This window comes from Sturnus vulgaris, chromosome 1 (genome assembly GCF_052056855.1).
Source record: "Sturnus vulgaris isolate bStuVul1 chromosome 1, bStuVul1.hap1, whole genome shotgun sequence".
NCBI lineage: Eukaryota > Metazoa > Chordata > Aves > Passeriformes > Sturnidae > Sturnus > Sturnus vulgaris.
Genome location: NC_142243.1, coordinates 64,965,315 through 65,233,742, shown reverse-complemented (window position 1 = coordinate 65,233,742; position 268,428 = coordinate 64,965,315). Strand labels below are relative to the sequence as shown.

At 39.6% G+C, this 268,428-nt stretch overlaps 6 protein-coding genes across 25 annotated transcripts; 3 read left to right on the top strand and 3 right to left on the bottom strand.

Annotated features, from left to right (window-relative positions):
- The first annotated feature begins 24,896 nt into the window (after nucleotides 1–24,896).
- Nucleotides 24,897–33,456, top strand: NRSN1 (neurensin 1). 2 transcript variants are annotated; one of them, XM_088168646.1, is made up of 3 exons: nucleotides 24,897–25,264; nucleotides 30,621–30,818; nucleotides 31,835–33,456. In XM_088168646.1, exons 2-3 carry the CDS (start codon nucleotides 30,630–30,632, stop codon nucleotides 32,231–32,233), a joined length of 588 nt encoding a protein of 195 aa, XP_088024772.1. In that variant the 5' UTR covers nucleotides 24,897–25,264; nucleotides 30,621–30,629; the 3' UTR covers nucleotides 32,234–33,456. The 2 variants fall into 2 exon arrangements, with proteins under 2 accessions (XP_088024772.1, XP_014733367.1); XM_014877881.2 differs by lacking the exon at nucleotides 24,897–25,264 and adding an exon at nucleotides 25,933–25,955.
- Nucleotides 33,457–43,854: 10,398 nt separating this feature from the next.
- Nucleotides 43,855–103,798, bottom strand: DCDC2 (doublecortin domain containing 2). Of its 12 annotated transcripts, none has more exons than XM_088168622.1 (11): nucleotides 103,509–103,798; nucleotides 92,962–93,013; nucleotides 85,283–85,300; nucleotides 80,917–80,993; nucleotides 80,666–80,821; nucleotides 76,011–76,154; nucleotides 75,128–75,182; nucleotides 73,472–73,667; nucleotides 59,859–59,959; nucleotides 47,738–48,082; nucleotides 43,855–46,484 (listed from the first exon to the last, which is right to left on the bottom strand). In XM_088168622.1, exons 1-11 carry the CDS (start codon nucleotides 103,511–103,513, stop codon nucleotides 46,377–46,379), a joined length of 1,257 nt encoding a protein of 418 aa, XP_088024748.1. In that variant the 5' UTR covers nucleotides 103,514–103,798; the 3' UTR covers nucleotides 43,855–46,376. The 12 variants fall into 12 exon arrangements, with proteins under 12 accessions (XP_088024748.1, XP_088024756.1, XP_088024716.1 ...); XM_088168630.1 differs by having other exon boundaries at nucleotides 85,283–85,297; XM_088168590.1 differs by lacking the exon at nucleotides 103,509–103,798 and adding an exon at nucleotides 97,255–97,548.
- Nucleotides 103,799–103,918: 120 nt separating this feature from the next.
- On the top strand, nucleotides 103,919–116,149 carry MRS2 (magnesium transporter MRS2). The gene is made up of 11 exons (XM_088168587.1): nucleotides 103,919–104,132; nucleotides 104,334–104,407; nucleotides 105,899–105,935; nucleotides 106,487–106,599; nucleotides 107,034–107,207; nucleotides 107,828–107,958; nucleotides 108,643–108,759; nucleotides 111,179–111,331; nucleotides 112,414–112,531; nucleotides 113,282–113,395; nucleotides 114,355–116,149. Exons 1-11 carry the CDS (start codon nucleotides 103,934–103,936, stop codon nucleotides 114,463–114,465), a joined length of 1,341 nt encoding a protein of 446 aa, XP_088024713.1. The 5' UTR covers nucleotides 103,919–103,933; the 3' UTR covers nucleotides 114,466–116,149.
- Nucleotides 116,150–116,752: 603 nt separating this feature from the next.
- Nucleotides 116,753–139,072, bottom strand: GPLD1 (glycosylphosphatidylinositol specific phospholipase D1). Of its 5 annotated transcripts, none has more exons than XM_014877818.2 (25): nucleotides 138,858–139,068; nucleotides 135,934–135,989; nucleotides 135,374–135,452; nucleotides 132,738–132,835; nucleotides 131,812–131,922; nucleotides 131,506–131,554; nucleotides 130,967–131,021; nucleotides 130,228–130,335; nucleotides 129,527–129,554; nucleotides 129,302–129,441; nucleotides 128,353–128,418; nucleotides 127,992–128,115; nucleotides 127,340–127,479; nucleotides 126,128–126,314; nucleotides 125,066–125,176; nucleotides 124,015–124,089; nucleotides 123,401–123,557; nucleotides 121,194–121,335; nucleotides 120,583–120,682; nucleotides 120,398–120,491; nucleotides 119,625–119,801; nucleotides 119,154–119,314; nucleotides 118,866–118,892; nucleotides 118,722–118,772; nucleotides 116,753–117,552 (listed from the first exon to the last, which is right to left on the bottom strand). In XM_014877818.2, exons 1-25 carry the CDS (start codon nucleotides 138,952–138,954, stop codon nucleotides 117,475–117,477), a joined length of 2,511 nt encoding a protein of 836 aa, XP_014733304.2. In that variant the 5' UTR covers nucleotides 138,955–139,068; the 3' UTR covers nucleotides 116,753–117,474. The 5 variants fall into 5 exon arrangements, 4 of the variants coding, with proteins under 4 accessions (XP_014733304.2, XP_014733315.2, XP_088024706.1 ...); XM_014877829.2 differs by having other exon boundaries at nucleotides 127,992–128,112; nucleotides 138,858–138,971; XR_015805000.1 differs by lacking the exon at nucleotides 120,398–120,491 and having other exon boundaries at nucleotides 138,858–139,072.
- A 1,232-nt stretch (nucleotides 139,073–140,304) lies between these two features.
- ALDH5A1 (aldehyde dehydrogenase 5 family member A1) lies at nucleotides 140,305–150,528 on the top strand. Its single transcript, XM_014877868.2, has 10 exons — nucleotides 140,305–140,645; nucleotides 140,782–140,865; nucleotides 141,805–141,975; nucleotides 142,111–142,227; nucleotides 142,665–142,808; nucleotides 143,671–143,814; nucleotides 145,120–145,278; nucleotides 146,594–146,763; nucleotides 147,505–147,563; nucleotides 147,717–150,528. Exons 1-10 carry the CDS (start codon nucleotides 140,346–140,348, stop codon nucleotides 147,920–147,922), a joined length of 1,554 nt encoding a protein of 517 aa, XP_014733354.2. The 5' UTR covers nucleotides 140,305–140,345; the 3' UTR covers nucleotides 147,923–150,528.
- A 1,559-nt stretch (nucleotides 150,529–152,087) lies between these two features.
- KIAA0319 (KIAA0319 ortholog) lies at nucleotides 152,088–198,005 on the bottom strand. 4 transcript variants are annotated; one of them, XM_014877806.2, is made up of 21 exons: nucleotides 197,919–197,987; nucleotides 195,521–195,687; nucleotides 186,645–187,414; nucleotides 179,337–179,520; nucleotides 177,119–177,217; nucleotides 176,355–176,452; nucleotides 175,883–175,970; nucleotides 175,272–175,364; nucleotides 174,528–174,660; nucleotides 172,748–172,976; nucleotides 170,286–170,409; nucleotides 168,788–168,920; nucleotides 167,714–167,862; nucleotides 165,583–165,734; nucleotides 164,410–164,548; nucleotides 163,073–163,232; nucleotides 161,627–161,769; nucleotides 160,571–160,693; nucleotides 159,562–159,652; nucleotides 157,948–158,036; nucleotides 152,088–157,109 (listed from the first exon to the last, which is right to left on the bottom strand). In XM_014877806.2, exons 2-21 carry the CDS (start codon nucleotides 195,567–195,569, stop codon nucleotides 156,931–156,933), a joined length of 3,225 nt encoding a protein of 1,074 aa, XP_014733292.2. In that variant the 5' UTR covers nucleotides 195,570–195,687; nucleotides 197,919–197,987; the 3' UTR covers nucleotides 152,088–156,930. The 4 variants fall into 4 exon arrangements, with proteins under 4 accessions (XP_014733292.2, XP_014733283.2, XP_088024687.1 ...); XM_014877797.2 differs by having other exon boundaries at nucleotides 157,948–158,039; nucleotides 197,919–197,981; XM_088168552.1 differs by lacking the exons at nucleotides 152,088–157,109; nucleotides 157,948–158,036; nucleotides 159,562–159,652 and having other exon boundaries at nucleotides 163,153–163,232; nucleotides 197,919–198,005.
- Between the last annotated feature and the right edge of the window lie 70,423 nt (nucleotides 198,006–268,428).

Below are 268,428 nucleotides of genomic sequence, written 5' to 3'. Positions count from 1 at the left end.
CAGGAAAAACAAGAGGCAATAAAGCAAGAAAATGTGAAGTAAAAAATCAGCGAACCAAAGAAAAACACTTCACATGAGAAGTCTGTTGTTCTCCTGAAAACAACCTTGAGAATAACTACCCCATCTGACAGCTCTGAGACTTGCTACAGCAGCAAATCATACTTCTCAAGGCAAAATTGTTCACTTTCCCTAATTTCCCTTAGACTGAAATGTAGAAGAAAATGCATTTGTTGCCCCAATGTGCAGACAGAATGATACTTGTTGAACAGAAGAGAGCCCTAAATCATATTATTTCTTGAAAAAACGTAGACAAGTAAACACAAATGTTATTTTGATTTCCTTTGACCCATTAGGATGCCAGTATAAAGTTTCCAACTAGAAATCTTTTCTCCTCTTTCTTTTTCTCAAAATAAATTAGAGAAAAAGGTGTGACTTCATCAAGAAAACATTGCACTTGTCCATACTAACTAGCTCCAACTATTGGAAACTTTAATAAGAGGGGCAGCATCTCAAAAATACCTCTGATCAAGAGAGAAAATAAATAAACAAAAATATGCTACACTGAAGGGTGCAAAAGTTGAGATTTCATATTAAAACCTTAAACTTTCAAATTAAAGCAATATTTATTAAAATAGACATGGGATTCCTTTTGTAGTGAAGATCTGCTGAAAAACTGAGGAAATAATTTTATCATATCCAGAAAGACTTTGAAAAACTACAACTTTGAGTCCCACAACTCTACTTTTCAGACCATTGAAAATAATTTAATTACAATTATATTTATATTATAATAACTGAATTATAATTCTGAAATGCCCCAGTCTTTCATCAGGCCTTTGGCTGTAGGTCAACTGCCACTCATGAAAAGGCAGGAGACAGAGTCAAGTGCCCAAGTGCTCACAGCAAACAAGGCCCACCTGGTTCACACAATGAGGTTTATAAGGTGCTCAGAAGGAAAACAGGAGTCAGGACACCCCTTAGGCTTCTTCATTGTGACCAAAAGGAAGGTGGTCAAAGAGTGAAAATGCGTGAGGGTGAAGGATGGCCATGTGCCACCTCTCCTCCACAGAGCATAATTTTCAAACTCCTCCTGACAAAGAGTCTCTGGATCTCATCCCAGCTTTTCCTCATGTACACCACCCATGCTGGCAGGTGATTCCAGCATTCTTCACTGGATAGTTCATGTTTTTCACAGCAACTCAACTCACAGGTGCTCAAGAAGGAAGAATTAACAGTAACTCTCATTCCTGACACCTCAAAAATGAATCAGGAAACAAGGATGAGATCAGTGGAAAAGCTGAAGGCACAAGAGATGCTGGCTATGAAAGACAGGGGTAGTTTGGAACTAAAACCTGCTGATGCGAATTTTTACTCTTGTAAATGAGGACATCAGAAATCCTATTCAATGGCCTTAATCCTATCCTCTCAATAACACTCAATCCCAGGAGGATCACTGGTGCCCAAGGGAATTGCCAAAGTCCTATGCCATAAGGACTAGATGTCTTATATCCCAAATACTAGCAGAACTATGTGATTTAAATTATATTGGGAAATCAAAAATGCACAACAGGATCATCATCAAATCAATGTGCAAGAATACAGATGTGTGTGTGTGTGTGTTGTTGGGTTTTGTTTGGTTGGTGTGGTTTGCAGGGGGAGGGCTGCAGGGAGAATGAGCATTGGGGTTTTTTTAATCTTATTTCTCAAATGGCTGAGATATGGACAGCACAAATCAGCTCCTCACATCAATGAAGCTGCCTGGGTGTTGTAATGCTTCCAAGATGACATGCTCCATGCTTCACTTAAACGTGATTATATATGGCAGCATATTCCTAAAGGAGAGAATTAGGGACACACACTCACTCTGTATTGTCTGCAGAAAACAAAATGTTGTGGGTTTGTTTTTTTTATTCTAGCACTGTGAGCTTAAGAGTCACAGCTCCTGGGTGATTAGGACAAGAGCATAGTCTTGCTCTTGGGCTGGAAGCATTATTTCCTCACACTTTCCTTAGCTGCAACATACACACATTGAATATTTCTGTACTATATGATGCCAATACAGATTCACAGCTCCTCCACAGTTATAAGACCTTCCTGACCTCTAACACAATTATAACTGTCACTCCTTTTCTGCCTCCTGCTTTTTTTTCCATGATTCTCTTTCATTCAATATGAATTTTCTTCCATCAGTGCCCATGGTAACATCCATAGAATTAGCTCTGGGCTAGACAGTGGCCATGAGCAGCTCCCTAACCATGGAAACCTGCTAACATTTATTACAAATATAAGATGTTCCACAGAAGTAAAAAGCACAACAGCACTTCTTTAACTCTTTTGCAGATCCTTGGCACATTGTGGCAGCCAGAGCAATTTGTAAACATGGCAAACTGCCTATCTTGCCTTTTTACAACGATAAGCATATGGATGCACCTTAATGGCATGCTCAAATATTCTAGGACTATAAATTAAACAAAATATTTACCTTTACATTAGCCATCAAGTAATACGTTGGTCACATTGCTGTCAAAGATGCTATTGTGATAAATAGGTACAACAGTCTGCTTCATGATGAAGAATGCACACAAACTGTTTTACACTGGAAAATTTTGAAGATACATGTTAGATATTTAAAACTTGCAAAAGTTACGAATATGAATTTTGGGTATAGAGGAATTGACTGTATTTTTTTAAGTAATTTTAGGTATGAAATTGGGATGAAGGATGACAATCATATTCCATAGAAATAATGTTGATAGCTCAAAATCCTGCAGTGATTTCTTTTAAAACAATCACCAGTTGTCTCCCAGAGTGTCTGTTTACTGAGAACATCAAATAATTAAGTTACAGTGGTGAATCAGAATGAGCAGCAGAACTAGACTTACTTGGGAAGCAATGAAACTATAATTAGACTAGAAAACATTGAGTGCAATAAAACACAGATATGCATGCTGTTAGGAGGTTCCACACAGGGGCAGAGAAACATTCGGCATGCAGCAAAGAAGTAGCCTGCCTTCATCTGCATGAGAATCAAGTCCAGATCTACATGCACTTTAGAGAAATGCTTAAGAAAGTCCATGCCTGGCTGCTACATGATGCTCAACTACAGTTTCTCCTCTCCTTCAATCAGTTTAAGATAGCTTTTGCCCCAGAATACAGAGGTTCACATCCCTAACTTAACCTCAACCAACAAACAGCCTTTGCCTTTACATTACTTATTTTCATCTGAATGCTTTCTACAATTACCTAAAATGCTTGGTCACCTGTAAAAATACTTCTCCTTTCTAAATCCCTTCAAATTTACAGGCTATAAGCCTGTAGATGCATCAAACCTTGTACAAAAGCTTTTACCACAGAGACTTGCTAATGGCTGTGTTTTACCATTACTGCATTCAAGACTGCTCACCAGAACAAGATGATTACCATAGTTGACAGTATCACTGATAATTAGGAGGCTTTATTTTCAGCTCCCCAAAACGTGCAACATAAATGTGTTTTGTATAATCCAAGGTATGAATTTAAACTGGTATACCATAGCACTGTAAAATTTGTGTACATACCTACGACAACGCTTTCCCATCAATCTTTCACATAGGGTTGGGTGGAACTACCTAATCTACCTACATCTATCTAATTACTCATATCATAGAATGGTTTTGGTTGGAAAGGACCAAAGGACCTTAACATTCATCTTGTTCCAAGCTCCCTGCCATGGGCAGGGATACCTTTCACTATACCATGTTGCTCAATGCCCCATCCTGTAGGTGTAGGAGATTACAGGTGACCTTGCCATTTGTAAGTCACAGTTGTACTAATTACCAGAGAAGAAGAATAGCCTTGCCCTTAATGGGTTGCAACTGTGACTAATTAAGATAAGCGTGATAAAAGGGGTGGGTTGGCTGATCAGGAAGGATCTTGGAGGAAGAATCTAGAGAGACACAAAGAAGACTGATACAAGGAAGAGAGCCGCTAACAAGTCAGTCTGGGTCTGATGGAGTTGAAGCCTGCAGTGATAGCTGAGCTGGGTGAAAGCCTGCATTCAGAGTCTGCAAACCAATACTTGCAGTCAAACTGCAGCAGGAAATAGGGAGCAGTCAGAGCCTACAGTTGGACCCTACAGTAAGAGTCAGGATGGCAAAGCTGTGAAGAAGAATAAACTAGTACCCTTTTCATGTTGTTGAATGAGAATCTCTGTCTTGATCATTTCTACCCCTAATGAGAGGTCTGCTGCAACACCATCCAGCCTGGCTTTGAACAATTGTAGGGATGGGAATCCATAACCTGTAAGGGCAATCTGGTTCACAGCAAAGAATTTCTTCCCGAAATCTAATCTAAATCCACCTTCTTTCAGTTTGAAGCTGTTCCCCCCTTCCATATCCTATCACTTCACATCCTTGTAAGAAGTTCCTCTCCAGCTCTCTTGTGGGTCTCTTTTAGGTACTGAAAGGCTGCAGTAAGTTCTCCTCATATCTGAATAATCCTAAATCCCTCAGCCTGGTCTTCACAAGAAAAATACTTCAGCCCTCTGATAATTTTTATGGCCCTCCTCTGGACATGCTCTGCAGGACCATAAGCTTGTATTGGGAACCTGAGAGCTGAGTGCAGTACTCCAGGCAGAATCCATAAGAGTGGAGTACTGAGGGTTCCAGCTGGTTTTCTGGGCTGTGAGTGCATATTGCTGCCTCATGTTGAGCTTCTTATTCCCCAACACACACAAGTCCTTTTCCTCAGGACTGCTCTCAAACCATTCTTTGCCCAGCCTGTCTTTGTGCATGGGATTGCTCCAACCCAAGTGGACAATATTATACTTGGTCTTGTTAGAACTTCACGGGCCCACCTTTCAGGCATGTCAAGGTCCCTCTGGACAGCATCCCCTTCCTCCAGCGTGTCAAATGCACCACACAGCTTGGTGTCATCAACAGACTTGCTGCCAGGTGTATTCATTCCTACTGTCCATACTCCCCATGAAGATGTTACATAGCACTAGTCTCCACACAAACCCTTGAGGAATGCCACTTGGCACCAGCCTGGAGCCATTTACCACAACCCTTTAAGTGCAGCCATCCAGACAATTCCTTCTACACTGTGGAGTACATCCATCTCTGTTGGTTTTGCACAGCCTGGTTTTTGGTAGCAGTGGGGGTTCACAGAGGTGGCTCCTGTGAGAACCTTCTGGAAGCTTCCACCATGTCCTGCAGAGCCAATCCCTGACAGCTCTGAAGATGGACATGTCACTGGCCAAAGCTGGGCCAATTAGAGATGCTGGTAACACCTCTGTGATGACATATTTAAGAAGAAAATCAAAACAAAGGGGGATGCAGTTTTAATTCCAGCTAGAGAAGGAGGGAAACACCATGGAGACACCAAGGTCAGTGCAGGAGGGGCAGGAGGTGCTCCAGGTGCCAGAGCTGAGATTCCTCTGCAGGCTGTGGTGAGACCATGGTGAAGCAGCTGTGCCCCTGCAGCCCATGGGATCCACGGGGGATGCAGAGATCCACCCACAGCCCATGGGATCCACGGGGGATGCAGAGATCCACCCACAGCCCATGGGATCCACAGGGGATGCAGAGATCCACCCACAGCCCATGGGGGAGATGCTCACACTGGAGCAAGTGGATGCCTGGAGGGGGCTGTGATCCAGTGGGAGGCCCGGTGGAGAGAGGGGTCCCTGCTTCCAGGCTGGAGCAGCCTCTCCTTGGAGGACTGCATTCCTTGGAAGAGAGACCTATGCTATAGCAGTTTTGGGAGGACTGAGACTGGAACCACATTGGAGAGGTTTGCAGAGAACTGTCCCCCATGGGAGGGATCCCAGACAGGGGAAGGACTCTTCTCCCTGAGCAGTGGAAAAAAACCTCAGATGACAAACTGACCAGAACCCCCAGCTGGCCCTGTCTCCCAAGGCTGTTTGTGGGAAAGGGGGAGGGGTTGGGGAATGAAAAGATGTATTTAATGGATCATTTTACTTCTCATTATCCTCTGATTTTGCTAGTAACAAATTCACTTTGTAATTCTAAGTTGAGCCTGTTTTGCCCTTGGAGTATTTTCTCCCAGTCCTTATCTCATGAACACTTCATTAATTTCTTTTTTTCTCTCCTCTGCCCAGTTGTAGCAGGGGAAGGTGAGCAGCTGTCATGGATGCCTGGCATTTGGCCAGTGTCAAACCATGACACCATCAAATCCATGCTCCTCCAGTTTGCAGACAAGAATGCCATGAGGTTCAGTGTCCAATGCTTTGTACAAGCCCAGGTAGGTGATGTTAGTTTTTCTTACACACTAATGCTGTCACCTCATCAATGAAGGCCACCAAACTTATCAGTCATAACATGTCCTTAGTGAAACTGTGTTGGCTGTCACCAATTGCAGTGGCACACTCCCCCCTGCTCCTTTTCAGGCTACAGTGTGATCTGGGAAATGCTTATTAGGCCTTGGCCTTGAAAACAGCACCTGAGCTTAGCTCTTTCCAAGCTGATCAGAATGATCAGCTGATCCTGGTCTGCTCCTAGGAATTGCTAACAAGCTGCTGTTTTCCCTATGATCAGCCTCAGAAAATATTCTTCTTGCCTGAATGGCATAATAATCCTGTTCTCATACTTTCAAAGAGAGTGCTGACCCAAACTGTGGCCAGATTGAAACACTGTGGCGACCAAAGCCTACTCTTTTGTGACCCTATAAACAGCGGTCCAAAATGAGACTCTTTGACCTCTCCTGGCCAGCAGCAAGCTGCAACCAGCAACCTCCCTCTGAGAGGGATCCCTCTTAGAGCCACCAAACCCTCAGGTTTGCTATACCTGAAGGATTGTCAAAAGACAACATATTCTGGGCCAATACCTCACTCCTTGAGGCCTGATCCTTCCTTGATCTGATGTTGGGAGATGTAAAAGCATCCAAAATGACATTTCACTGACCTCTGAGAGGAATTTTTCACAGGTACCTTGCTTGCACTGACTGTTTGCCTGTATGCATGCCCCTGCACATATACTATAGCAAATCTGAGAGAAATACAGCTTTCTTTGATGTTTAAATGTAGAAGCAGCAGTCTGCTGCAGCTATCCCGACCTTGATGAGAGCTCTGCGTAGAAACAGCAGCCTGTCACATTTATCTCGACTTTGATAAAGTCTCTGTTCTCTTGGGAAAAGTGCATGCCAAAGGATTGACTCCAGCCATAGACACCATGTGAGAATGTTTTCCTTTACCACCAGAACGCTGGGAGGTGCCATGTTTGAATGAATGACTGATAAGGGCAGAAACATCTGCTCCAGGTGCTTGGTGGTGTGGATGTTTTGTCTTTCTCCACTTTCCCAAAACTGTCCCATAGTGGAAACATAAAAATACTGAAGTATATGTAATAAAGATGGATTCTGCTAGAAGAAGCAGTGATCTCCGTTTTTTTCCAAGCTGCTGCATTAAGTACCTCAGATATCTATGCATCCAGGCCTCTAAGTAAGGTTAAGTTATAGTTATAAGCCTACTTAAATGCTGCTAAGTGTTGTTCTTTTGCTAAGTTGTTAGACCTAAGTCATAAGCTAAACTAAGTGTCCTTCTGACAAGCTGCTAAGCATAACTTTAACTATAAATTAGGTTAAATGCTGTTAAGTGTTATTCCTTTCTTAGATTGTTACAGTTTAAGTTAAAAATTAAGTTACACGTTAAGTTGGATATAACTACTATTTATAATGTTAAATTATTAGGCTTAAGGTATAATTTAGGTTAAAGTACTGTTAAATTTGACTATTGTTAAAGTTTTGGGCTGTATTCCTTTTTATCCTTGCCCTGACTGTTCTTTTGTCATTGGTATTGGTCACACACACATCCCTAGGTAGTTTTCAGTTCGTTTCTACTTTGCCTGGATTTTGGGTTTTTTCATTGTTGCTTTCTTTCCCTTGTTGCGCCTTAGCTGTCCTGCAATAGTAGAGTGAATCTTGTCCACAAACTTGTTGTGGCATGTCACTTAATATTAAATCTGACTTTTGCTCATACCCTTGCCAATGATTTTTTAAGCAATCTCAAACACTCATCTGTGACACCAATCACCTCCTTGTTTTTCAGGTGTCTTAGCAGAGTTTCCAGGGTGAGACTGACTGGCCTGTAGCTCCCTAGATCTTCCTTTTTTTCCCTTTTTAAAACCAGAGCTTACGTTTCTCACTTTCCAGTCAGTGAGAACTTGACCAGGCTGCCATGACTTCTCATATATGATTGATAATGCCTTAGCTGCTTCACCTGACCCCAGGACCCACGTGAGACACATCTCATCAGGTGCCATGGGCTTATGCACCTTCAGGTTCCTTAGTTGCTCTCCAACCTGATATGCCTGGTCTCCTGGCATTTTTATCTGACTTCCTCTTCACTGTGATGCATCACTTCCAAGCTTGGGTGAGGTGATTCTTGAATACTAACAAACTTTCTTGGTCCTCTCTTCCCTCCAGGGCTTTATTCTATGGTACTCTACCAACAGATCCCTCAGGAAGCCAAAGTCTGGTCTCCTGAATTCCAGGGTAGTGAGTTTGCTGTGTGCCCTCTTTGCTGCCCTAAGGATCTCAAACTCCACTATTTCATGGTCACTACAGACAAGGCTCTCCTTGAGTTTCACATTTGCAACCAGACCCTTCATGTGAGAAGCATCAAGTCTTTGCTCAGTGGAAATTAGGAGATTTTCTGTCACAAAAGAAGAGGTGCCACCATTTATCCAATCCACAGCATCTTGTCATACTTCAAAAAATAAAATCTTGCTATCTCACTTTGGGTTTTGCAGGATATGTAACTTCTGACTAGGATGTAAAAAGCTCCAATACAGCACCACAGAAAGGTGGTCTGTTCCCTTCCAAGCAGACTTTATCCTGAAAGTGAAATGACAGAGTGCTGCAGCAGGAGAGCAGTGGTTTCACTTGTATTATTGTTAGTCCTGTAACAGTCGTTCTTTATAGTCTTGTAAAGTCATAGGACTATTACCAGCATGTGCTTGGTCAGCAATTCAATATTCTCAGCCATTTTCCTTCAAGTCATTCTTGACTCTGAGCCTCTGACTCACTAAGGAGAACTAAATATAAACTTCTACTTCATTCACTGCTGCTACAGCTGTGAGAGAAAAGCAAGTAGAGGCAGAGCACAGGGATCCTAACCACACCACTGCTCAATTTACAAGCTTCACATAAACTACTGGTTTCCTCCAAATGCTCAGTGAGATGGACACCACCATCTTCAAAACAGTTGCACAATCTTAGTATCAAGGGAACTGCAAAAAGTGGTATGACTGTAATATCTGGCACTTCACTAATTACTGTCTAGGTAATGAAGCTGAACCTTTTTACACAGCTTAACGTTACTGCAGCATTTTGCTTGAAGTGCATAAAGACTCAAAGAACATGAAATTTCCTTAGTATTTTTTTGGGGTGGTTATATCCAACTACAATTTAAAATATCAACTTCATGCTTTTCCAAGAATCTATCCTCTTATGATTTTACAGAACAAAATCTAGTCAGATGAGGGAGATTTTCACTAAGTAACTGAACCAGAATATCACAACAAAAATTAGTTTTGTACTCTACAAATTCCAAGAACAGAAAGCAGCAATAAAGGGAAACAGAGTGTCACTAGAGGGCTTAAAGGAGAAGGCCTTATGAATACATTTTTGAAAGCTAGCAATGAAACTGAAAACTATCCTAATGAATTAAATAGCTCAAAAAGATATAGAAGCAGCACAGTTCTCTCTGGTTTCTAAAACCCACATCCTTAGAATACCCAGGAGTAATTTTCCATAAGTACTGCATCTTATTCCTTCTCAAAAGTAGTTGGGCATTCCGTATAATTCCTAAAATCATTTATATATATTTAATGTGTATATCTATATAAAAGCAAACAAACTCCGCAGCACTTTTAACCATCTGGACTTGGATTTTAAGCCCTACTTTATGTAAACCAAGTAAATTGCAAGTTCTTGATATATTGTGCAGCCTGCAACCTACTCTTTCATCAGGTTTAGGTTGCATGCATTTGTTTTAAATTTAGAAAGTGGTCCACTTAACCTTGAACTTACAGAGTAGCTATCATGTAGATAATTGATTTTGGTTACTTTCTTAATTGTTTTTCCTGCGAATACAGCAGGAATATGTGTCCCTTTGACTTTCAAAACAATAAACTGCAAGTTAACACCTTTCCTGTCCCTGCCCTTTCCCGTTAACACCTTTTGCATTAAAAGCCTCTTTGATAGAAAGTGTCAGGGATTGAGGCTGGCTCCAGTACACAAGACTGATTAATCACCAAGAACAGAGAGGCTACCAGCCAAATGACTTTGATGGAGGATGTGCACACTCCTCACCGTGCAGCTGAGCTGTGCTGCAAACTACTGGGATGGAGACAGCATGGTTCATGCTACAGCAAGTAAGAGTATTGCTATATGAGAAATCTTAAACCCAGCCTCAAGCAGTTCAAGACTAAGCCGTGGATACCTTCACTGTAACATCTACCACTTCATTTTTTGGCATCTTTTATCCCAAAGGCATCCTAGTTGTAAATACCTGCATACCCAACAGCCTTACACTTCCTTTGCCAAGAAAAACTGCATTCTCATTTCACTTTTAAAGCTTGCCTCAAAATTCTCTTCATGCTGATCAAGGTCATGCACTGCTAGATTCCAGTGCTTAAGGTTTCAAAAGGCCATAGTTCTGTATCCACTTGCATTTACAAAAATTCACATCTAACTTCTATTGTCTGAGAAGGGAAAAGCCATAAAGCATATAGAGCAGGAAAGGAAACATGGCTTTTGACAGGACTGGTACCACACACCCGCATATCCATACAGCCTTCTGTCAATGGATTTGTTCAAGGCCTGCTTCCATATTTCACTTACATTGTTTCAATAGTCTCACAGAAAAGGATCACAGAGTGGTACAACTCCCCTGTTCCACAGGGGCTCAGTGCACAAGAGGTCATGGAGTGCTGGCAGAACATCATCCATCTTTCTCCAGGTCCAGTGAGCACTACAAGCATCACAGTAAAGCTGTGTGCAACCTAATTTCTTCCACTAGAGGTTTCTGAGCTCAAAATCAAAAGCCTATAGATTCGCAGGTCTCATTCTGGTATTACAAAGCCATTCAACCTGTGTTGGAATTAATCTTCTGATGCAGAGCAGCTGGGAGGGTTGGAAAGTTTTACACAGAAGAAACTTTAATGCAGGTACTGAAATGTAGCGGGTCTGTGGTATTAAGAGTGTGATGTTCATATTAGCCCTTATTGAGAATAAGGGGACGAAAAAAAAGGAAACAAAAGCCACAAGCTTTAAATACTAAAATACTTGAATATCAACTCCAGAAAATCTTTGCTGTGAGCAGAGAAACCCTCTTACTGCAGGACACGTTTCTAAAAGCTGGTTAACCCAAGAGCAGGATAATAATCTTATAGCAAACCAGTATTTTCAAAACTAGTGCAGTCTCGGCAGGAACTGGAGAGTCCTTGACCATTCTGTTAAAATCCACTGTGAGAAGCAATAAGAAAATATTTTCAGAAGGCACCTTTGAGGTATAAGAATCAACAAATCTTAACTTTTAAACAGTCCATTGTTCATACATCAATTTACTCTAGTACATGGGACTGAGAACTTCAAATCAGACATTTAGGCACCTGTGCCACAAGGACAGTGTCTGAGGAGATAGAGGTGGATCTCAAGGGGCTAGAATAGCCCGTTGAGATATTCAGCATTTTATGAATTCCATTTTCAGAAAACAAAGGAACAATTTATGCTCAAATTCAGGGCTCTTCAGTGATTGTTCTAAAGCTTTGGAAGGCCTCATACTCAGATTTCTCAGGGGTATTTTAAGCATTTAAGTCCCATTATCATGCATGAGCTTTCACAGATCAGCAGCTCAGCATGTAATTCAGGGGATTTTCAAGTATGCCTTCCTCCCAGTAGTTCCTCTGTGAGTTAGTCATGAAAAAAAATATGTAGGACAGGACTAATTATAGAATAAAGCCTGGCAGAGGTGGTCTATCTGAAAGATTTTCCTTGGAATAATAATTTTAAGAACAACTATATTTAACTGTATAGCTGAATTCAGTTAAAAAAGAGTCCCTATTACTGAAGACAAACTCTTGCTGTGCATTTATGTCCAGCTGCCTGCTAAGGCTGCAGGGTACAGATTTTCCCCATTTTTGCAGCAGTCTTAAAATCTTATGTCCTAACTTCAGTCACTGCTTTAAACAGAGCACAATTCCTCCACAATTCCCTTGAAGGGCATATTTAGGCTTTACTACTTCTGAATTTCCAACACACTAACTCTGGATATTTCCAGACTAATCATGAGAATTCAGCAGTGCCTCAGTATTGCCAAGAGGAATATTATCTTTTATATGACTATACTGTGCAGACATTTTGGAATGGCATCTTCCCTATGAAAGGGCATCATACAGATTAGTTATGACTTTGTGTTAGTTCTTTTCCAGGTCCTCTATTTCCATTTCCTCTTCAGTTTTATTCAATCATTTTAAAAATCAGGCATCAAACGTACGCTTTACCTGTTCTCTGAGATGACACCATCTTCTTATAATCTTTATAAGGTAGCTGCTAATGGTACCAGACCTGCTTTGACTCACTCTTTGCCCACTCCAGTATGAAAATATTCCAAAGGTGTAACTGCAATCATACAGGTGCACTCAAGCCAGACAATGCTGGTTATAAATCTCATTTTCCCCGCTCCATGTTCTTATCAAGGCTCACTGGCACTGGCTTCAGAGCTTGGAAACTAGGTCCTAAGTGACCATGGCTACATACTCTTCCTGATCTACAAACACCACAATACTTAGCTCCCAGATTTTCCCACAAGTATCCTGAAACATTGGAAACGGGAACTTCCATGTTAGCTCAGGTGAGCTCTGTAATCGTGACTGAACAATACAAAACATAAGATGGGTACTAAGCCACAGGGTGAATATTCTTCTTAAATATTCTTCTCAAAAATCTAGGGGAGGGAAAGTTAACACAACACAGTATAGATATTTTTCAAAAGAAAACTACATTTCTTGCATATTATTTAAGATTAGTAAATGGGTATGCCTTTAAATGTATCAGCCCATGTCAAAAATTCAAGTGCAGAATCTAAGAGCAGACAAAGAGAGAAAGCAATGAGAAATGCCCTGTTGTTACCTCACCACCTGAGGAAGGCGTTAATGCCTAACAAAAGACATCTCTGTGGTAAACTACTGAGCTCTTAAAATGCAATTACAACTTCACAGTAGCCTAGACTAGATAATTTACAACTTCAATACTTTTAGGACTCAGGCAGAATCTTGGATGTAATTAGACAATTTATTTGTCAATTAGCAATGAATTTAACAAGCACAAGAGACAGAAGAAAATACAAAAGTGTGGGTTTCTAAAAAGTGATGTAACACAGTAAGTTGTGTTCAGGTCTACTAAGTCAGACTGAGATCCATTTGGAAGTATCTTAAGGAGGGACAGGCCACCCCCTCTGCACAAATGGTTAAGAAATCAAATATGTAAAGGTCTCAAGAGACAAACTATCCTCCTGCTCCATATAGCCAACACTTCAAACAAAACAGTGCTGGAGCCCTTCAAGACTCCTTCCAATACACTCTGACCATGAGGGTTATCTTCTCAGCCACAGCTGATGGATCAGTTCCTCTAGGCTCAGAGAAAGTCAAGTTCCTTCTGATTCAGGCAGAAGATGTGGACATGAACATGGAAACAGCAGAAGGGGGATGTCACTGAACAAACAGCTCTGAGACATGAACCTGGAACTTCATTGCCATCCCCCCATAGCTATTTCTATAATAGTGATCCAGCAAGGGCACAAACATGAACATCTTCTCATGACACTGCTGGTTGTCACACTGACCCCATTTTGACTCAGGTCACCCTGACAATATAAGGACATAGCCACATAGCATGCTTCTCACATGCAGCATGGATAGTGGGGAAAAATGGGGATAGATATGCATGTGGCCCTACAGACAAAAGCCAGGTCAAGTTGCCCTCAAGACCACACAGTAAAGGACCTGGACCATTTTATTTACTCATAAACAGGTACCTGAGAATGATCTGGGTTGGAAGGGATATTATACCACCTTACAAAAGTACGAGGAACTGCAGAGACAATTGTTCCTGTTACTTAGTGATGCCAAGTTCTATAAAAATTATAACAGTTTCCTCGGTCTAAAAAAAGCCTAACGTCCTTTTATTTTAGATATGGATGAGTCAGCAGACAGGAAAGACAATTCCCAAATATAGTGCCTTGCTCTAGAGGACACAGCAAGAAGAAAATTTGATCAAGGCTTCCTCCTTCACAGAGATGACATTGCTTATGATGAGCCACATCAGTCAAACAGCATTGCCCATCACCAGCCCTTCCTTATAAGGTCCCTGGAGTGCTCCAACAGTGAGGAAAACAGTATTTTGCTTGGTATGAGATGAGATGATTTCCACAAACTTTCTGATGTGGTTAAAACTACTTAGGGTACCCAGCTGGAACAAGAGCAAAGTGACCAAATAAGTAGCTGTCCCTATTGTCACATTCTACCTGTTTTTCACACTGCTCAACATTGACACCATCTTCTGAAAATTTTGTTTAACTACAGGTCTTTTCTTTTAGTTCTGTGAGATGTAACAGCCCCACAGTAGTCCAAGACAATCCCTGGCTGGACGCATTTTTCTGAAACAACACTCTAAGTCCAGTCACCTTGAATCATAAGCCTCTCTGATGAAGGGTATTGCTATGCAATTCAAATTTCAGAGAATTTCTGGCTTTATGACCACAGGTCCTAGAAGATGAGATTCATCAAAGTTCTACTAACTTCAGGCAGAGATATACCAATTTGCTCCAAAAAGGGATATGATGCAAGTGAGTACTTTTGGACTCTTCCCTGATGAAACAGCCATGAAAAAAAGTTATGTTTTTAAGAGTTAGCTACAAAGATTCTAGTATTAGGACAGCATTGTATTGGTAACTTGTGTATTCTTACACATTTCTCCTTAAAAACACTAAGCTGAAAATATCTTCACTAACATTTGAGAGCAATTTTTGTGTAATGAGTTATAGAATGTCAGCACCTTCCTTTTTTTGCAAGGCATCTACATACCCAGGAAAAGGAATGCTCTTATGAATGTAAAAATGTGACTACCAGACCCTAAAACATGTCTTGCAGAACTGTTTTTTGAACATAAATATCAGATAAATTGCGCTAGTCATGGTGTTAAGTGAACCAAGTACATTCCAAACACTTTGAAGACTGCTGTGTCTCACTAGAATGCAGCAACAGGTTTGAATGGAAGTGTGGATTACCAAAATTTACTGTAACATTCAGTGTCAGTACTAAGCAGACTAGAATCAGACTTTAGGAATAGAATTTATTAAGCCTGTATAACACTGAACATAAATCATGCCATTTATAATAATTGTCGTCTCAGATGACCTTGATAAACCTACTAGCCATTTTACACTCCTTAAGTCACTGCCTGGACTAAGAACATAAACATCTTAAGTTAGTTCCATGGATTTCAAGATTGTTTGAAACTTCAGCTTTAGACATTGTTATTCTGAAGATATGAGAAACATTCATACATTTCTATAAAGCTGTACTGTAGGCACATATTGAGAAAGTAAGAAAATTACAGCCTGAAAAACATTCCAGGCTGGAGCTTTTCAGCTCTGTTCCCAGCCGATAAGCTGGTCCAGCTCAAGGCTAGGGAGAATTTCTCCCAGGGTGATAATTTGGTCAAAATAAAAAGGAATTAATAACAAGATAGATAGAACACCTGTTGTGGTGTGTGACCAGGCCTGGGAATGGAGTGTCTTCTCTCTGAACCAATCACCTCTTCTCTACTCTTGGAATTGCAAGTCATGCTATAAAACCAAGTGTGTTTCTGAATAAACTTGTCTCTTTCTTCCTGTCATGAAAGATGACCATGTAGCTGTGCATCTTATTTCTGCCGCACTTAAAGGGTTAAAACCCCTTTCCATGGCTACACTGTACAGTTATTATCATGTAGTGATAAATAACCACAGTATACAATCAGGTAATTTAACAAATGATAGATCAATTCAGGCCTCCAAATCCATAGGTATCAAACCACTTAGTCCTATTTCTATTCATTTCTAGTTTCATCTCACTCAAAATATACCAGACACTGAGTATATTTGTATGCCAAATGATTTTACTACAAAAAGACTGAATGTATTTTTGAAGATGTGTTAAAGTACCCAAAATGTTAAAGAAATAAGACTTCTTAGCTGCATCTTTTCCCAGTTTGTAACCCCAAGTCACTGAGTACACTATTTATGGCTATTTGGTGAGTGAAACGTCTACTGTGATGTATGAACACATAGTTAGGAATACATCTTCCTTCTTGAGAAGTACCTTAATTCCCTCAAGTGCCACTCACAGTTCAGGATATCCTCAGATGCAAGAACAGTGGGTATGAGAACCCCTTCCCTCAAAGATGTGCCCTTAATAAATGAAGCAATCAAAACAGTCAGGCATCAATATCGATCATCTCTTTTTCCCCCTACAGCTTTAGAGCACAGCAACCAGTATCTTTTGCAAAACCTTTAAGGCTTATTAAATAAATACAATCCAACAAGTAACATGTTCTAGGGACAGAATACACCAGAAGTATGTAAATATCTGGTCCAATTAAATAAAAACTCATAGCAAACTGTAATTTGGCTTAGCATTAGTGGAATTCAGTAAAGGTGTTTCCTAATTTACCTCATAGTTACCAAGATCAGAATCACAGAGAAACATGTAAAAATTATAACAGAAGAATGTCCCACCTTACTAAAGCAGATACAAGTTAAAAAGAGCAAGTCTTTTACTGGCTTTTCTATATCAACTTTTCCCCTCATCAATAAGAGCACAGTATGAATATAATTAACAAACAAGGGGAATAAGAGTCAAAACAAGCAGGCTCTCAAGAGAGGAAGTCATAGCAACAGCAGATGGAGGCAGCAGTAAACATTAAAGATGCTGGCAAGGCCCAGTTCTCTCCCCTGCCATTTTGAAGAGTTATTTATTCAGAGCTGAGCATATAAAGATAATGGTCAACTTACAATGAAAGAAAAGTCTCTCGTGGGGAACCATTGTCAAGTGCACAAACCCAGTGCAGCAGTACTTAATAGTTAGCTCACACAACCAGCAGATGAGCTTCCATCCTTCCAGCACTCTCAGGGACCAAGCTTGCTTTTGTAAGTAACTTTACTTTTATTTGGCAACATGCAATTTAAGCCAAGGCCTGAAAAAATAATACACACCAAAGAACAAAAAGAGCTGCTACCAACAATCTCACACTCACCAGTTTGTAAGACTACAGCCCTCCTGTTGACCTTGCCACAAAAGAAGTTGAGTTTCTCATCCCTTTATAGGCCAGGCAACACATGTGAGTGATCATCATTATAGAGCAGTCCTGAAGCTGGGTTTAAATAGGGTAATAGATTAAATTCCTGATTAAATACCTATTAACTAGAAGTCAAAGGGCATAAAAGTATTCATCATGCATTCAGGAGCCCCTTGAGCCATGGCAGCAGTATGTTTTAATTGGGTTTTCTGTTGAGACAATTCTTCTTTGATATCTATGAAGAAAGAAACTAGTCTTATTTTGAAATGCTAATTCATTATGTAGCATAAGATTATTTAAACAAACAAAAAAACACAAACAAAAACCCCATAAAACTCTAAAATTAATCAAAAATACCTTCACAACCACCAAAACCATGTTGTGGTTAAAGGAAGGATCTGAAGAAACTATTGCACATTTCTGCCAAGGGAAGTCTGGAATGCCTCCTCACTCCACTTAATCTCTGTGTAGGAATTCTAAATGCATTATAGTAAGCTCCTTCAGTACAACAGGTACTAGAGGCATTTGAAAGTGTCCTTAGCCTAAGGCTTGAGTGAATCTGAGACTGAGGAGTGTTGCAATACAATTCTTCTTCATAACTGAATTGGAATTGCATTTAGATGCCATTACTACAACACTCAGGAAGGAAGTCCAAATTCTTGGCAAAACACTTTTATCATCCCCACCTATATACAATTAAGGCTCAAAGCAAGGTTTTATTCCACACAGCTACCTAAGCTAAGGAAACACTTTAGGTTGAGTCAGTGGTGAAATGTGAACTCTACTGTCATTGTGGGGAATTTTGCCATTGACTCCAATGGAACTACACCATTGCCCAAGAGGTAATAAGAGGTGTTACTATCTCTTAAGATAACACTGAAAAGCATAAAAATGTATTCTTGTCTTCTGCATATTCAGAATATACAATAATAATACAATTTCAGACAGCTTCTGCATGAAGCCTGTTATTTCCTTTGGACTCGGGCATCTTCCAAAAAGACTGCCAATCTTGATTATGAAATTGGACAGAGAAGAATCTAGCAAACTCCTAGGCAAATTGCTAAAACAATTAGTTAGCCTTACAGTTACAACCATGTTCCTCATTTCCAGCCGCCGTTAGCACCGCATTAATGTTTATCACAATACATTATTTTCTTTAAAAGTATTAACTACCAGAAATTGCCTCTGCTACAACAGCCACAGTGTTGATTACAGCAATGAAAATACTATAAATCAGCTAAAAAGTCTCTCCTATAAAAGCCATAGTCTATTCAATGTAATTAAACAGGTTATGACCAAGATGCACCCTAACAACAGCAAAACCATTTAATCACTGGAATAAGTAACCAAGAAAGTCATTAACCCCACTACAGCTGGAGAAAAAAAGGGCTTTAGGGTTTCATTAAAGAACACAAACATTTATTTTGGACTGACACAAAATGAGAGGTTTTGTTTCATTTGAGATGAATAAATTTCTTTGTATTACCTTTTCTCTCTCTGTCTTGGTCCATTTATTAAACAAAACCAAGTCAAACTAAATGAAAGAATCAAAGGATTAATTTTCAAACTAGAAATATTTTGACATTTCAATTTTTATTTGAAATATTTGATTTTGAGAAGTGCTTTAATAAAATGCTTTTTTCAAAATCTTTCTGCTCTACTTCCATGCTTTGTTTCTACACTAAACTAAACAAAAAGATTATTTCCTTTCTCCAACCTTCCAGAAACACTTTTTTTCAGTGAATTTACAATCTCACAAAATAAATTTATGTCCTCATTTATAGAATAGGTAAAAATTGTTCCAGAAGTTGGGGAACAGAATTATTACCCTTGGTTAGGAGAGATGTTGAATAGCCAAGTATAATGATATCTCTCAGCCTTGAAATTGTTAACCTAGGCAAAAAGAATTAGAGAATTTTCTTTGAATGCTGGTATATATAATGAATGGAAGATCCTACTTTTCCCACTTCTAGCTGTAGAGCATTCAAATTGCACTCAAAACCCCCAATAAAAAGGCATAGTTGGTGACTCAGTGAAAGTTCCAGCCTATGTCAGTACCCACCAAACCACGTCGATGTCATCATGATCATCTTATCATCAACTAAAAAAATCACTGAGGCATAATTCACTATACAGTATGAATTGGTAAAAAAAAAAACTCAAACAAAAATGAACAATCCCCAAATAAATAAACCAAATCAAAACTACATTAACTTCCTCAGATTACAAAAAATGGGATTCAAATGTATTATTTAGATAACTACATCTCATTGATTTGAAAGGGCTTAGCTCTCTTAAATGAGATACCACTGCCTGAATAATTAGATCCCAATGCAGTTTTGAAGATTTGTCCCTTAATCGTCAATATTTTCAGCACAAAACACCCAGAACAATCACCTGTCCCGAGCTGTTAAACAAGGGAATAGAATGAAAAAGTAACTTAATTCTCAGTTAAAAATTAATTCTTCAGAGAACGTAGTATCATATAATGCCAAGCAAGGAAACAGAAGAAAAGAGTCAGTGAAACATATTTTGTTAGGGTGTTGTGGGTTATTTCCTCATGAAAGTCTGCACACAACTGTTATGAGATCAAAGATCCTGGAGAGAAAAGGAGCTCTACTGAATTAACTCCACCAACTGCAGAGCACCACGCCCACAGTGAAACATGTTCATAGAAATTAAAAGGGTTTTAAAACGCTGTGGGGACAAGCAGAAGATTTGTATCCACCAATCTGTACTTGGTACATATTCACAGTTGCAGCAATGTTTTAAATGTCCCCACAGAACTTTGACTGGTTTTTAGTTCAGAAGTAATAGTGTTTTCTTGAATGGTCTCTTGAGGGTACCTGCCTGCAATCCCACCAGTCCCACGTCCTCTAAAAGTGCATTAGGATCAAAGGTGGAATGAAATTTTTGTTGGACTGGCTACAAAGAAGTTAAATTTTTCCTTGTGTCTCTATTCAAACACCCTGGATAGATTTGAGATGCTTATTCTCACATAACATCTATAAATCATAGCAATAATCAGTATATGCTCTCCTCCAGAAATATACAGTTGGTTGCAGAAGCTGAGATGGCACTTATCCTTCTCACTGCTCTCTGGGAAGTAATTGTTTCGAGAGACTTTTATTACTTAAATCTAGCAGTGTTTTCTGAAGAAGAAATATGGACTAAGAGACAGTCAGTGACAGCCTGGCAATTGATGCTTGATATAATGGCTAATTACATTACAAAACCACTTTGGCTGCACTGTTTCAGAGAAGCAAAAACAGAGAACTTGAACCAGAAGATGCCTTTGCACAGAGGTCTTCACAGCATCCTCCAGGCAACGTGGTTCCTGCCTGATAGCAGCCACTCTCAGACACTGCCAGTATACATGCACCAGCACAGTGTTGTCCTTCCCATATTTGCTCTTATAATCAAAATATGTCATTCAGAACTGTGTTTATGCTTGATTACACTGTATTTGTGTACTACCTTCACTCTGCCCTGTTGTTAAGATTTGTATTACACCTAATGGTATAGAAGAGACCAACCACAGAGTTGTTGCGTTATAATGGCTGCTTTATAAAAGCCAATCAGATTATCAAAAGATGATAGGAAGAAATCTAATTACTTCTGGAATAGAAATCAGACTTACTAAGACTCCAGATAATTTTGAGAGGAGTTATTAATATCATCCTCATGACCCTCAACATTCACAGCAGAGGTCAAGTTTTCAGTTGCTCCCATTTCCATGTGGGCACCAAAACACAGAAGAACTTGGTACACTGCATATGAAACAACTTTGGCAACCTGACCTCTGGGAACAGAACAGGCATGTGAGACATACCAAAAGACTCTTTGGTTCAAACATTTTTCCTCAGAAGAATAAAGAAGAGAGAGAAATTCATCTGATGTGTCCTAACCCATTCAAACACAGTAACTCACACATGCAGCAGCCACAGCTCAGCCTGCCAAGAAACTCAGCCCCTGGCTGGCTGTCCCACTGGGAGCAGAGCACTCTGGAAAGTCTTCCCTTGGCAAGGGTGCTCTGCCTTTGAACATTACACCACACCTCCTCACAAAGAAACTAAATTTCTTGGGATGACTCTGAACAGTTTCCCCTTACCTGCCCTTGGCTTTGAATTCCTCTTCTCTTAAGAAACCAAATTTGAAAAATTAACCCAAGCTCCCAGGCACTGTATTTTAAAACAATGCGGCCGTCTAGCGGTAGTAGTAGCTGTTGCTGCAAAGAAAATACTCACTGCTGCACACATTTGCTGTCCAACACTTGACACTTCCAGAAAATGGTGGGTTTGATATTTTGCTGTTTCATTTGGGTCTAAATTAAGGCTTTTTACCTCTAAACCACGTAGATACACTGCACTTGCAAAGCTTATTTGGAAGCAACTAGGCCTAGGAGCAAAAAAGTTTCTTACTGAACCTGGAAACATAAACATGATGAATGGAGGCAGTCTCTGAGTGAAGATGGGTCACTGAAATACTTCTAATTCCTACTGCCTATTCCTCTTCATTCTGCCTCCCCTCACAGGCAAATGTTCACTGACTCATGTGAGGTTCCTGTCACATCTTCAATCACGTGTATGTGCATTTTGGATTACACAGCTCCTAAATATTTCTGGGGATTGTGATATTCAAATTCACCAACACCAACAGGAATGAAAAAGAGAACAAGCAATTCCTAGCCCATATATTTTCAGCATACAATTAAAAAAAAAACAAAGAAAACAAACCAACAACAACAACAACAAAAAGCCTAGATTTATGATTTTGATTGTCAAGAAAGCATATTCTGTATTTCTGGCTCAGGGGACAAGAACAAATCTATATCCAAAGATGGCGATGGCAGAATATGACATATTATGACAATTAATCATTTTTTCTAGCTAGAACACTTTGAACAAAGCACTGAGAAATACAGAAAGGTCTGACAAACAAGTAGCCAAACACGATTTCTGGACAATACAAATTACCTCATATAAAACAAGAATGCAGCAGCTGGCAGCATGTCTTGAGTCTGAAAAAGACACCTCTTTGATTCATAAACCATGCTCTGCATTAGAAGCTTTGAAAAATATGATACTCTTTATAATACATTCTCCCAGCTCTAGAACAGCACCACAGACCTCTGCCTTTTGCCCCATTCCTCCCCAGTATTGCTGGCCACTCAATATAACCCCCTAATGGCAGGACAGTTCCTTGAGGAGACTCCAAGCCAGAAGAAGGGCAGACATCTATTGGTCATTAGCTCTGCTCCTTGTGGATCTGTGTCAACTGCAGGTTTTCCAGAAGTGGAAGCTTTATGGACCTTACTCCCCAGATGAAGGTGAGTTAGTCATTAGAAAGGTAAGGACAGGCAACTGTGTCAATAATGTCATTACAGCAGAACTATTCAAGCCACAACTTGTGAAAAAGAACAGCCTCTGGAATCTTGCCATCACCATTAAGCAAATAGGAACAGACATCTACAACTCGGTGAACTTGAGTCTCATAGCAATTGCTGCATTTTGCTACAGGAGAAATGCCTTTTACAGGATCAGTAATTTCTCCTACTCAGCACAGGCTCCCAAAAGCTACCTAAGCTGTGTTCATCAAATCTCAGCTGATAAAACTCTCGGTGGGAGAGAAGCCTGTAAATTCTATGGCAACAAACACCACCACCTACAGAAGTTATTGACAGGATTTTTTCCTCGGTATGCTTGCTACTGTCCATTATAAACCTTTAGAACAGCAGATGGAAGATAAAGAAAGCACTAGACTTGGGTTTCCTCTCCACAAGGGGAAAAAAACCCAAATCATATATACAGCTTGAGGTAAAATATTGCACTTCCTCTCCACGCCACTACCAGCTGAAGCCCTCAGGATAAACAGTCTAAATTTTTTGAAAGCTGGTAACTGAGGAAAGACCTATATTAGGAAATTCCTTCATATACCAGCAGCTCAAACCCTGAGTCCCGCCAAGTCCCACATATAGGTCCTGCTGTTTTAAAACATCTTTGCAGTGATGGTACCTATTTCAAGGTTAAACAGAGCATTTACACCATTCTGTTCAATGTTTCTCATAACCAAACTCAGCTACACTTCAAGAATAGCTCTGATTTCAGGCTGAGTTTAATGTTCTCCTAATGTGCTAAAAGTGCACTAAAATCAACCTATGATATCACCAATGGTTAACCTTTGGTAACCCCTTCAGGGTTGTTAATTTGGAGTTCATAGATCAACATTACTGCAAATGTTCCCATTGCTAAAACATTAATTTGTCTTGGTTCGCTGAGCATGTAACTTCTGTGTCAGGAAACACAACTGGGTCAACACTGGTATTTCATGTTCTTTTTATTTATTGCTTTTGTCAATAGGTAAGTAAGCAAAAGAAGCTTTGTAAACAGAGGGAGGACTGATCATGTAGACTAATTGCTTTTTCTATAGAAGATATCTTCCTGATCTGAGATAAAGCAGCATTCAGTCCTAACTTCGATACTACATGTAAATCTGGTGTTAGTTTAACAGGACAATTAATCACAGAATCTCTTTTAAGACTGATTACCCATCTGGCTTCTCATTTATCACCTCACTGTATTTTCCTGTTTTTTTCACAAGTAGCTGTCAGTTTATTACGTGCTAGTTGCTGTGGGCTGGGGTATGCTTATTATACTCACTGAACAGCACACTGCTGTGAAGTAGTTCTGCTCAGGTCATGGGAACGCTTTTGGCATTACTCATTGCCTCAAACAAGAGAGGCGTAACAGTTTTGGAAGGACAAGATGAAACGCACTGAAACCAGCATTTCTTCCTCCAAATATCATCCCTTACTTGCTCTTTTTTTAATAGTTGTTTTTATGATTCCTAGGTTGCAACTACCCAAACTCATTGTCGTCATCAAATGCAGGGGTTTTTCCAAAGAAGCTTGGGCTATTAATGAAACCATTACTCTTACTTTCTTCTTTATATACTATAGTGATCAAGGCACTTCGGAAATCCTTTGCTTTTCCTTCGGCTAATACTACCCCATTTTGCTTTAATGCACTGCCACTTTTTCTGCTTGCAGCAACATTCTATTCTGTGCATATTTCAGTGCACCATACGGATATGAGTCTTTAAAACTCCTGCCCTTTGCATCCTCATTATTTTTTCACAGGAATTACATATTGCATCTCTGTGGGATACACTTGAGCATCTCCAGCTCTCGGCGCCTTGTCATGCTAACTCTTTCCTCAGTAGCTTCCTTGGCCCCCAAACTTGCTTTCTTGCCGTCTTTTCCCACTGAGCAACCAACCTGTTGCTATCAGGGCAGCCCCCAGACGCCAGCGCCGGGCCCTCATCCTCACTGTATCTCCCTGGGGAGTTCCCCTCGGTCTCCCGCTGAGCGATCCATTTCCCCAGCCCCCAGCGCTCAGTGCCTTGCCCTTCGCGGGACACTTTCTGTCACGTCTATCCACTCGGCTGGACAGATAGCCCAGCACAGCCCAGCCCAGCACCGGGTCCCTGCGGTTTTCGAGGCTGACTAGAAAGGGGAGGCGCTGTGGGGGGCGCGATCAGAGGCTTCAGCGCCCACTCTCAGGGAGGCACCGCCGTGACCTTGCCGTGCCCCTGCGGGCCTGCCCGGCCCGGCCCGGCCGCCCTTGGGGACGCCGAGCGCCGCAGCCTTGGAGCGCCGGGCTCCCCCCGGGCGGCCGCCCTGGGGCGGGGGCGGCGTGGCGAGCGCGGGGGCGGCGTGGCGAGCTCGGCCCGGCGCCGCTCCGCGCCCGGCGGCGGCGGCTCAGTGCGCAGGCACGGCGCGGGAGCGAGCGGCGCTCCGGGCCGTACATAATACGTGGTGTCTGGGGCCGGCGCGGCGCAGAGCGGAGATGGGGCCGGGCCGGGGCAGCCGCAGCTAGCGCCGCCAGCGCGGGGTCTCGCCGGCCGAGGGCAGCGCCGGGAGGGACAGGTAACCGCGGGGCCGCCGCTCCGGCCCCTCATAAAACTTGGGCTCGGCGCTTCGGCGGGGGCTCCCGTGGCCGGCGGCGGGTTTACGGCGGGGGGACGGCGCGGAGCATCCCGCGGAAGACACCGGCCGGCCCGGGCTTCGCTCCTGGCTAGAACGGGGGACGCGGCTCTCCCCACGGGCCGGTGCCGCGCTGCCCCGCCGCCCCGAGGGTCGGGGAGGGGGTGGCCGGACCGGGATTGCTCCCGCCCCCGGGGCACCGCCGGGCCGGGCGCGTCGCGGGGACCGAGATCTCGTCCGCGTCCGGGCGCTGCGGAGTTCTTCCGCTCCGGCCGGGAAACGGGAGATGGAGAGCATCCCGCTCCGGCCCCTGGCGGCGGCCAAGCGGGCGGGGCTGCCCCCCCAGGAGCACCGGAGAAGGTGCTGCCCGCACCCCTGTGCAGGGCAGGGGAGCAGAAGTGGCTCCCGGAGGCAGCCGGGCATCCCGGCCATCCGCAGGGGAGCGGTGACAGGTGCCCCTCGCAGCCCCGGGGCAGGGCAGGGCGCCGGGACGGGCGGAGCGCGGCTCGGCCCCGCCGCCGGCCCGGGAAGCGCCGGGAGCTCAGGAGGCATCGGAAAGGCCACCTCGGACACTGCTATCAAAGGCAGGCTGTGTATGCCAGTGTTCCCCCTTTACAAGGAACGGTCTGTGTAGGTAAGCACTGGAAACATCACGCTTGGAACGGAAGGGTCAAAAGTATGTAAATCCGAAGAAGGGGGAGGGCGACTTCACCTGTGCCAACCATCAGCATTCGTGGCTTACGTTCGGTGGCAGTGTGGTGTCAGAGCAATGACACATCTTTATTTCCTTTTGTGGTGCTTTTTAAATGACAATTACTCACTTTTTTTTTTTTTTTAATGTCTTCAACCCTGGCACAATAAAGCAAAGTATTTGGAAAATTTTGGGGGTGATTTTTCATGGAGCTTGCTCATCTTTTAATCTGTCTGTTCACCAGTCCAATCACATCTCCCCAGATCAGCAGAGGATAGTAAAGCTCGAAGTAAACAGGACAGCTTTTGCCATGGAAACAAAAGTTGCTAGGGGATGGATTGCTACTACGCAGTGGTGTTCTCTGAAGCTGTGATCCTACATCCCACATTTTCCTGAGCACCTGGGGTTTAGGCACTGAAAAACTTAATGATTAAGCCACTTCTTTCAGCCTGGATGTTTTCAGATTGTGGATAACACAGATTTGGGTAACAGCGACTCTCTTTTTAGCGAAAGTTTCCCAACATTTCAGTGTTTAGTTTCTCAGCCCTGAAGGCAAGACATGCAAATACACATCAACACTCAAGAGATCATACTACTGCAGTATTTATTCATCCAATGTAAATTGATGCTGTGACACACAGTGAAGAACTGTTTTCTCTCTGACTGTTCAGTTCTGTGCCCTATCTGTAAGTAGCAAGAACATTACATTGCAGCTGAGAAAAGAAACCATCTTAGCCCAGATTACCAGACTGCCTCATATAGAGCTGGGGAGCCACCTTCTCTCTTTAGGGGCAAGATATTTTTCAAAATGTAGGAGATTATTTGTAAATGAAAGAGTCTGACCATGAAGAAAATGCTCAGTGAAATTAATATTATGCAGTGATTAAAAAGAATTTATGATTTCAGCAGTCCTTTTTATTTCCCCCTTCTATTTTAAAAGGGCATATTACTTGATGGTATTACAACTCTTTTGAGCATAAGATCATTCTTTTGTTTTCTATTTCACCTCCCAGCTCTTATTTATCATTTTGCTAATATACATGACCAAAACCACCTATTAGCCTTTTAGATTGCTAAATAAAAACAATCTAAGTGTCATGTAAGCTGTGTGGTCCTTACAGGAAGTTCTTCATCAAGCTGTTAGAAACGCTGCATCCTCCTTTTTCTCTCTTGACTAAACCTACAGACAGTGCAATGAATGCAAGATCATGTTTATACAGGCGTCTGTCATGTCATATAGGGTTTCTTAAATTTATCACAATAACTAAAGTTGCTGGTTCAGACTCAGCAATGTGCTTCATCTCCTTTCTGAGTGCTCCTGGTGGCAGCTGGAGTAATATAAGCGAGCTTTGGCAAGCCACATTATCGGGTCATGGTAATTCTGGTTCTTCCCTGGACAACCTTTTGGAGTCGCTTATATCTGGGGAAAATACCTACCATTCTTTGCATTATATTAGGCTAAATTTGCTTACCTGAAGGATTTAAGTTAGCCAGAAGTTAAGCATAATTTTTAAGAAGGTAGGGTTTATGGGAAAATAAAGATCTAAGTAAAGACCCAAGAGAATGAGTCTCTGCAGAACTTTAGTTGACCTCTTTATTCTATTTCTGATGTGTGAGATGGAATCTTTGCTTAATGAAGAGATGGATTGAAGGGTGTGGATTTAAAGTGTTCTTGTCATTGAGATACAGGTGGTGTGACCCTGCATGAGAGAGCTGGGGCAGCTATGGTAAACTACACCATTTTTCCCTCTTCTCCTTTCCCCCTAAGATATGTGTACGAGGTGAGCAGAACTCTGTTTTTTTGAGAGCTCCTCAGTGCTTGTGCTGTTAAAGATGGCAGCTAGCTGTTGAAGAAATAGTGGCAGTGAGTAAAGAGGACTTCTTGTCCTCTCTTTTTGGGTAGGGAATAAATACTTTTCTTGAAGGAAACAAAAAGAGCCTCCAAAAGTAGAATAACCTGCAGCTTTTCCCCACAATAGTCCAGATTATATACTTATGTACATATCAATTTTTTTTTTTGTACTTCAGAAAATGATAGTGTTCAAGACTTCATAGCATGATAAAAAAGCACAATGAACTGTCCTAGTTTTGACTGGGATAGAGTTCATTTTTTTCTCAGTAGCCATTACAGTGCTGTGCTTGTGATTTGATATGAGAACAGTGTTGATAACACACTGTTTTGGTTGTTGCTTTATGCTTGCCCTAAACCAAGGACATTCTCAGTGTCTCATGCTCTGCCAGTATATAGCTGCACAAAGAAGAACAGCCAGGACAGCTGATGTGAGTTAGCCAAAGGGGTATTCCACACCACAGAACATCATGCCCAGTAGAGAAACTGCAGGAGTTACCAGGAAGGGGATGGTAGCAGTTTGGGGACAAGGTTTTTCATTGGTTGGAGTGGTGAGCAAATGTATTGTGCATCACTTCTTTTTCTTGGGTTTTATCTCTTCTTTTTTATTTAGTATTAGTAGTATTATATTTTACTTTGTTTCAATCATTAAACTGTTCTTATCTCAGCCTACAAGCTTTACTTTTGATTCTCCTTCCTGTTTTACCAGGGGGAGGGGTAGAGGGTAGATATGAGCGAGTGGCTGCAAGGTGCTTAGCTGCCAGCTGGGCTTAAACCATGACACAAACAAATGCTTTTCAGTCATATTAACTGTAGTTGGAAACATCAGTTGGAAACAAGCTGTGTATAGCTTGGCCTGGGTGGCCCCAGGGCCAGGCTCTCCCAGTTCACCTGGTGAGCGGCTGGTGCTGCCCAGGAGTTTCCTGCTGTCTCAAGGTCTCTCTCCACCGTGCCTGTTTTTCCACCATTCCTTGGAAGGCCAGCACCTTGAGCACACTCTGACAGACACTGGTGCTGTAGTATCAGCAGAGAGCAAGCCCATCCACAGACTTGGAGGGCACTTTACTTTCCTGAAACTTTACAGTGGCTCAGGTGGAAAAGGGAAACTTGCAGGAAGTACAGAGTCAATTAGGGGTTCAAAAACGGGGCTCCTGACAGTAGCTGTGCTTGGTGCTACCCCTGTTGCTCTGCAAAGCTCAGTCACCAGCAATGTTCCCTCTGGCCCTTGGCAGGTCTCCCAGCAACACATGGGCTGCCTTCTCCACTGGGTCATGACTTCTGTGAGAGCCTTGAAAACTCATCACTGTGTTGCATGAGAGATACTTGCCACTGTAAGATGTTGAGATCATGAAATCTCAAACTAAATGCATATTAGATATACAAAATAAATAAAACCCCAAGATAATGGGTTTGTGTAAAGAGGAAAAAGCAAATCCCTCTCTATTTCTGAGCCAAGAAAACAAACAGATTCCCAGAGGCTGGAAGCTCACTGTTTATGCCAGCACTGATTTCTAGCAGAGCCAGCCAAAAGATTCAGTCTGTTGCTGTTCCCTGTCAATATTTTCTAGATTCTCCTTAATTTGAATGCTTGCATACTTAGGTGTTTCATACTCAGCAAGATCATTTATTCCCAAAGGGCAGAGTTCTGTAGGGCTGCAAAACTGGGAGGTCCCAGGTGCCAGGAGTACATCAAACCTCCCAGCATCTAAGTGAAATTGCTGCGGAAATCTGACGTACTGCTTGAAGCTGGTATAAATTGAGCCATGACTTTCAGGTGCAAGTTTTGATTAACAGTTCCCTTTGGACTAAGGGTTTTTGAACTTCTTTAAAGAGAAGCCAATGAGCCTAAGTGATGTTGAGCTACTGCTCAAGTTGTTTTTAGGGGCTAGTATTATTTCAATGAATTCAGTAGCATCACACTCACGCAAGCAATTTCAGGCCTTGGACTTGCATAGTTAAGTATGGATTTTGTGCATTAGAAGAACTTACATGAAATGGAAGGAGTCAGAAACTTTGTTGGTAGTTTTCATAACAGGCAAAATTATGGTTTTATTAAAGTCAGCAGGAGCTTGGGCATCAACTTCTTCAGGAGAGCGGTACTTGGCTGTATGCATAGTATTTTTTGTTTCAGTCTTGCTGAGCAAATTGATGCTGTTATGGCATTCCATTTTTAATTTTTTGACCATCCCTATTTAAATACAAGTTATATACTCTTTTAATCTGTCTAGGGTTTGTTTTGCCTCTGTTTCCCATGGCTGTGAATGGTATATCAATGCTTAGTCCTGCACTTCAAAAGCTCAGAAAAAAACCTTTTAAAAACCCCCTCTTATGCAGCAGTTTGGAAAGTTCATAAGGTGGCAGATTCCAGAGGCTGACAGAGACCGGCTGGAATAGAGGCAACATGAGCCCTTGAGGGATGCTGGATTTTGTTACCTGGCATATCCTGCTTTTTTCAGTCTCCATGGAAACACAGTAGCACATTAGTGTGAAAGATGGGGAGTGAGTACTGGAGTGGATGTTCCCTGCAGCACCTTTGGGCTGTGCTGTGCCAAGTCACTGAGTTCCTTGGGTTCGCTTGAGCTGAGTCACTGCATGCAGCTGTACTCAGCTCATTTCTCAGTTTGGAAAAAAATGGAAGCAAAGGTCTCTCCTGGGCCATGTTTGTTTTTTTTTTACATCACATCTGGAGAGTTTGCAGCCATCTTTGCTCTCCCATCACACCAATAGTGATTTGCTTTGTGTGAAACCTCTCGTTGCAGGTAGGAAGGATGAGCTCCTATGCTGACATCTGCGGGTCCAAGCACGCGCAGGGCAGCACCGAGGGAGGGTACCAACGCTATGGAGTTCGGTCCTACTTGCATCAGTTTTATGAGGACTGCACAGCTTCAATCTGGGAGTATGAGGATGATTTTCAGATCCAGAGATCGCCGAGCAGGTGGAGCTCTGTATTCTGGAAGGTACTGCCTGCTGCTTTTTGTTGGAGAGAGAGTGTCACGTTTCAAGACTTTCCGTGTGTAACTACTGGTATTAAGTGTTCATCCAGAAATGCCTTTTATTGCTCAGTTTTGCCCGAGGTGGTCAAATAACCATGTCTGAAAGCGGGGTACTATTACCAAGATATGTTAACTCTCTGGGGTCATTGGATCATCCAGTTTCTCTGTTACAATGTCACTGAAACACCAAAGTCTTGTTTGGGACCCCCATGTACATCTTGAAAGTGTAGTTTACTTCCCCTCTGCACTATAGAAGTCCTGCCAGACTGTTGGGAACAGTAGGTTAAGAGCAGAGTGTGATGAAGGGATTGAGAAAACCAAAATATCTCCATTAAGGTCAGGGAATTTGACAATTCCCTGAAGAGCAGCGGTTGGGTGGGGCCTGTGAGGCCATCCAGTCTCTACCCCCTGATAATCCCTACCCCCAGGAACGTTCTGGGTGAACCAAATTTTGTACTTACACTTGAAATGTGCTATAAACACTCTGTGATCTGTTCATATGGCAATAGCAACTTACTTCTAATCCCTGCAAAGGAATGATATCTCATGAAGTAAAAGCAAGTGGTGGATAAGACAGACTACCAGCAAGGACTGAACTGTTGATCCTAACCACCAGCTAAAGCTAAAGAAATAATCAGTTACACAGCACTGGTGTTAAACTCTGATCCTCTCTCTGATGGGGCCTTTCAACATGAAATGCTGTTTAGAGATAGTAATGCATATTCCATTATTTCCAGAATGCCAGTACTCAATTATATGAGTTGTAAAAAGAATATTTTTCCATATATTCTAGTTCTACTAGGGCCTAATATATCCAAAAAGAAAAATACCCACCTTCTCCTGGGAGAGAGAACTGTATCTGCAAGACACAGTGAAAGATAAATGCCTCCTAGGAGCACTTCCCAGTTGAAAATTGGAAAGAGAAATGGAAAAACTAGAAATTAATTGGGGGTTTGTTTGTTTCTTTGTTTGTCTTTCAGGTCGGACTCATCTCTGGGACGGCTTTTATGCTGATAGGTGTAGCTGTTCTTGTAGTGGGTTTTCTTGTGCCACCGAAAATCGAAGCCCTTGGGAAGGATGATTTTGTTGTTGTGGATACCCGTGCTGTTCAGTTCAATGGGTCCCTTGATATATGCAAGCTGGCAGGAGCAATCTTGTTCTGTATTGGAGGGTCCACTGTGGCAGCGTGTCTGCTGATGTCTGCTTTTGCTAAAAGTTACTCCAAAGAAGAGAAGTACCTCCAGCAAAGATTTAAAGAGAGAATAGCTGATATAAAAGCCCATGCAAACCCAGTCACAAAAGCGCCAGCACCAGGAGAATCAAAGATACCTGTCACTTTGTCCAGAGTTCAAAATGTCCAGCCTTTATCTGAAACCTGACCCTTCCCTTGGGTTTTGTTTCTCTTGTAGAATCACTTTAACTGGAAAATATCAGCCCTTGTTGGCATCTGTGCTAGTCAAGTAAAACATCGAGTGCTCTACTATATAAACATGCAGCTAATGCAGGAGCTGCTTTGGTAAAAATTTAGGATTGGGAAAAAGGAAATTATGTGATTAGACCTGTGACTAATATATTCATTTGAACCTTTTAATCTGTGTGGGTACAATAAGTTCTTGCAACAATTATTAGGTGTTTAGCTTATCAAATTGCATCCCTGGGAAACCTAAGGTGCACTTACGACAGCTGTACCAGGAACACTCTACATCCCACTATATAAAGTTTAGATGAATTTGCTATTTTTTCAATTTCATTAATTTCATTAATTTGTTTAATTTTTTTCTTTTTTTTTTTTTTTTTTCCTTTAAGATACTGTTCAGTGTTACATTTTCCACCTGGTTCTGCTGTCTGGGAAGCCAAGATTCTGCCCTTGTAATTTGCACTTGTCCTCCTGTCACATGCTACAGTCTATATCAAAGTAATACTGCACAGGTAAAATACATATGTCAGGGAGAGCCCTTAATTTGATCCTGGTACGTGTCACTTCCCAGCAATGTAACTTCATGGGAAAGGCAAGTTATACTTGATCCTGAGTTACAACTAACCTGTGCTAAAGTGCCACTTTTGTCTTAGTCATTGCCATGTTAGCAAAAAAGTACAAACAAAATAAAGATAAGGAATTCCTGTGGGAGGAGGAACATCATACTCGTGTGTCTTTGCTTTGATATTGTTTCTTTCATTAGATTGTGTTATGTTGAGGCTAATACAAAATGTTTTTGTTTTGTCTGGGTGAGAATGAATAAATGTGGTTTGACATGCCCAGGCCCTGTATTCTGTCAGTACATCAATGCCATGTTAGATGATCTCAACGTACGTATCTAAAGACATTTTGAAATGCTGTTTATATTTTTATAGAGAATAGAAAAAGTTATGCTTAACCAGATACATCTGTGTAAATGCTTTACCTAAAGACTTGTCCTTTCATGGAAGATCCCTAATTATTTTCTCACCCAGGGCAATTATTTTACTGTCTTAATCTATGGATTTAAATTAAACTGTAAAAAGAAAGATGTGACATTTGTACTCTGACAATATGTGCCACCTTATAGTTCTGTCTATTTTTTGAATGGATTGAATAAAATTCTAGGCGTGAGCCAGCCGTGGATTTTGTAAAAGGTTTCTTTCTAGTCAAAAAAATTTAAGAGCATTGTTTAAAGGAGAAATCAGCAGTTGAAACTCACTGGTCTCTTAATGCAGTCTGTTTTCATCTTACAGCAGCAAGGAAGCCCCTTTGGTGCTGAATCAAACAGATTCTGCTGCAATAATGGCAGGTATGTGGTAAGAGCTGTGCTCTTTCCCTTGCTCATAAAACATTTTGTGGTCTGTGACACTCAGTTCTGTCTTACAACATCAATAAGCCAGATCAATATGTGCTTGGAAATTTCAGCTGAATCTGCAATAATTGTCATGGTTGACAATACCATGGGAAGTAAAATTTTCTTCTCCAAAGAAAGTTCCCATCTTGGCAACACAACTGCAGAGTCCAAACATTAGCACTGAAAAGATGGAAAGTCGAGAGCTTGTCACATGCACACGGTCACAGAGAATGGAAGAAAGAAGGTGTAAAGGCATCTGGTAATTCACTGGTGCCCATATATGAGAAATGCAGAGGCACATTGCACCCAATACTTCAAAATAAGACTGTAATCTTGGGAGAAATAGATGAAGCAGTGCTAAGGAGGAAAAGATCAGAAGACTGTCAAGGTGAGCTGTGTATTTGTAAAGAAAACCACCAAGAACAGGGGGTGAGGGGTACTGATTATTCACAAGGCACATGGCAAAGCTGTCACTGTTGCTGTTTGTTAGTTATTCCAGCTAGAGAGGGTCCTCAGCATTTCCTGTCCAGGTAGCAAGGAGTGTTGTTTACTGCCACTGACTTTCACTGCTGTCAGGTTATCAGTGTGTGGGCAGCAGAGTCAAGCTGTTCTGGCCTTTTCAAATGAGACTTTTTAATTGTGCATGGAGGAAATGTGACATTTTAAGTTTTACAGTGAAGTTCACAGGAGATGAGAGCGAGGGCTCCTGTAGCTGAGTCCCTTCTCTTCTCTTCACCTGCATTTTGTTAACACTGTACTGGAAATTTGACTGAAAATCCAGCTGGAAAAGAAAGCAGAGGTTGGGGTAATTTACCCAAACTAGATGTATGGGTAAAAAAACTTTAAAAGTCCACCACACATGCAAGTGTCACTAAATTTTCATCCAGAGGACAACTGACCCAACAGGTAATTGACAGAGTGGATCCAAACATCAGGTGCTCAGTCACATTGCACAGAACTGAACATGCTTTGCCAGTACCAAAGCAGATGAGTCATGGCATGGCATTACCCAGGTGCTAGGGGAAAAGAAATGCCCTTGAGGATTTTACTGAAGCTTACTGGGATAGGAAATGCACTTGGGATTTAGCAGCAGCAGCAGCAAAGCTGATAATGCTGTCATGGCTAACGTTGCCACACACGTTTCATCTCATTAAACCCTTGTTTCGGTTGCTTGGAGCTTTTCTGGAACCGAGACCTCCAGAGGCTGCAATCCTTCACAGCAGAGAATCAGTGCCACACACAGCTTTTGTAGAAACATTGAGCAGAAAATTGCTCTGTTACTATTAAGAAGCCACATACTGGAAAGATTAGGACTCCTCAGGACCGTTCATAAGATCCATTTTCTTGTAATGTTTTAACAGCTTCACCCTTTGGTGCAGGAACCGAAGCATTAGCAAAAGGCAGTGGAAATGTACTGTGTGCTGTTCTTATGGAAAATGCCTGTGATATGGCCTCCAGATAGGATAAGAGGCAGTCACGCTTCCTGGAATATTTCTAGTGAGGTTGAGGGCAATCTGTCCCTGCACATATCAATTTCCCTACCATGTAACTTTCTCACTTTTCCCATCCCCACTAAATTGCTGCATACGCTCGACTATGGGACTGCCTGGGACTTCCCCTCCAAGCACTGACTGCCATCAGCTTTCTAAAGGACACATTAATGGAGACCCCAGTGCAAATGAAATGGTTTAAGCAGCAAGCTGTTCTTTTTTTCAACCCTTTGATCTCCCAGCTCCAGAGGCTCCTTTCAGTTTCTTCATGCTCACCTTATTTCTTGCCCCTCTTCTAGCCTCATTTGGCTTGAAATTACAGTGCAATTCCTCCCAGCCCAACACCATTTTCTCTGCAATTGTAGTGAAAGAAATCACAATCTTCATCTGAGTGGTAATTACTGGCTTCATCTTGGTTAATAGATGTTCTCCTGAAGGTTAGCTCTGCTTCCCCAGCACACGTGCAGAAAAGGCTTCTGTTAGCATCTGTTCTGTCCTCCACTCTCCAGGCTGTCTCGATCCCTTTATTTTCCATTTTTTCTCAGTGCATGGTGAATCACAGGCAAAAGGCAGAGACGGAAACATTCTTCCTCTTGAGCTGCATGTAAACAGATTTAATTCCCGGTTTCAGCTACAGCCTCAGCCTGCCATTTTCAAGTATGAGAGTTTAATCATGCACAAGTAAAAGCAAACAGATCTCCATGAAAGCAGAAGCAGCAGAATGGGGAGGCTGCAGAGAGGTTTGGCAGGGGTGAGCAGCAGCACAACCTGCACACCAGGGAGGCCACTCAGCCCCTGAGGACATGAAATGCAAAGGAGACAGCAAAAGACTGCAAGTACCTTAGCTGGATGTACTTTCCCAGCAGCTTTCTAAAAAGGGCTAAGAATAGAACGCTTTTGGTAAAATAAAGGAATTAGCACTTATTCAGCAGTGACTGGTCATCCTGCCATTACACAGCAGGCTGCCCTCTCAGCTCACTGCCTGTCAGGGTAGAGAGACAATAAAATACAAGCTGCATGAGCAGGCTATGGAGGCACAGCCTCACCCCTTCAGTGAACTACCCCTTACACAGCTGAAGGAAGCAACATCTCTGCAGGGCATTACCCCACACCAGTCATTTGGGGTTAAGGCCCATGCACCTCTTAGAGAAACAACGCTTGAGTTTTGCCACTTCATGGGATAATTTGTCCTAGAGGAAAGTCATTGTAAAAGGGAAGACCCATCCAGTTTCCTCCTATTTCCAATATTTAGAGATCATGTGTGATTCTTCTGGAGCCTTCTGGTCTCTGGGCAAAAAATCCATCCACCCCCTCATTTTTCTTCAGTTCTTATCTGGACGTGTGGCAGATCACACAGTGTGCATTTCCTGCATCAATTCACTTGATGCACATTAAGCAGGCCAAAGCTCAGTTTTGGTGTCAGACAATTTACAGAGGTATTGGGATGAAAATAATCTCTGCATATTGACAGTAGGTGAGGCAAGTAATTCTAACAGCCCTTCAGAGAAAAGAGCCAGCATCAAATAACCTTTTTTATTATTTTATTCCTAATTATTTACAGCTGATTTTTGAAGGTACTCTTTTTTTCCCATAATTTTCCATTCATGGACTTTTGCAAATATAGATGGGAGATCAGTTTTAAACAATGCTTACAAGCTAGTCAATTTAACAATGCTGCTCCAGCAATTTCAGCCTCAAAACTTACGGCACTCATTGCTTCATGTCATTTCCTAGCTAAAGGCACCCTTCAGCCTGAGGCTAAAAGGATGTCTTGCTGTTGGTGTTGTGGTCATCTGTCAATGAAGAAGAGGGAGTCAGTGAATATTGAAAGCATAGAAAAACTTGCTGCAGGTCTAAAACCTGTGACCAGAACAACATAAGTACATGGCTAAAGTCTTCATGCAAGTGGACATTTAAAAAAACCCCAACTTTTGACATCAGTATTCTGGCCCCCACAGACGGCTAGACAAGCATGAGGACCTTATTGTTGGGCAAGTACAGTATCTCTAATGAGAGGACAGATTTTTCCCTTTAGGATACCATGATAAAAAAAATTTCTTCAGATAGCTGTTGCACAGAATGGGTTCAGCTCTTGAACGACCCCTTGCAAAGATACTTCTTCTGAAACTGGAGCAAGTTTGTGCCCAGAAGAAAAAATCCTCACTTCAAAGACTGCTGAACAGAGCCACTATCTCCAAGGAGCACAAATCAGAGGGTGTCCCAGTGTCCCTTCCTTACAGGCTGACTGGGTTTCTGGCTCCCTGCTTTGTAGGTCACAAATGAGGGGGTTCATCTGCACCTCCCCTTGCATATCAGAGGCGACTGAGAAAACCCTGAGCAAGGCACACATCAGTGCAAATCAGAGCAGAGGCATTCACTGAGACAGGACAGCCACAGAAGCCAGTGACAGCTTTTAGCTCTGGCCTGTAGCTGAGCTTTTAGGGCAGAGGCAGCTCCAGCACTCTTCCAAAAATCACCATAGCTGCCCTATAAACTCCCTGTGCCCTGAGACACAGATTTCAGATTTCCCCAGAGGGAGATATCACCATCTTATGCCAAGGGAGGAGTAGTAAGAGCTTGGTCCCTTGCAGTGAACACCAGTGAAAGAGAGATGATTTCAGCACATGCACCCAGCTCATCTTTAGCTTAAAATCACAACAGAATGGATGGCAAAGAGCTTGTTCTGACTTCCAGGTGGTCATGTAACTGGAAAGTGATACATTGAGTTTGTTGGTTTAAACGTGTCTTGTGTTTGACCATAGGTCTACATGAGATGCAGACAGATCTTTGCCCTGACGTGGAGCATTGTGTGAGTCCTCTGCCCCTTCCGCAGCGTGACTGCCCTCTGAGGGTGCCTGAGCATCGCTCTCTGAACTAAACTGCTCCCTCTGGGGGCACGGTATGTGTTTAGCCAAAGGTATGACGGCAAAACATGCTCCAGATAACACAGATTCACCTGCCTGAACCACTGGCATAAACCTTGAAGGTCTCAGCTCAAAAGCAACCTCAGACCTGATAGCCAGACTGTTTTGTCTCTGCAGATGCATTCATGGCATCCGTGCTGAGAAGGCTCTGGCCCCTATTTGTCTGGTGTGCTGCCAGGTCTCCTCACAGGCTGTCTGCCAGCACGCCAGCAAGCAGGCATGCACAAGGCAAGTCCCAAACTTCTCTCCAGGAGCCATGCAGACCAGACCATCGAGCACTTATCTTTAAAACACCCTGCTGTGGATCACTCAGATGTTGGTTTAGAAAAACTCGAAGTGCACACCAAAGTATCTCCAGATCTGCTCTATAAGGAGGCTTCTGCCCATGTTTCCTGTGCATGTCAGGGCTATATTGATGCACACTCACACCAAAGTGCAGAGAACAGAGGGTGTCAAGGACTGCAGTCTGCATCCCATGTGTAAGGGAACTCATCTACCACTGGCTCACTGCTTCTATGCGGGGCTGAGCAGTTAAAGAAGCAAAGCTGCTGGGAGCACCACACTGAGCCCAATACCCACGGACACATGCTGCTGGTACATGCATCACTTACTTTGGCACAGGAGCCTCATAAGGCAGTGTTGTGTGTTGTTTTTTCGTTTGCTGGAAGCTTCCAGAGGAGTAGGCATTTGTCGGAGAGCAGGGACAAGCAGCACACCATGATCTGTTTCCCACATGCCCCAGCCCGGCCACTGCCTGCCCAGCCCCAGCAGCCACGCTCAGGGCTCTTTGCAGCACCAGGGCTCTCCCTGCTATGGAACAGCAGCAGAACCTCTGAGTGTAGAGAGGTGCTAGTGAGTGAAAAAAGGCTTAACACCAATATTAAGGCCTTTGAGATGAAGTTACCATTCCCCCTGCCACAAACAAACAAACAAACAACCCACACCTTTTATGCAAAAAAACCTCTGCTTCAGTCTCCCCACCGAAAATCATTCTTGGGAAGGTTATTCCAGGGATCCCATGAGCAAGCACGATTCTACTACGACAGATGTCTGCCTCCCTTTGCACACACACAGGACCATCTGCAAGCATCAGACAGAGGTACCCAAGAGGTTTAGCTATCTTACCTTCCTGTCCTGGGATAGCCTACAGTCATGGGGTCAGGGTACTTTGAACTGTGAAAGCTTTGCTCATCTTGAACTAGGCCTTGTGATGCATGAAAAGGAGAAATAGTCTTTACCCATGCCTCTTCCTTTGCAGAAGGAGAGACTACTTTTAAATAGTGGATGAAAATCCTAGCTCTTGTCTCACCAAGGTAATTTCTGTTCATTGCTAACTCTGTGGGGGTCAGTGGGAACAATAAGAGAATGACAGGATGGTATAAAGTTTAGGTTACTCTAAGGATGCCAGCCTTGAATCAACAATTAGTAAGGGAGAATCTGGTACAGCCATTATTTTTAGCAGTAACTTTTCTTACAACCAAACTGGAAGAAGCAAATGCAGCAGAAAAACAGAAGGATGAGGAGATTGTATACAGTGATGAAACCACAACATATGGCAGCAGAGGAAGCAAGGGCAACGTCTTTATGAGGACACCAAGCTGAGTACCCAAAGTGCAGTGGCAGCACTTTGTGACTGACTACTTATCTCTGACACCACCACTTAATCACTGAGAAAGAGGAGTTTAAATCGCTCAGATCTCTAGTTGAATCAGAGGTCCTTCCCAACTAATACAAGGAGAAAAGTCTATATATATATCACTGAAATCTGAATACATTTTCTTCTCTCAAGAGTGGGAGAATTCACTCACCTAGGTGAACACAAACCCAAAGTACCATCCACCCCCTAAGTAGTTGCTAATAAAGTAACAATTTCCTCTTATCTCAAGCATTGATTTTGTCAAGTTCCTTGACAGGTCTACATGTTCTACATCCATGTTCTAGAACATTCAACTGGTTCATCCACAAAATTGCTTCAGCTGAAGGCTGGACTGCTTATTTCTCCCCTTCCCCACCCCTCTCGGGGCTGGCTGTTCCCATCTTCTCAAGCAGGAGTCCCAAAGACTCACACCACTTCACCTCTTCCCAAGCACAGTTCCCAGCCACTGGGATACTCACAGTGTGGGAAAGTCTTGCTCAGCTAGGGAGGAAAGGGGAATTGGGAGTTAATTTCTTAATGACAAATATCTATAAGAATAATCTCATTTTAAAGAAAAAAGATCACTTGCTTAAAAATAAATGGTATTATATTGGAGGGGAAGGGACCTTTAGCATTTGACAGGATTTGTGTTACCAGGTGTAGCATTTAAATTGGAATATGCATTTCTAGAAATGCTTTTTCATTCTACTGTGTTAATCAGCTTTGAAGAAGAAGAAAACATAAATGGTTTAATATTTAAAAACTTAAAATCTGAACAGAATTTTTTTTTAGTTTCTGACAGAGATAGGATGAGAAAGAAGAAAGCAAGAATAGCCCTAAACAGAATTGAAAGCAATGTAGTGAGTTTCAATAAAAGGTTTTATAAGGATTTAAGGGAAAGTGCATTTCTTAAGTGTCTCAACACTACTCCACTATGGGGAAGAAGTCATGTTATTCCAAATGGAGAGTACAAACTGCTTTTTGCTGCCAAGCAGAGGGGCCTTGATGACCTGGAGAAAGGGGCTGGCAGGAACTGCCTGCAGCTTGGCAAGTGCCAAGTACTGCAACTAGGTGTTACAAACCAGTTTAAACACAGAGGAACAAAGAAAACTAAGTCTCTGTGAATAAAATGAATCAAACCCAGAAAGGTTCAAAAGGTACCCCAAAACTTGATTAAAGCCAGATGAGGTTAGATGTTGGTGCCAAAAAGTTGATATATTTTATTTAATAGTAAAAGAGGCAAAGAGAAAGAGAGAAGAAAGAAAATAATAGAAAAGGGAAAAGGGGTGTGGGTGAGACAGGGAGAGAGGGACAGGGGTTAGGTGGAAGGATATCAACCTCCCGAGGGTCCCAGTGACATCTCGTTGCTCCCCTCCATCTGGTCTTCTTGGTGGTGAGGGTCCCCCACCTCCTGCTAAAGTATAGAATTCAATGGATTAATGTACATTTGGGCAAGGTGGGAATGCCCATGTGCCTCCTGCGCAGGGAGCCAGTTTGACACTGTCCCTTGCAATACCGTGGATTTGTTGCATCATGTTGCAGTGCTCTAGTGCAGGGTCTGGAGACTCCTTTGGGGGGTCCTTTGATGGGTCACAACACCCCCTCTGCTGTCCTTTATGTGGATGTGGCTTTTCCTGGGGTGAAGGGGCCCCAGAGCTGAGCTTCTCTGCACAGCAGAGGATGGGTGTTCACTGCCTCTGGCTGGAGGCTTTTTTATCACCCAAAACCTCTCCTCCCCCACTCCTTTGGTGCAAAGCCTGATCCCTCTGTGAATGTATTCTTCTTCCCCCAGCCCAGACCTGAGTCACTTTACTTATCTCCATCAACAAGCAGTGTAAGGCCTCAGTGGTCTCCTCTGCTGCTTTTAAACAGTTTTGCTATAATAGGCAAAAGTCCTTCATGAAGATGTTTAAGCCATAAATTATAACATTTCAGTCTCCAACACCAGGGAGGGACAAGCCCTTGCAGCAGTAGATGCTGGGGCATAGCCAGCTCTGAAGCAGCTGTGCAAACACCTGGGACATGGAGGACCCCAGGATGAGCCCCGAATTGAAGGTGTCAAAGTGCCCTTAGGGCAAAGGTGGCTGACAGAACCCTGGGCTGCAGTGGGCAAAGCTCTGGCAGCAGGTCAGGGAGGTGACCTTTCCCCTCACCTGTGTCCAACTCTAGGCTCCCCGTGCAAGACAGACACTGGCCATACTGGAGAGAAGTCCAGTGCCAGTGCTTTCCTCAGCTCCATGCCAGTGCCCATTGGAAGGGAGCCAACAGCCACCAGATAGAGAAGGAGGCACAGAGCAGTGCTGGCAGGAGGCACGCACTCCATGATTTCCATACACAGAGCCTGGCCAGGGAACAGGCAGCCTGCCAGCAGGGAGGGATGGAGGCACCTCCATGTCCTGGATCCCTTGCTCCGGGCTGGTGCAGGGCCTGGCAGAGATGCAAAGGGCTGCCTTTCACCCTCCTCAGGCTGTGCCCCCAGAATGTGCAGCCAGTGGGGTGAGCTGGTGTGGGAGGCGTGAGGGAGGGAGGAAAGGCTCTGCAGCGTCTCTGAAGGAGTGGAGAGGGTTGGGACACACCAGGACCACCACCATATCCATGCTGGCACTGCTGGGAGAAAAACCTGCCTTGCATGGCAGAGAGCTCGGGAGGGCAGAGGGTCCCAGCTCTGCCAAACTCAGGCTGTAGATGCCGGGGAGAGGCTCATCCCTGGCTTTATAAGCACAGCCTGGTTCTTGCAGGACAGCCCCAAGCAAGGTCCTCTGACAGCCCCACCTGGCAATGCTGGGGACTTTGCTGCTCACCAGGTTAATACTAAAGGCCTTCCAATGTCCTGGTATCACGTGTTGCACTCTAGACTTGTACTTTCCTTTTTGAATTTTCCAAATCCTGTCCACTTTCTAGTGGCCCCCATAGCTTCCAGGCCAATATTTCCTTTTTACTTCAGTGTTTCAAGAATTCTGAGCAAAGCACTGAAGTGTACACACAACGTAAGAAAATAAGTCACCCTTTTTATTAGGTTGATATATATATATATAAGATTATATAATCATGTATAATTATAGCAAACTTCAACTACAACCATTAATATTTTCCCATTGCTAACATTCTAAGAAGATTGAACTATTAATATGCACATGATTTATGTGCAGTGTGTGTGAGCACACAGCAAATGCCTTCAGTTTCAGCACTCACACATGTCTATAAGTTGATGGATACAAATGTGCACAGACACAAGGATCTACAGGGAGCAGATGGCTCCACTGTCTGTTGCTGTGTCCACAGCACTACTTTTGATTAAAAATTAGATTGAAGGCTGTCAGCCACCCAAAACAAAACATCCTTGAGTGCATCCCATTCAATCATTCTGATTGCAATTACTAAATAAACACACCCTTCCTGGAGATACTTCATTTTGTGTTTACATTTTTTTTCTAATGGTTGTTTTAATGTACATTTGGGATAATCAATCAAAATAGCCCAGCAATCATCCTCTCCCTATATTTTGAAACAATCAGAATACACACACTGTTCTATTCTGCACACAGGTTTGTTTCACTGTACTTTATATGACACTGAGTGGGGATTATATTTTTCATGTTTTCACCCATTTGTTTCCACAAACCAACTTTATTTTGGCTCTGACATGTCAAGGCACCAAAGCATTAGTCAAAATTCAATGAAAACTGCAGTCCTATGGGATTTAAAATTATGCTTTAATGCTTTGCTGAAATTAGGAATCTCTGGAGGGAGGCATGTAGAAGTTTGGTAATTTTCCCAGGAATTTCCAGTGAACAGATAAAACTCACATCATTTCCTGAGTATTGCCTGAACAGTATACACATACCAATAAGCCAGGCCTAACCTGAATGGTGACATTAAAAAACTCCCTGAGCAAGTTTAACTGTGCCATTAGTCTCACATTTATAACTATGTATCAGCTAAATTGTCAACATATTTTCTTTCACAGTGGCAATACAAAAACTACCAAATGAGTTTTTTTGTTGGTTTGTTGTCTTTTTTTTCTAAGTTTTAGTTATGGGAGAATCCTATCAGTTGCAAAATCATCAAATTTATAAAGTCAGTAACCCAGATAGATTTAACATCAAACAGGCCTTGATATGAGAGAAAACACAGGAGTATCTGTACTAGTTCTCTTTAATAGCAAATTATTTTAAAAAATAAAAGCAAAACAAGAAAACAATTATTAAAAAAACCCTCAGATATAAGCTTAATAAAATAACATTATATAAACTTTACAAAATAATGCATTTCTCAGTTAAAACAGTTAAGCCATCACACACAGCAGATCAAGACAGAAAAACTATTAGCAAGACCACCTGTATCATTCTTGTTTAATTTCTAGAATTTTTAAGCATAAACTAGTGTCCCTAAATAAATGAACCTGATACAAAATTAATGTTGTCAGTGTTGCAAGGTCAATGATAAAATGGTTATTTCTCTATTTCCAAACAGTCTGATTTGCTTTTCTGAAGAAATATAACCTGTCTTTCTTACAAGAGGACAGAGGAGGAAACATTCTCAAAGTGGAGTAACACTCACAGGAATTTCTTGTTCCTATGAAGAAAAATGATAACGTTATATTTCCCTAGAATTTCGTTTAATTCTTTAAATTATTCTTACTGATGTCTGTAAGTCTTTTAAGTATGGAAAATACCAAACTTTTGGAGAAAGGAAAGAACTGACAGAAATTGCTGGGACTCAGAAGCTATAAATAGAAACCGGCAATGAAGGCACCCTGTGTCATTTTACCTTACCATCACCCACAGTTATTTTATCCATTCTGGTTCAGGCTTTTTTTGGTTTTGTTTTGGGATTTTTGTTTGTTTTGTTTTTCCGGCGAGAGTTGGGTCAGTTTTTACTTCTACTTAACTATGTCTTTTGAAATCCCAGAGAAACCAAATATTTGAGCATAGGCTTAATTGCTACCACAAAAAAAGGAAGCATGCATACTTTGCTTAAGAGCTTGACTAAATTAGGAGCTTCTTTTGAACTGATCACAAATGCAGTATTCCCTTCGATCTTTGACAGGCAGCTCAACAGAAGCTACAGGTTTAATAGACAGAAGGTCTCAAGAAGGTTTCACAGACAATTCAGAGATGACACAGGGCAAACTGTTCTAACGCTGTTCGTAAGTTTTTTTTAACACGTCTTTTATACTTACATTGCCAAAGCACAGAAATATGCTGAAGGATCTCCACCTATTTCTATTACATTGGAAAAATACAGTTAATAACTAGCAGAAGAGAAGGTGTTTGTTTGAGTTTCAGTTATGACAAGTGGTTCTTCCTTAAACAGTGCTTCAAGTTCAATTTGTTCATAAATGTAATTCTTGTCTTAATGGCATAAAATCAACAAAAAATGACATTAAGTTTCTTGTAGTAATAATTTACTAGCATTAACGATAAGGAAACCCACTATTTCTTTTGTATAATTAATAAAATTACGCTCAGGGCTGTATTTCTACGAACTACAAATTATTCCCATTACTAACAGAGAAATGATAAGAGCAATGGAATCACTGTCATTAAGAGAACTAATACCGTGGATCAATGCCTTATTTACTAATGCATATTAAGCCACAGCCTATCAGGAGACAGCTTGCTCAAAAGGATGATGACACACTTCCAACCATTAAGGCTATGCAAAGGGTTCATAAATGCAACAATCGTTCCTGACTTTTACAGAAAGCTGGTGGGCTCATTCTGATGTCTCACATATTAAAATCGCTCCATCAACAGCAATGGTTTCATGGAAGTTTCAGTATGAATCCAGGCATGTTCTTTTTTTTTTAGTTCATTAATAAATTAAGTTTCTCTTAGACTGAATTACAAATCCATTCAAATTCAACTTTTTAAACTAATCTACTACATATTCTTCCTTTATTTTTTTGTTCATGATGACAATAATTCACTATTTAGTAAATTAGTGCAGGATAAACAACAAAATTTTCTGTTTTAAATAGAAACAAGCTGCAGTATTGTAGGCTGTCCATATGTATTCATAGTACTAAATAAGTTCTATTTATGTATGCAAAACCTAGAAATTCTAATTAATATACTGAAAATAGACTATTTAGTAACATTGAACTGGCCCCTCACAATAGTAAACTGGTTTCTGTGGGCATAAATCCATTGGGTGAGGAACATAATCTAGTTATATCTTAATGTTATATCTGAAAATTATACCTATCATATGGAATTTTAGATGAAAAACTACACATGTCCTAGTTAAAAGGTAAAAAATAGTTTATTTTCCTGAACAAATCTGCAAAGAAGTTTTGACATTAAATCTGAGTGGGTCTCTTTTCCTTTCCCTGGAACAGTGCAATTTTTGTGGTTATTCTATTGCTGCTATCTCATATCTTAGAATTGTTCATTTCTAATACTACTATAAAGTACTCTTGTATTTTCCCCCTCAAATTCTGGCAGAAAATCTCAACTTGTAAAAATAATTCTATGTTCTTCTAGTAGATATAAATGCTTGTTTTTCATCAGTCCACAGTGCATCATCATCTCACGACTTATTATGTGGGTACTCAACCTGCCCTTCTAATGTAAGTTACCAAACACAAAAAAATAACATGCTTTACATTTAAAGTGTTATCCTTTTTCATTTTCTGCTCATTACTTTTTTCCTGTTTATGCAACTGCCGCATAGTCATTGCTCTGGTCATTCTTTTCACTTTCCTGTGGGCTGGTGACTGTCACCCTTGGATTTGTGGATGTCTTTTCAAGACCGGGATCAACCTGAAGAAAAAGGACAGGCACTGTTAACGTCATCAGGTACCAAAGATTTCACTTCATTTCAACACAGCATTAAGGACTTCATATTAAGTTTTCCACAAGGTATTTTTAATGTGAAAAAAATGTTTTCCAAGAGTGATCACATTAAAATTTTCATTTAATTTATACTTGTATATCTTCCAAAGGAGAAAGCACTCACATTAGAGGTTCCCCCTCTACAGTTCTTTCATCAAGCACCCAGTTACCCACATATGCATTTAAAGTGAATGCTCACCCACTTTTCCATAAATAGCTTCAGCTTATCGAAAACAAACAAAAAAATCAAATATATGAAGCACAGAATAAATTCAGACCCCAAGATAATGTCATGTTACTCAGCTCTCTCAAGTGAAAAATATTCTTGTGTGTCATACAGGAACAGAAAAAAGCCCAGTTTCAAAGTGCAAGAAACCATTCCCAGTGTCACAGGAAGCAGAGGAAGAGGCTGTTTTCAGCAGCCTGTAGGCAGGGAATGTGCAGCAATTTGCTCTGCTTCTGACACTCATGAATCCCACTCTTCCTAGACCTGGATTCTCCCCAGCAAACCAAACACTTAGTTTCCACACTCTGTGAGCTGGTCAGCTCATCTGACAATCAGAGGAGTTCTAATTTAGGTGGGTTACATCCCTCCATGTAAGCCAAGCATGTTACCATGTATCCTAAATTAATAGGATATTTGATTTTAAACTCACTAAAGCCCCTTGCTTTGAAGGATCTTGTTCATATCCACTGTATTTTTCAATTTCTAAGAAAAAAAGATGAAACTTCCACAAAGCAATGGCAAAAGCTCTTTATGAAATGCAACTTTTGTGAAAGTCAATTAATCAAAATAATGAGGCACTGGTGTCATGAACACACTCTTCTGCTCTGTCCTAAAAGACAACGTAGTGTAGAAATATATGAGTCTACTCTTCTGGAAACGGCAAGATTTTTTTTCATTACTTTTTTCCAAAATTCAGCATACTAAGGAAAGTGGAAGATGCAGATTCATCAAACAGTGAGAAACATCTGCTTTCTCAGTAGGAGGGCATATAATGTAATTACTGATGTAACTGATCTATACAGATGGAAAACAACTTTTCCACAAACTGAAGTTCTCATAAATGGTCTCAGGACTTTATCAGAAATTAACTACTTAGAGACCAAATGAGAAGCCTAAGGCTGAGATGAATGAGGAACAATAACATAAGGAAAACAGTTTGAACAAATAAACACACCTGGTTCTGACTGTCAGAATCCTCTTTTATTTCTTCTTCAGGCTGAAGATCACCTTGGTACTTCAAATGTTCCATTCCCTCACCATTTCCTTCATTGTTTTCGCCATTTAAATGGGTAAGTTCCTTTTCCTCTGCTTGGTCAACATGCTGTGTTTCTCCTGCTTCATCTTCATAATTTTCATTTAATTTCTTTTTGTTTTCTTCCACTTCAATTCTTTCTTTAACAGTTTCCCCACTTTCCTCTCCATTCACTTCTGGATATTCTTCCTCTCCTTTATATGCCTCCTCTCCCCTGTCATTTTCTTCTTCTACATTTTCTTCTTCATCTACAGTTTCTGCTGGTCTCTGGTGAAAGGAAAAGCAGCAGCATTATGAGGCATTTTAAATCAGAACACTCCATGCAATTCTGAAATGTGACAGACATCAAATTCACAATTACATCATTCCTGAGAAATAAGTATGCTAATTTGAGGTTTGTCTACATGGACAGAAAATTATGCTCCTGTACTTGCCCCGTAACGCCCTTTTATTCTTCATTTACAAAATGTGTTGGTGAGATTTAAATTTATTACACGAGGTTTAATCCATTTGACCACACTCAAAACAACTGGAATGAACTAGATTTAACTGACACAGCAACAGCTTACTGTGTTCCATCTATTCCAGGTTCTCTGACTTTCTAGCATTTAGTACATACTTGTTTGTAAAGTCCTGTCACAAGAAAATATCATGTATTGCTAGCCCACAAACTGTTCCCCAAGAAGCATTTTACCTATGGACCAGACCATGCCATGACCATCAATTTTATCTTCTTTGAATACACAGAAAAGTAGTTAGAGACATGAGGTAGACCTACCACTGGTCACTTCCAAGACATCATTCCTTTTCCCAAAGATCCCTGTGTAGGGTGGCTTGGTCAGGTTTTGCTGGACATTTGGCAGCAATCTTTTCCTATACAGAACTGGGCCAGCAGCCAGAAGGACCAAGATCTTGCTTCACCTTGTAGAAGAAACTCACTGTGGATAAAGCTGCTGGCAGCATCACCTCATGACAGTCTCCCAGATATACAAATTGCCTGGTCTTTGTCATTTGCCTTCCAGTTTCAGCTTTAGAGTCGCCTGACTACTCAGTCAACCAATGCTTCCACCTGCTAAGATTACTTATGTCCTTGTGTTGAGGTATGAATGGAAATAAAGTGAAAAAATCCCACAGGGGCGACAAGGTGTCTGCATCCCACCCAGCCTCATCAGACTCTAAATCTAAAGCAAACAAGATGAGAGCGATAGATTATCTCTTAATCAAAACTGTTTGGAATTTTACATCCTCAGTAGCTCCTTTATGCAAGCAGCTATCTGCTACAGAGATGTCTTCTAAAAATTTCTTATCCTCACTGATCCTAACATTTCAAAAGAATTCTCTCATCATCTTCAACGTATTAATAAAAGCCAGTTCAGTAAGAATTTATTGAAGCCTCTTGATGAAATATCTTGATTTTCCTTTGATATCTAAGTAGCAACATAAGACAACTTTATTATGCCAGTGCACAATGCCACATTTGCACAGCTGCAAAAAGGAGAAGTTATTGTGTTGCAATAATCCACAGAATACGGAATTACCAGAAATACTACTTGGTTACATGACCAGGTAAATACTGGCTCCATAGTGATTTTTGAAGTACAGACATTTCTATGTGTTTTTTATTCAAGTCTTTCTGACTCACTTTCATCTAGTAACATCAAACTAGCCTTATTACCACTAAAATAAAACTTTAACAAGCCAAGTCTTTACAGAAACCTTCAAAGAAGGAACTGTCCAAAGCAAATTTGATCCAACCTTCACAACCTGCAGCACATAAAGATAGCAAAGCATCTGTAGATCCATAAATTCTCAGAAGTTACCTTCTACTCTTAGACATGTTATCTACTATTTTGCTTTCAGTCTGCTAAGGAAATTAACAGCTCTGGATTCTGACCAGAAACAGGCGAGGGTTGGACAAATGCATGCACCAGACACCACTAGATAAAAATGTGTTTGGTTTTACTTAATGACATCTGCTTGCTTTGACATTACACACACTAAAGAAAGAGAGGATAAAAAAAGTCAACACAGACTTTTGCAGTTAATTGTTGTAGTCATCCAAGGCATTACAATTTCCAGCTTTTTGGTAGTGAGTACAAGCAGAAGTGAATATATGCTCTTGCCTGCATGGCTTTAGTATAGTGGCTCATTCTGGACTGCAGAAGAAAATTTGTAGGCTTTATGCCACGGTGTAAACATATGTATCCCACTGCTTTAACTGGTTTCACTGCTGTGGAAGCAGTCTTTGGCATGGAAGCAGTGTGGACATTTGAGAGACAGTGACTTCCTAAACTGCTATGCTAGCTAGACTCATTAGACCTTATCTGCCTAAAATAGGTGAGGATGCAAATTTTTGAAGAGTGAAATCTGAGCAACACAGAATATAAACACAGCATTATTGAACTCACTGAAAAGCTCACAGGGCATAGAACTGGCATGGAATAACATTCAAATTCCACCTAATTTAACTTGACCAATCAAGCTAAATTGCAAGAAAAATAATAGTGGAAAACAAGATGAGTAGAACAACTCCCAGAACAAATCCCATCAGTGCAAGTATAATGTTTTTATAGTAACTGAAAATTTCGAATAGCTGAGCATACTACTATTACATTACTATTTCATTACTATTACAGACAAAAATAAAAAGCCACATTTTCAGCTAATAATTGGAAAGCAAAATGCTTTCTTCTTTTAATCTCTTTTCAAGCTACATTACATAACAATGGGCATTTCAAACAAGTTAAAAATCAACATTGATCCAGAGGAAAAGACCTTTCACAAGGTAGTCTAAAATGTGGTACAGTTCCCCCTGCATGCAGAGTCAAAGGTAGCCTTTAAAATGTGGATATGACCACTGACTGTGCATTTCAGACTGCACAGCAGACATAAGGCACGACTGTAGGGAGGAAACTGAAGGCCAAAATCACCCACCAAATAGTACACTGCTCTTTATATTAAAGAAGTGTGATACTTCCTAGTGAGATCTTTTTGACCTATTCACATATGCATAAATTAGCATTCTCTATTTTAAGTACACTTGCTTCACTGAGAAAGAAGTAAACTTAGTAAATTTTGGATTTTTCATATTTAGGAAAAGAGAATGTTTATCTGCATGTATACATATAGCAAAGAAAACAGAAAAAGGGAGAAAACCAGATAATAGTCCAAAGCCTGTAAATGCTGTAAATGCTTAACTTTACCATCTTGAACAGTTTCAGTGATAGCAGTGAACCTGAAATAATGAACTAAAGCCTACATTAAAGTACTTGGTGGGTCAGGGTGTAATTTAAAGTCCCCTGGAGTCACTGGGGACCTTTTCATTGAATTTGATGCAGTCCAACCATACCTCCAACTATGACTGTAAAAATTGTCTAATATATATGCACCAACATTGCCACAAACTGTGCTCTCTCAGTCAGAATAAATCAGGATGGGCACCCTGGAAGCAAAACAGGTATGATGATTGAGACCTACCTATCCCTGCAGAAATTATCAGACTCAAGTCAGCAACGACTTTGTATACTGACAGGGAAGCAGTGATATTTCCCATCTTAGTTTTTAGCTTTTCATCACTCGCTTTTTAAATAACCAAAATATTCTCAGTCAGAACTTCCTGTATGGAATGAATTGCATGGATAGTCAAGACAGATGTGGGAGTGCTCTTCTTGCTGCTCAGAAGTCCAGAGCTCAGCCTTTGGCCATTGTGTTGGATGTTGCCCCTCACATTTGCAATTCCTACAGAAGCTCAGGGCATCTCAAATCCAGAGAAACTCTGGATGTATCTCCAGGCCTGAGTGCCTGAAGTCTATCACCTCTAGGTAACACAGTTGCCATAAGGATATCAAAGATCATAACAGACAACAAAAGACACATCAAAAACTCATATTGGAAGCAACCAGCCACTGAACAGGGATACTATAATGAACTACAGAATAAATATTCCTGCATTAGTTTAGTTCTGCATACGCACCTCAAAAATCAACTGCACAACTTGGACTGGAGAAGCATTCCTATTCCTTAAGGTAATTTTCACAATCGAGTTCTAGGGCAGGGAGCTTTTCCAGTCACTGTGCTAGTTTATCCCCATTCCTCCTATAGCGAGAACTAACCATAATAAGATTTATAATTTTGCCTTTTCAATGGTTGAAAGGAAATAGGAAGTAACCTTCCTTTTTGCATTGCTGGTTGCTCTTTTAAGTGAAGGTGATGCTTTTGCAGTTTCATGCTTGAAAACACATTACTTAAAATAACTAGTTTTCAAATGATACCTTTGTGTTCTTTATTTGTCATGGACTATCAATAAAAAGACTCACTGACAAAAGACTTCTATATGTACATTGAAAAGCATATTCAACCAAAGGCACGCAGAAAAACTGAAGCAATTCTCAGCTTCTTACTGGAAACATGGACCTAGCTCACCTTCTGGAAACCTCCTGACTTAATTAACAGGTTGATGAGGAACACAGCCAATTTCATTTTGAATTCAAGAAGTATGATTGCTTGACAGTATTTTTCATCTCAGCAAAAACAGAGTGTTTAAAAAAGAAAGATGTATTCTAATTACACTCATCATGCTATCATTCATTAAGACCTACATTACCAAATGCCACCATCACTCAAAAGCAGTAAGTCAGGAAATCTTCAGACATTGAAGCACTTGGCTTTTTTCCCTCTAGGGATGCTAATGTAAACCTCTCAGAAGGTTTGTACATGACTGATACTGAAAAGTGCAGTATCACAAATCATTTGAGGCAGAAATTATTTTGTACCATTAATATAAAACATAATTTTGCTTTATTGAAGTTGTTTGGAAATGTTTACTTAGCTAATGGTCACAGCAGACAAATAATGAGGTAGACAACAAAAATCTTAATGGTCATGAAAAGCAGCATGAATGCATCTCACAAATGCAGCAACAGGAACACTTGACTTCAATTGCACCAAAGGTCTCCAGAACTCCAGAGCTCCCCTGCTCCTACTCAGGAATGTTTTGTAGCAGCACTGCACAGATTCCAACAGTGAAACATTTTGTTCCTGAACCAGAAAGTGTTGCTAAGTGACAGCAGCCCTCTTCTCTTCCACATCATTTACAAAATCCAGGCTCTTAAAAACAAGCAATGAATAGTTAAGGTTCAACTGTCTTACACTTCCCACATAGTTCCCACATTTGCACAAAATGCACTGTTGCTCCTGAAGGCAAAATGTCTTTATCCCCACAACATTTAAACTCCAAAATTTTTATGAGATGGGTGCCATTATTTTCTTTTTTTTACAACATGTACAGCACCTGAATCCACTGAGTCTAATTTTTCATAACATCACAGCGCCCAGAGCTCCAACTAGAATGAATAGAAACTAAAGAACTTGAAGTGTAGAAAAAACAGCTTTTCAAACTCCTTTCATTGGTTTCATTGTCTAGTAACTGGGAGCATACTTCATCACACTTCATTCCTTAGTGACAATGCAGCCACGATAGAGAAGCAAACATCTTTGAGCACTGTCCCCAGGATAAGAAGGACACAGACCTCTCCTCAGAGGTCTCAGAGAGTTGAGGGTGCTCAGTCTGGAGAAGAGAAGGCTGCAGAGAGACCTCACAGCACCTTCCAGGGCCTGAAGGGGGCCTTTGTGAATTCTGGAGAGGATCTTTTTACATATAGTGACAGGACCAAGGGGAATGACTTCAAATGGACAGACGGCAGGGTTGTATTGGCTATCAGGAAGAAATTCTTTACTGTGAGGGTAGTGACAAACTGGAACAGGTTGCCCTGGGAAGCTGTGGATGCCCCATCTTTGGAAGTGTTCCAGACTAGGATAATGAGGCTCTGAGCAACCTGGTCTAGTGAAAGGTGTCCCTTTACCTGTGGTAGAGGGGTTGAAATGAGAAGATTTTTAAGTTCCTTTTCAACTCAACTCATTCAATAATTTTATGATCTTATCAGATCTTTACCTTTCTAAGTCAAAAATACTTTTTTCCATCTACTTCAGTAATACTTTTGTTTATTTTTTCCCCACAACATTTTGCACGTGTTCAATAAAATTCGCCTAAACTTCACTTCCTACATAATACAGTATGATCTGCTGAGGGTACCTGTAGATAATGAGAAAATTGTTAAGCATTTTTTAAAAAGTCCTACTGAGACTGCAAACATACAAAAATAATTTTGTAAGTTCTTCTATAATTAATTTAAAATTCCCTGTAAGTTAAGCAATTAGAGAAACTGCCTGATCTAGGATTGCTGAAATTTTTGAAATTGAAAACTTTTTTCAAAGTGGCATCAAAACTAGATTTACAAAACATTTGCATTTCCAGGCTTCACTCAGAAGAACTGAAGGCCTTTCAACTGTTGGCCACACAGGTCTCTAAAGACAAGATCAGGCATTGCTACTACAACTTCAGAAATCAGAGTCACCCAATACAGAAACAGAGGAAAGATCTCCCTCCTCATTCTGAACTGCAAGGAACCAATGGGAGTAAGTTTCCCTATCTCACACAGACTAACAATAACAACATTAAGTGTAAATCAGTGGAGCTGAAAGAAGAACATGCAGTGGAAAATATCTGCTGGCTTGTCAGCACTCAGAATTCATAAGGCTTAAATTACAGCTGCATCATTTGTAGCAAAATTTGAGCATAAGAAGTTCTGCATGCGTTCTTTCTAAATGCCATTTTGAAATCTTTACTGATGTAGTGCAAAATGTTTCCTCATGAAAAATTGTAGCTTTTTTAATCAAAGAATGTCTCTTCAAGCAGTCAGCCTGTTGTAATGTTGAATCAACATAAACTTTAACATTTTGCCTTCGGCAATGGGGAAGATAAACATTTTATTCTGCTCACTGAGGTGAATCTTGGGTCTCTAAAGCAAAATGTATACTCCATAATGAAAACTGCAAATTAAAGGTGCAATTTTTCTGCTACTGATGGCATACTCCAGCTCACCTAGGGGAGATACATAATCTCATATCACATCACAGCCCAGGAAATGGGAAATAATGAGTGGAGGACTGCATTAATCAATGGACATGTCTGCAAAAGTAGAAAGCAAATGGATAATGAAAGAACCAAGAATATGAAATCTACAGAAAAACTCCACATCAGTGCCCGTTACATAAATTTATCATCAACTAATTTTACAAACACAGGAAAGAAGCAGATGGGGATGATGAATCTGGAGGGAGGGAAATAACCCAAAGAACAAACCAAAACCAAAATGGAGACTATTTCTACATCATATCTTAATAGCCAGTATCATATACCCCATGGCGAAACAGGCTGGCACAACAACATGCCTGAATTCCTTACAGGGTCATGCACTGGAAAACTTCAGATCTCGTAACTCTCATGCTTACTCCACCTCCCAAGGGCTCAGCATGGAAGAAGAACAACCATGGTTATGGAAATGGATAAACCAGTGCAAACTTGCAGTGTTATTTCAGTATTATTACTAGAAACTGCTGCTTTTGTATTTTAGAACTTATATAGAATGAAAGAAAAAAGAGTCATTTTTTCTGAAAGCTTTAAAAGTTAGAATTTTTTCTCTCGGAGTTACTTTGAATATATTTGCATTATTACCAGCAAATTCAAACTAACACACTTAATTACCATTTTCAATAAGAAACTACTATTATTTTGATGCCTCACTGTCAATAACCACCTTGTTCCCTTGCTATTTGCACAACTGATTTCATAGTCTGTCATCAGTCCCCATGAATGTTGACACAGCGATGCAAACAACCAACTTGGAGTAAGCCTGCATATCAAAAGAAAAAATTAATCATATTGTATTTGGGAGCTCAAGCCTCGGTAAAGAATATAGAACAGAAAGGTCTGGTTTGGTTTAAGGCAAAATACTCATTTTTAATTTCCTTGATGTTCAATTACAACCGTCAGCTAGTCTGGAGTAAAGCAAACCCTGTTCTTTTAATGTGTTTTCAGCTGGCAGACAGCATTTTACAGAATAGGACATAAGCGAGAGTCTAGCCAGTATAACTCTAGGTTTAGTTAATGGCTAATCTGGCATTTGTTCAACTGTGCACTTCAAACAGCAAGACAGAGAAGGTGCATAAAAAGAAAAAACATGACTCTCTATCTTCACCACCTCATTTATGTGGCTGATGGAAATGATAGCCTATCAGAAGTGTCAGCAATCTAGTGAAAGCTGGCATGTAAATATTTATGCATTCTGCACGATAGTCAAGCCCTAGCTGGCTGTCCTTTCCCATATTTCTAGCAATAACAGAAACTGCAGTGCAGATAAGAAAAAGCTAAAATTAGCATTTCTGTGATTAAAACATCACAGAATTTAAGACAATTTAAAATGATCATTAATACAAACCTGAACATGCTAAATGCTAAATGCTTCTACAGTTAGAGTAACCTAAGTTAACTGGGAATAAAAAGTACTCCATGCTACTCAGAAGGACATGGCTTCTTGCCAGATTACCAAGGAAACTATACATTAAGTTTTAACATTATATATAAACCATGGCCTGTGTTGCAATAAATTTTGGTACTTTGTTTGGCTTTTATGGAAATACAAAAATCAGATTATTCATAGTGTGCATGACTGATTTTTTAAATATTTTTTCCCTATCAGATACACTTGCTTCCAGTTCCTCGTCCAGATAGAAAAATGTGTTGGTAGCAAATGAAAAGTATTTCCATCTGAACATGATGGATGGACCTTGGTACATGAGCTTAGAGGTATCCAGGAAGTTCCTAGCATTGCAAGCTTGCCAGCACATCTGACGCTTGCTGGCAACTGTGTGAACAGTTCCTCTGCCAAACAGAGAAGTGGTAGTAGAGAGTTTTTTTCCCCTCCCTAGGGATGGTCACCATCCACTGGCAGAGGCAAACTGGTGAGACACACAGAGCTACTGCCTGTGCTGTAGGATCTCTGTGGAGAAATAAGGCAGCTGTCTCCAGGGCTGGATTTCATATGAATTGCAGTCAGCCTAAAAACTAAGGCCTGACAACCCAATTTACACAGCCAAATGTTCTACGCTACCCAGAGGAATTCTTTACACACCTTCAGAGGCCAATAAACAGGCTAATAATTTCTGAATTTTATTATTACACTGTCAAGACCAGAGCAGGATGTGCTTCAGAATGTTATAAGAAACAAAGATTAAGACAACAGCTGGCACATTCTTCCCCAATGTCAGTGCTATCAAATATAACACAACACATCCTAATTATCACGACACCTCACCAGGACAACCACAATTAACAGGGCTGATGAGCCCAAAGGTGTTCATCATATGAGACTCTGAGGCTGGGGCAGGTATGTGCTGTGAGAAGACACAGCTGTAGCATTCCTTCTATCAGGGACCAAGACAGTCATGTTCTTGTTGCTTCTATCACCTGATATATGTGTCATCAAGAACAATATCTATAAAATAGCTGAGCAACATTCCTTCCCATTATGGTGAATAAATAATGAGAATGACCCTTCTTAGCAACAGGAGCCTAAGATAAAATCTGTATTTTTTTTAGATGGTATGGTGTCAGTCTTTGAAGTGGCTAATAAGTTCATAAAACATCTATTTCCCCTCAGGCATTGTTTTTAAAAGCAGATCACAAGCTAAAGGTATATATGTCTAGAATTCTTTTACACGATACAAGTAAATTTTAAAAATCAGTCAACTAAACAGTAATCACTATTTAGTAAGCAATTAAATAGTGTCATAAGCTCTAGCCCCTAAACCTTTTAGCTTGTTGTTGTGCTGAACTTTCTCCTGTTTCTAAATATCTCTGTTCTGCCGAGAAGGACTCAAAGCTGGACAAATATTCTAGATGCAACTTCAGGGATGCCAAATCAAGAAAGATAAACAGCAACCTTGATGTGCTGGCTGTGCTTTTACTAGCCCAGCCTGCACAGTCCACCTTATCCCCACAGGGAATGCCACCGACTCAACTTGCCAGCCACAGGAGATGCGTGGCCCTTTCTGCAGCTCCTTTCTAGCCTGCCTGGGTCAAGACTGCACTGAGACAGCTCCCGCATTACAACTGTCCAACTTTGTACCTCTTTTTCTTATGGAACTTCATGAGGCTCAAGTCATCCAATTCCTTCAAGCTGTTGAGATTGCTCTGAAAGACAGCCCTGCATTCACACAGTAACAACAGCTGGGCCGGAACAAGGCTGTGTCCCACACCATCATCTTTGTTACCCATGAACGTATTATAATGTCTCAGATGCAGTATCAAACCCTGAGCACCACCATCTGTAAATAACTGCCAGTTAAATCTCAACCACCTTTTAAATCTCACCAAACCAGCCAGTTTTTCACCCACCTTTTAGCCCACAAATCCAGTCCCTACTCTCATTAAGAATATCTTCCTCCCCATATTTACCACACTTCTTTCAATTTATCCTAAAAATATGGAAGTCTATGCTGAAAGCAAGATAAAGGACTGTAACTGCTCTCCCTCCATAGAGCCACTTATTTCATCATCAAGGCAATGAAATGGGTAAAGTATGATCTGTCCTTAGGAAATCCACGGTGGTTTTTCCCAACCACATGCACCAGTTCCCATTTCTCGACGAGCTTTGGATCGCTCAATTCCATTTCTGCATATCCAGGCAATGTCTCTATACTGCTCTTTAGGAATCTATCTCTTCTGCCTCTTTTAGTGTGGGGTCAAAAGTCCTCTGCTCAAACTGCCCCCTTGCTTGTTGTCTTGCACAGTGGGCATAGTTCTTGTGGTTTGAGGAAGATTCTTTCGAAATGAAGCAGATCTCCTGAATTCCTCCACTCTTCGGTGCAGCCTCACACAAGATCCTCCAGCAGTTTCCCAACCAAGCCAAAGGAAACTCTCCCAACTTCTTGGACTTTTATTTTGTTATTTTCCACCCCACTTTCTTCAGGGACTTAAACTCTGACCATCTCATGGCCAGTGCAACTAAGGCTGCCACTGTCACATCCCAAAGAAGTTTCTATTTATTCTTGAGAAGCAAATCCAGCAGAATGATTGACCTAACTGTCTCACACTACCTACATCAAAAACCTGTCTCCAACACACTCCAGAAATCTTCTAGATTGTTTATGCTCCACCGGGTGGCCCAGGGTAATTGAAGTGTATTTACAGACTATTATCTTTAACTCCCTCCCTTTTGTTTACAGACTTACATTAACAACCACTCCTCAGCTCTGCTGACCACCAGTAAGTCATAAAAATGCCCAAGACTCCTGATGTTACTGAGATGATTTTTAGCCTGAGAAACCTTTTGGATGAACTGTGTTTCCTTACATCAAAGCATGATCAGAAATATTATTTTGGGGCCAATGTGACTGGCCCCAAGCCCTCATCAATAGACACCAAAAGCACAATGCAACAGGAAACAAAGCTGAACAAGTTGGCAAATTCCTACAAACACGTAAGATGAAAACGAGGACTGTCTTTTGAGCAATTCATTAGCTGAAATAAACCACATAGGTTTTTTGCAAATAGTTTAAGCAGTTCTACTCTTCCCTTCCTTGGAATAAGCTTCAATTTACTTATTCCTTGTATTATTTCAGTCCACAGGAGTACAAATCAAAGTACAAAAAGGGAGATATAATCTTATGTTTAGTTATCAAGACCTATTTATTGCACATAAATCTTAGGATTAAAAAATTGGCCAATGAAGCACCATGTTGCTCCAACAGAACAAACTGTAGTCAGCTTTAACAAAAATCAGATAAATCTGCTCCTGTTGTGGTCCAGGACTGGAGGAATACTGCTCTACCAGTACAAAGAGACTGCAGTTCAGGTGAACCTTTTTGGTAGGATGTAACAGTAGGGAGTCCTGATTCTTTAAGGCTCTATAAGAGCTCTCAGAGCAGTTCTGAAGCTGATGAAAAGGTAACTGACATTTGACATATTAACACAGAAAGGGAGATTTGCTAAAGATGCCATAAAAGAAGCAGCATTGTTGAGCTTACAGTCATCCCCACAGAATTATGCTGTACACTTGAAAGAAACTGAGGAAAGAGAAACAACACACAATCTGTGATCCTAAAAAAAAAAAAAAAAGCCATTTATTTAAAGCTTGATCACTACCTGGTCCAGTGGAACTTCCACAAGAGTATCTTCATCTTCTTGCACTTCAACTGCCCCCCACATTTCAGACCCTTCTTCTCTGGCTCTGTAAATATCCTCACCTATAATGGGAAAGATAGAGTGGGAGGAAGTGAAGTCCAATGGTGACACAGTGTGGCTCAACAACTGAACTGCACATTCAATTTTGCTTTGAGAACAGCGTTCTGAGCTGACCCATCATTCCTCATACAGTTCTTTTAAGGAAGTCTTCAGTCTCCCATTATTGTCAATTTGTTTTTCTTCCCTTTTAACAACAAATACTTACATACTACACCATTTCGGGAAATGGGGAGAAAAGGAAAAGGGAACCGAACAAAGTCCAGGTTCTGAAGTTCCTGCACTTTGGGCAAAGGTCCAGAGTGAATCTGAACTAGATACATTATGACAACAACATAATACTTCTGTTTCTACAGTCAATTACAGCATCTCTTAGTAATGAGCATTCTAATATACATCTATCAAAAATTTCAGTCTCTGAATCAAAACCAAACATGCTGAATCAGGTCAGGGTTAAAAAATTAAGAGAAACAGCTGGTTTAGTTCTACTCCTCAACTCTAGGGACATGCAAGTAGAATTATGGCTGAAACTCCACATCTGCATTAAAAAGAACATACTCCTGGACAGCAAGGATTAATGGTTACGTTGGTATTTAATTTTGCAAAGATGTTACACAATTTAGCTTAAGTAATTTCTTTCCTCTAAGTATAAGTAGTAACTAGGGCTCTTTGAAGTTTCCAACACAGACCTTACAGTATCAGCTAATTAGGAAAGTGAAGATAGGTCCATAAAGAAAACAATTTCCAAGTGACACATGATCCTCTCTACTTTCCCCTGAACTGAAAACAGCCCAGAAACTAAAGGCACAAGTTACTCCAAATCCTCTCTCTGCATTGATCTAGTAAAGATGAAGATGTGTCCATATCCAACATAATATGTAACTACAGTAAGAAAGAGGAAAAAGTATTCCCACTGTTTCTGACTGCCTCCTAGTTCTTCATGAAAGGATCTGAACTTGGTAATATCAATTGACCATGCAAATTGATCTACGTTGCTGGATGCTGCTAAATAAATATCTTTAGTGTAGCACAGGATCACTTTGTGGAAAAATAATGAATAAAAATCTCAAGATCTAGAGAAATCCAGAGTCCATCTGTGTAAAAAGTCAGCACTGACAACTCCAGCAGATTTCCAGTTCTTTCCCATCACTAAGAGAGCCAAGGGAACAAATTCTGAGGCACCATACCACTGAAAATGGCTGACTGCAGGGGGGTGCCAGATGGCCTTAGAAGTTGCTTGACAGCCACTGCCCAGAGGACCAGAAATGAAGGCCGTTCTCAGCCTGAAATTAAGAGGCAGAAATAGGGGTTTCTATGGCACATTACAATGCAATTCCAAAGTGGTACTGCTGGGTGCATCTTAGGAGAGAGATTTCCTGATGGACCAAGCAGCTTGATTACCACCCAGGCATCAGTCCTGCTGGAACCTCCCCATCCTACCAGAAGATCCATACTACTCAACCTCTGAAAAGAGCCCTGTTGGAAATACCAGAGGGTTCTTAGCATCACTGGTTGCATTCTTATCCTAAATAACTCACACAAGATCTCATTTTCATACTTCACATGAAAATAATAATCTTCTTTTAAAATTTCCATTTTCTTGGGGTTTATTAAATACAATGCATGTGCATGGATGTTCCATTGAAATCAGCTAAGGACATTCAATATTTGATGGCAGCAGGATAAATCTTGGACAATCAACCTGTATATATTTCATCACAAATCCCCTTTGACACAAGACTTGCTTGGGTTTTTTGACAAAATCAGGAATAAAAACATGGAGTGGCTGAGAATAACAACAAATGAGTCTGAACAGATGCTACTTTTACTATTTCAAATAATGCCCTTCACATTTCCCATTTTTCTGAGTTCTCTAAGAGACAGAATGTTCTGTTTCTCTTTTATCATTGTTGCCTCTCATCACAGATATTTGAGTTATAGATTTCCACCATAGTCTGAGAGGAAAATGTAATGTGTTCCCTAAAAGCTACCATGAAGACTCTCCTATTTCAAGGCCTTCCCTTAACTAGGAAGAAAATAACCTTGCCCTAGATTCCTTGGTTCACTGAACTATAAAAAGTCAACTCAGTGTCTGAAAGAACTGCATTTAATATCATCATCCTTCCATTTAAACTCTGTAATAACACCTTTGCCTTGAAGGTCCCCAAGTCTTTCAACCAAAATGGGGACTGTCTGGCCTCCAGAGGTAAAAAGGATTTTGGTGCAGAGGAAATTTTCATCAGGTTTTTACTCCAGGGCAAAAGGAAGAGTACAAGGGAGATGAACATGTGTTAGCCCTGGAGGCCAAATCTACTCAGCTGAGGATTCTCAATTTTAAAGCACCTCTTCTTAGAAGAGCAGATCAGGCTCAGGGCTACACTGAACAACTCAAGGAGACAGACACACAGTATTTTGAAAAAACTTCATCATGGGACCAGAAGGGAACAGGAAAGAGTAAAGAAAAATGTAAATTTCAGTAAGGAATCATATTTCTCATTTAAAAGAGAGTGCCCAAAAAGATAAAAAGTAACAGCAGGATTTCAAAAGGCAAAATCTGAAATCTCCATGGAATTTCTTCCAAGCACTTTCTAGCAGGTGTTTGCTCAGAAAGGTGGTCATAAATGAAACGATATTAGTTGAAAAGAACTCTGCACAACACTGCAGCCTCTCTCGGGGATACCACTGTTCACTGTCTTGCAGAGAAAGCATTCTCAAGAGAAACAGTATTCCTGTTCTTTCACAGACTGAAAATATTATTTAAGGAAAACAGAACCTTTACAACAAAAGGGAAATTAATTATTTACCTCTGTACAAACATAAGAGAATGGAAGACACATGCCCAAAATATGTGTACAGTCAGGGAAGGAATTAAAACACTTAGGTCTGAAATGTGCCAAAACAGATGAAGAAAAAAATGACACCAACTTAAATATGGGGAAGTTGTAACCCTTGAAAAAAAAAGATTCTGAAGGAAAAGGCAAGGAATGCAATTAGTCTTACATTAGGAACACACACTGTTGTCTTTTGTTACAAAAAAAAGTGAAAAGAAATACAAGAATTGCAAAATAATTTACATAAAATTAATTTGAATAAATGGAGCATTATGAAAATAGTTTAAAATGTTAATATTATTAGCATTGCTACCCTACAGCCAGAAGTATTTACACTTTCTACATGTGAAGTTACAAATATCTGGAGGATGGAAGCTGAGTGAAAGGCCAACACTTTCTTATTTGTGTGATTCTGTGTCAAGATCTTGTCAACAGAAGTTTGCAGGCCACATTAATCACAATTATCAGTGCCCTGAGTTACTTCCAAGGAAATCTTTTCAGTTGGGTAACTTTGCCTCAGGTTTTATAGATAATGCTTTCTGGTTTAGGGAAAAAAGTATGAAAAAATCTTATTGATGCAATATTTCACATCTCTGTGCTTGAGTCATTAGTTTCTTCACACGTCTCTAAGGGAGAACAAACAAGAAAGCATTTTAGAACATGCCATAAATTACATGAAGAAATATTTTTGCAAGTCTTCATTCTGTATTGTTATGGGTTTCTGTTGCAGTCTCTGTTGAGGCAGAAATATGTGGTCAAAAAGAAAAATCCCATCACTTCCATTAAATTGAACATTTATGACTACTCCAAACAATTCATACAATATTGTAGATTAAACATGCTCCTCTTTTGAGTCAGCTCTTACTTTCTTGTGCCTCAAACTGCCTGAGAACTGACCACAGACAGAGCCATAGCAATACTAGGGCAGAAGAGCTCTGAAAAGGGGTAATAAAGAAAGGTATGTCTACCTACAGCTTTGTTGATAAGTATAAACAGAGGATTTCAAGTTCTCAGTTCTCCATGCCACAGCAAGTGCAGCTTCTGTCAAGAGGCCAAGCAAAATATTTTTGAAAGTTTTTTTGATCTTCTGTGAGAATATTGTTCCATGGTGTCCAGATAAAAAGAAGATACTGGAGTTTTTCAAGTTTTCCCAGTCACTGCATGACAATTGACTACCTTGAGAAATAACCAGAGAGAGTTAGGGAACCTTAATATCTCCTGTTATTTCTGATTATTTTAAAGCAGGGTCATATTCAGCAATTTAGGTAAAAATGGAGAAGAAGAACCTGCAAAAGGGCAAAGAACAAATCATTCAAAAGGAGCAGCCAGGCAGAAAGAGAGAATATGTAGAGGTTGGAGGATATAGACACTGAGGGAGATGATGAAGGAACAGTGATGTTAGACAAAATATGTGGTATGAGGAACTGTATAAGAATAAACAGAAATATGAGGAAATACTGGTAAAAAAAAGAGAAGCAATGGGGTCCAATGCACTGTCTGGAAGGCAGAAAACAGCTTTTAGGGACTGGAAGAGTAGAAGCTTAAAAGAATGAGAGGGGTTAAAAAACCAAGTCAGCAGGTACCCAGGCAAATTTAAGCTTCCTAAAGGAATCTTTCTTCAGGAAAGCCTACAAAGAGGAATGCTGAAACAGCATACCTACCAGCAACTGAATGTCTATGTTCCAATGTTACCACACACACAGAAGAGCAGCAAAAAAAACAGCAATGAAAAAATGCTCCTTGTTTTCAGGCAAGTATTTTTACTGACTTTTTTTGTTCATATTTATTTCTCCAACAAGCAATACTTATTAAGACTCTGGAGAGTGGAAAGAGTTCTTACAGGGTTTTTTGTTTTCAGGCTGAAGTGATGAATGAAAACTGGAACTGTAACTGCTTTCCTATGAAGTTTCTTCAAGAGTTGTGTTTCTTCCTGCCTTTTCTCCAGCTCCATAACCCCACAGAGAGAAAGAGTGATGAAATCTCAGGAGGATCCAGATGGTTTAAAGCTCTGAATTCCCTGAAGCCTTGTCAGGGCTACCAGGTGAGAGAACATTTGGAGCTTGGTAACAGCCCTGCCAAGGAAAGGTAACTACTGCCTTAGCTCAACCTGCCCCAAGTATATCCAAATGATACAGGTGTTGAATCTGGCCTACCTTATGGCCAACCTCTACAGCTAGGAGCAATGAAACCACATAAATAAGTAAGAATGAGAGAAATTTTCAGCTGAAAAAGGCAGTGAAATTACATAGGATGTTCCCAGAACACTTAGTTTTTGGTCACCAGGTCCAGAGGCTATGGGTGAGAGAAAGGCACTATGGCAAGGTTTGGATGAGAATCCTGGAAAGGATAATGACTGGTAAACAGGGGGTGAGGTTTCTGATTTTGTGCTTGGCCATGGTCTATCTCTTAAAGTAAGCAGCTCAGTACTGAGCTGCTTTCACCAAAGATAAAAGGTGGTACTGTATTCCTGCAGAGCTTTTCAGCTCTGGGACTTGGTTGCAAACGGACAGATAAAACCAGTGCAATGTAAGACAATTTTAAGACTTCTTAATGACTCACACCATGACTCTTGAAAGTCAAAGATCTTAATTTTGAGAGCTATCTACTCTATCCTGGCCCTTACTCATGCCAGCTCTTGCTGGCTTTGCAGCCCCGGGGAATTCATTAGTGTGAAGGCGATTCTGGTGCCCATTCAGGAGAATTTTCTAGAGATCTTCTAGATCCTTTTACTTCCTAATCTCCTGATAGGTACAGAACAGATAAGTTCAAATCAGATGAGAGCAAATTTATAAATGTCCAAAAGATTTTGACTAGCAAGATTTCACTGATCACGTTCTAGTAGTTGTCTCAACACAGAAGTGTTCAGTGTATTGCGAGTTGTTCAGCTGAGTATGTAGAGAAAGAAACCACAAATTGGTTCATGTTTAACCAAGCAAGTCCTGGCTAAAATGCAAAGATCATTTTCTGTTTGATGCCAGTCAGTATTTCAGCTGGAATTCTTCTTCTACACTTTGATAAACAAGGTTATATGACTTTATTAAATACTAATGAAATTATACAGGAAACTAACTCATAAGAAATCTGTACTTTTAAAATAATTAAGCACAGGAATAAATTAATTTTATATAAGCTTCTTTCCTAAACATCATTAACTGTAAAACATTTATTGCAGCAAAAATTACAAAATTATAGTGATACTAATGCATTTCAAATTTTAAATTGATTGAAGTTTAGTAGTATAAATTTTACAAGTCATTGTAATAATAGTCTGCCCTAAATATTTTGGAAATCTGAGGCATTTATTAACTGCAAGCCCTAGACGTAAGGAAGGAAGTTAATGTGACTATAAAAAAAAATTTAATGTGACTTACAACAGAGGCTGCCTCATAAAAACAGTAAGAAAAATAAAAACAATGTAAAAAAGAAAAAAGTTGCTCATAAAATGGAATAGTTTGCTATGAGGAAAAAGGAGGACATCTGTTTATGCCTGCATCCAACATAATTTTATTTTTTTGTTGTGTGTGTTTTGGAGTTTATTTAATTTAAAAGTATCACTGTTGTACAAGGCCTGTTTCTAACAAACATGATAGCTTTGCACATGTATTCATGCCTGTGATTCCTGTCATCAAAAAGCAATGGAATTGAAAAGAACCTGCTAGCAATATACATATGAAACTGTGGAGAATATTTAAAAATACATATTTTTCTTCCCTTAGTACTATTGCAGCCTCAAGCTTTTAAGCAATTTCTTCCTTTCTTTTGAAAATTTTGTCTTTTTAAATTCATAATACGATTTGATGCTATCAGAGAATGCTGGCATCTGATTACCTCAATAGAAACTGCAAAAGGTGCTTCTAGAGGTTGCCTTTGTATGCAGCACTCTCCCTTACAGACAGGAAATATGGTAATGCTGGAGCAAAGGAAAAGCTGCAATAGCTCATTCATCTTTATACATCAACAGCTACAAAAATAAAGGAATGAGTGTCATAATACAATAATACATAACACATAATTTTCTCCCCTCTCCCTGCTTTGGTCCTTCATCTCATTTACTCTCCATGTTTCTAAACATTCAATTTATTAATTGATTTAAATCACAGATCATTAAAGCCATTTGCATTTTGAAATCAAGAAAGCAGTTCGCATTCAGCCACATCTTTTTTAATTCCATGCCTGTTCCATAACTCGGCCTTCTCTTGAGTACAGTAGTGTGCTAAGGGCTAAACTATCACAAAACAAATGCAAAAGCACTGAAATGTCTGCCCTAGTCCCATCATTCCAAACTTTTCGCCCTCCTGGTAGTAATTAAGCAGCATGCTTTCCTGCTGATAAGCACATATTTTCCCATATAACATTTTGCAAAGTATTCACTTCGCTAAAAGCAAACCCAAAGAAACTCACTGTGTGTTTGAATAAAGTGGCTGCAAGATTTATCATCATCTTAGATCCCCACTGGCATTAGAACACTCTGGCTACCATGATTCAGCACTGTAACAAATACACACCTACAGCAAACAGGGTTCTTGTTTCTTGTTACAGATTTGTCTCCTACTATGCAAGGAATAAGCCAACAGGTCTGGTAAAATCTCTGCAAATGACAAACCTTTTCTTCAGCAGCCTTTTTATCTGCTTTGACATTACAGAAGTGATATGGTCTATATTTTAATGGCAGATAGGTTTTTGATCTTAAAAGTTGTCAGCAGGAAAACAGACAACAGTTTTAGCTCACAATGCAGAGTGGATATTCAGCAACCCAGGTTTGTACTCTTTGGCAAGTTCAAAATTTTACTGAAACCAATTCAGAGCAGGACAGCAATACTTAGAGTTCTGTGCAGCTTTCCTTATAAATAAGGATTGGCTTTTTTCTTCCTTTTTTTTTTTTTAGCCAGTGACAAAACCAGGAAATTGAAATGACTACTAACTTCTAAGACCTCATAATACTGAAATATAGATCTGAAAAACTGTGGAGTGGCTCAGCCATCTCCACTCTATGATTTCTACAAATCACAACAAAAACTCAATCTTCACAGTCTATTTATTAACTCTAGAGCTTTTATAGTTTATATAGGGAGTTACTTTGCAAGCCATGTGACCACAATTAAACTACTGTATTTGAATGGAATAGGCTTTAAATGAGGGTTCTGCCCTCCAACAATTTTCTGCTATACTTCTGAATTTTCTACTTTCCTGATCAACTTCCTACACATACTCTTTTAAGGATGTGGCACAAACCAAAAAATTAATAGACTGCAGGGTTTTTTTAGTGGTTTGCTGTCTTTTTTTCTTTTTAAACCTCAAACCAAGCTGCTGATAATTAAATGTACCTTTGGTGTTACTTTCATAAACTCAAATTCTGCTGCACCAGATGCACTGGTCTAAGCTCTAAACCTCACATTTCCAGTTGCAATTACTGTTGCATACAATATATTCAATGTTATTAAGGCTTCTATAAGTGCAGTGGAAGCCCAATAATAACATTAATAGCTTGCCTTATAGGTTACAAACACCAAGGCATCAGCTCACAATCTAATGGATTTGCCCTGAGAAGTGGTGAATTTAAATCTTGCACATAGAGCTTTCAACTCTGAGAAATTGTTTAATCACTTTGATTTAAGAGGATCATGACGGATCAGTTGTAATATAAATGGCAGGCTGGTGAAATTCTCAGTGTATTAAAAAATAAATTCAAAGTAAATACACAGCTAGCCCAACTAAACTCAGTTGGAAGATTAGGTTAAGCCTTAAATACACTGTGTGCATAATTCTTCAGATGTTAAGACCCAGGAAACAATCACTTTCAAATAGTTTAGCACTCAAGAGAAGATTCCATTCAATGCTCAACTGGCAGGGAAAAGGACAGCAAAGAATACAGGATACATTTGCTACAATGAATATTTTCTTTTTATCTATTTCTATGCACCCTAAAATATGCATGTGTAAACTCACTGTGCCATTTATTGGTTTCAGATTGAAGTTAATTAATCACTTATCAGTGACAGCCAAATGCTTTCAGCTAAAATGCCAAAAGTCTTTTTTACTGTCCATCAGGAAAAAAAAAATTATAATTAAAATTAAATAAAATTCTTAAGATAGTGATAAATGCTTCCCTTACTCAATCCAAAGCCTTTGAATTTGAAGGACTATTTTGGAATAAAACTGCAAAGCCAATTTTTGAACTGCCTTTTGAATGAGCCTTCAGAATAGACAGTGGAGCTGTACTGAGCAAAATCATACTTGGGAGTCACCATTATCACTGTGTTCCTAGAGCTGGCTTCTAGTTTTCCATTAAATCTCCATTTCAGAATAAGACTCCTCACTCTAAAATGAACCTGAAAATGTCATCATTCAAGGCAGCAATTACATACCTACTTCATATACCCAATACTTCAGCACCCGGTCTAAACTAGATTTCTAATTTCACTGTCAGCTGAGAGAATAAACCAACCTGATTACCAGCTTTTAAGGTATTTTCATCAGCAGCCCCACTATCACACAACCACTGCACCATCTCACCCAGAGACAAGGTGACAAACCAGGACACAGCAAGGGAGATTCTCTGCTGACAGGGAGACTTTTCAGAGCAGTAAAAGCACACACATTATTCCACCCTTTCAAGCAGGACTGGATGTTAATGCAGGTCTTCAGTGTATGAAGTGCTGAAAACAACAGATGCCCCCAGAAAAGGGAATGCACCCTTTGCCTGTCCTTTGGATCCCAACATACTGTCCCAGCAGCAGAAGTTCCTTCCAAACCCAAAGGGAAGCATGACAGGTCCTCAGCAGACAGGTACACAAAGCATATAGGCACAGGATAAGTACAAGTATGCACACAGCATGTCTCGCTGCCAGAGGAAGCCATGCCCACTTATTCGTATTCTGGAACCCAGAGGCCCAGTATCCTTAAAAATCAATTTCAATTGAGGTTTTTTTGTTAAAAATGAAGCAGCTCTTTGGTTTTTAACAAGATTTGTCCGGTTTGCCTGTTGGCTTTCCTTCTCGCTGGCTTTCTTTCCTTTTAACTAAATTAAAGATTCTTGTTCCACAGCTGTAGCACAGCATTCACATTAACTTGTAATTAATGCTTAAAATGCAAAAAAACACCAATATTCTTTGCTCTGTTAAGTTCTCAACACACTTCCATCATTTTAACATTAAGCATACTACAGCTGTGCAGATTATGCTTAAAGGCTGCATGGCAATAAAGAGAACAAATTATGAAATGAACTAAGCATCTGAAATAGTAAATCAAGGAAAGAAAAGTTGTCTTTATGTTATCAAAATTACCAGATAAAACAACAGTTAAAGGAATCCAATGGAAAGCAAAAAACCTTGGGGAAAAAAAATTAGAGTTGATATTAAAACTGACCAATCCCCCAGCTGTTAGAAAAATCCAAAAATTAATAGTATCACCTGAGGATTGAAATGGTGCTACTTGGAAAACCCTGATGAAAATGCTGATGAGGGAGAATGGGACTCCAATGAAACAAGGGGAGTCAGAGACTGAGCATTTGTTGAGAGTGAGTCTCTCAGGAGCAGGAAGAATATTGCTGGATGGAAATGAAGCTGACGGTACTGGGGGCCAGGAGTCCTATTAAACCTAGGACCCGAGCCTATCAATCAACCCCATTCAATAATCAGCAGGGTTGCATATTGGGCAGGAGGAATAGAGGTTATGGAAAGAGCAGTACCAGCTTCCATACCCATCTGGCCATCTTATGAAATATTCACCACTGTTACAAGGCAACGTACGGACACTTAAATGGATATATCCCAATCTCCCCAGAAGTTGATCCTGATACATTAAGACCTCTATTGAAAGAAGCTCTGGTAACATTAAAAATGTTTTCAGTAGGGTGGAGATGTAATACATAATGAAGAGTTACAAGATTCCCAAGACGACCTATCCTCTTGGGCAAGACTCTTTCATAACACAGTAAACCATGCAAGGGAAATGGGCTGGGAAACTCACTCCAGAGAACAAACTTGGCCCTTTGAGAGGGGCCCAAAAACTGAAGTGCAGAGACTTCCTGAGCTCCAGGTGAGGGCTTATAAACAAACCCTGCCTGAGATAAAAGAAGGATTAAAACATCCCTGAAGAAAAATGAGCTGTGGAGGATGGCGGTAGCTTTAGGTACTCCTCATGCAGCTCTCAGGCAACAAGAGAACACTTAGTGGAAACAGTGCAAGGGGGAAACATGAAAAATAAAAAGCTTTCACAGAAGAAACATACCCTCAACTCTTTGAGGAGAGGAAGAGACATGGAAGAGAAAACCTCACTAAGTGCTGGGAGAACTTTAAGCTTTATCACGTGGTGCATTATGATCTATCAACGGGGCTGACAAAGGACAAGCTCCATATTTACTTACCAGCAGGACCTAGAAAACATCCTTTGAAATATGTGATTGATAAGAGAAGCTCAAATTTCGCTAAAACATCCCAATGGATGCTGAGAAATTAGACATAAGCTTTAAAAGAAATAGGGCCCATGCACCAGAATTTAATGGACAAAGTAATTCATGTTATACTGCCAAAGTCTGTTTATATTTACATGGGGAAAGACAATGGACCTCACACACCCTTGCAATCATGGAGCATGAAGAAAATACTTTAGGATACAATATCTTTAAAGGAGAAATTTGGCAATTGCCTGATGGGAATATTTGGTCATTTGGGCCCACAAAAACTCCAAGTAATTTTTCTGAAGAGAATGAGAGCATTTATTCAACATCTAATGGTTTTAAGCATGTACTGACAGGAATGAAAGTGGTATTTGGACTGTTGGCTGTCACTAAGGCAGGTATGCGAATGCCAAAGCTACTGTTTCAGGGCTCTCTAACTGCTTTTCCAGTCTTTCTGCTTCAGATTACACACAAAGTGTCAATGGATCACTCTTGACCAGCATAACGGCACAGCACTGGGACAGAAAGGAGGGTATCAAAGGAATTTTTTATATTATTATGAAATCATTAACCTTATTATCTCCAAGCAAACAGGATGGTGCAATGTGCTGATGACTTGTTGAAAAGCTACTTTACACCTCATGCATCTGGATGGGATGAAAGGTTACCCTCCGTGTTATATGAGATAGATAAATGACAAGGACCATGGTATAATGTGGACTTGTGCAGTGCTGGCTTTCTGTCAAGGGCAGTCTTTGACAATGAGAGTTGTCTGGGCAAGAGGATACTCACACAGCAGCACACCTCACAGCTCCTACAGCCTGCCTGGCCTGTGCTTCAGATCACTCCATCTTGAGGTGTGACCCAAACAGAATGCACAAAAGAAAAGAGCTTTGCAGGAGGTGACCATTTGGAGTCATTGTGGTACCTTTTCTTTTAACTACTTTCCTACAGGCTACCAAAGTTCTGACTACAGCAGAGCTCCCACACTCCACTGAGTGGAGTCAGAAGTGAGTGAAAAGACTTTAATTTCTCAAGAGTTAGAATAATAGAATACTTAAGGTTGGAAGAGACCTTTAAGATCATCAAGTTGAACCACCAACCCAGCATCACCACCATGTTCACCATTAAACCTTGTCCTTGAGTGCCATATCCATACCTTTTGGAATATTTTCAGGGATGGTGACTCTACCATCTCCCTGGACAGCAGGTTTAATGTTTTATAACCCTCCATAAAGAAATTTTTCCTAATATCCAATCTATGCTTCCCCTGGTGCAATTTGAGGCCATTTCCTCTTGTCCTGTTACTTCTACCTGAGAGAAGAGATTGGACTGCACTTGTCTACAACTGCCCATTCCCACTTTTACTAACAGGTCTTTATATGTGGAGGTAAAATAGAGGATCACAGAAAGAACTAAGAGCTTCTCTGAAAATGCAATTGAGCTCAAATTAGACAATCTGATGCCTCGAACAGCTTCTCTGAATTACACAAGACTTACAAAGCATGGAAAAGCTGAAGTGAGAAGCAAGTAGTCACTTCAATAAACTTAGTGACTTTCTAACCATTTCTGTCAGCAGGTGGAGCAGTAACAGCATTACATACAGAGACAAATATGTCTATCTATCATGTCTATATATGTCTATCTATCAAATATGCCTATACACATATATAGATAATCTCTTTTTTAAAAAGGGGGGAACGGGAATATCACACTATAGGATAAGAAAAAAGTTTTCTCAAACAGGATGTTTATGCTTAAATTTGCAAAGTGCTGCCACTGGTGTCACAGCAAAGAGAGGGGCAAATTCTGAAAGGACCTCCAGCAGCTCTGCTGTAGGATTAGTCTCAGCAGCTACCAGCTAACTGGAGTTTCTGCCTGTGCTCTTCCTCCAGGGTCTAGTCGTTTTGCTACACAGAGCCAGGCAGGTCATCAGGGATCCTCAGGGACAGCGAATGGTCCTTTGAGAACACCAGCTCCTCTTCTTCACCTTATTGCAGGGCAGACCAGTGGGAAAATGGTCAAAAAACATTTTTTATTTTCCTTTACCAAAAGCATAACGATAGAACCATATGAGCTTAACTTCCAAGATATATTAAAAATCATACACTGCCTCCTGTGCTTCACAAATGAAGCCAAGAATGTAGTGGCTATGCACAGGTGCATTTCCTAAGCAGAAAGAACTTCGGCAATCCAACAACTATTCAAGTGTGTTATTCTACTATTTCACTGGTTTAACTGAAGACCAAAAGCCTCTATGCTACAATAGTGTTCATCTCAGTACTGACCATTATCTTGAAGGACTCCTGTGGAAGCTTTTACCATCTGTTTTACTTTTGTAGAGCGGTTAGAAAAGTGTTGCCTGGACACAGAATTCTCTGGGTTCTGGCTTTTTTTGTCTTTTCTTTTGGGAAGCTGAGGTGAGGAACTATTTTCTCCCTGGTCACTGGATCCAATGGTAGATTTAGATTGCCGATCATTTCCCTGGAAAGAAGAGAATGTAATTATCAGTGATGCAAAATTAAGAAGCTTGTTTTTAAAATTTCACTAAGGACTACTATTGGGTGCTAAAGAAGCATAATAATTTACAATTATCACATTCAAGTGGTATCTTAAACTATCCAGAGAAGTATAATTATCTTATCAACTTACTGTATCATCCGACCAATTAAATTCTCAACAGCTTCCAGGAAAAAAAAATGCCATATTTATTATAAGAAAATAATGTTTCATTTAATGAAAAGAATGGCTAGACGAATCCATGCATGCATGCATATTATATGCGGCTATCTCTCATCCATACGTGTGGACAGTCACAAAATATAACACATATGGCTTGTTAATAAATCACTGTGTAAATGAGACCTGGGCATTATTTTAAGTGTCAAGAGAAGCTGGAGGAGAATGACAGTCTCCATGGGGCTGTAACACATTCAATAGAATGGAACAGAAATTTGTATATTTTATTGCTTACTTCTTTTTAGTGGCTCCAGAGACTTGTTTTGTTTTATAAACAAAATATGTGAATGGACATGATCAACTACCACAATTATAATGCCAGACTGTGAGTCTGATTCCCTGTTGTCTTGTGCAGTTTACTGTACTTATGGAGAACTGGTGAAAACATATTCTGTTTTGGCACTGAAATTAAATCCACAGAGGACTCTTGTAGCAAGGTGGAGTTAGGCTCTTGTCCCATTCAACAAGCAACAGGACAAGAGGAAAGGGCCTCAAGCTATGCTTGGGCAGCTCAGGTTGGACATGAGGAAGAATTCCTTCATTGAAACAGTGATTAAGCATTGGAACAGGTTGCCCAGGGAAGTGGTGGAGTCACAATTCCTGGAAGTGTTTAAGAAACAACTGGACATGGCACTTTGTGCTAGGGTTTACTTGACATGGTGGTGATAGGTCAGAGATTGAACTCGGTGACCCTGGGGGTCTTTTCCAACCTTAATGGTTCCATGACTCATTTTGTACACAAATAAATAGCTATATAGAATACAAAGCAGTGAAGGATCAAGCTCTGTATGTAGTGGTTACCTAGAATAAAACATACCAGATTGCAAACCAGTTTAGGGTCATTTTCATACTCAGCCCACAATTTTCTGCAAAATGTTTTGTAAAAGGTTCAGTGTTTTTCCTTTAGGTATATAATTTGAATAAACACATAAATATATATGATCATGTTTATAGGAAAGACCTCAAGCCAGCAGCTGATCTTTGCTATGGAAGCTTTTATCAAAAACAAAGCATCACTTATCACAACAATATTTTCTCAGATTTCTTCTGTCTAATTGACTGCAAATAGCTACAGAGTCATCAGTCTTTAATAAGCATGCCACCAGGTGGCTGTGGATTTTTTTCTTTTCAGATTTAATTAAAACCCAAAGGACAGGGACTTTCCATCTGCCAGAATTTAGCTGAATTGGAAATTCAATACTTACACTGCCTTTAGACTTTCGAGATCCCACAATCGGAGGTAGTACAGAGGTTTTGGAACTGCACAAATAAGCCAGATATTAGAATTGTGTACACTGGCACTGGCACAGACACTATCTATCTATAATCAAGGCAGATAACACCAAGATGGCTATGCAAGAGAGGTAATTGGTTTTCTTTCACTGTGTGTTTTCACTAAGCATCACTCATTCCATTTACTAGACTATGTTTAAATATAACCATTAACTTATTCAAAAACGTTCATTACCCCACAATGCATACTTTATATACCAAAACCTTGCAAAGCAGCATCCAGTGAATTACTATGTGAATGCTCCTTACAATTTCAATCTTTCCATTTATTTCAATGAAATGGTAACAAATTTTCATGTTTTCCAAAGGTACAAAAAGTACAAGTTTCTCCTTACAGATACCCAGTTTAGGTCTCTGTTATGTGATTGTTCTAGCCTACAAAAAATAGACCCAAACATAAAACAATCATAAGGGAGTACATATTTCACAAAACATTACTAATCAAGAATATACCTAAATTATTGTAGGTGCACCTAATCTCATTCAGCAGCACACATTTGTATCCCAAGGAAAAAAAATAGGATTACTTTGACTTGGATTAATTTTTCTCTGACGCTAATTTTGTGATGCATGGTCAAGGGGATGCTTATGAGATGAACTGGTATTCTGAATTTCCCTTTTTGCTTTAGTTATTTTTATCTCCACTTTCTCAGAAGCTGCAGATGAAGTTTTGCATCCATACTAACCCATGCATCATTCTTGGAATAATAATTTCATACTTTACTGGTGGCACTTTGTAAACAAATTGACACACACAAACACAGAAAAAGTGTACCACACAACTTTAGAACTTACCCCTGTGGCCTTCTCATTGTAGATTTGGACAGCAGATCACCATACGGCAATTTTTTAAACTTTTCTCTACCCACTGCAACGTAAATTTGCCCATTCTCCAAGTCTGACCCATTCTGAACAAGTTTTCCATCTACAGTGTAGAGTCTGAAAAATATGAAAGTGCTTATTATAATAAACCTTAACATTCAGTGAGATGCATTAAGAGCACTGAAAGCTATGTTAATCTAAACTCACTAAATATAATTTGAATTTCCAAATGTGAAACCCAATAAAGTACAGTGGACACCATACAATGATCAGTAACTACATAAAAAAAAAACAACCAACCAAAAAATCTAAAACCCAGACAACAAACCACCAAGGAAAACCAGCAAAATAACTACTTAAATCACAGTTTATATAAAACTAACAAAGTATGAAAGTGCTGTAATAGATGAAATATTCTCAATTTCTAGAAAGAAAGAAAGAAATGGCTTTATACTTCTAAAGTCTTCAATATCTTTTCCCTGTTACCTTGGAAGGAATTTATTCCATGAGTTCCTGACCCCCTTTCCTACCACGTTCCATGGTCCATCTGTGCTCAGGGAACTATGCAGTAACTTGGGAAGAACAGGGCATTCATGGCTGAAAAAGCCCTGTCCACTCAACACAGACCATGCCAATAATATTGCATTTATACTGTCATACTGTCAGAAGGTTGGAACCTGGTGGGAGTAAGAGGGAATACAATACTACATGACAACAAGAATCCACATATCTTGGGCACCTACCAATAATGATTATGTCTATTACACCAGATGAATTTTTACCATAATGACTTCTTTTTGAGAAGAAAGAAATGCATCATGGACTGCTGGGGGGAATATACTTCCTTGCCAAGTTTGTGATTTTATTTTAGCATGGTCCTAAACAGTGAATAAGGAGGGAACATTCAATAATAAATTAGCTCTTTCCTACAAAGCATAGTTCGAAATGCAATATTTATATTGAATTTAAAAGTCAATAATAACAACTTTCATTTAAGCCTTAAATGCAGAAATGTTGGATGGCTATCTAACTGCCTTTCTAGAAGCCTTCTACAGGAGCTATACTATGAACGAATTTATAGTCATAAATTTCAACACAATGCAAGGAAATATAAAAATATATACACAACCATACAAGGAACAATTGGGGAAGAATACCAAGAGGCTACCTTGAGTACACCCTTGACTTATAATGTCCAAAAATTTTCAGTTTAATAGACAAGGAGCTTTTGAAATCGATTTGTATGGCGGCATAACCTTGAACAAACAGGAAAAAAATCACGCACATTCCTACTGAACTAGGAATCACAGAATATCTGAGGTTGAACAAGATCTCTGGTGACCACCTAGTCCAATCATGTCTTGCAGAGCAAGAGCAACTAGAGTAGGTTGTTCAGGACTGTCTCTAGGTACGTTTTGAACACCTGCAAGGAGGGAGATTTCACTGCCTCTCTGGGCAGCATGTTCCAGGGTATGATGATCATTACTGTAAATTTCTTTTTTCTTCTGTTCAAGTGAATTTTCCTGTATTTCATTTTGTGTCCAATGCCTCTTGTCCTATCACTGTGCACCATGGAGAAGAGCCTGGCTCTGTCTTCTTCACTCATTCCCACCAGGTTCATACACACATTTAAAAGATCCCCTGAGCCTTCTCTTCCTCAGGCTGCAGAGTCCCAGCCCTCCTCACACAACAAATATCTTCAAACCTTTCCTCTCTGTGGCCCCTTACTGCACACGTCTTTCTTGTATTATCCTTGTGAAAGTACCCTAATTTTCTGCGTGTCTTCTGCCACATGGGAACACCTTTCTGAGTACAAAGACTGAAAATTTTGAAAGGTGAAATTGCAGCTATTTTAAATCTAGATCACATTGCTGCTTCTTTGAGAAGAGGTATGCTAACCTCGTTTGTACTACTCATATTTATTTCATAGTGCAAACATTCCACAGGCATGCCAGCAATTCAAAGAGCAATTTATGTTTCACTACCACAGAGTCAACATCAGTTACACACAATGAAAATAAAACAAGCTATCAGAAAATCAGCAGGAAGCCTATTTCTGAATTAATCTCACTGTGTTCTGCTAGATTGCACTTCGCTTTGGAAACTCGGGGGAAAAACCAGCAAATCAGTGTACCACAGCTTAAGAATTGTTTATATATTTGTATGGGGCTGCAGATACAGAGGGGTACACACAAAATAACTGTGGGTTTTTTTGTTCCTGATCTTTCATTTTGCTTGTGCTTTAATGTTATATTTAAAGCGCAGAAGTTGTTTGTTTAATATAACTCAAAAAGATGTCACAGATTACCTGTCGATCTTTAATTGTATTTTTCACCCTGAAAATAATAATCACAATAGCGGGATCAAATAATCATTCTCTGAAGATGAAAGTGAAATCAAAAATCCATTTTTAAAAAATGGATCTTCAAACAAATAACTAACTAAATTGACTTAACAAGCACACACAAGTTATGTGACACTAAGTTTTGAAGCTAATTTTTACAATTTCTGAATTTTTAAGCCAAAATTTTCACCCACCCACTTTGCCACAACCATTCACAGACCAGCTGGATTCTCTCTGGCTTGTATTATATAACAAAAATGTCCCTGGGGTCACTTCTGAGGATGATCTAGGTTTGCACTGTGAGATGTCAGTGGACTTCCATTTTCCATCCTGAATCCAAGCTAAAAGGTGGCAGCCAAAAGAAAGGAAGCATACAAGCTGACAAAGGGAGACAGGAAAGACACGATTTCTGGGACAATATCCCCAAATTCCCAGCTGCTGATGCACCCAGTACCTGCACATCGGGTTACTGCACCCCATCCCCATCAACAATCTGGCAAGCAGAAAACCTGCTTTCCCATCATCTCCCCTCTCATATTTCTTGCTTGCATACCTATTCTGATCAGGGTGATCAATAATTTCTTTTTTAAAAGCCCCATGTGAAACTGTAAGACTTGGTAGCTTTTTAAGTCTTTTAACAACATGGAAAATAAAAAGCTGCTATGTACATAATGCATACATAATGCCATGTACATAATTCTCGTAAGTTCACTTATCCTTCTTTTATAAGAAATTAAATCTTCCCAGTATCAGGTCTTGCCAGATCTCCCCTAATGCTAACATAGTTGCAATAAACCCCAGCAAGTAGAGAAATACAATCACTTTACTAACAGATTCAATATGCATTTCTAATATTTTACAAAAAAGAAAATGAAAACTGAGTTAATATAGAAAACCATCAAGGGGAAAACATTAAATAATTAAAAATGTCATGTACATTATTTTATTTTCGAAGGATTAAAGATGAGCACTGAATGAACGTCTCAAAAGGAATCTTAGTTATATATTGAATGCTTTCATGTACAACATTCAGTTTCACCAGAGTGACATCAAGTAATGAGAATAAAATGCGAAAGATTTTTAAATTGCCAACCACCCTGAGAGCAGAAAGAACTGGTATGTTGTAAATGTCTTTTTTTGCTTTGTTCACTTCTGAATTATACTAGCTGAGAAACACATCCAGAAAGCTTAAACAAATGCAGGTTTACTTTATTGCAAGTGAAAGTCCTAAGTAGCCAGCCAGCTAATAGGAGCAAAGAAGTGGCTGAGAGGAAAAACTGGACGAGAGCTAATATTCAACAGCATTACCTTAATCTTCTCTCACCCTTATCAAACGGGAAAGCAAGCAGAAGAACTAAAAGACTACCTTATCTTCACTGTTTTGAGAAAAATTTTGCAGGCTTAGCCTCAGACATTGCATAGGCCGTGAAGAATGATTTTCCACAAAAGGTCCTTTCCCACCTGATGAAGAGATTTCTGTAATGTGCTCTGCATGGGGCAACACTGGAATGTCAGTAATTTGCTTGCACACCTTGACAGCCCACCTACACTGCCGTGTTTCTCACAAACATCACATCTATCATTTTGCTCTAAAACTTGTGACAACTACCAAATGCCATTTCAGGTAACTTATTTTACACTTGTAAAAGCCTTAAGGGACTGAAACCTACCTATCCAAGAGGTCACCTCCTATTCCTCGGATACCTCAACAACTCAGCTGAGATACTGGAACTGGCAAACCCCAACTATAACTTTGGCCTTGGCTTTTATTAAGAGGCTGAGGGCTGAATATAAACCACATCCTAGTCTTGGCCCAGGTACAAACCCCCAAGAATCTATAATATTCTCCTTGAAATTGCTTGCCCCAATGAATTCTAAGAACTATCAAAATTAAAAAGTAACACACATCACATGTATCTCACATTCCAAACATCTTCACCAACTTTACTATGCTCATTTATTTTATTATGACACATAACTTAATTATCAGTATTAAGTGTATTGCATTATTATTGTATTATTACAGGCCTACTAATTAAATAATTAATTAGTAACGATTAATTTAAAAATAACAGTCTTTCTTTTTTTAAATAGCAGTTGAAATGAAACCTGAAGATTACTTGGAGTCAATGTATTTCCACTTTTTGGCTTTTTGACATATTTTAATTTTTTTACAGTGAAACTTCCCATAAAATAAGAATGATCCATTATATCTACCTATGGAGTTTTAGAAACATATCTAGGTATATCAAATCTATCTTGCAAATATTTGGCTTCCTTATACCTGTGAACAGCTCCACTTCTGAGGGTAACTTTTCCTGTAACCATTTCAAGAATATGATCCCAGTGATTCAGTGTTTTCCTGGGAATGAGGAGGCGCGCTGCAGGGCTAATAAGGTCGCCATTAGCAATCAGGCTGAAATAAAGCAAAGTGAAATAACTTGGAGGAACATTTTAAACAAAGCTCACCTGAAGTGAACACACTACCACCACCACCTCTGAAATGACAATCCACAAAGTGAAAATTCTACTTACAAAATAGTGTAGGGCTCCTGGAGAGGCTTTCGAAACCGTGCTGACACAGTGATCTTACTGTGAGTAACTGGCTTGACCTGCAAGAACAAAAGAAGAAATAGAAATTACACAGTCTCCACAATTAGAAAATTTCCCCTGACCACCATCAGCAAGTGGGACAGCATGTCTTTAAAGCATGCATTTTATTCCAGTCCAGCTTCACCTTCTACATAGCACACATAATTACTGCTGCAGGTTTATGTGTGTGATGAATAACAACCACAGCACAGCATACCACAGTGCACCATAGCACAACACATGGTTTGCACTGAGAAGACAGAATTGTATGGACATCTTTGGTTGTTCTACAGACCCAAAGAAATACTCCCAAATGCTGTTCTTGCTGTCCTAGTCTTTATTGCTTATAACCATGGTGCAGGAAATTGAACTATCTTCTCTTTTTAACAATAAATGCCATTGCTAGATCTCTCTGCTATTATAATAACTACTTTTGGTCTTGTACAGACCTTTAATCCAAATCCATCAGTAATTTATAAAGGTTCCTGAATACTTTTCTCATTTTAGAGCAATGACTCAGAAGTGAGGAGAACTGCAGATTTTTACCTTTCAGAATAATGCATAGGTTACTTAATTCCCATCATTATCCCCTGTACTCTTTTGAACAGACACTGCATTGAGATCAACATTAATGTTGCTATTCTGAACAGAAAGTTAAAAAAAAAAAAAAAGAAAACAATAACCCCAAATTCCAAAATCATTAGGAAGATTTTTTTTTTAATTCTTCCACATTAGCAAATCAAAATAAGGTGTTAAACCCAAACAAACAATCAAAAGTTACAGTACATGCATTAACAGCTTGGGTACATTTCTAAAAAGAAAATACCATAAAAACTTAAAGGATTAAATAGTCAGCATGCAGAGAGACATGCTTTCAAATAGATGTACAAAGTTTATTTTAACTGGCAATTTTCTAGTCACTGTGTAAAGTAGTCAAATGACATGTTATGTTGCAGTTTAATCACACTCCGTGCTAACTTAACCAGTAGTTCTCATTTAATTTGTGGGAAATGGTCTGAACTCCAGTGCTCTTAGTCTTTGCTTGAATTTTCACACAAACTCATTTAGTAATGACTAGAATGCTTTCCAGATCTTTCTCTTGCATACACTGAAAAGAAAGGTGCACAACCTAGTAGATATTCAAAATGGGCTAAAAGTTATTATTAAAATAATCAAACCTGACTTCCCCCCTGAGTCAATGAATATCACACAGCAAATTCTGCACCAAGCACAAATTCTGGAGGTGAGATAGCAACCTTAGGAGAAAAGGAACCAACAAAACAAAAGCAATGCTGACACTCCTCAGTGTACAGTCATTTCAAGTAAAATACAGCAACAGGTAAATCTGTTGAACAAAATCTGTTTTCAATGTCTGCTGAAAAAGAAGCATATTATAAATTCAACTCACTTCAACTTTTTGTGTTTTCCAAAGGCCCTTGATAGCTGTGTAGCCCTCTCAAACATCTGTTTTTTGAGAGACTCAGAGGACATAAAAGCCCACAGTGGTCATGGATGGAGAAAGGCAGAATCAGCTGTGCACTAATGCCTAAGGTAACTGCAAGTTACAGTCCTGCTGTTAATTCTAGTGTGATCTGAATCAGGTGAAAAATTCACACCTACTATGACAAGCTTGGAAAGAGAGTAAGATGTTGTTATACAGCTAATTAGGGAAAGCAAAGACATTTTTTGAGAACTGACAAATAACTTAGGAGCACAGCCATTTTCGCAGAAACATTTGAAGCGTATTCTACAGACTATAACTGGTAATTTATGTCACCAAAATTTGAAATGAAAGTTTACTGGAAAAAAAAGAAAATACACCTTCAACTGCAACATCTGAAAACATTTCTATTGCTCCTGTCAGCCATTTAAGGGTTATTTTCTCAGTGCAAGCAAGTTAATTAAGAGCTTCAGGAAAAAAAGGATAATTTTCTAAAGGTTATGCTACTGGAGGCTAGGACAATACTGATTTACTTCCATAGCATCAGGTCCTAATGTTTAGGCTCCAAACACAGGTTGCACACAAAATGGGACTTACTGAACCATGGAGGACCTTAGACCTTTCCTTCTAGCTGGTAGGTTGCCAGGATAATCCTCTATAAAATATCCAATACATAAATAGTAAAAAAAGTTGATTCCACATCCATTCCTGATGCTCATTTATGCTGCTCAGGTTCTTCCACAGTCTCTCCAAACAAAATCTTTGTTTGCATCAAATTCTTCAACGCAGTCTGCAACGCTCAGGTTCCAATGCTCCACACTACACTAGGATAGCTAGAAAGCATTCACTAGGCATAAAGGAGCCTTAAGGATAGTACCAGGTGTGCCCTATTGCTTAGCTGTTCCTGCAGGCTGATAAAACCATTAATTTTGGTTTAGGCTCCTCAGAAGGTCATCAAGTGATTACACGTAGCCCACTCACCAGACCCTGGAGAAAACAATAGCCTGACAGATGATATGAGCTTATTTATTATTTGAAGGATTGTATTTCTGCCAATAATAGATACTGAAGCATCAGCTTGGAAGTTTGCCTTTTGAATTGCTCACTGAGGATCATTAATATTTCTGGCAGCCTTCTGCACCTTACAAGTTTAGGCTTGTTATTAAACAAGCAAACTTCAGAGGACCAGCTTGGGCCGAGACTAAATATTTGTCTGTTCTACCTAAGCATGGCCTAAACTGGAGCAAAATATAAACTTGCATTGTTTATCTAAGCCTGTTTAAATAAATTTACTTTCTATATTAAAAAAAAATTAAGAGAATATGTTAGTGCAATAATACATTTGATAAAGTGAAACAACAAAAATCAGTGCAAGGAAGCATGCTCTGAAGGCATGTTTTATAAAGATAACACTACACTGTGATTAAAAAAGCAAAAAAAAAGTAAGAAAACACCCACCACTTCCCTACTATACATCTTTCTTCTCATTAGTCTGACTGTTCTGTTCTTAGAGTTTAGAATAACTTCCATCTGATCAATGTTAAGCTATTTGTGGTCATGAAAAGCAAGATAGCTAACTTAAAAATACAGAAGTATACATTAATAAAGATCAAGTGCTCAGCCACAGTAAACCAATTTAGTTCCTTTGAAGTATGTGGAGTTCCACTAAACCATCCCAGCAGAAGACCTGGTCCAGGATTTAATTAAAGAATACATAGTTCTGCTCCGAGTATGTTTGTAGGAGGCACCACAGTGATGCAGTGCCTGACCCCTCTGGCACTGCAGTTACCTATTAACAACAAAGTGGTCTTGGGTGAAAGTTTGTGCTTACATTAAGAGACCAGCATCACTACCCCCCTAACCCCTTTATTTTCTTTTCAATTTGCCAGCCACATTCTCTGATGATGCAAATCAGCACTTTCCCATTTACGTCAGCAACTGCAAGCAGATTTACATTAATCGGTTGTCTGACCCCATTATGATTTTATCTTTAAATTCTGTACATTGTTTGTTTGAAAAGACCCATTCAAGGGCAGCTTCCACTTCCTACTGACAAATGCTGCCAACAATTCATAATTTGTGATGAGATACTTACCTGAGGTATTGCATGACAACACACATCAGCTACACAAAGTGTCCAGGGGAGGAAGGAGAAACTTAGAGAAAACTTTATGTAAGCTGAAAGCAATCAATCCAATGAGAATTTGCAAGGCAACAAGAGCTACACACAGTTGGAGATACACCATGGGATCACAGACACCCAAAAACACCATAATTTTTATTTTTCTACTATTTAAAAGAAAGTTATTTCACACAGAGCCTCTTACAGCAGTGTGGATTTTACTTACTTCAGAGAGGACTTAGCATCTGTAAATGACTTTGCAAAACATCTTGCAAAGGCTGGGAAAAACAAAACAGCTAAACTCAGCACAGGTTAGGTTCTGGGAATGGGAATCACTCTGCGGTGTTTGAGGACTCTGTAAACACTTGAATCTCAGAACATATTTTACAGAGTATCTTGGAGTCCAGAATTCATCTTCAGTCATAATACATGGGGGTTGAATTTGTGATTAGCTCTGAGTGTCTCCTTTGTAAATAAAAACACACAGCACGTCAGCATCCAACTGAAGCAAGGTAATAGAATCCATGCCCTCACAGCCGTTTGTTTTAAACAACATCCCATGGATTTTTCACTTATAATACATGCTAAACATAGCTATAATTTAAATATTTATAAAATTTACAACTAAATTAAAAATTTACAAAATTAATTACAAAATTAAATTAAATATTGACAAAATTTTAAAACCACAAACATAACACTTAATCAATATACAACACACTTCTCAATTTACTTTAGGTACTTACATCTTCAAGTGTTGACTGTTGGGGAAAAAAACAAAAAACAAAGCTAAATGACCAGCTGTCAAACCATTACCTCAGGCATACTGTCATATTTTTTTAATAAAACAATTTTGAATTAATCTGTGCATACTCAGATGAATATAATGTGAATGTATGCATAAACATATACACACTTTAATATAATTTTCATAATAAAATTCTGTTAAATTTATATTCAGCTGACTAAATGAAAACAAAATAGAATTCTAAGTTTTCTAAGGCTATTCCAGCACAGGGAACAATTGTTTCATAGAAATATGACTTTTTTTCCTTTTTTTTATAGGAATTACTACACACCTTGACAAAAGATGCAGTCAAACTCATTAAATAACTTAAAGGCATGCCACTCCTTTTTAGAACACTATGGATGGGCTTGCTTATGCAGTCTTTCAAACTCCAAGAAGTGTTACATTGGGAAGAGAATGTCACACACATGGCATTAAATGGAAATCATCATTGAGAATGGCTATTCATCTAAGGACAATGAGCAAGGCACACATTGGTTTGAAGTACACAGATAAAAAGATAATGGTTTTCACTTCTTTCTTCAGACACATGCTAACCAGTAAAAGGTAATAAACACAATCTCTAACATGGAGATGTATCCAAATTAAGTTTATTTGTTTTAGTTGGTGTGAACCTCTTTGCTGATCCCCATCAACAGAGTTTTTGCTTCTATGAATGCTGCACTATACTTCCCAACACTTATAAAAATATGGTCTGGAAAGTGGGACAGACTCTGAAAACTACCCAACCTCTTCTTGGGTTCTTGAGATTTGCAAGAGGCACACAACACTTCACAGAATCAATCCTTGTACATAATAGAAGTATACAGTTCATGAAGTAGTATTTTAAGTGGCCTCTGAACACACCAGCCACATATTCAGTTTCTAAAAGGAGATTTTTATGTACTTGAGAATAGGTTCAAATAGAATGTGCCATTCTTAGCTTTTCCTTTCAGTGTTCATTAAATAATTAGATATATGCTAAATACAGAGGTCTGGCATCACTTTCACAGTGCTGCCATGAATACATACACCAGTTACTCACAGCTAAGAAATGGTATTACTGTTTTATTTCCTCTCCCTACCAGAAGTGTTCCCCCATCAAAGGCAGCAATTAAACAGCTGCATGATTTACAGGATAATATGTATTTACAAAGCCACACTGGACAGCAACAAAGCAAGAATCAAAAAATGTAATGTGTCTGGACCAGATGCTCTGTGGTGCTTTAATATGTATGGGTTTAGGAGCTGGCCATTCTTATTGCTACTAGTGTAGTCCTGGAGGCTATGAACATCTCACTCATTACTCACCTCACTTTATAACTAACCTTTTGAAGCTTTAAATATTTCAACACAATGTCACATTCCAAATTTATCAGCTCATGCAATGAACCATGGCCTTGCCAATTCGTTACAATGGCCTGTTTGTTAATCAATGTGCCCAGGAAAATTAAGAACAAATATTTACATTTCCCTGAGGTAGAACTAGGGTCAAAAGAACCAAAACTCCATTGATACACACCATCACCACCCTGTGATGTAAAAGAGAGGAATGTTCAAGGTTCAGTGATCAAAACCAAACTAGAACAAGAAGTTTTCTAAAGCTATTACAGCACAGGAAACATGCTATCTATTTCATAGAAACATGACATTTTTTCTAATGGACATTTTTTACACATTGACTAAAGGTTCAGAGTCAAACCCACTGAGAGATTTGCCTAGTACAAAATCATTTTGGTTACCCTGTGCAGTAACTAACCTGCATAATCCACATTTCCCTGGCTATTTTGCACTACTAGATGGTACTCTGGATAGTACAAAACAGCCTTGAGTCAGAGATTACGAGCTTGTCTACTGGTGTGGATTTAAAGCAACACTCAGACTGCTATTAACTGAGCAATAGGCCACAAGACCACAGCTGCACACAAACTTCTCAGCCTGCATAAAACATGGATGAGCTGGAAATGAGCTATTCCACAGCAGACAGTCAGGCAGTGACTAAGGGAGCCTTCTAGACTGCTGGGCTCCTAAAAAATTCCCAGAGAGTTTAAAGCCAACCCGTACATCTGCAATGTAAATCACCCTCCTTTTCAGCCATCTTAAGTGAAATGGTACATTAGTGAGTAAATCTCACCTTAGCTAATTACACCTTGGAAAGAAAATACTTTCAGTCTAGATCTGCCATAATTTTTGGACATTGGACTAGTGGCTGAATCTTCAGCTGTGATAAGTCAGACAATGACAGCGCCTTAGCTGCCCAGAAACTTAGCCTGTGCAGTGGTCCAAAATAGATGACATCTGTGTTCCCTCCGGATCCAAAAAATAGATCCCATTATTTCTCTGAGTTGCATGATGCTGTACCCACACTGCTTACAACACACAATGATGGCATCAATAACACAGAGTTTTTTTCAGGTAAAATAGATCCTGATATTAATTTCTGACTCTGACATGATAATGACAATTCTGATTCTGACTGGTCATGCCTCTCATATTTTGTGTATTTTCCTCAAATTACTTAGACTAATTAAACCAAAAGCTCATCAGAAGGACCTGAGGCTAGGAACAGTCAAAAGATTAAGAACAAAAAACAACTCCCCCAAAAAATTTTTTTTCTTCACCATCTTCAATCAAAGGCAGAAGTTGTTAATGTTTCAATTAAGTCAATTTAATATACAGCAGCAAATTATTAGTGAGACTAACATATGCCTGGCACCTCTTCACTCACTCCTAGCCTTCCCACAGGCCAGAAAGACCAGTTACCCTACTGAGCAAGGCAGGTGTTAATCAAAGAAGAGAACAACTTTCAAGTTTCAGATCAAACTCAATACAGACCATGGAATTCTCCAGCAGCAAAAACCAAAGTCTTTCTGCTGCTCAAAAATTCACTGAATTCATTTGTAAGCAAGCTGCTAATCAAAATACTTGAAACTGCACAGTTCAGGCAATATAGAAGTATATAAAGAGAAATGTTATGCATCCGTAGTTCAAATAAGGAAAAAAAGGGCACAGCTTATCTTCTAACTGGATATCTGGGCAGTTCTTCTCTGATTCCTCCTGGTATTAGTCTGTGAACACTCAGGAATGAGTGTTTGTTTTGTATGTCTTGTTGTGCTAATTATGTTACCAGGATACTAACTACCAAACAATGGAATATCACATTTAACTATTAAGGATGCTGCTCCAGAGATTGGAGATATAGATCACTTTTTTTATATACTTCGCATTTTAATAGTCTTATTCCTTAAAATACACTTACAGCAGAATTACTAATCAATTTAGCATGAGAAAATGAGAAAATTCTTTCCCAGTCTGTGACACCAGCAGTAGAAGAAATTAAATGCATCAGATATGGAGTAGCAAGAGGGTTTAGTTTTGTGTTCTGGCAAAGGATTATGAAGTGGACTTTTATACACAACTTGTTACCAGCCATACAGTACTTTGTGTTTAGCAATAATATTTGAGTTTTTTTAACCCCTAGGAAAGAAGCTGGAAAGAATATCTTACATAGTTACATTGTTTTGACATCAAAAGGCTGTAATTTGCACAGCCTGGGATAATTTCTAGTACCTATTCAGTTCCTTTTGCAAAACTGTCTTCCGTACAGAGAAAATACCCATGAAATATTTCCAACTGACAAATGTTAAAGTGAATCAAGAGCCCAATAATTGAAAAATGACAAGATTTTCTTCATGCTTAAACATGTATGTTGTCAAACATGATAAACAGTAGTTTTGAAATAAAAAATAATTATAACAACTGATTTTTCATGAGCAGGTACTTGAAAAATAATTACTCATGTCAAGTTAGATACAAGGTATATCCAGCATGAATATACCAAAATAATTTGTGAAACCAAGACAACATCATAAACTTCCAAAATGTAATTTTTACAGATAAGTCCAATCACACTACTGCTGAGAGATGAGCGGTGACTTTGTCAAGCAACAAAGGATGAAGAAAAACAATTGCCATGATACTAGAATAATTTAATTTTGAAATATGGAGGAACAGAGGGAAACACAGCATTTGCAAGTCTTCAAAATACTTCTTTAGCATCATCTAGATGCTTTTGGGGAAATTTTTAGTACTAAGTTCATATCTACCAAGTCTCAAACATTGTATTTTCTACCTCACACTCCCCTGTCATGGTGCTCGCCTCTTCTGTCAACATTGGACAACAGGGAACCTTTCCTGTCCCAGGACCTCACCAACAATACAGTGGCCAACTGGCTGGCACTGAGATTTGCCAATTAACTATGTCTGGTCCACAAGACCCCCAGAAGCTGCTAAGTGATGGGCTGTACCTGAAGACCACACTAGAACACACTCTTCACTCTGCAGTCACACTTCATCACAGGCACAAACATGTTCTGGGAAAGCTCCCTAGCAAGAAAAAATCGCTTTACTCCATGTCCTAGCCCATGTCTGTGTCTTCCAGAATGTGACCAATGGGAGAACTAATAGCCACTGAATCAGAAAAAGAAGTTTTAAATTTTAAAAATATTCAGATGTTTACTCAAATCCTTGTGATTAATAAGTGTTTTCACTAGGGAGAGATGTTCTGGAGGTGTATGCAGATATAAATATGCAGGTCATACATGTAGGAAAGCTTTGAGGAATCTTTACTAATCCTCTGAAGAATTATTTGTAAAAATATTGATTATTCCATTCAGCAAATACTCCTACAAATTGACCACACCTAAACCAAATGATAAAACAAGAAGTTGCAATTGAAAAGGAGTTCTAGAATAATGAAAAAAGTTTATGTAAAACAGTGAAAGTGATTTACTACTGGGAAAATGTGACATAGTTGTGTCAGAGCTGCCCACACAATCACCTTGTCCCAGAAGTTCAGGAGAAAAAGTGAAGTGCAGAAAAAAACCTCAATGTTCTTGCTACCTAAAAAGATCAGCCAAGGGCAAATGTATCAAGAGTAGAGTAGCCTACTGCAGGCCTGCTATGGCCTTCTGATAACAGAGGCTGTTTCATACAGACTGTATAACTTTACTTTTTTCTCTCAGTTGCAAGAGACTAGTTCTTCAATATCTAAATATTTCTGCTTTTCTTGGGCACCTGTAATTCTTGGCTGTTACAGTATCACACGGCAAAGTTCATTTACAACAGCATGTTCAAAGAGTAGCTAGTCATAAGAAGTCAAAGTAGAAAGGAGGTTTCAGCTGAATGTATTTTTATGAAGAGAGTTTAAAACAAATAGCTGCCTACAGGATTTGCAAATACAAAAGCTCAGCTGATTCTTCAGCTGATTCTTCAGCTTGACTGGCCCCAATGGCAAATAAAATTCATCTTTTTGAGTGCAGAGGGAGAGACCATCTAGATCAGACAGTGCCTAGAGAAATATGAATGTCCATACTTTGCACATTATAATTGGAAAATAACATTCAGTACCTTTTAAAAACAATTAAACTTATAGTAAACAACTGGTAACTCTGTTGGTCTGCATTTTCTCAAGAGATTAATTGTTAGAGTCCTCAAGCACATCATTTAAAGCATATTTGGACTTGCACATCAGCTTTGGTACAAAAGGGATCTCTCTTGCAAAACAAGAAGCTCAGTTGCCAAAAGAAGTGATGGATGGAAACATACCTGAGAAAGAGTTTGTAACAAAGCTTTAGCTTGGATCAGGATTAAATCTTTTTACTATTTTGTCTACCAGTAACTGTTTTAACAGCTGTTAAAATTTTGAGATGTACAGCATGATGGCCCTGATAGAGGATTTACACCGTATCCTGAACATCAACTTTTTCTTGCCTAATTCCAATTTGACACACATTTTTTACTTATTTGCAAATTTAAAGTAATTGAGATGTTGACTTGGAAGAACAAGATTAAAGTGCTCTCAAAAGCAGATGTCAAACATTTGGCAGTTTAACACAAAAGAAAACATACAGCTGCATACAAATACACAGTGTACAACTACTGCATAAAATTTTCTTCATTTTGACTCTCTGAACACTAACCAGAAGCAGAAATAGATATTTGTAATTTTTAGTGGGGAAAATGCCAAATTACACATGCTTGATACAATCAGAATTGATACCCTTGTCCTTCAGCATGAAAGGAATACTGCTGCCTCTCTTGGTCCTACAACAAATCTAGGGTTTTGATTTGTAAGTGAGCATCTGAAAAAAAAAAAAAGTAAAACCAGGACTTGCTGCCTCTTATTATTTTAACAAAAACTAATTTAGGTATTAAAACATCTGTTGCTAGTCCCCTGAAAGTTCATGCCCAGGATTAAATTATTAGGGCATGAAGACAATTGTGTTATTCATAAACCCAGATAAAAATCTGTAGACTATCAGTATGTTTAATCTCATTTTTATGGCTCCTCTCCCCAGATAAATTAATCATGTTAAAGTTAAATTCCACACAGGGATTTAAGCTCTCCAAAGGGAGAGTGGAGATTGCAAACATAAGTCAAATATGAAGAAGAAAGCTGAGATAATGGAGAGTTTGTACTGGGTTACTTCGAAGCCCCAAGATGTGGCTGAAAGTGTTAAGATAATATACAATAAGCATTGATTCCAGACAAAATAATAAAAGACTCTTTTATCAAACATTCAACTGTAAGTAAAAAAACCTCACAACTTTTCCAACTGCTTCTCCAACTGCACAGACTTTCTGTTATATCAAAAATCTGAGGGTTTGCAGTAAAATAGTCAGCCTTAAAAACAGCCTTTCCAAAGCAAGGCTATAGTTGTACTGATAGCTATGCAACTAAGAGTAAATTTACAGGGTAGTTAGAGCAGCATATCAAAGCTTCAATTTGAATTTGATCTTCCTGTTCAGTGACCTCATTCAAAAAAATACAGGTGACAAGTTATGCTCAATTACAAAATTGTTCTATTTCATAGCCTCTGAATAAGAAGTATCTGAGTATCAAGTAAAGGTCATTAGGGCGATTTTGAGGATCTTCTTGTACAAGGTGTCCTACTGTCTGAAGACACCTGCTTTACAAATCATTGAATTGCAGAAAACAAGTGAGCTGATGCTTCTTGTGAGGCAGAAGCTGTAATTCTAATGTTTTTTGGGAGTCACTGCTACCTCCATACACAATAAAACAGTAAAAATAATGCAGAGCCACGCATCTCACACAAATACACATATGATGCTTTTTGAAGCTTGTAGTTATCTCCTCCAACTACAGTGTAAGCGCTGTTGAAGAGAAATGACTAAGCTTCGCAAATTATGGACTAGAACTAGTTAGAAGTTTAGACTGGCATTTTTCAAACAAAAATGTCCCTTCTTCAGAGGAAATACCAAGTTTTGAAGAAAATTTGGTGGTCCCAAAACTCCAAAATTCTCATTCCTACCATTTTTGTCTGCAAGTACAAATCTCCCTTAGGTTTACGACCAGATTCAATGAAGACAACAGGAGATCTTTTTTCTCACTGAGTTTTTAACTGGATGTGGCGATTTAGAAAGCTGAACAGAAGACAGTCAGTATATCATGCTCAGAGCAACCACACTAATGATCACTGAAGAAATAGGTGCAGAATGGTAGATAACTGTATTATTATAAAATAAAATAAGCGTGTATTTAAAAATCAAGCATAAATGCAGGCATGTCACTACATAAACAGCAGGCTTACTTCTTCATTATTTCAGCCATCCTACCTCATTATTGACTTCAGCAGGTTTTTTCTTTGTTTCTCCAATGTCCAAATAGCTGTGGAAAGAAAACAGGTTTGATTATTTACAGGTGCATCTAAATTACACAGTACAAATATTCTACACTTTTTTTCATACATGAAGGTTTTAAAACCTGTTATGCTTCAAAATAACACAAAAGGTAAGTAATTATTAATATTAATTAAATCTTACTATAAATCTTCAGGCTAGCCCTCTGGGCTAATATAAAAGACAGGGGAGAACCAACCACCTACCTTCAAGTCACTGCAGACCATCAATAATCCCCTTGTCAGAAAGAAGCTCATCTACAGCTGTGAGGTGGATCAATAACTGTCAGCACTATATCACCTTACCAGAGTTTTCAAAGTCATCATCTTGCCTCTTAGTTTCTCACAGTAATTCTCTGACAGATGTAAAGTTTTCCTGCACACCCAAGTTTAACTCAGGGCATCAGCTAAAGTTTGAAAGGATTTATACCACTTGGGTTTCAATAGAACATGGACACATCTGAACACTCGTTTGTGGTGGCTGGGTCAACCAATTGTAGCTTCATAATTATTTTAGGGATAAAATACAAGCCTCAACTAGACAAGCAAACAAAATACATCTATTTGGACAATATTATGTTATCCTTGTGATGTTGCCTGATCTCACTTCCAGTGGGAAGGTGCTTACCAGACGTTTCAGACTAGAAGAACTCATCTGAGAAGTCAGGTATACCTAAAGCCAAGCATCAGCACAGGCTCACCAAAAGACCTCAGATCTCTTAACACATCTGCAGCCCTTCAATAGTATCACACTCTGTAGTTAATGACTGGGATCAGATTCATTTGCCAGCATAAACTTTCCTACTTGGCCAAAGTAAAGAATTCATGGGACTTGAATGAAGGTGCAAAAGCAGAACAGAGGTGGAAAAAAAGAGAGAAAGGAAAAAGCGTCATTCTTTCTTTGAAGGAATGGCAATCATTTATCAAGGTACCACAGAATCGTCACAGGGATTTCAAGGCTTCATTGTGAGGGGACAGTAAGACACAGCAAAGCTGCCAGGCCTGCTTGAAAGTGCATGCCAATGCTTTGAAAATGGTGAGTGTAGCAACATTGGATAATATATTTAAAAGCCTCGTGTTTAAAAACAAATCACAACTGTACCAAGCTCTCAGTATGAAAAGGAACGAGTTCTCTTTAGATCAAAATCAAGAACTCTGACAGCCTTCAAGATTAAAAAGCAAAGTGCCTCAGGCAAAATGGTTCCAATAGCCTGTAACAACACCTGCTAACTTTAGTTCTTGTTTTCCAAGCACTGTGGCTCTTGTTTTGCTGTGAATTACTTCACCAATAACTAAGAAAAGTGGCAAAGAAAAGTGAATACACAGTCAAAGGCTTAAATTTACTGCGCAGAAGTCTGGGCATTCAGTCATCAAGTTTCAAGGATCTGCAAATCTGAAAAGTTCTAAATAGGAGTAAAGGCTTTCTTTTTTTTTTTTGGATGATGGCACTCAAAAAAAGTCAGACCAAAAATTTTATAAAACTATTCTTATTTACTAAGAAAACAGCAATGCATCCAACCCACGGCTAGCCAAGCCAGCAATGAAACTACAGCATTGTTTAGAAAGACACAGCTGGAGAGAGGACAATCTACCAGTGATGAATGAGCACAGATACAAGTAAATGGGCAAAGGAAGGAGGAGCAGCAGGTTGAAAAAAAGCTAAACATCTAAACTAGCCCCAGCATAGACAGTCTTCTTTCAGGAAGCTGAGAGCTAGGGAAGAACTCCAGAGAGGGGCAGCCTATATGTACATTCTCACTCATCACTGCAACAACTACAATATACACCCTACCACATACAGACATATACAAAGAAGAGTGTGTTAACTTAGCACACCTCTAAATGACAAAAAAAGCTGGAAAACTTGTTGTATGTTACAAAAATTACTGACATTGACTAAAAATTCTCCCATTAAAGAAAATTTCTACGTGTTTTTTCTAAAATCAGAATTTCTAAATGCTGATAGTTTTATTTTATTTAAAAAATTACTCAGCAGTTTACTTAGAATATATGCCCTCAAAAATATCAGTCTAAAAATGTTAAGTGTCAGGGTTTGGCTCATGTGCTAAAGGTAAGCACAGTTTAGTCTTGAATTCACAGTGAACAGGAAAGAAAAAGATTCACTTCTCAGTGTAAAGCATCTGAGAAGAAACAAATGCAATGCTTGAAGCCGAACAATGACACTTTCAACTTCTGCTACTCCTTGGATACTTTCTTCTTTACACTCTTACAGCTCCCACACATCACTGCCACAAACCTCCATTTCAAAATTCAGCCCTGCATAATCTATTACAGCAATTAATATGTCCAGTAAGAATCACTGGGGAGGGAGGGGTGATAAATAAAATTAAATAAAAAATTAAAAATTAAAAAGAAAATCAAACTTCTTGCTGCCATCAGACCAGGTTCAGATCCTTTAAGGCAGATGTTTTGGTCTGTCACACTGTAACTGTTTACCTGTGACACATTACACAAACATACACACTCTTCTTTAATTCCTTCACTTCCTTCCAATTAACCCTTCCTCTCCTCTATTTTTTTCTGCCTAAGATGTCTCCCTAATTACCATTCTGTCTACTACCCAGTTAAGAATGACTTCAACATTAAGCCCCTCAGCTTGTCTTTAATGCTCATGAAAGCACTGCCAACATTTCCAGCACTATATAAACAAATACTAGTAAGTGAACAACTCCAATTCTGAATGTAGAAATGGAAGGGATCTCAAGTCATCCCATTTATTCTCTCTACAGCACAGGGTTAGGACATATTATCAAGGGATATATAAGACAGCCTGGTTTTACCCAGTCCCTTAGGTTAGCTTTTCTTAAACTATTCTCTTTATCGGCCTTAAATAACTAGGTAACTTGTTGCATGTTGCAACCATAAAAGTCTGGAAAAGTCTTACCATAAAACTCTGACCATAAAGCGTGAACTGACAAAAAGAAATGCTTTTTCCCATGCAATATAAATCCAGAGTGCCCAATTCTCTAAACAGTACATGCTTTCTTACTTTCTTGTAGCCTATCAAACACAAAACATATTTAGGGAGGTGCTACATGATGTGCTGATAACTAACAACTTTAAGCCATCCATAGAATCACAGAATTTAACATAAAAAATAAATGGTAGATCTCTTTTAGAGCTGAGCTCCACTTTTGACATGGAAAAGAGTAAGTACTGTTGCAAAAGGGTTTATATTTAGCTTGTCATATATCTTTCTCTCTGGCTTTCCTACTGAAATGCAAGAAACTTCAATAAATCTTTAGAAGCAGCTAGTGACAGAAACGGTAGAGGTCCTGTTCATTACACTAAGAGTTTTGTCCTGAAACATAATGAGCCACTAATGAGCTCTCCTGGAAAATATAGTGTCCTCAACTCTACAGAACCAAGATAAGGAAGACGCTGTAAAAGTGGTAGTTGATGATACAAATTCTCAAACATCTCCAGAAATAGACTGTTAATTTTGAGATTTATTTCCATAAATTCAACTGTAGGAAAAAATGCCCACAGAGCAAAAGATAAAATTGAGACCATGAAATTCATTGACAGAATTAAGAATAGTTACTGATCACATGCAGAGCCACTCTGGAAACACACTTAAAATCCCAGATGTCCTTCACACTATTCTCCCAGTGACTCACAGGAAAACGGACAAACTGGCAGCTTAATTCTTGGTGTCCAGGCAGGAAAAAGAATGTAAATGGCCATCTTTGAAATAACAGGAGGGACATTAAAAGGCTATCTATGTACTGAAAATTAACAGATGTGATGGAGATGCAGATAGTCGGGTAGAATACTTTAGAATTTTTTAAAATAAACAAGAAAGGAAGCATTGGGAATTGAATTCCCAGGCTCATCAACTTCGTGGCAGGATGTCAACACTCCACCTTTTACTGCTTTCACCCTATTACCCCGAGCACAAATATTGATACCCTTCAGCTAAGCACAGACATCACAACAATATGCCATTCCTGCATGTCCTTCGAGTTAAAGGGCTATTTCTTCTTTTCTACTGTCATGTCAACGAGTTGTCATCATGTGACTCATGGTATGAATACCCTTTCTTGGGCTCACCTTTAAAGCTCTTTTCCTTTTGCCCTGGGTCACAGCTTCTGAGTTCTCTTTCCTCAATGACTAATAAAAGGGACAGGGTGAGGGGTCGTCTGAAGTACTGCCACCGTGCCAAAACCCAAACTAATTTTTGTATAAATCTAACATTTCAGCCACTCACTTGAGTTTCTTGAAGGCCTCCCTGCCACCAGCCACATACTGCTCCCCACTCTGGAGCTCCTCCAGCTGCCGGACACGATGCCCACCCCGCGGGGTATAGATGTTCCGCACGGCTCCAAAGGGCGCCTGCACGCCGCCCGTCACCTCTTTCAGGAACACATCGAAGTTGGACACTTTCTTCTCGTGGATGACGATGCGGCGCCCCGGGAAGAAAGGATCCCCGTTGCGATACACCAGCACGCTCTTCACGGCCGGCTGCGAGAGCCAGGACGCCTTGGTGCCAGGACTAGTCATGCTGGAGCCGGCTCCGTGTGCCGTGCGCCGCCAGAGCCGCCCGCACCTGTGCGCCCGGGAGAGGTTCCTGCCAGGGATCCCCCCTGGCCCTGACACCGCCCACGCCAGGCACACGGGCACACCTCCCGGGGAGCGATCCCGGCTCGCCGGTGCCTGGGCACAGCCCTGCGTAGCCTGTACACAGCGGCTCCTCCCCGGCAACCAGCGCTGCCACGGGCGCCGGGGGAGCTCGGTGCGGGGAGCGCCAGCCCAGGCGGAAAAGCGCGGCGTGACCCTCGAATCGGTACAGCAGGGACACGGACGGCCGGGCACCCGGGGCCTCGGGGGCCTTTAGCCTCCGGCTGTGCCATGACGGGAAGCCCTACCGCCCTGCTTTCCTCGGGAAACTCTACCCCGCGTGTGCTCGGCGTCCCCGCCGGGCAGCCGGGCGGGAGAGAGCCAGGAGCCTGCCCGGCCCAGAGACGCCGCGGGAAGGAGCGCGGAGGCCGGCGTGCCCAGAGGCGGGCAGAGGGGGCAGAGGGAACGGGATCCCAAGGAGGGAGAGAGGGAAATCCCCGCTCTGCCTCCTCCTGTTCCCACAAAGGAAGGGCCGCCGGCGGCAGCGGGGAATGCCGAGGCGGCGCAGCGCTCGCACCGCACTCTGGCACACCCTGCGGACAAGGAGCCGTAAAACGTGAGAGAAAGTAAAACACGAGTGCCTTCAATCCAAATGTAATTCAACAACCTCTTTTCCCCGCCGATAGTCACAAGTCTAAAAGTGCACTAGACCTTCATACCTTTTATGTGTAGTGTACAATAAAGATCGTGTTTTCAAATGTGTTTTAACACGCAGGATGGAAGGAATTTTCTTTCCTTTTATCTTACCTCCTTTGATGGGAAAATTACCCCCCTGCTGTGAGTTACAACAGAGCAGTTAACCATTACAAAAAGAGCAATTTCAGGGTGAGGGCAGTCAAACATGCTACTGTTATTGGTTAACAGCTAAAGTTCCCCACTTGCTGCTGGTCTCCTGCCTAATAACGGGGGGAACCAAGCATTTACCATCCTCGAATAATCGAATTAAACGTTGAACTACTGTAACCTGAAAGGAAATTTTTGTTACTAAAGATATGCTTTTGAGTAAAAACCAAAAATGTTGATGACCCTCACACTGCTCTGCGTTCAAGTGGTGATATGTCAACTATCTGCTGTTTTTTACCAGATTCTACCACGTTTAGTGAACTTGGGTGTAATTTGTAGTCACACATCTTTGACATAGGAGTAAGACACTGAATATTCTATTGGTGCACCCATTTTGACACTTTTGATATTTCAAAATACTGTTGGTCTTTACTTATGGCCACACTAGTTACAATCACTTTATGGATTGCAATAAAATGTCCCTTAAATGGTACCAGAGCACTGCTAGCCTTAGAGCAGCCTAAAATTGCTGGACAAAAATCTTTGTTTTCATCTCAGCTAAGTACAACTGCTGACTCAAAGCTAAAAAAGTTTAGACACTTCAGTCCATAATAGCAGTGCCTTGAGCCATAACAATTTGCTTCTCTTAGCTTTTCCAAGGTCTGACCTTTTATTCCCACTATTCTTTCACTTTGTAAGCAATCTCCTATCACATTCTCCAACAGCAAGAAGACAAGCTGCTGAGCCCATTGACATGATTAAGATGAATGCAGACACATAATCTCTTTATGATGGAGCAACATGAGACCTCTCATCTTACATTAGGTTGGTGCATGACATGACGTCTGTCAGGTCGTGTGTCAGGATCCCCTGAGGTCACACAAGGAGTATAACATATCATAATGTTGGGACATGTGATGAGAGCAGAGCCATGGCTTGTAGTGTAGCATCAAACAGGGTCACTTTTTCTGCACCAGAATGCCTTGAGGTCTCTGCCATTTCAGAACCAGGAAAGATTTTGCAGCTTGTTGCAGAGCCTTGCCAGCTATGCTCAGTGACAGCAAAACATGAAGTCATGAAGACAGAAATGTCCTAGTGCTGAAGAAAAGACCAACAAAATGGGCAGAAGGGAAAAGAATAACGTTTCTAAACACAGAATGAAATTCAGCTTATTCTATTGCACACAGTGCTGAGAATCACACTTAATAACTCTGTGCAGCTTATCAGAAAATCAGACTAAGCAATAGCAGCTACTTTATTCCCAGCTGTAAGTCTGGAGTAGCCAGACTGTTTGCACTGGCAGTTTAAAGCACATAAATACCAAGTGGTTCAGCTCACATGCACACATTAGAAGAAATAAAATACCGATGCAGCTGTAAATTTTAAAGCCCATGTTATAGCAAATTCATCTACTTGATCAATTGCCAGATCGAAAACTCCTTAGAATACCATGATCAAGTATTTTTGCTTTAAAAAATACCTTAGACAATCACAGTTTAAGCTACAGCTTTTGATCATGCAGGTCCTGTCCAACAGTATTCTTGAGACAGCCAAAATGCTGAAGGATTTCATAGGGAAAAGGCTTTAGCAAACCCTTAGAGGCACAAAAGAAAATGGTTCTCCAGGGAAAAACAAATTCCAGTGGCTTACCTTAAGTAAGGAAAAGGTTGAAAGATACCTTCAATGTTTTGGTATAGAGTAATGAAAGTGAAGTCATCCTTCATAAGCAAAGATTTCTCAGTGTGTTACTGTAGCTACCTTTGATCAAGGGCCCTGAGATTATCAATTGGGTATTCCTGATTCATTAATGTAAGAGCAATTACTGTAAACATGAGTGGGTTTTCTTGGTAAGTTTTCTATGAAGTCTTTTCTATCTCTCTCTTCTTGTGTAGCTTCACTCATCATCCACTGAACACGTACTGTCTGGTAGCAACTGTAGAGTTTTTGTTAATCTGTTAATCTGTTGTTTGTCTGGTCTGGTTTTTATTTTTTTCTCAATGTGAATAAAATTGCACATTTCTTTTATGAGAAGAAACAGATCATAGGTACAGGCACAAATTTGCATATAAAAAAAAAAAGATTGACCAAATTGACAAATTATACACTGAGAATTGTCTGTAGACCAAGATGCCTTTTTACCATAATTTTACCAAAAAGTTCTCTGAGCTTTTCTTCAGCAGAGATTTATAAGGACTCCTCTGAGGATACCTATGGTTTCCTTCTCTTTCTGTGTGTTTTTCCTTGGTATTTCTGCTCCTTTGCACAAAGCCCGGTTGCAATCAGAGCAATCCCCCACGAGTGTGCTCACATTCAGCTGGCAGTGGAACTAGTTGCTTGTGTCATTCAACCTCACAAATAGCTTCTGGTTTGGATGGCAGCTTCATGACTAAGCAAGCCTGTGCTGGAACTATCTTTTCCTTTTGGCCGAATGAAGAACAGGCATCATGCCTGTCCTTGTCAGTAAGCCTCTTCAACAAACAGCAGTTGAGCTCCCAAAGGTTGGCACTGCAGGACAGGCACCTGACATGTGCCTACAGCAGAATCAACAAGCAGCTCATTGGTATTTAGAGCTACAATAAATAGACGCCATTTCTAGATCTCCAGTTATCTTTCTTTTGCCAGCAGCAGTGTAAAATCAGACATTGTGTGTGTGCTTTATGACTTGTCCCTGGCTGCCAGTGCACACCAATGTGCTGCCTTCACCTCTGAAGGCAGAGGTGACACTTGGTTATTGTCTGCCCTTCCAGACAGTTGCAGTGGTGGCTGATAATGCAGCTGCAATGAGATACGGTGCCAATGCTTACAATACTTTGGCCTGTTGGATCCTACGTAGCAGACTTTGTATCAGTACAGATTCAGTGCGAAGCTACATCATCTTATTTCCAACACTTCTGTTGTCTTAGCAGCCAAAGGAAAACAAATAGATCAACCCAGCAGCTTTTCCCTTTTTACTGGAGAGTGTGAAATGTCAGCTGTGTAAGACTTAACTGCACATTCATTAAATTATAATTTCTGGCAGATATCCTTTAGTGTGGGATATGGGGTTAAAATTGTTAAACTTGTTAAGGCTTATGTTTACCAGAAAGCCCAGTAGGAAGGCACAGCTGCAGGCTGGACGGTTGGAAGCCGGGGGGGGGTGAGAGGCAACCAAATGAGGAGGAATGCGTGGACAGCAGGTGAACGGGAAGCTGACTGGATGGTGGGACGCGTGGACAGCAGGCTGCAGCTGAGCAGCCAATGGGTGCCCTTCTGTTAAGTTTTGGTTATGTCCAGTGGAAGTTAAAAGTATAAAAGGGGAGAGATTTTTCTAATAATGAGATCTCCTTCAGATGCATAAAGGGGGTCCGTGTCTCTTTAGATGCTTCCCTAGTCTCTGCATTCCAACATCCAGAGGCAACATAAGTTGCCATTAATTGCCAGCAACGGTGTGCACTGGTTTCCTGCCTTCCTGAGGTACTTTCTGTGCTGTCTGGTATTTCCAAAGATTAAGTATCTTTGACATCCAAGAGGTTAAATTAGTGCCACACATACTGCCACCTGCTGAGATTAACCAAAACTAGAGCTAAAATACTCCATTTAGAGTAGATTTCAGCTTTTTATCAAGTACAAATAGGGACAACATTTGCAGACAGGCATGGCTACCCTGAAATAGAAAACCTGTGATGGCTTCAGTCTACATATATATGCTCTCCATAACTGAAGAACCTTTTCATTGAATTACTTCCATAGGAGGTAATTCACCTTTATGCAAGGTGCGCATAAACCATCCTTCTGATTCTGTGCATGTCAATTCACTTAGAACAAAGGCTCATCTATGTATGTTAATGTATGTATGTACACACAAACATACAAATGCACAGGTCATCTGGTACAGGAAAGAACAGGACAGTGTTGATGTAAATATTCTGATAAAATAATTGATTTAATCATATAAAAGGGTTAGTTATGATTACAAGTAAAAAATGGTAAAGTATAAGGTGTAGCAATGTTAGGAGTGGTGTGTTTAAAATATGCAACCATAGAAACTTCACCAGGAAGTTACTGGATTTCTTATGTTTTGTTCAAGAAACTATGGAGACAGTCAGGGACACCAGTTATGCTGTTCAGAAACCCCCAACCCTTCCCATCTTAATTTGAATGTCAAGGATTCCAATCAGTAGAGTTCAGTAGAGATGATCAATGATTGTCTTAGGGTAGGAATATTAATGAAGTTATATAACTAGCAAAACCAATTATTGTAAAGGTTAAATTTAAGGGCAGACGTATTATGCATAGTACATAAAACAACTTATGTAATGATAGCTTGGCAGAAAAAGTATTTAAAGTGGATGGATTTTGTTTACTAAGTGGAACATATTTGGAGGAGTAATCCTGTGTGTTCCCAGCATCAAAATAAACAAGTGTCTGCTTATTCACATCAAACTGGTCTTGGATAAGTTCCTTTGGTCCTGTTTGGTGACACCTTTGTTTTCAAAACTCAGACCGGTGTTCAGATTTGTGCCTTCCTTTTGGAGCAGCCACGCTCCACGGATTAATCGCTTCCTTTTTTACTTCCCCACTCAGGATTAATGAGTACTCCAAGTACATTCTGATAACATGTCCTGCTGCAGGGTTTGGACGCAGGCTTTGCCTCCAGGCCGATTTCCACACTTCAGCAGGGCCAGCCAAAGGAAGGATACCCCTGCTACTTGCATTGCCCTTTAGAGCAAGAAAGCTGCAGATTCAAAAGAATACATAACAGTGAAAGCTGGTATGCTACTAATGCAATTCTTACATCTCGACCACCCAGGTTGACTCTATATTAGATACAGGAGTAGGGCAAGGAAATTTAATTCCAAGGCATTTACTGGAGACAAAATTTTACTTCTCTTGGGAAAAAAAAAAAAATCAACAAAAAGCGTATTTTAGAAGATCATCAGGAAGTGGCCGAATGCGGCAGGGAAAATCCCAGCCACAGTAAGTTGTGCTTGCATTATCAGCACTGCTGGAGCTGGGATTTTAGGAACACTAATGTCTTTGGGAGCAGTTATCCATTTAATTGGACTTTCAATTCGGACCTACCTCATTAGAGGAGCTCAGGTGAGCTTTATGGGCTTCTTGGGTTGGTTTCTTTTCCCCATTCTCACAAAACATCATGTACAAAATCCTGTTAATTTCAGTGAGGTTGAACACAGCCTGGGTGAGAAGGTGGTGTGAAAGATCATGGCTCTGAAGGATCATGGCTCTGTGTATATACAAAACAACGGCAATGAACTTCAAGGCGTCTCGGAGTCACCTCAGAGCGTTTAGAAATACAGACGCGTGTTGGCAGCACCCGCGGCCCGGACCTGCCCCCATCGCGGCGCCGCTGCGGCCTCGCTCCTCCCAGGCTGCGCCGGGGCTGCCGTCACCCCGCCGGGCTCCTCCTCGCCCGTCACCGCTCGGCTCCTCCCTCGCCGCGACTGCGCGCCGGGAGCGGTGCCGGGCCGAGGGGCCGAGCGGGGTCGATGCTGCGCGGGGCCGCGCTGCTCCCCCGCGCCCTGGGCGGCGGCGGCGGTGGCTGCTGCGCGGCCCGAGGCTGGGCGGGCGCGGCGGGCGGCGGCTCCCACCCGCGGGCCGCCCCGGGGCTGCTTCCGGGCCGCGCCTGGCGCCGGCCCGCGGCTGTGGCGGCGGTGCCGCCGGGCGCCCGAGGGCTGCGCTGGGCCGGTGAGCGGCGCGGCCGCGCTGCGTCTGTGGGACGCCCGGGCGGGGGAGCGGCCGGGCCGGGCCGGGCCGGGAGGTGTCGGGTTCGCCGGGGCCTTGTCGTGAGCGGCGCTCCTGTGTGTGCCGGAGCCTGAGAGCGGGGCGCCGCGCAGCTCAAGGCCAAGGGCCAAGAGCTGGAAGTAGAGCTGTGTTCTCTTCCCGCAGGTAGATTTTACCAACATGCCCCCACTGAGACTTCCCAAGCCACCCTAGCCAGCGTGTCTCCTGTTTTTGCCGTGGTAAGTAACTGCAGGCATTTGTGCCAGAGAGGGCAGCTGGTGCAAGATGATGGTGCTTTTTTCCTGTTGTTTGTTTAGTTGATTGGTTTTTAATCTTAAGGCATCATAAAAACAGATGCATTTGTGTCTTGGAGAACATCCCTAGTTCTAAACTGTTGCTTTGAGCTGCTCTGAGTTAGAGTACATAATGTTGGTGAAGGTACTTTTCAAAGGCCTGGCATCTGCTGGAAGTTCTCTGGCTCTAATTGTGAAGGCAAGTCAACTCTTGGAAGTGCTGCAGTCAGAAGTTTCTTCTTAAGTTTATCAAGGCTTGCTAATACCTTTTAGAAATATTAGTCCTGTGTCTTGATAGCTGCATTTCTAAGCAAATACAGGATTTGGTGAAAAACGAGCTTTCTCTAAGTTGTCTTTTTAAAGGAGACCGAAAGCTGTTTGCAAGCTGCTTGGTTTGCACATTATATTTTTCTTTTGAATATATGTATTATGAAAAAACACATTATTAGTGCCAGTGAAGGCAGGTGTGGTCTCATTGTTGATAATGAAAAGCAGTCATTCTGCAACAAGGTGCCATGTAACCTCCACTGCAGCTCTACTGGAACGCATGATTAGGTCGGCTTAATTCACTGACAGTCAGTTTAAAAGTCACTAATATTAAATTAATTACATTGTTTATGAGCAAAACAATAAACTTCATGATTAATCCAGACATGACAGTCTCTCCAAGGAAATATTTTTACTAGGATATACAAGCGTTAAATGAATGATATGAATGACAGACGCTAAAATAAGAAGTATTTAGGTGCAGGCTACAAGGTAAATAGCGTGTCTTTGCAATACTTGATGTGGGCACAAAGCCTAACAGTACAATCTGTGGTATTCTTTAAGTTTTATTTGTAAATTTTTCAGAGTGTTCCAGAGCAAATAGCTGAATTTTTAATCCCAGATGTAAGATGCCCTGCTGGTCTCCTTCTCTGTGAGATCCAGTGATAGGATGATGGGAGTAGCTCAAAGCTGTGCCAGAGGAGGCTAAGAGTGGATGAATTAGGAAGCAGTTCTTTATCAAGAGGGAACTGGCTTCCTGGAGAGGTGGTCGATATCCCAAGGCAGTCAGCATTTGAGGGATTTGGACACCATCCTTAATACCAGGCTTTAACTTCTGGTCAGCCCTGGACTGGACAAGCAGCAGGACTCTGATCATTGTAGGTCTCTTCCAACAGAAATAGTCTGTTGTAAGTCTGATCCTCTGTAAATCACCTTAACAAGGTTTGTGTAGGAACACAGCCACGTAGATGACACTGGTCACAAACACAGTGAAATGTGGCCGTTTCATGCAATTATTTTGCTTAATTGTGAATAGAGAGCATAAAAGTTGCTTTGTCTTCATAATGTGTTTTCCATTTGGCTTCTAGGGAAGTGCAAATAATTTTAGAAATCGATTTCTTGTTTTATAGTGATTCTGTGAAAAAAATCTTTTTTTTCCCATTCCTCTAGATGAAGTTTGACAAAAAGGGAAATACTACCTATTTTGGTAAGTTTTCATTGTAGTTTTATTTAGGGTTTGTTTGAGTTTTTTCCTTGTCCAATAGAGAAAAGCCCAATTGGAAATCTGCTTGGTTAAAAAAACTTCTTCTGTTTTGCTGCCTTCCATTGTGCCTTCATAGCATTTTTATTGTTACAGTTCTTCTACATTTTTAAGTAACATTTTGAAAATAATGTGTTACCATCTCTCACAGGAAGATAATTTTTGTTTTGCCTTTTTTCTTTTTGACCAGCATGCTACTTTTCCTGCCTTGTCTGTCCATGTAGGATTACATGTATTTTCTCAAAGGAGTCACTTGTTTCTGATGTGAAATTAATTGTCGTGGCCAACTTTTTCACTTATATCTGGAATTTTTCCATTCAAGATACAGACTTTTAAATTTTGTAGAAAATAACTTAGATTGAGGAGTCAGTGGGAGGAAAACCTTTAAGAATAGCTGGGTTGTTTTGCTGTGGGACTTGGTAACACACTAGGATGTAATTTCGGAACATACATGCTTGTCCTCTAAATGTCTTCATCTAAAAACATTTTCATGATAGAAAAAAAGAAAACAGAATTGTACCAGGAGTTGGGTCTTCAAGCTCGAGATCTAAGATTTCAACATGTGATGAGCATTGCAACCAGGAACAACAGGATCATCATGAGAATGGAGGTAATGATTTCCCTATAAATGAATGTAAACCCTGTCTCATCTTTGCACTTGGATTTTCTTGCACAGCAAGAAAACAGCAGCTTTCTATGACACACAGTGCAGCAGTAAATGTTTCTTTGGAGCTCTGCCTAGCAGTCAGAGTGTGAGTTCACCAACTGTACACATTAGTGACCATCTTCCTGGTTGAGCACAGAAGAAACATTACTAACATTGTCATAGAAGTAAAGGTTTGTGAGGAGCCTCTTCTCAATCCCTGGCGCAGTGCTGTGTCTGAGCCTCTTTGCAATTAGCATGAGATTTTGTTATTTTCCTACCTGAAATGACATTTGAAGATTGGTTTTATCAAAGCCCAAGTCATCAAATGTGCTACAGAATTATGAGAAATCTTCAGTGAGTTTTTTTTTCAGACTCCTTACATGTACTGTCTTTTTCAGTTCTTGAAGGCTGTCATAACACCAGAGTTTCTTCTGATACTAGATTATCGTAATTTAAGTCTGGAACACTGGCTCCTCAATGAACTAGCATCTCAGCTGGCTGGGGAAGGTCAACTAGTCACATATTCCCTGCCCTTTGAATTCCGAGCCATAGAAGCAATCCTGCAGTACTGGGTGAGCTATTTTTTTTTTTTTTAATGTTTGGGAAGTTCTTACTACTCAGAAAAGTCAGTATGAATTTAGTCTTTTACATACATTCTTCACTTCTTTTATTTTGACCTTAATCTCTTTAGTTCTCATGGTTTTGTGTGTATGTGTGTTTTCATTCCCTTTCCAATAAAGTGCTATTTGGATATGATGGCTTTACCACCGTTTGGATAATTAAAAAACAAGTCAGAATTCCTTTCTAGAGACATGTTCAAGCTGAAATGAAAATCACACAAAAGTGCTGAGGTTTTGGCCTCTTGATCAGGAGTCAGATAAGATTTCTCGCTATCATTAGAAATCTGTGCTTGCTAAATCTAATATAACATTTATAGACAAGGGTTTTAGCTTTATCAGCCTTAATGATGTGGTTGTCACTGAATTTCAGTTAACTTTTTGTTAAATACTGTATTGTGCACTGGCTTTGTGTTTATAGACTATCCGTATAGGAAGTATTTCCCAGGCATTGCAAAGCAGGTTGTATTAACTACCTATTACTGTGAATTCTGTGTTGAGAGACAGGAGTCAGTTGCCAAAATCATTCTAAATGAATTATTTTAATTCTTATGAAGGATCATCTTGTTATCTAGATCAGCAAACTGCAGGGAAGACTTAACACTTTGCAGCCTCAGATCCTTGAGACACTGGAAGCCCTAGTGGATCCCAAGCTTTTATCTGTGGATAGGAGTAAACTACACATTCTTCTGCAAAATGGAAAGAGGTAACTAAGAATAAGCTGTGAAGACACTACAAAGATGACCATAGAAAACAGGATGCATTAAAGTGTTAGAAAAACGGTATCTGATATTAATTTCTTAGATTACTCTAACGTTGGGTTCTGCATCTTATTTGGAAATGGAAAAATCAGTATACGAATTACCTAGTGATATGGGGGAAAAGGGAAAGAAATTCTGAATTGTCAGAAATACTGTCATGCTTCTTAAATAACATCTGACAAAACAAAATAACACCTAAAAGAATCAGACAGTGTGAAAATGTTTCCCTTAATGTAAACCTTTGTAAATCTGCGTGAATCTCTGCTTTGAGGTTACTAGTACAGTGCTACCTTCCTGTATTGGCCTCTCATATGACACTGCAAACATGTGGCTGCTACGTGCTCCAAGAGTGCTTGTTTTGTTTTTTCTGGGTTACAGATGCATCCAGAAACACATCTGGATGCCTTCCTAGTGTGTGTCTGTACCTCATCGGTCCCCAGACAGCTCACTGCCACAGCTAAGTGTGTGGCTTGTAGGGCATGTTTTGAAGGAGCTCTTAAAACCCTGCAGGAAGTCTCCCCTGGCCACTCTATCTGGTGAGGGTGCTGGCTGGCAAACTCATGTAGAGATTACCTTTGGGCACTGGTGCCACTGGGAATTACTTGACCTTTTGCCTGTTCTTCCTTCAGCTTGTCAGAACTTGAAACAGATCTTAAAGTTTTCAAAGAAACAATTCTGGAGATCTTAGATGAAGAAGAAGTAATAGAAGAACTTTGTCTCTCTAAATGGACTGATCCACAAGTATTGTATGTATATTTTGAAACCACATATATTTTTTAACAGTGTATTTTGCTTGAGGAGAACTTGAACACTAAACTGAGTGTTTACTGCTAAAAACCAGAGAGATAAATTCTTTCCAATTTTTTTTTTTTAACCCTAATGCTTGCTACTTCAGAAACCATTGTAGTTGCCATTTTGGAGAGGAACTCCATTGTTACAGTTACAAATAGTTCTTGATATAACAGGAGAACTCATCTAGTATGCGATGGGATGGCAGCTGGATGGCAGAAAAAGCAAATGTTATTTTTCAATTTTCCTACTGCATTCCTGGTGAAGGACAGCACACAGGAACAGCAGCACTGGTCACTTCAATAAAAACTAAAAAACTGAAAGACAGTATATACAGTTTCCAAATATATTTTGGGCTGAATTGTATTTGAATCTTGGGCATAGAGATCTGTTAATATATAAGCAGATAACGGAAGTTACCTTCCAGGGTACTTTGTGAAGTTGCTGGATGATATTTTTGCCTAACTGCATTTCATGTACATATTAATATTGGTCACACGGTAGTCTGGGTTTGAAATCTTGCCATGCAGAGCTTAATCTAAATGTGCAGCAGAAACTCCGTGTTCCAGAAGTGGGACATAGTTTGCATTTCTAAGGCATCTTCTGGAGCAGTATCAGATGTAGCTCTAAATTCCAGCTGCTCCTGAGTCAGCAGCTGGTCTTTTTCCTGGTTTTGCTCACAGCCTTCCTTTGGACTTAATGCAGTCTGCTTTGTTGCCTCACGGTAGGCAGTGTGTAGGGGATCCAGGAAAGATCCCAATGGCACCTTATGCTCGTGTTAAGAGAAACACACAGGCATCTCTTCTTCCGGACACAAGGGCAGGAGAGGTAGTAGGAGGTTGTATGAAGAGCTGTGCTGCAGGATGCAGTGAGGCAGTCTGTGCACAAGGTACACACAAGGGAAGCACAAGCCATGACAACACGCTTGCAGGCACATTGGTCGTGTGTGAACAGCTCTTTTTTGGTCCAGGATTCATACACTGATAGGTGGTGTTTGATGAACTCGGGAAGCCTGAAAGGATGTGAAGGAGCCCAATTAGGCAGATAAGTGCCATCAGAAATCTTTTGCAGCAGAATGGTGAGCTTAGCTCAGAGAGACAAGGCAGACCTCTTAACTCTGTGTGAAGGAATGCCAGAATGTGGAAGAGTCATGAGACAGATGGAGGCTAGTTAATGAAACCACATCCAGTGGCAGTTATTTTCATGTTTTTATGGCTGTTTTTATGTTTAATATCCCCAGAGGAGGTGATGTAAATGTAAAGACACTCGTCAGGTATGACCTTGAGCTGAATCTGTAATACTGCAGATAGTGCTCTAAGATTTCCAAGTCTACAACTCTTCTCATCTCCATGCAGTGAAAACCTCAAGGTCTGGAGGGCTTTGAAATCAGGTTGGCTAACTTAAGTTTGTGCCCCAGAAGAGAGAAACTAGGTACTCTGTTAAAGGTCCTCAAGGAGTATACATGAGTGATTTATAAGACATACTACTTACTTTCATGGAAAACCATTGCAGAGATGTTCTTTTAGCAGTCAGTAATGCCAAGAGGAGATTCGTTCAAAACTTCAGTCTCTAGAGAAATGAGATCATACCACGAAACAAAAAATTATGAACAATCCTTCCTGGCTTTGCTGCTTAGTTTCCAAGCTCTTGTGGACCTCAGATGCCTCAGTTTCATCTGTATAATGCCAGAAATGTGTTTCAGAGGAAGGCTAATGCACCAGCAGTAGCACTCTGAAGTAAGGGTAAAGTCTCTCAGACTTCACTTAAGGAGAAGCATCTTTCATTAAGATGGTCACTCTTTGGCTGCTTCGGGATTGAAAAATGCTTTGCAGAAATTGCTGTGTATAGTTCAAATGCTCTACTACTAACAACCCATTTTAATATACCCTAAACCATCTCCATCACTGTGTAATTGTTTGTGTATTGACTTTTGGTTGTTTTATTGTTGGGAGGTTTTGACTGCGCTGTTACCAGCTCTCACCACTTGAGGGCACCAAAAGTTAATCTATCAAAATAGTTAGCATTTTATAATAACTTAATAATCATATATAATACAACTTTTTTATAACTTTTAAACTTTGTAATATCTGAAAAACTTAAGATTTGTGGTAGTGTTCATACTTTGAGCACATCAAATGTTAACTTTGCTATTTAAAATAATTGACTGCCTATGCTGAGGTGCTGATAAATATATAAGTATTTCTTTTATATTATGCTGTGGGAACTGATGGAAGTTCCTCACCAAAAGGTTTCATTTTGTGGTGTAATGTCTAACAGCACTCTTGTTCCCCACAACTCTTCTGTACCTTAACACATCAGTAATACACTTCTATGCAATATGTAGCTAACCAGGAAAATATAAATTGTTGCTCACAGTGAGGAGAGTACATCTGGGATTGACCATGCAGAGGAAATGGAGCTGCTGTTGGAGAATTATTACAGACAAGCAGAAGATCTTTTAAATGAAGCTCGTGAACTCAGAGTACTGATTGATGACTCAGAAAGTATCATCTTTATCAACCTGGACAGGTTAGCTACCATCTGTTAGATTACCAAAAACTGAGTGGAATTTAGACATTCCTGGCCTAGACTTTCTCAAATCTTGCTACAAGGAAAGTTGGAGAATTCTGTTTAAGTGGGGGTTGAATGGACTTGTAGTCATAGCTGCATTGCGCTTTTCTAATCATGAACTGGATAAAGCAAAGCAAGAAGATAGCCTAATTAGCATGTGTAATTAGTATGTACCTCTAGCTAGGCATCAGTCTTCCCTAGCAGAGAAAACCAGCTTCTCTTAGACCCTTCAAGGGAGCTATTCAAGACAGGAAATATCTGCAGATTGAGAGGCATATTAAAATTCTGTTCAGAAAAGATTACTAGCCAGAGTCTGGCTAGGCTACTCAGGTTTCCAGTACAAGTTAAATTATTACTTTGTAGAGTGATACAAAAATTAGTAACTTGTGAGCAAGTTTTCTGTTTCTCTCTGTATGCTACATTTTTCACTTTTAGTCAGATTTCTTCCTGAAAAAGAGTTGTAGCTTGCATTTGCAAGAACATGCCACTCTGAGGTTGGTGTTTAATATTCTTTCTCCTCTACACGGTGGAGTTATCTATAGAAGCACTTAGTGGATGCCCTATCAGGAAACCACAATAATCTCTTTGTGAAAGACTTCAATATGGATTCACCCAAAAGGACTGAAGTTTGTAGTCTGCAGCATTTAGCAGACTACATTTTTTTGTAAAATATATTAATTTGCAAGATAACAATAAATTTTTGTCCATTGTGAATAGACATAGAAATTCCAGCTGGATGGTGGTAAGAGGTCACAAATTTCAGCTGAAATTTACTGTTAATCTGTATATACACCTCTGAGAAGTGAGCAATGCTAAGGTTAAGCAGAACCTGCTGTCTTTAGAGGTGTCCAGATGTAACAACATCAAAACAATAGTCTCTTTGTACTGTTGCTTCATGATCTTTGCAACTGGGTTACCTAATTTCAGCATGACTTCCTCTCTTTCACTGTTTGTTTTTAGTGCATGCTATATGGAATTCAAGAATTTAGGCAGAAAATAAAATTTTGGGTTCCCCTTACAGACGTTTCTCCCTTCTTTAGCCACCGTAATGTGATGATGAGGCTGAACTTGCAGCTGACCATGGGGACTTTCTCTGTCTCTCTCTTTGGACTCATAGGAGTTGCATTTGGTATGAACTTGGAGTCATCTCTTGAAGAGGTATGGAACAAGTCCTGCATTTATCTTAAAATATGGGTCCTGCTCTGACAACTTATTTCATATTTGGTACAGCTTCATTCTTTCCATAGACAAAGCTCCAGTGATTCATGTGTTCATACAGTCATCTCTTTTTTAAGCAAATTACTGCATGGCAAACTGCACAGTATTGCAGCCTTTTTTCTGTGTCATTATCCATGGAAAAGAAATGGAAAGACAATTTTTTGGTTGTGTAAGTAGCTGATTATAAAGTAGTATTAAAGTTTCTTTAATGATCATCTATTCCGACAAGAGCAGCTTTGACTTACAGATACAAGGGTATCTGTGAAGCAGCCAGGGCATTTCCAGCACATCAGAGGAAGTACTCTACTGTCAGTAATTGTTTATACCTAAACTGGGAGGAAGGAGTACAGGCTGGGGGGTAACAACTTTAAAACTGCACATGCTACTTTTAAAACAAACAAACAAAGCAAAGACTTCTTCCCTTTCAAATTACTTAAATATAAGGGTTGAGTTTTCCAACTTCCAATGAAGGAAGGAAAACTGCATGGAACAGTAACAGAATACAGTACAGTGATCCTAAATAAAGTGCTTTGCTATGAAACAAAGGGAGGGCTTGGCTATTGATGGTGAAGAGTTTACTGCTTCCTCCTGTAAAGGAAGAAAACACTGGTGAGGAGTGAGAGATTATCTTTGGGTAATCCCTTTTCTGGAGAGATAATTGGATGACTAATGGGAGTGTTCTGTCGGTAGGACCCCAGGATATTTTGGTTGGTGACAGGGATTATGTTTCTGGGAAGTGGTCTCATCTGGCGGCGCTTACTTTCCTTCCTTGGGCGGCACCTGGATCCTCCACTACCTCCTCACGTATGTATGGCCGGCTGGGGCTCCTGCCTCACATTCTGCAAGTACAGTCCATCCCTAAGGCAGAAAATAAGATGACATAGAGGGGTAGGCCACAAAGGACGGCAGAATTCAGCTCAGGGTCTGTTCCATGACAGAAAGTGCTCCCTAGCTGGATTGAAGGAGCTGGGGAGCCCCTGCCCTGGGCAGAAGTGAAGCTGCAGGCTGTTCTATGAGAAATGCTGTATTTGCTTTCACCTAGAAGTCCAAGGAAAGCTGAGGCTAATGGTAGAAGCAGTCCTCATCTTCCCACCCACATACTAACTCTGGATCTGTAGTCCCTGTCTTGTAAAAGAGTAAGCAGAGCTAAAAGGATGATGAGGACAAGCACTAGTGTAACATCTCTCTGGAGAATGATGCCGTGGTTGTGATGTCCTGATTCTCAGTCTGAAGTTTCTAATAGTTGCTCACATACACACCAGTTATCTTTGTCATTGATAGTACTGATCTGTAGGAAGACTTCCAAAGAGACCGTGTTCAGATTAGCATGTATGGGTCATTTTCCCTATTGACTACCCTTTCTAGGACTTGTGGAACAGAATTGTCTAGCTTATCTCTGCACTGTAATTTAGCAGACATATCAGTAGAGTCAAACGTTAAGTTGCTACAAGTGACAAAGGGAGACTCAGATAAATTCCCCTTCCCTCTCCTCTTTTGCTATTAAGAGGCAGATGGAAGTAGTTGTGGATTGTTGGCTATGGCTACAGTTAACTAGAATATCCTGAAGTGTAGCTCAAAACCAAGTCCAGCACATGCTGACTTACTCAGAGAAAGATCTGGAAGGTATTAGGGAGGGAGAAGCCAAAGACACTGTTCTGAAAATAAGGGGAGCAAAATTAGGGTTCAGTCCTCTGTGGAGCCTTATTCTGCCACATGTAGAGAAGCTTCTTATGTAATCACAGGTTACTTTGTTTCTTGCCTAGGTTCCTCCAGTTTTGAAAAAATCCCAACCAGCAGCTGGAAGAGTGGAGATAAAGACTAGCCTTAAAGGAGAAACATTTGGGCTGAGCAGAAGCACAATAACAAACCAGTAGGAACAGCAGAAATGAAGAGACTTTTGTTGTTAGAGGGTGGACTTTGGACACTTTCCTTGTATTTGTTCTTCCTTACTGAAAACTGCAAGAATTTCTAAACTTACTAATTTAATATATATTTTGTGCCAAAAACCTACAATGAAATTTTTAATGCTCATGCACATAAGGAGAGACACAAGGGAAAATACCAAAATGCTTTATTCCAGTAGTTTCACTTCCAGCCTGTGCGTGTTCCTTTAGTTTTCTGTATCACATACATGTACTTACTTTTTGGGCATTCTCATTTTTAGTATTTCTGTCAAATGCTGCTTTGCTTAATGACCTTTCTTACAGAGAACATAATTTTTGGCTTAAAGGACAGCAGTCAGCACTGATCAATAATTCTTGTTCTGAACTGCAGATTTAGAAATCTGACTTCAAAGAAAAATCAATCCACCCCAAGAGTGGCTTCTTTAATGGATTTTTAAGGCCCTATTTAATTGCAGAGAACACATTTTCCAAAGTAAAAAGCTTACCTGCATCTCTCGTGAAGCATGACTTCTAGATTGGCAGCAGTGAGAAAAAAGGAGCAATAAAAGGCTTTGAATTGTAGCTGCTAATCTTGTATATTCCTTATCAATTAATTTAGGCCCAAAACAGCAGTTCTAGGAACGGGGCAAGCAGGCCTATGGATAATGCCCACTTGCACTTTCTGTCTGACACTATTTCAACACACATTGATACAGCTGCAGTTTAACAACTCCTTGTGTTTCCATAATTGAAATTCTGGTAAAAATCAGCAGATGGATTGTTGGTTTTTCTTAAGGTGGGCTCTGCTTTCTCTCTTCCGTCCAAGACAAAGCATGGACTAGCCTGCACCACAGTAAGTAGCCAGGTTAGTTAAAGGTGTGGAAGCCTGATGTCCTGTGATGGGCTGAAGGAAGGAGTAAAAGCCTTATGCCAACTATTTCTGTTTGTTCTTAAGACTTTTCTTTAAGGATGTAGTTCTCCACTGCTTTCTCTCAGGTTGTAGAGGGAGCATGAAATGTGTCTAAATCACGTCACACACTGTCCATTTCTTCTTTGGGATTTTTTAATCTATCTGTAACACAGCAGCTCCTTAGGTGCCACCACATAAATCATTATACTGGCAGGGGTTGAAAAGACAGTAGCCATAACTGTGAACATTCTTCTCAGGACTAATGAGTCAAAGATGGAAAAAAAAAAGGTTGATAAATTAAAGTTGTCCAAGCCTGTGATTCTGGTTTGGTGAAAGGCAGTTGTACATAGTTATTTTCCACCAGTTCTTCTGTGCATGACTTCAAGTACAGATACTAATGGCATGGAAGGTGAGAAAGATAATGGGACTTGTAATGCTTTTGAGTTTTTTGGTTGATTTTTTTTGCAGCCTTCAATCTTAGCAGGTAAAGTGGTAAAAAAATCTCCAAACTGAGCAATCCAATGGAAAAAAACAATGGCTCACATACCTCGGCTGATAAACCCCAGGAATCTCAGTGTGTGAAGGGGGATGGATGCTGATGTTTTTAAATGAACTGTAGTTACTTTAGGCCAGAACTGATACGTGTTGGTGCATCAGTTTGAGAAGCTTTCTTGTAAGCTTTTTTGCAGGGAGGCTTCTGTGAACTCCTTTTGACTCTTTACCTGTACATAACTGACTCAAGTGCAATAAAAACATGTAGACACATCTTCTACAAGACTGCTTTTTATCACTGTAGACATATGCAAATGGTTAAAGTTTTTCTTGCAATTCAAGTAATCAAAAAGCAGTCAAGTGCAATGAAATTACGTGGAGGTCATACATTGTAAAAAAACCAAACCAGTGGAAAGTGTATGTTCAGAATGGAATTACTACAGAACATAATGGTTTTGTCAATTTTGATTTGAAGAAAAAACCTTTATTCTGCCCTTAAAAGCACACTGCGTGTTTTGCCTCATACTGCAATTAACAAATTTGTAATTTAGGTACTGCAATCTCAGTTAATTCTTCCATGAAGTTCAGATTTAGCTTATTTTTTAAAGTGTTTGCTATTTGGGCAAATCCTCAAAATAGATACCAGAATGCACTGTACATCAAGCTAATGTTCACCTTGCTTTTTTTGATTTAACACAACATCCTTGAGAGAGAATTGCTAGGAAGTAAGTTGAGGTGTTTAATTTTGGAGTATGACCTTTAGAATTCAATTTTATTTAAAATAAAAATAATGCCTTGCCTTTGTGAAGGAGGTAAGAGAGAGAAAACACCCGTATGTGTCTACAGACTAGCATTGGTAATAATAATATCAACACATTCTGCTGCTCAAGTTGTTTAATAGATAATTGATGCACACTGTTAAACCTGCAGCATACAAAATTAGTGTTAATTAAAGACAATACTGTTAACAATAAAAGCCATTAACAGCTCTATGTTACCATGGTCGTGGAAATTTACACAAAAGCAGAAAGGATGTCAGAGTAATCAGCCAAACTGCAAAAGCATTTCCTAAAACTTCATCAGTCTTGCTTGTTCTTTTTTTCCCTGGGAGATCCAAGCTGCATTACACCCTCAATGCAGACCTCAAGATTTGAGAGAGAGAGAGACAGTCCTGTTGATCAGCACTTCCTTTTCTGTTAGTCTAAAAGCTGCCCCTGCTTCATGCTTATTATTTTGACAGTTACTTTCCATAACTTAGAAAAGTTATGTAAGGAATTGTAAATACTGTGCTGCAGTTTCCCAGTTTTGTCAAGATACTCAGATCTGGCCAGTAAAGAGGACCACTGAATATTCGTTGTACAGACAAATACTACTACCAAAAATGTAGCTGCCTGTTCATTTCGACCTCTAGAAGGTTTTCAAAGCAGCTTGCTTGTTTTGGAGAAGTGATGTTGCCACCCACCACAGATATCAGCAAAAAGCTTGCTGACACGGTATGTTGGTTTGTGTGGGTTCAGGAAAGTAGCACAAATACTACAGGGATTCTTTACTAGAAGACCAGGTGTGCCCTGGACTTTAAGAACTTTTTTTATGAACTTTTAGAGCGAGTAGACAAAAAGCCTTCCACCAAGTCGAGCTTTCGCAGAACTTCTCTCTGCTGCTACTACAAGTTCTTTCTGCAGGGATAAAGAGCAAAGGTTAGCAAAATGAAACTGCAGGTTCATGGCTGCCTTAATCAAAATCCACAAGGGAATCTTATTTCTTTAGTGTCATACAGAAATGTGATGGGAAATGAGAGAGCAGCCCACCTCATCAGAGTAGCAGTTAAGAAAATAGTTTGACAAACAGACTGTTTCATTTAGGGAACTGGAGCAAGCTGGAGCCAAATGAAATGAGTCTCTTACCCATATAAACTGCATCTCGGGGCTAAGATCAATAGGGATGAAGCAGGAGTGTGGACTAGATGGTGCTATAGCAACAGAACACGACTGTTTGGAGAGTGGCCTCACTTGCACTTAGCAGTGCCTATGTTTCAGGTGTTGGATTATTCACCTTAATCTAGCTGAGAAGAATTTCTAGGTGTTTCTCCATGGCATGTTTTAACACAAGTGAAACACCATTTCTTGAAGAGCTCCTCAGCCTCGAGGCTGAGGCTTCCTCTGTACTCACACAGAGAGCCCCAGTCCTCATGGAGGTGATGCTAGAGTGAGCAGAACACTGGAACTCAGCACTAACACTGAACTAAGTAACCTTCCAGCTCTAGAATAGGCTCCTCAGTGCATCATAAAATGCAGCAATTGGTGTTTGGTAAAAAAATGGGCATCTAAGGGAAGCAAAGAGAAACAGGTGCACAAATACATCCTAAATCAGTCAGGTAGGATCTGGCCCTCTGTGTTTAGAAACACATGGCATATGATCATTGTTCACTGCAAGTGATAGCCAGGACAGCAAGCCTGTAAAGACTAAATGAGAGGAATGGTTTTGGGTGCCTGGTTTGCTCCACAGCTGAACATCCACTTTTCATCCAGGTTGGCGTGAACAGTAAAGCCAGGAGGTACCTATGCTGCATTTCCCATGGAACCTTTTGGCCTACTGCTAAGCAGTTCAGAATTCAGGCTGCTTTAAAGTGATTCAAATTTTTTAATTTAGGTGCCAAAGTTTTGGCAACTCCATAGCTCATCAATCTATAAAACACATTTAATTATCAGTTCAGAGAGTGACTTAATTAACTGTGTAAAGAACTTAAGACTTGAAAATGTGTAAGATACATGTGAAGTGTTAGCTAATATATGCAAGTGAGGTAGAAGGATGTTATGAAACAATCAACCACAGTAATTTCTCTCACCTTTCTTTCAGATTTCACAGTGGTAATGGAACTCCCAAATCTTGACAGTTCCTGTAAAACAACATTGCTGTTTATAAATGCTGCTAGGTTTTTTTAAGTAGGATTTCTTGGTTTCTCTGAGTAGTTTGTTTACCTGTTACTTACCTCAGGAGAAATCAGGACATATTGTGCCTAAAGAAGAAAAAAAAAAGAGGAAATAAAAAGTCAGTGGAAAGGAGTAGAAGACCAGTATGATAACCCTGGCTCCTAAACAGGAAAGTAATTTAAGAACAAACAGGAGGAGCCAAATGCAGAAATTCAGAAACCGAGAAAACCTTTTGTTTTCTGGAACCAAGGCAGAACACACTTGGTATTTGTACTGGATGTAATTAATTAGTTGTCATTCTAAACTTATGGCCAGGATTCACTTTCATGTGACTTTCACATTCTTACCCAGTCCTCAGGACAGGGAGATGTCCATGATGTGCAGTGGTCTGTCACATTCCCCAAGGATGTCTGTCTGCCATTGTAAATATAAACACGGCCAGCAGCCCCACCAGACAGGATCGAGCTGACACCATTAGTTCGCAGTGGGGATGCCACAATCATTTCATCTGCACATATTACAAAGAGGACATAACACAGCAGAAGTGAATTAATGGTAGAGCAAAACACAGGAGAGCTGGCATTTACATGTCTCTAGATGCCACAATTCCTATTAATGATAGCAACTAAAATGTTTCAATTTCTGATTGAGTTGCTTGGGATTTTAGAGAGGCCTCCCTGTAAGGCACAATGGAATACTTGTACAACACAACTGAGAAAGAAGACTCTGTTAAGCACTTGCATGAATATGCAGGTGACCAATCTTCCTGTTGCCAAAGCTAAACACTTCCCTTCTGGTCTAGATTCACCAAACTTTACCTAGCCCATCGCTATCCAGATCACTTAAGTATATGTCTCCTCCAAAACGAGAAAACCTCCTGTCCCCACTGAATGTGCTGAGCAGAGAAGGCTTGGTGCTGTTTGACAGGTCATATACCAGAGCCAATCCAGCTTGATGCAGCACTGAGGACATAAATAAAATCCTAGACAGGCTGTCTGGAAAAAAAAAACAAAACAAAACAAAAACAAACCAGATATTGAGCATCAGACATAGGAACTCGGGTTTAATACTTACAATTATTAGTAACACTGGCATTACATAAAATGGACAAAATGTATCAAATAGCATCAACAATTATAAGAGATTAACGCTAATTAGCATAGGGAAGAGAAACCCCATATTTTAGTCATAATACCAGGGGACAAATGCACTCAAGTTAGACTTCTGCAGTTTGACATCCTCAGTTCCTTACTGTCTGCTGCCAGAGTGAGGACAAAATACTGTGTTGTTTCAATTGCAAGAAATATGCAGTCTGCTTGAAAATCACTGTTACATAAATAATGCAAAGTAGTAATGCTGTTAAGCCCATTTTAAGGAAAGAAAAAGACCCAGTGAAGTTGAGGCACAGTAGAGAGGACTCTATATATAAGGCATATACAGGTGATTACAATGATTTCTAATTGTTTTGGGTTTTTTTTTTAATTACATGGCTATTTACAGGTCCCTTTTCCCTTAAACACCGTATCTTTCCTCAAGTCAAGCAGAAACAAACATCCTAAAGCAGAAATGGTCTCCAATTTTCAAGACATACCTGCAGTAGGTGCACCCACCACCAAAACTTTCCTTGTGTTCCCGGCCACAGACAGCACACCACTGGCCAGAGACAAACCCATTCTGCCCATCTCCTGTTAGATTTTTAAAACACCTATGTAATTTCTACACAATATCACTTTACTTCAAATATTCATAGGTCCCATATTAAAGAAGTAGCCCTACCTTGTCTCCAGTTATCTCAAACCAGCGCTCTGTACTTGGTGGGTTATACCCGTACACCTTCCCAACACTCTGTCTGACATCCAGCAAGAGGGGATTGCAGCTTGAATTACAATGCAATATATTATTGTACATGTTCTCCCTTTTTACTTTGCAATATTAGTGCCTGACAAATTCTAGAAATCTACTTTAGTAATTCCCATACTTGTTTTAACTAATTACACAATACTTAGAGCACAGACTTGTTTATCTACTTTTTTATCATCCAATACATCTTTGCTTTTAAAAACGCTATCTCAAAGTAAGAGCTATCCATATGGTTATTTTAGACACACTTAGCCATCAGCATTTTTGTGACCCTTCTCCCTCCCCAAGGAAACCCAAGAAATTCTTGGGTGTCTTTAAATAACAAAGACCTGCCCTAGAGAGGGTCTAAAAACCCTTGTCTTAATAAGGAAGGGTGAAGACATAAAAATATTAATCTAATAAAAATATTCTAAGCAGAACAAAAAGGAAACTTCATAAAAAGCTGGAAGTCTAATCTTTTGCAAATCTTAAACCTTGCAGAAGTAGAACAGAGTGGAGAAGACACCAAGCAGTCACATGCAACACACCTAGAACAAGTCTTCCATGTAGGGCTACCAATAAGCAGTAATGTCACGTTTTCCAGCTGGCAGCTGGCAAGTGAAAATCCAAACCAAGCATAGTTTTCTTCCCCCTCCACCATCCAGTTGGCATCCTGTACTGACAGAAGTCCTGAGAGATCAGAAAAAAATATGAGTTAAAGCTTGGTGTGCCCTGGCATTGAAAAACCCATTTGCAATCCTCCACTGATTCATCCTATGACAACAAGTTTCTCTGTGAAAAATACACTGTCCATGACATGGCATCAGTAGTTTTCACTATGCTTGCTCACCCTGCAGCCCTTCTGGCTGGTGAAAGCTTTAATTTGACACAGCCTGTTTCTCAATCCTTCCAATAGCCTACATGAAGTACATGAAAGCTACCACTCAAGCCTGCCCTAAACTACTTACTGTTTATCAGAACTTGTAATTCTTCAAGGGTGCTAGGTGGGAGAGCTTCAGATCATTCTGGCTATTATTTAAATAACTCATTCTGTGCTTTGGTTTTACAAAAATGTCAATTAGCAGTGTTTCAAACCCACGTTCTTGTGGTTTCTAATTTTACATGAATTAGAATAAGCTGCAACAATTAAGCATTATTGTAAATCTCAATTACATGATTCTGACAAAGCTGCCCAAGCTTTATTATTTAGTTCCATATATGACATTTTTTCTCTCATTCACTAGAAACCTCATCACCTGTACTCATTAACTGTATTCACTTGTAGCATTCCTCTTTAGCCACATGAAGGAACGTACAGAATGATAAAGATTCATTTGTTGAGGTTCATTTGCAATTTTCTAAGAAAGAGCACTGTGCCTACCCTGGACTCACAATCCATAGTTGAACCCATTGCTTTAGCAAGGTTTCCAACAGAGTTTCCTGCAATTGTTCTTGCATCCAAGCTGAGATACTGCAGTCTGGATGAACAGAAAACCAGATACGAGAGACCTGGTTGAGATGATCCTTCTGACAAGAGATTCAGAGAACCATATGCTGTTCTCTGAATGCCTGCAACAAGTGGAGTGTCTTCAGGGATCAAGTTTTTGACTCATCCTGTTGAACACTTCATTATAAATTATTTAGACAGGGCAACAAGATGCCCTTTTGTGAAGCTGGCAGATAATAGGAGATTGCAGGGGGTGCTCCTATTCAGAGGCACTCAGGCAGCCTGGAGTAACAGGTTTGTTACATTTGGTCACAGTTTGGAGGCAGACACATGGCTGAACATGCTGAGATCATGCAACAACAGCTAACGTTTATTCATGGATGCTCTCTTTTATAGAAAGTTCAAAATTCCTGTGCTTAAACACCCAATTAGTCTCAACATTGCCCAACTCACTAGCCAACTAAGTGTCTACATTCAACATTTAATAAGATTAGCTAAAGTCCCTAGCTTAAATTTAAATCTAGCCTGTATTACCTCACTCAACTTGTTTACTTCTACTCTTTAACAAACTAAGCTGAACAAATTAGAGTTCTGTTACAGCCAAATTTATCTATACAGCTTCAGATCAGCTGTAGCTGTCACACAGGCTGACAGGAACCTCCCAAAATTCAGTGAGGATGAATGCAAAGCCTGACCCTGGGAAAGGAGATGCCCTTGCACTGATACAGCTGGGGACAGACTGGCTGAGGAGCTGCCGTGTGGAAAAGGCCCTGGAGATCCTGGTAGGCACAGCTGAGCGTGAGGCTCTGACAGCAGACAGCCAACAGTGCCTCAGACCATGAAAGCAGGAGCATGGCAAAGACATTGAGAGAAGTGGTTGTTCCCTAGATCACACCTATAATATGTTGTTCCATAATATGAAAGATGTTGACAAACTGGAGCAAGTTTAGTAGGGGTGTTCCATGATTTCTGCGTCTAAAAGGTCACTGTGCATGGTGGGAGGACAAAAGACAATGAACATAAACGGAAACTAGAAAGGTTCACACTGGCTGTAGCAAGAGATTTTTTCTTTATGAGGACTGCCAAGAAGTAGAACAGTTGCCCAGAGTGGCTGTGCAATTTTTATCACTGGAGATTTTAAGATGCAACTGGACAAAGCCCTGACCAATTTGGTCTGGCTTCACAGCTTATTGAATAGGAGGGACACTTTCTGAGATCACTTCAGACCTGAATTATGCCATGATTAATTAGGAACAAATAACCAGTCACATAAACTATGGGAGGGTTCATTTACTCAACAAATATTACCTTGGTCACTCCTGTTGAAATGAGAGTAAAATGCAACAACAAATCCTCTCTGCTTCCCACCACCTGGTGCATATGGAGAGCCCACAACCAGATCAGCATTTCCATTTCCATCAACATCTGCTGCCAGGAGGGACCAACCAAAATTACAGTAGGAATACTGCAATAGACAGTTAGTTTAAGCCTGAAATAGAACTGAAACCATCAATTCTGTAGCAAAATAGAGCAATTTAATTCTAAAGAGCTAACTTTGCTTCTGACCAAATCACCCTCCCACTCCCTGGCTTCCATTTTGTTTTCTTTGGTCTTTTGTTTGGTTTAGATCGGGGTTTTTTGGTGACTTTTTTTAGTTTTGAGGGCTATGCAACTTTCTGTTCACTCTGCTGCCTTCCTGCACTGGGGTATAAATGTCTTTCCCAAATAAAATCAATCTAAGCAAGCACCTGCTTGCTGCATCCCCATCAGTCTAAATTTCATTGTAATGATATGTTGAATTTTAACATTCTTCTTTTAAGCCCATAAGCTCTTTTCCCCTTTATCTCACCTTCTGCTTGTGTAGCCCTGAGTTAGCCTGGCTAACAGGATATTATAAACAGGACATTACATTATCAATGTACCTGACAAGTTATGGTAATGTTTGGCTGAGGTGCCAAGCCTCTTCCCTCTGTTCCAAAGTAGACATACACAGCACCCTAAACAGCAGAAAAAGAAAATAAAACATGAGAGCACCTGCATGTCAGTATCAAGTATTCAATCCAAGGCCAATCACAAGGAGTGGAACAGTTCTGCAAGGGCTATTCATACAACTTCATTTTCCCTCTCAGAGCCTTCTTTCCCACCCCAAACCTAAGAATATCCATGGATAATGGGTACTGCTGTAACCAAGCAACAAAGTAGAGAAGTACATTTTCATCACACTGCATGTAAGGAACAAGAGCAGTACAGTGTATATTTATACTCATAACACACTTGTGCAGATGGCTAAAATTTTGATAATTATTTTTTAATGCAATGGCAAACAGTCCCAGGCACAACAGATGCACACAATTTTCCAGGGGGTGAGTCTAAATAAAAGCAACTTAAATTAGACAGCTAAATTAGTATCTAAAATTCTGAAGACTTTTAAGCTTAATGGATATTGTTTAAATCAAAACATTTTACCTCTCAGTTTATATGGCCTAAAAATACTCAGTGACCATTATACAGGCTTATCTGGCAAGCTGCAAGTTATTAAAGCCTCAGTAACTTGATTATTTTAGCAAGTGTGTCTGTGTTCATATCAAAAATTAGATATCATTTATTGGCCTTGTGACAGCATATGAAAAAAGTCATTGACCCATGAGGTCCATTCCAGACTCTCTGTTCCTAAACAAAAAGGGTACATTTGCATTTCTTGAATGGCCCCTTACATTTCCAGCAGTCAGTGGTGCAAAGTTTCAATCTGGTTTGGATTTATAATGTGCAAAAAGGCCACTGAAAGAGAAATACAGGTAGCTATCATTGCTCTAGTCAAAGTACCCACAAAGGTTATAAACTGTTTAGATTACAATGTCACATTGAACAACAGAAATTCTCTTTTCCATTTCAGTGTTTAAAAAAAATATGTATCAATAAAAACATTCCTTTTGGAGAGTTAAAAAAACACAAAAACCCATGTTTGTTGCTTACTTTGTAAGTAAGAAACTGAGATCCCACAGAAGGTGCTCCAATTGCCAGATCTGGCACTCCATCCTCATTGAAATCCAGGACTGCCAAGGCAGAACCAAATCTTCCTGAAGGCTAAAAGAAAAGGGGTTGCTCTCATGTTTTCAAGTCAAAACCATGAAAACTAAATGTACATTTGCACAGGGATGAACTGGATGACAAAAGTCTATCCAAACAATTATTTTTCTTCTAAGTAATAATATGACAACACACTAATTCAAAATCAACTGTGTTAAAATTAAGGACAACTGAATATAATATGGTGTTGCTTTGCTATTTCCTCTTTTGAGTCCAGTGCACCATTGAATTTAAGTTTATGGCCTTTCCTGTTGACAGCATTATGAATGAGAACCACTAAAACACTCTGTAAGAAGACAGCAGCTGCTACTGCACAGTTTGTAACCACAGAAACAAATTGAAAGGAAATGTATCTCATTTTTCCCTGTTATCTCCTTTGTTAATAAAGGTATTTTCTACAGAGGATCATATTTAACACTCAAAAGTGTCATTTGCTCCTACTTCTTGGTTACAAACCAGCCACCATCATATCAAATCAGAGTTTTCCATATTTTTTTTCAGTGCTCTTACTATAGAAAAAGTTATTTGGGGAGAAGTTATCAATTAATGAAGAAGTGTAGCCTCAAAGGAATTAAAACATATCAAGTTAATAATTTTAGATTAAAAAGGACAGGAAACACAGTATTTTCTTAAATGCAGGGACCAGAATGAGCTATACTGTTACATACAGAGACACAACCTGGTTATTTTTTAAAGGCACTTTATAGTCTAATACTCACTTAGCTTGTACAGTAATGGAGATGAACCTACAAATCACCATCATTTCAATTGTTCCTGGGACTTTAATAATGATTATTTTTCTTGAAAACCATACAACACCATATGACATCAAGAGGAGTGTTTCAGGAATAATACTCATACACATTAACGATACCACTGCTCATTCAAAATTCATCAATTTTCAGGCAAAGAAAACTTAAGTGACAAATATCTGCCTTGACTCCTTACCTGCTGACCCTGTAGTACTTGGTCAGCTTTTCCATCCAGATCCATGTCCTCTGGTGGCAAACCTGACTGGTTGCCATAGACCACATACACCCTTCCTATCTGAACATGGCCCAAGGTGCTGTACCCTGGTGCTCCAGCCACCAGATCTTCATACCCATCCTGGTTGAGGTCAGCTGAAATCAGTGCCCTGTACAGCAAGGGAATCAACAAAATCAGCATTAGTTCCCAGACTACCACAACATTAATGGAAAAAAAAACCATAATTCAGATAAACGAGGAGCTGTGTTTCCCCATATTGTTTTGTAAAGATCTATACACCATTTTTTATATCATATATTTATTTGTGTTTTCTTGAATTGAATAAACCAGAAGAATCATCTTTCATCAATGCATGTGAGATCTGCATGAACTGCTTTTTACTGACATTGGGCACCTGAGAGCAATCAGAGCAAGGAGCATGAAAAAGGGCTGCTTGCATATGACTAATACAAGAAAAACAAAAAAAAACAAGAAATGAAAATATCTTTTAAACTGAACATCTGATTTAATTTATGGACTTAACAGGAGATAAACAAAAGGATCACAGGTCTCAGTAACGTGTTGGAGTTTAGAGAGGGAACATGGAAAGAACTAACTACTGTTAATTTAGCCAGTGTGAAGTAAACTCAAGAATTACATCCAAATTTTGAGATAGAATAAGGGAAGTTAGATAAGCAGCAATGCAAATTCGTTTTATTAATCTTTCCTGTTGCAGGTTAAGGTAGAACCTCATTGGCAAGGAGAGAGAATATGCCTCTCTCTGTCCTGAATCTATCTTTGAACTTCCTACTAGTCATGAGTACTTCCAAGAAATCTTGCTAGACATCATCAGTCATCAACCCATGACAGACAGGTTGATGTTTTTTTGCACAAACATCATCCAACAATCAATAAAGGGTAGCTACAATCCTTTATCGTTCAGAACTAGAGCCACTGTTAGTTCTAATGTTTGCTCCTTCCATTCTGAGCTTGATCAACATCTGAAAGAAAAATCTGATGCATTAACTTGCTGTTCTGGACATACAATATAAGCCATTCCCTCAGCTTTGTACCACTAACTGATTAGCTCTGCCACCTTTAAAGAGTATTATCCAAAGGATCAGTAATAATATTTTCGTAGGTACTCAAAATTTTTAGAAATTAAGAGGAAGGTGGGATGAAAAAATTACCAACCATCCAAGCCTAGCATAGGGTGAAGTTAGAAAATATGAAGCTGCTGGCTTGGAGATGTGCTTAGAAGATTTCTGATGTGTAGCTCCTAATGCTCTCCAGACATTGGTTTTAAAAGCATGGTTTATCAAGCGGAGAGATTTCTGAAATAAAAATAATAAAGGGATGCAACAGTGGTTAAAACACAGGTTGGAACTCTAGAACATTTTGGGACACATCAAAAATCAAGTCACCAACAGTAGAAATCACCACATGGTTTTAAGAGAAGTCTGTCTCAGATCATAAGCACCATTTTAGAAAGACAAAAATCTGTATGCTCTAAAGGGAGCACTACTAATTCACTGCTATGCTCTACTGGGAGTTCTTAAACCAAAAAAGCCATCATATGTCTGAAAAATGTAAACACTAAATATATATTTTGCCATATTTAGCACTGCAGGATGTGCAGATGCTTTCACTATACAATGAGCAAAGTTTAAAAATTGAGTATTTATGATGTACATATATTGATTAACAATGGTACTGGAATGTCCATGAAGTCATCTACTGTTAATATTCAGAGACCCTGCTCCATCACGCAGCATTTCAGATAGAAACAAAAACTATTTTATACAGAGATTAATTTTACCTGACACATCTGTTACTTCTCACTTACTGTTGCCCAAGGCTGTATGTTGAATTGAACTCCTCTCTCTGTATAGTTTATATTCTTCTCAAGTGTTTCTGTAAGCAAAGAAGTTGTATTCTTGGGATGTTCATGTTTTGATTGTTTGCTTCTGCTAAAATAAAGAAGGCAGTGATAAGAATTAATAGAACTGAAATAATCACTCGAGGTAAAAGCCACTCCGAGGTTCTGCACAGTTCCTTTATACAAAATTTAGTTATTCATGCTAAGAGAATCTCAAATTCATACACAAAAAAATTACCCAAAATATCTTTAATTTTCAGTCACTCACTGTCCACATTAGCAGAAGACTCTCATCACTGAAGCTTTAAACCATCAGATTTATACTTACATGTGGCTGTCCTTGTGCTCCTTTGTGCAGTTTATGAACAGAGGGTTCTCGGGCAGGTAGCAGTCACTAAAGAAAAATACACAGAATGCACTTCAAAGATTTTACCACAATGGAAGTGAAACTGAAAATTTTTATCCTTACTTATGATTCCTTATGCTTATGATTCCTCTGTTGGAAGTCATCAGTTTTCTCAAGAAAATCAAAATTAGAGCATCATCATAACCCTTAGAAGCCCCTATGATGTTTATTTGATTACTTGATTAGGTTCTGTATGAATATCACATTTCTTTATAGAGCTCTTGAAGGAAACGTATTGTAACATGCACATAGATGAACCTAAAGCACTTTTAATGAAAGTGCCATTCTGGCACAAAGAACATAACAGTTTGTGCCATTCTGTATTTCAAACATAATTTCTCAAGATAGTAACTGTCATATTTTTCATATAAATGAATGGATTAACTGCCACGGTTGGTCTTCTAAAGTTATTTACAGAAAGGTTGTATTTGTTTCTAACCCTATTTGCATTCAGAGTCTGAAGGTAATATCTGACCTCTCATCAAAAGGGACATCTTTGTTGACTGATGGCAGCAGCCAAAAGGTGCAGGCTCAGATTGCCAGTCCAGGCAGAACCTCAGGCCATGGATATGCAACATTTAAGCAAACTTTTGAGTATGTCTTAAAGAATGCCCCAAATTTTCCCTGCTAAGTATCACCTAGGCATGCCAGAGGCATGCCAGGGGAAAGGAGAATGAACACATAAAAAATACAAACTGAAGGCCTGCATAATCCTGTGCACCCAGGTAAAAGGCTGACATGGAAATCCCACTATCCAAGTGAGGATCTAAGCTCAGCACCTCTTCTAGGAAAGATCCTGCCTTAAGAAGAATAGTTAAGTGGGTATCAGCACTTGACTACTGCATGCCATAGTTCAGGATACACAATGTACCTGGTTCCATTCTCTAGCATATGGCTCGTCAGCTCAAAAATGTTGTTGGTCCAGAATGCCATGTCATCCACTCCTCCAAGGAAATATTCATGGAACTTCTCCACCAGAAATGGAGATTTACTAGCAAATGATGGAAAAAGCTAAGAGACAGGCAACATACTCAGTAAGATGTTATATTGTCTCCATGCTACATGTTCATTTTTATAAAGAAAACAGAAGACCAACCTTGCCAACAAGAAGCCTTTCTCCATGCCTGAAAACAAAAATCAGAAATAAAACTTGCTTCATTTAATACTTAATTATTTAAATAGTTCTTCTTAAGAGTTCTATATGGTAAATATTATGCAAGTCACTACATTTCCATGTTCGTTGTTAATGTATTTTTAAAGCTGCAATGTAAAAAGTAACAATATAAACTTTATTGCCCTTAAATTTGAAGGATTCACAGTTTTTCTAAATTTTGTGTGACTATTGGTAATTAACTGAAATACAGGATACAGTTAAGCTGCTTAGGATATTCAAAAGCAGACACTGTAGATATCCAAAGTCTCTTTTGAATTATTTTTGGACTTGACGGGATCTACATAAAGTGTAGATAAGGCATGTATCTAGAGACTCCTTCCATGCATGATAATTATACTGCTAACTGACCACAGTGCAACAGTATTTGAAGACACAGCCACTCTCAAATAGGCATAAATCTGTTAAATGTATAAATGCATTAAATAGCTAAGATTCACCATCTGTGGTGTAATAATTAATTTAGCAGTCATTAAGTAGTCCAAATTTGAATCATATTCATTAAAAAAATTCAGATGTTCTGTGATGTTGCTGACATCAATGTGTAAGGTGCTTCAAATATGATTATCATATTTCTCCTACATATGTTTCACTTAAAAAGCTCAAGCAGAGATATTTCAACTTACAGTTCAAAAAATAGCAGATAAGTACATTCAGCAATTGTGCTTTCAGTTATGATCTCTTTTCCATAAAATTCTTTGTAGATAGCTGCTAGGTCTTTGACAGGCACATACCTAGAAACAAAAAGAATATATTACATTAGATGTTCCACATCACCCGATAAAAGATTGCAGTTCTTGCAATAACAACAGCCTATAAAATATTCCAAATTTCAAAAGAATACAGAAGGTCATGAAGATTTACAAATACCAGGATTGCACATGCAACTGGGGGCGGGGGAAGTGGATATCTAAATTTTCTGCTCATTTTCATGCTTTTAAAACTGTCTGAATTCAACATCCTCAGCTTCCAAAACTTCAAATCTCACTGAGATTGCCACTTAACTGAGTTATTTTACTAGCTGCTAGGAGATTCCAGCAAAAGGTTTTCACTAGTTATTTTATATATAACTACTTATAACTCAAGACATAAATAATTTACTTTTTTTTGCTGTGTTTCTATACATAAAACTCTCTTCTGTCCTACTAGTTTTTCATGTCCGGGAACAGTAAATACGCATATAAGGGACACCAAACTCATAACATTTAAAATAGTTGCAAGGGTTTCTTTTGAAAGAAAAATAAAGGGCAGCATTTTGTTAAAACAGATTAATACAGAATTATGTGATATTATACGCAATTTTATTATATATGATTATAGAAAAATAAATATAAAATATTAAAGAAGGAAACCTCATTATCTTACCAACTCGATGCCAGGTAACTGAAGTCCAGCTCAAACTGACTCACTACATCTCCTCCTGAGGATGAAAGAATGAAAAAGCCCCACATATCCCAACGAACAAAATCTGTTAACTTATCTGTCATGGGTAACACTGTGCATGAAGCTATTATGGGTCTTCTGTATGCATTTATGTATCAGATCTTCCAGCTATATATTTAGAGTACACAAATGGTTCACCTGAAGTATGATGCACGTTTTATTCCTCCCAAGAATTATGTACAATTTAAAATCACAGTAGTGACTCTAACCAAATCTTAGCATCCTTTGGTCTGCATTTTGGCTTTAATCCAAGTGTCCATATGCCTTATCACATCTCCTGAAACCTGAGGACAGATACAGCAGGGCTTTGCAAGCCATGGGGGAGGGCAAGAAAACAGTGTCTATATGCCATTCTTAACTGCTGCATTGCCCAGGACAATAGCCAGAATCAACCACCATGGTTTTGAAGAGGACTAGTCATTCCAATACAAGGATCTATGATTGGCAAACAGAAATATTACCAAAATCTCCAACACTGTGAGCTTCTGAGTATGAACCATGAAAATCAATCTGGAGAAAGAGAAAAACAAGAGAACTGCCTGTTTCTTTTAATATGAGCAGAAACAAACTCTCCAAGCAACACTAATGTTTACAGGTTCCAAATCTGACCAACTTTACTTGTATGAAGTTTGTGACATTGTGTCCCTCCAAAAATCATCCTGAAACAGGGCTCCAGCTTTTCTCTTTCCTCCCCACCACAGTCCAAAGCGAAGCTATCCATCCCAACAAATCCAGTTGCATCAATAAATAAAATAATACAGGCTTACTTCTCCCATGGCCTTTAGAAATCCTTGGTCGATGCCCAGGCTATGCCAGCTAATATCTGCCACCATATGTGAAGCAATTCCAAACAGGAAAGCCACCAGCTTCTCTGTAGCCTACACAACAACAATCCATTTGTCTGTCATTTTACTCCTTTTAGAAAATGTTAGCATTTTCTGTATGTGCATTATGCAAGGATACAGGTGAGAAGCTCTTACAAGTCCAAGAGTTTACCAGAACAAAGTGCTGACTGCTCACTGTTTGGTGCTGTGGTCAACTTTTGTAACTTGAGAAGCTTAAAGCAGTTTATCCAGTCCAAGACCATAGAATTACATGGTTACATGGTTGATATGAGGGTAATTTGCATACTTCAAGTTAAATGTGCACTAAACTTTTTTTCTAGACCAAGGATAAACACTTCCACTTCCAAGGACCAAACTCCCTCTGCCACCATGGTTGTGTAGGCAGACAGAGGAGAGAAATATATTCCTCTGCACACCCACTTTTGACAAATTGATTTTTCCTTTTCTCCTACATAGCTCACAGACTATTAACAAGAGCAAATCTGGACTAAGTTCAAGATTTCACAAGCGAGAAGTCTAAAAGGTATCTGGTTTTCAAATGGCAAACCTTCAACCAGATCTCACAGAAATGCAAGACCACCAATCATATTTAAAAGTTTAGACCTATGAAATGTATCATAAGCACCAGACCACAGTGGAGACAACTGAAAGGCTTTATATGGACACTAAATGTTTTGTACGGTAAAGATTAAAACAGGATTTCAATTGGTCCTATATAAGTAGAGAATTTAATATAAAAATGTTGGGTTTTTTCTGCACCTCACAAAGGATGAAATTACAACAAGTGAAGGTGAAGAAAACAGCCGAAAATCTAAGTAAATCAAGGAAAAGTTAATCAATTTTCCTACCTCTTCCCAAGGCTGAGGATAATTCTTTCTGATGTAGTCAATACTTGTTTTGAGAAATGGTGACCAGTGAGTGTCTTCAGACACATCATGGAACATTCCTATTGCAATAAAATTATATCAATATTTGATTTATACTTTGGGGAAAAATGAAATAGAAAAAAGAAAAAGAAAGGGTTTTCTCCATTTAAAATTCCATAGACTTTTGTTCAATGTTATGTCAGACAGATGACACATTTTGCACTCCAGGTAATGAACAGAGCCTTATTTTTATCTGATTTATACTATCCAAACAGATATTAGATTTACCTTCTATGATTTAGGTTTGAAGCATCTGAAAATTTTGTGCCTGCTCCTTTTCTCTGTGGCTGAGAATAGGTACAGTACAATGAAAAGCTGCCTCCCAAGCAGAGAGGTATAATGAGAGCTGACAGAGAACCTGTTGACTAAATTAATGCATCCACTTGAATGGCAGAAAAACTGTAGGAATAGCAGCCAACTCAAAATGTCATGTTTTCTGGCAGGTGTCAGTTTCCACAGGGCAGAGGAGGGCTATGTCATCATTATGACCACAATCATTTTCAATAGAAAGGCAAACTAGCCAAGATACAGTCAATGTAGAAGGAGAAAAAGGGAGGAAAGCAGGAAAAATCAGATTTCATTTGAAGACTCAATTACTACTGTCGCCTGAATTTAGGCAGAAAAGATTGTGCAGGATCTAACAGTGGCCTTGCCTAAAAATTTCTGTGTACCTACATGAAGCTAAGTGCAAAGGGATGCTGACATAAAGAGATCAAGTAGCACACAATGTTGAATTCTCTAGGGGGAAAGAAGATTGTTCAGACCATCAGTACTCTTGGAGGAAGAGTGCATGTTTATTGACACAGCAGTGTGAAACTGCACAATGTAAGGGTAGATTAAACACTGAGAGAGCATACCTTGGGAGTAATTCAGTTACCTTTTGGCCCCTTAACATTTTACAGTGCAGCTAAACTAGATAAAAGAAGGATGGTACTTGGTCAGCCAAAATCAGAGTAGCCTTCTACAAATAAGCTTGTCTCCTGTTCAAAGAGGCAGTCTGGGTGGCTTTTTCTTGATCTTGTCACACTCAGTTAAAACAGCTCAGGTCTGAAGAAGGATCTATTGTTTCCATATTGGCTAAGGAGACTGCTGACAAGTGGTCCAGCTCTAACAAGGAAGGATGGACTCCAACGTTAGTGAAGGAATGAAGATTGGATACTGCAGCTACAGAAGCTCTGACCTGGTATAAGACAGGTCAAAATGGTTAGAAGGGAAAGACGAGGTAGATAGATATAACCAAGAAGAAGTAAAACTGAAAAAAATCCCAAGAGAACATCAGTCATGAAAACAAGGAAAGCAAGACTGAAGTTTGGGGCAAGAAGTTGGCAGAGCTGGGCAGGAAACTAAGACCAGTGACCTGATGAGTGACAGAAGACAAAACCAGTATTAAATGCCAGAACAGAGAGGTGATCTGGATGTGAACTGAACACATTAGGATATGAACCAAGCAGCCTGTAGCTGGCATAACCAACAGGCAGCATCAACAACCTCTGTCTGAGAAAAAATAGAACTTTGGCTTCAACAGTGTGATTTGGCTCTAAACCAAACAAAGATCTAGGATACACCTCAAATTTAACGGAATTTGCATGGTCCACTAAAATAAGCTACTTCCAGTACTTTAAATTTGACTAATATATCAACAATATTGAAGCCAGTAAGGCCGGGTATCCTCACACAAAGTACTTATCACTGCCCTGTCTCTGGTATCTGCCTAAACACCCTAATAGCTTGAGGACAGGCTCTTTAACCCATTTCCTAGCTGCTCCAGATTTACCCTTTCAGTAGCAAATATGCTACAGCAAGGCCTAGCAGGGTGTTTTATAGCTCTAATGTTGCTGGAGAAGATGATTATGATCAAGAGCTGACCTTTCAGAGCTGAAAAATCAGGAAACCACTTGCAAGTCAAGACATTTTTTACAGCTATTGCAAGAGAGTGCTAATTTTTTAGTGCAGTCTTTGGATCTGCAAGCAGCAAAATTAAGACCAACATTAATTTCTAATAAGAAGAATAAAAGGCAAAGACTGCACTCTGGAAAAGAAAGGCTTTAAAAGGGGATGTTATTAACACTTGCTCACCCATCCCCCAGCAAGTCCTACACTATTTTCTTTTTAGACATTTCAGGGATTCTTAGATTCTCCTATCCTCTTTTTGACTGATCTAATAGAAACTAATTATGTAAAATATGGAAATAGCTATAGCTAAGATTTATTCAAAAAAGATAATTTTGTCCTCTCTATAGTCAGTAATCTGACCTAATTTAGTCACACAGCATCCTTCTATCAAATTGCCCTACCCATTAAATAGTTAAATTTACACTGGAGTTACTTTTTAAAACACTTTCAAATATGTTATTAATATGTTATTTCATTATAAAATCTCTAAAGTCTCCAAAAAGGTTCTAACAAAAATGGTGGATAGTTTTTGCAGGAAAGCAAGAAAGCATTTTTGGCCACACTTCATTTCTTACAATGTAACCATTTTCAACCCACTAAATTCTGCAGGATTTTCACATAAAATTGCAGTTGTTATAACATTGGACTTATAAAGCTTCTCTTACCACGTTTGCAGATTGGAGGATAAAAGGCATCAGGATAAATGCTCCCAGCTTGAAAAGCATCTTGGTGATTTAGTAATAACTGGGGAAAAGATGGGGGAGGAAAATGAATCAGAATGTTATTGCACAGCACAAAACCACATTTTACTGCCAGCATCAAAGATACATTCTAAATGCCAGCAAAATACAATTATTATCTTGGTAAAATACACCATGTGGTGCACAAAACCTTGCAGTCATTTTGCTGTCCTTAGGTTTATTAAATTTGCTTTCCCAAAGTCCTCTACTGATTCTTATAATAAAACTGCTCACATAGAATATAACTAAAGCAGATAGGAAAACATGCAAGAAACAACACAGAGTATATCTATATATACACACATTGGCATAATTGCTCTATTTCTGTAATAATATGCAGAAAGATTCAAATTATTTTGAATAAAAAAAGATAAAAATACAGTCTGGGAACAATATTGACACATGTTATTGAGAATAATAACGAGAGGCAAGACAGAAATAAAAACGTTCATAGAAAGGTGGACAAAATTAGACATGCCTCCTACCTGTCTATAATTAACACTCCCTTCATGCTTAATGAAAAATTCCAGAGCTCTATGTGCTGAAAAACAATATATTGAAGTGTTGATTTATAGGTATTGTGTCCAGGCCTACATTTTGTTAGAAGAACTAGCAGAACCAGAAGACAACACATTTTCATACCTAAGCCAAGTGCCATGTGCATGAAACACCATTTCTCACAATACTGTGTACCTGTGAAAGGGCATGTTTTCTCACCGAGGGAGTTAATAAGGAAGTGCTCTTTCTGTGGCACATCTTCAGTCTCTGTCTAATCCCTAGCTCCCAAGCTGACCAACCAAGCCGAAATAATTTGAAATTAAAAGAAACGAACTCCCCCTGTCCAGAAATGAGCTACAGCAATGAACTGACTGGACTACACCCAGCATATGTAAAGCGTGGACCATAAAGTTCTAGTTCTGTATTCAAGCTTCATTATTGCCCTTAACAGTGAGAAAGATGTTGGGAATCAATGTGGGTGTTTAACAGTTTGATTAATTTTTAACATGAATGAAAAGTAACAAAAATGTAAAGTCAGCAAGGTAAATAACATTATTTATTCACAGAATCAGCAGATATTCTTACTGCCAAAATTTTTATTTAGCTGGCATAACAAGTGAATGAAATGAACTGACATCCTTTTCTTTAATGAGGTCTCCTAATTAATATTAGATCCCAGGAATAATCTATCAACACTATTCTAAAAATACCCAACATTTCCTCCAAAGCTATTTACAAAGATTGAAGTTAATTTGTTTCTTAACAAATTAATCACATCACAACCCCCCCCCCAAAAAAAAAAACCAAAAAACAACCCAAAAAACAAACAACAAAACAAACAAAAAACTCCTCCCACCAAATCCAAACCAATCCATTACTATTCTGGAATAAGATCTAGACAAAACTGTGGGGGTTTAAATGATCTTTCACTTTGAATTTTACCCAGTAATCTAAATCATCCTCATACAAAAAACATGCCTTAGAGACCAGCCTTGCACCAGAAAAGAAACAACAAAATAATAAGTAGTAATCTAAAATTTTAAGGCTCAGACATTTCTACACACATCTCAGATTCCAGTGTGGGAGAGCTGCATTTTGGCAGTTTGCTTCTTCTGCCTCACACCTCCCCCGCACTTCTCTCACTACTCAAGTGTGCCCAGGTTCTACAACTCCACCTCTACAAGGAATTTTATGCCAGATCCCCACAGTCTCACAGAGCCTCACAAGTCTGACAGGAACCCCTAGGGCAAAGAGCTTCCCCGCTCGGACCTGCCTCCAGGCACGGCCATGCCAGTGGGACACAGCACAGCTCTGCCAAGCACACTGAACACAATCAACATTCTGAACAGGCACAGCTTTTCTCCATTTTAAAAGTACTTTCAAAACGCTGCCCAGAATGTCTTTGGTGCTGGCTTTGAGTGAGAGGAATTCCTTTCTACGGTTTGTTGTTCGGTTTTTTGAGGTTTTTTTGTTTGCTTGTTTTTGTCTTCCTGGAGCACTCAGTGTTTGAATTTTGGAAGTATTTTCATCTTATCATCATAGACTTTTATGTGACAACAATAAGGGCACTCATTTTAACAGCATCAGAGCTGATCATAGTTTAATGTAATTTTCCGACAAATGGACAAAACTTGTTGTAAACTAGGACCCAATAGTTCAGTGTACACACAGATCCTCAGACAACCAAGATCTTTATATTATGTAAACACAAGTCTTCTGCAGCATGCTTCCTTGATTAGAAAAAGAAAAAAAAAAAAAAAAAAAGACTGCTTCGGAACGGATCTGTAAGCTTGTTTCTCTTGGCAGATTTTTTTTTTTTCAAACACAATCTATTCTGGCAAATCTGTTATTTCAAGTCCTCAGAAGCTCATACTCGGTAATTAGAGCCCTGAGCTTGCAGAGTTGTGTGCACTTGCCTAACCTCAGGCAGCATGACTTCTCCTACAGATTATAATGGGTTTCTTGACACATTGTTAGGAAAAGCAAATTGTTCCAGGATGCTGACCATGGGTACAACACTCAGTAAGTGGAACAGTAAGTGAACACACTCCAATCTCAAACGCCATGAATAATCCCAGTCTTTAAATTGTTCAAAGTTACATGTATTCAGTACTTAAAGTCTGAGATAATTATCTGAATAAAGGGAACATCCTACATTTTACCCTCTGTTTTAACAATGGATTTAGAATCAAAAACAGAAGAAAAAACAATTACAACTGTCAATTATTATGAATAGCTGTTTCAGAATAACCTCACACTGCTCATGTTTGTGCTTGCAATAACTGTGGAAGAAACCAGATTTTAAAAATAGCACAGGCAAACAAGAAGTTCAAAACAGAAATATTTCTCCATTTTGATGTTCACTCAGTTCTCTCCTTCATTCTCTACAAGTCTAAGTTGTTCTGGCTACAGAGAGCAACCTACCAGAAAAAGACACAGAACAAAATTTTTATTATGTTAGTTACAGATAGAAACACATTACAGAATTTTATCTACTTGTGCAGGTATAGCATAATTAATACAGAGTTACCACAAAGGACTTGTGTTATTCTTTAGATTAAATATAAGAATCCCATGAATTGCCTAAAACATTCCTTGTCTTTCTCCAAAGCAAACTCTGTCTGCGTACAACTCACAGACAAAAACATTCCAGTTACATAATGCCCGTGTCTTAGGAGACGGAGAAATACGCAACCCAAGTCAATTCAAGCATTTTACTTACAAAAACAGTAAAATTTCAAACTCCAAGTCAAACTACTCATTTATCCTATCTGTTATTCACATTTTTAAAATTATGTAGACTGCTCCTTACTTTAATGTTATTTCCTCCCTCTGCTTTCCAGCTGATTCTGAATTTACTTCTCTTCACAAGAAATTCAAAGCACAAGGAAACATTTTGAACATGTCTTACCTATTTCAACATGTGTTGAAATTCCACACGGGATACATCTTTGACAGAAACTGTAGAGTATAACCAGCAAGACAAACCAAATCTTCGGACCAACCATGATGCCAGCTGGCTCCAACTGTGGTTTTCAGAAGCCTGGAGCAGTAGCACTGTGACCTTTGAAATGTAGGTTACGGAGCATGCCTTTTCTTTTACACATATTGCTGACACAGCAAGCAAATGACTGCCAAATTTAAAAGGCTATTCTATACCAGTGCTTTCTTTTACTGCAAATAAAGTAATTTATATATAGAAAGAAAAAAACTGTGGGTGTTCTCCCCACCTCTGTAATATCTCTGGGATTTGAGCAGTGTAATCAGTGCATCACTCCATAGCAGCAGTGAGATTTCTGTTAAATCCAACAACACGGCCAAGAATATCCTCTCAGAGTTTGTCCAGCTCATGGTGTGCTTGCCTTACAGCAACTACATCCCATTTCACAAAAGAAATTAAAGCCAATTGCCAAACAGTATTAATAGAAAAACACTAGCTCCTGAGTTTCAGGTAATACAAATTCATAACCTTCAGTGAGCTGATAGGATATTGCACACTTAAGTCCGGGTCTTACGATCAGTATTGAAAGCCCAGCTGATATGTGGGAGACTCATGGAAGTACACCTGCCAAGTACACTGCTATGAATTTCTGGCTGCAGAGGCTGGGCACTCCGTGTTTCCCTGCCACCGTTCACGCATGTGGCACAGCCACACCAGTCCCCAGCGAATGGTGGCACTGGCAGCGGCTTCGCATGGCACTCGTGCCAGAGACTGGCCAGCTGTCATGGGGCCCAGTGGCCCCCAGTGCTCCTGCAGTAGAACACAAGTTAGAGGAAATGGAGAGCCCAGAGACCTTATCGCAGTCTGCAACTTCCTCACGAAGGGAAGAGGAGGGCAAACACTGATCTCTTCTCTGTGGTGCTCAGCGACAAGACCCGAGGCAATGGCATGAAGGTGCGTCAGTAGTGGTTTGGGTTGGGTATTAGGGAAAGGTTCTTCCCCTAGAGCGTGGCTGGGCACTGGAACAGGCTCCCCAAGGAAGCGGTCAGACCACCAAGCCTAATGGATCTCAAGAAGCATTTGGACAACGCCCTTAGCACATGGTGTGACTCCTGGTGTGCGCTGCGCAGGGCCACGAGTCGGACTTCGGTGATGTCTGTGGGTTCCTTCCAATACCAGAGGATATTCTGTGACTTTAAGCCTCCCCCCTCCCTACGAAGCCGGGGTCCCGCCACAGCGCGGGAAATGAGCCTCCGGGAAGCAGAAGCCTCCCTCCCCAGCCACGGTCACACCCCCCCTGCTCGGGCAGACCTGGAGCTCCTGGCCGAGTGCCCCCGCCCCCGTTCCCGGGCTCTCCCGGGCCGCTTCTGGCCCGGCCCCTCGGCAGCTCCTCCCGCGGGGCGGAGCGGGCGGGCCGTGCGCTGTGCCGGGCGCCGCCGCCTGTCCCGGAGCGCGGCCATGGCCACCACCCTGCTGCCGCGGGGCGCCGCCGCCGCCCGCCGCCGCCTCCTGCTGCGCCCCGCGCCGCTCGCCCCGGGGCCAGCGCGGGCCGCCAGCCAGGCCCTGTCCGCCGCTCTGGTGCGCCGAGGCGGCCTGGTGGGCGGCCGATGGGTGGAGACGGCCGCCGCTTTCCCCGTGCAGGACCCGGCCAGCGGCGAGGAGCTGGGCCGGGTGTCCGACTGCGGGGCGGCCGAGGCGCGGGCGGCCGTGCGGGCCGCGCACGAAGCCGGCGCCGCCTGGGGCCGCCTCCCCGCCAAGGTGAGCGGCCGCGGGAGCTGACGGCGAGGGGGCCCCGGGGCGGTCCGGTCCGGTCCCGTCGGGTCTCCCGGGGCCTCGCTTCCCCGTCCCTGCCTGCGGCGGCCGCGGCAGCCTTGTCTCTCCCTCCTCCTCCCAGGAGAGGAGCGCTCGCCTCCGCAGATGGTACGAGCTGATGATGGAGAACAAGGAGGAGCTGGCGCGGATCATCACGGCCGAGAACGTGAGTGGGGCGGCGGCGGGGGGCACGGGCACTGCCCCGGGCTGGCACTCCCGCTGGAGAGCCCAACGCAGGCAGGCGAACAATGATGACACCAAGTAAAATTGACAGCCGTCAGGCCTGTCCCTGAGCGCTTCACCACTTAGCCATCGTGTCCTTTTTAATAACTCTGGGCATCTTGTGTACTCACATTGCTCTGCTAGGTCAGTGGGTGAGGTTTCAAACATCCCTCCTCCGGATATACATAAAGCGCGTTGGTTTGATGACAGTAGTACCTAATCAGAGGAAACTAGAGCCATGTTGTACTTCATGGCATGCAAAAGTGTACATCCACCTAAACCATGGTCCACGTGGCAGAAATGTTTGTGGCTGGGAAAAATCATTCAAGTTGCCAAGTTGGCTCCACACAGTCTGTTTCACTGAGTAGTCTGGGAGCTCACAAACTGGGGTCCTTTTGGATAAAACCTTGCTGGAAGATAGTTCAGCAGCTCCTCTGTGGTGTCACAGCTGCTAATTAATGGTCATTCAGTCCAAGGGATCAGACCTGGGGGTAGTCCAAAGCAATACTCCCAAAACAAATGATCTTGGCGTAAACTTGTAACTGTTTTCCCATCATTCGTGTCTTTCTTCAGAGTGGTAATAGCAGCTAACTCAGAGTTTGTAAATAAATGCACACTAGATTTGCTATTTTTTTCCCTTCTCCTGGGCAGGTATGAATCCGGGCACAGCATACAAATTATTGATTGTACAATCATGGTATACTGAATCCACACAACTATTGCTGCTGCAGTCATATAATCCTTGCTGGAGATTGCAGTGTATGGCAGAGGGAGAGGATCATCAACTACTCTGAAAACAAGAGAAACTCCAAAATTACTTGAATTTGTTTATACTGCCTCCATTTGCTACTTACAATGTATTTTCAATCTGATTTAATCAAAGGGAAAGCCTCTGAAAGAAGCACAGGGTGAAATCGTGTATTCAGCCTCGTTTCTGGAGTGGTTTGCGGAGGAGGCTCGACGGATTTACGGTGATGTTATTCCAGCATCTGCAAAGGACAGAAGAGTCCTGGTGCTGAAGCAGCCAGTAGGAGTGGCAGCCATTATAACCCCTGTAAGCATAGCTGAACTCTTCTGCATCACATGAAGGTTTTCAGCTCAGCCCCCAGTTCAAAATACCACTTACTTCTGCAAAAACAGGAGGCAAAATTTTCCCAACTTTGATTGTACTATTTTTCTCTCTTCCTAGTGGAATTTTCCCAGCGCTATGATTACCCGAAAGGTTGGTGCAGCTCTGGCAGCTGGCTGTACAGTGGTGGTGAAACCTGCAGAGGACACACCTTTATCAGCATTAGCTCTTGGGGAGGTGAGCTTTCAGTGCTAAGCCTTACCTCAACAGTGGACTGATACTGTAGACAGGGAGTCAGATGGGCTTGGAAGGTAGCTCGGGCCATCTTCATATGTGAAGAAAGGACAAACTGACTTGATGCAGGTCTTTTAGTTTAGTGAGAATCTTTGTAAATTGCCTCCAATATGGTCTACAGCCTCGAAATGGATCGGGCCATTTTGATACTCAAAATATCCTTATATCTTTAATTTGGTTCTTTTGAACACACACATAGCTTAAAACGAACCAAAGCTCCTCTCTCAAGCACCTATGGCACCTGTGCCTAGTTGTTCTGAGCCCTTTTGGCTTCTATTGACTTACAGATTGTTTTCTTCAAAACAATGAACAATCATTAAGTGACTGTTCCTCTTACAAAATGCACTAATAATGCAAATTCTGTTTTTCTTTTGTTGCAGCTTGCAAACCAGGCTGGAATCCCAGCAGGAGTGTATAATGTTGTCCCTTGTTCCAGACAACAGACAGCAGCTGTAGGGGAAGTTCTATGCACTGATCCATTGGTATCCAAAATATCTTTTACTGGCTCTACAGCAACAGGAAAGGTACATACATGGACAGAATATCCTTGAAGATTAGTACTGTGGTTATATTAGAAAGGTAGGGGGAAAATGTGTGCCTTTATACAGAGCCTTCTTTTCTGGCTACTGTACACTGATTGTCCAAATAATTGTGTACCTCTTGAGATACTGCTTACGTGTTTTTGCATCAGTACTTCACAGAAGGATGGCTGTCTGCAATTCTTGATAACTGCCCTTTATTAAACTATAATGTGAACAGTCCTGTACAAGATATTCTTGGTTTATATCATAAAGTGACAACATACTAATAAGAACACTGCAACTGAGTTTCAAAGGTGCCATTCAAGAATGGCTTTAGTAGTTGAGAGAAAGTATTAGAGGAGTGAGGCCCTGGAATATCTGCTCTCAACTTTAGTCAATAAGTAATCTTGTCACCATCCCTAAATGCATCACTACAAAGTGTGGCTACAAAATGACAGACTTCTCTAGGATGGCTATATGCAGAATGAAGACAAGGTCTGGTATCAAGATAAATCATAATACCAAATTCTGTCAGAGTAGTTAACAAATTTTGTAAGAGTAGTCAAGATTTTATTGTCAAAAAATAATAGCACAAACAAAAAAAGTTGACAATATTAGTATATAAAAGCTTGACCTGACCTGAAGTTGACCAAAATCTTTCTCTGCATTAGTCCTTGGCCAGAATTTAATCTTGAAGGATTTTAATGGATGAAATTCATTTTTGTCGTAGGAGATGGTCTAGCATTGTAGAGAAGATGCAGATTATTTCCTTGCCAGAGTTAATTTTTCGCTGCCTTGCATCCATGATTCCACTGTTCACATCTGTCAGAGGTACAGATGTGTGTGTCTCTTCTGTTGCCTACAGATCTTGCTGAAACATGCAGCTGGCACTGTGAAGAGAGTTTCCATGGAGCTTGGAGGACATGCTCCTTTTATTGTGTTTGACAGCGCCAACGTGGATCGGGCTGTTGGAGGAGCCCTTGCTTCTAAGTATAGAAACTCAGGACAGGTGAGAATTTTTGTCCATGTTTCTAGACAATGAAGAGCTATACATAAAGTTTAAGGTGTAAATAAGTTATTTTATGTAAAAGGAAAGCATAGAACACTTAATTGTGATGAGAAGTTGCTACACTCACACGTAGCTCTGGGCACTAAAGCCAGTTACTAGCAAATATAAATAGCAACACTGGAATCCCATATATTTTCACAACATATGTGACAGTCAGTAACATCACTATTAGAGAAGATGATGTTCTCTAGGACCCCTTGCAAGAGCTTGAGAAGTGATAAGGCATTTTTTTCATATGTTTTTCTGACATTAAATTTATTGGAGAACTAGAGCCGTGAATGACACCATCTTGCTTTAGTCTGTTAAGACACAGATAGTTTTTTCTACAATGAGTAGCTTTAAAAATGTGGTAGACGATTCAAGTGTGCATTGCTTCAGATGTGTTTCATTTGTCAAAAAAATTGTAAGAGCATGACTTTCCAGAACAGTCAGCTGAAGAGGGCTGTGTGGAGACTGTTCCAGCCTTACATGTACATGTGAACATGAAGCTGATGAACTCCAGCTTTTGAGAAGCACCAAATTTTCAGTGGGTCTGGGAGGTCATTTGGTAGGGAAAACTTTACCTGAGTAACATAAGAAGACATGACTAATCTTGGGAAGAAAGAAAGGAAACAAAAGTGGACATTAAGGGATCCTACCCAGACTGGACTATCATAAAAGGCACCTCTGCTTCTGTAGAGAAAAATAAGAGGCTGTTATTACTTTTCACATACTGTAGCAATCAAAATAGGATGCAGTCAGAGCAAAGGGGTATAAAAAAATAAATAGACAAATAAATAGACCATTGAAAGCACTTAGAAACAACTTTCCAGAAGAAAGCAGACTGAAACTCAGATAATAGAGTTAGAAAAAAAGACCTTAGACCACTAAGTGTGATTTGAGTTTTTGCTGGTCAGTCTAGCATTCTTACAGTCTTATTAGAAGGTGTTTCTTGCAGCTTCTGAACCCTGATTGATCCATGTGTCTGAGTTCACAAAATTCACAAAACATTTCCCCAGTGTAAGCAACTTAGCAGTGTGACATATTTCACACACCCACTGACAGCTTGTTGAAGTTGTATTTCTAAAGTGAAATGGGTGGTGAAAGAAATGTCATAGCTGGGTAACAGCTTAGGATGAGTGAGGAGAGGTAAGGGGATATCAGTGTAGTAACCTGATTCTGTGCCATGAAGGCCAGAATTGATCAATAGATGGATTAAATACAATATAAACTAGTGGGGTTTTGTCTTATCTTGTTTGTTTTCAGACTTGTGTTTGCACAAACCGTTTCCTGGTGCAAAAGGGAATTCATGATGAATTTGTGGAAAAGTTGGCTAAAGCTATAGAGAAAGAACTACATGTTGGAAATGGATTTGATGCAAAAACTACCCAAGGACCACTTATAAATGAAAAAGCAGTGGAGAAGGTATAAGTAAATACATTATTTTTAACATCCTAATTTTCTTTTTATGATCCATAAAATAACTTTACATTTTTGTTTCACCTTTTTTCCCTTGTTTTATTGAAACATATTTGCATTGTGGCTGGAAGTGTGTTCTGTCTCCCAAGTCCATGTGTACATATACACAAACAGATGTGGACAGTTCATGTATCATCCCCCTGCCATTAAGGGAACGAGGCCTCCTTTATGAGAAACTGATTCCTCCTGATTACTCCCTAGCTGTTCTCAAGTCCATTCACTGAAATTGGATACCCTGTGAGAGCTGTACAGTGATCCTGCAGTTCTGAAGCACTGTGATTGACAATTTCTTTTGAAGAACAGTGAAGTTTTTTTTGCAAAAGCTTGGTAGAATAATTTATTTGGGTTAAAAAATACCAGAATTCTGGATGTTGTAATCACTTGAAACTTCATGTGCATGGTTTGGGTCTTTTGTTTTACCTGACCTGCAACTCCAGGAATATTTCTTTCTAAAAAATCCTAATAAGTCACATCTTCTATAATATTTCGCTCTTCCTAAGGTTAAAGATTATTGAGTCAAGTGGCCCATACTTTGTAAGATATTACAGCTCTGTTGCATGCAGGCTTGGTTTGAATCCATTATACATGGATGCTGCCAGATTCTCTTTATAAAAGAATGGGGAAATATTCAGTTATTTGAGAGACAAAGGACACAGTCTTCGAATTTCTTTCCTTCATGCCTTCCCTTCTTGCATCACAAAAGTGTCGTATGTGTATCAGGTACAACTATATAAACAAATAAACTTTTATAGTTTGTATATAGTCACTTCCTGTAATTTCGAAGGACAGGTGGGAATTGCTACTTTAGTTTTCTTATTACATTGTTGTCTTTAGGTGAATTGTAAATACAGGGGATAGGTAGAATCATAGATGTTGGGAAATGTTCTTGCCAGTTCCATCTTGAGAGTTGTTTCTCTCCCCATGACAGTCATATACTTCATTTCCATAGTACTTGAGCACTGATATAAGATTCAATTTTTAGTCCTGCAAAGGATTTTTCTCACATTAGGTGTAGGCTTATAATTTCTACAGAAAAATGGGCTGGGGACCATGTTCATAATTTAGCCCTCTGAAATTGTCAGACTGAGAGAAACAAGAATTGAAGAGAAATCAGATAATATTGCAAATGATCCTCTGCAAGTGTAAACCTGTCCTCAAAATTTTCTCTTAAATATTGGGAAAGTATTATTTCTTCAGTGATAAATGTATTATTGCTCATTCTTAAATGCTGACTTTAAGATTTTTCTTATGCATACCTCAGGTAGAGAAACACATTAAGGATGCAGTTTCTCAAGGAGCATCAATTGTGACTGGAGGGAAACGACACAGCTTGGGGAAGAATTTCTTTGAGCCCACATTACTTACTAATGTTACAACAAAAATGCTTTGCACCCAAGAGGAGACATTTGGCCCTTTGGCACCAGTTATCAGGTAAGATTATTAATTCTACATATTAGAATTAACAATTGAAAAATAAAAGATTATTTTAAATAAACAAGATTTGAAAGACAAATATTTTTGTATGATCACACAAGTCTTGTAAAAAGACTGGGGTACACATGTGAAAACATACTTGGGAAATGTGGCTCCCTTGTTTATTTTTCTTGACCTGATCTTAGCACCTTGGCAATTTTTGAAAATTAAAGAATCTCAATGGTTAAGCAAGGCTAGATAGCAGCAAAACCTTCATCGGCTTCATGATCTGTGGTATGAAATAGGAGACAAGATTTTGAGTTTGTCATGTGATTTGCTAGTCCTAAGCTTTTCTGACAGAGGATGAGTTGGAGCTGTCTGTTCTCCTTGAAGCCTTCCCTGCCTTTGTGCAGAGCAATTGGATGTGATGGAAGAACATACAGTTATCTCTCAGAGGTGAGAGTGCTGTGTAGTTGGGGAAATGGGTAGGCTAACCCTTGTAAAGTAAATGTCTCGGTAACATCCAGCTACCTAGGGGGGATAAAGGCAATCTTAACTACTTAACTGCAGTTTAAATTAAGAGAAGAGGTAGACACATCAGTGTGTCAAAATGAAAGTTAAAATAGCTTTTTAATGTACACTTCTGGGAAAAATAAATTGACATTTTAATTCCTGATAAGACTACTTCTTGTCGGTAAGTCAGCAAGACAGCAGGTGAACTGCGGGCCTCATTTTAATATTTTCTCTTTCTATTGACAGATTTGACACTGAAGCAGAAGCTGTTGCTATAGCAAATGCAGCTAATGTGGGTTTAGCAGGTATGCTTCTCTGTCAGATAAGTGTATTTCTATGGTTTTGTGAGCTTTAGTTTATGGGGTGATGATTTTGAATGTCATTAAGTCTCTTTTTCACAGTCTACTGCGATTGTTCTTACTGATTTTCACTCCTGTATCTCTGTGTCTGCACGACAGGATACTTCTACTCCCAAGATCCAGCTCAGATCTGGAGAGTTGCAGAGCAGCTGGAAGTTGGAATGGTTGGTGTTAATGAAGGCATAATCTCATCAGTGGAATGTCCTTTTGGTGGGGTAAAGGAGTCTGGCTTAGGGCGAGAAGGTTCAAAATATGGCATCGATGAATACTTAGAAATAAAATATGTCTGCTTAGGAGGATTATAAAAGCCTTCAAACAGCACAGTCCCCACAATTTGGGAAAGGGTGCTGTTGTTTTAATAAGCTTCTTGAGCCAGAAATATGATGAATGCAACTTCTACCTTCTTTAGAACTAATCAACCCTGTCCTGTGTGTGTATAGATATCTACAGTATTCTGTGCTGCCAAATGTTTTTATGTGGTCTTTGTTTATACATCCAGTTTTTCAGCAATATGATCACAATGTCCATTATTTTTAGTAATGAGTAGGGATATATGTTTATTGTTCTTGGATTATCCCTGTGTAACTGGGAGAACTTTGAGACTTGTGCATAATGAAAGCAGATAGTAACCTATCTAAACTAGACCACCATTTTTTACTACATTTAGTATTTCAGTGTGGGTAAGGGAGGCTTTGAGATGGCAGTCTTCCTGTAGAATTTTGTGTAAATACTCAGACTTTCTAATGTGGTTATGTGACCTCCTTTAGAAGCAAGTGTATGGGGGGGTTGTTTCTTTTTTTTTTAATTGTGGGAGAATCTGCTGCTTACAAAAGGTGAGGAATTGTTTTTGAGCTAAATCTAGGCATCCACATAGCCTAACAGACAGGTTTTTCAGCACTGTTAAACAAACTGACTGCAGAGCTGCTGCCTGTTCAGCTTTAGGTTTTTGAGCAAAAAGGTGTACTTTTTGCCTAACAGCTTGCATGTCTAGGATGAAGTAGAGCCCTTGTTTGATGCCCGTTAGCCCCAGCAGTCCTGGGAATAGGACAGTTCAGGACAAAGAATTGCTGGCTTAGTGAGAAGCAGGAGGAAGATAAGATATTCACAGGAACAGCTTGCAGAATTGTAAGGGGAGACTATAAGGGCTGTGTGAAGAAAACACAAGTGACATGATGATACAGATAAACTCTCTCCCTTCCATGAAAAGACCATGACTCTCCTTGGGTAGAAGTACAGTATTTACCCTGATGTAAATATTGCTCAATGTCTAAAGGAACATAACTCACCCCTTCAAAGAATAGGAGCAGATATCCATCGCTGTGGGCTTTGTGCCTTGAATTGGATTTGTGGTTACACAGGTGAAGGTCCCTTAGGGAGGAAGGTTTAAAAACCTTTGAACATGGCTCATTTGTGACCTAATAAAGATTTCAATAGTGGTGGTTAGAGGTGAGGCTTTGACACATCACCTCACTCCTCTGTCATCTTCAAAAGATGATGTAAGGCTTCCTCAGTATGAAATAAACAATGTTGTTTAAATATTTTAATGGCAGTCAAAAAAAGCACTTTAAAAAATGTGCAGTGTAAATTTGGTGAATAAATCAGCACAGCAGAGGTTAAATGGAATAAACTTTGTTTCTTGTGTTCATTAAAAATAAATAAAAGAAGGCAACAGAGCCCTTCTTCTTGTAAAGTAATGAATGTACCCTATGAAATGAAATATTTTAAAATACTTTATCGCATCAGGCAAAGAGGTACCAGGTAACACAAGACTTGGTGAGGGAGGGAATGCAAGCTGGAACCGAGTTTCACAGGGTTTTTTTTAAAGCGCACATGAAGTAGCTTTGACTGCTACTCCTTATTTTTAAATATTTTGTTATGGTTGTATTTGTGCAGCACTTGAGACCAGGTGGGTCTGGAGCACATTATCTGTCATTACTGTGTGTATCATGCCAACTGAAGGGCAGTTAAAGGGGATTTTCTGCCCTTCCAGTAATTCCCAATGCACCAAATCCCCGTATTTGTGGTAGTGAGGACTTAGTACTGTTATCTGTGCTTGTTGTCAAGAACATAAAAAGGATGGTCTTGTTATACTCTAGTTGCAAGAAACTTTCCTATAGCCAACTTCTAAGATGACACTACTGAGCACACACAGGCTGCCTGAATTTGGGGAATACAGTGTTGTGGGAGAAAGCTGTTTGCCAGCCTTGGCTACCGCTGTGTTTAGTATTAATTGGAAAAAACAACTGGGTAAAAGAAGGTCATGCCTTGGTTCCCGGCCTCCACAACACAATGATGCAGGCATAGTTAAAGGCATTGTACAGAGGTAGAATATCTGCCACTGAAATTCAGTTATGTCTGCCTGTGAACTGCAGTATAAGATCAAAATTAAAATCATCTTATTTACACCTGTATGACAATGTAGTATTTAATGTGAGTGTACTTCTTGGGACAGTGCAGTTGGAGGAGAAATAATTTAACCTTTGCTCTCTTCACTGCAAAGTTACTGATCTGATGCACTGGTACATTTAAAATCTTTGTCTTTTCTGATAGTAGCACTTCTAATGAGTATTAACTTTTTGTTTTGGCAAATAATACCTTTTACAATGCCTGATAACAAGCACAAACAATAATTAAAGATAACGTTTGTAAGAAACTTAAAAATACCTTTGTCTAGATTGGATTGTGGTTGGATTCCAGCATAAGATACTCATGTCAGTAAAGTCTACATCAGTTTAGCACAGAATAATCAAAGTAGTCTTCATAGCAAAAGCTGGGATCCTTCAACAAAAGACATACTTGAATTCTCACACATCAATTGTGTTGATTGCACTTGTGATAGTTTAGCAATTTCTGGATATAAAAACTGTGATTTAAAAATGTTTTCAGTTAATAAATAACTTCTGTGAAAGCACCGGATTTTGTGGTTTATTACCTTATTCAGTGCTGAATTGACAAATTGACAGCAGCCACATTAAGTTCAGTCTCTCATATTTGTTCTGACAGCTTTATCACTGGAAAAGACACCACTTCTTTGCATCCACATGTTCACACGGTGTAAGATTTTGATACCCCCAATTACAGTCCCTTGAATCTAAATCAAATAGATGAGACTACTTGGGCATAATAATATGACATCAGTCATTTTGTACGCCAATCTTTTATGCTGAATCAAACATTTTGTCACAAAATAGATCACAGTGTCTTCCCTGCTTTTGTAATGTGATTACTTGCATAATTCTTTATTTCATTAAGCTTTAAAACTGAGTTTTGGGAACTCTTTTATTTCTATTTATTTAATATAGTCTTGAAGCCTGAGAAACCATCTTTTAATTTCCAACTTGACACAGTCATGGCCAATTTCTGTTTTGTTTTCTTAAATTACTCTTTAATCAGCTGTTTCACACACATACATACACACCCACCCCCACTGCCTTTCTTCTCTGTGTAACAAGCTCTCAAGAAACTGTGTTTACTTGTTCAACCTGATATTAACAACTTAGCTATCTTAAAGATTTAAGTATGGTGTTCAGAAGCTCTAAGTTACATTTTAGCACTTGTTTAAAGGGCTTCCAGGTCAAAACTTCCTGCTTAGGTCCTTCTGAGAACCATGAGAAGTTGGTGGCTTAGTCACTTCATCAGTGAATGCCAAAGCTGCTTAGCACAACTGGCTGAAGTTGTTTTGGAATCATGCCGATTATTTTCTGTTGCACCATCTACTGACAGGGATGGGGGAAGGTTACTGCTATTATCAAAATGTGCAGTGCAATAACAAAGGGGCAGATTCCATCATTAAACAAAGGACACGTATCTCATCAGCTCATCCAGCTGCCAGTATTCCCTTGCAGTCCAGTGGCAATGCTTTGAGGTACCACATCGACTGTGGCACCATGTATCCAAACAGACTTTAAAAGTAGCTTTCATGGTGTATGATTTTTTCCTTACAGAAAGACACTTATCTCATAGAACCTTTTATTATCACTATTCAGCACAAACTTAATACACAACGATGGAAGGATTTTTCTTTTCCAGTTCAGAAACAAGCAGCATAACCTACCCCTCTCTAACAGCATATTTTGGGTTATATTGCACACCTCTAACTGATTACTGCTAAGCAGCTGACTCAAGTATGGAATCTGTTATAGAATAAGCCACAACACCTGTGAAACCACCACACTTGGCATGACAGCTGGTGATTACTTACACACAGCTAATTGAACCAACTAAGCACAAGCACCACATGAAAACTTACTGTCCACTGCAGTAATTTCTTTTTTCCTTCTCTCTAATCTACTGAATTATGTCACCTCTCTAGTAAAAGATGCTTCTGTCAGTATGGAGGGAAGGAATCAGCTACTGCATTGCTTTAATGTTTGAGTGTAGACAAGCTATGGAAGGCAACATATGTCTCTTAACCTGGCCTGACTGTTGGATCCAATACAGAATACCATGCTTAAAAGAGTACCTGACAAGTTTCTAAAAGGAAAGACAAAACTTTATTAATGTTACATAAATGTAGCAATTTCAGCTCAGAAATAGTTCCAAATACAATACAATAGCATTTGCAATAAATAACATTTTCTAGAAACAGATTCCTAATATAAATTCTGTAATAGCTCACCCATCCACCCACAGGGAAAAGTGCTTTCATACAGAGATAAAACACAGATGTGCAGCTCACCTGCACCTGATTCATAGCCTGTGCAAATATCATTTGCCTTTGTTGCCTCTTTCTTAAAATTTTATTTCTAAACTTTGTATTTCCCTCCTTCGCCTTGGGGGGTTGAGGATACAAAAGGTACATGAAATGGGTTTTTCTTTGCTGCAGAAGTATGTGATTAGTATTCGTTAGGGATCCCTCACAATCAATAACTGACATTAAGAAACTACTTCACCTGTATCCCGTTTTCCTCTCTCAAACCTCACCTAAATGTCAGAAGATTACATTTACTGTTATTTTATTACTACTGTCCTGAAGCTCCACCTGACTACTGCCTGTAACTGGGATACTGGGGGGCAAAATTAGTTTCACTTGTGGTTAAAAGCAGGAATAGAACACTTGCCTAGGAACTCAATTATTTCAATAATATCAGACTATCTGTGGAAAGTTTGCACCAGCACAGAGAACACATGCATGCACTCTCTCACTGTTAAGTTCCTTGCAAGTGTGTTCACTTCTGTTTGCCCATAGGAGACCAAAGAAAGGAAAACTAACATCATACAAGCAAACAGCTGACAGCACAAAACAAATGCTTGAACAGTACTTTTATCTCATGCATCTGACAGAGGGAGAGTAAGACAGAGTTGATAATCTATTCTTAGACACAAAACAAGAATAAACTTTCTTCCCCTATGCAAATAAACAATTGTCTGTAATTAGGCATTTTACATTTTGTTTTCTCTACTTAATACGACAGGTTGAACCATAGCACAGAGAATTTGGATGTGGATCTCAACAGATTTGCCAAGGTAAATTTTGTTTCATACTGCAGTATGATTTTGGTTAGGAAAATAAAATCCATAAGACAATTACGTATGTGCAGCCATGGCAGTTCCATGCTGTGTATGTACTGCATTGAATACTGCAATTGGGTACTGAATCTGCTTAATGCTTAGGAAGATTTCTTCCTATATACACTCCTTCCTTAAAATGCGAACAAAGGCAGTCCTTTTACGTAGCTGGACAATCCCTGCTTGTGTGTGTAAAACCATGAGGCAAATGAAAATCCAGTGCTTACACTTCAAGGCAATGAGGCAATGATACTGCAAGTATCACCACACTGTCTGCCTTCAACAAGAGGCACTATCTTAGCAGTGCCAAACTGAATTATTCTTTATTTTCAGTAGACTCTGAGCCACACAGGACAAGCTCTATCTTGTCTCTCCTCTACTATTCAGTGCAGATGAATCTTTTGGAAAGAGCCCCATCCCTATTTTACAAATCAGCTGCCAGTACTATTTCTGTATGTGAAGGAGAACAGTGTGTAGATGTGAACGTGAGGACTAAGAACCTGCTTGGAGCCTATAATAACCCAAACCAAAGGGTTAGAATCCAAATTCTGCCACTGTGTTTGCACCGTTACAGTCAGTTTTCTGACCCTTTCATTCATGGTATGAACTGACATTCTGAATCATACTGAATCAAGATACAAGGCTTGATATAGGCTCTCCTAAATTCCTGACACAAACATGCTTGGCCAAGTGACACAAACATGATGGCACAAATTCACAGAGCCAGAATTATTGCTTTCAGCTTCTGTGCAAGTGCCATATATTAAAAGCAAGCCTGCTCTTCTGTTAAGAAGAAAAACTTCTCTTTCCAAGCAGATGGAATAATCAAACTGGTAGAATCAGAAGCAGGTGAAAAATTTTAACTATATTCAACTTCGAAAACATAGTTAAAATAGTTAGCAACAAAGATGTCCAAGTATCATCTAGGGACTGAATTTACCAAGCAACTTCCACTTGCTAGGGCCTTATACAATGAGAAATTGGTCTAATATTTCTAACTTGTTAGAGTGAGAAACACTTGGCTAAATCATGCATACATTCTCATGGCCCATGAACTTACCAGAGATCCAAAGATCTGGGCTCACCAGTGTGCATCCGTGGACAGGGGAACAGTCCTGGAAATTCTGCAGCACTAAGGAATGCAGGTTTATCATTCCTGGAGTTGTTTTACTAGAGAAACAATTTTTCATTTTGATGGGGTTTGTTTGTTTTTAAAAAAGATATTTCAATACCTTCAAAGAAGAACATCCTAGGTTTCAGCACTGGCTTTAAAAACATAAAACCAAAAGACATGTCACTAATTTCACAAATGCTGCTGACTGCACTGACATATCCTAGAAGGTAAGCTTATAGATAAAGGCACACTGGAGACAGTACTTAGCAGAAGCATCAATGGCAGCATGGCACATACAAACTTGAAATTATTTAAGCAACTTATTTGCTTGTTTAAAAATGTATGTTTTCAAGAGAGTAATTCCTGCTAGAACATTCTGTGTAGTTGTTCATAATGCATTAAGCCCAACATTTGGATTTCAAAGGAAAGAAATAAATTACTATTTTGAATGGGCTTTAACTTTTTTCAGGAATACTTTAAAGTGAACACTACTTTTATTATGTTAACACATAATAAAGAAGTTCCTAGAACAGGAACTGAAAGATATCAGAAGCTGACCTTGCTTTTGTTGACCAAGTTATTTAAAAATATATATATATATACATGCACACTCTCAAGAAGAGGGAGAGTGTGATAAAGTAGGTATCTTTCAAGAAATAGCCTAAACCCCCCATACACAGAGTTGAAACTTGGTTTCTCAAGAAAGCAAATCACACCATACATACTGCACTTTGCTGGTGTGTATGGCAAAAAACATAGACAATACCTGCATTAGCCCTTTTTACCTCTTCACAGCCTCTCCCACCACAGTGAATCCTGCAGCCACACAAAGATCTCCAGAAAAATGCTGGGCTGGACATAGGGTAAATACTCCTCAGTGCTGAATTAGCAGCCTTAGGGACTGTTGCTGACTGCACTTGAGAATCAAAAGTATGAAATAAGTCATGAGCATGACAGGTTGCTGCAACTTTTGACCACTGATTTCTTCCAGCGTAGACAGTTCTGATTGTTGCCCAAGTCCATTAACAAAAGAAGCACAGAAGCCACAGTGTTCAACCCAGATACTCTGTTGTGTCAGAGTTCTAAGAAAGGATAGAAAAAGCCCCAAAATTCTCTACATTATTCCTCATGATGGAAATGGGCTATGACCCCTCCCCAACCCTTCTAAACTGCTCCCCTTGACCTCTATACTGCTCCATCCTCTGATAACAAGTTCTCTACCACTGGATTAAACAAACAAACAAACAAACAAACAAAAAAACAACAACAAAATATATTGAAAAAAAACCAACTCTTAAAAAATGCTCCCAGAGGAATGCTTTCTCCATCAAAACACATAATTTCTCCATCTCAGACCTAGATTTCAGTACATCAGTAGAGGCCCCCAGGAAAACCTGATGTCATGGCCAAACAGTACCACTGATACAGATGCCCTCACAAGTGAGGCCTCTGTATAGAAATCAGGTGTTCAGTTAGGGATTTCAAAGGCAGTATTGGGGCCATGATTTCAAAGCTTAACAAGTAGACTGTGAAGAAATTACCAGGTTGTGAACAAGAACGTCAGAACTGTGATACACCTTCCCTTGCCAAAGACCTAAAAGGATCTCTTCAGGCCAACACATCCAGCCACTCATGGCCAGAGAGAAAAAAGTCAATCAATCTCATGTTCAAGCTAAAACATTGCTCAGTACTGACTACCACGACAAGTAGAAATGAAGTACAATGAACCTCCGGCTCCACACAGGGTATTTGCCATAAACATTTTCCTGCACAAGTGCCCAGCACATTCTTCAATTGAGCACTTGATGCTGACAGATGCAAACTCACCTCAGCTGAGGATTCAGTCTTAAAAGATCCAGAGCTCCTCAAAGTGATCTAAAAAGGTTGTTTGGGGTGCTCAAAATGCTTCTCAAGTCCTTCCTGCTACAGTTTCCTGGATGGACATGGCAGAGCCAAAGCAACTTGATCATTACAGAAGCAACCTAAGGCTGGCTGTCCCTGCAGACATCACACCTCCTACGTGAATACAGGGAGTGTTACATCCTACAGGACACAGATATACCATGTACATTACAGATGATCCAGTGTAACTGCTCTAGTTGTTAACTTTCTCTAAACACAAGAATGTTTTCTCGCAATGAACACTATCCTAGAAAAGGAAGTCACAAAGTACAGCTGGATAAAGACAATGCACTAAAAATGCTCTTTGTGTTTCCACCCTAAACTAAAAATTAAGATGGAGCCTGTGGCCAAATATTGCTCTCTACAGTTGTAAGGAACTTCATCTATAATGGCTTTTGCTGTTGTAAATCACACTCCTTGTCAAAGAGAGCATTAGGAGCACATATGAATCTGTACGCCATTGTTAGTTACCATAGTTTGTAGCAGAACAACTCAGGCTAGTTTTGTAGCAGTGATATAGAAAAAAAGGCCTTCTGAAGTTCAAGCATTCAGCACAGAACATGAAAGAAGTAAGATGTGCTTTTTCTTGTTCCTGTAACAGTGAGGAGTTAGCTGACCATCTAATCCTTTCTTTCTCCTTCTGCCTTTCCCTACCTGTGCTAAAAATTTACCCTTTAATCTGCAATTAGTTGATATTTTAGGAAGATTTCGGTTCTGGAAAAACAGACGTGGGTCAACATGTTTCAGATGTGTCACACCAGTGTGTTCTGTGCTTTTACCCTCATTCAGTTATCTGTCTTTGGAGCTGTAGTTGAAGGAAACTCCATTTCTGACAGATCCATTTATAAGTGTTCTAGAATTCTCTCTTTCAATCTTTTCTCTGCTGAAGATAGTGTCCTGATCACTGTCAAACTCTGACTCAGAGACCATCAGACTGGAGTTGTGTTCTGTACTTCTGTGTTTTATACCTGACAATAAAAAAACAAAACAAACTCATTAGAAAGGACTGGGTTTTTAGTAACCTATAACGATCTTGTCCTCTGTTGTGATATGAATGGTAAGTGAAAACTTTCTCTGCAGTGCAATGTAACAGCATACACCAATACAAAAAACAGCTTAAGAATTATCATATACCATTTGAGATACTCTTACGACTTCATTGCAGGCCCAGCAGTTTATGACTCTGAAATGTGAATATATGTATTTAAACAACTAGATTATCTTAGTATGCACCCAATGTATTTTTAGTATCTTGAATCTGGAAATCAGTCTGTCCACTCAACGACCTTATTATCATGAGTGGCAATGAAAGGTCATGTTTTCTACAGAAGCATTATCTCTGTCTTTCTAGGACAGCAATTTCTCAGAATGATTTTGTTTCCTTGGATTCAAACATTTCCCCTGCTAAAAACTGAAAGGCAGGTAAATTAAAAGATACGTACACAGCAGCTGAAATCTACTGATGTCTAACAGGGCACTGATGGGTCAGGAGGGAACTGCTGCACAGCAACAAAAACAGCTTCAAATTAAAGCATGTGCAGAGGAGGAGGGCTTACATGGAGGAAATCTGTGGGGCAATTCAATGTTCTAATTTAAGATAAACTCAGAAGCTTAGAGCAGAGGCTGAGCCCAAGGCTTTATTAAAAAATTAACTGATTCTCCCCCAACCACTTCACTGTCTGTTTATCTCTGCCATTCTCAAATTTGTAGGCCTGCTTCTGGGCTCCTCCTGCCTACAGGGATCAATTCAGACACATTTGCTGCACACTTGGTGGGTGAGTTCCCTGGCTGCCATATAGCACGTACCATATTTGGGCCATAGCTCCATTCTCTCCTGTTCGTCTATGTTATCTAGGATGGTATATTTTGTTTTCTTTCTTATCTTTGTCCTCTTCCTGCTAAAAAAAATAGTAACCAAAATGACATTTAATTCTCATGTACACACATAAATGTCCCCTCCCTTCCTTTTCGTATACATACCCCAATATAAAGAATGTCATTGTACTTTTTCACCTCCACTTAAAAATATTTCCAGTTTATACCTGAATAAGGCAGTTGTACAATATGGACAAGACAGAACAGATAATTTTCGCTGATATAGAAAGACGAAGAAAGCAAGGCAGATTGATTTGCTCTCCTAAGCCACAGTTTGTTCAATTTCAACATAGTAACTACAATTGCTAATTCATGTGCCCCCACAGTTCACAGTGGAGAAACCATCTTACTGCTCAGCCAGCATTAGAGTAACAGCCTTGGCCTTCCCTCCACGATCTCCTGTAGAATTCATCTGGCAACTCAAAGGCTTTAAAACCTCCAAATCTCCAGCAAAATCTTGAGTCTACACTGTCTTTTTCATGTAGTTTGCACAAGGCAAAGGGAATCTCTTGACTGTAATGTGCTGTAAACCACGCTGTAATTCCCTCCTCTTTTTCTCACATGGATCTGTATCAACCAGCCATCACTCTGAGGCACAAGCCATATGAGGACAAAGGAAAGAAGCAGCTGAAGTCATAAAAAAATCCCTCAAATAATCATCCAATACACACAAGCCTGTGCAGCTCCACCCCACTTTGTGGGAGCATAATGGCACACACTTTACTATTTAAAGTTTTCTACTAACAGCACTGTTCCTTCAACCATAAAAATAAAATTGGTATCGACTCCTACACATTCTTTACATCCTGCAAAGACACTAGAAAAAGTTGAAAATCCAGAAAGATTTTGATGGCATTTTATTTTTGCTAACACCCGAACAAGCTATCTATTTGCTGAGCTGTTAGAGCTGCAGCAAAAACACTTGCTCTAGTGACAGAATTTGCAGAGGCTTGTCACTTGAAAGAGAATTTCTTATCAGCTCACTAGAAAAGACTGGAGGGGAGGCAGGAAGGGAAATGACATTCAATAGTATGAATGCTCCTGTTTAAGGAAAGAGAAAGCAAGAAGTCGGCACGACTGAGATCACTAGAGTACTCCTTGCCTGTAAGCCACATGCAGCACAGCCACCCACCCTTCCCTGTAAAGGGAGAAACCAGACTGGGAGCAGATCCTTCCCCATGTCCTAGAACATTTCTACATCAGTGACCATCAGGGTGTGTCTTTTTTTCTTTGTACGGAGTACCTACAGGACTCAGTAGGAGACAGAAGATCTGCAGCATATTCTCGGCATTTTAACATTAACTATCACTTAACATGAAGGATGAACATTAGCTTTTTGGTTTTCGTAATGCAGAAGAGCACAGACACACAAATGAATATTCCCTTTTTTTTCAAAAGAAGTGTGTGTCTACAGAAACAGCTACAGGAAGCTCCTCACATGTACAAAATGAGCTCAGTGGTTTAATGCTATGGACTGGACTGAAACGTGACAGTTTTGTGCAATTTTTGCATACACACCATCAAAATTAAACACAAATCACGTACCTTTTACAGCAGCAGATGCAGAACCAGGCAAGCCCTACCATGACCACAATCAGAATAAAAACAGATACGGTCACATAGAGTATACTCCACTCTGAAAAAAGAAATACAACAGTGCTTTGTAAGGTCATATGAATAGAAAAACTTCTAATACAATGCTATTAAAATAACCAATCCTGAGGAATGGGGAGTGGCAAGAGGTACGTAGGAAAACTCAGCCCCAACACATTCTTAGATTAATTCCTAAAAATCTTTAAGCTTTAAGGTTAGAAATGTACATTAGAAAATTTTCTTCGTCTCAAATACCTTTTACCATCCCAAGATATCTGAAGTCTATGTGGGAATTGACAGTTCTGCAAAGGTTCATGGTTACCACCCCAGTTATCCTTCTCTAACTGAAATAAACAGAGGTACTCTGGGTCTGGCACTTTAGTGCTTGAAAAGAGGAACTGATTAGAGATAGATCCTTCTACCTGCACATTTATATTTGTAAATCCAGGAAAACAGGAAAGGATACAGAGAGGTAATTTGAACTCCAACATGTGTATACTCACAGTTGTCAGTGTTATCAGCTTTTAAAGGTCAGTATTGGTCAGTCTGGAACACTGATGTTTTCTTTGCTTAGATCAGCTCATACTTCTGGCACAGAAGCATCAACCACCCACTCAGAGAAATTGAAATTGCTGCCTTTTTTCCAGCTTTGCAATGCCCATATTATTCAACAACTCCTTCAACTGGTCCCAAATTGTTGCACAATCTTCCTCCCATGACCAAATTTTCACATTTTTTCATCAAATAGTGATTCTCTTTAAAATTTAGGCTACTACTGTCAAGACATCATTTCAAGAAATTATTCAAATATCTGTCTATAGAAAGGTATTGTTGGGCGGGAAAACAGACTTTTAGTCTTCCCTCAGCATCTACCTCTTTATTCCCCATTCTGAGAACAAATAATCAACAGACTCACATGACAAGTTACTCTTGAAAGACATCCCTCAACACTCAAACTCACCGCAATTACTCTCTCCATCATTTAGGTAACGATGAATCAGGTTTTCCATCCACAGCTGGTAGCAAATGCAGCGCTTTGTTATGGGGTCACAGTGACCATGTCCAGAGCATTTCAACAGACAGGCTAAGAACAGAACCAAACACAGGGTCAGTTGTGTAAATGGACAACTTCTCATACATCCTCTTAATGTTAGACTAGACTGGTGGCAAAGCATCTGGTTCAAAATACTGGGGGTATGTTTTGAGACTCCCTTTCTTTTGGGGTTATGTGTCAAATAGATCTACAGTCTAGCAGACTGCTGGCTGTGAGGAGAAAGAATGTAATCAGAGTACATTCATAACAGAAGAATAACCTTTTCAATCAGTAAATAAAGACAGAATTTACTCAAAATCAGTGACTATTTTATCACCAGAGCTTGCTTATTTTGTTTGTACTTGAATTGTTGTGTCCTGATTTTAAATTATGGAGAAGTCATGTCTGTAATATCTAAGGATCTTAAAGAGTTGATATTACTAGTGAAGTTCAAGCATCTTTTTGGGCAAGAGAGTTCATTATAGGAAACCCCAGTGGCCTGTATAAATTGCAAAGATTAGAAGACTAGGTGGTAACACAGCTTTCATCCATTTTGCCTGATACAAACAGACAAGAACAAGTTAGATTACAAGCCTATTTACTACACTCTAAAAACCCAGAAGGAAGCAGAGACATGACACATATCTACTGTATGGCTATATTAAGTTTTGCTCATCTTCTAAGAAAAGACAGTACGTAAGGTATCTTTATCCTCATTCCACAGGCCTTCCTGATGCAGACCAGATTAAGACGTGGTTTTGCCTGCTGATATAGATGATGTATTTTAAGAGTGACTGGCACCAGACTACCTACCACAAATGAAGCATTTTAAGCGTTGTCCTCAACATTATTTTTTGTAAAGCTATACCCACCAAGCACAGACAACAGATGGCAGACAGAAGGACTTCATGCACCGTTTCCAGGTGCTGTGTTAGCCAAATGCCTGCAAAGTTCTGAGATGAGCAAGCACAATCCAAAACATACCAGCTGTGTCAACTCTCAGGACTTTAAAAAGCAAGAAGTCAGCCTTCTGTTTCAAAAGCTGCACGTGCAGAGTCCGTGAGACATCTGATGCCTTGATCACTGTGGAAGGATGCCCGTTCTGCACGTAGAACACAACTGCGGTGCTGCAGAAAGAACAGCTAATGTCAAGACTGCTGTCACAGATCATTTTGTCAGGCATTCAGCAATAAAGTCTAATAAATAATAAATATAGTAAAGTCAATGAAGCAATAATAGCATTTAGTCTTTTTTGTTTCTGGAAAGCCAATGTCACCACTGCTAAAGATTAGGGAGCTCTGTGGAGCAGTCAACTGATCTTCATTCTGAGCTGGGAGCACCAGCAGTTCTCGGGATTCTCAATTTCACAGAAGACAGAGGAGGATAACAGCAAATATAATTTCCTTCTTGGTCTTCCTGACTTTTGCTTTAAGAAGTATGTATACATTTGCTTTCTCCACTCTCACACAGAGCCTGTCACAAAACACTGTGAAGAAATGTCACTAACTTAAGGAAACTGAATTTAATAGGAGAAAAAGCTCAGAAGCAAGGGATCCAGAGAACTTCGTGTGGAAGTCCTCCTGCCCTGCCATCTACAACTTTTAAGTTGGGTGCTGTTGATCTCACCCTGTTATCAGACACTTCAGGGAACATTTTAACTTGAAAAATTGTGATTAAAAATATCACAGCTATAACTAGTAGACTTTCCACACTGCGTTTTTACATTTTAAGAGGTTCCCTGAGAGCTAAATAAATACCAAAATGGATTTTAAATTACCAAGTAGTTGACAAGAAGTAATTTAAAACTAACTCAAATAAACAGGTTCTACCAATCATGCTGAGAAGTTTCTCTGGGTACACATAGCCATCTCTAGCACTCTACACCAAGCAGAGGGAGTATTTCTTCTTCACAATAAAATACCACATCTAAGAGAATTCACTGTACAAAAAATGGATTTTCATCACTAGTTACCTGGGAAAATGTTTGTAAAATATTAAGAATATAAAAAACACGGAGAAGAAGTAGGAAAAAAAGGGGAAATAAAATAGGTTTGATTAAACAGAGCTGGAACCTTATTTTGAAATACACTGAATGCTTCACTGTGAGAAAGTCTGTTTATCTCACTCCATCCAGCATTTGGAACAAAGGCACTGAAATATATCTGCATGCATTTTCTTTAAAGGAAAAAGAAAAAGTCTGTACACAAAAAGTGGGATTTTTAAAAAACAAAACACTTCAGTTCTGAGCCTCCACAGAGTTTACTTCATCAGTTTTCTAGCACAGAAGAAATTCACCCTTTAAAGTATATTCTGTTGAGAAGTACAGCATTTTTTGTCATGTTAGGAAAGATTATTTTGCAACTAATTATGAGCTGTGAGAGAGGCAAAGAAAATCACAAGTCTTTCTGGCACAGGAGGACATCTTTCTACCTTATATCTGAGTAGGCTTGTATCTTCTGAACTTTGATATCTGAATCCAAAACATTCAGCAGTACAGCCAACTGTCTCACCAGTGTGTCCTTCTGCTGCTCACTTAGCTGTCCCACTCCAACCTGCAGGATCAGCTCCACCAGACCACTCCTTTTGGGATCTGACAGAAGAAGAACATGCTATTCCTTCAGAGCCAGGCAAGTATTTCAGTACCAGCATGCAGTACTTGAAAGTATTTATTAATACTACAGTTTTATGCATAAGACCCATATCATTGATAAGCCAATTCTTTTGTTTTCTTAGAGAAGCACTCAGCTTATTATGTTATGTTCTCTGTGAAACAAACCCAGTGGGTCCTAATATAGTAAGCCATCTTATCAATAAAGTACTTCAGGGTGCACTTTCAGCATTTACACATTTCTGTGTAGAAGGGCAACTTCCACTCTCCCAAATGCTGCCATCTTAAAGTCAGAGGTAAGCTCTAGATGAGCCCAATTACCAAGTTCCCTGCTAGTTATCTACTACTGACTACCACCCAGGAAAAGGGAGCCAAACATGGACTCGTATTGTAGCATGCAAGACTGTGAGTAAGTCTAAATGAGGATGGTAAATTTGAGAAATATCAGGTATGTTTATCCTGCCTACCCTTACAAGCTGAGATCTCTTTTATATGATGCTTGAACTTCTAGAGTGCCTCACAAACAAAACAAACTTCACAAATACCCCATGAGAATCATAATCCAATTTCTATGATTATATTCAACACTAAACTGAGGAACAGAAATAAAATCATTACCCAGGAGCCAGATAAACAAGATATCTCTGACAGACCCAAGTCTCCTAAGACTTCAACTTCCATTATTTAGCTATTCTGCCTGCATTTACAACCCCCTGAAATTCTTTGATGATTTTTTTATCTTTCCGGATGAAAGAAGTAAAACAAAGCCACACTTTCATGCATCAAACAGCAGCATTTGTACTCAAATTCAATGGTCAGCTCCCATCTCTTTCTACTGGCCAAACTTATTAACAACCAGAAGAAGAAACAAAAAACCTACAATGAATGAGAAATAACAAAAGTCTAATGAAAATATTAACTAGTAAGTAGAATTTTATTTATTTATGGTCCCAACTATGGTGACTGCAGTAGTTTAGAATCCTGATGTCACCTTTTAACACACTTGGGCCTAGTCATAGAATAGTAAGAAAGTAGAGAGAGAACCTGTTTGCTCTGTGTTTTAACTTGAGAGATTCTCATCAATATCTGAATAAGTAAGTGAAAAGGAGAACAAAGATGTGGTATTCACAACATGTCGATGACCTTTTAATTGTCATACCAGGCCGCACTTCAACAGTTGCCGAATCAACATCTGAGTCTCCCTTAGCATCCGTCACTTTCAAGTGGAAAATATAGGTTCCTTCCACAAGATTAGTTAGCTGCAGTACTGCCTCGTGGTCTGAGCCATGGATCACATCCTGCAAAAACCAGGTCCAGAACAGTTACACCCTCAGAGAAAGATGCAGGTTTCATTATCAAGTCAGCTATCTAGTATGGTGCTGTGTATTCTTGATTTGACTTTTGGGACAAATGTGACCTACCCACAGTTTATAGCAGAGTAATTTGGAAGCAACAGTTAATGAGGATGTCTGCACACTGTGGATATTTTCATTAAAAATACCCCAAGAGAGAACAGCTGACAATCTGAAGAACGCATCTTCCTGAAAATCCAAGACAGTTATACTATTATTATTTCTCAATTGTATTCCAGTATCCTTAGTTCCACTTTCTTAACTCCTACTTTCTTTTCCTTGCTTCATGCATTTTCAACTATCAGCTCTGCCAGCTATATTTAAGCTAAACCTCTTCATGCGAATTGCTTCTAGAAGTCTTTTTATGACTTTGCTTTTTCTCCTCTCCCTGTACTTGCTGATTTACCACTATCTTCCTAAGACCAAATTGCTTTCTACAACACTTTTTGCAAATAGGGAAAAAATTATCTCAGTTTTATTAGCTGACAAATAACTGAAGTTTATCCTCAGGTATTTCCGCTGTTTGCTTCACTCAGAGAGCAGAATCCCCTGCCCTTAATGCCCCAGGCTAATCACCATCATCTGCCAAGGAAGGAGCCTACACATGTAATGTCAAACACCATTTTTACCTTAAACTTAAGTTTTACCTCATATGCTACCAGGCAGGATTCCTTAATCTTTTTTGGTACTTGCTCTCTCAGACTCTTCCTCCTTTGGAGTATCTGGATTTCAGATATTTTTTTCCTCTCAAACACATTAGCTTCATACTATCACCAATTATTCTGCATTGCTGCAGTCTTTAGTTGCTATATTCTTCAATTGTACTGAAAGTATCACCAGCCTCTTGACCACAGCATTACAGAGAGCAGGGGAGATAAACCAGAAACAGGGAGCACACTTGACAGCATCTTGTGGGTGGTACCTGCTCTCCCTGCTGTAGTTACATGCATAACAAAAGCCAAATTTTGAAAGAAACTTACCCCAGCTGCTGGGCTTTGACCATCCCGAATCCACAAATATGACACAATCCCCTGGTCATCAGCAGACCCTGAGCCATCCAAGGTAACAGAGTTGTTTGGAAGCACTAGAACATGCTTCCCACCAGCATGTGCCCGGGGTGGACTGTTGTTTTCTAGCCATAAAAATAGTGAAGAAGGATTTGCTTTCAAAACATGTGACATGCCATTGCCAATACACCCACGCTGTAATTCTTTACCTGATGATTACAGACAGTAACAACAGAACCTCATGTCAAAGCTACAGGGAAAGGATGAGTGGGCATACAAAATCTGGCTCTGAGCATATTGCATTTGAGAAGAAAGATCTATGTCAAAAAGCATTGTGGGATATTCTATTTGCAGTCTTGGAATAACTTAAGCATCAAATCTTCTCAGTCGAACAAAAAGATTTTCTGCCTACCTAGAAACACAACCCAGTGTGAGATCACCATGCTGGGACCTTTTCATCTGGAAAATCACTTATTACCCAACAGAAGCTTGTGCAAGATATTGTGTCTTCAAAATGCCTGTATTTAGGCAAAATGCAATCAGGAAACTTAAGAGTAAGTCTAATTCCCAAATGTTTTTTGCTCACCACTAGCAGTAAAACTAAGGCATGCATTGGCCATATGGTGAAAAAAAGCCAAAGATATATGACCATGTTCTCCTTCCAGAAACCAGACATTACTGACTTTTTTCAGAACACAACTACTAAGAGAAGGCTCAAGGAAGCTGTGGGGTGGAGTGAACTACCTCACTGGACACAAATAGTTGGACATAAATAATTCAGTCCCGGGCAGATCTCAAGGGTGTTGGCTGTAACAGCATAGGGTTGTGTCTCTTCCAAATAAAACCAGTAGACTAAACTTGTTATTGGAAAACTGAGTATTTTTAATATCAAACCTGCAACAGTAGACAGAACTTACTGTGGCTACACTTCACAGCATAAACAAGACCATGGACACACTTGGGCAGAGCTGCTGCCATGTATTCCTAACTGAACACTAACTGAAACCCTGAAACAGCTCAAGCAATGATGCACATGAGTAAAACAAAGTCCAGCTTCTTCTCCAAGATGCACATGGGCAGGAGCAATCCCAAGTATAAGTTGGGCAGAGACTGGAGTGGGAGTAGTTAGCATAATGCCACTAAGCCTTGAGGAGAAGGATTTGGGGTGTTGACTGACAGGAAGCTCAGCATGAGTCAGCAATGTGCATTTGTAGTCCAGAAAGTCAACTGTATCCTGGGCTTGCTGATGTCAACACATCCCTGGAAGTGTCCCAGGCCAGACTGGATGGGGCTTTGAGCTACCTGGTCTAGTGGAAGCTATCTCAGCTCCAGCAGCTTTGGAACAAGATGGTTTTCAAGGTCCCTTCAAACCCAAACCATTATATGATACTATGATTATCCTAAAGCCTCTTCCACAGCATGCATTTTGGGAAAAAAAACCAAACCAAACCAAAAACTAAAATACCCCACACTACAGCAACTGTTTCTCTGTATAATTAAAAAAAAAAACAAAAAAAAACCAAACCAAGCCAAACAAAAAAAAAAAATCAAACAAACAAACAAAAACCCCACCAAAAAAACCAACCAACCCCCCCCCCAAAAAAACAAAACAAAAAAACCCCAAACAAACAACCCCACAATAACAACACACCACCAAAATAACAAAACAAAACAAACAAATAATGTGTTTTAATATTAAATTTTTAAGTGGAACTTGGTTCACCGAGATATCACTTCTGGGATGTTACTTTAAAATCCACAGTAAAACTGCTTTTCTGCTCAAAGCTTAATTTCAGAGATAAAATAAAAACATTTATTCTTAATGATGTAGACATACAATTGTCAAAAATATTATTATGGAGCATATTTATTGCAACTAATTTTGCATATATTGAACATTAAAACAGTTTGCATCAAATGAAATTAATTCTGCCAGTCACTCACAATGCTACTTTACTACAAAAGAGCAGTTTTCTTAAACACACTTGAAATATAACAACAAATATGTTACACCTTTCTGTTCTGATTTCCTTCACCTTCCTTCAGTGACTGAATGAACTACCCAGTTTCCCACCATGCCCTAAGAAGCAGCAGCCAGGCTTACCTTCCTTCACAGTAATGGAGAGCACAGATGCACTGCTCAAGCCCTGCTGGTCTTTCACAGTCAGCCTGAAGTGATAGGTACCGACCTGGAGACCAGTCACAGTTGCTATTGCCTTGTCATCGTTTTCCATCTGTACAGAGCTTGGACCACTGAAACAAAACATCTCACTAAAATAAGCACACCCAGGAAGCCCAACGATGAGCTCAGCAGCATTGCTCAGGCCTTTTGATTTTATGTGTTGTAGTTCTACAACTGCTATAAGCACTGATGGCTAAAGAACTATTTGAGACATAAGTTTAGTTTAGAGAATTCATTAACACCTTTTTTCAAGACTTTCAAAGCACCCAAGCACACATCCCCACCTATCAGAAGAGTAGAAAATACCCCCCAGAAGTTCAACCTCATCACGGTTCTACCTCCTGAGAGCATGAAAACAGAACTATAACTAATAGCTATTTCTTGCAAATTATATTGCTCTAAGACCCACTCATAACCTGCACAGGCTGCCAGCAAACCTCTTCCTGTATCAGGTACGACAGCTGCATGAGCTAAAATACCTTGCCCTTTTATTAAGGATCAGTTAGGTTTGCTCATAAACACACAGTTATTAGCTTTTGTAAAACATTTTCAATCACCATTCAAGAGTGATTTAGTCCCTTGTTACTGGAAGTTCAGGGCAAAGTGACTGACACTTTACTGTTCAAGAAACAAGTGACTGAGAAACCCTAGTTCTAAGCACAGAAGGAAAAGCTTTGTATATTACTGGATGCAAACCAAGCCTGATACTTACTTTTTAACAGGAGACACAGAAGTTCCTGTTATTTTCTCTTAATTTTATAAAAGTAGGCCTCAAAATGAAACATTGCAAAACATAGGCAGAGACTGCCTGAGCTTTTCAAGTTCAACTTAAAATTGCTATTTCTTATGCTATTACCACCTAAGTGGGATTGTCCTGAAAGCAATTCTCAAATATAATTCATGATTCATCTTTCAATATGATTGGATAAGAGGCTCTAGACCCAATCACTTTCATTTTTCTCTATTTTTCTGAGGATTAGTAAAATCTTTGGATACCTGATATTTTCCCAGTGATAGAAGACAATGCCTTGGTCATCTTGGCTTTTGCTTCCATCCAGTGTAGTACTTTCTACCGGGAAGGTCAATTCTTTGTCAGGGCCAGCCACTGCTACTGGAGGGCTGTTATTTTCTGCAAAATTAGTATTTAGTGTATGACATTTTCTAGGTAGTCACTGGCAAGGCTTGCCAATCAGATTTTACACAGGGTATTTTAATAAAATTTTGACAGATTGGCTCAAAAGGTACAAACCTCAAGTATGACATGCACAAGCCAGCAGGTGAGAGAGGTCAGCTCTGCAGCAAACCAAATCCCACAGCAAGTGGGATCTCAAATCCCACAGCAGGTACTTCCTTTTTCATAGTCCAATCTGAAGGCACAGTCACACTCTCAAAAATCTTGCTGCATGCTCAATGCATTATATGAATTGTCATAAAACATGAGCGGTGGGGTATTTTCCTGGTCCTACCAGTCCATCTCTTTCAAAAACTCCCAGATAAATATGATTCTCTGCTCGCAGAGAAGATACTGACCCATTCTGTCTGCTGCTCAAGGCCACTAAGTTAATGCCAAATCAGAGCCTTTGGGAATTTAGTGCAGAAACATAACCTGTTACTCTGTTTTCAGCCTCTGCTTTTGTGAAATGGTAAAACTGGCAACACTGCCATTTTCCTGGGTATTTATTTACCCTTGGGCCTGACTTCAGCAATAGCATCTTTCTAACTCCACACTATAATAGGTCTAAAAGGCACCACCACATACCACACTTCCAATTCATGTTCTTGATTTCTACAGTGCATGACTGCTGTAAAGTTGCCCCAGAAGGGATCATCTACAAAAGATATATATTAAGCAGCAACAGGAAGATAAAAAATTTCCCCATGGTGAAATATGAGATCTGTACATGGGCAGACAAGGCCACTGTGGATGTAAAAGGCAAACAAAGTGTGGGAAAAAAAAGGCATTAAAAAAATCACACGAGGCCCAGATCATTTGGCTTATTCATTGTTTGGCTCCCAAACCTAAATAAACATGAAAGATGCAGCTTTTGAAAATTCCTTGGTTGACACTTTTTCCTAGGAAACACAATGTAATTCGTTTGAGTGAATTCAAATCACACAAGGACTCTTGCAGGAGAATTGCAAAACAATAAGAAAACTGAGTGAAGCACACAGAGCAGCTTTCAAAACAGACTCTGTAGGACATGACACCCAAGAGCTACAATTTGGGTTTTAGAAGTACATTCAAGCAGAGCTCTGTTGCCTTACATAACCAGGCTGGTGTGAACCCTCAGGATCAGCACCTGGATTTTGTTTGATTCTACACTTAACTGCTGCTTTGACAGAAAATGGACAAGTCCTTGATCCAGGGGTACCAGGCACCGGGGCTGCCATATCAGTGGTGCAATGCGGGGAGAGGAGGCGGAGGAGAAGGGCGCCAAGGCACCAGGCTGGGCCAGCCCTGAGGACCGGCCCAGGCGTGCCCGCAGTGACTTACCAGGCTGCACGATGAGTGTGACCTCGGCCGTGGAGCGCTGCCGCGCAGAGTCTGTCACAGTCAGCTGGAACGTGTAATCTCCTTCCTGCATTGCGGACAGCTGCAGGTACGGCGTCCGCACTCCCTTCGCAGCACCGGTAAGGACAGAGCACCAGACAAAACAGAAACAGTCGTGGGTAATGAAAGGTCTTACAGAGCAAATGTAACGAAAAAGAAATGCTTAAAGTCACTGTAAATACAGTGTTTGAGCAAGGAGTTCGTGCACCTTGCAGATAAAGAGGAGGCTTAAAATTTGGCACACAGACAGAGGTGATGTGTTCACTATTGCAATTGTTCTTCCTACCAACCCAGAGAAATACCTAGAGGCAATAAATCCTAATTTCTCCTGTTGGTATAACCACTGCATTATTTCTTCACAACAATAATTGTGAAACACATGTAACACTACCATTTTCAATTAGGAAATTAAACACTGATGAAAATCCCTACAGCTTATTCCATTTCCTTAGTGATATTTTCAAAACCAAACATCATGACATCCTTTCAAACTTACAAAAACTGTTAAATGCAAAACCAAGCTTGACTTGAACCCAGACAAACAGGGCTATGAAAAAAAAAGAAAACATATTAAACAAAACAATTCTGTCCTGAATTTACTCTTCCAGTAGCATTTGCTGATACCTACAGAAGCTCATAAAATGACTGGGCCCAGCTATAGGTCCTTTTCCTAACAAAATGAACATTTTTGGCATCTCTTATATGAGGAATACCAAATCATAATGCAAACAGGTTGGGCTCTCTCTCTCTTTTTCCTTTTTTTTTTTTTTTTTTTTGGATAAAGATGGCAATAAGAACAAAGAGGCTGGATAAACAATTAACTAACCAGCAGAGGTACTTGTTACATTACACTCTAACAGCAGATATCATATAATACACCACAGACCAGCATCCTCTGGAGTGGTCCAGAGAAGGGCCATGAAGATGGGTCAGAGGGCTGGAGCACCTCTCCAAAAAAAGGCTGAGAAAGTTGGGGTTGTTCAGCCTGGAGAAGAGAAGGCTCTGGGGAGACCTCATTGCAGTCTTCCAGTACCTAAAGGGGCTTATATGGATAGACAGTGACAAGACAAGATGGAATAGTTTCAAAGTGAAAGACGGCAAGGTTACATTAGATATTAGAAGAAATTATTTACTCAGAAGGTGGTGAAGCACCAGCACAGGTTGCTCAGAGAAGCTGTGGATACCCCATCACTGGAACTGTTTAAGGCCAAATTGGATGGGGCCCTGAACAATCTGGTCTAGTGAGTGACATCCCTGCCTATGGCAAAATGTTGGAACAAGATGATCTTCAATATCCCTTCCAAGTCAAACCATTCTGTGATTCTATGATCCTCAGCTTCAGGCACATTAAAAAGATTACTAGTTTGTTGAAAAGAAACTGTAACATGTACTTGCATTTCCACATTAAATACCCAGTGAATCCACTGATTATCTCGAGCAGTCATTCCTTCCCTTCAAAAAGGTTGCTTTAAGATAGAACAGCACTCAAAAACTGAAAGTTCAGTTTATTGGGTGCTTTTTGAAAGTTTTTGTCTTGATGAATGACCAGAAAGCCATTATGCTATAAGACCTTACATAATTTTTAATTTCCTCTACAGTGTAGTCTTGCATTAATAACATTGCTTCTTTCCTAAACAGATCTACAGTGATCTCTTTTCAGTTCTGAAGGTCTAAAGCATTTGCTAACATGGCAGAAATCAAGTCTCATAAAAAATGGCTCCTGAGTTTCAGCTGGATTCATTACATTAATTATCTCAACTGCCTACAGAGCTGTAAGAATCTCCAACTTACAAGTCCAGTGAAAATACTTATTAACTTCTCAGATTAAAAAAAAAGAACAAAAAAAACCACAAAACAAGAACAACAAAAACAATCATGAAAATTAAGAGAATAAATTCTGTAAGCTCTCACTGGAAACCCATGTTTCAGTGAACATAAAAGTATACCATAGAGCATGGCTGCATTAACACTGCCAAAAGGTCTTGTCATTTTCACTCAGAAAACTAAGTTTCTATTTAGTTCTACTCTCTCCAGGAGGGAGTGTTTCAAGAAAACTCTGACTATCCCCACATTCTCCTATAGACAGTTTTCAGTTTGCCCAGAGCCTCAGAAGATGGGAGCCTGTGAAACAGCCTCTAGGGTTCAAGGACAGACAATGTGAACTTGAAGTCTTTCCAAAACACCAGGGAACAAGCAAGTTTGTTTGGTCACAAAGAAATAAAAGAAATATGAAAAGGAATTAAAAGTAGTATCTAAAATAAGAGCTGAATATATGTGAGAGAAAAAAAAAGAATAACATCACTCTAGGTATTTCAGTACTTCTGAACAGTTAGTTATGTGTTTGCTCATGTTAAAGGCAAAGATAAAAGAGCTTTTCAATCCTATGCAAGGAGAAATACACATACCTGCATTGCTACAACCTTGCCTTTGCTTTTGGGACTGAGGGACCACTCATAGCTGACAATTTCATGGTCATCACTGCTCTGGTTTCCATTCAGTGTGATGAAGTTCTGGGGCAAAGTGACTGCCTGATTCGGTCCTGCATTAGCAATAGGTGGGTAATCTACTGGCTTGTTGACAGTCAGAGATGCAATGGTGGAGTTGGCTGCTCCATCTGAATCAATCACTGTGAGTCTACAAGAGGAAAAACAGTATCTGTTAAGATGAACTTCTGCCAACTTCTAAATTGAAATATTAATTGTTTTCTGGCACTTTTTCAAACACCACCTAAACAAAAGGCACTGATTATATGATATAAACTTCTGCTTCAGACACACATATCCCTCAACTAAGGCAGGAAAGAAATTCAGAAGACTTTACTAACACAACTATAATGAAGCAGTACAGTGAAACACCTAAAGCTACTCTGGATGTTCAGAAGCTCTGCTTATAGAACAGCACCAGATACTCATTTCTTATTTGTGGCACATCATTACTAATTTTAATGGAGCTCAATATCAATGTCAAGTTACAAAATTAAAAATGTACAGGGTTTTAAAAAACCCCAGACATTACTGCCTCTCAGAAGCATAAAATCATCTTAAAATGAGACTACTGCAGGCACTTCAAAGGGATGAAAGCTACCTTCTGCAGTGTGGTGATCAACTAATCTCTAATCCACCCCTGCATACAGCTGACCACATGGAAGGGAACCTGAGCAGGAACAAAACTAGTGCTCATTACCTCAGACATTAGGGAACATGTACATTTTGCAATGAGTGCACATCCATGTGTACCAAGGGCACTGGATATTTTTGATCAGCTAATTTCTTGTAATCTTCAGCACACTGCTCTACTGTTCAGGAAGGTCAGCCTTCCCCAAATGTATAGAGATGTAACAACTGACTTCTTAACTCCCTAGGGTTCAGAACACACTTAGAAGCATTGCTTGTAAGCAAGATTCTGCCATTTTTAATAGGGAAAAAATTAACACTCATTTCTGCTACTGTCTGATACGGAACAATTCCAGTAAAAACACAGAATTAAAGCAGAAGCTGTATGCTGGCTTCAACAATCTGCTGCTGCTACGCTGATACATAATATATTGACTGACAGGCAACCCAATGGCAACCAAAAACCCAAGATGGCTCAGTGGGAAGTCTGCCTCTGCACAGACTCGGCTTTAAGTTGAACAGTTCTGAAAAAGAACTGATTTTTACTAAAGCACCTTGAACCACAAACATTGCTTCCACTGTCTGGGCAACCCCCAGCTTCAGCAGTGCATAAATGGAGGAAACCAGTAGCAAGGCAAATGCTTTTAAAAAGAACAGAATGATTCTTAGTAAAAGCAGTGCATAACCATGTCTTGTGAGGATCAGTCTGCCAATATTATTCTGTCTGCCACTACCCTTCAGAGGATGACTTTCACAACCTGACTCATAGTTTCATTCAGGGCACTAGCCAGCTTCTAAGACGGAAAAAAAGAATAGTCTGTCACAATTGTTATTGCTGGAAGTGGGGACATATTTAATTTACGGTATCTTCTTTTCTGTAATTTTGTGTTATAAAGGATCACTGCAATAATTTTTTAATAAAACCACTCTGTTTCTCCACTGTGCAAAATGAAAAGTAACAGTATGCAGAAGAAAAATTAAGCTTTTTGTTTGAGGAGATATATGTGAGCACAGAAAAAAACATTTAGCTGATATCACAGTTAAGCCTCTAAGAAAATCATCATGCAGGTACCTGAAGGTGTAGTTTCCAGGAACAAGGTTAAACAAGTGCAAGACAGGTGTGTCAGCAGATGCCTTCTGCTCTCGCAGGGGACCTTTAATTTCCTCCCAGTGGTAACTCACTATCTTCACATCATCTATGCTTTCTATTCATTGAAGAAAAACACATCAGTTTCTTGTAGCAATTGCTGAAATGAATACTTGAGTCGTTCATACGCTCATCCCTAACTCGTTTTCTACAATTGTCTCTACAAGTATAGCTGAATAAGCTTCATGAACCACAGAGTCATACCAAGTTACCTTTGCTTTTATTTATCTAAACAATTCTTCACACACATGAATTAAAAAAAAAAAAAGAATATCGGTCTCAGACTCTGCACGTTCTGACTTGTCTGCACTCAGTAATTATAAATGTAATTACAACATCTCATCATGCTCTATCTGTCAGCTGTTTACTATGGCCCCAGCTGTACAGCCATAGAGGCTCTCTGGTCAGGACAGGAAGAAGCTGTAAGAGTAGCTGCTCTCTGGATGCAGCAGTCTCTGACACACTGCATCTCAAACTCCAAGTGCAAGGTTGTGTTTTAAAATTATTAAAATAATTTATAACTGGACACATATTCCCAAAACAAATCATTATTCAGGGAACTTCTGAGAAGAGTGAGAAGAAGAAATTTCACTTGTAATTGACAAACAGCAGTGTTGTAACTGCATATTAAAAATATATAATATAAGCACAGAATGGTCCAGTACATACGACTGCCATCAATGAAGGTAGAAGTTGTAGGCAAGGAAACTTCTTGTACTTTGGGTGAAGCAACAGCAACAGGTGGCTGGTTAATTCTGATTGCTGTAAGAAAGACAACAGGGAAGAAAAAAAGGGGAAGAAAAAAGAATATTAATGAAAGCCCAGACAAAACTAATGTTAAGTCTACAGATCAATAGTCCCCAGTGGTTAAATCTAAGAAACACAGCTTGGCAGCATCTGCTGTCCTTTTTGGACAAGGCAAAGAAGAGGTTACTGATGAGCAGCATGCTGACACAGCAGTGTTCCACTGCAGTGCTCCTATGTGGTGTAAATCAGATCAGAGCCATGCACTGTAAGGTGCATGACAGGAAAGGAAATGCAGGAAAGGTGACACGATGATATCTCAGGCTTTGACTGAGGAGGGGGAAAGACTAGAAACCTAAACACAGTGAGCAAGACCCCTAGTTCTACTTTCTTTAAACCCCTTATAGACACCAAGATATGAAATATATCAGTATGACTGGACTGCCAGATGTCCTTGACAAATAGCAACTGAGAGACCGTTTGAAAAGTATGCTGTACTTGTGTCAGACATTATTTATATCAGTCAACTAATTTACCTGGTTTGACCGTGACATTTACAAAACCTTCACCAAAGGCATTTTCACCAGAAACTGTCACTTTGAAGGCATAAAGTCCCACTGATAACTGAGACAAACACAGAACAAACAGGGTTACATATTGAATTGTACAAAAGAAGTTTGCTTAAATATGACAATCATATCACAAAAGAATAAATCTGGATGTCTGAATCCTCAAACTACTTTTATAAAAATATACATAAAAGGCCACTAGTCACTGCCTGGAAGTGGGGAATATGAAGCAAACACTGAGGAATTTTTACTCTGTCTTAGAAAATTATTAGAGCACTCTTAAGATACTAGCATAAATTTGGTGACACAAACAAGTGATGAGACTCAGGATGGCTTGAAGCCATTTGAACATCTTGAATCAAGGTGCCCTTCCCCACAGGTTACAATTCTGTGAAAGGCCCACACAAACATAATGAGCCTGAGCTTACAGCTCACTTACGTGAGAGAGCTTCAAAGTCTGGCTGTGCCTCTGCTCCATTTCCCCACTGTAGTCAGCAGGGTGACTGATTAAGCTCCACTCATAGGTGTAGGCTGTTTCTAAGGGCAATAACACAGTGTAACAATCAGCTTTGTGTTCAAGATAACCTCAGAAAATAAAGAAATCAAGTTCACCACTCATCAGATAAAATGCTGCAGTATGAAATCATGACTGCTACTGCTGAAGCCTGTAAAATGAAACAGTATGACCACAAGTTAAACTCCCGGTGTGTTGCAACTTGGTAAAGCAGCAAGGATGTAACAGACTTCACAAATAATCAACTTCTTCACAAAAAGCAGCTTCATGTGAAGCCAACATATTTTACATAGCTACTTATGAAACATCTTTTATTTGCTCCTTCAATTCAGAAGCTGGCAGTTTTAAGGCAAATGTTGCATTCAAAACCTACTTTCCCACCTCCCCTGAGCTTTACAGCAAGATGCTAAAAACTAGGCCACATCATCTTTTGGTAGAAATTAAAGGCTTTTTATTGAACCATCTGGCTAGTGAGTTCAGGTTCTGAAAGTAAAAGCCGCTAAAAAAATTCCTCTTAAAAATCCAACAGAGGAAATCCTCTCTGCAGTTAGAGCTACAAAAGAGACAGTATTAGAAATGTGAAAAATTGTTCTATCTCAAGTAGTGGATGTTCACAAAACTCAGAATTTGTCTGCATTTATGAGTTGGTAGTGTGTGCATCTCCTTATGTACCAAGGCATTCAACTCACCTGTAGATGGTGGTGGGACAGCAAAGGCATTCAGTTCAACCTCATTTTTGGGTAACATTATTTGTATGTTATCTCCAGCAGACACAGTAAGTTCTTTAACTGCATATAAGACAGGATGAGTACACTATGTTATAACAGATGAAACTGATATAAATTTTGCAATGGATTATGTAAAATTTGACAAGCACTCTACAGAGAATAGGCAGTGATAATTAAAAGAAAAATTCCTTAATGCATTATAAAATAACGATCTATTTAATCATGACTATGATTCCCTCACCTTTTACCAAACCTAAGTTTTTTTCTGTCTCCAGCTATGAAGTGTCATTTTCCCTATTTCTTTTTCAGAGAAAATTACTCTCATCATTCTTTTATATTGGAGGTAACAATGCTCTACATAAAGAGTTACGTATTTTTCTCAGTAACTGGAAGTGCAGTAATTAAAAAAATACAGAAGACAAAAAAAAAGCATAGTAGAACTTTAATATCACATTTTCTTTCACCACGAAGTACTACTTCTATGTTTGTGGGGCAACATGTAAGGCAGGTTCCAATGTCCACCTGCTGTTCCTTTTAAAAAATTCACTTGCACAGCAGGGCAAATGGTTATTTCTTATCTGAATTGCCCATTCAATCCACTTGCTATCCAGTCCTTGTCTGTGAAAACTTTTCTCTTTCAAAAAATGACGAAATACACATAAACAGCCCCCAGCAGAAATATACCAAAGCACAACTTAGGGAAACTTCGCTTAGTCCTGTATTTCAAATGTTTTAAATGCCTTACTTTTAATACTGGGAAATCACAGAACAAAAGCTCTCTGAAGGCAGCATTCACAAGTGTCAAAATGTCCAACTTACAAACCTAGAAGAGATGCCAAAGAAGCTACTCAGCAGCAGCAGCTGATGGGTCTAAAAATGGATGAAGTGAAGACACTGACAGCACACTTTCTATCACTGCTACTTAAATTCACCCAAGGCCTCACAATTGATCATAAAGTTGCCCTAAACACCTGTGGAGTGAAGGTTTGCACTTTGACCTTCACATGAGATGATAACAAAATGGCTAGAAGAGGGTGACGGCCAAAAGAGAGAAAGAGGGACTGTCATTGAGACTTTCTAGACAGTCTGGCTGAGAACACACGAACTTTATGCAATCCTTGTATAAAGCAGTACCTACAGCTTCCCTTCAGCCTGAAGCCTTCCCTTCAGCTTCTTCTTCCAAACCCCTTTTCAGGCCCTCCTCAACCTCCTCCTTCACAGGAGGAGGAAGAGCTGCCTAGTCAACAGTCAGTGGAAATGATGATCCATTGTCTTGGAGAGGAATCTCCTCTTGTAGCTCATCTCTTCCTGTTATCTTCTATTGCTATCCTGGCTGGCACGTTGTATTTTGGTAGAGGTGGTGAAGAATGTCACGAACTGACTTTCTCTACCAGGAAGCAAAGGGCTTAGCTCTCCACATCCCTCAGTACATTAGGAGTGCAGAAAACACACATCTGTGCTTCTCTGCTTCTTGTGGCCCTTCTAATCCTTTGTCAGTGTGCACAGGGAGATAGGAAACTCAGCAGGAGGAGACACATGAACACACGCACAGAATTTAACACAACTAGAGGTCATGGTTGTTAAAAGTCCTTTTCAAAAGCTGCAGCTCTAAGTGTGAAAAGCTTCCTCATAGATTTGAAATTAGAGCAAAACTTTGTTTTTCCAGGATTTGGAGGCCATGTTCTCCACTCTTAAGGACTGAGCTTCCTCAGGTCTCACCTATGTTGCTGCATGGTACCTCGCAAATACGGATAGGCTTCTACTGCAGAATGGTTAAGATGGAACAATGTTCTGAAGAGTCACACCAGAAGTAACAATATGGCTAGAAGAGACTATTCTGAAACCCCAGAAAGCCTCAGATATTGCTTACCAATTAAAAAAAAAAAAAAAAAGAACCTAAATCACTTAAAATAGGTCTTAATCTCTGCTTTTTACTTTGCTGTATTTCCTCGAGTTGTCATTTCCCACTAATGGTGGACTTGGTCAGAATTTTGCCTCAGAATTAAGTGACTACAAGGTCTGGGGTTTGCAGTGCTACTGTAGGTCTACAGGTTTAAAATGGGATTATGTAACAGTTGGGTAAAGAATGAGCTCTTGGAAACCTGACAGTAGAAAAGCCACTCCACTCTCTGCCCAACCTGCAGATACCCTCAGCTCGACAGCTTTGTTGAAACATTACCTGCTTTAGCTGCAGTAGCAGGTGGTGTGAACTGCTGCATGGGCTCGGGCGGTGCAGTATTAGTAGGAAACAGCATGATCCCACCTTCAGTGGCATTCTCTGGGGCCACTGTGGGAGTCTGGGTTTTCTCTGACGTGCCTGGGGAGAAACCTGGTTTATCTGAAGAAGAGGAAGGTGTAGCAGCCTGAAAAAAGGAATTATAGGAAGAGTTGTGAGACATTTGCCACATTTCCAAATTTAGAGGTATGCTGTTTTTTTAACAGCATGTAGGATGACTCTAGCGATTTATGTTACTAGGAGATTCTATTCATGTACAGAACACACATCGAACAAGGACTGTCTTTTTGTTTCCAATGAGGCTTTGTAACAAATGCTAATAATTTTCCAAGTTTTAGATGTAGAACAGTCATGAGATAACCTGGAATACAACTAAGGCTACCAGTTATCAAAATGTTTAAAAAAATCAGTATGACAGGTCTAAATACAGTCATAAACCTTTAAAAGCCGATGTCAGAAAGTCTGTGTGGTATTATTGTCTATGTGCCATACACAAACATAACGAAGTCCTTGCTTCTTACTACATCTGCTCAGTACACAAGCTGCTCATGCTTTTTTATCTCCTCAACAGTAATAAAACATCCTACATGTCTCTACTTCAGGCATCAAGCAGAATTGCCTCACTTTATTAGTAAATTAGAACTGCAGCAAAGGACATGGCAATTGTGGCATGAATAACTCAGCACTGGGTTAATCTTGCCTTTCAACAACACATTATCCTCAATGGGCCAGCAGGTTTTCCTTAATATTCTTAAGACTTATTTCTGACCTAAAGATATGGGAAAAGCGTTTTTTTCAATTATGGCTACTGTGTTTGGCATGTGAAGGTACAGCAAAATACTACTATTTGTACATCATATATTAACTGAAGAATAGGATTATGAAAGTTGGGAAAGTGTACACTTATATCACAAATAAGGGACCCCTAGAGATAGCGCAGTTCAGCCCTCATCCCCAAAGCAGGGTCAGCTACAGCAGACTGCTCAGGACCAAGCTCAGTCAGGTTATGAGTATCTCCAAGGACAGAGAATCCATCTCTCTGGAAAACCTCCAGTGTTTGGCCATCCTCACAGGAAAAAAGATAAGGTTTAGTGTTTAAATAAAATTCCATGAATTTCATTTTGTGTCCATTGTACCTTGTCCTGCCACTGAACAGCACTGAGAAGAGCCTGGCTCCATCTTCTTCACACTCATCAGAGTTATTTATACACATCTGTAAAATCCCCAAACCCTCTCCATTTAAGGCTGAACAGTCCCAGTTCTCTACTCTTTGTATTTCAGTGTTCTACTTTGCCTATGCAATTTGTCTCCCTAGGAAATAAGAGCAGCTCTGCCTTCTGGACAGGAGAAAAAGCTCCCTGTGCAGATGGGAATGTGAAAGCAATGCCACGAACTGTTCCTTCTCAGCCTGCAAGGAAATAGAGAGCACGGAAGTCATCTGCAACTCCATCTCAACCTTCAACAATGGACACAGAGAAATGATCCCTGTGCAGTGCCAGGGATTGTGGCTGTCCAGCTTGAGGATGCTGAGTACCATACCAAGAGCTGCACTTTTGGGTGAGTCCATAACACAGACAACATAAGCACCTTTGTGGTCACACCTCCAGCTCTGCTCCATATGCAGACAGTACTCTCCGAGCAGCTGGACACTTACAGCAGGATCAGGGACTGCAGCTCCTCTAAAGTAGTGCCTTCAGCAAACTCACCCTTGACAGCATGATGTACAGGGAGATCCTCAAGCCCATCCTGCTTTGTATCCTGACAAAAGGTCTTTCCTCCAGATATGTCTCCTTTACATACTCAGTCCACCCTTCATCTTTATAAAGGATTTTCTTCCCACACTTGGGCAAACCGCGTTCTTTTGCCTTCTGTATTTGAGGGAGGTCTACTTTCCTGAGCTTCCTCTGGCTTCTCTCTCCTCATCCTTTGCCAATCCAGCAGCTGAAAACCAGCTATCATGGCTTTGTAGGACAGATGGAGAACAAAGTCACCTCAAACATACCTTTCCAGGGTGCCTCTTCTGCAGTGGCACCAAACATCACTTCAGCTAGCAAATCTAGGCAAGACACTGCAGTCAAAAAAGGTGCCCTGTGGCACTGTCACATCTGAAGCGGTGTCACAGCCAAAAAGACAAACTAAAAATGTTAGCAGACAGCAGACAACTGGGGTAGGGACAATATCAGAAATTAAGTCCTCAGACAGAGACTATTACTGAGAGATTTGCTGGAACAGATGTGGAAGGCAAGATTAACCTAAATTCCAGCTTGGGAAGTGAAAATTAAAGGACAGAATTCCTTCTGGAAGTCTGAAAGGCAGCTCTGCTGGTAGGGCTTTGTGGATTGTTTGCTTTTACCCTTTTTAACAGCCACTATTGCTCAATACAAACACACCAATGGTGAGGGCCCACATGCTCCAGTTCTCTGGGTTTGACTTGAGTGCAAATATCTTGAGAATTCCAACAAAAAATAAGAACAATCACATAACATGAAGCAGAGACTTCAAAATAGAAAGAAAGGTAAACAAATATCCAAGCATCTTTCAGGGCTTTTATACATCCTCTCTGGATCAAGTCAATGTATTTTAAACTAAAAGAACTGTTCAGCTTCTGCAGGCTTCAAAGCTGAAACAAGAGATGAATGTCTATGATATTCAACTGTGTTCTAAGTCTTAAAAATGAATTCTGAAGGCAAGCCAATCAGACACTAAAAGGCTCACCATCACATAGAGACTGTCAGCCATCTTAAGGTCTCTTAGGTAGAGATTTATGCATTTTGACTGCACCATTATCTCTGCAAATACAATAAGCACAAGAATTAAGTCAGGCCTTAGCTATTGCGTAAATGTTTGGAATCTTGCAGCATCAACATAGTAGCAGCTAGACTCTGACTAAGACCTGAAAAACTTGACATGGCTTAGCAGATCAGCAGTTTAACTGGAAATTTAAAAAATAAAATCAATTATTTGCAGATATCTCACTTCAAGGATGGGTAGCACTTCAGATTTCTGTTCTGGGCAGCTGGACAGCATATACTCTGTACAGATTTCTGAATGTACTCATGTTATTGAGTTGTCAGAGAGTGACAGTCCACAAGAACCCTCTGAACTCCCTCTGATGTAAACCCAACAGTCAGGTGACTCACTTAAGTGACAAACCCCATATTCTCTCTCCCAAAATCACATACAGAAAATCCCTGAATCTGACTGCATTTATGACAAGGATGGTCCAAGGGCACACACACCAGAGGTCTTTGGTTGGTTTTTCAGTTTAAAATCTCTGTATAGGTCCTTGCTCAAAGAACACAGCACCTGAGGACACAACATCCTGCTGACTACTGTGAAGGGTGGGAAACAGGGAATCATATTTTTGCCACCTTGCTCTGTCTGGCTTGTCAAAACAGCTTTGTCTGGAAGCTGCAGAAGAGAGCGTGTCAGCACAGATTCAGGAATAGAGATATAAAATTGCTGTGGCAGAACTCAGAGGATGATAGGAAAACATTGTATAATGTGCAACAAACAGGGCAATTCATTAAACTTAGGAGCAAGCATGATTTTAAGACCTTCATCTTTTCATAGCCTATACAAAAACACCACAGTTTGAGAGGTTGTTTGGATTATATACCAATGAAAAAACTATTTGGAGACCTCTTGGCATTTTTAATCCAGTGTAAAAATTTAAGATTTCCTTCATAATAAAATCTGGTTTTCAAAAACCAACTTTTTTCAGAAAGAAACATAAATATGTGCTAAACAATCCATATGAGATTTGATGAAAATGTTTGCTTGTTGGAGAAAGAGACACATAAGAAGGAAATTCTATCACCAGAACATATCATAGACAGTTTTTATTTCATTAGGGTCACAAGTAAAGCTCCCAAACCATAAAAGCTTGAAACCAAGCTGAAAATTTGTGTTAGGCACACCTGGCAGGGCTTAGGTGGCAGATATCTGGCTGAAGGGGCCACCTAGGTGGCCTCAGTCAGTTTGGCAGTGGGTGGAATCAAGCCACCATGCACCAACACTGCAACCTCTCAAATCTAGTTAAAAAAGGGCAACAGCCTCTGTGGGCAGGGGAAACAGGAGGATGTGGGGGGATGCACAGGATACATGAGAGAAAACATCTGGAAGCAAACATTACTGTGCATAGGGCTGGCAACACCCTCGTGGAAACATGCACTCCATGACACCTCCCAAGGAAATGAGGCCCACAGAGAAGCCCACACCAGTGCAGATGAAACAAAAAGGAAGAGTAGCAGAAAAGATAAGTGACAAGTGGAAAGAAGGAGATTGCCATGCACTGACCCCAACCTCCTGTGCCACCTGTCTCCTCACCAAAGCAATTGAGCATAATCTGCAGTGAAAGGAAGGGGAATGAAGACTAAGAAGGGACAGTAGATGTGTCTAGACTGAAGCTGATTCTAGAGAAGGTTAGGGAAAAATATTTGCTAAAACCACTCATCATCTCCATTTCTCTACACATCTAAATTCAAAGGATTCCCACCTAGGAAACAAAGGTTGCTTAGGCTTTGGCAGTTTCTGAAAGCCTTCTGCTTCCCCAGATTCTTTCTTTACATTAATAGAGAGCCTTTAGAGCCATTTCTCAATACATGTCATGAACAGCTTTCAATGTTATCCCATTAACATGCTTTCTACAGCTCTGCTCACAGAGCAGTCCCAAACACCTTCTAACTACATTTGTCTTATCAGTTCTTCAGCATCCTTGTCGGCAGTGGCTAAAGACTGACCCAGCTTTAGAGTTTCAACCCTTCTGCACTGAAAGCAGCAAGCTCATTCCTCACCCTTTCTATTGGAATTTCAATGGGTGTGCTAGCATAATGTTAGCATAATATAAAGAGCACACAAGAATGACTCCTCTGTGTCACTGTGAGAAATAGGTTTCTCTCCATTTCACTTTACAATAAACTCCCATCTACAGTCAGTATACAAAGAGAAAGCAAAATCTTTAGATTCTGGCTGGAGTGGGAAAACCAAAGTAGAGACCTACAAAGCAGGCCTGGCCATATATATTCATCATGGCTGCAGGATGTGAAATCTCAACTTTCATAAAATGGTATTCACAGGATCCCTTAGAGACAGGGAACAAATTTGCTCAGATCTGATAAGTAATTTAGGTGAACTCGAAGTTTTATGACTCCTCTAAGGCACAAGATTAGCACCACACTAATGTGTCTTCCATTAGACAGCAAAATGCAATGAAAACATGCTTCAAGTCTTACTGCACACCTAAAATGCACAAATATGAAGAAGCACAGAGCTACTGCAGGTTCTTAGTGTGGCTTGATTTCCATCACATTACACAGGCAGTAACTAAAAGATTACTGCAAGTTTCCCCTAGCAGATGGAAGGAAATATGGGAGATGAATTTAGTATATGGTTGAGTGTCCTTAATTTTAATTTTGTAAGAACAGCTCAGTTACTGCCCTGTGTTAGAACCAACTGCTGCACTAGTGCATGACAGAATGTCACTCTAAATTTTATTAGCAGGGACAGTCTACTTTTTTATTATACTCTTCATATGTACATATATATATATATATATATATATATATATATATACTTTCTGTATACTAAGAAAAAAACAACCATTATCTACCCCTCTCACCTAAACCTCCATGTTAATTATGCTCATTTTGTGCATGGTAGGAACTTTTTAAAACAGCTCTCCCATTATCAACTCTACTTGCAGAAGCAGTACCTAATTTTCAGCTTGCTACAGCAGTTGTTCTGTTGTCAAGTGTTCTTCCTTACACATGAAGACAAGTTCTAATCTCTTCTCACTTGTGCTCTACAGGAGGCGGTCTCAAAAAGCAACCTGCTGTTATGGCCCCCACTTAACTCCAGGGCACTCTCCTTTGCAATTCTTCCAAACAGATCCCACAAAAGGGGAAAGACTGGCTCTACTGCAGCCCGTGGTTGTGACCCTGCTTCCTAACTTATTCCTGCCCCTCTTAGGAGCTTCTACCTCATTCCTTCATCCCTAACTAATCCCTTGTTTCCTGCAAGGGTGAAGTCCAGCAGTCTCAACCTCCTTCTCAACCTCCTGGAAGCAACTCAAAGCAATAACCTTCTTGGAGTTATCAGCAACCTTCAGAAACTTTCTGCACAGCTTTTGCCCTGCTCTCTTGCCCTCCCAGTAGGTATTGGGGTGTCTTAAATCCACTGTGAGGACCAGGACTGTTAATAGGAGGCTCCTTCCAGTTACCTGAAGTCTTTATCTGTTTCTTATGACTTGCTGCTCTCCATATTATCAGTCATCCCCTTCCAGAACTGCAGTTGTCAGAGATTTCACACGACTTTCTTATTTACTTGCATCTTTCTTCCCTACAGTAACAGCAATAAATTACCATTTTTACAGCAAGAGATACTTGCTGGTTACAAAATCTTGTGGAATTTAGAGCAAGTCAGCTAACATTGATCAATCTGCTCTTTCCTCTAGCAAGGGGAGTCAAACCCAGGCAATGCTGGACTTATAGCCTGTTTAAACTGAACCTACCCTGTTCTTAAGAAACCAAGGTCTCAGTTGATCAAGCTAGTTGGCATAAATAGAGAACAGGTGCATCTTACTAATACTGACAAAGATTGGATTTTAAGTAATTAACTTATTTTTCTAATTATCAGACTCAAGGATTATGAGAACAGAACACCTTATCCACTTTATCCTGCTGCACATCATGGTCTAAAACTGCTATCATCCCTCCTCAAGTTCCATGCCCTTCTCATGTTTTAAAAGCATTATAAAAATTAACTCAGCACTTACATCTGTAATACCATTGTGCATTAGTAGCATGAAACCCATGAAGCAGGTCTAATTTTATTGATGGAGGAGCTTACGTTCCCCACTTAAAGCTTATGGCCTTTGGATACCAGAAGGTCTATTTGTACTGCTCTGCTAACTTCGTCCAGTGAGTCACCAGAGGTCAGAAGTAAAGACCACTGTAACACTATTACACCAGGTCCAGGTTCACTCATTTGTACACTTTTAAAGAAACCACATAGTGCCCTAAAAGGAACTTTACTCTTTATCATCTGATGAAAAAAAAAGTCCTTTAGTGATTCACCTACCTCTTAAGACAATCTTATCCACTTCAGCCTCCTGTACATGGCAACATGACTGTAAGTCATATGAGAGTTATATTACAAAGCAGTAACCTAAGATTTTCAAATATTTGAAAACTAAAATAATTGCCAAGTAGCCTCACCACACTCTGTCTGCTTCCTGAAGGGCAAACATACCTCTTTTTGCAAAGCATCTTCAGGTTCTGCAAGAAGTGGAACAGCTGCTTCCCTTTCAAATGTCTTCCCAGGGAGTGGTGTAATCTCCGGAAGGGATGACCTCTCTGTGGAGTGTTCACTGATGGAAGTCGGTTCAGAGCTGTTTTTATTCGGAAGGCTTTCCACCTTCCCAGCCTCCCCTTTCTTTTCAGCAAAATCTTCCTGGTTATCTCCATCATCACCCATGGAAGTGTTGAAGCCATTTTCACCTGCCACCATCAGGCCCCAGTCAGCATAATCCATACTGTCCTTCTGTGGGTGTTTGATGCCCACCTGAAAGGGGTCCTGCTCCAACTCTTTATAATCATCAATGTATTCAGGTATTTCCTCAAGGCCGGGATCTTTTCCAAGCAGAGACAGCTTCTTCAGGCTACTCACTTCCTCTGATGGGTCATTCTGGAGTCCCACAGAGTGGACCATGCTTGGGATCACTTGCCCAAACCCTAGCAGCGAGGCTGGCCTTTGAGAAGGCCTCAGCACAAAGGTAAGGTAGGACTTTACAGTTTCAATTTTTTTAGGTTCACAATTGTCCTTGTGTTGGCAGTTCACGATGTAACAGCGCCGTTCAAACATCCAGGACAAGTCACAACCAGAGAGGTCACAACACGCCGCGATGCAGTCGGACACTGACAACGCGTGAGGAACCCGCATGATTTTAGTGGTTTCTAAGTTGGGAGATATAACTGCACCTGAGTACGTGGCTCCTTCTCTGCACTGCTCACAACTGGAACCTGCAACAACACCAACATAAGGCACAGCACTACAACCAAGCCATAATATAGTTTTCTATAAATGACCATAAATGGCTTACAAGATAGAGACATGTGGTACCCTGTTTAAAAAAGCTGATTTCCTTTCACTAACATCACCACTACCTTTTTAAAGCATGTCCCTTTGCAATGATATTTGTACTTTGGAGGACTTTTCAGTGTAGGACCTTGACATATTTTGCAGAAGTACCTTTTACTCCTGTGCTACAAATTCAAATACATAGAGATGAAAGCAAGTTGCCAGTACTTAAAAACAAGAACAGAGCAGAGAATACAAAAAAAAAATCATGGGGTACTTCCATTACCTCTACAGCATGTTCCTACTGGGATCTCTAAAAACATGTTTTAAAACAAAACTCAAATAAGATGCTGTAGCATATCATTGCTTCACTTGAGGGAGAAGGGAGCAAAACTCTAAATAGGAGAAAGATTTGTCATCTCATCTGAATGTCATGAAGAGTTCTTCATTCCAATATACTTACTGGTCTTAATATAAAACCTGGATCAATTTCTCAAACTTTTGCTGCTTTACCCATAAGCTCATGTGAAAACTCGAATTTGCTCCAGTATGGAGCTCTTCCCTTTATTTGCAGAAAAGCTGCATGCAATCTTTTAACATGACATCAGAATTATTTTCATAGCACATTACAGACTGAGTGTGAAATGGTAAAAAAAAAGCATGAATCAACAGATTATATATTCCAGTCAGTTTTTTACATCTTTTCTAGGTGTTTTTTCCCTGGTTATAACTGCTCTTCACAATTCCTCTTCCTAAAATCTGATTATGATTCAAGAAAGTTGAGTAAAACCAGAAAATTATTCTCTTTGGTTTTTTACTGGACTTGCTAACTCAATGAATGAAAACAAACATGCTCCCACAGTGGAGCTAACGCAGCAATGGAAAACAAAGCTGACTTTGGCTGCTTTGTACCTCATTATTCACAATTGTACAGGTCAGGAAAAATTAATTCAAGGAGCAGGAATAGGCTGGCAATAGGGGTTAGGTCTGAATATGACATGCAATATGTCCAGCACCACATTACAGTTCCCACCACCTCATCTGGGCTGAGCTGTAGCACACTCCTTCACAATACATGGTCTGAATACAACTATTAAAATATACATAGGGAGTCAAACTGCTTGGGAAGAATGCAAAGCTTGCAAAGTAGGTTAGTTCAATGCAAAAAAAAAAACCCCAAAACAAATCAAACAAACAAAAACATGGCACCACATAGTGAGGGATAGAGTGGACAAGATGGCATGATGGTTTTGCAGAGCTGGCTGTGTCAGTAAGGAAAAACATGAAACAAAAATAAATTAAAAAAAAATCTGATGACTTGCAAATAGGCATAGCTGAATAGGAAGCTGACAAAAAGGATAAAGAGCTCCAAGTACCATTTTTCTGACTGCAGCTACTCTTTCACACTAGGAAAGCTAGGATTTGTGAACTGTTCCACTTTACTCTTTCATTGAAAAAAATCTATCCAGGGGAATGTACTTAAAACATCCTATCCTGTTCTTACACAGCCCAGACATGAAGTATTCTTATCTGTACCCAGAAGATGCTCAAGATCTCTGCGTTTTTTTTCTGTTACACTGCATATAAACATTTCCTCTACATTCCCTTTTACCTGCAAGAACACAAGGCCCTGGCAGAGACTTGGAATTGTCATCACAAGTCTTTTCTTTAAGTTGTCTGCACAACTTAGCACAGAGTGCCAGAAAAACTCTGGGTTAAAATTAAGTACAGGAGTCAGGCATCCTAGTCAAACATTCTATCTTTTTGCAACTCATATGCATTTAGTTAATCCTATAAATCAGTAGTGAGATGAGAAACAGCCTTTAAAAAGGGAAAACAGAAACATGACTGTGCAAATGTGTAATATTAGGTCAGCAACAAATCATTACAATGAATACTTTAGGAACAGCATTATAAAGTGAGCCAAAAAGCTACTTTGATGGCTGTTTTCATCACAGCCCTTTTTTAACTTATTCCTGAAATAAGTGAGTTTAAAAAAAGAGTGTGTTTAAAAAAACCCAAAAACTGAAGGTTTCAATATTTGTTCAGAACAGAATGACCAGTGGTTCTTGTTTTAGAGACAGGCCTACACAACTGGGACACTCCACAGCTCTAACCTGAGGCCAGGCTTCAAGTCCTCAATCAGTTTCAAATTTCACTCCACCACTTTCAGTTTGACACATCAGTTATCACACTGCAGAGTCAACATCCCTCAAAATTCATGGTGCATCTTTAGCCATAGAGAGAAGACTGATTCTCTTTATTAAAAGGCAAAACCCTCTGGAACATGAGTCAATAGCCTAAAACTTCTGCAAGCTAAGTGTTTCCCTTCCTCTTAGCTGCACCGTTACATTTCCACTAGGACAACACTGACATACCCAGAGACCTAGTCAGGCAAGTTGGTTACTGTAAAAAAAACCCCTCAACCTACATCCCCCACCAAAATCCTAACAAAGTCACAGTGTGGAATAGAGTTTCATTTTCAAGATATTCCCTCCTTTAATGAGGGAACATCCACACCTGTCTTTGAGCTTCACACTTCTGCTCCTTCACATCTTGGAGCATGAGTACACTGATGTCCAGAGCCCATCAGGAATACAGCTGTTCCCCTGTTGCAGTTGGCTGGAGACCTTTCCTCAAGTGGACATGGAAACCTAAGAGTTGCTCTCCCCCACGCTCACACAGCCATGAGCACTTGAATGACTTGGTGACAAGTACTCTTCAGCCAGTCAAGTAGCAAATTGTGATGGTGTACTAACACAGAGGACATCACAGCTAATCACCCCAGCAGGAAGCCCTGCAAGGGCAGAACTATCCACTCTGTTTGCTTTCCCTAGCAGCAAGCACTGTAAGAAAAAGTAGAACGAAGGGGCAAGAGGAAATGTACAGTAATAGAGAAAAGCTCAGACCTTGCACCAAGCCACATTTGACTTTTACCCATTACCTTTTCGCTGGCAGCACAGCATTGAGAGCCCACAAAGCACATTATTTTCACAGCCTAAAAGCATCTGAACTACCTGAGCATGGAGGATACTATAGGAGTTTGCTACAGGAAGAGTAGGATTGTCCCTGTTTTCTTGCCATATGCTCCATCTTTTAGCAGCAAACAATTTCTATTCTGTTTTTAGGCTTCGTGGTTTTTTTTTTAATCTATGCAAGTAACTTTTACCTCATTTGGTGAATTTTGAGATGAAAGACATTGTATCAGTAAAAAATAAGTTCTGTTTTTTCCTACTACCATAAAAACATACTGAAACAATTTTGATAAGGTTCTGGAAGCAAAATTAAAATAAGTTTTTATTTTTAGTGGCAGTCATCTAAGAGGAGAAATTAAAATTCCAAATTTCAAGCTAGAGAGAATTTCCACAGCAGAGCTATAAACCCCTGCAAAGCATACTTCATATCATAAATGATGAAAAAGGTTTATACTCCATCAGCTTTGGTAATGCCCTACAGAAGGTACTGTCTTGGAAACCAAAAAAAGCAGTATCACTGACATCTGAACATTTCAACATCTGAAATGTCACTGCATTGGTTCCTCTAGCAGCAGCTAACATCTCTGCACACATGAAAGCAGTTTCATTCTTTTACTGCAGGCTGCCCTGAGGTTGTTTGGACCCCGAGGTCTCTCAGGTCTTTAAACACAGATACATATATGATAACAAAGTACCCTTTTGGGTGTTGGTAAAGGTGCCGACTGAGGAACAAACAGATTTAAAAATTGCTCAGTTACATAAAAGCAAATCCTCCAGACAAGATATCAACAGTAATCTAGTTACATCTGCAAATAATGATCTGCAAGGCCTTTATGGTCATTACAGCAGTCTTCACACTTCTTTTGTCCAGGATCTGTCAAGGCATCATAATTAGTTCAGTGGGTCTGATGATCCTTTGCAAGTACTGTTTTCATTCCATGAATTGTCATCATCCCTGTTTGTTGCTGATAAATCAACTAAGTGCTATTTAAAAAGAAAGAAAAAAAAAATAAGATGGGTAGATGCACGGCTGCAACTATTGCATCCCTCCACAAGGAAATGTCAGACCACTTCCAGAGGTATGGACAATGTGAACTAACCTGGCATACAGCATAACTCACCATCATCTCAGAGATAGTAATCAAGCATAACACGATCTTGTATCTCTGGAAAGACCTGTGTGAACCAGGATACTAGAACATCTAGGCATGGTAGTATAACTAACAAAGAATGCACCACGACCCCAGGGCAGTGGTTCCATTGTCATTTCAAAGGCATACCTACATCTTAAAGTGTCCCTTGACATTCCTGGCCTGGGCTTTACATGTTAGACATGTAGGAAGAAAAGGGTATTAATCTTTTTCAAAGTCCAAGACGAGTAGTAGTGAAATGTGTTGAAAATTGAGGGCTTGTAATGCATTTAGAAACACCTTCTGCTAGAGTAAGGAAAAGGACATTGGTGAAGGCTATCAGAGAATATGGGAGGTCATATAATCTACATCTGGGCTATGTGGACTTGAAAACAGGAGACCAGATAGCACAACACCTGTGACTGCAATTACCTGGTAATCACTGTTTATATTTTTATTGGAGTGGCTAATCTCAAACCAAAGCACACAACATACACACACAATATGACAAAATAGAGAGTCAGCCATGAGAACACTATTCATAATATTTGCAGAAATGCATTTTAATAGCAGTATTTGCAAGGTCTGCTTCGAATGTCAAATCAGATTATACCTGCTCAAAATGAGAGCTAGGCTTAATTGCTTCCAAGATACTGGACTCCAGTTGCAAAGTAAACTCATGTTTCTGTGCTGGAAAACAATGTTTCCTCTCTCTCATAGAGAAAAAAGAAATTGATACATTAGCAAAAAAACATTAATGGCCAGAATAATTGAAATGTATTTCAATATAGGCTGTTTTCATCAATTAATGAATTAAAAAAAGTGAAATGAGATTATAAGCACGCTAAGGGATATCTGTATGGATAAATTAGGAGCTGCATCCACGTTTTGGAAATCAATCACCCAAAATGCATGAGATGTTGAGTGACAGACGCATGGTACACACTCATACCTATTGCTACACTCTGCTAAAGCCTCCTGAAAGGCATGAACATTAGTCAGTGATGGATATCTGTATCAATTAGGTTTATGTGGCAAATCTTGGTAGCTGGGGGCGAAGGAAATGGACTGCCAGAACGTCTTTGTGAGAAGACACCAGAAAATGCCCCATGTCAGGACAGAACCTGTTACAAGACTGACTCACAATTGGCCAAGGCTGAGTCAACCAGGGACAGTGGCAAGAAGTCTGGCACAACTGCAGGAGAGGGGAGAGAGAAGTAAGAAAATGTGAGAAAAGCCATCCCGTATATAGCAAGGTCAGTGAAGAAGGGGTAGGAAGTGCTCCAGCGCCAGTGCAGGGACTCCCCTGCAGCTGTGGTGAAAATCACGGTGAAGCACATTGTCGTGCTGCAGTCCATGGAGATCCACAGTGAAGCACACACCTTCCTCTGCAGCCCATGAAGGACCCCACCCCAAAGCAGGTGGATAAGCCCTGAAGGAAGCTGCAAACCCTTGAAAAATCCAGGTTGGAGCAGGCTCCTGGCCTGAACCTCACGAAGAGGAGTTCACATGGAAATACATCTTCCAGCAGGACCTGTGACCTCACAGGGGATCCACACTGAGGCAGCCTGCTCCTGAAGGACTTTCATGTGAAAAGGACCCATAGTGGTGTAGTTCTTTAAGAATTTGAGCCCATGGGAAAGACCTCACATTGGAGCAGGGAAAGGATGTGAGGAGAAAGGAAGCATTATGAACTAATTGCAACCTTCATTCCCTGACTCTCTGAGCTGCTCAGGGGAAGAAGAAAGAAGAATTTGGAGTAAAGTTGCATATAGAAAGATGGGAGAAGTGAGGGCTTTTTATAGTAGTTCTTGCTTCTCATTATCCTGGTCTCCTTAATCGACAATAAATTAAATAAACTAAGTCAAGTCTCCTCTGCTCTTGATTGTAACTGGTACACGACCTCCCTGTCTCGATCTCAGTCCATGAAGCTTTTAATCTTATTTTTCTCTCACATGTTGCTGAGAAAGAGAAGTGATGGAGTGACTTGCTGTGCGCCTGGCAGCCAGCAAAGGTCAAACCACACATTCATTAAAAGCAGTAAAACATTATTAGTAAAAAACCATCATGCACAAAATAAAACTAAATAAACATCACCTAAACAGGACAGAGTAGCCCACCTCAATTTATTTTAATGAACCACAGCATATTCTTCAATATCTTTCCAACATTATTCATTAGTGAGGCTGTTTCTCTCTTCTCTTCGCGATGGAATGTCAAGCCTTTCTTTCCTATATTAAATCAGTTTTCTCATTATCTTAAATTAAAACAAGTATTGAGATAACTTGGGGGTTTTTTTTAAACAAAAGGTAGCCTTTAAAAGCACAAGCTCATGTGCAGAAAAAAAATTCAGAATTAACATCTAGCAAGTTCCTGAGTCTCAGCCAATTCACCTTAAAGCCTGTACTAAAAAGAACTCCTTTTGACTTAGAAGAGATGAGCATTTACTCATACTGATACTTTGTAGCAAACATATCCTGGAAAATAGCAGGAACCTCCCAGTTTAATTAAATATTAATTGTATTAAAAATTCTGCAAATTATTGAGATGGAAACAAATACTAATATTTTTACTAAAATAATATGAGCTATTAGATTATATTATCATCTAAACACTGTGTGCTGGTAGTTGAGATACAGGTAGAGGCTTGAAATACAGACAGAATTTTGTGAGCAATAGTCTTGTTCTCAGACAAGCCAAGAGAGCATAGCAAATTTGCAGCTAAAAACAGATAACTTCCTATATGCATGTGGAAGATGTTCTAGTCTGCTAACAATTAACACTACTATCAAAAGCATGAAATTGTGACATTCTCTACAGGCAAATTTTATAATACTGCACATTACTGTCTTCTGTTTAAGTTGCTGTGTTTTGTTTTTTTCCTAAAGATACTAGCATAGCCCCTACAGCAGGTACTCAGTATTTCATAGGAGAGGATTTTATTTACAAAAGGCATACTTGTTCACTATAGCAACAAAAAAAACTCAACTCCAGATTCTCTTCAAAAAGCTAGGCACTATGAGATCCTCATGGTCATCCTGATAACTACCTTGAACCATCTATGAGCTCAGACATAGTTAATGTCTATCCCCCTCAGCTTAGGCTAATATGCACCCCCTTCCACCCAACTATTTCGAATTCAGCAGTCAATTTAAGCCTTAGCACATTAAGCAGGTCTCTCTGTCATGAAACATCCCATTCTGTTTATACTAAAAGAGGTGAAAGTCAGATAACAGTGCATCATTTTCTCAATTTCTGCTAATATGGATACTACCAGTACCACCATAGACAGAATTCAAACAATATTTTTTAAAGTAAATAAACCCCACTTCTTCATGTATTTTTCATCAGTTACCATATCAAAACTACCTGCACCAGATTAAGTCTCTCTCTGACAGAGGCAGTATTAACTATCATACTTCATCTCTGTGGTTATGGAAATAAATTACCTATGCCTGTGGCTGAAGCAGAAAATTTCAGGACTTTGTGTTTTTTGAAAAGATAGATATGTTTGTAGGGAGTGTGATAAGGTGAGAGATGTGAACCAGTGCACTCACACTACTCATATATGAACCACCTTATGATAATTCAGAACAAAAATGTAGAATGCTCAGAATGCAAGCAACACATTAATCTTCAATTCCTTTCCTGCAAGTGAAAAAAAGTGAAAACTCTTTGAACTCTTCCACCACCCACTCTTGCCCCATGCATCTCCCCTAAAACAGCCTGCTGAAATTGGCTTCAAACATCCACTCACAACTGCCTTCCTCCATTGCAACTTACAAAGCTGTAACTTACCAAAGCTTTTTGCACTGAGGAGTCACAAGATCTCCTAGCTTTTGCCTTATTCATATTTTATTTCACAGCTGTATACACACTCCAGGAGCATTTAATTCACTTGTTCTGTCTGGATGACTCAGTTACAGGAGAAGAAAACTCATACCTGTTATTGTCCATAGGAACAGGCAGAGAACACCAGGTCCAAATGCCATGCTGCACCAGCAAGGCAGTGACAACTGCTTTTCCAGCCGGTCGTGTGGAAATTATTGGTCTCAATGCTGGGGTTTTTTTTTCTAATATTGTTTAGTGTCCTGCTGTGGCCATCAAGCACTGAAACAGATAGCACAGGAAAAAATAGGTCAGATGTGAGCATTAATTAGAATGTCATAGTAAAAGACAATAGACAGGTGACATGCAGGCTTTATCATCACTTCCAGACTTCTTGATGGATGACACAGTAGATCAGGCATCCTGAAGATACAGAACCAATTACCCACCTGGAAATCTCTTTCTCTAGAGATGCAGAAATACCCCAGAAATATTTGCACCCTTGGGGCTCCAGTACCTCAAACCCCACAAATACTCTGTCTGCAGTTATGGAGATCCTGGTTTAGCTGTGACTTGAAACTAGCAGGTACTTTTAAATGAGGACTCACAGACAGCATTTTCCATGCTAAACTCCATGCAGTGTTAAGCCAGTTTTTGAGGCAGTGCTCAAGCTATTCCTTCCCAGCTATCAAGGCAATGCAAGCAGACACTGCTCCAGAATTTCTAGGGAGACATTCTTTGTCAGGACACTAAATTCTCTAAATAAGACATCTTAAGCAACAAATAGATGCAAGGAATGAATAGTTCAAAACAACATTATTCATGCAAGACTCATGCAAGGAAAAAAACTAGTTTAGCCAAACTCCCTCCTCATAAAGGATCCTAAATGGATGCTTGACCAAGAAACATTTCTGTAAATGAAAACACAGGTAGTGGTTTTTTCAGTGGACAGCCCTCCTCAAGGCCGAGTATCACACACTCATTACATGACTTTCATATTTCAGCTGTCTATATCTACATATGATAGAAATGCTGCTAACTGGCTGCTCTTGGCAGGTTCCTCACCACACAATTTTATATGATGAAAGACCATCTAGGTCTTTTCCCTTGCAAAAGAAAAAGTAAGTTACTTAGACAAGCCAGGGCTGACTGAGCTAGAGCAGAAACCCTAGCAGCTCAGCAGTAGGACCTTTCCTCTCCAAGAAGGGATCCTTTACAGGTGGCATGTCTCTAAAACACACAAACAACTGGACCCTGATCTGCAACTTGAGCTTCTGAGACTGAACACAGCTTTTCCAAAGCAAGACATGTATTTATCTCAAGACAAAAGGGACCAGATGTTTGTATTAGATGTTAGCAGTTCTATCAACAGCTGAGTGAATCAACTGATGGAGTAAATATTTCCCCCAGTTAGTTCATCAAAGAGTGTGGCTGCCTCCCTGAGGAAGCCAGACCAGCATGAGCCAAGTGAACAGGTGCCTAAAGCTGATACAGAGTAAAAAAACTAAACAACTAACTAACAAATTTCAAAGACAGCAAAGGGCCTGAGCTAGCTTCAATCCACAGGTTCCACCCCAGTGACAGAGGATGCCCAGTGTTGTGACGCTGGGATTATGGAGACCAGTGATGGGAATCATATTGGTATTGAGAGAGAATTGTATATTGCCACTGCTACATTTTGCCAAGTATAATGGATATGCATTGTGATTTTAGTATACTTTGTATTGCTTCACTAAATGAGAAATTCCGTGTCACAGTAAGGATCTCCAAATAATTAAATCTGATATTAGATATTGCATGCTCTACATATAGAATATCTAAATGAGCCTGGTCAAAGAATACTGACAATTTCTCCTCAAGACTGTAGTATAAGCATTAACTTTGCTCAAAACACAAAATGATTACAGAACATGACTAGAGCAAGGACTGTCCCAAGTACAAAAAGATAAGGCTTTGGGCAAGGTCCCCATAAAACTCAGAGAGACTATTACTAACATTCCAAAAGCCTGATACTTGACTTCCGTGACCTTTGTTCTATCCAACATAAAACCAAATCCCCTTCCTAAGGCAGCTGCCTTAGTGAAGAATAAGCTGGTCCTCCCAATCTATTCCTATGCTGCACAATTAGAAAAATTATCTCTGATCACAAAAAACAAAAAAAATCAAACACACAACACTATACTGCTTCTAAGATTATGCTATTTTAATATCTGTAATTAAATGTTCTCTCAGGAAGCAATTGCTGACATTATACACATAGCTGTGCTGCTCTGTAGCATATTTAGTAAGGCTTGACCTGAAAGAGAGCAAAAGGTTTTCTGGATGCTTCCAACTACTACATCTATGATACAAAATTTTCAGCAACAGGGCCATTTTTTGCTGTCTTGCATTACCTAATTGCTCTTCTGTCCTTCTATCAACTATAAACTTAATTGGTTTTTTACCAGACAAAAAGACCAAAAGTTCTTTTTTTTTTTTTTTTTAAGCCAAGTCATTCTAAATGTTCTACTTACGCAGCCACTGAAGGAACCACTGAGCAGTGTTAGGGTACTGGACCATTGACAACTGAAGAGAAATGAGCACTTCTGCACAAGAGAGAAAGAGTCAGTCCTGAAGGTCCAGCAACATGGAGCCTCATCTTCTGATTTCACTGTAAATGTGAAGCGAGCTGAATTGTTTAATTTTACACTGAACTGAACTATGGAGATTAACACAACCCATTCACAGAATGGTTGAGATTAGAAGGGACTTCAGGAAGTCACACTGTCTACCCTGCAGCTGAAGTGGAGCTGGCTGGAGGACCTGGAGCTGGCTCCCAAGGACCATGGCCAGACAGACCCAAGGATGGAGACTCCACAAACTTCCTGGACAATCTGCCAGTACATGGTCACCCTCATCATGAGAAAGTCTATTAATCTGGATCTCAGTTATGCAGACAGGGATCTCCAGCTGAAAATAGATGATTTCTTAAGCCTTTCCTTAAGCTGAATCCAGCAGCATACACCTGCCCATGCACATTTATTCTAACACATTATCAAGGTGATTATTTTTATCTGGCGTTTTATTTCAGAACATTCAAACTAAACCAGAGAGATATACAGAGCATAGAATTTTTATAGACTTCACCCTTCAATGGTTTTTTAAATATTCCTGTGGCTTTTGAGAAAAAAAATCAGAGGAGCAGAAGGACCGTATATTCCTACTAAATATTTCCAACTTATTAGCACAAACCCCCAAATACTTCATCCTTGAGGGACAGAGAAGAGATATTATTATGGTAAGACCACAATTTCACATACAGCCTTTTCCAAGTCTAGAAGGATTTCTGTAGAAACAAGGAAAAGTTGTTAGCCACAAAAACCCCCATGATTTGCAGAACAATTTACTACTGCAGATCAAGGTTTCTGAGATATTGTGCATTTGCTGTAACCTTCACCCATTCCCAGAAACAGGCAAATGGACCATTTGCCTAAGAGAGACTTTTAGTTCTTTAGCCTGAGGAAAAATGCATCAGGCGTTGTATCAGAACATCACGAGGTCAAAATTAACCGCAACCACAGGCGGAAAAATAATTTGTTTATTTTATAGGTCTTTTCCTCTGCAAGGCCAACTTTACAGTCTCATTGTCACTAAAAAGAGACAAGTGGCAGCTTCTCTTTCCTAAGAACAGCTCCCTGAGGAGTCTACATGATTACTTTTAGCAACACTGGGACAAACACTGAGAGATGGTGCCAATGATCCAGACGTTTTCAGCATTATTTGTCCCAGGTTCAGAAACAAAAGTTCTTGAAGCAACTGCTCGTGGATGTGTTTTTTGTTTGTTTTTTTTTGTTTGCTTGTTGCTTTTTGTTTTGTTTTTCTTTGTTGTTTTCGTTTTGGTTTGTTTGTTTTTAAATTTATATTAAGAAGACATGACTTAACAAAGCTGCAAAATGCCAGACTTTGGACCACATACATAATCTTCACTGAATCCTGATGGGATACACCATGTGAGGCTACAGTGAATGCACAAAAGCAGCACTGTGTCCTCCCATGCTCCTTTGTGGCTCCACATCTATTGATGTTTAATTTCCACACAATAAAAGAGCTCGCATTCAGTGCAACACTAGCTTGTGCCTCCTGATACTAGGATCAAGCTCAGACACAAAGCACACCCGGTCACAATTCAGTGCACAGCTTCTGACCCACAGATGAGAACAAACCAGACACTGCACACCTTCTTAAACTGTTAAAACATAAACAGTGCTGCAGTGTGTGCATGCAATGCTCCTCTTATCTTCCCCCATGATACTCTTCTGTTCCGCACACGTACAAGTTTCATCACACAAACACAAGACACAGTAAAATCTAAGGTGGCCAGCCCTGAGATCCCAGCAGTTAAAAATAACTAAGGCCATGAGATTAATTTGCTAGCTGAATCTCTATCCTTCACATAGAACACAAAGCCTTTATTTTTATAACAAAATAAACAGACAGCATTGCTGGTAATTACTTTGGCATTTCTTGGCTCTTAAGAGTTCAAGTCTGACTTGCACTCTTGGCTAGAAGAAGGATGGCAGCCTTGAGCAGCAGGTATGATGAAAACAGAGATGTATTACACATATATTGCCTTACTCTGAAAACTATATTTTTCTGTTCCAGCTGGCAGCTTTTGGCAGTGCTCTAACCAACAGGATAAGGAGAAATTCTGAACTGATCCCTCTAAAGAAACATTTTGACTTCATGATCTTTTAAACATATGCAGTTGCTGATCAGGACTACAACATTTTTTCATAGAAAACACATGAAGTACAACGGATATCCAAGGAAAGGAATTACCTTCACATTCCACCTCTCCTCCACCCCAAATCTCACTCTGCATTTTTGTTCCCCTTAACTTTAATGCAGACTCAAGTAATTTTCTCCCACAGCGAGAGAAAGGGGTCAGCTAAGCAGAACTATATTGCCACTTCCTACACAAAATTAGGCCAGAGCCATTAGCAGTAAGAACGTGTACAGACTGAATTACCTGTGTCTGGGAAGACGTTCAAATCCTTCAGTTGCGAAACTGCAAACAGAGCATAAGGGAGTATGCTGGTGCTCCACAAAAGATGTAGCAGAATCCCTGCATGCCAACAAAATCAGAGACAGGGACAAATGGTGTCATGAAGGCAGTCAGAGAGCGCTGCCAGGCAGCAGAAACCTCCAGGAGAATGAGGGCCCTGAACACTGAGCCCAGCCACACTGGCATCAGTGGGAAAGGCAGGCAGGAGCTCCTTGCCTCCTTGCCCTTCTGGTCATTATCACAGCTAGGGAACATTTGAAAAATAAAATAAAATCAAAAGCAGGCTTTTTTATATTTAAAAATATAAAGCAGGCCGGCTGAGCAAATGAATGTATAACCACACCTAATGAAAGTGACACATACTTGTCAGCATTTCTATTAAATGTAATACAAGACAATCCTTCAGAAAACCCACCTCTCATGAAGAATTCAAATTAGCTATTTTATCAGTTATGGTACCTGCACTAATACCTGAGACAGTTACTTAATAGCTGAGCATTAACACTGCATAAATACTGCAGAAGGAAAGAAAATTAAATTTTGTGCCATTAGCATTCGTCCCTAGTAACAGAGAGAAAAATTCAGGACATGTGCAGACACTAGGACTTCTAACAATAACACATGCTATATAAACACGTATCATCAGAACAGCCAAAAGTTAGGCATTTAAATAAAGGAGATAATTTTCAAGACCTTCAGCAGATATAGAAGATATTGCAGAGTCATCAATGCTTATTACCTGTGCAAAGTCACCTTCCTCTCACACAATTTTCTAACAATAGGTACCTATGTTTGAAAACAAAACCATGACTTCTGCTGGGACGTTATTGCAGCTGCAGGACACAGCTATAATTGCAGATGTCTCTCTGCTTTGTTAAGAGGGTCTCCCGCAGGTCTTAGTGAAGGCAGGCATTAGACTGGTATTACACCCCAATTTCCTCAGTCAGGTCCAGGGCACAAACAGCAAGTTAATGGTGATAAAACAACAAACTGAATAGCTGAATATAATCTGCCATGTTAAGGTGGATTGGATACGTGCTCCACTAGCTCCACTGGTAACCACAGGTCTGCCAACTGCTAAGTGACACCAAACAGCCAGATAAAGAGAAAAGAGCAGTGCTGCATAGAAAGAGCAATTTTATTCTACAAGATTTCAGCAGCCTTCATTACAACTGCTATGGAGAGTGCAAACAACAGTGGAAATCCTAAAGGTGAGAGAGTTAGCAGGGGTATACGGGGTCAAGAGGTACTGACAAGGAAGGAAAGAATATATTAAACCCACCATTGAATGGTGGAACTGCTCTGCTGAGATATAAAAACACTATCATTAGTGTCAGGATTGACACGTTTCAGGATTGTTACTACTTAATTTTCAGTACAGACATTTGCACAGCCCTGAGGTCAGACAGCCCAGCAAGGAGGGAAGGATAATCAAAAACTAATCCTTAGGAAAATTAGTAGCATTTCACAGAATGAAATCATTAGACACCTGAGAGCGTTTCTCTCCCCACAACAGGCCAGACACATCAAAATGTCTCCCTTCAGAAGGCAGTCAAACTGTTGGACAACTCCTCTAAACCATTATGCTCAGTCTCCATTTGTTTTCCATTTTCACAAGGACGTAGAGGAGATAGAGACATGATAAGTGAGGCAATCTTCAAATACCTACTCCACAATGAAAATTAAGTGAGACCCATAAAGGGAGAGCTTGAAGAAGCAAGATGGTATCTTGTACCTTCCACAGCACAGAGGCAGACAAAGAAACCTTGCATCATCCTCTGGATTTTTATCTAGCTGGTCATTAGCCTGACATGAAGGGTAGTTCAAAATCTATCTATCTATCTATCTATCTATCTATCTATCTATCTATCTATCTATCTATCTTCTAGTATTTAACTATGTTTTTTCCAAGAGGAAAACAGGTCACAGAAGAAAACCATCCAATGTGTGTATCAGTTTTGAGCTTTGGATGGAAAAATCAAAGAAAGACTTAGCAAACTGCCTGCAAAAAGGACACATACAACCGCAGAGAAGGCGGTAAAAATCTTCTTCAGTTTGCAGAATCCAAATTTGCTACTGCCCAACTGCTGACTGAAGGCCTGTGTGACAAAGTTCTGTGGTCTCAGTCGACTGCCTAGCTCCTTCAAGTCCCATTCTGACAGAAGGCAATTACACACAGCAAGCTGCACTGCACAGCAGGCTCCAGCTAGGTACTGAAGCATCCCTGTGCAGCAGAGGGACAATTTGCAAGTGCAGGTTGATGCTTCTGGAGAAACTTGAGGAAATTAAAAGGAGAGGTGGAAGAAAGATTCTCACATGGATAGTTTAATCTGGATCACATAATTGCACAGAACACAAGAACGTATTTATTTTTCATTTGCTCAAGGTCAAAAATACTAAAATACTAAAACTACAAAAAGCTCTGCTATAGCATTAAGCTGCAACTAAGAGTAATTTTTTTCTACTTATATTCTACATCCTCCAATTAAAAGGAAAAAAACTAATTGATTCAAAATACCATTATTGAATTGCAGTTCTTAGGATTTTGACTAATTTTCTTACCGTGCCATTTCCTGAACTACAGTAATTATTGAAAAAGTCTCAATCTTCAGTAGAAAAAAAACCTCTCTCTACTGAAGAGAAAATCACACAATTTAAACCCACAAGATTCATAGTTTTCATAGATTGGTCAAGACTTTAAATACTGCTCTATTTTTTTTAAGAAAAACTTCATGGGACAAAGTCATGACCACATTGAAGTCAGTGCTAGGATTTAGAATATCTCTTTTATGATTCCTTGAACTGTTGCAGCTGGTAATACTGCTATTTAGTACCTAATACTTAAAAAAAAAAATATATATATATATATATTAAAGATGATTCTTCTTGTAACATGATCTCTACCTAAGCAGCAAAGCTAGTATTTACAGACTGGAGACCAAGTTTGCAAACATATTATGCAGGAACTCTGAACACTGATCTCAGAAGTGCTGAACATAGAAATGATCACACTTCAAAGGAAATTGCAGACACTTTCTATCTTTGAAATATAGAGGATAACTGTCACAAAAAACATGAGGTTGTCTCAAAAAAAACCAAGTTTATAGCCTCAACCAAAGCAACATTAGCTACAGAAAGAGTTGCAAAAACTTCTGTGTGTCCAGTGCAATCTGCTGCACTTACATTAATGACTACATTTCACTTTGACACTCTAGTTCTAATAGCACTCACAATGCAAACACCGTGGAGGAAGACAATGTAAAACTATTACATTAAAGTTTAAGTTTTACTGTAGAAGTTCTTTCAACCCACTGCCCTTACATGAGATGCTAACTTTCTGATTTATGGCCTTCAGGCGATAACTACTACCTTCATTAATGAACAAAGCACCATACAGTAGAAGAAATAAGAGTATGACACTTGAATTCAAATGGATGCACTAGGATTTTAGGTAATGTTTTTTGTATCACGCTATGGTGTGATAAAATCAGACTTAGAAGTGCATCTAATTTATAAAAGCTTTCAAAGCTGCTCACAGATTGATTGGCAGAGACTGGATCAAGCAATATAAGTATTAATGTCAACAAAGTTAATTGACCATTTCTGAGATTAGAGTATTGAACACCCAGTGACTGCCTGAGATACAGTAACATACGCTGCAGGAAAAAAAGCTTGCATAAAGGGCATGGCTACAACAGAAGATAGCCAGAAAAGATCAAATCTTCCAGATGAACTACATAAACACTCTCACCACTTGCCTTGCTATTTTATCACCTTCAAGAAAAGAGCTTTAGTCAGTTGGATGCTGCAAATCCATTTCTAGACATGGGGAAGTCTTTTGACCCACATGAGCATGTCAAGTTTTTACATCCACTGTTAGTCTGTTCTCCTGATCTTGCCTGAAAGATTTTTTTCACTTAGGTACCCTTTAAGCCATTCATAGATTTCAACCAGAGAAGAACAGATTACTAGAAGGTAATTAAGTTATCATAACTTTTGTAAAATAAGCCAGGCCAGAAAAGGCAAAACTGCAATTTGAACATCTTTAGGCTCAAACCTCATAAAATATGCCACCCAGTTTCCATAATTGAAAATGGTAGCCCATGCGTCATGAAATCAGTCCAGTCTCTGGAAAGAGGAAGCTACACGGCAAAAATGCAGAGGTACAGTGAAAGATAACAAAAAAATCCATTTTTTACCTCAAGACACAACTTTAGAGAGATGTGCATTAACTCTGCTGTTCAGAAAATCACTTGCTTGTAATGAATAGCTAAAGTACATGTGTGCAAACACACTCCCCTAAGATGCTAACTTCTGGAGCCCAATCTCAGATAACTGAGCACATTTATTTCTCTAAAATCCATCTGTATTTCACTAGAGGAACTCCTTGCAACATGCAAAACAGTTCAGAAACTGTACAGAGGACAGATTCATCAAAGAAAATGCATCAGAATAGGAAACAACCTTTGAACTGCCTCTTCATCAAGGTTAACTAGCTGAAAACTGGCATTAGACTAACAACATTCATATCTTCTCCAACTAGACTGACTCAATTCCAATCTGCTCAGTACAAGTCACATCATCCTGAAAACTACTCAGTGGTCATACCCTGGCATCATTCAGGAAGAGATTAGATGCTTAAATGGCAAAGCAACTATATCTGCTTTTAAATTAGATTATAAATTTGTACAGAAAGACACTTGTGACAGAAATTGAAAGCTAACTGCCTGACAGTAGGAAGGATTTCTCCCCATGGGTACAATATCCATTACAATGGTTTTTGCTTTCTCCACGGTCTTGAAATTGGAGACTGCTGGATATGCAGCACTTGTTCAAAGCTCTGCCTTTAATCACTGATTTTCCATTAAGGATATACATTTAGTACCTAGCATGCTAAGATATCAAAACTAGCACACATAAACCTTTCCCACACACTTTCTTAAAGGAAATATCTACAATCAAAGTCCGTACTACTGGTATGTGTGGAAGTCCACAGAAAGCCTTCTCCAACATTACAGAAGGTACAGCTGAAAAGGGTCAGAAATACTCCACCTGAAACAGATACCTTGTCTTTGCATATGGTTAGGAGAGAGAATAAACTGTTTTTAAAGCACTCCTGATGGAGATTTCACTAGCAGGTTCAGAAAATTGCCCATGGTAACTCCTCCATCTCCATGCCACTGAAATGAGTAGCCTGCTCAGAACAGGGTCCAAAACCAACGTGGTGAGAGGTCAACTCTGTGCAAAGCTGAACCAAACCACAACATCTCCAGGTCACCAAAACTTCGTCACTTCACGCAGTTCATTAAAATCGACAGAATTACAGCTCACTGATGCACAGCTAGTGAAGATGAAGCAGATTAACAGTTGTGTGTGTCCTCAGTAGAAACTGAAGTTTTCAGAAGTGTTACAGAAGCACTCCTCCAGCCTTCCACCACAATATTCCCCAAAGGAAATGGTGGGGAAAAGACTAAACTGGGCAGGCAACCCCTGCACACAGCATCCTCCACAGACCACGATGACCATGATTCCACTTATCTTAAATAATGTGAAATCTAGGCTATACTGCATTCTCCACTGGCTTGTGCTTAGAGGAAAAGCATCAGCCCAAGAAGCTTGTATGCATCACTCTCACCTCTACCTGCACCAGTCAGACCCACAACATGCTGAGCAGTTCACCTCCCATCATCTAAGCTACCAAAATGAGTATAGACAGTATCACCTATTAACTCTGTATTATGCCAGCCTTTTAGAGATTCAAATTTGGCTCAATGCAATGCCTAACTGTGAAACATCAACCACAATAGGCAAATCTTGTCAAACACAAGGATACTTACATGATACTTACACGAAACAAACATCTCAAAATTGTGTGGCTGAGGATCAGTCTCCAACTACAAGATATGGCAAAGGCAAAAACAGATATAGAACCTACCCCAAAGAGTTTAAAATATCAACTCCACTATCTTGTCATGCAGTGTGAGGAACATGAGAATGTTCCTACAGTATAAACAGATAGGGAGGAACAGAGGGCAAAGCAGTTTGCATTTCATTTTGTTCCTTTAACTATCTGACTATTCTGCAATAGGTGCATGAAGGGGATCAGGAGAAGGATGGAAATGTTTCTATATAGCAACCTTAATGCAGATATCGCCCAAAACCGCAGTGATCTAAAAATCACACATAGCACTTTCTCCTGTTTCAGCTCTGTTCTACTGCTCAGAATGCAATCTAACAAAGCATTTCACATTAGCATCATTCTCAGCAGACACATAAATACATGTCTGGGCTGTAACAAAAACACTTTGACAGAAGACTGGAGGGCAGCTTGGCAAGAGTAATATTCTTACATTCCTTGGATACATAAATATCAATATATAGACATACACAGAGAACAACATAAAGCTGTGATTTCTGATCTCGAATCAGACATAAATAAATGCACATGAACATCTAGGAAATATCCTATCAAAACTGATCCTTCATACATAAATACTTATTTTTCCACACGTACATAAATACATACATCTATCTGCCAACACACACACAAACACACGCGCTTCCCCAAAGCATCCCACCGTTGTATCTCCCCACGCTCCCGGCCTAACAGGTCGCACGGAATACACACTTTGCTACAGGCAGACGGCGGAGTCGAGGAGTGAAGGAGAACTCCCTGGAAGACAGGGTGGCTCATCGCTGCCGCTGTCCCGCAGCCTTCCAGCCCGGCGTTCCCAGCCGTGCCAGAGCTGCTTCCCGCGGAGCCCGGGCTGCCCAGCGCTCAGTTCGGGGAGCGCCTCACCCCTTGCCCCTTCCCCACCCTCGCCCAGGCCGCGGCGGCGATCCCATCCCGTGGCGATCCTACCTAGCGGAGGGCAGGAGCCGGCGCGGCCCCGCCGCCGCTCCCTCGCTCCCTTCCCCGGGCGCCGGGCTCCGGGAGCGGGCGTGGGGCCGGGGCCGAGCCGGGCCGGGCTGGGCTGGGCAAGGCGGGAGGTGCCGCCGCCGCCTCCTCCTCGGCGCTGCTGACTCAGGAGCAGGCGCCGTCCCTCCACGCCGCTCCCGAGGGGCGGCCGCCGCGTTCCGCGCAGGATCGCTGCCCACAGAGCCGCCGGGCACGCACCCCCCGCCGCGGGAGCGGGCCGCACCTGTGGGCAGCCGCGGCCGCCCTGGGCACGGCACGGCAGGGGAGGGGAAAGAGGCGGCCCTGGGCCGGGAGGTGGGGTCGGTCCGACTCCATCCCAAGAGGGAGTGGGGAGGGGGGGTTGCTGCCGGCAGAAAGGAGAGGAGACGCCGCGTCTCCATCTTGAGGAGGGGGCGAGCGGGAGGTGCAGCCCCCTCGGCACAGGTCCCGCTCCCGCCGCTGTCCTCCCCGCCCGGCGGGACCGTGGTGAAGCCGTGGCGCTTCCACGGTACTGCACCGACAGGGCTTTTACTGCTCCGTGGAGATAGAGCAGCGAGAGGTCTCCCAGGTCCGAGGACTTTCAGCAAAGGTCGGAAGGTGTTGACCACGGCGCTGTAGCGGGACGGCAGCCGAGCCCTGTGCCTCACGCCACTTTGGGTACCAGCGCCCGAAAGGCGACCACGGCATTGCTGCCGGTCTGCCAAGGGGCCTCGAAGGTGGGATCCCACACCCAATCCCTGCCTGCAGGTTTCCCTGCTTTTGCCACCTGCGCAGCTTTTCGCTGCTGTTTCCACGTGCAGTGTTTTGGGGACACTGTTAGTGCTGGTAGGGATGTCCCACGGTGACTGACTGCACGGCCACTGCAGCAGGAGGCCAGCACCTGTCGGGCATGAGCTGCCCTGGGGCATGCTCCCCAGCTCACACATCCTCATTCTACCTTCCTTCTGACCCTTGCCTTTCCAATGTTCTGATAAACGTTGAGCTGGGGAGCCAGTTTTGCTCATCTGGCAAAGTCCCACATCCTAATGACAAATATTTCTGTCGGAAGCCTCTGCGAGAGAACCCACAGCTTATTCAGAACAGCTTTTCAACAAAATTTTCAGCATTTCTCTTTGATTTTGCTCTGTTCTTGCTGCATTCCCATTTTCTGTTTGCAGTCAGAGCATGCAGAAATGGTTTGATTGCTTCTTTGATTTCTACAGTTCCACTCCAAAATAATAGACCAATTTGATTTGAAAAGAGGCATTTTTCTACTCAACACCAAAGTCCGTGTGGCACAGAGAAGCGATTTAAGTATATCCACCTCAGCAACATTTTAGAACAAGCAATTTCATTTTTAAGTGAAATAAAACAAAAAGAGCACTGAATTTCGAAACTGAAAAGGTTTCATGCTGTTTTGCACCAGCATATCAAGGTCTCGGATCCTCTGTTCCACCTGTTAGTGATGCTACTGTATTGCCAAGTTCTTCTCAGTCTTCAATGAATTGCCAGTGCTTGACTCAGAGTAAATAGTGTTTTGCAGGTACTACAAGATGATGAAAAAAATAGTGGTTTAAATCTTTAAAAATGTAATCTCTTGAGTGAACAACAGCTTTTACCTCCTCGTCTGATTCCCACCCTACCAACTGTTTTCAAAAATGGTCTGTTATGATATTTCCTGAAGCTACTTATGTCTTTCTCAGTATGGGAAGGTCGTGACTCATATGCTTGCTCTCTAAAGTAAGGAATGATACCTTGGAACTGTAATAGTGGATTGCTCTTGAATATATATGAAGGAGCCTAAAGGAGCTGTCTGTTGATGTTTTTTAATTTTTTTTTTTGCTATGTTCTTGTGCCAGTTTTGATTCCACAGTTTCTATGATTTCTGCATATTGGCTGTTTTGGCTAGCTTAGGGAGACTGAGTCTACTTATTTAAAGTAAAACAAATACCATATGAATTCCTAAAAAATGTTCTAATAACAACACAAAAGGAAGAGAAGACTTATTATTTCCATTGTTGACCAAGTCTACTTGACTTGGAAGAGGATGTGTGTGCAGAGACAGGAAGCCTGGATATCTTTCCTTTGTGGCAGCCCCATTTCTCATGCCTTGAAGCCTTCCTGCCAGCACTGGGACTCAATTTACTCACCCAGTGGGGGAAGAAAATTGTCCTCCAATTCTTCATATGGTTGTGTGATCCTAATTTTACTGACTGCCACCAGATACTGTGGCACAATTAAAAAAAAAAAAAAAAGTTTTCTCTGCAGAAAGGATTATTCACTCAATGTTAGCGCTTTTTGAAGGATCTGTGCAGGTATGCAAAAGGCTCCCTAAGCACAGCACAAGCTTAGGGACACAAGTCTCCTGTTTGTCCTGTCTGGAGGTTCTTCCCACTATCTTAATTAAAACAGGGTGAAAAAGATGAAAGCAGTAACTGTCCCTGTTTACTTTCCCTGCACAGGGGTAGCTGATCCAGTGCCCTTGACTTTCCAGATTGTCTTCTCCACTGAATGTTCAAGATGCAGCTACTCCTACACAAACCCAATGGAATCGGAGCAAAGAGCTCCCATTTGAGAAACCCAGCAGCAGCACCTGGTGCCTGTTCTGCTGCCAGTCTGCAAACTCCAGAAATGCTATGAAATGGCAAAACAGATAATGAGGACAGGTTTGCTGCAGTGGCTGAGGATAAGAAGGTATTTTCTTGCTGAGCCAGTTCTTGCCTTTCATATCATCAATAAATTAATAGGCTTAACTGTCCTGAAATAATAGTCTTAGCATGCTATAATGCTATCTGAAAATCATTGAAACTTCAAAATGTAGTCTTCTAGGTAAATGTTGATCTGGTTACCTCCAGCTGCCTTCCCACAGTAAGTGCTTTCATTTGATCAGACAAAAGTCTCATGAAGCTGTCATCACCCAGGACAATTAACTCAGCGCCGGATAGCCAGGTTCATTTTGGAGTCTGCCTCTGACCTGCATCACTGCCAAGTGGACTTTATGAGCAGCTTCCTGCTGTGTCAGGGAAGCCCTGACCTGCAGCATAACACAACATTATGGTGAAATACAGAAGGTTCCTCCCACCACAGGGGGCTGGCACAGCATATCCAGTCTCTGCACCCTACTCTCATTCCCTTTTTCAACTCGTTTGCTAAACCAGCTGCTCTGAAGTTTTCCCTGTCACATCTGTTTCAAAAGAAAGAGGTTGGAGACATATGCCACTTATGTCACATTTCTTAACCCTTACTAGATTGTGTTGCGCTTTTCTGAAAATATCCTTTTCCCACCTCCCATTTTAATAGGTAAAATAACTTCATCTGTTTCAGTTCAAGGAAGAGTCTACCAACACTGAAAAAGAGGGTAGTATTGACCTTTAATGCATCTGAGACAGATTTTTTATTTTGATTCATCAATAATTGTGAAAGTTTTTGAAAGCTGGAATGAGATGAGCTCCCCTTGGCCACATTTGTCCACTATGTCAGTTGTTCTTACATGTCATTTCTACTGCTAGCCCAGGTAAAGCTTCTGCCTTGACAAATTGTGTCTGAGTAGGTTTTTATTGGCTTCTCTGTCCCACCAGTGACAATATCAGGAAATCTAGTAAGAGTGCAAAAGGTTAAAGTGACATGGTGTAATACTTTCCTTCTTTCTGTTGTTGAAATATGCTATATTTCATTGAGGCAAGTCTATACTTATTCCCTTTACCTTAATCAAAACTGTAGTTTTGCAACATTGCTGTATGTTATTAAGTCCATTTCTTGTCAAGTATGTATGAATCCGTAAATAATTACAGAGTAATGATCTTACCATGGGTTGTTGCAGATGCAATATTACTTTCATTTCAATTGTAACAACATTCCTGCCTACTGCATCTTCCATTTAAGCCTCCCATTTTCTCAGCCTTACTGAAATGACAGGCTCTTTGTAAACAGATTTTTGTTGCTTACTGTTTCAGATTTTTTTCTATAATTAAGATCAGATAATTTTCAATAGCTAAGAGCATAAATGTTTTTTAGATGTATACTTTTAGTCATGATAAAATGATGTCCTGTTATTACTGTGGTTTTGCTTCTCCCCCATTTAAAAAAGATCCATCTAATTATTATTTACTTCAGAGTTGTTTAACATTTCCTTATTTTGTTATATCTCTTCTGGTTTAATAATTTCAAGCTATTTACATGTAGAAATGCTTAAAGCTTTGCCTGGATTCTGAGAAGAAGTTGCTTTTCTTGATACCTAAATCAAAGTATTAATAAAATAATGCTTTTGATCATACAGAATTTTATCAAGGTCCATTGTTGATACTGGTTATCAATAGGAGATAATCACTGCATTTTCTTATATTCCATGTTTGTGTAAATCCTTTGGGATGGATAGTTTCCATAATATTGTATCAGTGATTCAGGAAAAGAAATCAAATTTTAAGTTGTAGCCTAATACATATTTTGTTAGGTTTTACATTTTTGTTTTTATAACGTCAAATATTTATGGTGTTTTCTTACCAGTCTGAGTTGTCACACTCAGCAGTTATTTGCCTTTTACATCAATGTCAGAGGTAAATGGATATGAGGGCTCTGTTACTTGACTGTCAGTGATTTTGGTGGTTATTAAGTAGTTTAAAATGTATTTAATTAAAGATGCAGTGCTTGCTTGATATTCAATAGTCAGTAAAACATTTAGCATTTATGCCTTTTTTAAAATATGATTGCTTTATTGTAGCTCAAAAATACTTTTAAAAGCTTATGCAAGATTTTCTCATTCTGGAAGAATGACTAACCACTTAATTGCACCAAATATAATCTTCTTCTTGCCTGTCTTTGCAATTAGAAAAAATGAATTGTCTCTTACAAAGTGTTATAACTTTGCTTGTAACTAATAAAAATATTACATCTCCACTCACTCTTTCAAAGGTGAAGAAACACTACTGATCAAAGGAGGGAGCAGTTAGCACTAGAGGTGGCTCTGCAGCATAGGTGTGATGCTAAGTCACTCAAAATTCTGAAACTTCTTTTTTCTTTTCTTTTTTTCTCCAAATTAAATACCTGTCCTACCTACGTCAGCCATTTTTCCTTTCTTTCAAAATAGTCCAGAAGCTGCACAGAGAAACAAAAGTAGCCATAATGTAGAAGGGCACATAAACTGGTGCTTCTTTGACAAAGCATGAATTTATTTCCCTTTCTCAGGGATCCTTAGGAAGGTAAAATTCCCACCTCGTCTTCACCTTCCCCATGAATCCTTTGGCTGCAACTCCCAGGGAGGGATAGGCGATGTAAGCGATGAGAGCAAACCTCATGGTTTTTCTTTCCTCTTAGCGAGGAAGAAGAGAACATGAAGCAAATCAAAAGTTGTGAACTCTGTTTGCATTGTCACTCACAACCAGATGTAGGAGAATAGGGAACACCTGCTTTGTCCAAGTTACAGATGTAGAGGGACAGCTGGTGAAGAAGCAACGCCTTAAAAATGCCAGTAAATATGAACTGAGGTTGTGAGTCTAAACAAGACTGTCTTTTTCTGCATCACATGACCCAAATAATTAGACTTCCAAATTTCATACCACTGGTATCACTTGAATCACAGACCCAGTTCTTAGCACTGAAATGCTCCCAGTCACATAAGCTGGAAGGAGTAATTTAATTTAACGTTAGATTTATTGCTTGTAAAAAAAACAAACACATTGGTTAAAGGTGTATGAAAGGCAAATATAAAAGACCCAGTTTGAAAATGTGGGAAATAAAAAACAAGGTTAAACCACACTTTTCTCTATCATCATAATTTCCTTGAAAATCTAAACAAACAAAAAGCTTTTCAAAATGAAAAGAAAATAAAACAAAAAAACAACAACAAAAAAACCCTGACCACAAATACTCTCTATTGCTGGTATATTTGAGAGCTGTTCCATAAAAAATAGTATGTGCCTGAGGATTTTATGAGCTTTTAGTTATTTGGCAACATAAATGAATAAATCAAATACTGAATTTTCTGCCTTAACTGTCATGAGACTTTACAATGATGTTTGTAAGCCAAGTTACTCCTGAGAAACTTTCTGGGTATGTTCAGAATAGGTCCTTTAAAATTTTATTTCAGTTGTCATATCATGGTTTCCCTTCATGTAGCCAAAAATAATGAAAAGCTGTGTCTAGATGTGACTTTTCTTTACACCTGGGCAGCTCAGTGAGGCCAGGAGAAGACCAGGGGTCCTGATCGTAGAGGAAGGGCTACTTCTCACTGTCTCTCCCTCTCCTCAATTTGAATGTCCTTAGTGATTTCATGTCATGCCATGACCTCCTGCAGCAAAGGGTGCGTGGGGAAACAGGAGGTGTGACGGGGGCTCTTACCCCTCTGATCCCTGCAGCTGTCTTCCCCTTGTGTTTTGGAAGTTTGTAACTGTTGCCTGCAATAGTTGGTTCCCATAGCATTAATCAGTCCTTATAAACAAGTCAGCCGTGGAAAACAGAGGAACTAAACACACTGGCATAGTTTACACACATCAAATTAGAATAAAATGACTGGCCCTGCTGCCTTTTTGGCCCATAATGACAAAGGTACTCAACTGGAAATTGTATTGTGATACCAGCCTTCCTAAAAGAAATAGCTGACTGGAACAGGGAAATAAAAGCAGATAGAGACTTTTGAAAAAAGAAATGGTGTCATTATGGTCCATTTTTATAACTATATCACTGTACTGTTTATAGCTACAGGGAGATGTGTAGGGCTCAGAACAGAAAATCCAGGCTATTTCCAATTATCCAGGCTGAGCTTCAAACATTTTTGTATCTCACAGTGCAGTTTTATCTTGAGCAGAATCGTTCACGTAACACACATACTTACTCTCTTTTATGTTGCAGAGCTCATTGTTAAAATTACATGTCAAAGGTTTCTTACGTAAGCACAGTCAAGCCAAATTTTCATTTAGTGCAATACCCTGTCCTATATTGTGGCGAAAATCAGACAGCTAGGGAAAAAAAAATACATGGTAGCTTTTACATTTGTCCAGAATCTAGCTGGTTTTGTCTCAGTGCTTGTGGTATTTCTGTGTATTTCTAGTCCATGAGCATCCAAGTTCCCTTTGACCCTTTGTTAGCCCATAGTTTCCATACCATCTGGCGGCAAGAAGTTACAGAGCTCTAAGGCTTCAAGCACCTACAGTTTGGTATCCTCAAACAATCTCAAAGCATAGGGAGGTTGAATTGTCAAATAAGTGACTCAGAACAGGCATCAGAAAAGTCTGATATCCTGAAGAGAGGCACCATGCATCATATGACTGCTTTACACATTTTTTTTCAGTATTGCTAAAATTCTGCAGTATATATTTTCTGTTTCCATGCAGCTATTTTACAACACACAGAAGCATGTTTCATGGATTAGAGTGCAACTCTTCTAGAAAGAGTTGGCCAGTTCTTGAAAGTCACATGAAAATCCTGGACTCAAAAGCTTACTAATGTTAGAGCTAAACATCCCAATTGCATTTTTGTGTTCAGGTCAAGCCTAAAAATTTAGCTCCATACTTTGTGTCAACACTTTTGACAGTGTTACTAGAATGTTTTCTGCTTGATTAGCAGTGTTTTGAGGACCAGCTTTCACATAAAGCTTGCAGCTTCCTAGTGAATTCTGCATGTAATTTTAATGCCTTTGGTTTGTAACACTGGTAACTTAAGAAGTCATTCCTCAACTATAGTTAATATTATTTAAATTGGTCCTAAATTAAGTATGATTTTGAATTTGCAAATCTCTTCATGAAGATGTATACTCAGCTGACTACTAGCATACTTAATCAGCTAGCAAACTCAAAACTCAAACTTCGATGTAAGTTGCTAAAATATGTTTAAAATCTGTTTAAAAGAGAGGAAAGGAGGCCAGAAGAAAAATAATTACTAATTATATTCAAAACCACTCAAACAGGCTTTCGTCTTCTGTAGCTAATCAAACTCCTGCCACAGATTCTGTAATATAAGAATGGTCAACCATCTAAAATTGCAATGTAATATTTTAAACGGCAGACTCTGGGTGTCTAGAATTTATTTTTATGTTCCTAAGCAGATCATGAGACTGTCCATTAACTTTATCCAACTTTGGAAGGATAGTGTATGTTTCAGAAATGAAAGCCATTTCTATTTTTTGCCTACATTTTGTACATTTAAAAAGTTACTGTCAATAATATATAATTAACACTAGAAAGAACTACAAATCTCCTGTATGGAATTTTAAAAAATATTTATAATTTAAACATAGTGTCTTAGACAAGGAAATAAAGAGATATCCATTTAGAATAATAGATCCCCGAAAATATTAAAACAGAACAGAAGAAAAACAATTCAAGCTTTTATTTAGACACTTAATTCTCAGGATTTCTAGGACTTACAGCAGAGAGTGATCACCCATTCAAAAATTAAATTAATTTAAAAAATTAAATTTAAAAAATTAAATTAATTTCTCTTTTATAGGAAGAAAGGTGTTTTTTATTCAGAGTCACATTCTACTTCAGAAATGTGATCTGTCATTTCAGAAAGCAACAATATTCAGAAAGGTTTCTAAATTATACTTTACACTGTCTTTTAAAGAATAGATATTGCAACTGAGATGATATAATGTGCTATAGCATCCTGTAACAATTTTTGAGTTTTTACAAGATTAGAAGTTATTAATTTTCAGCAAGTTGTTTGTTATATATGAAAAGTATAGGTATTCTTATTTCTTTCCAATTGAAAGAACTTTAAAGCTTAGATAATAGTGACTTGTGCTCTAATGAAAATACAGGAGTTTATTTTTTTAATATATGTGGACTACTAAATTACAAAGAGCATCTATTTTTTACATGCTATCTGATGGACATCATTAAAGGCTCAGTTTCTCAACACAGGTTAACTGTGTCTACTGCGTATTTCCATGTAGTTTAGACACAGACATGTCAATGCCCACATAAAGCTCTTTTTGCAATTTTGTGAGCAGAAAAACATAAACTTAGTTCAGTGCACTTCCTTATTCTACCTCTTTTTACATTTACAGGCTGTTCGGTCTCATTTTGTCAGTTTCCATATTGCAGCAGATATTTGCAAATACTGTGGATTCCTTTTAACAAGTACCTATTGTACAGTGCAGGAGATTTTTCCCTTTGGTAAGATAGTATTGACCTTAACTGTAGACAGTATTCTGCTCTGTTGGTCTGGGTTGGAGTTTTTTAATACAGTTAGGATCAGGATAGTCCTATTTTTTGCCAGAAGGTACTCAAGTGCTGTATTTCAGGCAATGTAGCCATGCCATATCCATTTTATGTTTGGTGAACATCCTTTCCTTTTATAACAAATTTATTAACTTGGTTAACTCAAAGAACTCCACTGCCTATGCCCTCAGGATTAAAATGCAGTGTGAAACAAGATATATTGCATATATGTGCAGCATGCAGGACTATACCCCTGCAATCTTGACTTGTAGCTGCTGTATTTTATGACAACTTGTATCCGTGGCAACCATTGGTATGGAAGAAAAGTGCCAGGATCACCTGAGTAACCATGGAAACCAAAACAATGTTTATGGGTAATTTACTAACCTACCTATCTACACAAAATAGGAAATAATTGATGTTTAATACCTGGAGACACTGCCCTAAAATTAATCATTTGGAATGAGTTATGTCTTATCATTATAATCATTGTAATTTTTATCATTATATGTCTTATCATTGTAATCATTATCATTGAGGGTTGGAACTAATTCTTTAAGGTCTCTCCAATCCAAGCTGTTTTATGATTCTATGTTTCCAACACATGAAGCAAAAAGCTACATACAAAACATATGATAAAGAAAATGATATCACCTTTCTGTAGCCTTTTCCTTTCTGATCACCCCTACGTCAAGTAAAACACCCTTGCTCTATGAGGATATTGTTTAGTCAGTATCTGTTATAGATGTCATACAAGGAATTACTGAATTCTGATCTAGCTTTGATTTGTCTTTTGATATAAAATATTTATTCTCCCATTTCATTCAAGAAACAAATATCAAATCATGTGAAGTACTTCCATAATGAAAAACTATCTATGTTGCTGTTTAGAGTAAGATGTTCAGATCAAGACTGAGAAGTGGAGAAAGACTGTTTGAAAGAAGGTCTGTGAAAATACTCTGATCTGTCTGGTCTTGACTGCTCTCTAGAGCTGCAAGAGAAAATTGTTACTGGCTTCAGCTGTACTCGGGGAACTGCTGTGGGAAGTAAGTCAGTGTAACCTCTGCTGAAAAAAAAAGAAGTGTTTTTACAGCATACTTTTATATAGAAACAACACAGCATCCTTTCTGGCATGGAGGAGAGGAGATCTAAGGCTCTGTGCAGGAGGCTTGATCCTTTCTTCCTTCCCCTTCAATTCTCATGCTGCATCTTTTGTACGGGTCTGGAGTCCTTACTGCTGAGCCTGGTGGGAGAACATTGCAGGGTCAAAGCAGAGGGCAGTGAGGGTACTTCAGTGAGATTATTACATTTGCAGCTGAAGTTTTATATCTATGAAACTGTCTTTGCCTCATAGTGCCCAGCTGCTGCATCCAAAAGGGAAGCATAAGAACAATACTGCTCCAGGCTCATCTCAGGGTGTTAGGAAGCAGCCCAGGAAGTGTATCTGACAAATTTATTAAATCAGGGAAAAGGAAGGAATGCCGACAGAAGATACTCAGTAGAAAAACCTTGGAACATAATTGTAGGGAAAGGAGGTGGTGTTGTAATAAACAATCATACATTATGTCATTGAGCTTATTGCAGGAAGAGTCACCAGCACTGATTTAGGGTATGAAAGCTGCTTTAATCAAAGGATAGAAAGGTAATTGCAGTCAGGGACTTTTGCAACAAGAAATCAGATACTGAGATATCGAAAGTAAAATTAACTGCTAAAAAAGACTTTCAACTGAATAGGTGACAATGGGAAAGAAATAATGAGGGTCATTAGCAAGTTGAAAGAAATGTCTGAAAAGTGAAATGTAAGAGAGAGCATTGTGAATGAGTGATCTAGGTCACTTAGAGAAACACTGACCAAAATATCAACAAAAGCAGATTTAATATAAGTTTGCAAAAGCACAAAGTTTGATGATAAGGTTCATTCTATTACTATATGCATAAATCACACAAAGTAAAATCAGATTAGAATCAGTCTAGAGTGGTTTACATGAAGACTAGAGATGTTCTTTGTTGGGAAACAGGACCTCATTAGACAACAGAAATTCCTGGGACCAGACAGTGTTTCCAATAATCTCGAGGGGAGCTTAACTGCATAAGAGGCATTCATCAAGGCTTGGGCCTAACAAGCATTCCTGAAATTATAAAGCAGCCCTGGGGTGGTGGGGGGATATGCTTTGCCTAACAATAGAGAAATAACAGGTTTATTATTCCTGGGGTGAAAGTGAAGGGTTTTTTTTGGATACTCTTTCTTACTAGGAACGTAGGATAAAATTTGAAAACTCCCAAAGCACAGCCATACAAAAGGATGGCTCCTGAAAATTTCCTGGAGAAACTGGCTGGGGAAACAATTCTTGTTAGCAGAATAAACAGAGAATAGTGCTAGGATGGGTGTCTAATACAATTACTATATCATAAAAGATTGAAAACTGAGCTTCTAAGCCAATGAGGAGATATTTACTGAAGCTAATATGAGTAAGACTATGGCAGATAACCAGACTGCTCTTGGAAAAGTGTGACTGTAAATGGCTGCTCTAGAATAATAGTGTGTATGTGACCTTATAATTGTAAAAAATAGAAGCTGCCTCATCTGTCCTTAGAGCTTTCATTAATCTAGGCATGATAATAAATTGCAAAATGGTTGTTTTGTGAAACATCCAACATTGCTATTTCATTAGAGGTGGTTTGAGAGATTTTCTAATTTAGTAGCTCATGGCACTAAGAACTTAAAAGTGTATAGATAGACTAGAATAGCTAAATATTATCATCCATAAAATAAAAAAACTCTAACAACAACTAGATTTTAATTTTACTTTCTCTTTCAAAAAATAAAAAGGACTCCTTTGCTTTCAGCAGATAATTGAAACAAATAATCTTCACAGTACGTAGAAAGCAATAACTAGTCCAAATTATTAGAGCACTATGTGCAACCTAGTAATTTATTTAAAAATCAGGAACAAGATGCTATTTATTAACTAAATGAACATTGAAAAATAATGACCTTATTCTAAACAACTACTCTAATTTTTGATTTACCCAAACATTGCTTCATGTTTTTCAATTTTATGATCAAGGAATTGTGATACTGACAAATTTAATACTCGCCCAAGACTACCTAATGTAATACTCAGCAAATTTCTCATGTTGTCAGCACAAAACAAGCCTGTAGCAAAGTGGGAATCCCTACTCAGATGCTCTGATTCATCAGTTGTCACTGTCAGCTGGGACAAACTACTGTGCTTACCTTTTCTATTTATAACAATTGAGATGACTGTGTCAAAAACATTTTGCACATGCAAACTAGCAAAATGCTACCCCTGAGATTTCTACACTTGTGAATTAAGGTTTAATGTAATGGGAAGTTTTCTTCCTTTCTGGGGTGCAAAGGAATTCCTGTAAAAGACTAGGTTGAGAGTGAAATGGCAAGCTTGTTTTAGCTGTGGTGGTGTTACCAAAATGAAATGCCCTGTGTTTTCCTTTTCTTCTAGTTCACATTTAAGTTTTGGGGGATAAAAAAGGCAGCAGAAGTACATGCTAGCTAAACCTCTTTTTTATTGCTAGCAATAAAGGTGCCTCTGGGCTGAGAAGGATCCTGTGTAATCACTCTGGGTTCCTTAAATGCAACCTGAACACTACTTGCCTGTTTATTTCTACACTTTACAGAACATATTTGCTTTGGCAATGATATCATAGAATCATGGAAGCAATAAGGTTGAAAAAAATCACCAAGATCATCAAGTCCAACCTTTGGTCTATCTTTAGTCACCATTCACTTCTAAGTGATTGTACATGCAAGCCTCCATGCCCATTTATTAGCTGAGTTTTTTGTGTTTGTTGCAGCTTTCTTTTAATACTCTTTTCAAAAACCTTTCCTTCCCCAAAGAGTATGGAAACATCTTTTTACTTTCACAGAGAAGTGGAGAAAAACGCTTTTCTTAATTACTAAAGGCTGAATTGTCATACACAGAGTGCTTGGCAAACCAGATGGAGTGAAAGACGGTGCTATGTGATTGATGTGAGAAGTCTGGAAAAGTATCAAAGAGAGAGATTTTAGAAGTCGACTCTATGGTGTGACTTTAATATATTTTTTACTAAGCATAATTTCAATTTTTATTTTTAAAAAGGCAAATATCTGACTAATAATATTTCCATAGTTAGACACCAAAATTATTAAGTAAATACATTTGTTACATTATTTTAATTATTTCTATAATTTAAAGACCATTTAAATACTAGCAAAGCTCTATGAAATCAAATATATTAATTTACCTGCGAATGTAGGAAACTACAAACTTCTGATGACCAAAGTTGCAGAGGACAGGCTAAGGCAGATAAACTAAATAACCATGAGTTCCAAGGAAAAATGAATGAACAGCTGAGAACTGACAGAGAACAGATTCTTTATCTCCACTTCTTTCACTCATTCTTCTTTATTCTATTTTGTTTTAAGGAAGAAATTTTACACTGTGAAATAGTCAGGGATGTAGTGAAGGCCAAAAGTTTTAATGAGTTCAAGAGAGGATCAGGTGAATTTTAAGACATATGCCAACATTACTGCTATAGAAAACTATTTTGATGACTACAAAGATTATTGAATAATTTTGCCTTGTAGCCCATCATATGGTTATTATTGCTGAAAAGAGTGCCTGCCATGCAAGCAAGACAATAGAACTTTGTGTTTACAGCTCATGGGCAGTATTAATTCGATGATTATTTTCACTCATCTGAAATGAAATGGCAAACATTTCATTAGTAGCCAAAAAAAATTGCTTTTTTGAAAACCTCTTTGCTGCTAGTCTTATTCATTAGGTAACATTAGGGAAGTTCCATTCCCGGTTATGGAACAAGGTAATGGAATTTTACATGAGAGTTTAATATTGTTTATGCTGAAGTAAAGCTAAAGGACAGTCCTGGAAAGAAGGACTTGGCTTCCTAGAAGCTTAGAGTAATCTCTGAATGAGAAGAGACAAACCTGGGTGACCTAAACACCAGCATTCTAGGTCCTCTAGCACATCTCTGAAACCCCTCCTAGTGTCATCTGGCATGACAAGGACATAGCTGTCTCAAGAATGACTCCAGGAACATCTGGATTAACAGGCAGCAAGAATGCTGAAGAAATGCGGTTGTTTTGCAAAGTTTTACTGCCATTAGTAATTCATAATAGGGGAGTTATTGATGACTCAAATTGTGTTGTACCTAAACAATTCTGTAAGACTGTAAAGAAACTATCAGAAACCTGTGTCAGTCCAGATTTGGGGTACCCCAATTTGGGTGGAGCACTTTACATTCATGAGTGAATATATACACTAGCAATTCTAGACTTTGTTTCCAATCTGTGCTCCTCAGGTCATCACTGACCACTTGCCATTTTTCTCTAGAGCCCCCAGGGAGGGCGGTTTTGCTTGCCTGAAATACCTTCTGCAAGCAGATTCACTGTGTTCCTATAAAAAATAGTGCTTCTAGTAATTAAGCATTTCTTTTTTTCTTAGCCTTTTAGGACTTTCTTTAGTGCTTTAACTTAAAAATATGGAGGGGGAAAGGAAATTAAGAAATTATTTTAAAGTTCAGTAAAGAGTAAATCAACACTAAAACCATTGATGTAAATAAGCAATGAAATCCAGGGGCAGAAACAGTGAGATTAGTAACAGCTGGTACAGGGTACAATAGACCAGAGAAAGGCAGTCCCGGGGTCAGAATTTCAGCACTCATATCTGCAAATATGTACATTTTCCATAAATGGGAAAATATGTACATTTTCCAAAATTATCTAAAAATCAATGCACAGAAGCCAGGACGGTTCAAGCTCTGAGGCATAAGTGTATTGATTGTATGCACACACGTCAAGTACCATGTACCTGGTGTGAACAGAGCACAGACATTCAGCTGCTTTTCTATAGTGGCACTGTGGGAAATAGAGAAGGTAGAAAACTCCCAAAAGCTGTATGAAAGCAAATCTCAGAACGGAAGAATACAAGAATGTTGAAGATGCAAGGACAAGAAACAATAAGGCTATGAGCTGTATAGAGATAAGCCTTAGGAAAATGTTAAGCAACATAGTATAAATATGTAAGTTTAATAATGAAACTTTATCCATTGTTTTTAAGCTATTACAAGCAAGCATTGTTCAAAGCAAAACGTATGTGCAGTTTCATTAATTGGCTTAAGCAAATGCATGCTTCTGTTGGCTAGAAAGTTGTTAAACTTTGTAACAAAGAGAATTTAGTCTCTTGTCACTGCATGGGCTTTCACCATCTCCCGTGTCTCACTCTATAAAATGAGGCTGATGATGCTGATGGAATAAAAGCTCTAAGACCGCTGTACCTGCTGCAGATATAATGTATATAGGATCATGTTAATAACAAGAAAATCCAACAGAAATGGTGCCCTGTTTCGTTTCAGTTGTCCAGCCAGTTGTCAGCCTGTTGGAAATTCCCAGATATAAATAAAAAAGATTTATTTGTATTAAAAAAAGGATAAAAATTCTCGTCTCTTCCTGTGGCTCCTGGATACGCCAAGGACGGAGTCCGCGAAAGACACCCTGCGGAGAGAGGCAGGAGGGGAGCTCTAGGGAAATCAGCATGGGATAGGATTTGTCCGTGGAGAAATGGGACGTTTAACTTAGACCCTACGTCTGTCTGCACAGACGAGTTTTGGGACGTTGCTAACTGGAAACTCTGTAACTCATTCACTCTCAGTGGAGACCAGAGCATTGCAGATTTATCGCCTGTTTGTCGTTGAATGTTGGACATTTTTCAACAACCAAACCCACCCGCGGCTTCCCCTGCACCCCAGACCGATTCCTCGGTCCCCCTCGCTTCTGGAATTGGGCGTGCTGCTCTTTCCCTGCCCCAGCACAGCAGCGGCTCCTCTCCCGCCGCAATCCAGGTTTCTGCTGCCTTCCTCCCTCAGGCTGTGCCAGACTGTCCCGCTCCCACCCGCACGGCTTCTCCGATCCCCCGCTCGCTTGGCCGGCCCTTCCCTCAGTTCCCCCCGGGACAGGGATCGCCCCCTCGTCTCCACTCGCGTCCTCCAGGGAGTTTGATTTCTCGGATCCTGCCGCCATTCCTCTCAGTTCCTTAAATCCCTCCACGCCGCTTCCGGCTTTTCCCCCGCCGCCCCGTGCCGCTCCGCTGCCCGGAACGGATCGGGCCCCGGTCCGGCCGTGTCCGACCCGGCTCCACCGCCGCTCCCGCCGGCAGAGCCCGGCCCGGCCCGGTTCGGCACCTGCGCCGCTCCCTCCCGCCGGGGGCAGCCCAGCTCCCGCCGCCGCCATTCCTTCCCTCACGGTGCCCTTCCGAGGGTCCCCTCTATCACCCCGCCTTCCTTCCTTTAATGAACATCTTTTCCTTCGGCCTTCCACCATTCCTTCCGCGCCCCCACCCTTCCCTGCTGCTGCTGCTGCTGCTCAGAGAGGGCGAAGGGGCCGCAGCACAAACGCAGGGTACTGTGTTTAACTCGAGACAGCACAATAGTTGGGGGACAGCCTGTACTCACTGCACAAACAATAGATACCAAAGTCAGCTCAGATGGGAATTTTGCCTTACTTAAGGCTGATTCAAAGACTCCCTCGTTTTTTGCAAACTCCGGGGAGCCTCCAAAAATCGCAAATGACAGCTGTCCATTATGTTTACCTGATTGGTCTGAGATCAGACGGAATTTCAGGCGAGATAAAGATTTTGACTCATTAAGTGGACAACTCCTTGCTATGCCTGTGAGATACGGGAGAAATAATCGCAATCTTCAATATGAATCTCTTACCATATCACGACATCAAAGAACTCAGACGAGCTATAGAGGATAGTGGGCTGACTTCTCCTTATTTTGATAACGTGGCAAAAATTATTTTTGATTCGTATGATCTCACTCCCGCAGATTGTCGTAACGTGGCTTCCCTGATTTTAAGCGATTCTCATATTTTGTGGGACTTTGAATGGAGAAAGCTCCTTAAGAGATTAATAGAAAAGTATGCTGATGGTCCCAATGCTGAGTTTGATATTGCGCTATTATCTGGAGATAGACCTTTTGGCAAGCCGGAAGATCAGGCAGCATTACTGCCCAGGGCTGTTCTAGAAGATATAAAGAATGCTGCGAGAAGGGCTTTGCGTACTGTGGAGCCGGCAGGCAGTCACGGGAATGCTTACTCCAAAATAAAGCAAGGCGAGACCGAGGCTTATGCTGCTTTCTTAGATCGATTGACACAGGCTGTTGAAAGCCTTGACTTTTCTCATGCTAACGAGGAGTGCAAGAGAGTTATCTCAGCTTTGCCTAACCAGCCACCCACCGTTCCCCAAATGCTTTCCGCTTGAAATAAACTTAACACTCCGCAGCATATTGCTAAGGTCCAAGCTAGCATCTTGGGTGAATCTCTGGGAGATAAACTCCGCGAGAGTTTTCTCAAGGGTTTGTGTTTGTGTCTCAAAAAAGTCATCGAGAAACAAACAAGAAGCCTCGAGAAAACTCTTGCAGCCCTCCAGCTTCATCATACTAAGGGGACTTGTTTTAACTGTGGGAAGCCGGTCACTTTAAAAAAGACTGTTCAGAGGCTACCAAAAAAGCTAAACTACTTGGTATTTGCCCTCGGTGCAGAAAAGGAAAACATTTTGCGAATCCGTGCCGGTCTCAATGCGATATCGATGGGAAGCCCCTGCTGTTGAACCTCAGACAGAGCGCGCAGCAGCGCCGCCGCGTGGTGAAACAGATGGTGGCACCTCAATTACCAGCCATTCAAATCGCTGGATGGGACCCAAATCAAAGTCATTTGTGATTCCTACAGCCATCCCTCAAGCGACCCCACTTTACTTCCCCCAGGGGCACGTTATGAACTGGCAACTTCCAAATTAATTCATCTTTTAAAAGACTCATGAGTGCATACCCACAGGAGTGGTACTTCACAACATGGACAAGACTTTTTAACTATAGGCAAGGACAGCAACAGAATCTTTGGGCTTTCTGTTCTTCCAGGTGTTGTCTCAGTAAACTTTAATGAAGAGCTAATAATTTTAGCTCTTGCATACAGTGTATATTGTAATTCAACAAAAATAGCTATTGCCTTTGCATTACCAGTGAATGCAGCCAATCAGAATACTTACCTGAGGGACTCCACCTTTAACTGAGCGAGATGTGTACCAGCAAGTGTTGTTTGGGAATCTTACCACAATGTCTGATGTCTTTTGGGTGGAAAGTGTTGGCAGTGACTGACCAGAGGTGATTTGCAGCCTGACTCACCTTGGTAAAACAGTTTACATCAAAGGTATGCTGGACACAGGAGCAGATGTCACTGTAATTTCTCATGGGTTTTGGCAGAGTGTTTAGAATTTGGTGTCACCTACGGGCACTCTCACAGGAATTGGTGAGGCCACTGTGTTTGCAAAGTGAATCCATGATTACCATTACAGGTCCTGAAGGGAAGATGGCTGTCATTCGTCCCTTTGTGGTGCAGAGTCCCATCACAGTATGGGGGAAGAGATATCTTGTCCCAATGGGGAACCAGATTAGAAGTGGGCCTTTGATGGGGACCACGTTGATGCCCACCAGTAAAATTGACATGGAAAACTGATATCCCAGTCTGGATTGATCAATGGTCTTTATCAGAGAAAAAGCTTAAATTCTTAAAAAAATTAATAGAGTAACAGTTACAAAAACATCACATCATGCCTACAAATAGTCCCTGGAATTCCCATCCACAAGAGGACTTCTGACTCCTAGAGATTACTTCATGACCTGAGGAAGATCAGTGAAGTGATTGAGGACATGGGACCCCTGCAACCTGGACTTCCCTCTGTGTCAATGATTCCAAGAATCTGGCCCTTGTCATTATCGATGTAAAAGACTTTTCAACATTCTGTTTCATCCAGAGGAAGCCCCGAGGTTTGCCTTTTCAATTCCAGCTATCAACAGAGGAGAACCACTGCAAAGTTATCACTGGAAATTTTTATCGCAAGGGATGAAAATTTCTCCCACTATTTGCCAATATTTTGTTGTACAAACCCTATCTCCAGCTCGACAAAAGCACCCACAATTCGTAATTTTACAGTCCGTGAACGATTTGCTCATTGCAGCCCCAACACAGACAGAAATGGAACAAACTTGTGATAGTGTTGTTGCCGAAGTTGAAAAAGCTGGACTGGAAATTTCTACATCAAAAATACGAGAGATCCCACCTTGGAAATATCTGGGAGGGAAGATGACAGAACAGACAATCAAGCTACAAAAGATGTAGCTTTGGACCAGCACCCATACCTTGCAAAGTCTACAACAGCTTTTAGGAGAGATTAATTGGGTCAGGCCTGTTTTGGGAATTACCAATGATGAACTTGCCCCACTCTTTGACTTGATGAGAGGAGAAAGCGACATCAAAGCTCCTAGAACTTTAAGACCTGAAGCACAACCAGCCCTGGAAAAAATCACAGAAGTTTTCCAGAAGAGACAAGCACATCGTTGTTCTCTGGAAAAGCCCTTCTTTTTTGCAATATTGGGAGAAAAAACTGCAACTTTACCTCTCCATTTTTCACTGGGACTCTTCTGAAAAAGATTCTTTATTAATAGCAGAGTCGTTTTTTTTCCTTACAGGTTCCCGAAAACAATTTTTACAACTATAGAAGTGATAGCACAGATTGTAATCAAAGCCAGAACAAGATTGTCAACCTTAGCAAGTCAAGACTTTGCACTTATTTATTTATCTGTGAAAAAAGATTACCTTGATTGGGCATTGTAAAATTCAGATGATTTACAAAATGCATTTTTAAAATTTTCAGGTGTTTGTTCTGTTCATTGCCCAGGTCATAAATTGTTGCAAGCAAAAAAAAATGAGCTTTAGAGAAAAACCCATGCTAAGTGAAGAACCTTTAAATGCTATAACTCCCTTCACTGATGGATCTAGGAAAACCCACAAATCAGTAATAGTATGGTTAAACCAAACAACTAAAACATGGGAATTAGATATTGAAACAGAAATGGGTTCCCCTCAAATAACTGAACTGGCTGCTTTGGTCAGGGCTTTTCAGCTTTTTTCAGAACCTTTTAATTTAATTACAGATTCTGCTTATGTTGCCAATGCAATTAAAAGAATAGAAGGATCAGTTTTAAAAGATGTTGATAATGACACCCTATATTGTTGGCTTTCATGTCTTTATACAATTTTGCAACACAGAACTAACTCATATTTTGTCTCTCACATTAGGTAGGGCTCATTCCTCACTTCCAGGATTTCTGGCAGAAGGAAATGCAAGAGCAGACGAACTGACAATGGTTGTCTCAAATACCTTGCCAAACATTTTCGAACAAGCAAAGTTAAGTCATACCTTTTTTCACCAAAATGCACAAGCGTGTATGCAAATGTTTTGCATTTCTAAAAGTCAAGTGAAAGCTGTCATTAATACTTGCCCTGATTGTCAGCTTGTGCAACCTCTTGTCTCTACAGGAGCTGTCAACTCTCGGGGTTTGCAAAGCCTGCAATTATGGCAAACAGATATCACTAAGTGGTCTTCCTTTGGGAAATTTAAAAATATCCATGTGTCAGTGGACACTTTCTCAGGTGCACTCTTTGCCTCTGTCCACACAGGAGGAACAGCCAATCATGCTTGTCAACATTTTTTGCAAGCATTTGCTTCACTAGGTGTACCCCAAGAAGTAAAAACAGACAATGGCCCTGCATATACAGCCCAAAAGTTGGCTACGTTTTTAATGGACTGGGGTGTACCCCACACTTTTGTTATTCCCTACTCCCCCACAAGTCAGGCAATTATTGAAAGGACACGTCACACCCTAAAACACTTGATCAATACTCGATCAATAGAAGGGGGGAGTAGTAGCAACACCACAGATGAGGTTGAGCAAAGCTTTGTATGTTTTTAGTTTTTTTAATAGCTCTTTTGCAGAACCCAATCCACCAATTTTTGGGCATTTTTCAAATAACACACAGGCAAAATTGAAAGAAAATCCCCCTGTTTTAATTAGAAACCCTAAGACAGGAAAAACTAGAAGTCCTTTTTGACTAATAATGTGGGGCAAAGGGTATGGCTGTGTTTCCACAGGTGCAGGACCTAAGTGGGTTCCAGCAAAGAACGTTAAACTGTATCACTCACAAGAACACCTGGACGGTCCCAAGAGCAGAGAAACAAGCACACAGATGTGAGCCAAACAGAGAAGACTACGGGTCACGCCTGACTTTCCTTATTCACCTGTGGAACCTGCAAAACTTGATTTTTATGCCAATGGAAAAAGCATGGAAATTGTTGGTTCCACAGAGCTCTTTTGGCAAAAGCTTGGTATCCTTTGTGTTACTTTAGAGAGTTAAAAACACCCCCATTAAATTGGTAAAGGGAAAATTACCCCATTTAGCTACAATTGGCTAACCTCTGAACAAATTCAGGAATTAAAATACATGGAGAAGTCTTTTGCCAAAAAATATCTCACAAAAGGTATGGGGCAATATCTATTGCTACTCTGGTGCTTGCTAGTTTTGCTTGTTTCATATAATGTGGATTTGCCTGTAAGACAACCAAAACCAAATGTTTGGGTTGCCTTGGCCAAGGCTGCAGGCTCAGACACCATATGCCTGTCCAATGTGAAACAAGAATCCCTTTTCCAACCTGTCTAGTTGGTGTGCCAGTAAAAGATTGTCCAATACCTATACATCATCATCCTTTGACCAAAAGGCAACTTAATAGTAAGCCAGGTGAGGTTGCCAATGGAAGCAATCCCGTGAATGATCTGAACCCCAAGAATTAGAGATCCTTGGTTCTTTAACAATGGATTTTTGCCTTACATTTTTAGCTAGTGATTGGCAAGAAAGTGATCCTCCAAAGTACAATGTTACTCCCCATTACTTTGCATACAGAAACTCGAGTTTTTGGTGTAATTATTCAGACAGTTGGGATGAACTTTCCAGGGTTGACCAATATCCACAACAATTACCAAAAGGCTATTAGTTCCTTTGTAGAGATAGGGCTTGGCAAAGCAATCTATCATACCTTGAAGGTGGTCCATGTAGCATTGTAGAGCTCACTGTGATAGCACCAAGTGCTAAAGCAGTCGTTAAGAAGAAATATAGGGTGTTGGGACGGATGGGGGTTTGACAGAAAGGTTTCAGAGATGTGTGTGTTCTTGGCAGAGGGATCTTTGAATGTAGAATATGAAGAAGGAATAGAAATGAAAGCAAGTTTTGATATAGAAGAAAAGAATTGCTGAGACAGTCTTACTGGACAGCTAAGAAGGCAAAGGGTATGTTATTATGTAAGTTGGAAGGGGTTTCTATGGCTCAGAGAAAAGGATAAATCCACCTCAAACAGAAGATGTTTTTTACCAAGCAAAATGATTCTACAGGTAAACAAGACTGCCAAAGTTGCAAGTAGTTGCAAGTAGTAAAAAGATCTCAGAATTTCCTACTGCAAGAAAACTGATAAACAACTTCTAGCTTAAACTGTAACATACTAACTTTTTGTGATTGGAAAATAGTAACATGAATATGGTAATGTTAGTAGTTATGATAGGCTACAGGTAATAGTAAAAGTATTGATTGGTTGTTATATATTAAGATGTTCAGCAAAGAAAAGTATATAATGCATTGTAACCAGAACTAGAGTTGACTTCAGACAAGCCTACAGGTGTGGCTGGCAGCTGCAGGTTAGGCTCTTGTCACCCATGACCCGTGAATTGCTGTATCATCTGGATACAATAAACAGCATCTTACGAGCCATCTGGAGTCAGCATCCCTCGTTTCAGCTCTTACAACAGGGGAAAAAGATTTGCCCATCAATATGAAGAAAATTGTTAGAGTGATTTTAGGCCCTGGAAAGCTGCAAAAAGGGTTTCAGCAGGTTTGGTTTTACCCCAACTTGCTTCAGCAATGGCATTGAAACAAATAGATATTGGCTGAGTAAACAAACCAATGCCACATCCATTGCAATCAGTGATATGCTGACAGACATCAGCAGTGCCACCCTACAAAAAGAGCAGCAATTGATTATCTCTTACTGGCACAAGGACATGGTTGTGAGGAATTTGAAGGATTATGTTGCATGAATCTTTCTGACCACTCCGAATCTACCCACAAAAGTATACAAAAGCTGAAAGATTTAACATCTCAAATCAAAAGACATGATGGATCATGGTGAGACAATTTGTTTGAGGGATGGAGCTTTGCACTTTGGTTTAAGGAACTCTGCAAGACAAGTTTATATGTATTGATTTTTGCAGTGGTAATATTAGTAGTAGTGTCTGTATACTTTGGTGTGTGCAACAGATGATGGACAGAACCATCAGGGAAGCTTTTGTCATCCAAGAGAGACATGTAGGAAATGAAATCACAGAGAGATCAAGGGATCTTGTGCAGTTGTCTACGGATCCCAAGGTAGTGTAAGCAAATGTAAACTTTGACAAAGGATTTAATTCAAGGCCTTGCAACAGGCAAGATTTAACAAATCAAGAAATAGCACCTACTACCAGATTTGACTTACATCCTTGGAATCAACCGGATCTTTTGAAACATTATAATTACTGTAGATTAAAGCAAGCAAAAAAGATGCCTTAGACAAGCAAAGTGCGATATATTAGGTAATGAAAGACTTTAGAGTTTAGCCTTACGTAGAAAGCTGGTGCTGCTGTTCTGCTAGATGAGGAAAAATATGCTGTAGTAAAACTATGTAACGCAAAGTAGTTAAAACTCCAGAAAGCTAGTAAGAAGATTTCTTTGTGGATGAACCAAGAGGGGGAATTGTGGGAAATAGAGAAGGTAGAAAACTCTCAAAAGCTGTGTGAAAGCAAATCTCAGAATGGAAGAATACGAGAATACTGAAGATGCAAGGACAAGAAACAATAAGGCTATGAGCTGTGTAGAGACAGGCCTTAAGAAAACGTTAAGCAACATAGTAGAAATATGTAAGTTTAATAGTGAACCTTTATCCATTGTTTTTAAGCTATTACAAGCAAGTATTGTTCAAAGCAAAATGTACGTGCAGCTTTATTAAGCTTTTTTGGCTTAAGCAAATGCTTGTCAGCTTTTAACTATGCTATTGGCTAGAAAGTTGTTAAAAAACTTTGTAACAAAGAGAATTTCGGCTGTTGTTGTCAGGGTGAGGGCTTTCACCATCTCCTGTGCCTCACTCTGTAAAATGAGGCTGATGATGCTGATGGAATAAAAGCTCTAAGACCGCTGTTACCTGCAGCCTCGTCCCATGATTGCTGCAGATATAATGTATATCATATCATGTTAATAACAAGAAAATTCAAAGATGGCATAGCCATGATGTTCCCTTGGTTCATCTCCAGACATTGCCATCATGTTTGGCATTTGCGTGGCACAAATCTTCATGGCAAATTTGAGTGCAGACTAAGTAAAAGTTCCCCTTGTCTTAAAATGCACTAATAAGCAAAAAAATCACATTTCAGAAGTACTAGGGACAATGAAAATAAATGTTTAAGGATTAAGAAGAGCGTGTGTCTTGGTTTGAAAGACAGGTGTCTGCTTAGAAAGGCAGAAGCCTCTTTTTTTGAAATGGAGAATGGAAACCCCCTCCTTCCAAATCATTATAATTTTGAAATTAAGGCGCTCTCAGGCAAAGATATGGGAATAGGAATAACAGTTCTTTACTAGGAAAATTATAATAGAAATACAGTATTACAGAGAACAAACCCAAAACCACTGACAGTCAGAATACAACCTGACACCTTATCAGTCAGTCAGGGTGCTGGTAGCAGTCTGATTAAATGGTGGCTGCAGCCCTCCTGGATGACAGATGTGGTTCAGTTGAAGCAGTGGTCCTGTAGAAGGGTGCAGTTTTCCTCTGAAGGTCCAGTGATGATGTAGAAAGGTCTGTTTTTCCTCTGTAATCCAGTGAAAAAAAGGCTGCTTTAGTGTTCCAAATCTCAGATTTTATCTAGTTAGGAAAGGCTTGGCTCCTCCCCCTGGCTGGAGCATCTCCCAGTGGGATGATGTAATTTTATCAGTCATGCAGTGGGACTCAATGGCCCATTAACAGAAGATATCTCCCTGGAGGAAGGATGGGTTGTGGAAAAGATAAAGAACCTGCCTCACCTGGTTTTAACAGATGGTGATAGAATATATACTTTTGGTCACATCCTGCATAGCAACCCAAGATAGTGTTATGTACCAGTAGTATTGGCTTATTTTCAGGTAGGTATTGTGTTTACAGGAACAATTCAAAAGTTTGGATTTTCCATTAGTTTATGTTTATGTTCTGCAGTTAGGAAAAAACAAACAGAAGATGTATTTCTGTTGAAGAATGACAAGTAAAGATGTTGTAACTAAGCTGCTGTTCAGAATAGGGAAATGAATACTGACACAGAGTTTAAGCCAGCCGTCCAGAAGAACTTCATCCAGCAACTGGCCAAGAAGCTCCTTGAGCTGGCACGAAGCTAGCACTGCACCAGAGTCAATAAGAGTGAATAAGATAATACAAAAAGTAATTAATCCATCAGCTGTGATATTGATCTCTGGGCAAAGTGATAGGATGGATGCTTTGGGAGCCACTTCTTGATGAGGCTGCAACTTTGGTTGATAAAGGTAACATTTTTGATGTAGCAGAATTTTTCTTGTGAGTCATTTGAATTACTGTTGCATGGCATCTTGATCGATTATCCAGCGTGATTATCAATTTGGCATTAATGAATTTAGGGCTGATAAGTGACAAGTCCCAATAGTAATTATAAATAAGAAATTACTGAGTGAGTGTGTTTCTCATGACACCCTGCAGAGACCATTTCTCTGACTTATGCTGCTTAATGATTTTATCAGTGTTTGGGAAAAAAGTCTAACATAAGTGATGAACTTTGCAGTTATGCTGAAATATGAACTGTTTCATTTTGAGATATTAAGGTTATGAAGAGACCATGATTTCAGAGCAATTCTCGCCACGGAATGCAGCCTATCAACAACTAAAATAAGGTGGGGTAGTGGGTTCTCTGGCAATCAATTAAGGATGGTTTAAAATTTTTTATTTACTTGTGGAGGTAAAGACTGGAATAGACACATGCAGTACTAACTTGATTTGCACTTGAAAGCATAGTCAGGATCATGCATTCAGTCTGGAGTGTGAGTGGAATAAGACACGATAGACATATCCCCCAAACCCATTTTTCACGGGATGATAGCAAGATATAGAGGTGTCTTCAGTATCTAGAAACCTTCTTGGAGAATTATCTCAACTGCTCCCCTATTTGCAGCTGTTCTAGCTGGCATCAGTGGGTGGCAGAACGTGTCCTGTTGAGCCACAGGCACACAGGGGCAGAATATGCTTGCACATCTCTCAGAGGACCAGATTTTCCTGTTTACAGTAATTATTACATGATTTTTAAATAGCTCAATTTTCACACCAGTTCAACTACGATGGCTTCATTGGAGCTATTCCCTGAGGAAACAGATGATGAAAGCTGTTTCTGTTTCTCACTGCTAAGGTAATATGCATAGGTAATATGACCTATTAGATGGAGCCACACGACATGCTTTTCTTTGCACATAGCTATTTTTTAGTCACCTAATTTTTCCTGTGATACCTCCTTTTTTTTGCTGTGTCTTGTTCTCCCTCGTTTGCACCAGTCTTCCTGGTTTTTTAATGTAAAAGACCAGTGAAAATGCCAGCTTAAAGTAACACTTTTGCTTGTGAGGACAGACTATTTTAATGGAGATCTTTGCAATGATGAAGTGCTCCATAAAGGTTGTAAGGGCACATCTGGTGGATAGAGTTTATGAAGGAGTCACAAGAGATAAGGCTGAGAGGACTGAGGAGAAGGAACTACATATGCTGGCAAGGGTAACATTATAAAAATAAAGTTTCTGTGTGCTTTCACAATTTTAAACATATTCTTCCCATTATTTTCATAAAACCTGTGATTGTTTATAGTATAAGGACCTTGATGTGTTAAAATTAACATTTTAACTATTAAAATTGATCTTTGTCCCTATCATGTCCCTATGATTGAAAGTAGAAGCATTACTCTATTGTCTTGTAGATAAATCACTTGCAAGGTACCTTTATTATAGAATTAATTTTAGAGTAATCAGGACTGAATAAGTCCTTTTGTGTGACTTTCAATTTGATAATACATGATTAATTTAGCTCATAGAGACATTTTATATTAAGCCCCCTGACTATGATATTTTAATCATACTGGATAGTGAAGTAAAACTTTATCAGGATGCCAGCATTTCTAAGTGATGAGAAAGATTGCTATGGTCTGACTGCCAAATATTTCTCTATGTTAAGAATAATGTTTCTCTAATGCTAGGTGATTTCACAGAGAGGTTCAGAAAATTTTTTATCTGATTGCAAAATATAGAAATATTTATATGTTGGCATGAAACAACTTGAAGATAGTCGTCATGTTTTTTCCTAATAAACATTAATAACTTTATTAATAATAGTTGTACCCATCTCAGCCATTAATAGAAGATTTTTTTTTCCTTTTCTTCTTCCCACTCATCTTTTGCCCAATCAGCAGTGATTGGGGGTGAAGGGAAAATTCTTAAAATTAATATGAAATGCATTTAGAAAATTAATAAGTAAGATTTTTAGGAACCAGGACTCTAAAAGGCATGCTAGAAAGTGTTATGGGAAGTTATGAAATGAAGGGAGAAACTGGAAGCAAACATTAAAGTGTGTTAAATTTTGATTGCTTGTTTCGTAGTCACTTCAAGTTCTCAAAATGAAGAAAAGTCAAGGAAGATTGCGATAAATACAAGAAAACTCATAGTTCTGGTTTCAGTACTAAAAAGAATTCATGTTGCTTCATTCATTGCCAAGTTGGAGCTTTCAAAACTGCCAGTGAGTACCCAATGTAACTAGTTGCCTAAAAAATTGTCATGCCAGAGCATTACAAAGATTGCCTTGTAGCATTTTTTAAGCTATGTTTTAAAACATTTTTTAGACTTCTCTCTACATTTATTTATACCGGGAATTTCCTTGAATAATTGAAATACATTTGAAAACTAAAAATCTAAGCTCTAAAATATTTGATCTCTATAAGGGAAACATTGCAAGAAACCATTTTTACACACTTAAAATGGCAAGTATTGCTATCTAACTTTTTTTAATAGTTGGTAGTACTCAGTAAGGACTGAGTTTTCAGTGATTTAAGTTGTCGGTTTCCTTTTTCTTCACTTTTCCAGTTTTACTCAGTTCTTATAGATAATTTTCAGAGTAGCCTAGGAGTCTTTCTCAATCTAGTATTTGTGCCTTGAATATTCAAGATGTTCTGAGGACTCCTTGTAAAACCAAGAAAGAGATTTTCAAAGAGATCCTAGAATATAGGCCTAAAATTGATGAAAATAATATAAAATTAGCAGTTGCAGTTCTAGTCTCTAACACTAAATCCATTTGTAGTCCTGGGCTTCATCAACTTCTGTTCCCAGTCTGTCCTGTTAGCAAGAAAATTTAGGACACAAGACTGTCTTGAGACTGAATTTTCCTTCTGTAGCATTCAGTGTGTGTCATTTAGCATGAATGAAATTCAGTGTCATAATTAGTTACAGGTTATATATGGTATGAACATCTTTTTTTCTTTCTTTCATGGAATGAAAAGCGTTATTGAATTAATGCAAACTGCTTCAGTATAGCTATTGTCTAAATTATACCTTTGAAACAAAAATAAGCAACCAGCTTTGTTTAAATGAATTGCTGAACTTTCACTGCAAATATGAGAAAATATCTTGTGGGTTTATTTGTTTGTTTATCTGTTTTTTAAAATTAGTTATTCAAAATTCTTTCAGGCTTCTGTTAAACCTCTATGGAAGAGCTGGAGAAACAGACAGTAATATTTAAGATAAGCATTTTTTAGTATTTCCTCAGTGTCAGTAAACACTAAATAAATAGTATTGCATGTTGTTATGATCCAATTAGTGAGAGATGTATCTGCCCGAATTAAGGTTCAGACAAGACCATATGTCAAAGCCAATAGTACAGATTTTATTTAAAAGGAAGTGTGAGGTAAAGAGAGAGAATGACATAGAAAAGACAGGAAGGGAAGAGAGAGAGAGGAGAGAGAGATCAAGCAGAAGATAGTCATCACCCATTGATCCAACTGCATCCCATTGGTCCTTTTTCATCCTTCTCAGTGGTGGGGGTCCCCAGATTGTTAAAAGCTTTTCACTATTAACACATTTTAGAAAACAAAGATTTAATGCTCATTGACTACACAGTTCTCTAGTTCTATTGCTTAAATGAGTCCCTCACTTCTAATGCTAATTAGTCTGATGCTCAGTCTTTCTTTTCTTTTGGGTCGGTGGCTTTTTTGATTTGGTGGGTTGTGAGTCAGTGTTTGCAATCTCCCTCTGCCAGACCTACATTTTACCCAGTCTGAGCTGATTTCAGCACAGTTTCTGGGTTGCCTTTTCTTGTGGCCCATAAATCCTGTATTCTCTGTGTCCATTTTCAGTGATACATTCTGCTTCCCCAGCTTTGTTATTCTCCCCCAGCTTTATTAACCCCCAGTAAGTCTGAGACAACATCCAGACCACCTTTATCTTAAAAATCTCTTATCCATCATGGTGGCTTAATTTACAGACCAGGTTCCAGGTATCCACGAAGGCAAATTTAGTGGGGGGCCTTCAGGGGCTACAGATGCCAGATACCATCTATCCCACAGTTTGAAGTGATCTTTTTTTGACTGGTGATATGTATATGAGCACTTCTTTATACACTTAGGCACAGTGGAAATTTCTGCCTGGATGCATTAGCCACCAGGACTGGGGTTAGTGCCCTGCAGTCACTTATCTCCTGGTGAAGTCTGTGGCCTTAACAGTGTTTGAGGCAGGTAATTGTGCTCTTTAGAGAGCAATTTTATTTTTGGATTTTTGTAGAAGCTTGTTAATAAGGTGTTTTAACACAAGCGAGTTTAGTTTCATTTTAGTCCCATTTAAAATAATATTTAACCGCCTACCATGATAGGTGGTAAATTGCAAGATACAAACTCCATGTTAACAGCAATATGATGATTAGGAATATTTACTTCTTTAGTAGTTAAAAAGAGAAAGCTGTAAGAAAGGCTTGAGAGCTATTGCAGCTCTAAATCCATAAAATACTGTGGGACTGCTGCCATCTTCTGGGATGTGAGACAAAGATGTCACTTCTACACAATAAAATAATTTGACTTGCAAGAGCAGGAGAGACTTAGATTTTGGATATAGAATGATCAGAAATTATTGCGGGTTGGCTCAGTGGTGCATGGCTTCCTGTCGATACCATAATCCAATTCCTCACCATTTTCGTAATTGACTTCTAAACAGTGGGTTAACATCATTCTGTAAGTACAGCAAAATTGTACTCCTGTAATTTAAACTGTGGGGAAGCTGCTTGTAAGTACGTGTTGCTCTCTACATCTGAGATGTTTCTCAGAGTAATTGCCTTGGAGAAGAGTAATTTTTTTTTCTTCGTTTATATCACTCTCATTGAAGTGGCTTTTCATGGTTCATGGCTAGGGCTTACTGAAGTACTGTGATAATACAAACATATAATTCAGTAGATGTATGTGTGCGTGATGCATTTTGTAGTAACTTTATTGCACACTTCAGCCTTTTTCTTCTTTGTGAAGGGCTCCAAAATAGAGTGACAGGATGATTCATTTGCTCATTTTCTTTTATACTTACTGTGTATTCCATGTGCTTGTTCATCCTGTAAATTGGTTGTGAAGAACGAACATATGAATTTGATAACTAGCAAGAAAAGTATGACTGATTTTGTTATGAACGACAACAAAGAATTGTTTTCTGTCTCCTCAGGTGAGCATGATTCATTATCAGGAGACAAGTATAAAAAAGTTGCCTAGCACCAGTGTTATTAGGGACAGGTCATATTTCAGGACCACAAAAATAAATACAGTAAGAAACCTTAGTTCTTCTTGAAGGGTATAAAACTCACTTTTAAAAGCAAACTACAGATCCTGCCCAACCTAAAGGTCCTGCACAGCCACCTACTAGAATAAGCTGTTTAATTCATATACCTGGTCTTGAAGGGCAGCAACACTTATACCTGCTCTCTGAAATATTCGCCTGAGGCATAGGTAAACCTGGGATGTTTTTATCAGCTTTGCCAGCTTCTTACCATTTTATCTCCACTTCAGTTTGGATGCTTCCCAGCCAAAAGTTTTGATTGCCTCCTGGGGAATTCTTTTTGGACAACACATGCAATTAAACATTAAATAGTGCCTGGTCAAAACTCTACCCACTGTGTGTGTGTGGTAAGAGAAAAACTGCATCTGAGTGGCCACAGCACAGCAGGATATATGGGAACTGGGATGGCCTTTGGGACAGGGCTACCAAATGCACTATGTGTAATGCTTGGCACCCTGCCTTGGGTTTATCTTTACTGGCCATCAGTCTTGTTTCTCCAGCGCCTGACTGCTCCTATGAGAAACTACTTCTGCCCTCTCACTGCCTCTAACTCGTAAAAGAGGGTATTGTACTCCTGGTGCAGCCAAGAACATCTACCTGTTGGGTCAGCTGGAATAACCCCAGGTCTTGAAGAAGTCCCCCGTGCTGAGGTGGGACAGCTGAGGAAAGCTGTTACAGAGTCTGAAGGTATTTTGGGGGTGAGTGTGATAACTGGTCAGTGAAATGCACCACCCTGTAATAGCAATTAAAAAAAAATTTGACCAGCTCTGTTCAACATTTACTGGTTAGTTAGATCCCATTTTGTTAAAATATATTTCCTTATCATAACAGCTGAAATACAGCCTGGTGGTTCTGAGGTAGTTTACTGGTTATGCATTGCAATTTATATTATATAGAGCTCTTATTTATGATACCCTAGGCTTATGTTATACTTTGAGAAATATTGCTTATTTTTTTCTTTCATTACCATGGAAATCCACAGAAAACAGGGTCAGTTTTCTGTATTTTCCTTTTAGCATACTACTTGATAAAAAATTTATTTCATATTTATAATTCTGAATTTACACTACTTGCTTCGTTTTTAATTGTGTTTGACTGGGATTGTTAAACCTGAAAAATCTGACAAGCTTGTCATCTCTCAGTCAGTAAGTGTTACCCAAGTTATATCTATACCCCTAGGAAACATGAAATACAATTTAAATAAGTACAGCAGTGTAATTTATTTATTTATTTATTTGCTGACTTATTATCTTTAAATCATATGCAAAACTGCTCTATACATTCTCATGTTTATATTTTTGCTAATGTTTTTACTGGTTATAACTTTGTTGGCACCACTATTATTTCTGTAGAGCAAGGGAATTTATTGCTTCAGGCTGTCCCAACATGTTCTCTTCTCTTTACAGTAAAGTGATGCTATTTCTCACTGTATTTTGGCTGCCAAGTGGAAGATGTAGAGTGTATAAGATCATTTAGAGATGACCTTTGAGTGTTCGTGGGAGTGTAGTGCATAACAATTTATAAGTCATTCTAAACATAATCAAATTTTAAATGTATTGTCGTTTAGGTTATGTGATAAAAACTCCTTGTGCTTGCCCGCAAAGGAGCAGAAAGGTGGGTGGAGGGGACTCCAAATATTACCCTGACAGGTTGCACCCAGGCCCTCACAGGAGCCATCAGCTCATCGAAGGCTGGTCTCCACAAGCCCAGAGGAGCACATGGATACTCAAAGGCAGACAGGAGCCCAAACTGTGGATTCAGAGTAGGGGACACCCTGCCTGGTCCCTCCCCGGGCAGCTCCAGGAAAGCCTCAACCCCAGTGTGCTAGGATGACACACATTGTGATGAGTGGGTTCTGGAGCACCTTTTGAGCTAGGGAAACAAGGCAGTGCATTTTGGGATTGTACAGGATTTATAAGATGCTTAGGGGAGAAAACAAAGGTGAGGAAAAGGAGAGATTTAGGTGATTTGGGGAGGAATGAGAATGGGGAAAGCAGGAGGGAATAAGAGGTCTGGTTGCATGTGCGCTTCTCTGGCCGTGACTTGCTCCTCATCAATTGGTCTTCATACTAAAAATCTTTCTAGCTCTTTCCCTGGATGAGGGAGTCTCCATGTGAAAAACAAGGTTCACTTTCCTGGTAACATTTAAAAAAGTTTTAAAAAAGACAATAAGAAACAAACAATAAAGCTGGGTGCTTGACATTCAGCCAAGAGCACACACTAACTCAGAAAACACTTTGTTAAATGCATTATGTTCCATATTCATAGAACTTCATGCATTATTCAAAATCAACCCCCCCCCCCCCCCCCAACGTGTAAATCAACATTTTTTAAAATAAATTCATTCCCTGGGGTTCTGGTGTCTGATAATCCAAGAATATGAAGAATTTCCTGATTATCTTTTTTTTTTTTTTTTTTTACCATTCTCTGAGTTAGTTACATGAACAAAAGCTTTTTTATATCATCATGTTACAGTCCAAGAAAAATGTATATTTATCACACTACTATTTCTAAGCTTTGTTAATAGCAGAACTAAAATAAACTATATTCATACAGCAAAGTTTTCCAACATTATATATATAGTATTAATTTTAATATTTGCAAAAAAACAATACTATAATATGTACTTATACCACCCATTTGGTATGAGGGGATGAGGCTTGGGAGCATCTGGATGGCAGTGGCTGGAGTCAGATCATGGGTCAGGATTGCCCCTGTGTCTTTGTGCCAGCCACTGGAGATACCAGAGTGACTGAAAACCAGTGCCAGCCCCTGGAACAGGACCACTGGCCACAGGGGTGTGTGTGCCCCTGGTGCCAGTGGCTGGACTGAGCACCGGGTGTGCAAATAAATGTGTATGCATTACCACAGGTCAAGTGTGACCAGACAGGGAGTAGCTGAAATGTCTTGGGATCTCTGGGTGCCTCTGAAGGTGAGACCACGGTGGGATGGGCAGCCGGGAGAGACCCAGCTGGGGAGACCCACCTGTGTATCACCAGGTGATCTCCGTCCCGCCAAGCGCCAGCTGTCGCCTTCTGCTTCTTTTTCACTTGTGTTTGAATTCGTTACGCCAAAAAGCGGGGATTTGTTCGGAGCGCGGATGGATTAACAGGATAGTTAGAAAAATGAAGTGGGATTTCTTAGTCTGGGAAGAAATGGAAGCCTTGCTGCTCTTTCCCACTAGAGGTCTCTGCAGATAAAGCCGAGAAACCTGAAAATCTCTGCCACTGACCGGGCTGCTGATGTCGCTGTTTCTGTGCAGGCAACTGCTTGCAAGACAGACCCCGGACAGATACTTTATTGTCATTATGTAAGTCATAATAGATCCAATTCCCCCGATATTGATAGGTGGCAATGTTTGACTGATTGTCTTCTGTGAGGCTCTCAGCTGGTGTCTTCAGTTAAAAGGACTAGTTCCAGTTTCATAAGTACAAGAAAGCCAGAAAGAGCAAACAATAGAAAGTCTTAAAAATTAATTGTGAGTCATCTTTGGTTTCATAATGATATTCACCCTAAGAACAAATCCTTTACTTCTTAAACATCCCGATTTTACTACTTTTTAATTATGTTAATTTTAGCACAGTTACTGGTGACTTGAACTGGATTTACTGGCTCTTCCCTTTCTCATATCTCTGTAATTGCATTTGTTTGTGTGATGTCTCCAATATGGCTAGCCATCTGTGAAAAATAACTGACACTAGCACACTACTACAAAAATTCACATTTATTTAGATAAAGCCTGCTTTGTTTAAAAGAACATTGTAAGGTTGAGTATGGGCAGAGGTAGCAATGGACTGTTGCATGCTTTGGGAAGATGGAATAATCTTTCTCTTCAGAACTGAAATTTAGATTTCCTGTTTATTACTATATGAAAATATTCTGTTTCTGTTTTAATTTCCAGAAATAAAAACTTTAACAGGTTTTCTAGACTGTCTCTCAAATTCAGGATTGCTAAGTAGGCGGCAGAAATGAGCATGCCCTGCATAAATGGGACAGAGTAATACTCTAAGCCCACAACAGAGGGAGAAGTACTAGAGCAAAATTTCTCAGGGATAAGTAATTTGCAAAGACCCCTTGGCTGTGTTTAAATGGTAAGGCTGCTGCGCTGACTTTGCACACAGCTAACAGCTGGGTGCATTTGAACAACTCCCTGCTGTGCCTGTTCTGCCTTGGTTTCCACTGGAAAGAAGGTTGGATGTGTAGGCTGAGGACAGATGGACCTCGGGAGCCCTGAGGGAGGCCATGGAGCACATCCAGTGATCAGGTTTGATGTAGATTTGACACTTCTGAGGCAACTGCAGAGAAGGCAAGAAGAAAAATCCTTTCTAATACAGCATCAATCTAATTAATGTTGTGGAGGATTTGGGTAGTGAGTAAAGAGGTTAGATACAGGGACACAACCTCCTGTGGAGTCTGTGATTGCAGAACAGCTTGGAAAGAAACAAGTCCTCACTTTCAGATACTTTCAGCAAGCCTCAAGAGCTGGTGCTCTGTGAGCAGGCTCTATTGGAGTAGAGGACGTGACCAGAATACAGTGCCACAAGACCTGGGACTGCAGGTTTTTTGAGCACATATTGCAAATAAGCTGTGTTGGTCTACTCCAGTGAAGAGAAAATTCTTTTACAGATGGTCAGACTTCACTGCTGCCTCTGATCAGAGCTTGCAGTTTCAGGTTTCCTATCAGCAGGATATTTTGAATTACTGTGCAGCATTTTTTCCTGCTATGGCACTAGACATGTTCAAGTTACTCAATGACTTTCAGCATTTTTTTTTTTAGGTACAGTTTTGTATAGAGGAAATCTGTTGTGTTTTGCGTGTCAACAAGGATCATAAAAGTGTACGACACTTCATTTCTGTAGTTGTAGAAATCTTGCTATTACTAATTGTCTAAATACTACTCCTACATTCTGGAAAGTTTAGATATAATTAGTTCTCAATGGAGTAGAGAAATATGAGTCAGGAGCTGTGCCAGAAAGGGTTATCGGTGACAGGGTAACTCATCCTGCCAATAAAATAAAAGTGATCTCATTTTGTCCTTGAGGATATCTACTGGCTTCATTGAGCTGTATGCAAATGTAGAGACCTCTGCATGATTCCAGTCATCCCATTCATTCCTAGAACAGTCTAACTACTGAAAACCCAGGCTTAAGGCTGGGGGTAAATGGAAATTTGCATGAAGTGGATTCTTTTAGTTTTGTTATTGCTGAAACTCCAAATTAAATTATAAGTATTTTATAGTGATTATCAAGCAAAATCTGAGCATTTCCTGTTGACAGTACATTCATTCATATATTGCATAGGAGAATGAAAGACAGCTACTGCTGTCCTCAAAATCAAAATGTGCCACAATGAATTTAACGTAGTGGCAAAGACAAAAGTGCAAATCATTTTATTAAATGATGGTATATTTTACACCTCCATTCAGTAAAATAGTTAAACAAAAAGCAGGTGCCTCGTTCCATTGGATACTCACAGCTTTAAAGGTAAATGTGATTTAAATATTATTCTGAAATACAGCCACTGAGCTGCATCTATGCACTTGAAAAACATGTAGGCATTTCTTTTGCAAGTAATAGCAAATTGCTCTGAAGATATAGAAGTGGCATTATATTGCAATGCTGGCTAATTTTGAAATATCTTATTTACAAAGATTTATGCAATATCTGATGAGAGTTAGAATCCTCCTGTAGCAATATGCAGCATTTCTCCATTTTAAATATGTATATTCATATTACTTTTTATATATGTATTTGCCACATCTTTCTTCTCATTAATGAAGTTTGACAATTTGTGACAGGACAGAAAGGGAATTCATTATATTTAGTAATAGAAAACCCATTTCTCATTTTTCGAGAACCAAGCAGCTGCAATGAAATTGCCTAAACCACTATATCACAATTCCCCACCTTTGTGGTTCTTAAGGTCACCCTCAAGGGTCTTCAATTTCCTTATGTTCACAGCTTGGCACCTGGTAATTTTCAGAATCAGAAAATATAAGGAAGCTATATATTTTTATTCTAAGAAGGATTTTTTTTTTATTTGAGAAGAAATAAATCTGTCAAGCTGAAAATATTAAAAAATCAGAAGCTTGACTGTAATAATCACAGCAATGTCAATGCCAATTTTGTTTAGAAAACTTTGGAATGAAAATTTTCTGCATGACAGAGAAACTTTCCCTCTTCCTGAAATGAGTTGTCAATGTGTAAGGGAAATAGGCTGTTATTTTAATAATCAATGGAGTATAAGAGTAATTTATGGTAATAAGACTGCAGGGCACCTAGCATTACTTTTCCTTAAAAAGTTGCTCAGTATTCTGGATGCTGACAATTTCAGTGGACTATATCAGCTGAAACGAAACAATTTTAGTTGCTTAGATTAAATTTAGAGGAATTTCTCTCTATATAGAACCGTCATATACTTTGTATTCCAATGTTAATTACTGAGGAAATGCAATAATAGGCAATAGTAGAGAATTCAGTTGATTTCCTAAAGAATGTCTTCATGCAGTCTCCAAATTTATAAATTCCAGTCGTATAAATTGAGAAAAATACATTATTTGGGCTCTGCAATGTGATAAAAGAAGATGGTGTTTGATTTTTTTTTCTGACCTAATTTCTAGTGATGATGAATTTTCTTATTGTTTCAGTGTATGACTTGAAGTAAAGTACAATAAGCATATATCTTCCAGATAAATTGTTGTTATTAATGTAAGAAGATGACACTCTGATTATGAAGACAGTAATTATAAACTGTAGAAAAATTGATAAATAACATGTTGAAAAGTAAACAGCTTTGTATTTATTCACTCTATTACAATGCAAGCTGAACCAGAAATTTGGTCATGAATACTACGATATTGTCATAATCAATGGCACTGCTGACAATGCTGTCAGCATCAGGTTTGTGCTCTTCTGTGTCCTGCCCTGCTCAGCCCAGCCAGCTCAGCCCTGCTAGGACTTGCCTTCCTTCAAATCCTCTTCCCAGTTCTGGGTCTGCACCTTCCGACCCTTAGAGAAAGATGTCTGAAGTGTGCAAATAATTGAAATAGAGGAAGAAAGGGAAAGAAATTAGATGAATAAAGTTTGTTTGTGTGTTTGAGGTTTTTTTCTTAGTTTGATAAAGAAAAAGGCTTTTTGCAGCTCCATTAGGCAGTATAGAATTACTTGCACAAAAACCACAGTAATTTCAGTACTGTGATTACTACACAGATTTTCTAAGATGTTGTGGAAGACACCTGAGGAATATCCCACTAACTTATGGTTTTTATGAGGAAGACTGAAGCAGTGCTTCTAACATGTCTTGCTTCTCAGTAGGGTTAAGTTGGCATTGAAATACTGAGAATTATCTTTCATGGATGTCTGTAGCTATAACAATAATCAGCTAACTATGAAAGTAAATAGCAGAGAAATTCTTGTCTTGATGATACTTTTTAGTACTTCTGATAAATTCTATCAATATCTTGTTTTACAGTTTGTACTGCATAGGGCTTGCCAATATAAACTATTCTTACAAAAAAACTATTTCAAATACTGGTACAAACTATTGGATTACAGTCCAAAGTCAGAGATATGATTAATTAATATGATTTGCACAAATGTTTTAATCCTTCTGAATGTACTCTGTGATATAATTTATTTCTGGAATGCTCATAATATGAATTATGGAGGTATTTTTCCACATATATATGTACAAGGACTGAAATCAGAAGCATCTCATCTGTGGGTGTTTTCTTTGTTCTACATGTCACTGAAGGGAGTAATCTCCATGAATAACTCGGTTTTCTTCAAAATGCAAATTCATTTTTGGCAATATCTTTCAAAGATAATCTTTCTGTATCCTTCTGTATGAAAGTGGATTTTATGGGACATGCTAGTCTTACCACTAGAGTACAGTAGGAAAACCAGCATGTTCAATATGTATCTACAAATTTACTGGTGCAACTAATTTTAGGTCTGAAAAAAGACAACAACAACAACAACAATAAAAAGCAAACGTATGTCCTTCTCAAGTCTTTCTGTGGCTTTGAAAAGATACTGGTCCTTATTTAACTAACATATTTAGTAACATATTTCCTTGAAAATCATTAACTGTCTCTTTCACTTAATTTTTATTATTTTGCCATAATGACTTTGTTTTATTCTGAAAAACGTGAAAATGGATATTTTGGTATTGTGTTTGGAAATTGTATAAATGCAGATGTGAATGATGTTGCATGAGTTTGATACTGATACTTGTTTTATATTGGTAATATACAGCATTTTCCCCCAGGTAATATTAAATTTAATAGCAGGTACAAGTGGTGACTGTTATGATAGTTATCGTATTTGTCTGTCTATAGTTTTGAATTTCTTGTGCTTCACTGATGAAACTTAGTTGAAATAAGTTACAACGCAGAATAACAGCTTTGATTTTTTTCAGTTTGAGATGTTATAATTATTGCTTTTGGGAGAATTTAAGAAAGTGTTTAAGAAAGGAATTTAAAAGGAGGACCATCATTATATTTCAGAGTTCCTGCTATGTTGAACATCTTTGAAGTGCAACGGGAAGCCTTTGTTGTTAAGTGTATCATTATTTTAATGGTCATTCTGCATGAGTAGTTTGTGATTAGTGCCAGTATAAATCCAGATTTGGAGATAATTAATGTGAGAAGCATGGCAATATCACCGAGTCTTTGCAACGTTTAATTTCATACAGGTTGATTTCAGAATTATGTGGTTGAAGTTCTGTCACTATTGTTTCGTGTGTTTTGTTGTTTTGGATGCTGTCCTGTCAAATCCCCAAGTCTACCATTTTCTAGCACTGTCAGCTGCACACTTGCACACTTAAAACTCTTACGATCCTCTGTAACTCACTGGTGCTACAGCTCAACTGTGCAGAGAAGCAGCATGTAAATATATATCACATCACTAGATGTCCTCCTCCTACAAAAATTCTTCTCAGTTAACAAACTGGTGATACCGTGCTTAGAAAAAAGACGTAGAATTATGTACAGCAATAACAGATGGCCAGTGCCAACTCATGTAGTCACAAATGACCTCTTCCTGAAAAGCAACCTCAGGAGAGCTCTGCAGTCCATGCAGAACATGAAACATGTTCTATTGTCCATGTATTGGACCATGAAGGACTGCAGAGGAACTTCCTGTCACTGCAAGAGGTGCAGAAGCAGGGTGAGCCCTGTGCTGGTAACTTATAAAATCTGACTGCCTGAACATCTGATTATTTCACCTGTAACATTTTGGTTGCCCTATGCACCAGTTGTGTGGTGCTTTCTGATCACAGATGCATAAACCCTCAAGAAAATTTCTTGCTTGAGTGTTGTGTGGCCAGTGATCCACCTGTTCTTTGCTGCTGAGGAAACACAGGTAGCCTTCACTGGTGTTTAATGCTCTGTAAAAAAGGCTTTTGGTTTATTTTTCCCAGAGGGTGTTGTATGGGTACAGCCATCCCCACCACTAGAAGAGGATCAGTATCCATAGCCAGGAGGGAAGAGTGATCTGCAGGGCCTCCTGTTGCCACAGTGGCCTGGACAGTTTCCCTGGTGAGATCCAGCCAGTGTGCTTAGTGCCTGGGTTGGTGGCTGAAGGGTCTAGGGGGTAGGACAGGGAGGGATGTGTGTTTGATGGAAGGCAGTGGAGAGGAATATCCATATTGTTTTTCCCAGGTCTTACAGTGGTTCCTGACTCGCTTGTCACAAACCATTGAAATGACATATGCATCTTAAACTACTCAAAAATTCTTTTAAATGCTGATGACATAAAATAGTGCCAAAGTAATAGCTGCAGGACATTCTGGTTGCAGAAATATATAACTTGAGAAGTTGAAGGATACCCTGGACCTGGAGGAAGAGTGATGTTTTACAAGGCTTTTGCTGTTTCTCTAACACTGGTACTGGGGGCTAGGTTATTGTTCTAGGGCATTGGACAAACAGGGTTGCTGGATTTTGTCTGAGACCTAAATGTGACGTGAGAGACTACATTTCTCAACATGTTTAAAGACATTAAAATAAATGGGGTAGGTGACAAAGTGAGCAAGGTTTCTGATGAACCATTTCGAGAATGCTTCCTGATCTTCAAGAGTCACTTCTTTACTCTCTCCATGGTATCTCAGAAAGAGCTCTTTCAACAAAAGACCGACATGCAAAGCCCAGTCTGAAATGCCAGGGCATGAATTCATAGCTGAGGTTATATTCTAGTTGTTCCTGCTTTCTGAGGATTTACTGGTATTTTCAAAGGATTTTCAATCTTTTTTTCAATAAGCATGGTACAGAGGTTTTATTATGGTAATGAAGAGCCATGTCATTATCTATCTTTAGTGGATTCTTTAAGATTTCAGTGAGCAGTGAATTCTATGAGATTCTAATAAAAATGCAAGATTTTACAGGTGTTTGCTGAGATGTGATTTTCAGACCACTACGTGTAGCTACATTTGTTTTCCTAACATACATTTTCATAGCTCATAGCTGACTGCAACAGGTACAATATTTTGCTTTATTTTAGGTTGAGACGTATTCTGAAACAATGGAACAGCTTAGAGCCTCTATATAAATAAAACAAGATAAAGACATCAGAAGTTAAAACTATCAATTGTGATTCAGGAACTTCATGAAGAAATATAGCCTCTCTTTTTTTTTTTAAATAAAACTGTTACAGAATTGCCCAACCTGAAGGAGTCTTGTATTCAAGGACCACTCTAGTAACCCAAGAACTCAAGGGATAAAGTTGCTCATTAGCATCCAGGCAAATATTCTTGGAAGGAATGGGAAAACGTGAGAAGAAGTCTGTGTAAATTAGGAAAAATGAGGAAAAAATTAATTCAAAGAATCATAAAGGTTTTAGTGAAAGAAATTAGAATTTTTGCAATGGGACTTGCATCTTTGGGGGTATTAAGACTTGGTCTGCAAAGTCTGGCCTTACTCTATCAAAAAGAGTCTTCTTACTCCAAATAGAGCAGTAGTTCCTGAGCTGTTACTTAGCAATATCCTGTGAAATGCATGCAGTGAAACATAGAGCCTGCAGCATATATGTAAAGATCCCCAATCATTTTGATTAACCTCTTATAAACCTGAGATCAGCTATGAGAAGGTCTTACAAGTTAGCTGTTCAAAAGCACAGTGTAATAAATCTGTGTAGTATCACAGGTTTTGCTTTTGATTCAATTTCTAAAGTTTTAATTTATCCTTGTTATTTCAGTCTATTCAATCTCTTGTATTTTACTATGCCCCTTACTGACAGATTTAGGGACCCACATGCTGATGTTGTGTCAGAACTGTATATCAGTCTGCTTTGCAGTATTAATCATTACCGAATTCATTATAATTAGAGTGGGGAATAAAACCTACAACAATAAAAACCCCAGCAGTGCTGGAATTGAGCACTCAGCGCAGTGAGGCATGAGTGTAACTTCATGCAGAATTGTATTATTGGGTTCCCCACCAGGTTTGAGTATTTTAGCTTCTTCTGTCTCAGTTGTAGTCTTCATCCACTCCTGCCTTTTCATCCTTTATAAGTAATTAATCACACAGCTGCCATGGTCTTAGTGTGGTCCCTAGTATCTGCTTTTTCCATACCTGCAAGGTTCTTAGATGTTTTTGTAATGCTTCTAATGCTCCTTAGCAGAAGATTTCTTTCGAATTCTTCTTCATGCTTTAGAACAAAGTTTGTTACCAGAACAAAACTGTTTCCCTAAAAAGACTTTCAACTCTGTTTCAGATGTTTTATAATGAACACAAAGAACAATGGGAAAAATAACCCACACAAAGTGATGAGAAGAATAACCTATTTGGAATTTTTGTGAAGAATAGAGGTTGTGAAGATTTAGTTTTCACTAGTCATAGGCTGAAATTATTTTGTGATAGAATATTTGAAATAGCTGAAAAAACATAAAAATTCAGTTTTCTGCCCAGAATACTTCTCTGCTGGAGATGAAATGTGTCTCTTGTGTTCATCCTACACTATTATTTTAGTATCAATGACATGCATCCCAGAAGGCAGAGAAAAGAGTAATTGACAGTAGCATTGTCCCTTCAGAGACAACTGGCTCCTTTTCCAGATGCATAAGAGAAACTGGAGGCATTTGCTGAGATCTTCTGCTGCAACAGAGAGTGGCTGTGCATCTGACCTATGTCGTGTCATGTCTGCCACTAAAGATTGTCAAAGCTGTGTTTTCCTCTGCTTGGAACTGCAGTGTCATGGATGCAGAGGGACAGGAACAAGCATTTTCAACTACTTTTCTGAAAGATCCATTTCAGCTCCATTAATTCCAGTTTTCTGAGTTTGGTTCTCAAAGCAGACTGTCCTATGTCTAGAAAACATTGCATTAATGTAAGTTTTTGTGATCAGCTGCATTTGCTGGCTAAAAATAAAACTATTTCTATAATTTATTTGAGTCTCATTAACAGAAGTTTCCTCTATGTCTCAGTGTTGTTGAAGTACTGAAAATTGCTTTAGTTAGTTTTCATTTTAATCTTTGCTCTGTTTTTTTCATCTCACCCATTCTAAATTGACCAGTTAATTTTCTGGGCTTCTACTTGTTTGATTTTAATAGGACCATGAAGCAGTTTTATTAAATGTTGGCTCTACAGTGCAACAGCTCAGAACAGACAGTCATCTGAAAATAAGCACCAGTAGCACTGGAAAATGCCCTGTAAGAATTGCTAGTGTTGTTGTATGACCTATTTCCCTAGTTAGACTTGAGGTATGACAACATTTTACTAACTAGTGGTAAATATTCCTGGAAAAGGTGCAGAGCATTCTGTCTGTCTAAGACTTGAAATGCTGCACTGAGGATCCTTTTAAGATTCCAAATACAGCTTTTATTTTCTGATCATGTTTCTCATTTCAGTTAATTATGTTGACCCTTTATGCCCCGGATTTGCTCACACTTCAATCCCTGCTTTCAGTGTGCATGACGTTGCATCACCTGTCTAACAAATGGATCTAGAAGCTCCCAGCTGGCCGTAGTCACAATTCCCACACTGGTCAGTAACACAGGGAGTGTTTTAGCTGGAGAGTGAGTGCTCAAACGCTGCGAGGCATCTTCATTCCACCCATTCACATCTCCTTCCCTCCTTGCTGCCATCCTTACCTTCTCCACAGACCACAGACATAGCCTAGAAATTGTTGGCAGTTATAAATGCATTATTTTAAATAGTGGGAAAAGGCTGGGAATGCTATGGTACATAGTAAAAATTGTTCTGCTCAAAAGACTAATTTGACATCACTTAAGAACAATGAAGTACTATATTCAGAGGTTAGAACAATTTTAAGTGCATTTTGTTTTGTGGGAGAAAGGCTTATTTTATTTATTGGCCAAATATCTTGAGGGAAAATTTTAAACCTTACTACAGAATCACAGAACCACAAAATGGGTAAGGCTGGAAGGGACCACAGTGGGTCATCTGCTCCAAGTACAAGCATCTGCAAATAAAACAAATTCAATCAAAACCCCACCAAAAAACCCTGCCACCCTACTTTTCCCTAATGGAGGCAGTAACGTGGGAATAGCTGGATCTCTAATCCTACTAATATCATATTTTGTATTTCAATATAGAGACCCAGTGCAATTAGATTGAGAATAAAGCATTTTATTGCTTCATTTTTCCATGTGGCTTATGAAATTTTGATGACATGCTTAATTTCCCATTTCTCATTTGAAAAATACAAACAAATATTAATACTATAATTATATCTAGCCCTATTGAAGAAATATACATATAGATGTTTTGCAGTCTGGTAGTAAAATGTTTCTTTAAAAAGATGGAAATAATTAATTAATGGGTTAAGTTTCTAGGAGTCATAGAAAAGTCTTCATTGGATAAGCACTTCAACTCAGTTTCATCCTTTCTAAAAGATGATCTACTTTAGTTACAAGTAATTTTGCTGGTGGAGGAATTGCTGGGTAAAATTTTATTTCGTTGTTATCTAGGGAGTCCAAAGGAATGAGCACAATTCCAGTCTTTGGAACATTAATGAGTCCTTGCTTCTTAACAAAATCAATTGCACTTCTGCAACCTTTTTTATAATGAAATGAAAGGGTTTTTTCTTCCATAGATGGAGCAGATGGCAACAGAACAGAATAATGACAATTACAGCCCTCCCCCACACCTCCTCCTTTTCCTTTTAAGTGGTGTTTGCCACTTGTAACTGGTACAGGTACAATCAAATAGAAAGGGGGAATTGCTAGAGAAAAATCAAAATATATTGAAAACACTCTTCCAATCCATGAAATAAATCAATTACTCTAATGCTGTCTTTCCCCTGACATCCCAAAGAACTTCTTGTGCTTGTGGGGAACAGGATACATTGTAGTTCTGCTATAACTTAAGTGGCGGCCAAGACCTGAAAGAGTAAGAATAAGTTTTGTTATGGTCGAAAAAAATCTTGGTCTGATGTTTTGGAATGCAGTGGTATGTTCGATGTCATGCTACAATTTCTGGAATTTACCCTTGAAAATATTATGTGTGGGTGACTGTATATTCCCATGGTAACAGACCAAAAGCTTTAGGAATATTGCCAGGAAGTGACAACATATTTGTAAACATGCACTTTTCAGTTTCTAGGCTGGAACTGAGTCTTTTCTCATGAATAGCAATTTTCTTAATGATGGTGAAGAGTGGAGATAGTGGAAAGAAAACTTTCTAATTTGTGCTGAAGTGCTTTTTGCTAATTGCTTAAGTTCATTGTTGCAGAATTTGGCTGCAGGAGGGAAGACCCTGATGGGAATCCTGGCACTTTGGTGTCTCGTTTGGGCTTTCACTGGCAAGTGGAAGTGCTCCAGGCTGAGTGATGGGTGAGCCCCACCAATAAAGTTTATCCTGAGCCTAAGCAGATAGTTAGCCAATAAAATGAAGAATTTGAAGGGGCAAAACACTGTGATTCTGCTTTGCCATTTGTTCCACTTAAAGAAATTAAAGAAAATCACAACAAATGTGGTGGTTGATAGGAACATAGTTTGGGTGCCCTTGACTTTAAGAAGTAAAAAGTCCTCCACATTCCACAACCATGCAGAGACTGACCCAAATCAAGCTAAGGTGCAGTGTGTGTGATAAAACCTCAGAGCTGGCCACTGCATATCCAACACCCTTTCCAGCTCTTTTGCTGTGGTTGGGAGTGTGATGTTGTTAAATCCTCTGTAAGAAGTTTCATGCTGTGTCCATTAACAAGGCAGCTGCTGGTCCCTTTTCATAACATTAGTTGTAGTTCAGTTTCACCATAATTGAAACTCTTCTGGCTGTAGTGCCACTCAGGCAGTGGACAGTTTAAGTGCATATAATGTATATTTTACTGCAAAAATGGACTTAGCAGCCCTTCAGGCAAGCCCAGAACTAGCAGCATTTTGTTGCAGGTGAGGCCAGGAGTGCCAGCCCTTTTGGGCTTACTTTTATGGGAACTGATAAATTCTAGTGCTATTAATGTTATTGTGGTATGTAACTACTTCTGGGTTAAACTGAACACTGTTTTGTCCCAGTTGGTTTTGACTTCTCATGAGGAAAATGCAGACATGTGTGACTCCTTCACACTTTGTATGTGGGACTAACAAAAGGTCTGTGAAGCTGCTGCTCAACATGGTCATGGCTGAGGTAGTTTGTGGTGTATCCAGATTGAGGACTTGAAAAAATTACAAGAATGCATATTGACAAGGGTTTGTAGTTAGCCAAAAGCTAAATGTCTTCCAATTCCAGCTGTGTTTACCACCAGTGGGAGTTAACAGAGTATTTGATGGTTCTTATGCCGTTTAGGAATAGTGGGGCTATGGTCTTTTAATTGTATTCAAAGCACATGTCTGTGACAATGCTGCTTTAACTTTTCAAATTGATTATGTCTATTCATACATTTGATACATTTATTCTTTCTCAAAATTAGCATTTTTAAAGGGCATTGTACCAATGCAGTACCTAGTATAGCAATAATTGATTCAGCTGTGCACTACAGCACCAAATAGTTCTCTTGATTTACCAGCCAACGTGAAACCCTTTTTTCTGGGGTATTCAAGGGTTTATTGGACTTCAGATGTCTATGAAATAAAATAAGGAGTCCAAACTTGTAATATATGACAGCTTTCAGGCAAAAGCCCTCTATATGCATTTAGACTTGATGTATTTTGTCTGCAACAAGGATGTATAAAAGATTTTTTCCAAGCTTATTATTACTCTCTTAAATAGGTAAAATGTTTTTCTAGTCCCGTTGGGACATTCTCTGATGTGTTCCTAGGCATTTTCCTTATCCTTCTTCCATTTCTTTACTGGTATTCTAATCGTTCTCAATTATGTTTTTGCTCAAACTTTACAAGAAAATGATCTGTCTGCACAGCTGCCATTGCATTGCAGACACGAATTTTTAGGAAGGACTGAGAATGGAAGGAAAAACAATCATAGCAGCGGTGTCCTTGCAGCATTGCAACAGTATGTCTAATTGTCAGTTTTCCTATGACTAAAAGTAATCATTCTTTTATACAGTCAGTTAATGTTTTTACCTTTAAACATTATGACGAAGTTAACAAGAAGAATTATAAAGAGGAATTAGTTAAGTGTGAAGAATTATGTTATCATTAAGCTCATAGGTCATTTGGCAGAGAAAAATGAAGGAAAAAGGTTGACTTCAAGGTGCTGAAGTACCTATGATTGCTATGTCACTTGTCCAGTGACACATCTTACTAAACTCTGCATAAATAAATACCTTTTAATACATTTTTTCCCCCTAGAAGTAGCCTTTCAAAAAAACCAGTTTCAACTGGGAAAAAAATTCTTATCTCAATGTTTCTGCTTAGGCAATAATGATAAAAATTAGATCTACTAGGAAAACGCTTTTTAACCTTTATTCGTAGCATAAATCAAGAGGCTCATTTTTCACAGTCTCTTTCTATAGAATTCAATTAAAGGTCAGATTTGTAATGGGGGTTCCTAATTATTAATGTATTGCCTATTTTGAATTATTAATGAGTTGACATATTTGCATAATGGGTAAAGAAAATGCCTAAGAACAACTTTTATAGCATATTAAAATCCTTCAAAAATATTTAATCAAAGTCTCTTTTCATGTCCTGGAGGTAATTTAACTTTTTATCATTATGTCAATACTTAACAAATAAATTCAAAATATTTTACAGTTAAAAATTAGTGTAGTTATATATCACTAAGGGGAATTAATCTTGTTTTGAACTAGTACACCAGTCATGAAATGGGAAGCTTCAGACTGGGAAGCCCTACTGTAAAAGGAAGATGCCACCATGTGCTGGACTGAGCACTTTGTGTTTTGTTACAAGGGGCAGTAGAAGTTTAAGAACTGTCAAATTTGCAGGAGCACGAGAGCAGAGACAATTTTTATAAGCATTAGTCTAGTATTTTGTCACCAATTATTTCAGTGTATTAAAACACTGATGCACTAAATTTGCCTCACTGAGGTCTATACTGGGATTATCTGTATGTAGTGCTACTATGTAATAATGAAAATATATTGTCAGAGAATGATGAACAGATCATAAATTTAACTGTGGAAATAGGATTGCTACATTCTTCCACCAAAAGTGGAAGTGTCAAGTGTCACCACCCTGTCAACAATGACTGCTTGCATGGTTAAAATGATCAGTGTAGGTGAACCTTATGATATCTCCTACCTGGGAAATTATGGAACCTAATATGATGACTAAAGGGTATAATTTGATAATAACTGAGTACCTATTTTGTTAATTGTCTTTCTAGAACATAGACTTTTATGGAGAAGTCAAAGTTTGTTCTTAATTTTTGCTTTTATGACTCAATTTACTGTAGTAGATTTTTGTTCCTAAGGAAAAATTTGACTTCTCATGTTGCATAAAGGTCTTCTTCTGATAAAATGGTATTAGGAGAAAGTTAGATCTTATGACTGAGTTTTTTCTAGGTAGTTTTTTTCCATATCTACACAACTGAACCATTAATGATGGGATCCATGGATGAAGCATTTGAATACACTTTATTGTAACTTCTCAAAGCAACACCTTGCAGAATCAAAAGCACTTCACAAGATTAAAGATACTTCTAGTGTAGATTTTTCTTCTTATTTCAAACTAACAGAAATGCAAAATCTCGGATTTTTTCACCCATATCTGTTATCATTCCATTCCAACCATTAGCTACTGAGTAACACTCTGGCTTGAAGCCACTGGGAAGATCCTGTTCTGCGGTTACTGCTACCACAAACCACATTATCATTAAATGCTAAAGTCTATCCACAGGTCAAGGTCAGGCCAGGGAGACGATTGGGGAAGAAGGTAACTGTCATGGAGCACTCAGAGATCTCATCAGAAGAATCGGGTTGAAAGATGGAACTAAAAAGCCCCTCTGTAAACTGGAATGGTTTATGTGCAATGAAGGAGTTTTACTTCTAATCAAGTGGACTCTCTATTAGTGTTTAATAATCGGTAGCACTGCAGCAGTTTCCTCTCCATTCGCTGGTGGATGTCTTGCACAGCAGGAGCAGGGTGATCAAATGGCACCTTTTGCACCTGACCTTGTGTAAGCAAAGGGACATTTCACCACGAGGACTGCATGGCCTGTTTTATAGAAGGCATAAAGCCTGTTCAGCTCTCACTTCACAAGACTGCAATTCAGAATGTAATTGTCACTTGGCACACTTTCCAGCCATAAAGAAGGACCACTGGAGATAATAGGAAAGGGATCAAGGAACTGTGACTCCAAATCCATGCGTGTTGTGTTAGCACACTTCTGGATAGTAGTGTCCTTTGACTTGTAGGCTACTCACAGACTTTATCTAGGGCAGACTCATTCTATTATTCTCCACTCTTCTGCTTCTTTTATTGTCATCTGAACACTTTGTAATGACATCTTAAGTAACGTGACTAATATTCATCACAAACGGTTCATCAGTTCAGTCACAGGATGAGATGGGGAGAATAGGGAAGCCAACGAAACCTTTGCTGCAAATCTCAGTTACTGGAATGGTGCTGTACCAGATTGGTTACATGAAGCACTTTTAGTATGAAACAAATATTTTCCATTTCCCCTCTCCACAGAGCAGAATACCACCTCCACTCCCCTTAGAGATCATGGAAATAAACAGTGCAAATTTCAGTCCAGCTCCAGAATGATACAACAGAGCAAGTCCTTGTAGCAGCCTGACAAACCCTACCTGATCTGCTTAATTTCATGAACCTCAAGATTATTCCATGGGTCTCAGTGCTATGTAACTTCAATTACTGATACTTAGCAAATTCTTACACTCAGCTGGTGGTGTGAGGTGATTTAATCTGCTTGCTTTTAATTACATCCTGTATTCCAAATGAAGCCTTCTTATGTTTTCCTTTTCATGCCTTCCCTAATGTCTCTTTTTACAACATGTCAATGCCACTCTGCTTGGTAGTTTCCATAAATTTCTTAACTCCTGCTGACTTGTCTGCTTCCTCAGGTTATTCAGGTTACCAAACCAATAAAGAGGGTTGGAAAATAAAAAGTAAAAACAAAAATGTTGACAGTGGGGTCTAGAGCAGGCTTCTGCAAAAGATACTACTTCAACTCCCTGAGTAATCTTGACTATAACATGAAAGATTTTCTATAAGAGACCCCAGCTCCTGCATACAGCTGCAGTACAAAATCAGAAAGACACTCAGAGGGAGCAGTGGAAAATAATAGAATTCAGAGTGAAAAGATGATCTTCAATACGTTTCATAAGGCAAATGAAAGCTCTTTAAGATCTAGGTAAAATGCTTCCTGCCATAGAGCCTGTACTGCTGATCCTGCATTATTTTTGCTTGGGGTCTCAGAAAAGAAAAAAAAATTAGAGTGGTTAGTTTTCAACACAAAAGATCATTGCCTTGGTTCATATTTCTAGAACTCAGACTCTGCACCAAGTTTCACTAAGTAGCATTTAACCCCCGTTGAGACAGAAGGCCTGAAGATTAGGGAAGATTTTTAAAAGTATGTGAATGCATATATATATATATTTGTGTGTGTATTTGCTGCATTATTTGTATGAAATACATAGTTACTGCTGAAAGAAGGGCCTAGATGAAAATATGTGATTTGTACTAGAGTAAAGCTGAAAAATAATGAGAAGTATTTTAGCTATGTCTGAGCAAGTACATAGTTTGAGCTAAAACTGCAGTGATCTAAAACCTGGAATTAGCTGAGAAGCTGAGATCTCTGTTCTTTTAGTGATTGTTTACAATTCCTCCTGTCCTCCAGAAGAAGAAGAAGAAAAAAAAAAAAAAAAAAAAAAAGAAGAAAAAGAAGAAGAAAGGAAAAGGAAAACCTGATATCTCCGGAAAGGAAAATGCTAATGATATTACCTCCTGGTGGAACTTATACCACCTTGTTACACATGCATGGTAAATAAATTCCATTGCAAGAAATGTTCCACTAAAGAGTATTCACTTCAGAGAAATGATAATGATCTCAAAAAAGCTGGGCAGTGAGAAATGTGCTCTAAAATCCCGCAGCACTGAGCTGCTGCAGTTTCATTTACACTTGCAGCCCATCAATAGTGAATGCACTTCGGTTAATCACCTCTCCTCCGTGGTGAGGGCTGTTGCCATTTCATAACTGCCATGAAAACTGAAAAGCAAAGTTATTGAATGGATTTTGGGGGTGTGTGTATTTGTGTGTGCGTTTTATTAACTCTGACCTTGTTTGGTGAGAACAAACTTCGACAGAGAAAGACAAACAGAAATGCTTCCACATTGCATCTTTCCATAACAAAAGCCTGTCCTATAAATGCCTGTGGAACCACAAGAAACTTAAGCTGGTGGCAGAGTGGCTATCAGTAAATGACTTGTTGAAAATTTAATTCTCTGAATACATCATGTGGTTTAAGAGGACAATGTATTCTAGGGTAATCCTCCTTCTTTATGCTGTTTCTTCTCGATGACAGCACTTGCAGCTCTGGGGCTTGCAGCCCTTGATGAGAGCGAGATGTGCAAAAAACCAAAAAAGTAGAATTATTGGCAGATGTTTTTAAAATTTTAAGAAATATCCCAAACTCTGTTGCATAAGTGAGGAACTTTTATATGTGACCAAACGAACTGAAATTAGACAGCAAAAGCAAGATATATACAGGATTAACCCATAGAAAGTGGGAATTAGTTAGGATTAATATCCAGAGGGCATTTCATGTGTTTGAAATTGACCATAGCATTGCTTGTTAATGGTATTGGAAATGACTGGTTTAATGATATTCCACTTTCCTGCTAGATATGCAGGTGGTGCCACCAGATGATGTAAATCAGGTAATAGTTTGCTGATCATTTTCAACATTAGGTTTTCTATCTGTAGTTCCCCTCTGTCTTAATCTTTTTGTGTCTCTTCTTCAACAGAGTTGCTTGTGACAGACTCTAGGATTTATGATTGGTGAGTACTAATGCAATTCAGGACTTGGGAGTTGTAGAACAACATGAGAGGATAATGAGGTGGGTTTAAAAAGTCTTTATGGTAAACAACCCAATCTCCTAACACTGGTAATTATTACATTGGTAATTATTTTTGAATTAGTAGGGATAGAAGAGAACATTATTTAGCTGCATCCCAAAACTTCATCATTCAGAGTGAGAGTTTCAAGGAACAGTGCCTTTCACAAATTAGAGAACCAAAGCAGCCTATTGAATATTATCACACTGGATATCTTACACTTCTTATAAAATGTGTTTTCTCTGAAATTTTTAATAGCATTTTTTAAGACACAGCTTCTTATTTGTGTTTGAAACATACAACTTTAACCAATATACAACTGAAAAATAGCCAGCAGTCATTTAATCTTAAAGGCAGGGACAACTCAAGACTCAAGTTGAAAATACTCAAACTTTAGGAAACTTTCTACCACACCTAAATTCAGGGTCAGCTTATGAGAGTACAGAAACATAATCTGAGTTCTGCTCATTTTAAGTAACACAACTTCTTTGTACTAATGACAGTTAAATGGAGGCAGTGTCATTACTGATTACCACTTCTTCATGTTTTTTCCCCGGTTAGTAGCTTCTCCTTCAAATCGTAACTGCATTCATATGCAAATCACAATTCAGCAACACAGTCTCTTAAAGTGGGTATTCTAGGAACAGCGGTGCTTTAGGTATAAGCAGTCCTTGAAGCATCTCAAAGCTTCATGTTTCTTTAATTTGCCCTAGGCTCTGGAGAGCCAAAGACATAAATACCTTGGATGCAGTATTGGGGGGGGGGGGGAAATCCTTCAGTTTGATGAGTTATTGAAATCCGAAAGAGTAAGGCAAAAAGTAAAGTCGTATCTATAAGGCTGTAAGCTGAAAAATCAGTAATATGCTTTGTACATGCCGAATTACATTTATAGATGATTATGACTTCAAGTGCAGTTGGCACTAATTTAAGAGTAATCTCTCTTAGGGATGTGAATTTTCTTTTATAGTTGCCTCCCGATGTATGTGTTGTAGCTACCACCTCCCTGCAGCCATCCTGCTTCCAAGAGAAACCTGAAAAACAGTTGAAAAAATTTTGCAACTAATTTTCAGAAAATGGTTTGCAAATAGTTTTTAATTCCTGGCGTCCTGACTTCAGCCAGGGTGGAGTTAACTTCTCAGTAGCAGTTACAGTGTTTTGGATTTGGAATGACGAAGTGTTATTAACACTCTGTGTTTATTCTAAGTCAAGGACCCATTTTTTCTTGTCCCATGCTCTGCCAGTGAGGAGGTGGGCAAAAAAAGCAGACTGGGAGGGAGCATAGCTGAGAACATGTGGCCTGAATTGATCAAATGGACACTCCACACCATGGAACATCATGCCTGGCATATAAACTGGGGGAATTCTCAGGAGGATGGATGATTTGGGTTTGGGAAGGGGGTCTGGCATTGGTCACTGGGTGGTGAGCAATTGTGCTGTGCATCTCTTGTTTTGGTTTTTCTTCCTTTTTATCTTCATTATTATTATTTATCATTATCGTTGTACTGAACTGTATTTTCAGTTATTAAACTGTTCCTATATCAACATACATAAATACAAATTTTACTTTAATTCCACTCCACATTTCACTGGAGAGGGGGATAAATAAGGGAGTTGTGCAAGCATCTGCCTGTGTTTCATCTCCAGCTGGGCTTAAAACCTCGACACCTGTTTATCCAGTGATAACATGTAAAGCTTCTGCAGCTCAATAAACATAGCTCTTGAAAACATGGCTTTGAACTCTCCAGGCACTTCAACAAAGTCTTTCACCTGCTAATTCAACCAATGGCTTGATGATTAAACATTTGCTTCCTATGCTGATTGTTACAGTCTCATAGGTATAAAAACTGCAGGTAGCAGCTTTCCTCTCAAGATTTAAAACAACCCTTCCTCCATTTTTTTATTTTTATTTATTTTTCTTTTTATTACAAAAGGTTACAGTGGACCCTGTAGAGAAATCTTTAAATTGTGTAGAAAATCTTCATTATAGTATGCTACTCCTTAAGGTCAGGACAGACTTCTACCCTCTCCTCACCCTGAAGAGTTGTACTTTTTAATGGCTGCTATTGAGCATCAGTATCATCTCTCAAATTCCATTTTACTGTCTTTTCAACCTGGTAAATGTAGCTAAAAGGTCAAAGAATTACAACTACCCAAACAGAAAAGTCCAGATGCACCTTGCCATTGGACTAAAAAATAATAATGTAAGAACTCCTGAGCCTCTATCCTTGTTATTTCACTCTGTGCCCCAATGAGACCTCATCCTCACTTTTCAGCATATATTAAAAAAAAAATTGATCTTGAATTTTCTCTTCATTTGCACAGTATCTAATGATAAAACTATTTCACATTTAGCACTGATATTCAGTATTTGTTAAACGTTTTGAGCATTCAGAAATGCTCACAGCTACCCCTCCTGATCCCAGCTCTTAAGTAGAGATTGTATACTGATTTAGTAGGACAAAACAATCTGGTAATGCTAATCAGAGATCATCTAGCAGTATTTCACAAATTGTTTGGGTCTCTTTGCATTTATTTTGATATTTTTGATTTATTGTTTTCTCTATAGTGCTTATTTTTGTAATTTAGGAATAATTATATAAAAATGAATGTGGTTGATATCCCTGAAATGCCAACATTTCTATATTTTTACTTTCAAGAGCAAAACAACAGGTTTAAGTGCAGCATTGGTAACTTTTACAAAAACTTTAGTCTCAGTATTGTTAGCTTTCTTGTGCATGTTCAAGTCCTGATGAAAGATTGCATGAGGAAGTCCCATCTTTTATTGATATTTTTCATATTCAAACTTGCTTCAATAATTAGGCATCACAGTAACCTGTAGAGTGTGATTGATTTATGGTTATTCTTGTGACTGTCATCCTTCTTGGTTTTGTGCTTAATTTTTTCTTCTTACACAAGCACTCCACACAGCCATTCCTTTGCTTTTAATCTCCATTCTTATCTCATATTCCTTCTACTCACTGATGTGTTTTCTGTACTGTGGTCCAGTTGATCTTCTTCATCTTATGTCTCTGTGTAATGAGCTTGAATTTCCTGGCGGGAGTGATCACACAACAGTGGGCCCAAGGTTTTCCTCCTTGGCTGCTGCATCATTTTCATACCACTGGACCCTTTCTCTCCTCCCCTAGTGGTTGTGGGTTTCATTCTCACATAGTCTGTGGTGGATTCCAGAGCAGAACAAAGTGAGAGTGTTCACCAGGCTGGGAGATTGATGCTGTAGGAGGAGTAGGAGTTATCCTCTAACTCACTAGGTGAGGAATTGGTTTGCCTTCGTACAGGTGACTGATGGATAGGCATTCTCTCAAGGTGAATTAGAAAAATAAATATTATCTGACAAATATTTGAGGTGATTACTACTGCAACAGCAGAACAAGTCAGAACTGTCTCTCTCTACCTCTCTCTGTGCCCTTATTTGCTCTAGTTTTCCTTTTGTTATTCATCCTTAAATACCTCTGTTCTCTCTAAAGCATTTAAAGAATCTTATATATGAAGCCATTCATACCATTCACAAGTGATGGCTCCCCAAGACCTATCCACAGACATCCAGTTCAGAGTACAACTAAAGAACAACACTAGTTGCTTTCTTCAGCTTGCTGCACACCTTCTTAATGATATTCTCCTCACTAATTTGTGGGAAGGAGATTTTTCTCTCCTGTCTCCATTATTTGCACTGGTTTTAATTAAACATATGCTCTGACTGGGACATGGGTAAAAGGACAGTTGTGCTGCCATTTGAAAAGAGCAGCTTGCTCGCTCGGACAGTTTTCCCAAGCTTTCAGAGCTCTAATTAAAATCCACTGAACACATGAGCAATGTTGGCACAGTACTTTGGAAGTGTTTGTTACAACAGTGTCAAGGAGTAGATAAGGTTTTTAGGGGATTAGTGTAAGGTGTTTTGTTTCAGGTGGATTATTTCTAATGAATGGGTCCTCTTTCTTTTCTTCCGCCTAGGAAAAAGGGCCTTATTTAACTTTTTGAAAAAATTATTTTATTTTGAGGACTTTTTGAACAAAATAATCATCCTATTTATAATTTCTAAGATTTTTTTTTTAAAGATTGAGCAATAAAGTTTCATTTTTACATTCATGATTAATAATGAAAGCCTTCAAAAGTTTCTGTGAGTGTGTGTGAACCAGAATGTGGCTGCACACACTGGAGGCAGAGCTGTGATATCCAAGGAAACCTTACATATGCTGGCAAATAGAGAAGACTGGGGTGCTCATACACTGTGTAACTCTTTTCACTTTGTCCCTTATGTGAATGTGATGTGAAAAATAATTTCCTGCATCTCCCAGGAATTACTTTTCTGAAAGGGTCTGGAAAATAACCACAGTGCTGCTCATGTCCTCACTTTCAGCACTGTTTGATCTGAAAACATGCAGGAAAGGCTAAGGATTTGAATATCAGCAAAAAGAAAAAAAAAAAAAAGAAATAAATCTATTTTATTAGAAGAGTATAATGAACCTTTATTGCATATCAATTTTTAAGCTGTATCTTTTAGCTTTAAATACTGTACTGACTAATTAGATGTATGTGATCAGTGTAATTATCTTCTGGCAATAAATTGCAATACATATTCATAGTTACATGGATTTCATCTTCTGTGAAATGGTCCTTATAAAAACAGTAATAGTTGGTATGTCATTAGAGCATATCAGCAATTAATCCTTAAAATGATCAATGGAAAGAATGTCCTTTTCCCTCTATCTCTGGTTTATTTATGTGTTCCCATTAATTATGCCTAATTTTCTGTTGGCACTTTTCTTCTTAATGTAATTCAATTTAAGCATATCTTTCCAGAGACTTATTAATAGATAGGGTCATTTATATTGTGTAGCACAAATATTTTATAATCCACTAATCTTGACAAAAAGGCAATGCCTTCCTCATAAAAAATGTATGAAGAGTAATGGTTCCCTATTAATAACTTATTAGGTCAGATCACACAGTTTGAAGTGTCTATTACACTTTAATTTTATCAGATTTCTTCCTTTGGAACCTGCTACTTTTTCTTTATCTTTTATTGAGATTATTTTTAACCCAACAGCTGGATCCCTTGCCAAAAACAGCTTCCTATGGCTGTTGTTTCTGTAGTACTGCCTAAGCAACCAGTTTTATGTGCTGGGCTTTACTGAAACTGCAGTGCTCCCAGCAGTGGAAACTCGGATTACAGTCCTGCTTGAATTTTATATTTTCAGTAACAATGCTGTGCCCACGACACTGACTGGTTCAGCTTTCCTGGTGAAGCAGGATTTTGGCTGGTAAATGCCTTTTGCTTTTGCTCATTAACCTCCATATAGATAATGCCCTATCTGAAGATAATGAGTGAAAACTTCTTCAAAAAGTTATGTATGTCTATTTTTAAAGGCAAAACTACGGCTTTGTGGGCTCCAAGGGCACACTGGGGAGCTGAGGGTGAGGAGTGTGCTTTGGGATCCTTTCATCCTGATTTGAGGACCCCCCTGTGAGCCACTCTCCTGATATCCACGTCCTTCTGGGGTTTGATTTCCAAGCAGCTTTAAGGGATAGCCTCAGCTCTGGTGTTCACCTCTAAGCCCCTTTAGCTCAGGGACTTGTGACAGAGGCTGGTTCAAGTGAGTCAAAAGCAGCTTCTTCAAAACAGACCATCATCTATTCTTTCATCCAAAGGTACATAGCATGCAAAGGGAAAGGCAAGGGCAATAAAGGTTTACACAAACATTTTCTCTTTTCTAACAGTTAACTGTACATTCATAAGTTTTTTCTAGGCTTTGCAGAAGCCAACCATCCTGCAGCTTTTTCTCTGTTTTGCTCACCGCCCCTTTGTCAATTTTCCCCAGTAGTTCCTGATGATGTATGCAAACCTAAGCTTGGTTTTGTTGCACTTTTTGATTCCAGCTTTATTTTTGGAAAATTGTCCTTTTTCAGTCTGACTGGACTTCAGCTACGACACTCAACAATTCTTTTCAATTCTTCTGCAGCACTCTCTGATAAGAGTTTATTCTTGCCATTACTAGATCTTTTTCACCTGCTTTCTACTTTTATTATACAACTTCCTGTAATGCAGCTCTGAATGTACATAGTTTGTTCCTTCAGCTTATCACAGATCCTGTCCTGAATATTGCTTTACAGGCTTCCACTTCCCAAGTGAAAATGTGTTTCCAGGATGTCCTTTTGCCAATTTTAAGGCTCTCAGTTTCTGCTTTGTAAGAAATAATTACCTCAGTAATTTGAGTTAGATTTTAAAGAATTTTGTACACTCTTTTTTAGGACTTGCAATTTTCTTGAGGAGTCAGCTGTTCCTGTTAAGAGTAGCTGTGCCTGCAAAAGATGAACTCTTCAAGACATGAAAGCTGGAGTGAGTCAGGCAAGATAGAATGTCCACTGCATCTACCCAGTGCTCACTGTGCACAGTGGTGTTTTGGTGAGCTTCTCTTGTTTATTCATCGCTATGATTTCTGTAGAAGCATTTCTGTAGAAACTTGTGACGATCACAAGTGGAACAGGAGAGTTATCTGCATTTACAATGGAGTTTTTAAGTGTGAAATACATAAGTATCAGTCAGTATGGCTAAAGGCATTATTATTTTTATATAGAAACCCTTTTCTGATTATTCAACCAAAAAGTACATAGGGAAAAATTAGAAGATATTCTAGAATTGTCCAGCTTCTGCCACTGGCATGGATAAAACCCATGTTCTAACAAAATTATTTCTAAGGTAAAGAAGTTTCTGACTGAATATGAAAGTATCATAAAACTCAACCTGTATTAAGGAGGTCATTGTTTTGGTTTCATGCTCTATAGTTTCATTTAAATCTGTAAATGCTGCTGATATGAATGACATCTCTGCTAATCTTCATATTAGCTGACATACAAGTATATTGTGGCTGGTATTGTCAAGCAATTCAAATTCACAGAAAAGTCTGGATGATAAGAGACAAAATGAATTAAATTGTTAAATTGTGTTTATTTATAATTTGAAACAGAGGATGGAAGAAAATAAAATTTTAGAATAAATTTATCTGTTATTACCTGGAAGAATGAGCTATCAGCAACCTCAGAAATGCAGAAGTTTGCATCTGGGGTGGAATAATCTCTTCCAACAGTAGAAACTGCATCTGACCAGCTGGAAATCAGTATTTTAGAAAATAATTTGGGTAACCATATGGGCCCAAGTGATTGACAGGTTGAGAAGAGTGATGGTACCCATGAATTTAGCACTTATGAGGTGTGCATTTGGAGTATAGTCCATGCTTTGGGGACACCCTCCAGCCCCAAGGCCAATGCAGGAGGGATTTTGACAAACTGCAGAACTGGGACACTGAGGTGGTCAGAGGGCTGGAGCACAGAACACACAAGCAGAAGCTGGGAGCATGGAATTTCTCCAGGCTGAAACAAAGGTGCTAAGAAGAAGAGATTAGTGATATTTATACAAACTTCTGGGTGCTTATAGAGAAGGTGGAGCCTGAGGTGCTCAGTGATGGGACAAGCAGCAGACACAAGCTACAGCTAGAGAAGTTTCATCAAATTTCTCTGTTTTAGGAATGGTTATGCACCGGGACAATTTGCCCAAGGGGACAGAGAGCTCCATCCCATTTAAAACAGCTGCTGGAGACTGAGCAGCCTGATCCAGCTCTGAAGAGAACCTTTGCTCCTCTGGCTGGATGTAAATTTGCTCACAAAATGTGATATGAAACAGGTTTAAAAAGACAAGTATGTGGACAGGATAAGGAAGTACTTGAGCCAAAAATCTCTAATCCAGCTGCCTTTTACATCAACGTACCTATTTCCCCTGTGACATTTTTGTTCAGACTACCAGTGCTTGGGGCTCTTTGTGTGTGCTCTGGTGCATTTATTATAGCCTAGTAAGTATGCTCCAGCTGAGAGCATATCAGCATCACTAATTTGTTTGTACACAACTTTCAAATTTCCAGAACTTGTGCTAGAAACAGGTGAAGTTGCTTTACCTTACAAAAGCAGGTTTAATCCCAGTTAGAAACAAAACAGTCAGTGACCATAATCACACGGTAAAATGAAAAGATAGGTAAAACTTGCTTCTCACTCTCCCTCACTTCTCGTCTGGTTGGTTAGATCACTGATCTTTAAAAAAGTTTGTGTCAAGATTTTAGCCAGAGATAAATAGTTGATCTCTAGGTAATGCTCTCATTTAAAAAAATAAAAAAACCCAAACCACCCAAAAAGGTTGCTTTCCTCTTTCTGATGGAACAGGCCAGATAAAAAAGCCTGGATCTTAGTCCATATGCAATGATGCGTGGAGACAATCCTGTGGCATGGTAAGTGGAATAAAAGCCCTTTTTTGAGGGTAGTTTGCAGCATCAGCAGTTACAGGGTGATGTATTTTAAAGTGAAAGGTGTGGTGTAAAAATAGATGGTATTTACTGGAAGTTTAAGTCTGCGAAATTCAACAGATTTAGAAAGTTCACTAATCACTATCAATTAAAAAGGCTGCCTCATAGTTGCATAAATTAGGACAATGTACTTTATTACAGAGCCTTCTCAAATACTTATTTTGAAAAAGTGTCACCAGATTAAGTCAGAGTGGTACTTAAGTACCAGTCAAGCCTTTTAAACTGCTACAACTCAAACTGCTTTTCTAAATATCTTATAAACTCGGCAAGAACTTGTTACCAGTGTCCTATATCTGATCCCGGTAGGACAGCGTCTGGAAGTCAAGAACAGAAAAGCAATACCTAAAACTTTGAA

Excerpts from the sequence above, each read along its gene's own strand:
- NRSN1 (XM_088168646.1), top strand. The coding sequence starts at position 30,630 with ATGAGCTCCTATGCTGACATCTGCGGGTCCAAGCACGCGCAGGGCAGC. Across the intron at positions 30,819-31,834 it reads GGAGCTCTGTATTCTGGAAG|GTCGGACTCATCTCTGGGAC; the intron begins GTACTGCCTGCT and ends TTTGTCTTTCAG.
- DCDC2 (XM_088168590.1), bottom strand. The coding sequence starts at position 97,547 with ATGACTAGTCCTGGCACCAAGGCGTCCTGGCTCTCGCAGCCGGCCGTG. Across the intron at positions 75,183-76,010 it reads ACAATGAGAAGGCCACAGGG|TTCCAAAACCTCTGTACTAC; the intron begins GTAAGTTCTAAA and ends TTATTTGTGCAG. Across the intron at positions 48,083-59,858 it reads TGGAAGTTCCACTGGACCAG|AGACCAGCAGAAACTGTAGA; the intron begins GTAGTGATCAAG and ends TCCTTTCACCAG.
- MRS2 (XM_088168587.1), top strand. The coding sequence starts at position 103,934 with ATGCTGCGCGGGGCCGCGCTGCTCCCCCGCGCCCTGGGCGGCGGCGGC. Across the intron at positions 107,208-107,827 it reads AAGCAATCCTGCAGTACTGG|ATCAGCAAACTGCAGGGAAG; the intron begins GTGAGCTATTTT and ends CTTGTTATCTAG. Across the intron at positions 111,332-112,413 it reads ATCTTTATCAACCTGGACAG|CCACCGTAATGTGATGATGA; the intron begins GTTAGCTACCAT and ends TCCCTTCTTTAG.
- GPLD1 (XM_014877818.2), bottom strand. The coding sequence starts at position 138,954 with ATGGTTGGTCCGAAGATTTGGTTTGTCTTGCTGGTTATACTCTACAGT. Across the intron at positions 128,419-129,301 it reads ATGCTAGAGAATGGAACCAG|TGACTGCTACCTGCCCGAGA; the intron begins GTACATTGTGTA and ends ATTTTTCTTTAG. Across the intron at positions 119,315-119,624 it reads TCTGGATAGCGATGGGCTAG|ATGAAATGATTGTGGCATCC; the intron begins GTAAAGTTTGGT and ends TAATATGTGCAG.
- ALDH5A1 (XM_014877868.2), top strand. The coding sequence starts at position 140,346 with ATGGCCACCACCCTGCTGCCGCGGGGCGCCGCCGCCGCCCGCCGCCGC. Across the intron at positions 142,809-143,670 it reads GCTCTACAGCAACAGGAAAG|ATCTTGCTGAAACATGCAGC; the intron begins GTACATACATGG and ends TGTTGCCTACAG. Across the intron at positions 146,764-147,504 it reads CCTTTGGCACCAGTTATCAG|ATTTGACACTGAAGCAGAAG; the intron begins GTAAGATTATTA and ends TTCTATTGACAG.
- KIAA0319 (XM_014877797.2), bottom strand. The coding sequence starts at position 195,569 with ATGGCATTTGGACCTGGTGTTCTCTGCCTGTTCCTATGGACAATAACA. Across the intron at positions 187,415-195,520 it reads GTTCCTATGGACAATAACAG|GTTCCAGTTGTGAGCAGTGC; the intron begins GTATGAGTTTTC and ends GTGTTGTTGCAG. Across the intron at positions 176,453-177,118 it reads TGTCCCACCACCATCTACAG|AAACAGCCTACACCTATGAG; the intron begins GTGAGTTGAATG and ends TATTGCCCTTAG.